This window comes from Pan paniscus, chromosome 20 (assembly GCF_029289425.2).
Source record: "Pan paniscus chromosome 20, NHGRI_mPanPan1-v2.0_pri, whole genome shotgun sequence".
Taxonomy (NCBI): Eukaryota; Metazoa; Chordata; class Mammalia; order Primates; family Hominidae; genus Pan; species Pan paniscus.
The window spans coordinates 4,716,609-4,992,499 of record NC_073269.2 but is presented as its reverse complement, the minus strand read 5'-3'; the positions used below and the strand labels follow the sequence as shown (position 1 = coordinate 4,992,499).

Genomic DNA, 275,891 nt, shown 5'->3' with positions numbered 1-275,891 from the left:
AGGAAATGGGAGAAACGGTGCCGTCTGTGGAACCAGGGTGGCCGGCGGGGCCTGGGGCAGGGTGCGAGTGTGTGCATTTGTGTGCAGCAGTGTCGGTGCCCACTGGCCGATTTGATCAATGTGCTACTGCCTTCAGGGAAGAGCAGCCTGCTTTTTGGTGTGTTTGGGATAAAGGGGTGGCCGGGCACTCTGGCTCACACCTGTGATCCCCGCACTTTGGGAGGCCAAGGTGGGAGGATCCTGTGAGCCCAGGAGTTGGAGATCACTCTGGGCAACATAGCCAGATCCTATCTCTACAAAATAAAAATTTAAAACGATTAGCCTCACACCTGTGATCCCAGCACTTTGGGAGGCCAAGTTGGGAGGATCCCGTGAGCCCAGGAGTTGGAGATCACTCTGGGCAACATAGCCAGATCCTATCTCTACAAAATAAAAATTTAAAACGATTAGCCTCACACCTGTGATCCCAGCACTTTGGGAGGCCAAGTTGGGAGGATCCCGTGAGCCCAGGAGTTGGAGATCACTCTGGGCAACATAGCCAGATCCTATCTCTACAAAATAAAAATTTAAAACGATTAGCCTCACGCCTGTGATCCCAGCACTTTGGGAGGCTGAGGTGGGCGGATCACCTGAGGTCAGGAGTTGGAGACCAGCCTACTTAACATGGAGAAACTCCGTCTCTACTAGAAGGACAAAAATCAGCCGGGCGTGGTGGCGCATGCCTGTAATCCCAGCTACTTGGGAGGCTGAGCCAAGATAATCGCTTGATCCTAGGAGGCAGAAGTTGCAGTGAGCCCAGATCATGCCACTGCACTCCAGCCTGGGCGGCAGAGGGAGACCCATCTCAAACAAAACAAAACAAAACAAAACAAAAAAGATGGGGTCTCCATCTGTGGCCCAGGCTGGAGTGCAGTGGTCCGATCTCGGCTCACTGCAACCTCTGCCTCCTGCTCAAGTGATCCTTCTGTCTCAGCCTCCTGAGTAGGTGGGATTACAGGCACCCGCCACCACACCTGGCTAATTTTTGTATTTTTAGTAGAGACACAGTTTCACCATGTAGCCCAGGCTGGTCTTCAACTCCTGAACTCAAGTGATCCTCCCGCCTCAGCCTCTCAAGGTGCTGGGATTACAGGCATGAGCCACTGTCCCCGGCCTAATTCTATTTTTGTAGAGACAGGGTCTCACTATGTTGCTCAGGCTGGTTTTGAACTCCTGGTCTCAGGCGTGAGCCACCTCGCCCTGCTTAGTTTGATACAAAATCCCTACGTTCCTTCTCATTCCCACTGTGTTTCCAGCACCTGCTTGAGCCCAGCACACAGTAGACACTCACCAACTGTTGGTGCATTTGGGAATCTACTGAACACCTACTGGTGCGCTGGGTATTGGCCTCACATATGGGGAGACGCCATTAATAACCCACAGATGTGAGGATGGCTGTGGGGGATGGAAAGGGGGCTCTGAGAAGTGGGGTGCAGTGGTGGATGGGGCAGCCTCCTAAAAACCAGGGGAAAGGGCCGGGCGCGGTGGCTCACGCCTGTCATCCCAGCACTTTGGGAGGCCGAGGTGGGCAGATCACCTGAGGTCAGGAGTTCGAGACCAGCCTGGCCAACATGGCAAAACCCCAGCTCTACTAAAAATACAAAAATTAGCCGGGCATGGTGGTGCATGCCTGTGATCCCAGCTACTCGGGAGGCTGAGGCAGGAGAATCACTTGACCCCTGGAGGCGGAGGTTGCAGTGAGCTGAGATCGCACCATCGCACTCCAGCCTGGGCGACAGAGTGAGACTCCATCTCAAAAAAAAAAAAAAAGCAGGGGAAGGAGAGGGGACTTGGGGAAGGGCACAGCCTTGCAAGGCCCAGAGGTGGGAACCTGCTTAGCCCACCCAAGGGGGCCAGTGAGGCTGGGGAGGGGTCAGCGAGGGGCAGGTGACTTGGGGCAGGCAGCAGAGCACAGAGAGGGCTGAGGAGGTGCCAGCGGTCCTCATGTCTGCTCCGAGCCAACGGAATACCCTCAGGTTCTGCCGCCTTCTCAGAGGTTAGGCCACTTGCCTAGGGACACACAGCCGGTTCGTGGTTTGGCGTCGTTTGAACCAGGCCTGCTGCTCCTCCTGCACTTGCGGAGCCCAAAGGCTGGTGCAGGGGCTGAGTCTGGCAAGCCTCGCCCCTCCCCAGCCTGGGGTTTTCCTGGATTCCCAGGGACGGGGCCCGTGCGCCCTCTGGTGGTCAGAGCAGGCATGACTGGATTCGCGCTGCTGCAAAGACGACAGGAAGGAGGCTGAAGCCCCTGTCCCCAACCTCTGGACATTCAAAACCCTAAATGCAGGCCGGGCGCAGTGGCTCATGCCTGTAATCCCAGCACTATGGCAGGCCGAGGCGGGCGGATCACCTGAGGTCAGGAGTTTGAGACCAGCCTGGCCAACATAGTGAAACCCCGTCTACTAAAAATACAAAAATTAGGCGGGCGTGGTGGTGCCCAGCCTGTAATCCCAGCAACTTGGGAGCCTGAGGCAGGAGAATCACTTGAACCCGGGAGGCGGAGGTTACAGTGAACCGAGATTGCGCCATTGCACTGCAGCCTGGGCAACAGAGCCAGACTCCATCTCTAAAAAACAAACAAAACATCTAAAGGCACAGGCTCCAACTCTTAATTCCTCAACAGTCTGGCTCCAATGCCTCATTTTGCAGGAAGTCCAACTCCAAACAAATCCTATTCATCCCTCAGCCCTGGTTCCAATGTCCTTACCCCTCGGAAGCCCTCTCTCTCTTTCCCCAGGCAGAGCCAGAGTCACCCTTGAGTCCCACGCTCCAGTCCAATCTCATGGGGCTGGGGGTATCTGCGTGCATTCAGCATAGGGTCTGGTATGCAGTAGGTGCTCAATGAGTGTTGAGTGAAGAAAGAAATACATGCATGATGCCGGGTGCGGTGGCTCATGCCTGTAATCCCAGCACTTTGGGAGGCCGAGGCGGGCGGATCACGAGGTCAGGAGTTCAAGACCAGCCTGGCCAAATATAGTGAAACCCCGTTTCTACTAAAAATACAAAAATTAGCCGGTGTGGTGGCGGGTGCCTCTAGTCCTAGCTACTTGAGAGGCTGAGGCGGGAGAATCGCTTGAACCCTCGGCAGGCGGAGGTTGCAGTGAGCCGAGATCAGGCCATTGCACCCCAGCCTGGGTGACAGAGTGAGACTCCGTCTCAAAAAAAAAAAGAAAAAAGAAATGCATGCATGATTGGGCCAGAACTAACCTCAGAAATGATCCTGGCCTGCGCTGGGTGATGATACCGTTTCTACTGATTAAATTTGGAAGCAGGGGTTAGGTTTCCTGCCCTCTCCGCACCCGAGAGGCGCCTGGGCCGTCAGCCCGCGGAGCATCTTGGAAACAAGGCCACAACCCACAGACCTCAGCCTCTGTCTGACCCCACGGGTCCCGGTGAGGCCCAGACAGCACCCTGAGCCCCGGGTCTGCCTGTATTCCGCAGCGCTGAGGGAATGCCTGCTGTGTGTCAGGCGCTGCTGCGGGTCCAAAAATCCCTTTGCTGCGCAGCTGACCTGACAGTGCATCGGGAGGGAATCAGTGCCACGGAGCAGGAGGGCAGCAGAGAAGACCTTGTAAGCTGACATTTGAGAAAAGACCTGGAAGAAAGCCACGCGGGCGTCGGGAGAGCGCTGCACCGGGCAGGGGGCGGGGGAGAGGGCGCCTGGCGAGCCCCAGGAACAGTGGGGACAGTGGGCTGAAGTACCGTGAGGGGAGACGGCGATGAGGTAGGGAAGCACTGAGGGACACGAGGGCCTCGGCCCCGCCCCGCGCACGCCCGGCTTCTCGTCTCTTCCGCCGCCTGCTTTGGCCCCGCCCCCGCCGGAAGCCCCGCCCCCGCTTGGAGCCCCGCCCAACGGCCGGGCCTAGTTTGTCTCTCAGCGGCCACCGTCGCCCGGGCCGCTGCCCGCCGAGTGCGCAGCTTTCGCCGCTCCCGCGCCCCCGCTCCGCCCCGCGTGCCGTGCGTGCCGTGCGTGAGCGTGCGCGGGCGCGTCGGCCGGCGAGGGAGCAGCAAACGGCCGGCGGCGGGTGCCGCGCGGGGGGCGGGCGGCGCGGAGTAGGTGGCGGCGGCCATGGCCGAGGCGTCGCCGCATCCCGGACGGTACTTCTGCCACTGCTGCTCCGTGGAGATCGTCCCGCGCCTGCCGGTGAGGCCCGGGCCGGGGCGGCGGGCGGCAGGGTCTGTGCCGCAGGCCTGAGGCAAGGCCGGGGCCGGGGTGGGGGTCGCTTGCGCCCGCCTCTTGCGCGAGCTGACCACGACGGGAAAACTGAGGCTCGGGGCAGCGCCGGCCCAGGCTGAATCCGCGGGGAGCCCGGGCGGTGCGCGCGCGAACCCCGTCCTGTACATGCGGGAGACTGAGGCCCGGGCGGGAGGCAGGGCCTGGCCGGAGCGGCGCAGCGGGATCGCGGCCGGGTGACCCCACATCCGCGGCGTTCCCGACCCGAGAGGCCGCGAGGATCCCAGGTGGGATCCCTAAGCCCGGTGAGCCTGGTTTTGCAAACGGAGAAACTGAGGCCCGGCGAGCAGAGAGAGGGTATTGCCCGGTGGCGCGGCGCGGGGCAGGGGCTGGGCCTGGCGGGGCTCGGACCCCGAGAATAACGCCAGGGGACCCCCGCCGAGCGCGTGGTTGGGGGCGCCGGCGCCTCGCTGCAGGCTCGCCTCGTGGAGCCCTGGCCGCCGCCTTGGAGGCAGGCCCAGGCCCGGAACGCTCCAGGCACTGTCCCGGAGTCCGACCGCGGCCCGCCGGCGGGGCTTTGTGAGCGGAGCCTGCGTTCCTCCCCTCCCGGGGCTTGGCTGCGCAGCCCACCCTTCCTCCAGGTGTTTACAGCCGCCCCTCACCGAAGAGGACCCTGGGCCTGGGCGTGCCGAGTGCTACTTCCTGCTCGTTTAGGGCAGTGTTTCCCACGCGGACCTGATGTCACCTTGGGGGAGGTGGGAGCAGCGCTCGTTGAAGGTGCTATTTCCAGGCCCCTTTTCCAGGGTTTCGGAGTCAGTAGGTGTGGAATGCGCTCAGCAGTCTGCATTTCTAATATTATTTTTAGGAATGGGGTCTCCCTGTGTTGCCCAGGCTGGTCTTGAACTCCTGGGCTCAAGCGATTCTTCTGGCTCAGCCTCCTAAAGCGCTGGGATTACAGGTGTGAGCCACCGTGCCCGGCGGTGGTCTGCATTTTTAACCCGTGTTGCCCTTCGCCAGGCTGACGTGCAAAGTGGTGATTTAGTCGAGCCACCCGTGCTTTATAGATGGGGAAACTGAGGCGCGTGGTGGCTCAGCGGGAAAGTGGCAGAGCCGGCTCTGTCGGGAGCCGCTTGGCCAGCTTAAGGGGAGCAGCCGCAGGAGGTGGAGGGGTCTGGACTCCCCACCCTGTGCCCAGGGGAAGAGGCTGCAGGCATTGAGGATTTACTGTGCTGTGTGCGTAGCCACCCGGCTGTTGCTACGCTTTGATCCGTAAGAGAAGTCCAAGCCCCCCAGAAGCAGTGCAGTTCCCCGGGAGTAGAGACCCAGGAAGGGGCTGGAGGGAGTCAGGAGAAGCCGCCTGTCTCTGGGTCACAGAGGAGGAGCGAGTGTTAGAGTTGGGGCATGGCGGGAGAGCGGGGCCAGGCCCAGGAGTGGAGAGAGAGAGGTGTGGTTTCCTCTCTACTGAAGCCACAGGGCTTCCCCTCCCCAGCAGGAGGAACAAATAAAGTGAAATCTCGGGTGTGGGGCGAAGGTTGGGGAGCTGAGACTGAGCCTTGCCTTGCTCCTCTGTCTCCCAGGGGTCTCGCTCTTGCCTCTTCCAGCTTTCTGTCCCCACTGGCCGTGGCAGGAGAGGCTGGTTGCCTGACAGCCCGCCCGCCTGGGTGAGTTGCAGGGCAGCCCCTTGCAGCCCCTTGAGCCCTGGGACAGGCCTGGGAAGCCCCTGGGAAGCCTGGAGTGGTGGCTGTGGGGGGCCGACACTGCCTTGACTCGGCTGCACATTTAGCTGCTCCTAGAGCCCGCACAGGACTGGATCCTGGTGTGGTGGAGCCACTTCCTCGCCCCGTGGCCTTGGACACGGAGGACCCTGACCTCCTCCGACTGTCACTGGGCCTGGGGAGGGCCTTCCTGTAGTGACAGGAACTCTGTGGTGACAGGCCGCTGTGGTCTTTGCCCTCACAGAATTTACAGGCTGGCCAGGGAGCCAGCATGGAACAGTGATTGACAAATATTTAATCATGGACGTTGGTAGATTCCTTAAGAGCAAATAACTGCAGAGAGGGCTGCGGGGACCTGCCCGTGTCCACCTCGCGGGTGATCCCAAGGGCATCTGCTTGTGCCTTTGGAGCAGGACGTAACAAGGCGCCCGTAGACAGCATGGCAGTGTCAGAACTTCTCTGTACGTGGCAGGACCCTGTCTCTACAGAAGACTAAAACAATTAGTGGGGTGTGTTGTTGCACTCCTGGAGTCCCAGCTACTGGCGGGGGCTGAGGTGGTGGGAGGAGCGCTTGAGCCTGGGGGGTGGAGGCTGCGGTGAGCCATGATGGTGCCAGTGCACTCCAGCCTGGGTGACAAGCAAGACGCTGTCTCAAAAACGAATTTTTGATGCTGGGAAATGGGCACACCTGGCGTTTGTTCTGGGAAGGGACGGCTGCTCCGTATCTGGTAATGGGGAAAGTCCCTAGCCACAACCAGTGCCCTCGAAACGGGGCGTCTCTGCCGCTGGGGAGCTTGCCCGGCGGCTGAGTCAGGGGCGGCACTGCTGCTGCTGAGACACCTGGGCTGGCTGTCGGGAAGCTCCTGCCTGCCTCTGACGCAGGGGGGACTGGCTGCCCTGGGCTGTGTGCCTGCCCACGAGGGCTTCTCCCAGGCAGCTGGGCCGTTCCGGGCCTCCATTGCCGTCCTGGGCTCTGGGATCAGGCTGAGGCCCCGCGCAGCTGGGCCATTCTCTGCTGGGCAGCCTTGGCCTCAGTCTCCTCACCTGCCAAGTGGGTTTGGTGATGCGATTCGCTCCCCGTGGCATCCGGTGGGCACGTGTGTGCAGAGTGGCTGGCACCTGGCCGCTCTCCTGGTGACTCGTGAGGGTGTCCTGAGCGGGGAGCCACACTTGCGGTCGGGGGCTCAGGCGACGACGGCACAGGGGCGGCAGTTGCCCCCATGAAAGGCGGTGATGAGGCCGAGCGTGGTGGCTCACGCCTGTGGTCCCAGCGCTTTGGGAGGCCGAGGTGGACGGATCACCTGAGGTCAGGAGTTCGAGACCAGCCTGGCCAACATGGTAAAACCCCATCCCTACTAAAAATACAAAAGATTGGCCCGGCGTGGTGGCAGGCACCTGTAGTCCCAGTGACTCAGGAGGCTGAGGCGGGAGAATTGCTTGAACCTGGAAGGCGGAGGTTGCAGTGAGCCGAGATTGTGCCACTGCACTCCAGCCTGGGTGACAGAGCAAGACTCCAAAAAAAAAAAAAAAAAAAAAGGCGATGACGAGGGTGTCTGGGTGTCTGAGCAGCAAAGGGAGCGTCAGCCAGAGTGGGGCGTGTGGCGGCAGGAACCAGACAGGCCAGCTGGAGCTCAGGCCACAGGCGGCTGCGCAGACCCAGACTCGAGCCTGCTGAGGAGGCACTGACTGGAGCTGTGACTGTAGGGTGTGGGCGAGAGCGCCCGGTGGGCAGGGAGCTGCTGAGGGCACTGAGCCCCCGGGAACCAGGCGGGCGCAGGGAGGTGGCCCTGGGTGCCGTCCTTGTCCCTGACCTCCCCGTCTCTGGGTGGTTCCTAGGGTGGTTCCAGCTCTGCCTGCCGACCCCCCACCCCCAAACGCCTGCAACCTCCGCAGTGTCCCCAAGTGGTGGTGAGAGGACGGTGGGGGTGCTGGGCCCTGCCGCCCACGGTGGCGGGGAAGAGCCGGCGTGGGCGGGGAGCCACCAGGAAGTGAGGGCTGCTGCGGCCAGTGTCACCGATGGGGCCTGGCGGGAAGTCTCCCCAGCTGCCCCCCGGCCCACCCTGTCTTCTCCTGGTCCCTGCAGTGGCGTGGCCCGAGTCTTCAGAAGACGGCCTGGGTCTGTCTCTGGCCGCTGCTTGCTCTGTGTGTCTGCGGTTGTGCCAGATACCGTGACAGTGACAGCGTGCCCCTGCCTCTCAAGCGTCCGGCCAGCACCCTGGAGCGGCTCTGCACAGCTGGGTTCTCCGGAACGGGCTCCCCGCAGCACCCTGTGAGCGTGGAGCCTGGCGCTGTGATCGGGCACCAGCAGTACCACGGGAACCTGTGGATGTCGGCAGCCCTCTCTGGCCGGCTGGCGCTGGGGTCTGCCTCGGGCAGATGCCGGTGCTGAATTTCCTCCCACTTAGAACTCTGCCACCATGAGGACCTTCCTCTGAGCCTCGGGCGAGCTGTAGCACCCCTGGCACTGGCATGGATGGGCACCTGTGGGGTTCCAGTCCCTAGTGGTGGTGCCTGAAGCCACCTGGGAAGGAGAAGGCAGAGTTCGGGGCCTGGGCCGAGGCACGCCCTGGGGTGTGAGGCGGGGCCCCAGCCTGGGCTGAGGCAGTGGCTTCGCTCACGCCTCGTCCATCCAGCTTGTCTTGGGAGTGCGTGGTGCATGGGGCCCAGGGACAGACGGTGTGAATGTGGGATGTGGTGGCAGCTGCTGAGGGCGGGAAGAAAGGGGTGCAGGCGCCGCACGTGCCCGTGCCTCTGGGGCTGCGGGGCCCACACACTGTGGATCAGCCGGGAAGCTTTGGGCACCCTTTAGGAAAACAGTAGCCAGCACGGGGGCTCCTACCGAGGCCGAGCACTGCACCATGACCCTCCCTGGGGTCTCCTGATGTGCACAGCTCCCCGAGGGCCCTGCCACCCACAGGGGCCGAGTCACTGTCACCAGGGGCCTGCCTGCCCCTGGTCACTGTCAGTCATCTGGGGCCTGCAGGACGCCAGCCCACTCCTCTCCACGCGCCTGGCCCTGGGCCCTCAGGACATGCGCCCCGTGTAGGCCCCGTGGATGAAGGGGCCTCTGCTGCCCTGCCAGGTCCCACCCGGGGATGAGGCCATCGCGCTGCAAGGGTGCATGGGTGGAGCCCGGCACTGGCAGGGTCCCCCCTACCCTGGCTGCCTGGCCAGCTGTTGCTATGGTGATGATGCCGGGTGATCGTACCTCCTGCACCTGTCCTCTGAGGGAGAGGTGAATGGATTCACCGTCCTCTGCTAGGGCCAGAGGCTCCAATGGGGCCTCTGTGGGGGCCCCCAGTGCGTGCCGCCCCCGGAGAAGGTCGGGCAGCTCCTCCACCAGGCCCCCTTGCCCAGGCGTTTCTACCTGCAGCTGCCCCGATTTAATACGAGACCAAGCGGTCTCTCGGCTGTGCCCTTGGAGGAGGAGGGCGGCTGGAGACCCCCAGGTCCAGCCCCTCCCACCGTCGGCCAGCAGAGGCTCAACCTGCACCCTGGATATCCGGGATCCACCTGTCACTTGCCTTCGTGACCAGAGCCTCGGTTCCGGCCTTCGGTGGCCCTGGAGGGGCTGGCCGGGGGCCTGAGAGACAGCCCAGAGCCCTGACAATACCCAGGAGTTGGGTCGCAGCCCTTGGCCTCCTCGATGGCACCCGGATTTCAGATGAGTGAGTGTCCAGGCTGTCCTCTGTGACAGGGCAGAGGCTTGGAGCAGAGAGGTGACCTTTGAACCCCCTGGGGTGGGCGTTCCAGCAGCAGGGCCGACGTGCACAGGCCCCGACGCTGGAGTGGGTGCTGCAGAGAGAGGGTTCTGGACAGTGCTGTGGCACCAGGCCCCACGGCCTCTGCGGGCAGGACAGCGGGGGCCAAGAGGAGGCCAGGGCTGGGGCAGATGAGTGTGTATGTGGCCAGGTTGGGCTGTCGTGAGCCGGCAGTGCGGGTGGCGGGAGCATGCGTTGTGCCCTGGACTGAGACGGGAACCCGGGAGCCCGACAGAAAGCCAGTGATGCACAGAGGGGCTGAGCTCGGCACATGGGGACCAGAGCGGCCGAGCGCTGTGCCAGGCCACGTGGGCGTGTGCAGGGCCTCGTGCTTGTCCAGGAGAGATTCGGGGCTGGGGCTGGCAAGCCAGGGTCCTCAGAGGGAGACAGCTTCTCCCTCAGGCCCTTCTGGGGCTGCCTGACCTTGTGGATGCACCCAGCAGGAGAGATGGTGGTTGGGGCAGCTGCACAGCTGACTTACGTCCTGCCCTCAGTGGGGGCCAGTGCAGCCGTTCCAGGTCCACTGGGTGGTGCTAGCCTGGGGAGTCACCATGCAGGGAGAGCCTGAGCCCTGAGCTACCCCTCCATTCCCAGAGACCCACCCAGGCGATGGAGCGGCCCTGGGCTCCCGGTCAGCTGGCGGGCGGACGGCGGCAACCCCTGAGCCCAGAGGAGCCCCGATAGACCCGACACTGGCAGAAACCAGGGGTTCAGATTTGACTGTGAAGTCTCAGCGTGTTTACGTGGGGCATCCCAGTCCCGACACCCCAAACGCACCCCAAGAACCGACGCCTGGGGAGAGTTGTCACGGCCACTGTGGCAGAGCCACACTGCTCCCACACTAAGCTCAGGGCCACGGTGGTGGTCGTTGGCTGCTTCCCCTTCCCCTTTCCCTTTTTCTTTTTCTTTTTCTGACACGGTCTCACTCTGTGGCCCAGGCTGGAGTGCAGTGGTACGATCTCGGCTCACTGCAACCTCTGCCTGCCGGGTTTAAGTGATTCTCGTGCCTCAGCTCCTGAGTAGCTGGGATTACAGGCACCCACCACCGTGCCCAGCTAATTTTTGTATTTTTAGTAGAGACGGTATTTCCCTATGTTGGCTGGTCTCGAACTCCTAACCTCAAGTGAACTGCCCACTTTGGCCTCCCAAAGTGCTAGGATTACAGGTGTGAGCCACTGTGCCCAGCCCTTTTTTTCCTTGTTCCTTTGTTTTTTTTGTTTTTGTTTTTGAGATGCTGCCTCACTCTGTTGCTGCAATCTTGGCTCACTGCAGCCTCCACCTCCCAGGTTCAAGCGATCCTGGCACCTCAGCCTCCCTAGCAGCTGGGACCACAGGCGCCTGGCCCATTTATTTTAATAGCTTTATCTCAGTATTTTCACGCACCATACAATTCGCCTGGTGAAACGTTTGTAGTATATTCATAAAGTTGTGCAACCACCACCACAGTCTAATTCCACAGCATTCTCACAGCTGCAAAAAGAAACCCACCTCAGCCCTGCCAGCCGTCACTCCCCGTCCCCTCCCCCAGGCCCTGGTGCTCACACATCCCCTCTCTGTCTCTGTGGCTCGGCCTGTCCTGGACATTTCATAGACGTGGGATCACACGCTGCGTGGTCTTCTGTGTCTGGCATCTCTCACTGGACGTGATGTCCTCAAGATGCGTTCCCCCCGCCTCTCCCCGCCGTGGCCTGGTCTGGGCCTCGCCCCTTTCCATGGTTGAGTCGTGCTCTGAGGTGCGGGTGGACACTGGAGCTGTTTGCATCTGCCGACGACGATGATGAACTGTGCTGCCGTGAACTCTCACCTGCCAGTTCTGGCCATGTGAACATTTGGTGGGCAGGTGTCTTCGTTTCTCTGGGGTTTGCGCCTGGAGTGAAAGTTCTAGCTCGTGGGTCATGGGGTAGTTCCATCTGGGGGACTTCTGGGCTCCCAGCAGGCCTGAAGGGGTCTTGCATCTCATCCTGGCTGGCCCCAGGAAGTGGCATCTCGCTGGGGCTGGCCGGCTGCGTTTCCCCAGCGCGTTTTTGGAGGCATGTCCTGTACAGGTCCTTCCCTCCCCGCCCCCCCCGCTTTTCTTTTTTTTTGAGATGGAGTGTCACTCTGTCGCCCGGGCTAGAGTGCAGTGGCGCGATCTCGGCTCACTGCAAGCTCTGCCTCCCAGGTTCAAGCCATTCTCCTGCCTCAGCCTCCCGACTTTGCCCGTTTTTAGTTGCGTTGTCTGTTTCTCTTTTTCTTTTTTTTTTTGGCAGGGTCTGGTTCTGTCACCCAGGCTAGCGCAGTGGTGGGACCACAGCTCACTGCGGTCTCGATCTCCTGGACTCAAGCCATTCTGCCTCCTGCCTCCGGCTCCTGCCTGTCTCCTCCTCCTCCCTAGTAGCTGGAGCTACATACCCACCCCAGCATACCCAGCTAATTTGTTTTTTGTAGAAATGGGGTTTGGCCATGTTGGCTAGGCTGGTCTCAAGCTCCTGACCTCAAATGATCTGCCCACCTTGGCTTCCCAAAGTACTGGGATCACAGGTGTGAGCTGCTGCACCTGGCCTGGGCTTTTTTTTTTTCTTTCTTTCTTTTGAGTTGTAAGCACTTTTTTTTTTTCCTGATACGGAGTCTCACTCTGTCGCCCAGGCTGGAGTTACAATGGCATGATCTCGGCTCGTTGCAGCCTCCGCCTCCTAGGTTCAAGCGATTCTCCTGTCTCAGCCTCCTGGGTAGCTGGGATTACAGGTATATGCCACCACGCCTGGCTAATATTTGTATTTTTAGTAGAGACGGGGTTTCTCCATGTTGTCCAGGCTGGTCTCGAACTCCTGGCCTCAGGTGATTCGCCTGCCTCGGCCTCCCAAAGTGCCAGGATTACAGGTATGAGACACCGCGCCCGGCCAGCATTTTTTGTTTTGTTTTGTTTTTTGAGACGGAGTCTTGCTCTGTCGCCCAGGCTGGAGTGCAATGGCACAATCTCAGCTCACTGCAACCTCTGCCTCCCAGGCTCAAGCAATTCTCCTGCCTCAGCCTCCCAAGTAGCTGGGATTACAGGCGCCCGCCACCACACCCGGCTAATTTTTGTATTTTTAGTAGAAACAGAGTTTCACCATGTTGGCCAGGCTGGTCTCCAACTCCTGATCTCAGATGATCCGCCCGCCTCGGCCTCCCGAAGTGCCAGGATTACAGTCCTGAGCCACCGCACCCCCGGTGATGGCGGAGCGTGCCGAGAATTCGTGGGGCGTGGGCTGAAACGCATGTGGTGCCTCCCGGCCTCACCAGGAGCCGGGCCGCACTTTTTCTATATTGTAGATGGTGCCTCTTCACTCTCCCCTCACGGTGGGTTCGTGTGCATCTGGCATCGTTTGCTCACCCTGGCCTTAGTCCCTCCCCACCCAGCCTGTGCTTCAGTGGCAGGAGCAGGTGAGGCAGGCACGGCGTGGTGTGGGCGGGGGCCCAGCTGTCGGCCCTCCCCTTGGGCACTGCCCGCCAGACCCCCATTTCTCCCCAGAGTCAGTGGGTGAGGCCGGGATCTTGCTTGCTGGAGAGGTCCCAGCCCCTGCCCCTGCGAAGACTGAACAGCCCCCGTGCAACCTGCATCCCCAGAGCCTGGGGTCCACCTTGGCTCCCCTCACAGCAGTCCCCCATGCACGGTGGGAGCCTCGTCTCCTGTTTTTGTCTGTGTTACCTGGGGGTGGTTTTGGGACCCCTGTGTGAGCCCCTGGCATGATGACACGTGCCGTGTGAGGCCATTTTCACGTTGCTGCGATGGAGCACTTGAGACTGGGTCGTTCATAGAGAGCAGTTGATTTAGCTTCCAGTTTCCAGTTCTGCAGGCTGTGCGGGAAGTGTGTGTCGGCATCTGCCCAGCCCCTGGTGAGGCCGGGAGGCACCATGCACGTTTCGGTCCAGGCCCCACGAATGCTCGGCATGCTCCGCCATCACCAGGGGCCCAGCCATCCATGAGGAGTCCGCCCTGTGAGCCAGTGTCTCCAGCAGGCCCTTCAGCCCTGGGGATCCCGTTGCAGTGTGAGATCCACAGGGGATGGCATCCGTCCTGCCCGGCACAGCTGTGGCTTGAGGCTGGTGCTGGGGAACTGTGAACGTGGTTTTGGGACTCACACACAGCTTTCCCTGGGCAGGGTCCTCACGTCTCCTGTGGGACATCACCATGTTGGCCTTGTGTTGTCCTTGGCTCTAGGGGGACCTGGGGATGGGGTCTTGCAGGGGTGTGGCCAGCGTGGACGTGGCCTCCCCCGAGCCAGGGGAACGGGCTGTGTGCGGGGCTGCCAGAGCATTCTGGAAATGCCACTGTGGGGTATTGGGGCACCCCTCCGAGTGGTGCCACCTGTGTGAGGAGGTGCCCAGGCACTGGTGACGCCCGTCATGGTGGGGCAGGTCGGAGGGGCTCAGCCAAGGCACTGATGACGCTGGTGACGCCCAACACGGTGGGGCCAGGTCGGAGGGGCTCAGATCGCCGGGAGCCACCAAAGGGTCAGCGGGTGGCTGGCAGAGGCCAGGTCCCCTCGGCCGCCCTCCAGTACCCACGGGTTGGGAGCCACCCTGGCCTGTGTGTGCCTGGCCAGCCAGAGACCGCTGGGTCCGGAGCCCCTCTGTCCTCACCCTTGGGGGGGTTTGCAGGTGATGCCGGCGTCGCCGTGACCCGGCCTCCTGTTCTCTCCTGCAGGATTATATCTGTCCAAGATGCGAGTCTGGTTTTATCGAGGAGCTTCCGGAAGAGACCAGGTAATGCAGCCCCCTGTTGAAGAGGCTGGAAGAGCCAGCCGGGCCTCAGCTGTTGTAGGGGTGTGGGCTGTGCTGGCGTCCGCCCCCCCGAGTGTGGGGCCGTCAGGCCCTGGTGTCTGTGGTTCTGGGAGCGCTTTCCTCTGTGCAGACAGCAGCGAGCCGTTCTCTTCTGTGATGGCCGGGCCGGGGCCAGAGGGGAGTGCCGGCAACCTGTGCAGCCGCTCACCTCCCTCAGCCTCGGCGGCCAATCTGGTGACCCAGGCCCTCCGGGGAAGGGGCCACGGGGGCCCTACCCACATTCTCACGCTTAGGAGGTTGTTGGGGTCTGCACCGGTTTATAGAGAAACCCGTGGTTTACTGGCGAGGGAAGAAGCAGCGGGTTACGGCACCAAATGCTGGGGCGGTGGCGGGTGGGAAGCAGTGCCAAGGACAATTCCTGCTCTCCCAACACAGGCTTTTGAGGGGAGGGAGCGCCTGGTGCATGGGGGCATGGGGTAGCCGGCGCTGCTGACCCGCACTCTCTCCCCAGGAGCACAGAAAATGGTTCTGCCCCCTCCACAGCTCCCACAGACCAGAGCCGGCCACCGTTGGAGGTGAGTCGCCCGCCCCTCATGCTTCCTGATCGTGTCGGCCTTGCTCGGGGCCCCGAGCACCAGCCTGTCCCCACCTCGCCTCCTTGGGCTCTCCCTGCCCGCACGGCGGAGGAAATTTTTCCCTCCAGGGGCCCAGGCCAGGGATCGGGGCGGCCCACGCTGCTTGATTGGTTTCTTGGATGAAAGCGAAACTTCCACCGAGGCATCTCACACCAGCGGGGCAGGCTCTGCCCAATTCCTGCCTCCCTGTCTGCGTCTCCCTCCCACCCGGCACCCAGCAGGGCCCGTCTTGCTTTCTCCTTTGTCTTTGTGCCCTAGCGCCCCCAGCAGACTGCACGGGCCTGAGCCCCCGAGGTCACGCCCCCCTCCTCTCCCCAGCACGTGGACCAGCACCTGTTCACGCTGCCGCAGGGCTACGGACAGTTTGCTTTCGGCATCTTCGATGACAGCTTCGAGATCCCCACGTTCCCTCCTGGGGCGCAGGCTGACGACGGCAGGGACCCTGAGAGCCGGCGGGAGAGAGACCATCCGTCCCGGCACCGGTACGGCGCCCGACAGCCCCGCGCCCGCCTCACCACGCGGCGGGCCACCGGCCGGCACGAAGGCGTCCCCACGCTGGAAGGGTGAGGGGGCCCCGGGGGTGGCCGCGAGGGCCCCACGCCGTGAGGTCGGAAGTTCTGGCGCTTAGAATCCAGCACGGGTTCCACGGAAACGTGGCATCATCCATAGGCTCTCTGGAGAGGCCGCCCGGCCAGGCGCTCCAGCCCCCTGTGACTCCCCACACGGCCCTTCGGAGACAGAAGTATGCCGGTTCAGGGTGTGTGGGTTGACCACAGAGTGGGGCACCGTGCGCCTGCCAGGCCCACGTGCTTTGGAGACTGCTGTCCACATGCGTGTCGTCAAACGCTGTCCAGGCCTTGGGCCCAGAACAGAGCCTGGGGGAGCCGTCGCAGGGCCCCACTCCTGGTGGAACAGAGCCTGGGGGAGCCGTTGCAGGGCCCCATTCCTGGTGGAACAGAGCCTGGGGGAGCCGTCGCTGGTCCCCGCTCCTGGTGGAACAGAGCCTGGGGGAGCCGTCGCTGGTCCCCGCTCCTGGTGGAACAGAGCCTGGGGGAGCCGTCGCTGGGCCCCGCTCCTGGTGGAACAGAGCCTGGGGGAGCCGTCGCAGGGCCCCACTCCTGGCGGTTGATGCTTTTATGGTTGTGTGTCTCACCTGCTGGAAATGTCATCTTTAAAAGTGGCTAATTTTGCCAGGCACGGTGGCTCAGTGCTGTATTTGCAGTTCTCTGGGAGGTCAAGGAGGGAGGATCTCTTGAGGACAGGAGTTTAAGACCAGCCTGAGCAACGTAGGGAGGCCCCATCTCTAATTTTTAAAAAGTAGCTGAGGCTGGGTGAGGTGGCTCACACCTGTAATCCTAGCACTTTGGGAGGCCGAGGCCGGCAGATCACTGAGGTCAGGAGTTTGAGACCAGCCTGACCAATATGATGAAACTCCGTCTCTACTAAGAATACAAAAATTAGCCAGGCATGGCGGTGGGCGCCTGTAATCCCAGCTACTCAGGAGGCTGAGGCAGGAGAATCACTTGAACCCGGGAGGCGGAGGTTGCAGTGAGCCGAGGTCGTGCCATTGCGCTCCAGCCTGGGCAACAAGAGTGAAACTCTGTCTCAAAAAAAAAAAAAAAGTAGCCGGGAGTGGTGACCTCTTCTGTGGTCCCAGCTACTTGGGAGGCTGAGGCGGGAGGATCGCTTAAGCCCAGCCGGTTGGGGCTGCAGTGAACCAAGATCAAGCTGCTTCTCTCCTGCCTGGGCATTAGAGTGAGACCCTGGCTGATAGTAAAATAAATAAATAGAAGCTAATCTAGAAGCTGATGCTGGCCCTGCCCTTGGTGCTCACCACGGACCTGGCAGGCCTGGTGCCTCTCCTGTGCGTAGGGCGGCCTCACCCCATGACTGGCGCGCTCTTTTCCAGGATCATCCAGCAGCTCGTCAACGGCATCATCACGCCCGCCACCATCCCCAGCCTGGGCCCCTGGTGAGTGGGTGGGGGTGCCTGTCCCATCCCCAGCCTGGGCCCCTGGTGAGTGGGTGGGGGTGCCTGTCCCATCCCCAGCCTGGGCCCCTGGTGAGTGGGTGGGGGTGCCTGTCCCATCCCCAGCCAGGGTCCCTGGTGAGTGGGTGGGGGTACCTGTCCCCATCCCCAGCCAGGGTCCCTGGTGAGTAGGAGGGGGTGCCTGTCGCCATCCCCAGCCTGGGCCCCTGGTGAATTGGGTGGGTAGACGCACCTGCCCCAGCTGCCCGTCAGCCACTTGAACCCCACCTTCCACCTCCAGGGGAGTCCTGCACTCAAACCCTATGGACTATGCCTGGGGGGCCAACGGCCTGGACGCCATCATCACACAGGTACAGCGTGGCCACGGCCCAGAGTGCCTGCTGGGGGAGGGCTGGGCTGCCCACCCCTGGGAGCTGCCCCACTGCCTGGACCCACGAAGCCCCACAGAGGTCAAAGGGGATGCGGGCACAGCCTCCGCGCTCTGGCGGGCACGGGGGCAGCTCCGGCCTTCCTCCTGCCGTTTCTGAGTCTTGGCGACTTCGGGGGTTCTCCAGTGCTCACGCGGGACGTTGTCACAAAACCGCGGGGGGGACTCGCCCACAGCCACACGGTCAGGAGGCCACGCGGTCCCTCTTCCCGAGAGGTCGTGCCCTGACCTGCTTCCGAGCGCCACCCGTCTCAGCCTTGCTGAGGAGCCCTTGGAGCATTTTGTCACTGGCAGGACCCTCACAGTAGCCCACCAGCCGGAGCGCGGCCCCCCCATTCCGCCGTCAGGGGACCCAGGAGCCGGGGGGGCTGCGTGGGCTCCACAGTGACCTCCGACCCGGGGCGGGCTCCAAGGGGCCCAGGGCCCAGGACAAACGCGGCCTCGGTGCTTTTGCAGGTCCTGCAGCCTCACGTTTCAGAGCCCCGGGCCGGGCCCCCGAGGAGCTCCCGGCACTCTCGCCTCTTGTCTTTCAGCTCCTCAATCAGTTTGAAAACACAGGCCCCCCACCGGCAGATAAAGAGAAAATCCAGGCCCTTCCCACCGTCCCCGTCACTGAGGAGCACGTAGGTATGAGAGCTCAGCCTCCCGAGTAGCGGGAATTACAGGCACCCGCCGCCACGCCTGGCTCATACTTGTATTTTCAGTAGAGACAGGGTTTCACCATGTTGGTCAGGCAGGTCTCGAACTCCTGACCTCAGGTGATCCTCCTGCCTCGGCCTCCCAAAGTGCTGGGATGACAGGCGTGAGCCACCGCACCCGGCCTCGAGCATTTCCCTGAAGGTGGGCTGGGAGGAGAGGGTTCTGTCCAGGTCCCCTCTGGCAGCCCGGGGGACACACACACGGCTTTTCTCCCCTCGCTGGGCTCAGGGGCGGCCTCCGGCTGAGGCTGTGGAGTAGCCTGCCCTTGAAGGCTCGGCAGGCCCCCCACGCCCGCTGTGACCGCAGCCGCACACTCCCGCAGGCTCCGGGCTCGAGTGCCCTGTGTGCAAGGACGACTACGCGCTGGGTGAGCGTGTGCGGCAGCTGCCCTGCAACCACCTGTTCCACGACGGCTGCATCGTGCCCTGGCTGGAGCAGGTGAGCGCCCCGCCCCCCCGCCCCCCCCCCCCACCGCGGCCCTCCCGCCTCTAACCTGCCCCTTCTCCCGTCCCTGCCTCTGTCCCCGCAAAGCACGACAGCTGCCCCGTCTGCCGAAAAAGCCTCACGGGACAGAACACGGCCACGAACCCCCCTGGCCTCACCGGGGTGAGCTTCTCCTCCTCGTCCTCATCATCCTCCTCCAGCTCACCCAGCAACGAGAACGCCACGAGCAACTCGTGAGCCCATGTCGGCCGCCGGGAAAGCACGGGGCCTTTCCCACCCACCCTCAGCCAGCGCCACGCTCGGCTGGTCAGCGCTGCAGGTCCCGCCTGTTCCAGGGCAGGACCCGGGCCCGGCCCGCCGGCCCCCTGGCTCGGGAAGGCGTGGGCCACATGGTCCCCTCTGGGGCGTCCCCAGCCTCCCCGTCCTCTGTCTAACCTCACTCTCTAAACGTTCAGCGGTGGAAAGATTTTTATAATTTTAAATTATTACTGCTTTGAAATAAACGGACGTTTGAGCTCACGTGGCGGCCATGCATGGTTTGTGGCGGAAGACGGGGCCCAGTGGCTCCCCCAGCGCTGAAACACGGGGCTCAGCGGCTCCCCCAGTGCTGCAGGTGCCGCCAGGACGGGCCACGTGGGCCCCCAGCCTCCCCCTCGGCCGCCTCCACGACCCAGAGTAGGGGGGCTCGGGACCATGAGGATGACCAGCAAAATTCAAGAACAAAACTGCTCCAACAGACTTTTTTAAAAGAAAAAATATGTGTATCTTGAAAGCTATTTAAAATACACTACTTACAAAGAGAAGCCGGTGCTGTGGCTTTCCTTCTGCGCCCATGCATCAGGAAAAGGCCAAGCTGGGAGGCTGGTCGGGCTCTGCAGAGTCCGGTCCTGTCTCCAGGGGTCTGCGCCTCCTGCGGGGCTTGGTGCCCAGGGCCCGCTAGCAAGACTGCTCTCCCGAAGTTAAGCCCAGGAGGGCTGCTGGCGAGGTAGCAGGGTGGCAGCATCACTGGGTCGTGAAATTTAAAACCAGAAACACCAGCGTTAAAGCGCCAGGGCCCAGCGCCTCTGCCCCACCCTTCGGTCGCACCTCAGCCACGCGGGTTCCTGGCCCCTTCTGAAAAGCCGGACCCCACTGCTCAAGGTTGCTGGATGCCTGGCCCGGGGTGCAGCCAGCTCGGGCACAGCTGGCAAGGCGTGGGGACCTGCGGGCTCAGGGGGCCGGGGCAGTGGGTTCATCTCAGTTGCTGATGATCCCACCATCCTGGGATCCAAGAATCAGACGATGGAGACGGCTAATGGAGAGGAGCCTCCAGCAGGACCACCCGTGTCCCTCCACGGTAGACGGCTCCTGCGCGTGGGAGGCGCGTGCCCCACGCCCCCACCTGTTCTCCAAAGACTCCCGCCCTCCGCTCTGCACCACGCTCTTCACCGTGTCCCGCGACGTGTCTGCGTCAGCCCCCTTGGCCAGGTAACTCGGATCCCACCTGTCCGGACCGTGCCCAGGGCACCTTCTGGGCTGCTGCCGCAACGCCGTGGCAGGCCCTCCTGGTGGCCGCCCTCTGTGGTCGCGCGTGGCGGGCCCTCCTGGTGGCCGCCCTCTGTGGTCGCGCGTGGCGGGCCCTCCTGGTGGCCGCCCTCTGGGGTTGCGGAGCCGAGAGAAGCGTTGGGACTTCCGTGACTGTGGCCGCCAGGGCAGAGTGCCAGCCCTGAGGGCGTCCACATCTCAACCCCAGGACCCGCGGACTCGGCTCCTCACGAGGTAACATACCCGCTGCCCTAAGACGAGGTTGCATGGAGGACACCGAGGTAGGGAGGTTACCTTGGATCGTCCTTGATCTCCGGACTGAGAGAACAAGTGTGTTTTAGGCCCCGAGTCTGCGCGACAGGCTGGGCCGCCTGCTCCAGGTCACAGTCCCCCGGCCGAGCCGTTTTCCTGTTGGAAAGACAGAGCTTCGAGCCGTTTTCATGTTGGAAGATGGAGTTTTGAGTCAGGAGGCGTTGAGGGAGACAAGGCTTGGGTTCTGTGCGTCCGTGGTGGTTCTTGGGAGTTGGAGTTGGAGCTGGAGAGGAGGGCTGGGCAAGTGAGGCTTGCGGCGGCGGGACCTGGAGACTCAGAACTGGAGGGCCTTTGTCAGAGATGCTGCCGGGGTGCGCGCCTGCCTGTGAGGCTGGGACTTCCCTCGCGTGGGGTGGCCAGAGGAGCAGGACCGATCGGTTCGCCCCACCCAGGCATGAGCCTCAGGGGCGCTGGGCCCAGAGGACACCAGCACCCTGGTGGGGGCTGTGAGGCCGCATTGCTCGAGGTCAGGCAGCAGTAAGAAGTGGCCGCCCCTGGTGTCTTCCCCGCCCCAGGAGCCTGCTGCACGACAGGAGGTGGCCCTGGTAAGGCCCACACCCCTGCATCCCCAGGCCCCTCGCGCCTGCAGCCGCCCTCTCCCCATCCGCCCTGCCGCTCAGGAGTGCTTCATAAGCGGAAGCACAGTTTGCAACAGTTTGGGCTTGTCTTATTTTCACTGCTGGCGATTTCCTGGGGAGCCGCTGGTTCTGTGCCCCCAGGCCGCTCCTCTCTGTTGGGGGGCCCCTGCCTCACTGCCTGAGTACACCGGGGGGTCCCCAGGTTTGGGCTTGCGAATAAGCTGCTGAGGGCTCTGTGTGAACCGGGACTTCACTGCCCTGGGATGTGCGGAGCTGTACGCCCATTCCATGCTCTGTTTTAGAAACAAAGAAACAACTGCTGACCTGTTGCTTTTTTTTTTTTTTGAGACGGAGTCTCGCTGTGTCGCCCAGGCTGGAGTGCAGTGGCGCGATCTCAGCTCACTGCAACCTCCGCCACCCGGATTCAAGCGATTCCCCGCCTCAGCCTCTCAAGTAGCTGGAATTACAGGCGCCCACCACCACGCCCGGCTAACTTTTTGTATTTTTAGTAGACACGGGGTTTCACCATGTTGACCAAGATGGCCTTGATCTCCTGACCTCGTGATCCACCCGCCTCGGCCTCCCAAAGTGCTGGGATGACAGGCGTGAGCCCCCGCGCCCGGCCTGCTGACCCCCGTTTCTTTGAGGCACGTGTTACGTTCCTGCGTGGGGTGCCAGCAACAGTTTTATTTCAGCCGTGGTGACCTGTGCAGCTCCCAGTGACAACTCAAGTGGCGACGCCCTCCGACTGGCCAACGTGGGCCGATCTCCCCTCACACTGCCAACCTGGGGACATCCTGGGCGCAGCCCCGTCCTCCACCCACTCCATGCCAGCCAAAGATGTCCCCAGAGGCCGCCTGGTGTCCCCTGGGGTGGGGCTCGCTTCTGTCTGCAGGGTGAGCAGAAGCTCTCGGGCCGGGCACGACCCTCCCTTCCCAGGAGGGTTTACCTCCCAGCAGGTGCCTCGGCCCAGTCTTCCTGGATTTATGTGGAAGGCGGCGGCTGGGGATGGAGCCCTGGCCGTCCCCGGGGACTTCGCCAGGGCGATGCTGCTGTCGCCCCACGCACAGAAGGGGAGACGGGCCCAGGGTGTCACTGCCTGGCTCCAGGCTGCGGGGCTCTTGGCTCTGACCTTTTCTCTGAGAGGCTGGAGTTTGACTCCCAGGGCTGTAGGCAGAAGTCCCAGCGGAGTCAGGATGTCAGGAGGGCGCTGGGCACAGGCAGGGGCGCCCCCACACCGACGGCCAGCCCCCTCTGCGTCCCGCAGGACAGCGGCATGAAGCCCCCAGGCCTGCCCTGCACCCAGCACGGCTCCTGCCCTCAGCCTCTGCCCTTCCGGGGGATCCGAGGAGCACCAAGGCGTCGGCCTCCGCCCTTCCCAGGGGATCCGAGGAGCACCGAGGTGTCGGCCTCCGCCCTTCCCGGGGGATCTGAGGAGCACCGAGGTGTCGGCCTCCCCCCTTCCCGGGGGATCCGAGGAGCACTGAGGTGTCGGCCTCCCCCCTTCCCGGGGAATCCGAGGAACACCGAGGCGGCGGCCTCTGCCCTTCCTGGGGGGATCTGAGGCTTATTTTGTCATGAGAACAGTTTCAGACACCGTGTGCATATTTCCGACGTCTGCTGTAACGAAGGACCACAAAGTTGATGGCTTACGACATTTATTTTCTGGTGGTTCTGGAGGCCAGAGTCCAAACTGGGTCCCACTGGGCTCATATCAAGGCAGGGGCAGGCCGGTCCCTCCCGGGGGCTCCAGTGCGGAACTGTTCCCGCCTTCCCCAGCATCTGGAGGCACCCACGTCCCTCAGCTTAGGGCCCTTCCTCCCCTTCACGGCCACAGCGCGGCCCATCCCCATCTCTCTCTGGCTCTCACCGTCCCGCCTCCTGTCGTGAGGACCCTGTGAGGACACTGGGGCCCTGGACCCCCCACCCTGGATGCTCCCCCATCTCCGTCCCACCTGCAGGTGCCTTTGTCCTCGCAAGGCGTTGTATTTGCAGATTCCCGGGACGGGACCGGCTTCGAGGCTGGTGTTCTGCGGCGTCTGTCACCGTCTCCCCGGCCCCCTCCCCTCCCCTCCGCTCCTGCCCCCCCTCCCAACGTGCTCCCCACCCCGAGCCCCCGCCTCTGCCGGGCCCTGCCTGGGACGTCCCCCTCGACCTTTCGACGTCTGCGTCCTTCAGCCTGAGAGGCGCCCTGTTGGGTTCTCAAGGTCCCCAACTCAGGATTGAACCTGCTTGGTGGCCACCACCCCCTCAGGCTGGGACCCCCCTGGAGGGCTCCTGGGCTGTGTCCACAGCGCCCGCACACGGTGGGCACTCAGCGCTTACAGAGCCAGCAGGGGGAAGAACAAGCGTGGCCGGGCCCCTCGCCACCAGCCCAGGCACCTTGGGGAGCCGCCGGCCTCTCAGGGCCTCAGGAGACCAGGACGGGCAGGAAGTGGGCGGACAGGTGGTACCGCCGCGTCCGGCCGCCTGGCCGGGGCCCCCCCCTCCTGTCCAGCGCCAGGAACATGGGCTGGCCGCGGCGGCGCCAGCGCTGTGAGGCGTAGGTGTTGTGGCCGTTCTCTTCGATGCGCTCCCGGAACCTGCAGTCCACGGTGTAGAGTCGCTGCGGGCGGGGGTGAGGCCGGCCCACCTTCCCCACCCTGCCCGCGCCGCCCAGCCCTGCCCGGCACTCACCGACCCGTAGAGGCGGCCCCGGCGGTTCATGGCCACGTAGAAGCCTGAGGACACTGCTTTGATGACCACGACGCCCACGTGTACAGAGCGGATCTCCAGGATGCCTGGGGGAGGCGGGGGTCGGGGAGGGCCTTGCTGGCTCACCCCCAGCACCGCTGCTGTCCGCTGTGCTTCGTGCAGGGCCCTCGGGACCATGACAGACACCAGGAGACCCCCGGGACCACGAGTCCCCTCATGACCACGACAGACACGAGGAGCCCCCCCGCCCCAGACCACGAGTCCCCTCCTGACTACGACAGACACGAGGAGCCCCCCCCCCGCCCCAGACCACGAGTCCCCTCCCGACCACGACAGACACCAGGACCCCTCCCCTGGGACCACGAGTCCCCTCCTGACCACGACAGACACCAGGAGCACCCCCCGCCCCAGACCACGAGTTCCCTCAGGACCACGAGAGACACCAGGAGCCCCCCTGGGATCACGAGTCCCCTCCTGGCCACGACAGACACTCAGGAGCCCCCCTGGGACCACGATGGACACTCAGGATCCCCCAGAGCCGTGACTGACACCAGGAGCCCCCCCAGCATGTGAGGGAGGAGCAAGGAGCAGGCGGAGGGAACGGGAAGCAGGACGGCCCCCACGAGCTGGGGGAGTGCAGAGATCGATGAGGACCCCGTGGGAGGGCTTATCGGGCCAGGTCAGCGCCGTCCCTGCAGCTCAGCCCAAGAGCAGCATGTGTGTGTGTGTACGGCGGGGGGGGGGCTCCCACACACCCAGAGGGACGTCAGTGGGGCAGCAACACCATGAGGAAGGTTGGGAGAGGGTTCCTGGGATGTGGGAGTCAGAGGGGGCAGGGCCCACCCAGACCACTGATAACTGTCAATGAGCCAGCGGCCAAAAGCACCCTAGGGAGCACCCAGCCCGGCCCTCACAGCTCACACCACCCCATATGGAGCCCCCAGCCCGGCCCTCACAGCTCACACCACCCCATATGGAGCCCCCAGCCCGGCCATCACAGCTCACACCACCCCAGAGAGCCCCCAGCCCCGGCCCTCACAGCTCACACCACCCCATATGGAGCCCCCAGCCCGGCCCTCACAGCTCACACCACCCCATATGGAGCCCCCAGCCCGGCCCTCACAGCTCACACCACCCCAGAGAGCCCCCAGCCCGGCCCTCACAGCTCACACCACCCCAGGGAGCCCCCAGACCGGCCCTCACAGCTCACACCACCCCATATGGAGCCCCCAGCCTGGCCCTCACAGCTCACACCACTCCAGGGAGCCCCCAGCCCAGCCCTTACAGCTCACACCACCCCTGGGAGCCCCCAGCCCAGCCCTCACAGCTCACACCACCCCATATGGAGCCCCCAGCCTGGCCCTCACAGCTCACACCACCCCATATGGAGCCCCCAGCCCGGCCCTCACAACTCACACCACCCCTGGGAGCCCCCAGCCCCGGCCCTCACAGCTCAGCTGCCAGGCCCACGCACAGTCACTGGGACTCCGGACTGGGACTCTGGACTGGAGGCCGGGCTGGCAGTGGCCTAGAGTGGGACACCGGTGGTTTATGGGACACCACAGACATGCTTGAGCGCCGACTGTATGCCAGCTGTCCTACCAAGCCCGCTCAGCAGCCCACGTTGCAGAGGGGCCAGTTGAGGCCCGGGAGTGGCAGAGCCAGATTTGGACGCCATCGTCTGTGGGTAGCCCTGGGTGAGCCCTGCCCCACCCTGAGCTGAAGTGTCTTGTCCAGCAAGGACCCTGGGCCCAGCCACCACTCCTCACCCACACTCGCTCACCCCGGCCTGGGTGTCTGCCGCTTTGTCAGCTGGGTGTACAGTTCCCCACGTGCCCGGCCAGCTCCCTGTCAAAGTGAAAGCTCCTCGGGGCAGCCTCCCAGCCCGACCTTCCAGGACACACAGGAACGTCTTTGAGGTGGTTGTTCTGGGGCGTCTGTGTCACCATCTCCCCTGGCCCCTTCCTCACCCTGTGCCTCCCCTCCCCTGGCAAGGTGCCTCCCAACACCGCCGTTCACTGTTCTGCACACCCACCTGCACCCTTGTTCACGTCATTCACTGTTCTTTTTTTTTTGAGACGGAGTCTCCCTCTGTCGCCCAGGCTGGAGTGCAGTGGCGCGATCTCAGCTCACTGCAAGCTCCACCTCCCAGCTTCACGTCATTCTCCTGCCTCAGCCTCCCGAGTAGCTGGGACTACAGGCGCCCGCCACCACACCCAGCTAATTTTTGTATTTTTAGTAGAGACGGGGTTTCACCGTGTTAGCCAGGATGGTCTCGATCTCCTGACCTCGTGATCCGCCCGCCTCGGTCTCCCAAAGTGCTGGGATTACGGACGTGAGCCACTGCACCCGGCCAACCGTTCACTGTTCTGTGCACCCACCTGTGCCCTTGTTCACCTGTCTAACTGCTGCGTGCCTCTGCTCTGGGAGCCCCAGGAGGGTGGGCGTCTCTGTCACCACTGGGTCCCCCATGCGGAGCACAGCACCCAAAAGGTGCCCAATTAGTGACCGGCGAATGCACGAAGGGCAGGAGAGCCCTCAGCTGGCCCTCACCCCCATCACCGTCCAGCTGGGGAAACCAAAGCTTGGAGAGAGGCAGAGACTGTTCCAGGTCAGGCAGCGGAGCCAGGCCTCTGCCTCGGCCCGAGGCCACCCTGCCTGGCCATGCCCGCCATGGATGGACCGGCCCAGCCAGTCCCCCGTCCGCCCTCGTCGCGTGCGGCCTAATGAGGGCCTTGGCGCCCAGATGAAAGCGCTGGGAAGGGCAGGGGATGATTACCTGCCCTAATGGTGGTGATTCAGGTGGCAGCCAGCGGGCCCGGGCCCCCTTCCCAGTGCCCCCTGCCCGGCGGGGACACCGACTCCCCTGGCCTCCAGGTACCCACGTCCCCTGCTGTGCCCAGCCTCTCCTCTTGCTCCTGACATTCCACAAACACTGAGGGCCTACCTCAGTGTGCTGGGCAGGCCCTGGGGACAGAGACGCCCGCTCCGTGACGTCCTGGGCCCTGTGGGGACCCAGCTCCGCCACCCCTGTCAGTGTGACCCTGGGCAGGTCCCATCCCTTCTGTGTGCCTCCTTGTCCTCACCTGCCAGTTGGGGTGTCTGGGAAGAAGCAGAGGGGGCCCCGACTCAGGCAGCCCTGACTGGATTCTGTGATGTCAGGAGTCCGGAGGTCAACCCCCCCCGCTTCCGCCATGCAGCTGGGCCTGCCCCAGCCCCTCTGGAGCCTCAGTTTCCCACCTGCAGATGGGTGGCCCCACCCACAGGGTTGTACCACACGGACACTTCTCTGCCCCTGAGCCGGGTCCGCCGCTGCAGCCTTCGCTTTAACAGTGCAACCCTCCCACCAGGCATGCTGCACCCATCTCACAGACCACGGAAACTGAGGCCGAGGCTGCACAGAGGAGCCTCCGGGACTCCACCACGGGCGCAGGTCACCGTGAAGACGGCGGCCGCGTTGCCGTCACCCGCCGCCCCCCCACCCCAGGCCCCCGTCGCCCCGCACTCACTGTCCTGGCCGTGGCGCCAGCGGGTGCCCTGCACGCGGCCGCCGGGATCCACGCGCAGGAAGAAGTGAGTGGAGGAGAAGAGGCGCCGCCAGCGCACGTCGCCCTCCAGGTGCGGGTAGCTGCGCGGTCCCCGCGACGCGCTCGGGGTTCCCGCGGCGTCGGGCGCCCGCGCCAGCAGCAGCCAGGCCAGGCCCAGCCACAGGCGGCGGCGCATGACCCGGCACCCGGTTCGCTGCGCGCTCGTCGCTCCCGGGCGTCCGCGGCTCTGCCTTCGCGCGGCGGGGCCAATGGGGCGCCTCGGGGGCGGGGCCGGGTTCGCTGGGGCGGGGACGCCGGCCAATGGGGTGCCTCGGGGCGGGGGCGGGGTCCACTTGGGCGGGACCAGGCTAGGGCGCCGGCCAATGGGACGTCTCGGGGGTGGGGGCCAGGTGCACAGGGGCGCGGCCGTGCGGGACTCCGCGCTCGGCCTCCGCGCGTTTGTTGTTTGTCTCGCGGGGCGTGTCCGTGAGTCAGCCGAGTCCCCGGGCGGGCTAGGACCTCGGGTTGCGGGGGCCGGAGTGTGAGACGCGGGCCGCAGAGACCCGGAGGGAGACAGAGACAGAAAGACGGTGGCAGTCAAGAGACACAAGGAAGATGACAGGGAGAGACGAGAGAGACACAGAGACGGGCAGAGGCGGAGATGCTTGGGGACAGAGATGGACACGGGAGGTCCTGCCGCGTGCGTCAGCCGCGGGACCAGCCAGGCTCCGGGGCATGCCCTGGTGGGACTTCTCTCCCCGCAAATTGTAGTTTCCCGAAAGCCAGGCCCACAAGGATGTGGGAATGCGCGGGTGGGTGGGCAGGTGACGATTGGGGACGTGTGTTTGGGCAGGTAGGTGGGCAGGAGGGAGGATAGCCACGTAGACCTGTCGGTGGCCGGCTGGCGGGGCACGTCGGAGGCGGCAGGAATGGGGCGGCCCCATTCGCACCCACACTTGCTCCTCCCTTAGAGCCACACCCCAGGCCCCACGGGGAACCACCCAGCAAGGCGGCTGGCCCCCACCCCTCCTCTGCCTGCCCCATGCCCTGGGCCCCAAAAGGTGAGCACAGTGACCCTCACAGACTCACAGCCAAGTGGAGGCATTGACAACTGGGGAAACCGAGGCCTGAGAGGGGCGGCGACCTCCGCTGTGGGGACACAGCTCCCAGCAGCCCAGTCCTGGTCCTGCGGCCACAGCCCCAGGTGGCACTCACCTTTAAATAGCACCAGGCTGAAGACATGGCGACCAGCCTGTCCTGCCGGGGAGCCCTCTGGAGGGATAACCGGTCTGGCTGGATGCTGGGATGCCTTCCTGGTGGCTCAGGCATCTCCTGACCCTCTCTTCCTGGCTTAGGCGGGTCACACAGAGGGTGTGGCAGGTGCCACAGTCTCAGGGACAGGGGTCCCCATGGCTGAGGTCCAGCCTGGCCTGGCTTCCCACACTAGAGCCCTGTGGCCAACACCCCAAGCTTCAGTTCCGCCTCTGTAAAATGGGCCAGTAAAGAGACGTCTGGAGGAAGACAATGAGACCCTTCCACGGAGCATGCTGGGCAGAGGGCGTGGCACCAGACACCGAAGAAATGTCTGCCGCCTTCTCGCCGGCAGGATCCCAGGTCTTCCCTTCTTAGAGTGTCCGCCCCACACCGCAGAAGGGTGATCTGAGGGCCTTGTGAGAAATAATGGGGATGGGACCCACAGCGGTGAGACTGGCCCCACCCCAGGCGTCTGAGTTTCTTTAATGACACCTCGGAAACATCACTCATATACCACACAATTCACCCACTTACACTGTACAGTTCAGTGATTTTATTTTATTATTATTTCTTTGAGACGGAGTCTGGCTCTGTCACCCAGACTGGAGTGCAGTGGTGCGATCTCGGCTCACTGCAAACTCCGCCTCCCTGGTTCAAGCGATTCTCCTGCCTCAGCCTCCTGAGTAGCTGGGATTACAGGCACCTGCCACCACACCCAGCTAATTTTTGTATTTTTAGTAGAGACAGGGTTTTACCATGTTGGCCAGGCTGGTCTCAAACTCCTGACCTCGTGATCTACCTGCTTCTGCCTCCCAAAGTGCTGGGATTACAGGCATGAGCCACTGCACCCAGCCAGTTCAGTGATTTTAGTACCTTGCAGAGTTGTGCAACCACCACGACTGTCTAGTTCCAGAAAATTCCATCACCGAAAGAAGAAGCCCCATCAGCTGTCACTCATCCCCTCTGCCAGCCCCCGGCACCCACACATCCCCTTCCTGCCTCTGTGGATGGGCCTGTTGTGGACATTTCATATAAAGGGGATCACACACTGTGTGTCCTTCTGTGTCTGGCGTCTTTCACTGAGCATGACATCCTCAAGGTGCATCCGTGCTGTGGCTGGGGCAGAGCCTTGCTCCTTTTCACGCCTGTAATCCCAGCTACTCAGGAGGCTGAGGCAGGAGAATCTATTGAACCCAGGAGGCGGAGGTTGCAATGAGCTGAGATCATGCCACTGCCCTCCAGCCTGGGCAACAGAGTGAGACTCTGTCTCAAACAAAAACAACAACAACAAACACCGATCAGGGCTGGGCTAGCGCACGCTTTGTATTCAGTGGTCTCTTCCTCTTTGTAGCCTCTGTGGTTGGCCCAAAGGTAAGTCCCCACCCTGATCCCTAGAATGTGACATTTGCCTTATTTGGAAAAAGAGTCTCAATATATTGACACCATGAAGATCTGAACGATATGGAGAAGATTGTCCTGGGGCGTCCTAAACGTGGTCACAATACAGAGACAGGAGGAGATTTCACACAGGGAGACGACGAGGCTGCAGTGCGACCACAGAGACCGAGACGGGAGTGATGTGGCCGCAGGCCAAGCACACCTGGAGCCTTCAAAAGCTGGGAGAGGCAGGAAGGAGCCCCAGGGCCTCTGGAGGGAGCGAGGCCTCCAGACACCTTGACTTCAGCCCTGCAGTCCTGATTTTGGACTTTTCATTTCCAGAAATGTAAGAAAATGAACGTTGCTTTAAGGGACCAAGTTTGTGCTAATTTGTCACAGGGGCTCCAGGGACCTGGGCCATCCCCTTCCATCTAGCGATTCTCGACTCTGTGGGGTTTGCTTGGTTGGGTTTTGTTTTGTTTTGTTTTGTTTTTTTAGACAGAGTTGCGCTCTGTCGCCCAGGCCGGAGGGCAGTGGTGTGATCTCGGCTCCCTGCAACCTCCGCCTCCCGGGTTCAAGTGATTCTTCTGCCTCAGCCTCCTGAGTAGCTGGGATTACAGGCACCCACCATGCCCGGCTAATTTTTGTATTTTTATTGGAGATGAGGGTTTCACCATGTTAGCCAGGCTGGTCTCCAGCTCCCGGCCTCGGGGGATCCGCCCGCCTCGGCCTCCCGTAGTGCTGGGATGACAGGCGTGAGCCACCACGCCCGGCCAGATATATGGTTTCCCACTTTTGATGGTGATATTAAGTCTCTTCGTAAAACTTAAGCAAGAAAAATAATTAATGTTGTATTTATTAATTTATTTTTGAGACGGAGTCTCGCTCTGTCGCCCAGGCTGGAGTGCAGTGGCTCAATCACAGCTCACTGCAGCTTCTGCCTCCTGGCTCAAGCAATTCTACATCTTCCCACCTCAGCCTCCCAAGTAGATGGGGCCACAGGCAGGCACCATCACAGCCAACAAAATTTTTTTGTATTATTTGTAGCGATGGGGTTTGGCTACATTGCCCAAGGCTGGAGTGCAGTGGTGCGATCTTGGCTCACTGTAACCTCCACCTCTCCGGTTCAAGTGATTTTCCTCCCTTGGCCTCCTGAGTAGCTGGGATTACAGGCACAGGCCACCATGCCCGGCTAATTTTCGTATTTTTAGTAGAGACGGGGTTTCACCATGTTGGCCAGGCTGGTCTCAAACTCCTGACCTCACATGATCCGCCTGCCTCGGCCTCCCAAAGTGCTGGGATCTCATCAAATAAAAGAAAAGACTAACGCATAAGGAATGGTGAAATAGTTCAGAAGTCGGTTTCCACCCAGGTTTCTGGCTCTGCCAGCCTGCAGGTGTGCAAGGGGTGTCTGTAGGTCTTGGCACACCAGGCCTGGCTGATTCAGGGCCAGGCAGGTGACCCCAGTAGTGGGTGAGGTCTGAGGTCACAGCCCGCTGGGGCACCCTGAGGTGGACTGAGGCAGGTGAGGGAGGGTGCTGCCGTCTGTCGAAAACATTCCCAGCCGGTGGCATCAGTGCGTTCAAGCAGGCGTGGGCAGCAGCGTCTGGAATGTGCTGTAAGGAGGCTGCCAGGCCCTTCCAGACTGAGGTCCAGTCCTCGTTCTGGGCTGATGGGGAAACTGAAGTGCCAGGGTTTGGGGACGGAGGATAGCTTGAGCTGAGGCCCCCTACCTGAGCCCCAGCTACATCTTTGCTCCCTCTCCCCAGCCCCACTCTGCTCAAATTGCTCCTCTGTCCACACTTGTTCCTGCCTCAGGGCCTTTGCACTTGTTTTGTTTTGAGACAGGGTCCTGTTCTGTCAACCCAGGCTGGAGTACAGTGGCGCCATCTCAGCTCACTGCAGTCTAAACCTCCTGGGCTCAAGCAGTCCTCCTGCCTCAGCCTCCCGAGTATCTGGGACCACAGGTGTGCACCACCATGCCTGGCTAATTTCTTTTTTTTCCTTTGGTGGAGACTGGGTCTCACTATCTCGGTTGCCCAAGGCTTGTCTGGAAGTCCTGGGCTCAAGCGATCCTCCTGCCGCAGCCTCCCAAAGTGCTGGGATTACAGGCCTGAGGCACTGAACTGGCCTCCCTTTGCACTTTTTTTTTTTTTTTGAGACAGATTCTCGCTCTGTCACCCAGGCTGGAGTGCAGTGGCGAGATCTTGGCTCACTGCAACCTCCGCCTCCCGAGTTCAAGCGATTCTCCTGCCTCAGCCTCCCGAGTAGCTGGGATTACAGGTGCCCGCCACCACCCCCGGATAATTTTTGTATTTTTACTAGAGACGGGGTTTTGCCATGTTGCCAGGCATGCTTGCGTATTTGCCAAGCTGGTCTCGAACTCTGACCTTAGGTGATCCGCCCGCCTCAGCCTCCCAAAGTGCTGGGATGACAGGCCTGAGCCAACAAACCAGCTCCCCTTTGCAACTGGGATATTAGCCTGGAACACAGTTACCCCCAGATATTCCTATTCTCACCTTTCCCAAGCCTGCTGCCCCACAGCAGGCGCTCCCGCCTCTGGCCTGCTGCCCCAGCTGAACGACACAGGTGGGCACACCTTCCAGGTTCCATTCTAAAGCTCCCGCCCTGCTCCTCCTAGGCAGGATCACGCGGAGACCAGGGCAGGCTCTAGGCTCCGAGGTTTATTTCATTCCCTTGACCTCACCCCACTTGGCAGGTGAATCCAAGCCTGCCGCTCCATTCGGCTCCTGCCCCTGAGGGCTTGGGGATTGGAGGGTAAACTGAAGCTGGAGGCTGGGAGTCTCGCGGACTGGGGCTTTCTCTCCTCGCAGCCTCCCTGAGGTCGCGCGTGCTGTGTCTTCCAGCAACTTGGTGGCCCTCTCTGAGCCTCAGCTTCCTCCACGATAGACGGCATCCTAATGACTCTTACCCAAAAGTTGTCGTTGGAGCAATGAAGGTTGCGGACAGGAATCTCTAAATTGCAGATGCTGTCCTCGTTATTAGATGAGTATTCCTCGGAAAAAAAAAAAAAAAAAAAAAAAGCCGGGCACGGTGGCGGCGTCTGTAATCCCAGCGCTTTGGGAAGCCGAGGGGCGAGGATCTCTTTACCCCAGCAGTTCGAAGCTGCACTGAGCTATGATCACGCCACTGCACTCCAGCCTGGGCCACAACGCGTCCAAAACAAAACCAAAAAAGAAAGAAAAACAGAAAAAAAGTCCGGATTTGAGGTCCTCGGGAAAACAGCCTGAGAGTGCCTCCCAGTTGCCACGGCAACAGCTCTGTCCCGCCCCCCCCTTTGAAAACAGCAGGAGGAACCAATCAGAGCGTCCATCGGCGCATGCCTTCGCGCCTCCGCTGCATCCTGGGAGTCTACTTCCGGCTGGGGTTTCCCTTCGCAGCCTCCGTCGACCGTGAAACCACAACTCCCGGCAGGCGGCGCGGGCGCAGGCGCAGGCGCGGGCCGGTGGGGTGGTGACGGCGGCGTCGGCGCCCGGAGCGGCGTGCGTAATGTCGGCACTTTGCTGGGGCCGCGGAGCGGCGGGGCTCAAACGTGCCCTGCGGCCTTGCGGCCGCCCGGGACTCCCCGCCAAAGAAGGTAACAGAAAGGGAGACGGTCAGGCAGCCCGGGGGCCACGCCGCGGGCTCCTCCCCGCGCGGCCGGGGCCTTTGGCGCTTTGACCTTTGCCTCTTTGCACCTGGGCGTGCGGAGCCCACCGACCCGGCCCCGCTTTCCACTCGCCCTTGCCCGCTCTTCCGACTGAGGCTCCTCAGTGCAGTCTGACCTTTCACTCGTGGTTTCTTATGCAGCCTCCTGACCCCAGGTGTGGTGTTTAGGGCTCTTAACCTTTGACCTGCTGCACCTGGAGTGCGAGGAACCCTCTCTCCGCGGTTCCGCGCCCGTGTTCGCCGCGGCGGGGCCCTTCCACCTTCGCTGTCTTAGTTTCTTTCCAACTTAAGCCCGTGCTCCGAGAGTTTCCGCTGCGTTTAGGGCTCCTTTGCCCTTCGACCCTTCGGCCTCTGCCTTTATGGAGGCCCCCGCCCACACGCCCGGCCCCCCTCAGCCGCCCTCGTCTTTCCCGCAGGGACCGCCGGTGGCGTCTGCGGCCCCAGGAGGAGCTCGTCCGCCAGCCCCCAGGAGCAAGACCAAGACCGCAGGAAGGACTGGGGCCACGTGGAGCTGCTGGAGGGTGAGCGAGACCCCCACGGCGGCCCGGGAGAGGAGAGTCCGCTCCCTGCTGCCGGGAGAAAAGGTGAAGGCTCAGATTCTGAGACAGGTTGAGGGCGGTCTCCACCTCTCGGGTCCCAGGACACGCCCAGACGGCGTTGCTGGAACATCTCTTGCACCGCTCATGGGCCCTGTCCTTGCTGAGCAGGCTCCTTCCTGGAGCTCTCGTAATTTCCCCTCCCCAGAACCCCACCAGGTGCTCCCACTTTCCAGGGACACAGGTGAGGCCCAAGATTATGTCTGGAGAGACCCCCCCCCCGCCCCCCGCCAAGGCCACATGTGCAGAGCCAGGACGTGAACCCTGAACTGACTCAGCTGTCCTGGCTTGGCTCTGGGGGGTAGGCGCCTAATGGAGACTGGATGACTGCGAAACTTGGGAGGGACAGCCCAGGCTCCAGCTGTGGCAGGCCCTCGTCCTGGCCTGGCTGGTGGTGTGGGAGGGAGGTGGGAGCTTCCCTGTGCTTGCTTCCCGCCGGTGCTTCTGTCCCACATCCTGTCTGCGTCCATTAGCCAGCCGGGAAGGGAGAGACGGGAGAACCTTTATAAAGGGAAAAAAAACCTGGCCAGGTGCGGTGGCTCACGCCTGTAATCCCAGCACTTTTGGGTGGCCGAGGTGGGCGGATCAAGAGGTCAGGGGTTCGAGGCCAGGTGCGGTGGCTCACGCCTGTACTCCCAGCACTTTTGGGTGGCCGAGGTGGGCGGATCAAGAGGTCAGGGGTTTGAGGCCTGGTGCGGTGGCTCATGCCTGTAATCCCAGCACTTTGGGAGGCCTAGGCGGGCGGATCAAGAGGTCATGAGTTCAAGACCAGCCTGGCCAACATGGTGAAACACTGTCTCTACTAAAAATACAAAAATTAGCTGGGCATGGTGGTGAACGCCTGCAGTGCCAGCTACTCAGGAGGCTGAGGCAGGAAAATCACTTGAACCCGGGGAGACTGAGGCAGGAGAATCGCTTGAACCCGGAAGGTGGAGGTTGCGGTGAGCCGAGATCATGCCATTGCACTCTAGTCTGGGCAACGAGGGAAATTCCATCTCAAAAACAAAACAAAACAAAACAAAGCTCTCAACTGTTAATCCTAAAAGTATCTCCTGAGTTTTGGAGCACTCTGAAGGCGGACATCACGCTTGTCTTTTTATTTCAGCAATTTTTTTTTCTTGAGACGGATTCTCAATCTGTTGCCAGGCTGGAGTGCAATGGTGCGATCTTGGCTCACTGCAGCCTCCGCCTCCCGAGTTCAAGCAATTGTCCTGCCTCAACCTCCCGAGTAGCTGGAACTACAGGCGCGCACCACCACGCCCGGTTAATTTTTTGTATTTTTAGTAGGGACCGGGTTTCACCGTGTTAGCCAGGATGGTCTTGATCTCCTGACCTCGTGATCCGCCTGCCTCGGCCTCCTAAAGTGCTGGGATTACAGGCGTGAGCCACCACATCTGGACACCTGGGTCCCCCCCCCCGTTTTTTTTTTTTTTTGAGACAGGGTCCTGCTCTGTCTCTCAGGCTGCAGCACGGTGGCCTGATCACGGCTCACAGCAGCCAGGAACTCCTAGGCTTAGGTGATTCACCTCAGCCACCGGAGTAGCTGGGACCACAGGTGCGCGGCCCCGTACCCGGCCTATTTCAACAGTCTTTTTTTTTTAGATGGATTATTGTTCTGTTGCCCAGGCTGGAGTTCAATGGCGCTATCTTGAGTCACTGCAACCTCTGCCTCCCAGGTTCAAGCAATTCTCCTGCCTCAGCCTCCCAAGTAGCTGGTACTATAGACACACGCCACCACGCCCAGCTAATTTTTTGGATTTCTAATAGAGACGGGGTTTCACCATGTTGGCCAGGCTGGTCTCGAACTCCTGACCTTAGGTGATCTTCCTGCCTCGGCCTCCCAAAGTGCTGGGATGACCGACGTGAGCCAACATGTCCGGCCAGCAATAGATTTCCAACAAGGCTTCTTTAAACAGATACAGAACACTTAGGCATTGATTGGTTGGCAAAAATGCAACCTGAGGCGGCACGAGTAGGAGCTGTGTTTTCCCTGCGAGCTAGTGGCTCAGCCTTTACTAACTCAGCGTCCACCGGCGTAGACACTGGGAGCCTAGGAGTGTGTGTGTGGCAGCTCCACCAGCTGGGGGGTCTTGCTGAGGCGGGGTGCGAACTTGCAGGCCACGGTTGAGCCAGGGAGTGGGCGGTTCAGGGTCCCGGGAGTCTGTGCAGAGGCCCTGAGCTAGACAGTGAGTGAGAGGGGCAGGGGAGGCGGGGGCCACCTGGATAGATTCTGGAGGCAAGCCCAGAGGAGGTACTGAGAGGTGGACGGAGGGAGTTGTCAGAGACCCCGGGTTCTGGGCCTGGGCACCTGGAGGGTCTGAGCGGCCAGTGACCGGGGAGACATGGTGCTGCAGGTTTCGGTGGCAGCTTGTTAGGGCTGCTGAGTTCTGTGAGGCTCGGGTGGGGAGGTGCGGAGGTGGTGGGGTGCGTGTGTCTGGAAAGCAGTGGGCAGACCTTACAACGTTGTTGGCAGATATGAGGAATTCACACCTTGGGTCCCAGCGAGCTCAGCCACCTGCACCTCCTGGCCTGGCTCAGGGTCCAGAGAGACGGGTGCTCGAAATGGGGTGGGGGGGGTCCCTCTCACGTCCTTGCCTTCTGCCCCTCACAGTGCTCCAGGCGCGGGTGCGGCAGCTGCAGGCTGAGAGCGTGTCGGAGGTGGTGGTGAACAGGGTGGATGTGGCGCGGCTCCCAGAATGTGGCAGTGGAGATGGTAGCCTCCAGCCACCCAGGAAGGTCCAGATGGGGGCCAAGGATGCCACCCCGGTGCCCTGTGGCCGCTGGGCAAAGATACTGGAGAAGGATAAGCGGACCCAGCAGATGCGTATGCAGCGGTTGAAGGCGAAGCTGCAGATGCCATTCCAGAGTGGGGAGTTCAAGGCGCTGACCAGGCGCCTGCAGGTGGAGCCCCGGCTCCTGAGCAAGCAGATGGCTGGGTGCCTGGAGCACTGCATGCGCCAGGCCCCTGAGAGCCCCTGGGAGGAGCAGCTGGCCCGGCTGCTGCAGGAGGCCCCTGGGAAGCTGAGCCTCGATGTGGAGCAGGCCCCGTCGGGGCAGCACTCGCAGGCCCAGCTCTCAGGTCAGCAGCAGAGGCTCCTGGCCTTCTTCAAGTGCTGCCTGCTCGCTGACCAGCTGCCCCTCGCCCACCACCTGCTGGTCGTCCACCACGGCCAGCGGCAGAAGCGGAAGCTGCTCACGCTGGACATGTACAACGCCGTGATGCTTGGCTGGGCGCGGCAGGTGAGTGCAGCCGGGAGCCGGGCCACCTGCCCTGGTCATTGGAGACAGGAACTTGCCCTCATTTAGACTAGACTTTTCTCTCTTAGCCCCCAGGTTCAAGTCCTTTGTTTTTTATTTTAATAATTCTTTTAGGCTTTTCAAATACAAATCACGTGTGACTCTCAAATTTTGAAAATGACCAAAAAAGTAGGGAGAAATTCTGCTAATGCCTTGAGCATTTCCTTCCGGTCTTTCTCGGGGCTCGTGAATCTGTCTGGGCAGGGGTGCTTTTGGCCTCGTCGGGGGGCAGCCTGCAGAGCCCTCGTCAGGATGAGGCTTTGGTGTTGGGGTTGACTTTGCTCCTTTTTCTGGTTTCCTGAGGTGGAAGGTCGGGCTGCTGTGCTGAGATCCTTCTGTGTGAAATGTGGGTGTTCACTGGCGCCGCATTCCCTCTGAGCACAGCTTTAGATGTATCTCACCCGTCTTCGTTGTGGTTCATCTGGAGTATTTTCCAATTTCCCTTGCCATTTTCTTTTTGTTTGTTTATTTGTTTTCTGGGACATACTCTCCCTCTGTTACCAGGTTGGAGTGCGGTGGTGCGATCTCGGCTCATGGCCACCTCCACCTCCCAGGTTCAAGTGATTCTCCTGCCTCAGCCTCCTAAGTAGCTGGAGTTACAGGTGCCCGCCACCACCCCCGACTAATTTTTGTATTTTGAGTAGAGACGGGGGTTTCACCGTGTTGGCCAGGCTGGTCTCAAACTCCTGACCTCGTGATCTGCCCCCCTCAGCCTCCCGAGGAGCTGGGATTACAGGCGTGAGCCACCGTATCCGGCCAAAGTTTCTCCTCGGACCTCTTGGTTGTTTTGGAGGGTGTTGTTTACACACCCTTTCAAGGGAGCAAACGTTCCCAGCTTTCTCCCACCCCATGATCCTTCAGCCCTAATTTGAGAAACAGCAGTAAAAGTTTCTCTTAATATTTGGGTAAACATGGGATACTATTATATTAAAATACAGATATCGCAACATTAAGACCAATTCGTGATAGAGAACTTGATGTGCTTCTTTATTAACGCATCAAACAGTGAAATTCAGGATCAGGCGGGGCCAGTCTTGCGGTGAGGTCTGCAGTGCTCTTACCACAAGGTGGAGGCGGCGTGCTGCCTGGTTCCTCCTTGCTGCAGGGGGCGCCAGACTCCGGGAGGACTGAGGATGAGGGTCGTGTATTTTCCCCTCCAAGGTCACAAGCCCCCTGGATTCCCTCGGCAGAGAGCCCACACTGTAACAGGGCGCTTTTGGGATCGGCCCCTACGAAAGTGTCCCAAACCTGGCGGCTTGCACAGCAGAAACGCACTCTTAGCACGAGCCCAGAAGTCTGAAATCAAGATGTCTGCAGACCCGAAGTCTCTCCAGAGGCTCTAGCAGGGGCCCCTCCTGCCTCTCCCAGCGTTCGGGGGTGGCCAGCAGTCCTGGATGTCGCTGGACTGCGAGCTCAGCCTCCCGAGCAGCTGGGATTACAGGCGTGTGCCACCACCCCCGGATAATTGTTTTAATTTTTATTTTTAGTAGAGGTGGGGTTTCAGCATGTTAGCCAGGCTAAGGCATTGCTTCTATCTTTTTTTTTTTTTTTTTTTGAGATAGATTCTCTGTCTGTTGCCCAGGCTAGGGTGCAGTGCCATGATCTCGGCTCACTACAGCCTCCGCCTCCTGGGTTCAATAATTCTCCCTGCCTCAGCCTCCTGAGTGGCTGGATTACAGGGACTCGCCACCACGCCCGGCCAATTTTTGTATTTTTAGTAGAGACAGGCTTTTGCCATGTTGGCCGGGCTGGTCTCAAACTCCTGACCTCAGGTAATCCGCCCGCCTCAGCCTCCCTAAGTGCTGGGATTACAGGCGTGAGCGACCGCGCCCGGCCACGTATTCTAACCAGCACCATCCAGTAGAACTTTCTATGATGTTGGGAATTTTCCGCATCTGCCAACAGCTGTGTGTGGCTACTGAACACTTGAAGCTGGTGAAAGGGAAGAACTGAATATTTCAATTTAAGGACTGTGTGGCCAGTGAGGTCTACCATACAGAGGTTGTTTAGAAACTGCCCCCAAACCGGCCGGGCACGGTGGCTCACACCTGTAATCCCAGCACTTTGGGAGGCTGAGGCGGGCGGATCACGAGGTGAGGAGATGCGACCATCCTGGCTAACACGGTGAAACCCCGTCTCTACTAAAAATATACAAAAAATTAGCCGGGTGTGGTGGCGGGCGCCTGCAGTCCCAGCTACTCGGGAGGCTGAGGCAGGAGGATGGAGTGAACCTGGGAGGCGGAGCTTGCAGTGAGCCGAGATCGCGCCACTGCACTCCAGCCTGGGCGACAGAGCGAGACTCCGTCTCAAAAAAAAAAAAAAAAAAAATGCCCCAAAACTCATGTCTCTGGTCTCTGGTGTGTGGCCACCTCATGTCACAGCATGTCTTCAGCTGCAGGACTATGGGATGGGAGGATGTAAGGGAATTTTTTTCCCTTTGGAATAGTCTGTTACAGTTACAGGCCACTCTTAAGCAGCCACTGGGTCAAAGGAGAAATTGCTCAGAACAGGGATGTCAGGAAAAACGAATACAAGAAAAAAATTATATATATATGTATATATATATGTATATTTTAAGACAGAGTCTCCAAGTCTGTGTCGACAGCAAAGTTTCTGTCTCCCAGGCTGGAGTGCAGTGGTGAGATCCCGGCTCACCGCAATTTCCGCCTTCTGCATTCAAGTGATTCTCCTGCCCCAGGCTCCCAGTAGCTGGGATTACAGGCATGTGCCACCACGCCCAGCTAATATTTTTTTTTTTTTTTTTTTTTTTGTATTTTTACTGGAGGGAGCACAGGCATGAGCTCCCAGGCACCACGCCCAGCTAATTTTTTTTTTTTTTTTTTTTTTTTGTATTTTTAGTGGAGATGGGGTTTCACTATGTTGGCCAGGCTGGTCTTAAACTCCTGACCTTGTGATTCTCCTGTCTTGGCCTCCCAAAGTGCTGGGGTTACAGGCATGAGCCACTGTGCCTGGCCAAAAATGAAAAAAAAAAAAAATTGCAGGGGATATTTAAGCTATACATGGCTGGGCGTGGTGGCTCACGCCTGTAATCCCAGCACTTTGGGAGGCTGAGGCGGGTGGATCCCCTGAGGTCAGGAGTTGGAGACCAGCCTGGCCAACAGGGCGAAACCCCATCTCTACTAAAAATACAAAATAATTAGCTGGGTGTGGTGGCATGTGCCTGTAGTCCCAGCTACTCAGGAGGCTGAGGCAGGAGAATCGGTTGAACCCGGGAGGCAGAGGTTGACAGTGAGCTGAGATTGCACCACTGCACTCCAGCCTGGGTGACAGAGCGAGACTCCATCTAAAAAAATAATTAAATAAAATTTCCAAAGAAGAAGTAAACTATGAAGTTTGAAAACACTTGGAGATAATGAAAATGAAAACACCACCTGTCAGAAGTCCTGGGATGCAGCTGACACAGTGCTCGCAGGGTAATTTATAGTCACAAAATGCCTATATTCGGAAAGGTGATGGCCAGGCGCGGTGGTGCACACCTGTCATCCCAACACTTTGGGAGGCTGAGGCTGGCGGATCACGATGTCAGGAGTTCGAGACCAGCCTGGCCAGCATGGTGAAACCCCGTATCTGCTAAGAATACAAAAAATTAGCTGGTGTGGTGGCGTGTGCCTGTAATCCCAGCTACTCAGGAGGCTGAGGCAGGAGAATTGCTGGAACCTGGGAGGCAGAGAACCCGGCCCAGCTGAGATTGTGCCACTGCACTCCAGCCTGGGCAACAGAGCAAGACTCCATCTTGGGGGGAAAAAAAAGTGAAACATCTCAGACCAAATACGTCACCTTTCACCTTAGGAAACTAGAAGAAGCAGCTGTCACTAAACCTAAAGCAAGTAGATGAGAGGAAGTTACAAAGATTAAAACAAATCGATGAAATGGAAGGCAGAAACAGCAGAGAACAGTCAAGCCAAGTCAGTCCTTTGAAAAGATCCACACAATTGACAAATCTGGAGGTTTAACAAGCTGCCTCCCAGAGGAACGTGAACCTCCCACAGTCCCACCTGGCGGGCCACGCGGCCGCCTCTGCAGGTGGAGCTTGTGTGTCAGAACCTCAGGGGGACGCATCGGTCTGCCTAGCTGGCCACTCCTGCCTGGTGACCCTGTCCCCTGCTGAGCTGATGGCTACAGAGAAGGGGTCTCCAGGGAGCAGGGAGGATGTGGAGGTTGGGCCATCCCCCCAGACCCTCACCCTGGCTTGGTCTCCCAGGGTGCTTTCAAGGAGCTGGTGTATGTGTTATTCATGGTGAAGGATGCCGGCTTGACCCCGGACCTGCTGTCCTATGCGGCTGCCCTCCAGTGCATGGGGAGGCAGGACCAGGACGCCGGGACCATCGAAAGGTAGGTGGTGTCGGGAGGGCGCCCACCCCCCACCCCCCACCATGTCCCTGCCAGGGTTTTAAGATCTGGGACGGTGCCTGGGCTGGGGACCCCCAGAGGGCCTGACAGCCACACTGAGACCTGCAGGCTAGCAGGAGGTGGTCACGAGGTTCCCCTGGGGTCTGTGGAAGCCCAGCGTGGGGCTGGCCCATCCCTCGAGCAGGCCTCCTGCACCACAGGTGTCTGGAACAGATGAGCCAGGAGGGGCTGAAGCTGCAGGCACTCTTCACCGCCGTTGCGCTGTCTGAGGAGGATCGGGCCACTGTTCTGAAGGCCGTGCACAAGGTGAAGCCCACCTTCAGCCTCCCGCCGCAGCTGCCGCCCCCGGTCAACACCTCCAAGCTGCTCAGGGACGTGTATGCCAAGGTGAGCCCACGTGGGCCCCGGCAGACTTCAGTCCTCATAGCTGCCCTTTGGGGGTTCCTGGAGCCTCAGCTCAGACCAATGGGCCTCCCTGGTGCCCAGGGCTCACCTGGGCTGGGCCCTGAATTCCTCCCTTCCTCCTCTAAGAAGATGGGAGGACCCAGAGCTGGGAGGGTCTTGGCCCTGAGGGTGTGGGCTCAGGGGGACGAGGTGGTCGGGCGCCGCAGAGAGAGGGTGGAGTGACAGGAGAGCAGTGCGTTTGAGTGGGGCTGCCAGGTGCGCGCAGTGGGCTCGTCTGTTACTGAGGTGTAATTCACCTGCCATAAAACCCTCTTAAAGGTGTAATTCAGCGATTTTAGTGTAGTCACGGTTGTCTAATTCTAGAATGTTCCATCACCCCAAAAGGAAGCCTCGTCCCCATCCCCGTCACTCCCCATCCCCTCCCCATCTGTGGATGAGTCTGCTCTGGACATTCCATAGAAATGGGACCACACACTGCGTGACCTTTTGTGTTTGGCATCTCCCACTGAGCGTGACGTCCTCACGGTGCATCCGGGAGGCGGCCTGGGTCAGGGCTGAGTCATGCTCCGGTGCGTGGATGGCCGCGCCGTGCCCGTCTGTTCGTCGGTTTATGGGACGTTGGGCTGTTTCTACTTATCGACTACGAGTCATGCAGCTGTGAACGTTTGTGTACAAGCTTTTATGTGGACGTGCGTCTTTGATTCTCAAAGCGCTAGGCTTTAGTTGTTATTTTTAATTCATCTATTTCTGGATGGGTCACATTCATACAGTTCCGAGTTTGAGGAGAAAACAGCAAACATCTGGGGGTGCAGTGAACGGTCTCCCCAGGCTCTGCCAGCTCCCAGCATCACCGCCCCTGCCACCCCCTGCACGGTGCCCAGTGTCCCTTCTAGAGGGGTCGAGGCCAGGAGGGGCCAAGGCCTTTGGTTTGCACCGCTGGCACTGACTTTACCCACAGCCTGCCTTTCCCCGTGTCAGCGATGGCCACCAGCAACTTGCAGGAGACGCAGAAACGCGTGCACCCATGCTGTCTCGGGGTCCTGGGAGGGCAGGTCGCCCTCTGGCAAGCCCCCAACTTCACTACCCCCATCCCTGCAGGATGGGCGTGTGTCCTACCCGAAGCTGCACCTGCCCTTGAAGACCCTGCAGTGCCTCTTTGAGAAGCAGCTCCACATGGAGCTGGCCAGCAGGGTGTGCGTGGTGTCCGTGGAGAAGCCCACGTTGCCAAGCAAGGAGGTCACGCACGCGGTAGGGGCTGAGCCGGGGTCGCGTGTCCGCGGCAGGGGCTGAGCCGGGGTCGCGTGTCCGCCGCAGGGGCTGAGCCGGGGTCGCGTGTCCGCCGCACGGGCTGAGCCGGGGTCCCGTGTCCGCCGCAGGGGCTGAGCTCCGTGTATGCGGTTAAATTGCTCATGCCCTGGTCTGGTCATGCAGGGCCTAGGAACTCAGCCTGGCTGCCGCTCAGGGAAAACTTGTGGGGTCCCGAGGTTGGGTCTTGGCCTGTGCTTCTGCGCACACTGCGGCTGGGCTTTTGCTCTTGGCTGCGTCAGGCACGCTGAAGCCGGCAGAGGGCAGGCCGGGGTGAGGAGCTACCCGGAACACACAGCAGGGACCTTGAGGGCCATGAGGTCTCTGCAGGGAGCTGCGGTGACCCCCGTCCTGTGAGCCTGGGTCCCGCCAGCTGCCACGGGGCTCACCGGGCCCGTTCATCCCCCGCAGCGGAAGACCCTGAAGACCCTGCGGGACCAGTGGGAGAAAGCACTGTGCCGGGCGCTGCGGGAGACCAAGAACCGCCTAGAGCGCGAGGTGTACGAGGGCCGGTTCTCACTGTACCCCTTCCTGTGCCTGCTGGACGAGCGCGAGGTGGTGCGGATGCTCCTGCAGGTGCGTCTTCCTCCGCGCGGCCGGGTCCCCGGGCGGGGCGGGCAGGCACTCACGGCTTCCTGCCGCAGATCCTGCAGGCGCTGCCCGCCCAAGGTGAGTCCTTCACCACCCTGGCCCGGGAGCTGAGTGCGCGCACTTTCAGCCGGCACGTGGTGCAGAGGCAGCGAGTCAGTGGCCAGGTGCAGGCGCTGCAGAACCACTACAGGAAGTACCTCTGCTTGCTGGCCTCCGACGCCGAGGTGAGGCTCGCACCCCCTCTCCTCCTGGCTGGGGCCAGTGGTGGGTGGGCGCTCTCCCTCCCTGGGGCAGCCGGGTTTGCACCCAAGCTTCAGTCTGTTCATCTGTATGCTTGGGCTGACAGATGCCCCACCGGGCGTCAGGCACGGGCGGTGGGGCATCTAGCTCAGGGGCCCTGGTGCCCAGCGCCCTGACCGCCCTGTCCCACAGGTGCCCGAGCCCTGCCTGCCGCGGCAGTACTGGGAGGCGCTGGGGGCGCCCGAGGCCCTGCGGGAGCAGCCCTGGCCCCTGCCAGTGCAGATGGAGCTGGGCAAGCTGCTGGCGGAGATGCTGGTGCAGGCTACGCAGATGCCATGCAGCCTGGACAAGCCGCATCGTTCCTCTCGGCTTGTCCCTGTGCTCTACCACGTGTATTCCTTCCGCAACGTCCAGCAGGTGCCAGGCAGCAGTGCCCTCCTGAGCTGGGGGGCATCCTGCTGGGGGGACCAGGGACCCCATGGGGTTGGCGCCTTTGGGCGGAGCCTTGATCTCAGCGCAGCCGTCAGTACCTCCCAGGACTCGGGACACACCATGGGTGGCCATGCAGCTGTCCGGCCGTTTCTGGAGGTGGCTTCTGTTCGTGGGAGGCCACACTGGTTTCTTGTTGGCCGGGGAGCCGGCCCCTCTCACCCAAGTTTAAGGGGTGGGGACAGGAAAGCCCCAGCACCGGGGCCCTGACCCGTCTGCCTGTCGCACCCCAGATCGGTATCCTGAAGCCGCACCCGGCCTACGTGCAGCTGCTGGAGAAGGCCGCGGAGCCCACGCTGACCTTCGAGGCGGTGGATGTACCCATGCTTTGCCCCCCGCTGCCCTGGACATCGCCGCACTCTGGTGCCTTCCTGCTGAGCCCCACCAAGCTGATGCGCACGGTGGAAGGCGCCACGCAGCACCAGGAGCTGCTGGAAACCTGCCCACCCACCGCGCTGCATGGCGCGCTGGACGCCCTCACCCAACTGGGCAACTGCGCCTGGCGCGTCAACGGGCGCGTGCTGGACCTGGTGCTGCAGCTCTTCCAGGCCAAGGGCTGCCCCCAGCTAGGCGTGCCGGCCCCGCCCTCCGAGGCGCCCCAGCCGCCCGAGGCCCACCTGCCGCACAGCGCCGCGCCCGCCCGCAAGGCCGAGCTGCGCCGTGAGGTGGTGCACTGCCAGAAGGTGGCCCGGGAGATGCACAGCCTGCGGGCGGAGGCGCTGTACCGCCTCTCGCTGGCGCAGCACCTGCGGGACCGCGTCTTCTGGCTGCCGCACAACATGGACTTCCGCGGCCGCACCTACCCGTGCCCGCCGCACTTCAACCACCTGGGCAGCGACGTGGCGCGGGCCCTGCTGGAGTTCGCCCAGGGCCGCCCGCTCGGCCCACACGGCCTGGATTGGCTCAAGATCCACCTGGTCAACCTCACGGGGTTGAAGAAGCGGGAGCCGCTGCGGAAGCGCCTGGCCTTTGCGGAGGAGGTGATGGATGACATCCTGGACTCCGCGGACCAACCCTTGACGGTAGGGGCGGGGCCCCCGCATTCCCCGCCCTCCCGCGTCCCCCGGCGCCTCTGCGCCCCCGCGCCCTCCCCCGCGCCCCCTGCCCGTCTTCCTCCTCCCATCCCCCTCCCCTGGCACCCCCGCTTTCCCCACGCTCCCCCCTCCCCTGGCGCCCCCACGTCCCCCGCCCGCTCTCCTCCCCCGCGCCCCCTGCCCGTCCTGCTTCTCCCTTCTCTGCCCCAGGGCCCCCGCGTTCCCCCCTCCCCCGCATCCGCCGAGCTCCTTCCTCCCCAGGCGCCCCCAGGTCCCCTGTCCGCCCTCCTCCCCCCGGCAGCTCCGGAAACACTTGTTTTAGCCCGGTCCACCCGCAGCTCCCATTCTCCATCCGTGGCTATGGAGAACTCATCCAGCCGCCGCCCCGTCTCTCGCCCACATGCGTCCCGTGTTCACTATCACGCGTGTGCGTCTCTTCCCCATTTCTCACCTCCCCGCAACACAGCCTCCCAGCGGGCTCAGGGATCGGGCCCGGGCCTCACTGCCCCCCCATCCGCTGTCCCCGCAGGGCCGAAAGTGGTGGATGGGCGCGGAGGAACCCTGGCAGACGCTGGCCTGCTGTATGGAGGTGGCGAACGCTGTGCGCGCCTCCGACCCTGCAGCCTATGTCTCCCACCTCCCCGTCCATCAGGTGAGCCAGCTGGGTCGGGCCCCCGAGGCCGTGCGGTGTGCACTGGGCCTGGGGCTCGACTTGAGGGTGTGAGATTTCCCCTTCGCTCGTGGTATTCTCTGGAGGTGGTCCTAGAGTGTGCGGGAGCCATGGCTCCTGGTCTCTCCCGGGAGCGTGCAGGGGCTCCGGTGCACTTGGCTGGGGGCTGCACGGCCCTAGGAACGGCTCGACCTGGGGGGTGGTTTGGGGTCCCACACGTCTCTGCCTCTCTAGTCTCCATCTCCCGTTTGCCGCCCCTTCCTCAGGACGGCTCTTGCAACGGCCTGCAGCATTATGCTGCTCTGGGCCGCGATAGCGTGGGCGCCGCCTCCGTCAACCTGGAGCCCTCGGATGTGCCGCAGGACGTGTACAGCGGCGTGGCCGCGCAGGTAGGGTGTGCCCTGTTGCCCGGGGGCATCTCGGCGTGGGGGCAATGTGGGCCCTGAGTCTCGGCCCCAGGTGCCCTCACCTTGGCTTGTCCTGAGGATGTGGTGGGGCTGGGGCTGGGGCGGGGGCTTCATGGGTGCTTGGTGGCCCCTGGGCTGCTAGCGGGGCTGACCCGCGCCCCCCGCCCACCCGCGGTGCAGGTGGAGGTGTTCCGTAGGCAGGACGCCCAGCGGGGCATGCGGGTGGCACAGGTGCTGGAAGGTTTCATCACCCGCAAGGTGGTGAAGCAGACGGTGATGACGGTGGTGTACGGGGTCACGCGCTATGGCGGGCGCCTGCAGATTGAGAAGCGCCTCCGGGAGCTGAGCGACTTTCCCCAGGTGCGCCAGGCCTGTCGCGCTGCGAACACGTTGGTTTCACTGCCATTTAAAACTCAGACGGGTGTGCCCCCGACCCAGCCTCCCAGCAGGAGCCCTGGCTGCTCCCCCAGACCCCTGGCTGTCTGTTAGGGCTTGGGCGTTTCTTGCTGACTGCGTGAGCGTCAGGCCCCATTCCCCCGCCCCCCTGCTAGGCCCTAGGCCTTGGGCCTCAGTGGCTCTGAAATAGGGGGGAGTAGGACGTGAATGGGCCAGCCCCTGAGGACCTGCACCTGCTGCCCGCCCTCTGCAGGAGTTCGTGTGGGAGGCCTCCCACTATCTCGTACGCCAGGTCTTCAAGAGTCTACAGGAGATGTTCTCGGGGACCCGGGCCATCCAGGTACGTCCTGTCCCATCCCCGCTCGGCCAGGACTCCCAAGCAAGTGGACGGGATCCCCGGCCTGAGCCCCCTGCCCTGAGACGGCCTGTGTCCCACAGCACTGGCTGACCGAGAGTGCCCGCCTCATCTCCCACATGGGCTCCGTGGTGGAGTGGGTCACACCCCTGGGCGTCCCTGTCATCCAGCCGTATCGCCTGGACTCCAAGGTCAAGGTCGGTGTACCACCCCATCCCTCCCCAGTGTGCCACCATCCCATCCCTCCCCAGTGTGCCACCATCCCAGTGTACCAGCGTCCCAGTGTGCCACCATCCCAGTGTGCCAGCGTCCCAGTGTGCCACCGCCCCAGTGTACCAGCGTCCCAGTGTGCCACCACCCCAGTGTACCAGTGCCCCAGTGTACCAGCGCCCCAGTGTACCAGCGCCCCAGTGTGCCACCGCCCCAGTGTACCACCCCCTCAGTGTACCACCACCGTGCTGGGCCTCGGGTGGGACTCACCGGCTCCTTCCCCTTTTTAGCAAATAGGAGGTGGAATTCAGAGCATCACCTACACCCACAACGGAGACATCAGCCGGTGAGTGGGGGGCCTGGGCTAGGGGCTGGCCGGGGGTCTGGAGAGCAGCCACAGTGGAGACAGCGGCCAGTTAGGGGTGTCCCTGGGCCGCCCCCACCGGCACCTGTTCCGTCCTCAGAAAGCCCAACACACGTAAGCAGAAGAACGGCTTCCCGCCCAACTTCATCCACTCGCTGGACTCCTCCCACATGATGCTCACCGCCCTGCACTGCTACAGGTGGGCGTCTCTGGACGGCGTGGGTGCCGCTCGCCTCCCAGGGGCGTCTTCTGGCTAGCAGGGCACAGCTGGCAAGGCTGGGTCTAGCAGGGGACAGTGCTGGGGGCAGGGACTGGGCAGAGTGGATCTGCTGTGTCTGTGGGGCCTGTGCAGAGGCCCTGAGGCTGTGTGCCCCAAATGTAGGTGGTCCTGGCAGCTCCCCTCCTGTGGCCTGACAGGGAGAGCCGAGCACGGGCGCTGCCCCTTCCTGCTGGGCATTTCTTGGCACCGCGACGTGTGGTTAGATCTGGAGCACGTGGAGGCCGTTCCAGCAGAATCTACCGGCCACGGGAGCTGGGAACGCTCAGGATGCGGGGCGGTGGCCCTGGCAGGAGGGGACAGCGTAGCCGCCCTCAGAGCTGAGGCTCCACAGCAGCGCGGGGGGCGGCAGGTGTGGGGCGAGGAGGCTTCTGGGAACATTTCCTCCCCCTGTGCTGATGCCTAACCCAGGATGTTTGGGGAGGGGTGGGGCGAGGCGAGGGGTGGGGCGAGGCGAGGGGTGGGGCGAGGCCTGCAGGAGGGTGGGCTTCCCTGGACCTCAAGTGGAGGGGGCTGAGCACAGGGCCAGGATGCTGGTCACCGGGTGGCCCTGTGAGCTCCCCTCCCTTCAGGAGCCCTCCGCTCTGCCACAGGAAGGGCCTGACCTTCGTCTCTGTGCACGACTGTTACTGGACCCACGCAGCTGATGTCTCCGTCATGAACCAGGTGCCCCCATAGTCTGAGCCTCAGTCCACCCATGGGTGGGGCCCCCACACTGGGGCGTTGGGTAGGGGTGGTGCCCAGAGCCTGCCTGATCACCCCTGGGGATCCTCTGACTCCTGCCCAGGTGTGCCGGGAGCAGTTTGTCCGCTTGCACAGCGAGCCCATCCTGCAGGACCTGTCCAGGTTCCTGGTCAAGCGGTTCTGCTCTGAGTAAGGCACTCCCTGACCCCAACTACCTGGACCCCCCCCCGCCCCCCCACCCCAAAACCTGGCCTCAGCCTCACCCCACCCTGCTTCCAACCGCCTCAGCCTCACCCCACCCTGCTTCCAACCCCAGGCCCCAGAAGATCTTGGAGGCCAGCCAGCTGAAGGAGACACTGCAGGCGGTGCCCAAGCCAGGTAGGCGGGTGGGCAGCCTCGCAAGGGTGGCTCGAACTGTGGGCCAGGGCGGGGCTTTCCCGCCACCCACGCCAGGTAGGCGGGTGGGCAGCCTCGCAAGGGTGGCTCGAACTGTGGGCCAGGGCGGGGCTTTCCCGCCACCCACGCCGTCCGCTCTGCTTCCTCTGCAGGGGCCTTCGACCTGGAGCAGGTGAAGCGTTCCACCTACTTCTTCAGCTGACACCCCGTGAGCCTTGTGTCAGTGTGTAAATAAAGCTCTTTTGCCACCCCCGGGAGCCACTGTTTTTAGGGAGGGTGCACGCCCTGCGGGTCTCGGGCAATCACACGCGGCCAGGCTTGGCGCCAATGCGGTCGTTTATTGCGCGGAATGGGGGTGTGGGGGTTAATGGGGCGTGGGGGGGCCACGGTGGGGGCACTGCTGCCTCGGCTCGTCAGTACATTCATCACGGCGGCGGGACCCCAGCCTCCCCCCCGCGCCCTGCGCAGCCAGGCCTGCCCCTCGGTGCCAGTGCTGGAGGGAGCCGGGGTGCTGCTCCCCGAGGTCACCGCGGGACGCGCGCGGACGGGGGCCGGGCCGGTTATTGCATGAGCGCGATGGGGGCAGCGGGAAGCCGGCGGGCCAAGTATTGCACTTAAAAAACGATCCTCCTCGGACGGGGGCCACCTAGAGGGTAGGGGGCGGGCGGGGCTCCACAGCCGGCTCCTCTCAGCCACTGGGCCGCCCCGTCCCTGTCTTACAGCTGGGGGAACTGAGGCACCGAGGTGAAGGGAGCCCCCTCGCACGCGAGGCCGCCGCCGGGGGCAAGGGCGATGGGGGTGGGCGCGGGGCGATGAGGGGGGACGGCCGGGGGCGCGGAGAGGGCTGCCCCGCCGGCCTTGCCCGTCCGTCCAACTACGGCTACCTACGTCTCGTCTATGGCTTCTGGGCGGACTGGCGGCCGGGGCAGCGCAATGGCATGGCTTTGGTCTGGATGACGGCCCCGCCCCCGGCCCGCCTGGGCCCGCGGGGCGGTCGGCGAGGGTCACAAGTTGGACGAGAGGCGCGAGCGCGCGGAGTCCTGGGGGTCCAGGCCGCCGGCGGCGCCGGGTGAGGCCGAGTCCCTGCGGTCCGGGCTGGGCGCGGCGGCCCGGGCAGCGGGCGTGGGCCCCAAGCGCGGTGTGGAGCTGCTGGCGGGGCGTGTGGAGGCCGCGGGGCCGGGGGCGCCGTGAGGCAGCGAGGGCTGCGAGGCGGACAGTGGGCGCGAGGCGCGGCTCAGGCGGCGCGCGGGCAGGGCGGGCCCAGCAAGGGGGGCGGCGGGCAAGCCGCCGTAGGGCGAGGTCCGCGGTGCCCGGGGGCTGGCGGGCGCGCCCGGGGGGCTGGCGGGGGGCGGGGGCCCGGGTGAGGCGGCGGCAGGTGCGGGCCCCGGGGGCGGGCGGCGCACGAGGCGCGGCGAGCCGAGCGCCAGCGGCCCCACGAGCGGCCGCGCCACCTGCGGGCAAAAGCTCATGGCCACGGCCTGCTGCAGCGTGGCGATGGCCGAGGTGACCTGCGGCGGCGGCGGCGGCGGGAAGAGGCCCACGCGCTGACCCAGCTCGGCCTGCTGCACCATCTCGCGGTCGTACTTGACGATCTCCTGGATGATGGCGTTCTCCTGGTTGTTGAATACGCCCGAGTTGAGATCATGCTGCACCTTGTGCAGGAGGATGGAATTCTTCTTGCCTGCGGGAGAGGGGGCGTTAGCGTGTGCACAAGGAGCGCCTGCTGCGTACAGCGGGCACCGAGCACCTACCCTACACAGCGGGTGCGCACACAGTGCTTGCAGTGTAGAGCAAGCATGCATTTAGCACCTACTGTATACAATAAGCACACATGTAGCATCTCTGGCTTACAGTATGGATATTGAGTACCTGCCATATACAGGCTGAACACCTGCTATGCACAGCCAGCATGCATGAAGCACCTGCATACAGAAAGCAGGGCTTTTGTTTTGCTTTGTTTCTGAGACGGAGTCTTGCTCTGTCGCCAGGGCTGGAGTGCAGTGGCAGGATCTCGGCCCACTGCAAGGCCCACCTCCCGGGTTCACACCATTCTCCTGCCTCATCCTCCCGAGTAGCTGGGACTACAGGCGCCCACCACCACACCCGGCTAATTTTTTGTATTTTTTTTTTTTAGTAGAGACGGGGTTTCACCGTGTTAGCCAGGATGGTTTCAATCTCCTGACCTCGTGATCCACCCAGCTTGGCCTCCGAAAGTGCTGGGACTACAGGCGTGAGCCACCGCGCCTGGCAGCAAACAGGTATTTAATGCCTGCTGTGTACATGGAGCAGGTATCACTGTACACCAAGTATGCATGTGTACCATCTGTATATGCTGATTATGTAATGACTGCCTCCAGTGTGCCACAGGCATACCGAGAACACCTGCCTGTACACAGCCTGTGCTGAGCACCTGCTGTATACAGAAGTTATAACCTAAGCACCTGATACTCAGGAACAGGTTGCATACTCACTGTATAGAGCAAGTTGTGGAGAGCTTCCTACTGCACACTGGGGAGCTCCCTGACACCACCCCATCGCACCTGTCCTGCATTTCAGCCATGGTCTTCATTCCCATTCCCACGAACAGCAGCATGAGCCGCCCTCTCTCTGGCGCCTACATCCCGTCATCAGGGCTCTGCCCCTCCCTGCCCCAGAGACTGCCCTCCTGAGAGGCCAGGTCACCGTCTCCCTCCTGGACACGGCCCGCCTTGGCGGATACAATCTGACCAGGTCCTCCGCCCACCTAGAACCCTCCTTGGCCCCCTGATGCTCCCGATTTAGTCTAAACTCTCCCTGCCGCCCACTGGGCCCTGTGTGTCTGGCCTCCCCTTCTTCCCCACCCTCCTCCAGGCCTCCCTGGCTCTCTGGACTCTAGGCCTCCTTTCCACCTCAGGGCCTTGGGATGTGCTGTGTCCACTCCACGAACACATCTTCCCCTTTCCACATGGCATCCCTTACCCTGGTCTCCACTCTGCATTCCCAACTCAGGGAAGCCCACCGGCCCCACCTCCCCTGCTGGCACACAGCCCAGTCGTGTGTGATTTCATCACCAGTTCATAAGCCTCCCTGGGAGTCTGAGTGGGCCCCCGGGTCTGTCCCCTGCACCCCCAGCACACAGCAGGTGCTCACGGAGCATTCGGCAAAACCGCAAACACCCTGTGCATTCCCTCCCTTGGGAAACAGGCTGCCTCTGGCTGAAGGAGGACAATAGGTCAGAAAATCAGCCTCTAGACCCAAAGGGGTCCTAGGAGCAGCCAGCCGCTGCCCCTGCCCCAGCCACGCCCCTGCTGCCATGGCCACACTCCTGATGCCTTGGCCACGTCTCTGCCCCAACCGTGCCCCTGATGCCACAGCCACGCCCCTCCCCCTGCCACTGTCCAAGCCACTCTCCTGATGACTTGGCCATGCCCCTCCCCTGCCAGGGCACCCGCCACAGCCACGCCCCTCCCGCCCCGGCCACGCCCCCGGGCCGCTCACCGATGCGGTCCAGGCGGTCGATGGCCACCGTCTCGAAGGCGCGCCGCATCATGGGGTACTCCTCCAGCACCTCGTTGAAGTTGTCCACGCTCAGCGAATAGAGGCGGCAGTAGGTGTCGGCCCGCACGCTCGCCGTGCGGCGGCCCCGGGTGAGCAGGCAGATCTCTGCACGTGGCGCGCAGGGGGGGTTGCTGGACGAGGCGGGCACCGCGGCCCTCCCCGCCCAGGCACACTGCCCGGCCTCTGCACCTTGGCCAGCGTGGGCGCTTCCCACCCAGGCTCTCCCTGGTGCCAGCCCCAGCCCCAGCCCCAGCCCCAGCCCAACCCCAACCCCAACCCCAGCCCCAGCCCCAGCCCCAGCCCCAGCCCCAGCCCCCTGGCTCTGCACACCGCGGGGGTCGTGTGCCCCCTCCCCCTCCAGGCGCGCTCCCCCTCAAGCTCACCCCCGAAGTACGAGCCATCGGACAGCTTCATCTCCTTGTTGCCCTTAGTGAGCACGCTGACCACGCCGTGCTGGATGAAGTACATCTTCTTCCCGATGGTGCCTTCGCGGATGATGTAGTCACCCGGCTGGAAGACCTCGAACTTGAGCTTGGTCAGCATGGCCGTGACGAAGTTGGGGTCGGCATTGGCGAACAGCGGCATGGAGGCCACCAGCTTCCGGCAGTTGAAGTTGACGATCTCCTGCAGGGGGGAGGCAGGGCTGGGTCCGCTGCGGACCCCACTCCCGCTTCCCCCTCGCCCTGCCTCTGGGACCGGCTCACCTCTCGGACCCCAATTTCCTTGTCTGAGAGACGGGCTCAGCCCCATAGCCGGACCGAGCTGCTGCCGCCAAGGACGGGAGACAGAACGCTCAGTGCCCCTTCGCTGTTTGACACCGTATTGGCGACATCTGCCAATACAGTCGGACCAGGAGGGGCAGCTGTAGACAAGAGCAGTGGAAAGGAGGCCGGGTGCGGGGGGCTCACGCGTGTGATCTCAGCATTTTCGGAGGCCGAGGCGGGAGGATCGCTTGAGCCCAGGAGTTCTAGACCAGCCTGGGCAACACAGTAAGACCCCCATCTCTACCGAAAAAAAAAAAAAAACCAGCCAGGCGTGGTGGTGCAGGAAGTCGAGGCTGCAGTGAGCTGTGATCCCCACACCACTGCCCTCCAGCCTGAGCGCAGAACAAGACCCTGACTCAAAAAAAAAAAAAAGAAAATGGGGGAAAAAAAAGGCCGGGCGTGGTGGCTCACACCTGTAATCCCAGCACTCTGGGAGGCCAAGGTGGGTGGATCGCCTGAGGTCAGGAGTTCGAGACCAACCTGGCCAACATGGTGAAACCCCATCTCTACTAAAATTACAAAAAATTAGCTGGGTATGGTGGCGGTTGCCTGTAATCCCAGCTACTCGGGAGGCTGAGGCACGAGTCTCTTGAACCCGGGAGGAGGAGGTTACAGTGAACCAAGATCACACAACTGCACTGGAGCCCGGGTGACAGAGCGAGACTCCATCTCACACACACACACACACACACACACAACCAGTGGAAAGCTACATTTGGTCAGACTATCAGGTGATTTTTGAAAAATCAACATGAAAACCAAGGGCCTGGAGATGAATCAATGGTGTGGGAAGTCAGGGCAATTCCCCTTAGCAAAGGCAGCTTCTAAGGACGGCAGGAACGTTCCAGCTTCGTTCTGCGTGGTGGTTACACCACGTTCACTTTAGGGACCAGCTATCGAGCTGTGCCCTTATGACCTGGGGCACTTTTTGGTACTTTTTTTTTTTTTTTTGAGACGGAGTCTCGCTGTTGTCCAGGCTGGAGTGCAGTGGCACAATCTCGGCTCACTGCAACCGCCGCCTCCTGGGTTCAAGCGATTCTCCTGTCTCAGCCTCCCGAGTAGCTGGGATTACAGGCGCCCACCACCACGCCCGGCTAATTTTGTATTTTTAGTGGAGACGGGGCTTCACCATGTTGGCCAGGCTGGTCTTGAACTCCTGACCTCAGGTGATCTGCCCGCCTCGGCCTCTGAAAGTGCTAGGATTACAGGTGTGAGCCACCATGCCTGGCCATATGTGGGTTTAAAGATTTGACTTTGCAACTCCTAAACACCTAAATAATGACTAAGTAGCGTGGGTTGCCAGGGGCTGGGGACGGGGAGTGAGCTGGTGACTAACAGCCCAGGTCTCCTTCTGGGCCCATGAGAATGTTCTGGAGTGAGGCTGTGGTATCGGGTGCAGCACTCTGTTAATACTAAAAGCCACCGCATTTTATGCATTTTGTGGTCTGAGTGTTATATCTCTACAAATGAATGAATGGAAACCGTAGTCATCAAATGCAATTAAACATTCTCGGTGAAGCGAACCGCAGTGTGTGCCTCCTGGGAGCAACGGGTGTACACGCCCCCCCCCAGAAGCATTCCCGGGGCCCGAGGTCCCTAGTGTCAGGCCCGTCCTGCCCGCCTCCTCGCCCAGCTCCTCCAGCCCCTCCTCGGGGCCTCTGCCCGAGCCAGGTGCTACACCGGGGACACCCTGCCTGGCTCACACGCGGCCTTGCTGATGTCGCCTCCCTGTCCTCGTCCCTCCCCGCTTCCCAGAGCTGCTCTCTGCCGCCTGCGTGATCACAGCCGCCATCCCTAGGCCCTGCTTCCTGAGGGTGGGACCTTCAAGCACACGGCAGGGCACGCAGTTGGCGCTCAATAACTGTTTGATGTGTGTTGTGGGTTGAACTACATCTCCCAGAAAGACAGGCTGACGTCCTGACCCCCAGTTCCTGTGAATAGGACCTTATGTGGAAACAGGGTCTCTGCAGACATGGCCCAGTTAAGGGGAGGCCACGAGGAACCGGGTGGGCCCTGATCCAACGACGGATGAATTTACAAGAAGAGACAGAGACACACAGGGGAGAAGGCTGTGAGCAGATGGAGGCAGAGATCAGGGAGATCAATCTGCAAGCCGAGGGCGCCTGGAGCCTCAGACGCCGGAAGAGGCAGGAAGGATCCTCTCCAGGGGCTCCGGGGGGGTAGCACGGCCCGGCCTACGCCTTGATGTTGGGCTTCCGGCCTCCAGGACGGTGGGAGGCCGAATCTCTGCTGTTCAAGCCACTCAGCCTGTGGGTATTTGTTCCCGCAACCCCGGGAAACTTGCCCAGGGTCACTCAGGCTACCGGAACAGAGCTGGGAGTTAAACCCACTCCAATCAGCCTCAGTGCCCCCAGGGCCTGGTGCTCAGCGGGGCTCTGCAGCTCCTCCCTCCTCACCCCCTGCCCTGCTTCTGCCCCGCCCTGTCGGGTACAGACCCAGGCAGTTCTGCTAAGGGGGCAGCGGGAAGCAAGGCGGGGGTGGCGGGGGTCCTGGGGGTGCAGAGGCTCACGGGGCGGGGAGGGGAGGGTGTGTAAGCAGGTCTAGCTCGAGTCCCTCCTGCTGCAGCCAAGGCACCTCGCCTCCCTCAGGGACCGGCTCCTGGGCTCCAGGAGAGGGAGGCCGGCCCTGTGCCCGACGCTGCCTCCCGCCCGCCCAGCGCCCTCCTCACCTCCCGCAGGGGCCCGTTGAGCTCGCCCAGGATGCTGTCCTCGTCGAACATCTTGCCCTGGTAACGGTGCTCATAGTAGTCGTGGATCTTCTGGCGGAAGTCAGCTGGCAGCTTGTGGAAGGACATGTACTGCTCCACCTGCTTGTACTGTGGGGAGGAGGCGAGGCCGGGTCAGACACTGCTCCCGGCCTGCAGCGGGCACACGGGCACCTGCTTGTACTGTGGGGAGGCGAGGCTGGGTCAGACACCGCCCCCAGCCTGCAGCGGGCACAGGGGCACCTGCTTGTACTGTGGGGAGGCGAGGCTGGGTGAGACACCGCCCCCGGCCTGCAGCGGGCACACGGGCACCTGCTTGTGGGTCAGACAGCCCCCCAGCCTGTGGCGGGGAGATAGGCCTTCACACCTGCTTGTACGTGGGGGGTCAGGGCTGGGTCAGACACAGCCCCCGCCCACAGCGGGGAGACAGGCCTCCGCCACACACAGGGGCCGCCAGATTCAACAAGAGCAAATAAACATGCTTCTATTTAAATCAGAGTTGAATTCGTTTCAATGATAAATTCCACTTTTTTTTTCTGAGACACTGTCTCGCTCTGTGGCCCAGGCTGGAGTGCAGTGGTGCAATCACAGGTCACTGCAGCCTCCGCCTCTGGGCTCAAGCAATCCTCCCACCTCAGCCTCCTGAGTAGCAGGGACTGCAGGTGTGCACCACCACGCCTGGCTGATTCTTTTATTTTTTGTGGAGATGAGGTCTCGCCATATTGCACAGGCTGGTCTTGAACTCCTGGGTTCAGGGATCCTCCCACCTCGGCCTCCTGAGTAGTGGGGATTACAGGTGTGCACCACCCTACCCTGCTAATTTTTTAATTTTTTGTAGCGATGAGGTCTCGCCGTGTTGCTCAGGCTGGTCTTAAACTCCTGACCTCAGGCGATCGGCCTGTCTCAGCCTCCCAGAGTGCCGGGATTACAGGCAGGAGCCACTGCACCAGGCCGGATGCCCTGAACTTTATCTAGCAACCCCACCCCTGAGGAATGGGTGGGCACCTGACTCTATGAGGAGAGGCCCCAGGTACCCTGACACACAGGACCCCCTTCCCAGGGCCTCCAACCCTGCGGGGGCCTGGCCCCTCCCTGATGATCTTTCCAGAAACCATCGGGTCAGCCCCTCCTGAGCAGGGAAGGGAGCATGGGTGCCGGGCAGGGGTGCCAGGCCCTGCTGTCCCCAGGACGGTGCCCCCCGGCAGCTCCAGCCTCACTTCCGCCCCAGCCCCGCCCGGCCACAGCTGCCCTGAGCTCAGCGGAACCCGTGATGGCGGGCGGGTGGTGGCACCAGCTTATGTTTGGGTGTGAGGCCCGCGGCTTCCGGACAGCAGGGCGCCTGGCACGGGGCCCAGCTGACCCAGCCAGCCACTGCTTGGGGCGCGGGAGAGGGGGGCACTTGGCTCCCAGCCAGGACCAGCCAGCCGCCTAACAGGGGGAAACTGAGGCACAGAGTGGTGCATGAGGCCCAACTCCAGGGGCTGCCAATGGGGCCAATCCTAATCTCCCTCCACCCCTCCCAGCTCCCCCGTGTCCCCTCCACTGCCAAGCCTAGGATTAACCCAATGGACGCTGCAGGCCAGAGGCTGCATCTGAGCAGTGGGGCAGCCTTGCTCTCCCTGAAGCCTGGCCCTGACTGCCAGCCACCGGCGTGTCCTGAAGCAACCCCAGGCCTCTCAGACCCCACCAGGCCCTTCCCCAACCCAGCCCCATCCTGAGCCGGCCTAGAGACCCCCAGGTGGGCCCAGCCTCCTGGCAATGCCCCTTCAGCCCGGGGGCTTCCCGATGTCCAAAGACTGACCCTGTCCTGCCCTGATCCCAACTCAGCCCCTTCCTGCCCAGCCTGCATCCCCTCCCCAGCCCCCGCCCCACGTCCATCTCCAGGCTCTGGACCTCCCTCCCTGTCACAGGGCTAGAGAACCTCTCACCGCCGGCCGTTCCTCCTCCTAATCACAGCCACAGACCCCCAGGGTCCCCTGCTCCCCATCACGCGGTCTCTGCCCTGAGCACGCCACTTGGAGCTGAGTGGAGGGCTGAGTCTGCCTCTCCCCTCAGACCCCGGGGCCGGGCCCGCCCCTCCCCTCAGACCCCGGGACAAGGACTACCTCCGCCCTCAGACCCCAGGGCAAGGCCTCCCTCCCGCCTCAGACCCCAGGACCGGGCCTGCCTCCCTCCATCAGACCCCAGGGCCTGGCCTGACTCTCTCTCAGACCCCAGATCCAGGCCCGCCTCCCCCATCAGAACCCAGGCCGGGGCCCGCCTCCCTCAGACCTTCTCCTGGTACTGGCGCCGCGAGGAGTCCAGCGACTGGATGAGGGCAGTGGCGTGGCCGATGAACATGGCGTAGCAGGTGGCGCCCACAATCATGCTGAGCATGGTCAGCCAGATGTCCGTCATGCTCTCGGGCGCCTGCCGGCCGTACCCGATGCACAGCATGTGGCTCATGGCCTTGAAGAGTGCGAAGGAGTACAGTTCGCTCCACGAGTGGTTCTGCAAGGCCAGCAGGAGGGGCGGTGGTGGGCAGGTGCTCACGCCCCGGGAGCCCTCGGTCCTCAAGGGCCCAGCGCCCACCCTCCCCCAAGCACTGGAGGTGGTGAGCTCCCCATGTTCAGAGGTAACCAAGAGAAACGGAGACCCAGGTAGATGACATGGTTTGCACACTTGTCACAGTGAGTCGGCAGGAGGGCCAGGGCTGATTCTACCTGCCCGCTTCACTCCTGGGGAAACTGAGACCCCAAGGGCGAAAGTCTGGGTCCCGCCTTTTGCGGCCTCTGAGATCAGAGCATCTGTGAGGTCAAGAGGGGGCAAAAGTTCCAGGGAGCATCTGGGCCAGAGCAGAGGGGCAGGGCAGGCAGACACCAGGCCGGCCCAGGAGGTCCTGCCGCACCAAGTCCTCAGCTGACCCAGCCGGGAAAGGGGGGCCGCGGGGCTCTGTTCAGGAAATGGGACCACATGTGCGGGTGGCAGCCAGACAATGGGCTGCCTCAGCCTGGGCAGCTGTGCCAGGCTCTGGGGAGGGGCACTGGCGGGTCTTCCCTCTGTAGCTCCTGACCCCATCAATGCCCACCTGCTCTGTGTCCAAACCAAACACATCCCAAGTCCCATATGCGGCTGGACGCTGGGGCACAGCACTCCCCAGGCAGGGACAAAGGCTCACTGGCCACTAATCTGACTGTAGCGGCCGAGGGCTCCCATAACTAACCCTTCTTAACAGTCAGCACATCTCAGCTAGGAAGCAAGGGGTATCTGGGACCTAACTTCATTTATTATTCCTTCTTTTTTGACGGAGTTTCGCTCTTGTTGCCCAGGCTGGAGTGCAGTGGCACGATCTTGGCTCACGGCAACCTCCGCTCCCGGGTTCAAGCGATTCTCCTGCCTTGGCCTCTCAAGTAGCTGGGATTACAGGCATGTGCCACCACGCCAAGCTAGTTTTGTATTTTTAGTAGAGACGGGGTTTCTCCATGTTGGTCAGGCTGGTCTCAAACTCCTGACCTCAGGTGATCAGCCCGCCTCGGCTTCCCAAAGTGCTGGGATTACAGGCGTAAGCCACCGCGCCTGGCCTATTCCTTTTGCTTTTACTTATTTTTATTTATTTTTTTGAGACAAAGTCTGGCTCTGTTGCCCAGGCTGGAGTGCAATGGTGTGATCTCAGCTCACTGCAACCTCTGCTCCCGGGTTCAAGTGATTCTCCTGCCTCAGCCTCTACAGTAGCTGGAATTACAGGTGCATGCCACCACACCTGGCTAATTTTTTATTTTTAGTAGAGACGGGGTTTCAGCATGTTGGTCAGGCTGGTCTCAAACTCCTGACCTCAGGTGATCCACCTGCCTCAGCCTCCCAAAGTGCTGGGATTACAGGCATGAGCAGCCATGCCTGGCCCATTTATTATTTCTTTGGCATGGTGATACCACTTTCCCATTTCAGGGCCATGTTGTAAATTTTTCTTTAGTTGTTAGAGATCAGGTTTTGCTCTGTGGCCCAGGCTGGAGTGCAGTGGTGCAATCATGGCTCACTGCAGCCTCAACTTCTGGGCTCAAGGGATCCAACCAGGCCGGGCGCGGTGGCTCACGCCTGTAATCCCAACACTTTGGGAGGCCGAGGCAGGCGGATCACCTGAGGTCAGGAGTTCGAGACCAGCCTGACCAACATGGCGAGACCCCCGTCTCTACTAAAAGTACGAAAATTATCCAGGTGTGGTGGCGGGCGCCTGTAGTCCCAGCTACTCGGGAGGCTGAGGCGAGAGAATCCCTTGAACCCTGGGAGGTGGGGTTTGCGGTAAGCCGAGGTCATGCCACTGCACTCCAGCCTGGGCGACAGAGTGAAACTCAGTCTCAAAAAAAAATAAGTAAATAAAATAATAATAATTAATGTGGGTTAATTAAAAGGGAAATCCATTGGAAAAAGCGCTAAGCAGATGTCTGGGTGACAGGCCTCATCATAACCACACTCAGCTTCTCTCCACGGACAATCCCAGGCCTGAAAGGTTCCAAGTGGCTGTTTCAGACCCCAGGACATTAAGGGGCCAGTGCCGGGGCTGCAGTCCTGGGTCCCCCTCTGTAAAGAGGCCTGAGTCCTCCCCTGTGTAAGGGGGGTCTTGTCCCCACCTCTGAAGGGCCTGTGTCTCTCCCTCTGTAAGGCAGCCTGGGTACCCCCTCTGTAAGGGGGATAAGGGGGCCTGGGTCCCCACCTCTGTAAGGCCTGAGTCCTCCCCTCCATAAGGGGGCGCCTGGGTCCCCACCTCTGAAAGGCTTGGGTTCAAGCCTCTGTAAGCAGGATAAGGGGGCCTGGGTCCCCCCTCTGTATGGGAGCCTGCGTCTCCCCCTCTGTCAGGGGCCTGCGACCCCCTCCGTCAGGGCCCGCGGCGCTCACCACCATGCCATTGATGGACACCCAGCAGTTGCGCGGGAAGTCCTGCAGCATGGGCACCAGGAACTGCAGGCAGCCGTCCCAGTGGCAGAGCAGCAGCATCATGCTGATGAGATTGCAGATCCTCATCACCGCGCTGGCCAGGTCATAGGTCATGTGGAAGATCTGCAGGAAGGCGCCGTGAGCCCACCCTACCCGCTGCCCCCCCGGCCCCCACCTTCAGAGCCCCTGCCCCGTGCGCCCCCACTGCGGGAGCTCCTGGCCCCCTCCCCCAAATCCAAGGCCCCGCACAGGACCCCCGCCCCACCCTGCAGCCCTGCCCCGGGACCCCTGCCCCCCAAATCCACAGCCCCCACCACAGGACCCCCACACCACTCCACAGCCCCCGCTCCAGGACTCCCACCCAAATCCATGGCCCCCCTCCAGGACCCCTGCCCCACCCTGCAGCCCTGCCCCAGGACCCCTGCCCTCCAAACCCACAGCCCCCACCCCAGGACCCCCGCCCACATCTACAGCCTTCACTGCAGGACCCCCCCCAAATCCACAGCCCCCGCCCTAGGACACCCCCCAAATCCACAGCTCCCCACCCCTGATGTCTGACACGGCCCCAGCACAACCATCATTGTCCCACCCTTGCTGCTTGATCCCGCCCAGCACAACCCTCATATTCCCACCCCTGATGTCCGGCCCTGCCCCAGCAAAACCCTCATTGCCCCGCCCCTGCTGCCTGACCCCGCCCAGCAACACCCTCGTAGCCCCGCCCCTGCTACCTTGACCCCAGCCTAGCACAACCCTCATAGTCCCGCCCTTGCTGCTTGATCCCACCCAGCAAAACCCTCATATCACCACCCCTGATGTTTGACCCCACCCCAGCAAAACCCACAGCCCCGCCCCTGCTGCTTGATCCCGCCCCAGCACAACCCTCATAGCCCCGCCCCTGCTGCCTGACCCCGCCCAGCAACACCCTCATAGCCCCGCCCCTGCTGCTTGATCCCACCCCAGCACAACCCTCATAGCCCCGCCCCTGGTGCCTTGACCCCGCCCAGCACAACCCTCATAGCCCCCCCCATACCAGACCACTCCCCCCAGCACAACCCTCATATCCCTGCCCCTGATGCCTTGACCCTGCCCAGCACCCTCACAGCCCTGCCCCTGCTCCTTGACCCCACCCAGATATCATGGCCCCACCCCTGCTGCTTGACTCTACCCCAGCAGCATCATAGCCCTGCCCCTGCTGCCTCGACCCTGCTCAGCAACCTGATAGCCCCACCCCTGCTGTCTTGGCTCTACCACTGCACCATTGTAGCTCCACCACAGCACCCTCACAGCCCTGCCCCTGCACCCTCATAGCCCCACCCCTGGGGCCTTGACCCCACCCAGATCTCTTAGAGCCCCACCCCTGGGGCCTTGACCCCACCCAGATCTCATAGCCCCACCCCTGGGGCCTTGACCCCACCCAGATCTCATAGCCCCACCCCTGGGGCCTTGACCCCACCCAGATCTCATAGCCCCACCCCTGGGGCCTTGACCCCACCCAGATCTCATAGCCCCACCCCTGGGGCCTTGACCCCACCCAGATCTCATAGCCCCACCCCTGGGGCCTTGACCCCACCCAGATCTCATAGCCCCACCCCTGGGGCCTTGACCCCACCCAGATCTCATAGCCCCACCCCTGGGGCCTTGACCCCACCCAGATCTCATAGCCCCACCCCTGGGGCCTTGACCCCACCCAGATCTCATAGCCCCACCCCTGCTGCCTTGGCCCCACCCATGCATCATTGTAGCCCCACCCCAGCACCCTCATAGCCCCGCCCCTGCTGCCTTGACCCCGCCTAAGCACCTTCATAGCCCCGCCCCTGCTGCCTTGACCCCGCCCTCCGCCCCACCTCACCTCCTCCCACTGATGGATGTAGCGGATCAGGCGCGAGAGGCGCAGCAGCCGCAGGAGGCTGAGGATCTTGGTGAAGCGCACGATGCGCAGGGCGCGTGCCGTCTTGTAGACCTCGGAGTCAATGCCCTTCTCCACGATAAGGAAGATGTAGTCCACGGGGATGGAGGACACGAAGTCCACCACGAACCACGTGCGCAGGTACTTCTTCTTGATCTTCTCGGGGTCCAGGATGATCTCCGTGTTGTCCTCGATCACAATGCCGGTGCGGAAGTTCAACACCAGGTCCATGAGGAAGAAGGTGTCCGAGACCACGTTGAACACGATCCACGGGGCGGTGGTCTCGTCCTTGAAGAAGGTGATGCCCACTGGGATGATGATGAGGTTTCCCACCATGAACAGCAGCATGGTGAAGTCCCAGTAGAACCTGGGGGCGAGGGTGCCCACACCTCAGGCCGGTGCCTCCCCCGGGCACCTGCGGGACCAGCCCCGGGCCCTCTTCCCTGTGGGGCGAGGGGCACCCACACCTCAGGCTGGTGCCTTCCCCCAGGCACCTATGGGACCAGCCCCAGGCATTCCTCCCTGGGGGGCAAGGGTGCCCACACCTCAGGCCGGTGCCTTCCCCCCAGGCACCTATGGGACCAGCCCCGGGCATTCCTCCCTGGGGGACGAGGGTGCCCACACCTCAGGCCGGTGCCTCCCCCGGGCACCTGCGGGACCAGCCCCGGGCCCTCTTCCCTGTGGGGCGAGGGGCACCCACACCTCAGGCTGGTGCCTTCCCCCAGGCACCTATGGGACCAGCCCCGGGCATTCCTCCCTGGGGGGCGAGGGTGCCCACAGCTCAGGCCGGTGCCTTCCCCCCAGGCGCCTGCAAGACAAGCCCTGGGCACTCCTCCCTCGGGACCAGGCTCCCACCCCAGGAAGGCCACCCAGCCCCGAGGGAGCCCAACGCCCACTGTGCTGCCCTAGCCCAGGTCCCTTCCTCAGGCCCAGCTTTGACCCCGTGTCCTTGAAGATGCAGGAGACCTCACAAGGCCCAAGAGGTGGCTCAAAATAGATTAAGTGCTTCACATGACCAGAGAGGGACAATGTGCCTGGCACAAGGTTGGCGTTAAAAAATAGTCAGGACAGGACAGCGGAGGAGCAGAGAGGAGCCGGGGTGCAGAGGGGCACTGGGAAGCAGCAGGGCGAGGCAGGGCGGCCCGCACAGGGAGAGCGAAGGCGGGAAGCCAGTGTGGGAAATGAACCGTGCTCAGCTCACGCCGGGAGGTGAGGGCCCCAGATGCCTTACTGAGAAGCGGGAGCCTCCACAGGGGCCACAGGAAGACTGAACCAGGGCAGCACCGGCTGCATTTCCAGAGGAAGTGGGGCGTCCACGCAGGAGGAAAGGAGGAAGTGGGGCATCCGCGCAGGAGGAGAGAGGAGGAAGTGGGGCGTCCACGCAGGAGGAGAGGAGGAAGTGGGGCGTCCACGCAGGAGGAGAGAGGAAGGAGTGGGGCGTCCACGCAGGAGGAGAGGAGGAAGTGGGGCGTCCACGCAGGAGGAGAGAGGAGGAAGTGGGGCATCCACGCAGGAGGAGAGAGGAGGAAGTGGGGCGTCCACGCAGGAGAGAGGAGGAGGAAGTGGGGCGTCCACACAGGAGGAGAGGAGGAAGTGGGGCATCCACACAGGAGGAGAGAGGAGGAAGTGGGGCGTCCACGCAGGAGGAGAGAGGAGGAAGTGGGGCGTCCACGCAGGAGGAGAGAGGAGGAAGTGGGGCGTCCACGCAGGCGGAGAGAGGAGGAAGTGGGGCGTCCACGCAGGAGGAGAGAGGAGGAAGTGGGGCGTCCACGCAGGAGAGAGGAGGAAGTGGGGCGTCCACGCAGGAGGAGAGGAGGAAGTGGGGCGTCCACGCAGGAGGAGAGAGGAGGAAGTGGGGCGTCCACACAGGAGAGAGGAGGAAGTGGGGCGTCCACACAGGCGGAGAGAGGAGGAAGTGGGGCGTCCACACAGGAGGAGAGAGGAGGAAGTGGGGCGTCCACGCAGGAGAGAGGAGGAAGTGGGGCGTCCACGCAGGAGGAGAGAGGAGGAAGTGGGGCGTCCGCGCAGGAGGAGAGAGGAGGAAGTGGGGCGTCCACACAGGAGAGAGGAGGAAGTGGGGCGTCCACACAGGCGGAGAGAGGAGGAAGTGGGGCGTCCACACAGGAGGAGAGAGGAGGAAGTGGGGCGTCCACGCAGGAGGAGAGAGGAGGAAGTGGGGCGTCCGCGCAGGAGGAGAGAGGAGGAAGTGGGGCGTCCACGCAGGCGGAGAGAGGAGGAAGTGGGGCGTCCACACAGGTGGAGAGAGGAGGAAGTGGGGCGTCCACGCAGGAGGAGAGAGGAGGAAGTGGGGCGTCCGCGCAGGAGGAGAGAGGAGGAAGTGGGGCGTCCGCGCAGGAGGAGAGAGGAGGAAGTGGGGCCCCATCCAGGAGGAGAGAGGAGGAAGTGGGGCATCCACACAGGAGGAGAGAGGAGGAAGTGGGGCGTCCACGCAGGAGGAGAGAGGAGGAAGTGGGGCGTCCACACAGGAGGAGAGAGGAGGAAGTGGGGCGTCCACGCAGGAGGAGAGAGGAGGAAGTGGGGCGTCCACGCAGGAGGAGAGAGGAGGAAGTGGGGCGTCCACACAGGAGGAGAGAGGAGGAAGTGGGGCGTCCACGCAGGAGGAGAGAGGAGGAAGTGGGGCGTCCACACAGGAGAGAGGAGGAAGTGGGGCGTCCACACAGGAGGAGAGAGGAGGAAGTGGGGCGTCCACACAGGAGAGAGGAGGAAGTGGGGCGTCCACACAGGAGGAGAGAGGAGGAAGTGGGGCGTCCACACAGGAGGGAGGGAAGCCAAGCAGAGACGGGGCTGGCGCCACAGGGGAGGCCGAGAGGGTGGGAGGAACGGCCGAGCCGGACTTGGCACCATTCGGACGTTCCGTATGATAAATACCCGTGGACAAGAGATCAGAGGGCGTTTCCACTCCCAGATACACCCGGCCAGAGTCCAAGTCCCCAAGATGGATCCCAAAACTCTCCCTGGGAAGCTCTGGCAGAAAACATCCTGTCGGTTCAGGGCCTGTCGGTTCAGGGCCTGCGTATGGCGGGCCAGACACGGTGCTGGGAGTGCCGCGTCCACACAGGAGGTCATAGAGAGTCAGCAAATGGCTACTGGACAGATGTCCGACCCTTTCGCTATCGAGAAAATGAAAATTAAAACGACTCGGAGCAAACACGGGTGGCTCCTTAAAAAGACATAAAATTACCAGCCTCTCCCTGCCCCGAGATTATACCCAAAGAAATGAAAACAAGGACGGACGAGCACCCCGCCGTGTTCACACCGGCTCGATTGCGGACGACGACCACCCCACCGTGTTCACACCGGCTCGATCCACAGTAGCAAAAAGGCAGAGGCAGCCCAGGTGCCCATCACCAGACAGAGGGACAAACATGGCGTGACCCGTCCACCATGGAACACGACTCAGCCACGAAAAGGAGTGAGGCTCTGACCCAGGCCACGGCGCAGATGCCCCTTGAGGACGTCACGTTCAGTGAGAGAAGCCATTTCTTTTTTTTTCCGAGACGGAGTCTCACCCTGTCGCCCAGGCTGGAGTGCAGTGGCACCATCTCGGCTCACTGCAACCTCCGCCTCCCAAGTTCAAGCGATTCTCCTGCCTCAGCCTCCTGAGTAGCTGGGATTACAGGCATGAGCCACCACTCCTGGCTCATTTTTGTATTTTTAGTAGAGACAGGGTTTCACCATGTTGGTCAGGCTGGTCTCGAAACCCTGACCTCGTGATCCTTCTGCCTAGGCCTCGCAAAGTGTGGGGATTACAGGCCTGAGCCACTGCGCCCGGCCGTGTGAGCCCATTTCTACGAAATGTCCAGGACAGGCCAATCCAGAGACAGGAAGGGGATGCATGGGTGCCGGGCCCGGGGGTTGGAAGGGTGAGAAGTGGCATGTGCGGGGTGCAGTTTCTGTCCGGGGGAATGAGAAAGGTATGAACTATGGATAGTGGTGACGGTTGTACAACAGGACGAATGGGCTTAATGACACTGATTGATAGGTTTTACAATGGCTAAGTGGAAAACTGATAAAAGAAAAAAGCCTGCTGGGTGCGGTGGCTCACGCCTGTGTTCCCAGCACTTTGGGAGGCCAAGGCAGGCGGATCACTTGAGGTCAGGGGTTTGAGACCAGCCTGGCCAATATGGTGAAACCCCGTCTCTACTAAAAATACAGAAATTAGGCCGGGTGTGGTGGCTCACGCCCGTAATCCCAGCACTCTGGGAGGCAAAGGTGGTCGCATCATGAGGTCAGGAGATCAGGACCAGCCTGGCCAACAGAGTGAAACCCCAGCTCTACAAAAAATACAAAAAAAAAAAAAATTAGCTGGGCATGATGGCACGTGCCTGTAGTCCCAGCTACTCGGGAGGCTGAGGCAGGAGAATCGCTTGAACCAGGGAGGCGGAGGTTGCAGTGAGCTGAGATCACGCCATGGCACTCCAGCCTGGCAACAGAGTGAGACCCCATCTCAAAAAATAATAATACAAAAATTAGCCGGGCGTGGTGGCAGGCGCCTGTAGTACCAGCTACTCGGGACGCTGAAGCAGGTAAATTGTTTGAACCCGGGAGGTGGAGGTTGCAGTGAGCCGAGATCGTGCCACTGCATTCCAGCCGGGGCAACAGAGCGAGACTCTGTCTCAAAGAACAAAACACAACAAAACAAAAACTTCTGGGCTCTGGGGCCAAGGGCTCTTGCTGAAGGGGAGGTTCCAGACTGGGGTCTGAGCCCACATGGCCTGCGTGTGCCTGACTCAGACAAGGGAGGGTCTTGAATTTCCAGCACAAAGATTCATAGGATTTTGCCATTAACACTGGGGGCTAGGCCAAACACACTGGCTCATGCCTATAATTCCAACATTTTGGGAGGCTGAGGTAGGAGGATCGCTTGAGCCCAGGAGTTCAAGACCAGCCTGGGCAACATGAGACCCTCTGTCACTCACACACACACACACACACACACACACACACACACACACACACACACGGGACCCCTTCCCATCCCTGTATCAACTCAGCCTTCTTAGTTCTTGAGGTTTTCTTTTTTGAGACGGAGTCTCACTCTGTCGCCCAGGCTGGAGTGCAGTGGCGGGATCTCAGCTCACTGCAAGCTCCGCCTCCCGGGTTCACACCATTCTCCTGCCTCAGCCTCCCAAGTAGCTGGGACTACAGGTGCCCGCCACCACGCCCGGCTTTTTTTTTTTTTTTTTTTTGTATTTTTAGTAGAGACGGGGTTTCACCGTGTTAGCCAGGATGGTCTCGAACTCCTGACCTCGTGATCTGCCCGCCTTGGCCTCCTAAAGTGCTGGGATTACAGACGTGAGCCACCGCGCCCGGCCAATTCTTGAGGCCTTATCCCCACCCCAGGCCCAGCCCCTCCCTATCATGGCCGGGGTCCCCACATCCTTTCGGAGGAGATGCTGAGGGGCTGGAGGGACTCCCCAAAGTTAACACCAATAAAGAAAAACCTGGGAGCTCATCGCTGGCGTGGCCGCCGGGAGCTTTGTTTCAGGAGCCGCCGAAAGTCGGCTCCTTGCTTCTGGACGGCTCCTCGAGGGAAAAGCTGTTAACACCACGCCTGCGGGGTGACCCAGACGCTCCACTTCGGGGAAATGATCCCGAGGAAACGGTCCAAAAGGAAGAGAAAAAAATTAAAAAGCCATTTGTACCAAAATGTTCACAGCAGCTCGGTCTGCAAGAGCCAAACGCTGGAAGGGACCCAGCGACTCACATCGTGGTGGCATCAGCCAGACCTGGGCTGGCACCCGCCTGCTGGCACAGTGACCTTGGACAAGTTCCTGCAGCCCCTGAGAACCTCAGTCTCTTCTTCCAAGCATCCACCGCCTCGGGATGGGGAGGGGCTGAGCCTTCGGGACACCCCCCAAGAACCACCCAGGCTGGGGATAAAACCTGGACAAGGGCTGACTCAGGCTGGGCACGGTGGCTCACGCCTGTAATCCCAGGGCTTAAGGAGGCTGAGGCGGGCAGATTACAAGGTCAAGAGATCGAGACCATCCTGGCCAACACGGTGAAACCCCGTCTCTACTAAAAATACAAAAATGTATTATTTTTGTGTGTGTGGTGGCGGGTGCCTGTAGTCCTAGCTACCCAGGAGGCTGAAGCAGGAGAACGGCGTGAACCCGGGAGGCGGAGCTTGCAGTGAGCCGAGATCGCGCCACTGCACTCCAGCCTGGACAACAGAGTGAGACTCCGTCTCAAAAAAGAAGGGAAGGGTGGGTGCAGGGGCTCATGCTTCTAATGGCAGCACTTTGGGAGGCCAAGACTAAAGGATCACAGAAGCTCAGCAGTTCAGGACCAGCCTGGGCAAGATAGTGAGATCCCGTCTCTACAAAAAATATAAAAATTAGCCAGCATGGTGGTGCGCACCTGTGGACCCAGCTACTTGGGAGGCTGAGGTAGGAGGATCGCTTGAGCCCATGAAGTTGAGGCTGCAGTGAGCCAAAACTGCACCATTGCACTCCAGCCTGGGTGACAGAGTGAGACTGTCTCAAAAAAAAAAAAAAAAAGGCTGACTTGATCTCGGGGTGGGGAGGGGTCCCCTCACAAGCTTGAAGGGTGAAATGAAATGACTAAAAGGACTTGAAATTTAAGGCCTTCCTTTCCCTGAGTCTAGACAGGACATGAGGGCTCAGGCCCCCAGTCCGACACATCTGCTCAGCAACGAGACCCCCAGGGCCCCAGCACCGAGTGGGCTGAGGGGATGCCACCCGCCTGCCGCTGGCCCCCTGCCCCTCAGCCCCGAGGGGGCTCACCGTGGAGCTCAGTCCCAGCCTCACCCTCTGGATTGAGACCTGCCTCCCACCTTCGAGCACCAGTCTTGGGACAAAACCAGCAGGAAAGAGCAGTTGAGAAGGCCACAGGGCCTAGAAACCTCCCCCACGAGGGGCGGGGAGAAACTCCCAGGGGGCTCCAGAGACCACCAAGGGGGACCTAGAAACTGCCAAGGAGACCTAGAAACCACCAGGAGGACCTAGAAACTGCCAAGGAGACCTAGAAACCACCAGGAGGACCTAGAAACCACCAAGGGGGACCTAGAAACCACCAGGAGGACCTAGAAACCGCCAAGGAGATCTAGAAACCACCAGGAAGACCTAGAAACCACCAAGGAGACCTAGAAACCATCAAGGGGGACCTAGAAACTGCCAAGGAGACCTAGAAACCACCAGGAGGACCTAGAAACCGCCAAGGGGTACCTGGTTTTAAACGGCCATATAACATGAGGGCCTCCTTTCCAGGTGATGATTAACAGACATTCTCCCCCTTTATTCTTGGGGTGAGCTGGGGGCAGGTACCACACTTCCCCTCTGATGGAAGTGGGACTGCAGGATGAGACCCCAGGACTGTCCTCTTATCTACGGCCCACACTGTCTGGAAACCACCTCCCTTGAGCCTTCTGCTCCTGTGTCCCCAGAAAGGACTCCTCAGCCCATCTTGCCCAGCAGGGCAGTATTCCTGGGGATTATGGAGGTCAGAGCAGAGGGGCCTAGGAGAAGGGACAGGTGGGGTGGCCACCCTGAGGGTCCCTTGTGGGGCGGGGCCTGCCCGTTCCAACCACAATGCCTCCAAGCAGGGCTTGGGGCCGCAACCCTCATCGTCACCAGCCAGAGGTCAGAAGGAAGAAGGGCGCCCACACATGTCCCCTACCAAGGGGAAACCGAGGCCTGGGGCAGAGGGGACCCCAGAGCCCTGCAGGGCGTCACTGTCTCTGCCGGTGCACCCCAACCCTCTCCACCCCAACCCTCTCCTTGCCCAACACTAGACTGAGTGACCTTGGGAGACCCTCTCCTGCCTCTCGCCCTGGGGAGGGGGAGGCAGCTCCAGAAGACAGGACCCCAGAGAGGGGACCTGGGGTCAGGGGAAGGCCCAAAGCCCAACCCCACTCCCCCTCACACTCTGTGCAGCCGCGTCCGGCAGCCCTTTCCCCATCCGGCCACCATAGGGACCCAGGTGGGCCCCAGCACTCCCCGGGCACCCTGTGCCCTCCTTGTCCAACCCCAGTGCTGAGCAGGGACAGGCCCCCCTCAGCTGTCACAGAAACATCAGTGACCATCATTAAATCCTGTATTTAAAACCCATCCCCGACAGGTAACAGTGAGGCCTCTACGAGGGCCCCTTCCTCGGAAACGCGGGGGTCCTGCCACTTTGTCCAGCTTGGCCCTCGCAGGCAGGGAGGGAGACCAGCTCCGGAGGCCAGGATGAGGCTGGGTCCCTGGGGAGACCTTCCGGCCTCAGCTCTCACGCCTGGGGGACCGGAGGAAGCCTCGGACCCCCTCCCACTCCAGAGTGGCTTCAGTGGGGCCCCCGGCACCTGACACCGATGTGAGCTCAGCCCTCCTCCAACAGCCGCCCAGCCTCTCTCTCGGCTCAGACACGGAAACTGAGGCTCCTCCAGCCATAAGTGAAACAGTGGGATGGGAACCCAGACAGACCATGTCATTCTCCTGCCCCGAGCTCAGGGTTCTTCCCCTGAAGTTCCCAAAGCCGACGCAGGTCCCCGTCTCTCCAGGGCTGGATGAAGCTCGGGGGAGGAGGCCGCCGACCCAGCTCCCAAACCCCACGAGGACACCAGGTCTCCTGGCAACAGAAGGCCCAGGACCCTCAGCCCCTTGGATCCCAGGGGAGGGCCTGCCCAGGGGGTCTTCAGCCCCTGCTGGAGCCTGAGTCCCGGGTTGGGGAATGGGCGAGGGCAGCGGGGCCCTCCCCGCAGGAGCCCAGCCTCAGGCCGGAGGCCGTCCAGGATTTACAGATGGGGACAATCCGGGAGAGGATTAGGGGCCGGAGGTCGGTGATTAAGGGAGAGCCTCGGGCCGGGGGATTAGGAGACGGCACTCTCAGCTGTGGAGTCACGGCCAGATCCGTGGCAGGTGCCCGGGATTAAGAAAGGGAGATGCTACGGGTGGGGGAGATCTCGGGTTCCCGGGTGATCCCGACGGGGCAGATGTTCACCGAACTCTCGCCGGGCGCCGGGGTACACGATGACCACACAGGCCCAGCCCCAAGACAGACACATGGGATGGGCCTGTCAGCCCCAGGCAGGCGGGAGGGCTCCTTGGAGGAGGTGGCGTGTGGGTGGATGAGATGGTGAGGGGAGGGCAGTGGCTGAAGAGGGGCAGCAGGTGCGGAGGTTGATGCTCCGGGTTCCCTTCAAGGCCGGTGGGCGGCCTCAGGACCAGGGGACATGACTGGGGAGGGCTGGAGCCAGGGAGGAGGTAGAGGTGACAGGGAAAGAAGGACTGATGTCTGGAGAGGCCCATGCTGACAGCCGGGAGGCCAGAAAGGGGGACGGGGAGGCATCTGGCAGGAGAGCGGCAGCCAGCGCACAGGGTGCGAGGCTGCACTGTGGGGCTGGGGGTGAGGCAGGGCCCGGCCAAGTGAGTGGGGGGCTGATGAAGGTGACTTGAATATGTGGGTTTTTAGGTTTTTTTTATTTTTTTGAGACAGGGTCTCACTCTGTTTCCCGGGCCGGAGTGCAGTGGCACGATCATAGCTCACTGCAGCCTCAACCTCCTGGGCTCAGGTGATCCTCCCGCCTCAGCCTCCAGAGTGGCTGGGACTACAGGTGCACGCCACCACGCCTGGCTAATTTTTTAACTTTTTGTAGAGATGGGGGTCTTGCTATGTTGCCCAGGCTGGTCTCGAACTCCTGGGCTCAAGCGATCCTCCCGCCTCCGCCTCCCAAAGTGCTGGCATTACAGGCATGAGCCACAGTGCCCGGACAAAGATGTCCGTTTTCGAGCAGGGAACATAGGGAAGGCCCTGAAGAGAGCGGGGAGGCCTGGGCCACCCCGACCCCTGACCCCTCCACGCAGACCAGAGGGCAGGCCACCGCCACCTGGGATATGGGTCCATGCACACCCCACCATCCTGCACACGCTGGGCCTTCCTGCCATGACCAGAGCCAGACAAACCCTCGCCTTGCCCTGCCCCCGGGGCCATCCCCCCCAGGATAATGGGGGGTTTATTCCCACGCCCTAATGCTGGGATTCATCACTGCGGATTTGCAGAGCTGCACCCCCAGGCTGATCTCCCGCTGACCCGCTCAGCCATCTGAGGCGGGGCCCAGGGGCCGCCTGTCCTGGTGGGGTCTTGGAGCAGCTCCTCCCCAACCAGTCCTCTCGGGGACCCCAGGGGACATAACAGATCCTGGCTTTGGGGAGCATCTCGTCTGTCTCCCCTCACACGGGGCCTCCCCAGCTGAAGACAATTCAGAAACACAGACCTGCAAGTCAGCAGCAGCAGGAGACGGCAGGGCGGCCACAGGGCACTTAGCCCTGGAACTGGACCGAGGGCAGTCAGGAAGCCGCCAGCCTCTCTCCACCCGACACCTGCCCTGTGCCCCCCAGAGCTCCCAGGGCACAAACCCCGGATCTGCCCAGGTCTCCACCCCGCCAGGTCTGCCCAGCCCCCTCGGTGACACCGGGGGCGGGGGGGGGGTGGATGACAGCAAGCTTTGGAGAACGCAACCTCCTCAGACCGCCCCTCCCTGGGCCTTCGTGTCCCCTCCAGCCCCAGCCCCTCTCCTGCGGAGACACCCTCCTTTGCACGACTCAGGCTTTCCCAAGTGGACCTGTGTGGCCTTTAGAATCAGCGGCGGCTGGGGTGAAGGGAGTAGGAATGAACTATACTTATTTTTGACCTAATTTTGCTCTGGGAGGCACAGAAGACCCTGCCGCAGCCCTGGGGGTTCCATAAGGCCAAACCCCTTCCTTCTTGGTTTTCACGCCTGTTCCAATTCAGGCACCAACCGTGATCACCTACAAGGAAGGGAACTCGAGCCTCTGGAACCCAAAACCTTGAACTTGGGTCCTTGAACTTGCTTTTCCACCAGCACCCCAGGGAAGCGCCCAGCACGCCTCTGGGGACTTTCAGACGTCAGGCCGGGGTGTAGAGCCACCCACAGCCCCAGAGGCTTCAGCAATAGACCACCTGCACTTCTTTTTCCTTTTCTTTTTTTTTGAGACCAAGTCCCACTCTGTCAGCCACGCTGGAATGCAGCGGCGCGATCTCAGCTCACTGCAACCTCTGCCTCCTGGATTCAAGTGATTCTCCTGCCTCAGCCTCCCGAGTACCTGGGATTACAGGCGCCCGTCACGATGCCCAGCTAATTTTTGTATTTTTAGTAGAGACGGGATCATCTCACCATGTTGGCCAGGCTGCTCTCGAACTCCTGACCTCAGGTGATCCGCCCGCCTCGGCCTCCCAAAGTGCTGGGATCTCAGGCGTGAGCCACCGCACCCTGGCACCAACTGCACTTCCGAAGGGGCCAGCCGCCCAGGCCTGAGAGCCGAAATCTGGACCCACGTCAGCCCAGGACCCATGCTCTGCCCCTCAGAAAATTCAGCAAATATGTGGCACCTGCTGTATACTGGGACTGGGACGTGGGGCGTGAAAGAGGCCACTTCCAAGCACGGGAGCAGGGTGGACTTGGGCGTGGCGGAGACAGCTGGGCAGTGAGGAAGAACCGGGGTGAGGGCGTGCCTCGGGGGCACAGGCTGGGCAAGGAGCACAGCACTCTCTCAGCAGGAAGGGGAGGTGAAGAGAGTGTGAGACGTGAGGCCGAGACACTGGCAAGGCTGTGAAAGACCCCATCCTTCTCCCTCATACCATCCCCACTGTGCAATTGGGGAAACTGAGGCAGAGGGGCCCAGCGAGGACCCAAGACACCCAGCCAGGCACAGGAGGCCTTGGGCCCGAAGCCAGCTGGGGCCAGGCTCCTGAGTCAGCTGCAAACATAGAGGCCCCTTCGCTTGCTGTGGGCTGCCCAGAAACACCCTCACAGCAGGGTCCGGCCGCCTGCTTAGGGAGCTTTTGAGATATTCTTGGGGGTCTTTTTCCACACTGATTCCACACTGGCACAGGTCCCAAGCCTGGGGAGGGTCGTAGGGGCCCCGTGCACCCAGCTTGGCAACATCGAAATCCTTTTTTAAAATCTGACTGCCGTGACTCCCCTAGTCCTGAAGACAGGCCCCGCTAACCCCATTCCCTGCCTGCTCAGTTCCACTTCAACACTCATCTGCCGGGGTGGGGCTGCGCTTGGTCCACACAGGGGCCTCTGAGCCCTCTATGCCTCAGAGCACAGAGCGGGGCCACAGCCTGCCCAGGCCTCCAGGCGACCACGCCCAAGGAGGGTGGAAGGATGAGAGGGCTTCATTCCTCCTACCGGCCTTTCCCCCAAGCCTCGGGATCAGCCATCTGCCCACCTGCCCCCCAGGCCACCGACCGCCCCTCTGCAGCCAGGGGGTCGCTGGAGCTGCCCAGGGGAGGGAGTGGCTGGTGTGGGCCTCCACCTGCCAGCCCCCACGCTGCGGTGCACCCATCTCTGTCGAAGGTCATGCTGGAGGGGATGCAGGGGAGTGGGCACGGTCTACAGCTCCCTCTCCACCGCGTCCCTCTCCGGTCAGGGGGTGCCACTGCCCGACTGGAAGTGGGGCCAGGCCGACCAGCAGCCCTGGAAGTCCAGTCCTTCCCGCTCACTGTCCGCATTTCGCAGGCCAGAGCCCAGATGCTGACCAAGCTCTCCCAGTGGGGCACAGAGGCAGGGTGGGAGGGGCCGGACACAGCCCCTCTGGGGGTTTCGGGGCTCCTCCCACTACTGGCCTGTCTCGAAATCCAGGCTTCTGGTCAAAGCTGTATTCACCTCTCAGGAAGGCCTGGGGTGGGAGGAGGATTCCAGGGCCTTCCTCCAGGCTCTGTCCAGGACGCAAGTGCCCCAGGCCTCAGTTTCTCCAGTCAAGCACTAGGGGTGCAGAGAATCCAGGGGAAGAGGGAACCCCACAGCCTCCCTGCCCAGTTCCGGGGGTCCAGGGTCCGTGGGGGCTGTCTTGGGGCGCCCAGGCCTGGAGGAGGAGAGACAGGCGGGAAAACCGCAGGCTTCCCAGGTCCGGCGCGCTGTCCGTGGTGCTGAAACCGCGCCCGTCCCGCGCGCCCGGCCTCGCTAGCCCGGCGGGCCCCACCTACACCCTCCACCTGCACCCTTCACACCCCACCTCACACCCCACTCGTGGATACACAAACACACACGCATCCCTCCATGGTCGCGTGTGTGAGACCTGCCTGCGGCTCACACTACTGCCCACCGGTGCACACCGGCCCCGGGCGCACACGCGCACGCCCGCCACCTGGTCCCAACACACACAAACCACACGTCCCACCAACATAAACCCACCCGAGGCGCACACGCCCGCGACCACCACGCAAACACACTCTTGGAGACACACCTCTCCGGCCACAGGCTCGCGCCCCGGGAACCCCGCCGCGGTCACGGGCCCCTGTTCACACACAGCCCACGGGGACACGCGCCGGTCTCGCTCTCCGGCCACAGCACGTACAGCCCAGGAACCACGACCGCAAACATCAGTGGCGGTGGCCCCGCGCCGGCCCTGCTCCAAGCCTTCCACGCATTAGCCGGCTGGATCCACAGCGGCGTCTACACACCCACCGCCACATGCGCGCACCGCCCGCGGCTCGGGTGGAGCGGCTCCCGGAGACACAGCCTGGGGACCCGCACGCTTTCCAGGCCCGCGGCCCCGGGCGCGCCTCCTCGCAGGCGGGGCGCGGGTGGACGCCGTGGGAGCCGCTTAACCCCCTCTCCCCCGGCCTCCCAGGGGCGCGTCCTTCCCGGGCGCCCTTCGTTCCTCCTCCCTCCCGCTCCGCCGCCTCTCTGGGGCCCACGTTCCCCTCTATTCGTCCTCTCCGCCCCTCTGCGCTCAGACCCTGGCCCTGCGGCCCACCCCACCCGCCGCGCTGCAGGGCGGAGGATGTCGGGGTGCGTGGGAGGGGGGCGCTCCGGGGTCACCCGGGGAGCCCCCCCAGAGGCGGAGCCTCGCGCGCCGGGGTCACTCCGGGGCGGGTCCCGGACACGCCCGAGGTCACCGAGGAGCCCCGAGGTCACCGGCCGGGCGCGCCGCCCCGCCCTCCCCAGGCGCTCCAAGGACGGCCCCCGCGCGCCCGGCTCCCCGGGCCCCCTCGCGCCGACCGGCCCTCCCGGAGGCGGTACCTGAAGTCGCTGTACGGGTGGATGATCCAGGCCCCCGCCGACTTGACGCGCTCCTGCTCGCGCTCCACGGCCTTCTGGCTGCCGAACATCCGCAGCGAGAACTTGTTGACGCCCGGCTGCAGGAGCGCGCCGAACTGGCGCTGCATGAAGCTGGCCTGGCTGCCGCGCGGCTCCCCCGCCGGGCCCGCCTCCTCGCTGCCCGCCTCCTCCGCCGGCCCCGGCCCCGGCGCGGGCCCCGAGGCCGCCCCGCGGCACGAGAACGACACCTTGGGCCCCCGCGCCGGGCCCTCGGGCCCCGCGGGGCTGCACTGCGGCTCGCCGCGCCCGCACTCGCCGTTCGGGCTGCCCTTGGCCGTGCTCGCCGCGCCCGGGGTGCCGGGGCGGCCGCACGAGCTGTCGCGGCTGCGGAGCCGGCCCCGCGGGCCGCCCTCATCCGCCGCCTCCGGGGGCAACGCCTCGGCCCGGGGCGGCTGCTGGGGGGGCGCGGGCCCGGGGCCCGGGGGGGGCGCGGGCGGCGGCGGCGGCGGCGGCTGCTGTTGGGGGGGCGCGGGCGGCGGCGGCGGCGGCGGCCCCGGCGCGGGGGTCGCGCCCGGGCTCTCCCCGGGCCGCCCGCCGCCCCCGCGCGCGTCCATGGCGAGGCGGCGCCGGGCAGTGCGGAGCGGAGCCGCCGCCGCCGCCGCCGGCCGGAGCCCGAGGGAGGGGGGAGGCGGGGGCGGGGCGGGGCGGAGCCGCGGGGGGCGGAGCCTCGCGGCGGGGGAGGGGCGGGGGTGGGAGACCCGCCTCGGCTGCGCCCCCCTCCCCGCGCGCCGCCTGCGCTCGGCGCCGGGAAACTCGGGCCGCGGGGTCGGGGGCGCCCCAAGGTCACGCGGCCCGAGGCCTCGGAGCCCCGCGCGGGCCTCTCCCCAGGAGGGGAAACTGAGGCCCGCGAAGTGTAAGGACGCGCCCAAGGTCACCGGGCCCCGCTGCCCGGCCGGAGCCGCCTCTCCCGCGCCGCGGCTTCCACCTCTGTCCGGAGGGCACCGGCGCGGGGAGGGTGGACGCGGGCCTGGGAGACGGGAGGCCGCCACGGCCAGCGCCTCCTTGCTTTCTGTAAGGTTTGAAGACTTCCACGACGAAAGGGTGTTTCTAAAGGTCACAGGAGCCCTTGCTGGGTCGCCTGTGGGCCCTGGACAGAGACCCTTGAATGCGTGGGGAGGGGCAGGCCGGCTTGGGGGCCATTCTGGGAGACTCAGGCACTCCTCTCCCTGGTCTGCATTTGAGGAAACTGAGGCCAAGCCCAGCCAGACAAGGAAAACTGGAAAAGCCACCCGAGGGTGTGGGGTTCCCACCCGCCCCTCAAACAGTGCCCTGGGGAGCAGTGCGGGCGGGGGTCTCCTCTAGGTCTGGTGGGCTTTAGATTGGGGTCACAGGGAGACCCAAAGCCCACTAGCGCCTTCGCAAGGGTACCAGAGCCCCCTGCCCCGGGGTTGCCTCCTTTCCCCGACCCCTCGGACTCCGGGTGCAGCTGTGCCCCCAGTGCCCCCAGTCCCCAGCTCTGAGACAGGTGCTTCCCAAGGCTCTGCTTCTGGGCCGAAGCCGGCTGGGCGTGGGTGCTGCTTGGTGCCAGGTGACATGAGGCCTCTGTCCCTAGCCACCCAGCCCACCAGACAGCCGGGAGGGGGCAGGTGAGGAAGCTGGCAAGTGAGAGAGAGGAGACAGACAGTCACACACGAAGAAGTGGAGGCTGAACATCCCCACCTGGAGGCAGGAGGCCCTCCTGGGACCCTCCTGGCACCTGGCCTGACGTCCTGTCAGCCACGATGTCCCGTGTGCCGGGTGCCCCCCACCCATCTGCACCTCGAGGCCACCGGGGCAGAGATGGCCCTCTTCCTACACCCAGGAGGCACTCGGTGGTACTTGAGGGAGGGCCAGCATGTGCCCGGCTGACAGTGGATGGGCTGAGCCCGACCGTGTCTCTCGCCTCGGCCTGGCTGCCCCACACCCTGGGGATCCCTGCGCCCCCACGCCGGCCCCGCCGGCCACCTCCGCATAGGCGGGCAGGACAGCTGTTCGTCCCAAGGTGGTGCGGGAGAGGCTGGGCGGGCGGCACAGTTGGCAGTGCCAGGCTGTGGCCCGCCCCGAGGCAGATGCGTGCTCCAGCTGAAGGGGGTTCTTTTATGTTCACCCTGGGAAGATGTCAGGCCGGGCAGGTCGCCAGAGCCCCGGGCTCGCGGCTGGGAGCAGGGAGGAGGCGGGACCCGCACGGCACGAGAACCGCCCATGCCTGGCAGTGGGAGAAGCAGAAAGACGCCTCCTGCAGGCGCCGGCAGGACCCGCAAGTCACAAGGGAGGCTGTGGCTCGGGGACCTTGTCACCAGATCCTGGCGACGGCTCTGCAGCCCACAGGCTTACCCAGGCCAGCGCCTGTCAGTGTGCACGGGGACCCTCCCTGGCCTCGGCACACTCACTCTGACCCCTTGCCCAGGCCGGAGTACTCTGCATTTATCTGTTTATTTATGTGTTTATTTATTTTTGAGTTGGAGTCTCGCTCTGTCGCCGCCCAGGCTGGAGTGCAGTGACGTGACCTCGGCTCACCGCAACCTCCGACTCCCGGGTTTAAGCGATTCTCCTGCCTCAGCCTCCGGAGTAGCTGGGATTACAGGCGCCCGCCACCATGCCCGGCTAATTATTGTATTTTTAGTAGAGACAGGGTTTCGCCATGTTGGGCCAGGCTGGTCTCCAACTGCTGACCTCAGGTGACCCACCCGCCTCGGCCTCCCAAAGTGCTGGAATTACAGCTGTAAGCCACCCCTCGGCCATGCTCATTTATTTTAATTTTAAAAATATTTAAAGATTGAGACCAGCCTGGCCAACATGGTGAAACCCCAGCTCTACTAAAAATACAAAAATTAGCCAGGCGTGGTGGCATGCACCTGTAATCCCAGCTACTTGGGAGGCTGAGGCAGGAGAGTCGCTTGAACCCAGGAGCCAGATGTTGCAGTGAGCTGAGATCACACCATTGCACTCCAGTGCTTGGTGATAGAGCAAGACTCCGTCTCAGAAAAAAAAAAAAAAAAAAAGCCGGGCGCGGTGGCTCATGTCTGTGATTACTTTGGGAGGCCGAGGCAGGTGGATCAGTTGAGGTCAGGAGTTCGAGACCATCGTGGCCAACATAGCAAAACCCTATTTCTAATAAAAAAATACAAAAATTAGCCGGACGTGGTGGCACATGCCTGTAATCTCAGCTACTCAGGAGGATGAGGCAGGAGAATCGCTTGAACCTGGGAGGTGCAGTGAGTCAGGATGGCACCACTGCTCTCCAGCCTGGGTGACACAGCGAGACTCTGTCTCAAAAAAAAAAAAAAAAAAACTTATGAAGCACCTACTCCAGGCCGAGTATTGAGAGTACAGCTGACTCAGAGAGCCAGCCAGGGGAGAAACCTGGTTATCACAGTCAACCTTATGAGTAGCAAGTAAGATACCGTCCAGCAGAAGGTGGTGAGCATTGTCCAAACACTCGGGGTGGGGAGGGGGCCAGGTGCTGGGAGAAGGCCTGAAGGAGGGGGTGCGGCCCGGGAAGCTGCAGGAAGCTCTGGGCAGGCGGCATAGCCTGTGCGAAGGTCCTGAGGTGGGACCGCACGTGGCTTGTGTAGGGAGCATGGAGACCCAGGGCCTGGCCCCTCAGTCAGTCACATCGGTCTGTGGCCTAAAACCACTCACGGCTCCCAGTGCCTTTGGAAGCAAGCCCGGGTCCCTCCAGCAGCTTGTACTCCTCCGCCCGAGTCTGGCCTTTGTGTGCCTGGGTTGCTGGACCCCGGACTCCCAGACCCCTCCTCGCTGAACCTCCCCAGGCCCTGCCATTCCCTCCCCAGGGTCTTCCCCATCTCCCCGCCCCCTGCAGCCTCTCTCGGCATTGTTTACCGGATTTACCAACCTCGGACCTACATTTCCCACTTAGTCAGGACAGGTCCAGGTCGCACGCCCTGAAAGCTTATACAATTTTGGGGCCTTTGGAGTGAAAAGCAGTTTAAGACCAGGAAGACAAAATCAGGCCAGGGCAGGCACTGAGCCCGCCTGGAAAATCTGCAGTTTGACTCAATAAATACTAAACGAGCCAGGCGGAGGGGTGCGTGTCATCTGTGGTCCCAGGTTCTTGGGAGGCTGAGGTGGGAGGATCACTTGAGCCCAGGAGGTCGAGGCTGCAGTGAGCCGAGATCAACACCACTGCACAAACAGCTGACAGAATGAGACCCTTGTCTCAAAAAAAAAAAAAAAAAAAAAGAGATGAGCTGTGCATGGCAGGCCTGGGCCCACGTTTACAGCGGAGGAAACAGAGGCTTAGGAAAGGGGGTGGCATCCCAGTCCCAGCCACACACGCAAGCTCCATCTCTGCAGGAGCACAGCCCTGAGGGCCCCTGCCCCAGGCCTCCGTGTCTGCAGCGTCTGCGATGAGAGCAGGGCCCCCAGTCCTGCTGGCCTGGGATTCACACAAGTTTCCTTCTCCCTGCTGGGCTCGCCTTGCCCCAGGAGCCTGGTGAAAAATATGGGGAAGACCAAAGTCTTTCCGCACGGGCCAGTTCCATGTCAGCAGCTCCTTCTCACTCCTTCAGCTCTGCCCTCCACGGCGGGACCTTGGATGTGTCACTGTCCCTGCCCTGAGCCCCTAGAGTGGGACGTGCTGCTTAGAGCCACAGCCCAGAGTGGAGGGGATGGGGCAGGGGCTGGGACCCTTGCTGCCCGGCAGGCCCTGTCCTTGTGGGCTCCCATTGGGGTGGGGGGGTAAAAGGGAGGACAGGCCAATTTGCCCAGGACAGGAATAGGCAGCCCAGCTTTGGGGCCGCGGTGGGGTCCAGCCCAGGAATGAACGCTTGTTCCTCTGGCCGCCCCAACCCTACCCCTGCCCACTGGGAGCTGGGACTCTTGAGACCCCAAGGTTCCCAGGGGAGCCCTGAGGCCTTTTCCTGACACTTGGCAAGGATGATCTAATCTCATCTCATGACCCGGTGGTGGTGACTTCCCCATCTCACCTCTGGGGAAACCGAGGCAGGCTTCAGCGAGTTGCCACCAAGAGCACCCAGGGATGGGGTGGACATCGGGCTGGGCACCCACCGACGGGGCGGACATCCACCTCCGCACCCCTCCGCGCCGGACACCCAGTGACGGGGTGGACACCCACCACTGCGTACCCCAGTGCTTATTAGATGCTTGTTGGATGAACGAGGACACTAAATGCTGAGGGCAGGTGTACAAAGCTGCATGCTGAGTGGTTATACTTTTGTGAATCAGGTTTACGTTTCTGTGTGCAAAGAAAAAAGATGAAGTTAGTGCCCATGGGTGAGGGGCTGCTTTCTCGGGCGGACGACCCTGCACGGCCCCAGGCCCCCCATCTGCCGGTAAGCACCCCAGGAAACCCGCCTGTCTCCCGAGGCTGCCCTGACCTGTAACTCCCACACCTCCCACCCGGTACAGAGCATGAGGCGTCCACAAGCACGGTGGGCCCACACCTGGGGCTGAGGGTGCGGCAGAAAGATGGACAGAGCCCAGGCAGGGAGGTGGGGGGAGACCTGAGCCAGGGGCCCACCTGGGCCGTGTGCCTGGCGATGCCCCCAACGCGCCCCTTCCCCATCGTCCTGTTGGCAGCCTCCATCCCACTGGACCCTTCTGCCTGTTGTCCACGCACACCCTCCAGCTCCAGGTATACCACAGGCGCCTAATCAATGTCTGACTGCAGACATGGCATCCCTATTCACAGGTCACTGAGCACACGTTCAGTGGGCTGAGACTCGGCGGTCTCAGCCGAGGAGGAGGGGCCGTCAGGCTGCCCGGGCAGAGGGGCTCCAGGGCCTGCCCCAGTCAGCATGGGCGTGCGACGCCGCCTGGTGGCAGCCGGCAGGGAGGGCCCAGCTGTGGAACCCAGCAGCCCCCACCTGGGAGGGCGGTCGCTGCCAGGGACCCTGAGCCAGCCTCAGATCCTCCGAGGCTGTGCAGCACGAGGACCAGTGGGCAGCTCCGGATGTGGGCCCTGCAAGTCCACCGCTGGCCCAGCAGGATCAGTGCCGGGAGCAGCTGCCGCCCGCGGCCTGTCACCGTGTTTATTCAACTCCCCCTTTGCGTAGCCCTGTGAGGCCGGAGGCCGTGAGCCCTTTCTTGGCTTCCGTGGCATGAAAACGCTGGATTTGCCCAACACGGAAACACACTGCCTTTCCATCTTCCCATCTGATTCGTAGCTTCTCTGGGAACCCACCCAGGCTCCCTAGGCCCCCACTAAGCCTCCTTTGCTGACCTCCACCCTGAGACCCCCGCTCAGACCAGCAGAAGGCCCAGTGCCACATTCAGCCTGCAGGGCTGACACAGCTGCTGCAAACCTCCCTCCAGACCCAGTTACTGGTCCTGCAACTTGCAAGCTCCACGCTCTAAGCTCCTGGTCCCCCAAGCTCTCCAGCCCTGCAACCACATCTGTTCCGTGTGCTGGGCGGGCAGGGGCTGGGCATCCCTCAGCCTCTGGGCACCAGCTTCACACACCCACTCTCCAGGAGCCGCCAGGACCACCCCTGAACCTACCTTGCCCAAGCAGCCCGCCCAGGAGGGTGGGTGCAGGCAGCTGCAGGGCAGGCAGCAGAAAGCCTCAGCCTTTGTCAGGCCCAAAACATGCCGAGAGGAGTAACAGGCTCAGAGAAGGCTCAGGTCAGTGCCCACCCTCTTCTGTGTGGCTCTGAGGCACGGGGTCGGTCCCAGCCACCTTCCAAGTTCCCAGTCCGGCTGACAGCCTCAGGCCCTGTCCAGCCCATGCCCTGAGCCACCCAACACCCACTGCGGTCTCAGCAGACCTGTCCTCGCATGTGAAATCCCAGTACTGGACGCACCCCTGCTGCGGCCACCAGAGCCCAGGGTGCACCTGCTCTCGGAAGACCCAACCCCGTCAGGCACAGACAGGAGCCAGGAGAGGGTGAGGGTGGAGGTGGGGGCGATCTTTATTGTGGCGGTGGGTGGGAGGGGGGTTCCCACGCGAGCCCTGGTGCTATGGAGAGCCGGCCGTCCTCCAGGGGTGAGCTGGGGAGGCTTCTGCGGTTCTGGAGTCCCGGCGATGGTGCCAGTTCCCCAGCAAACCCCCTCCAGAGCTGCCCCCGGATGCACAGACAAGGAGGGGGCTTGGGAGTTACTTGAGGCTGTGACGGGGTCGCCCTCGGTGTGGGCAGGTGAGTCCTCTGTGGCCAAGAGGTCAGAGTCGTCCCTGAGGCTGAGTCAAACACAGACCCGTGGCCTTCATAAAATTAAACATAAAAGCGCAAAAATGGTGCAACCAGACAGCGTTGGCTTCAGACAGGCGGGACATGGGGCCCCTCGTGTGACCTGTGACCTTCCACAAAGGGCAGGGACCTGGCACTGACTCCGGCCAGTGGAGAAGGCTGCGCCGCCCACCCGGCCATGACTCAGACCCAGAGGCTGAAAGCCACAGACGGGGCCGCAGTGCAGCAGCTCCCGGGCTCTCGTGAAACACTTCAGAAGGAAAAAACCTAAGGAACAGAATCCTGAATGGAGAAAACCCAACTTTTTTAAAAAAGAAGAAAGTGTATGATGGGAATCTACGGGGTGGGTTTTCTTTAAGAGGTGAGAACTTGGAATCTTGCAAGCACTGGGAGTGGACTCCGGCGGCGGCGCAGACGCGGAGCAGGGAGCGTCCTTGGGCCACCTGTGGACAGGGAGGGGCGCTCAGACTGGACCCACCTCCCAGCAACCCACAGACGGGACCCAGGAGCCCACACCTGGCTAGGAGAACCCGCCCACCGCACCTGCCTCAGGAGGAGTTCCTCTGGCGGACGTTCTTGCCTTTGTCGTTCTGGTGCTGCCCGCTGCTCTTCCTGGGGCACGAGGGGCCGGGTGAGAGGGTGTCCCCCACAAATCACCCTCTCCAAGTCACCCCTGCCCACCCCGGCCCCCAGGACCCCCAAATACTGAAGCCCAGGGGCTCTGCCTTTGTGTTTTAAAGGCCTGGGGCAGCAGGCCGCTCCTTGGGACCCCCGACCCCCGCAGCTGGAACTTACAGGGGTGCAGAGCCGGCGTCGTCATCTGAAGAAGGACCGCCGCCATGAAAAAGAGGACGAGAGGACAGCCTGTCAGCGCTGGCCCCACTCAGGCCCCGAGCAGGGGCATCTGTGCTGCTAGCTCTGCCCTCAGTGACCCCCAGGGGTGGCTAGGGGCAGCTCATCAGCCCCAGCCACGTGCATCTTCTGAGTGCTGTGGGGAAAGGCAGCCCTCCCCACCTGCGGGTGTGCTCCCCATGGTGAGCTGTCCCCACGGCCTCGTGGGCCTCACCCCTGCCCCACAGCGTTTTCCAGGAGCTACCATCACAGGCCCCACACAGGCCTCGCCCCGGCACACGCAGCCCATGGGGCAGAAGAGCCCCGCGAGGAGGCAGGCAAGGGCTGCCGGAGCACAGCATGGCTGACCTCAGGTTCCCGAGCCCGATCATGCAGAGCAGCAAGGGCCGGCTGACCACGGAGGACACCGGCTTGCAGCCAAGTGAGGGGGAGGGAAGGGCCGGGTGAGGCTGTGGGGTGGAGGTGCCGCCTCCTCCTCCCGGGGTCCCGCTGCCCACTGAGCCGCCGCTGCCCACTGAGCCGCAGCTGCCCGGGGCTGGACCCTCCATCCCACACTTTCTTTCGGGGTCCCATCAACTCCCTGCCTGGGGCTCCTCAGTTCCAAGCTCTGGGTCAGCGGTGGGGCTGGCGGGGACGGACCAGGAGTGGCCCTGGGCCACCCCGAGAGCAGGGCGTGTGGGCAGGAGGGCAGACGGCTCACCATCCAGGACGTCCTCGGGCTTCCGGCGCTTCTCGTAGATGAAGATGATGGTGACCAGCACCAGCACCTCAGCCACGATGCCCAGGAAGGGCCAGAGGGCGGCCAGGTGGCTGCGCACGCGGAGCGTGATGACGGCCTGGTCAGAGCCCTCGGAGCTGTTGCCGTTGCACCGGTACTGGCCGGGGTCGGCCTCCATGTTCAGGTTCTCAATGTGTAGCTCTGACCGGCCCTGCAAGGAACTCACGAAGAACCTGCTCTCGGAGCCGTTCATGAGGGCCTAGGGGACCAAAGACAGGGGCTGAGTCCAGGACCCCCAGTCTAGGCCCCTCACCCAGTCCTGAGGGCTGAGTCCGGGACCCCCAGTCTAGGCCCCTCACCCAGTCCTGAGGGCTGAGTCCGGGACCCCCAGTCTAGGCCCCTCACCCAGTCCGGAGGGCTGAGTCCGGGACCCCCAGTCTAGGCCCCTCACCCAGTCCGGAGGGCTGAGTCCGGGACCCCCAGTCTAGGCCCCTCATCCAGTCCGGAGGGCTGAGTCTGGGACCCCCAGTCTAGGCCCCTCATCCAGTCCTGAGGGCTGGGTCCGGGACCCCCAGCCTCCTTGGCTTCTCACCTTGTCCCCAGAGTCAGTGATCTTGTACCAGGCCCAGTCGGTGACGGGTGGCACGGACTCTGACTTGCAGACCAGCACGGCCGTCTCCCCCTCGTTGATGTGTTCTGACGACTTCACAGCCTTCACTCTGGGAGGCCCTGACAGGAGGGTGAGAGAGAGGAGCCTGGAACCGCAGGCCCGCCCCCCTCCCCAGCCTCCCGCAGGAGGGCTGTTCCCCTCCAGGGAGCAGGGGGCCAGGGCTCTGGGATGTGCCGGGTACCTCAGGCCAACAACTTCTCCCGACAGTCGGTGGTGCCTGGTACCCCTGGCTGCAGGACTCACCGTGGAGCTGGATGTTGGCCGTGCCCATGGGCTCCGGGAGGAAGACGCAGGAGTACTCTCCCCACTGGTCGTCCGAGTCCACCCTGCAACCACAGCAGGCGGGTGAGCCGCGTACCGGCTCTGCAGGACGCCTCCAAGGACCCAGGGTTCTCCAGGGGCCCAACCACGGCACAGTGAAAAAGCAAAACTGTCCCAGTCAAGTCTGAACCTCAAAAGAACTCCTGGGGTCCCCGTGCGGCCCCAAGGACAGAGCCAGGCTGGCAAGACCCCACGGGTGAGAGAACCAACCAACAGACCCCCTCTCCCCGACCGATGAACCCCACACCTCTGGTCCCTGCTCTGCACCCCACACCCTGTGACCGTCTTCCCAGTCAGCCTGAAAACAAAAGGCTCTGTGCTCCCAGGGCCGTCCCAGCCCCAGTTATGACAAAGCTCCGGCCATGACAGGGTCTGGGGTCCGAGCAGGGCATGCCTCAGTGTGGTGCCCTGTTGTGCCAGGAGCACAGAGCCTGGGAGGCCGGCACACGTGCCCGGGACCCGGCAGTGTGGCGCCCTTTCGTGCCCGGGACCTAGTGAGGAGCAAGCAATGGGGACTCCTGTCAGGGCTGCTGGAGCCCCCTGCCTCACAAGGACGCCCCTCAGACCCCTCCCTGGGGTTTCCCTCTAGGGGTCTGCACTGAGCTGGTCCCTAACTTCCGCCTGGATCGAGCCTGCCGACTGGTCTTTTGTTCTCATGGACCACAGGCCGTTGGCGGCAAGAGGGCCGTGAGAAGGGGCAGGTGGCGGCACCGCGTGGTCAGGCACTCACTTGAACTCCGTTTTCTGGCCGGGCAGCGCGTCCTCCTCCAGCACCACGCCCCCCTTCAGCCAGCGGTGCCCGGTGACCTCTGTGGCGCTGTCATTCATGTAGCAGGTGAGGAGTATCTTGGAGCCAAGGTCTTCTACGGTAGTGAAGACTGTGCCGGCTGCAAGGCCCGGCGAGACGCGGTCAGCAGAGTGGAGGAGCACGGCCCGCGCTGCCTGCCTGACCCCCAGGAACCTGCAGCTCCTCCCCGGGAAGGACTGGTCTTCATCCCAAAAATACACCATGGCCATTACACCCCGAGGACCGGAGGCCCAAGGGGAACTTCTGGCCACGCCTCCGGGAAGGGAAGAGCCCAGCGCCTGCTGAGGAGGCCCCTTCGGAAAGGGAAGCGCCCAGCGCCTGCTGAGGAGGCCCCTTCGGGAAGGCACCCTTCGGGAAGGCACCCTTCGCTGGCAGCTGGCGGGCCCTGGGCTAAGGCGCTGTTGAACCCAGAGGCCCCGCCTGGCGATGTTCCTGCCCAGAGACACACGAGGCTGGGACCGGGGTGTGGGGACAGACAAGGCACCCACCCACGTCCCTGAGCAGGGACCAGGGCATCAAGCTCTTGTAGCAGCCCCAGCACAAACTGGAAATTCTTTTCTAAAAACGTAGCCAGCTGGGCGCGGTGGCTCACGCCTGTAATCCCAGCCCAGCACTTTGGGAGGCCAAGGTGGGCAGATCACAAGGTCAAGAGTTTAAGACCAGCCTGGTGGCCGGGCGCGGAGGCTCAGGCCTGTAATCCCAGCACTTTGGGAGGCCAAGGAGGGTGGATCTCGAGGTCGGGAGATCGAGACCATCCTGGCTAACACGGTGAAACCCCGTCTCTTCTAAAAATACAAAAAATTAGCTGGGCATGTTGGCTCATGCCTGTAAATCCCAGCTACTCAGGAGGCTGAGGCAGGAGAATCGCTTGAACCCGGGAGGCGGAAGTTGCAGTGAGCCGAGATCGTGCCACCGCACTCCACCTGGGAACAGCAAGACTCCATCTCCAGAAAAAAAAAAAAATAGCCACAGCACCCCCTGGCCAAGGCTCCCGTGCCCTTCTCTAGGAGGCACTCACGTGGCCCCACATCCCCCCAGCCCCAGGCTGACGGCACTCCAGCAGTGCTGGGAGCACCCCGGTTCTTCTGCCAATCCCCAACCAAGCAAATCTCTTGGTTCTTGGTTAGTTTACAACATTCCCGCTAGGAACTGAAATTTGAAAATCCCTTAGAACGAGACGCTGCGAAGGACACAGAAGGTTCTGAGACCTGCAAGCCTGGGCTGAGCTTGGAGGGCCCCTCAGGCTTGCAGTATGGACGCTCAGGGAGGGAGCCGGGCAGGCGCCCAGGGAAGCAGGAACGACGGAACGGACGGCACGAGGGTCGAGGGGAGGACGAGGACCCACCTGCTGGAGGACAGAGCCCTGCCCGCCCCGAGCCAGGCCGCCCAGCGCCGGTGGTCAGGCGGCGAGCCCACCCCCTTCAGGTCCGGGCCCCTCCGTCCAGGCGGTGGGCCCAACGGGGCACAGCGGGACGGAGAGGGGAGGAGGCGTCTGGGTTCTACTGAGCAGGAGCCGGGAGGCGAGCGGCACAGGAGGGAAACTGAGGGAGGCGGGGAGGGAGGTGCCTGCCACTCACGTTCCAGGACTAGCACGACTGCCTGGGCGCGGACCCACTTGACCCTGGGCGCCCGGGTCAGGTGGTTGCGATCCGGGTCATTGCTGGCCCGGCACTCGTAAGTGCCCGTGTCCTCCTCCGCGAGCGTGTCGATGGAGATGGTGCTGGCCGCGTGCTGGTGGTAGGTGGCGTGGATATGGACGCGGTCCAGCCGGGCGCCGTCCCAGAGCTGGGAGCAGGTGTCGTTGGGACCCTGCCCTTCAAACCACCACTGGATCTCGGGCACCGGGCTGCCCACGGCCTCGCAGTGCAGCTCCACACTGCCCCCCACCCACCTCTGCTGGGACAGCGGCGCCTGGACGAAGCCGGCTGTGGGGAGAGCGCGCGTGGGGTCTTGTTAGTGCCTGGGGGACTTGGAAGGGCAGCTCCTGGGGGAGGCCTCGCCCACAGGACTCCCAGCCAGGGCTGGTGGAGAAGCCACTTCCTTTCAGCTTGTGGGAGAGTGATGGGGCCCGGCTGGAAAGAGCATGGCATGGGAAAGACCGTGGGCGTCCCGTCCACTGCTACCTCACGGCAGCCACGGCGGCTTCTGAGGGCACAACTGTGGGACCACACGTGATTTCAAAACACAAAACACATGAAACTGGGCAGAAGAGCCAGGAGTCCTGAGCCCCGAGGGCTGCCCAGAGCTCAGGTCCCAAGCGCAGCGTCCTCTGCCTTCTGCCCGATACCCTGACCCCAGGGACCCGGGTGAGCTGCTGAGAAAAACAAACCCCAAAGCCCAAAGGGGCAGGCGGCCTCTGTCCAGAAGCCCCTAGCCCGGCTCCGTTAGGACAGCCCATGGGTGGAAAGCTCGTGTCCTCAGCAATCTCTGAGGGCGGCGACCCAGAGAGAGGCGGATTTGGGAAGCTGGGAGCCAGGCAGGGCCTCAGGGCCTCTCACCTCCAGCCACACGCCTCCCCTTCCTTGGAAATGCAAGGGAAGGCCCCCAGAGCTGCCAAGGAGCACAGCAGAATCCACACAGAACCTCACACTGTGCCTAGCACTCGCCTGCCAGGAACAGCCCAGCCCAAGGGGAAGCATGGGGAGTGCCTCCTCCGGCCAGGACCTTGCAGCCCTCCCCACAGCACCTTCTGAGGTCAGACTCCCCAGGCACCGCTACAACACACACACACACAAGGACACACGTCTGCAAACACACACAACACGTACACACGTGCACATGCGTGCGCACGGCTCCGAGGCTGCGTGGCAGTGCACAGGTCATGGCCCCCAAGGCCACGGGGACAGGAATGTTCACGTCTGAGCACCTCAGGTGAGCTCTGGGCAGGCGCGGTTGACAAGTTTTGGCAGCAAGTTTTGGCAGCGCCATTTTCTTTCTCTTTGAACCCCTGACCTCGTGATCCACCCTCTTGGGCCTCCCAAAGTGCTGGGATTACAGGCGTGAGCCACCGCGCCTGGCTGGCAGTGCCATTTTCACAAAGGGATCTCCTCCTGGTAACCTCCATTTCTTGGGAGTTAAGATTTCCCAGACTGCAACACTGGCAGCTATGTGCAGAGCTGGGCGAGGTGAGTCAGGGCAGGAAGCACAGCCAGAGGCTGCCCAGCTGGCAAGCTCCTTCCTGCCCCGCAGCAGCCCCTCTCCTCATCCTCCAGCCCCGCAGGGCTGTGCTCCACATCCTCCTCACCCAGGGGTGCTAGGAGAGGGCTGGCCCCTGACTCACCACACCCCCCTCCAGGCAGGGCAGGGCACACAGGAAAGAGAGGAGGACCAGGTGGGGCCGGCAGCCAAGCTGCCTCCACCCACCTTTCCAGGAGTCCCGGGCTCCCAGGCGCCATCTGCACCGGTCCCGGTGCTCCCGCTGGGTCCGCCAGCTTCTCAGCGGGCAGCATCGCTCCCAAAGGGACCAAAAGGCTTTGGATGGAACAACCCTGTGTCCCTCTGGATGCTGATGATGCTGGTGTCTGTGTATTGACATGTCACTGGGGGGGGGGCGTCCGGAAGAGAAAGCCTCCACAGAGGCTCCTCGGGGACAATGCAGAGCCCCCCCACCCCACGGACACCCCATCTCGCCCGCCGCACCAGGAGCCTCCACCCAGGAGCACCAGGAGGAGGGACGGCGCCTGACCCTCGGCCACAGCCCCAGAAAGGTTAGAATTCGATTCTGGCCACGTGAGCCGTAACCCATGTTCTCAAGTAAAGTCACCTTCATCTAAAAACAGCCTCCGCCTCCTTGCCCAGGGCTCAGGGCCAGGCAGGCCGCGTGGTACTTGTACACAAGCAGCCCCGCAGAATAAGGCTGCCCGCCCCCACCTGCCCTCCTCCCCACCCACCCCAGTGCTCAGACAGCAGCCAGCGAGAACAGCTCTGGGAAGCGGCCTCGGGCACCTCCCCCACCCACGCCCACCAGCCGCAGCCAGGCACTCCCACTCCACTCATCCGAGGCTCGGGGTGAAGCCCTCCACCCTCGGGACCCAGCTAGCACTCCCCGGCCCTCCGGTCCCTGACAAGCCCACAGGAGACGTGGACGGCCAACCTTGGGCACTCACCCCACCCGGCCATGCCCCACCAACCCGCAGACGCCCCTGAAGCAAGTTTCAGGAGAGGCAAACACAGTCACGAATTCACAGAGCAAACAGCAGTGTCCACCCCACACGGGACAAGGCTGTGTTGCCCAGACCTTGTGGTCTTCACGAGTCAGTCCCCAGCAAAAGTGGGGTTTGTTAAAAGCACAGACACGCTCCACGGACGTGGACCCACTTCTCACCACACACACAAGCACACAGACCCACTTCTCACCACACGCACACACACGGCTACACGGCTGCACGGCAGCGCTGCCAGCACTGCAGACTCCACCTGCTTCCCAGGCTGCAGGCAGCTCTGGCCAGTAAGCCCCAGGCTAAGCTTTCTGCTGAGAAGAAACCCTTTTCAGTCTCCTGCACAAAAGGAACAAAACTGTGAACCACCCTACCCAGCAGGGAGAGACCAAAGGTCTTTCACCCACTTGGCTGTCCAAATTAGCTCAATGTGGGAACCTCGTGCTGTGCTTGAAACCCAGTCAAGCCTGGCTGGGTTTCCACAGGGTTTCCTGTGGAAACAGAGGCTGTTTCCACAGGGCTGGGGGGGCGGCTTATCTTCCGCGCTCACCTCACCCATGGGCTCCTATCTGTGTCTCCCCAGAGAGCTGGCCGCAGTGCTGGGGCCAGGCCCTTGCCCAGGAGACATTCGATAAAGGGCCACTTTGGTTACCAGGAAGACGAAATCTCAGACGTAGGTCAGGAGTTAGCTGGCAAAGCCTCTGGAAGAAGGAGCCCCCTCCCCAGCCTCTGCCCAAGGCCCCCTACGGCTCAATGCCCAGGACAGAGGCTCGAAGCCCTTGCTCTTGACCCTTCAGGAGCCCAGACCCTCCAGCTCTGCACCTTGTTCCCAACACGTCGGTCACGATAAATTTTTGTTTTTTTTTGAGACGGAGTCTCGCTCTGTCGCCCAGGCTGGAGTGCAACGGCGCGATCTCGGCTCACTGCAAGCTCCGCCTCCCTGCTTCACGCCATTCTCCTGCCTCAGCCTCCCGAGTAGCTGGGACTACAGGCGCCCGCCACCACGCCCGGCTAATTTTTTGTATTTTTAGTAGAGACGGGGTTTCACCGTGTTAGCCAGGATGGTCTTGATCTCTTGACCTCGTGATCCGCCCGCCTCGGCCTCCCAAAGTGCTGGGATTACAGGTGTGAGCCACCATGCCCGACCTCTTTTTTTTTTTTTTTTTAAAGACAGAGTCTCCCTGTTACCCAGGCTGGAGTGCAGTGGCACGATATCAGCTCACTGCAACCTTCACCTCCCGGGTTCAAGCGATTCTCTTGCCTCAGCTTCCTGAGTGGCTGGGATTACAGGCGTGCGCCAACACGCCCCGCTAATTTTTGTATTTTTAGTAGAGATGGGGTTTAACCATGTTGGCCAGGCTGGTCTTGAACTCCTGACCTCAGGTGATCCACCCCCCTCAGCCTCCCAAAGTGCTGGGATTACAGGTGTGAGCCACCACGCCCGGCCTCACTATAAATCTTTAACCCAGAACCAAATGGGGGTCTCAACAAAGGAAGAAATTTTCTATGAAGCAAGAAAGGATGTCATGCTTTTCTCCCGGAAAAACACACCTCAATCCATTTCCCAAATGCGCTCTCCAAACCACGTTTGCCCACCCTCAACACACGGCCCTCGTAAGACAGCACTGGAAACCGAATGCGGGTCAGAGTCGGCTAAAAACGACTTTCTCACTATTTCCTGCGCTGAATCGGGTGGCCAGGGCCCCTCACTATGACCTTGGAACCTCGACTTCCCACAGGGCTGTTTCCTCGCCTGTAAAGGAGGAGGGGCGTTCAGAGACCACCTCATTCTGGGTCCTGAAACCAGGCAGAATCAGAGGGAGATTCCGCCTTCCCTTCCACGCAGGGCCCCTCGAGGGAGCCTGCGAGGTCTTAAGAGTCTGGGAGAACACCCGGGGGCAGGTGCACGCCCTAGGCAAGACGCCAGGGCTAAATCCCGTGAAGAACGGTAATCCCTTCCCGATCCGGAGGGCTGACCCACTCAGAGCCTCCATGTGCTCTTGGAGGACAAAAGCCCCTTTTCCAGAAGAGAGCGCCAAGATGATCGCTCCAGGCGGCACGGGCCCTTGCGGGGGCCCCAGAGAGTCTCAGGGGAGGGTCTCTGACCCTAACACTCGCAGGCAGGGTGGACCCGTCTCCAGATTCCACGCCCAGGTCCTGCGGAGTCCAGCCCCAGCAGGACGGGTTGGGCAGGCACCAGCCAGCCCCTGACCCCTGGCTCCAGGCCAAAGGGGACGCTCACCCAGGCTTTGGGTCTCCCTTCTCCTGGCCGATGGGACCGGCGGGCGGGCCACCTCCAACCGCCTTCGCAGACGCCCTCACCCAGGAAGCAGGCGAGATCCTCAACCTCCGCCGGGAAACCCCCAACCCCAGGTGACCGAAAAGCAAGACGCCCACCTCCCCTGACTAAGACCGGCCTGGCCAGGACCCCGTGGCTCCCGCCTCCAAGCAGGGAGCTTCACGCCCACACACAGAGGCCGGAGCGCCCGGGGGAGCCCGGCAGGCCGCGCCGGGAGGGACCCCCAGTCCCCCCTCAAACCCTGGGACTTCACCCCCAAGCTCCATGCTGGCGCGGGAAGCCCCCGGGGCCGGCCTTTCGCACCCCAGGCCGCCCCGCGCCGAGGCCCCAGGCTCCCGTCGGCTTCGGGTCGGCACCGCGGCCTCCATTCCCGGCCCCTGCAGGACCGCACCCCCGCCCCCTACCCGCTCCTCACCAGCCCCGGAGGCTCCGTGGGTGCCCAGCAGCGCGAATCCCAGCAGCACGAACACCGCAGCCGCCATGATTCCTACTCCTCGCCGGTCCTACAACCTCCAACCGCCGCCGCCGCCGCCGCCCGCGGCCGCTATAAAAAGCGGCGGAGGCGCGGACCGGGCGCGCGCACGCACGGCGTCATCTCGGGGGCGGGGCGAGCGCCGGGGACGCCGGTCGCCCCGCCCGCGCACGCGCGCACACGCACGCATGTACGCGCCGGCTCCGGCAGGCTCACGCTACGGAAGCCGGGCGGCGGCGCACGTGACCCGGCGTTGCTAGGAAACGGGAGTGGGGCCAGCGGGGACGCGGCTGGAGCCTGCGCATTTCTTCCTTCCTGCTTGCAAAGTTGGAATGAGCGCAGAGCGGTGCGCCCGAGGGGGTTGAAGCGTTGAAAGTGTGTTACCCACATTTTATCTGAGTTAAAACATGGGCCGGCCGCTGTGGCTCACGTCTGTAATCCCAGAGCCTTGGGAGGTCGAGGCGGGAAGATCGCTTGAGCCCGGGAGCTCGAGACCAGACGCCGCAACATGGCGAGACCCACATTTCTGCCTTTAAAAATGTACATATGAACATATTAATAAATTAGGTGGGAGGAAGTGACCTCCTCCTCCCAAATAAAAATACTTAAAGGGCACTTGAATCTGGATCTCAGAAAATGAATAATTTCTTAGTATAAACGTCCTGTGCACCATTTGGTTGGGACAAGTAAGTTCCTCTTCAGAAACTCAACTTCCAGGTCTAAAGTTGTCAATCAACCTTACCCCCTTCTTCTTTCCTCGCAGGTGGCGCGTTTACCCTATTTTTAAAAAGTTTTAAGTTTTAGCCAACCGGGATCAGCTCAGATTGTGGGCGTCCAACCCCAGCCAACAGGGGAGGGACAGAGGAACAGAAGCTCCCCTCCTTTGTCCCGTGTGCTCTGGAGACTGCATCCCACGCAGGCAGCCCCCTTCTGTACAAGTAAAGTGGTCTCGCTGAGAAATTTTCTAAGTGCTGGTTTCTCTTTGCGGGACCGGTTCGCCGCCCCCAAATATCCCATTTGGATCCCATTCTGTTTCAGGAGAGGCTGGCGGTTACCTTTCTTGGGGAGACGCGTCCGACTGCTTCATTGTGGGGGCCTCAGGAGCGGAGGATCGGGTCCCGCCCGAGGTGACGCGTAAACCCGGACTCTCAGCAACGCGGGTAGGAAGGACCCTTGAAGTTCCGCGGCGACCACGGTGAGAAAAGTCGCTATTGGGGCGACACAGGTGGGGGCGTCTCTTGGAGGTTGAATGTGTGTTGGAAGTTAAACTCGGAGTCGCAATGCAAGAGGACCGCAGACTAAGCCGAACGCGAAGGGCTAACTAGAAAGGGGCAGGAATGTGGCCACACTGGCGGGAAGAGCCCGTGGCGACGGGAGGGGGATGTGCAGAGTGGGTGGCAGGTGCCATCTCTGCAGATCAGGACCAGCGGGAAACTTGTTTACTGAGGCTCAGACGGGGAGGCCCAGAGGGTGAGGAAGTCAGGTTGGCCTTGGAAGGAGGAAACGAAGAACGAGGGCGCTGAACAAGCCAAACGTTTGAAGAGGAACTTGTTTTTGTATCTGACTGTGAATGAATGAGACGCGCCATATCTTTTTTTTGGGTGTGTGTTGGAGTCTCGCTGTGTCACCCAGGCTGGAGTGCAGTGGCGCGATCTCGACTCTCTGCAACCTCCGCCTGCCAGGTTCAAGCGATTGCCCTGCCTCAGCCTCCTGAGTAGCTGGGACTACAGGTATGCACCACCACGCCCGGCTAATTTTTGTACTTTTAGTAGAGACGGGGTTTCACCATGTTGGCCAGGCTGGTCTTGAACTCCTGACCTCAAGTGATCCGCCTGCCTCCACCTCCCAAAGTGATGGGATTACAGACGTGAGCCATCAAGCCAGCAAGAAGAGAACTCTTTTTTTCTTTTTCTTTTTTTTTTTTTTTTGAGACAGAGTGTCACTCTGTCGCCAGGCTGGAGTGCAGTGGTGTGATCTTGGCTCACTGCAACCTCCACCTGCCAGGTTCAAGCGATTGTCCTGCCTCAGCCTCCTGAGTAGCTGGGACTACAGGCACGCGCCACCACGCCCAGCTAATTTTTGTATTTTTAGTAGAGACGGGGTTTCACCATGTTGGCCAGGCTGGTCTTGATGTCTTGACCTCAGGTGATCCGCCCACCTCAGCCTCCCAAAGTGCTGGGATTACAGGCGTGAGCCACCACGCCCAGCCAAGAAAGAGAACTTTTAACTGCTGGGGGCAAAGAAATAAAATACAAAGAAGAGATTTTACAGCTCCTAGGCCGGGCGTGGTGGCTCAGGCCTGTAATCCCAGCACTTTGGGAGGCTGAGGCAGGCGGATCACCTGAGGTCAGGAGTTGGAGACCAGCCTGACCAACATGGAGAAACCCCATCTCTACTAAAAATACAGAATTAGCCGGGCGTGGTGGCAGGTGCCTATAATCCCAGCTACTAGGGAGGCTGAGGCAGGAGAATCGCTTGAACCTGGGAGGCGGAGGTTGCGGTGAGCCGAGATCGTGCCATTGCGCTCCAGCCTGGGCAACAAGAGAGAAACTCCATATCAAAAAAAAAAAAAAAAAAAAGAAAGAAATTTTACAGCTCCAGGATGCAGTGTGGGCCCCAAAGACGTAGCTGTTCTGCGTTGCAGGGCGCACAAAAGGCAGGAATACTAGAGGCCAAAGGAAACAGAAAGTCAGACTAGGAGGCAAAACGGGCAGTAATAAGGACACCACATTCTAAAGAGGAAGCTCTGGCTGTGCCTCTCCCACCGGAGCCTCCCCTCTCAGAGGTCCCACGTTATTCTCCAAACAAAAGAGCTTAGTTTTCCCAAGAAACTGGAAAGTATATTGAAAGAAGATCGGCCGGGCGCAGTGGCTCACGCCTGTAATCCCAGCACTTTGGGAGGCCGAGGCAGGCGGATGACCTGAGGTTGGGAGTTTGAGCAGCCTGACCAACATGAAGAAACCCCGTCTCTACTAAAAATACAAAATAAGCGGGGTGTGGTGGTGTGCCCCTGTCATCCCAGCTATTCAGGAGGCTGAGGCAGGAGAATCGCTTGAACTCGGGAGGCGGACGTTGCAGTGACCGGAGATCGCGCCACTGCACTCCAGCCTGGGGGACAAGAGTGATACTTCGTCTAAAAAAAAAAAAAAAAGGAAAAGAAATGGAATCCAACCACTTTGGGACCCAGATGGGATGGGCCTAGACTGCAATCCTGTCCACTCCCACTGCTGTTAATGTTTCAGGAACTGTGCCTTCGATCTCCACAGTCGGCTGAAACCAGCAGCCCAGGACAAGTGGACCAGCCAGCAAGACCCAGACCATCCAAACCGGCTGATCCTACGACAGGACCCAGATGCCAGTGAAAGTGACCACAGCCCTGCTCTAGTCACCTCGGGAGCTGACCAGTCTACGCACGGCCGAAGCTTGAGGAGACGCCAGCCCTGCTCTCGTCACCCCGGGAGCTGACCAGTCTACACACGGCCGAAGCTTCATCAAGGAAGTAAATGTAGTTAGAAATCTTAAGCCCAGTAATTTTCCTTGTCATCTTAATTGTTTTACTATTAACCTGTCGCTTTGCTCAACCCCCTGCTCTGGGCAAACATCTCTTGTCCATCCTAGGTACAAACATGCTACTCTTCCCTTTGTTCTTGCTGCTCTCGCTAGATCCATGTCAGAAGGAGGGATATGCGGAGAGTTTAATTTAACTAATTGTTGCCTAAAAATCGATGACAATGAGGAGGACGTCATGAATTAATTGCGAGAATACGAGACTTAGCTCAGGTTCCAACACAAACCTGGAAACCGGAATGGTCTCCAGGTTCCCCCCGCCACCCCCCCCGTTGGTTTTCGTCCCTCGGGGGATTTAAAACCTTACTAGGAGTAGTTCTGGCCCTACTGGGAGTCCGCCTCATACTCTTGTCTCTTCCCCTCCTTGTCAAGAATATCGACAAAGCCAGAGACGCTCGTGTGGACAGGCCGAGTACCACCCAGCTCATCCCATAACTACGTGTCCACCCCTGCCAGGAAAAGAGCTACTTCCCCCTGTAGAACTAAATAAAAAATAGTGATGCTTTCTATTAAACCTTATTTATAAAAAGCATCAAGGGGGGAATAAAGCGGAAATTGAAGAAACGGAAAATACCTTTTTCGTATAAAGCTGACTCGCCCCAAAGCCAGCAACAGGCAAAGCCAGCAACAGGCAAAGCCAGCAACAGGCAAAGCCCGCAGGCAAGGCCTTGAAAACACCATTTAAAAAGCCAGAACCCCAAGGAATGCCGCCCAGACGCCTCCCAGCACTGCACTCCCCCCGTGCAAAGATAAGAACCAGACTCCTCCTTCCGTTTCCTGCTCCCCGTAAAATACTCTGCCAGTTTTGTAAGCTCCTGTTCTTTCTCAATGCGGCCGCAAGCTCACAAGCTCGGCTGAGGTTACGAAACCTGTCACTGTACGATTAACTGCCTCTGTCCTGCGTCTGTAAACTCACTTTCCCGCACTGCAAGTTTCACGCCGCTGCACGCTTCAAAGTCAAGCCCTGTCTTTGTTCCACGCTCAGTCTTTTTTTTTTTTTTTTTGGGACGGAGTCTCGCTCTGTCGCCCAGGCTGGAGTGCAGTGGCGCGATCTCGGCTCACTGCAAGCTCCGCCTCCCGGGTTCATGCCATTCTCCTGCCTCAGCCTCTCTGAGTAGCTGGGACTACAGGTGCCCGCCACGACACCGGCTAATTTTTTGTATTTTTAGTAGAGACGGGGTTTCACCGTGTTAGCCAGGATGGTCTCGATCTCCTGACCTCGTGATCTGCCCACCTCGGCCTCCCAAAGTGCTGGGATTACAGGTGTGAGCCACCGCGCCCGGCCCCACGCTCAGTCTTTGGATGCGAATCCAGTGAGCCGGTGGCCACCTTAATAAAATCCTCCTGTTGCCGGGCGTGGTGGTTCACGCCTGTAATCCTAGCACTTAGGGAGGCCGAGGTGAGTGACCACGAGGTCAGGAGATTGAGACCATCCTGGCCAACACTGGTGAAACCCCATCTCTACTAAAAGTACAAAAATCAGCTGGGCGTGGTGGCGGGCGCCTGTAGTCCCAGCTACTCGGGAGGCTGAGGCAGGAGAGTTGCTTGAACCCGGGAGGCGGAGCATGCAGTGAGCCTTGATCGCGCCACTGAACTCCAGCCTGGGTGACAGAGCAAGACTCCATCAGGAAGGAAGGGAGGGTGGGAGGGATATAGGAGCTCAGGAGAGCCCAGAGGGAAAGTAGGTACCACTTTCCCTCTGTAGGGATTTCCCTTCAAGTAGGATTGAAGGGAAATGCTCTCTAAACCCCTCATGAGGGAAATACTGTCAGAGCTTCATCAAGGAGCTCACTCGGGTCCCCAAGCTACGTGCAATGCAGCCTCGGAGTCTGTGAGTGTGTGGGATAGAGACCCTCGGAGTCTGTGGGTGTGTGGGATAGAGACCCTCGGAGTCTGTGGGTGTGTGGGGATAGAGACCCTCGGAGTCTGTGGGTGTGTGGGATAGAGACCCTCGGAGTCTGTGGGTGTGTGGGGATAGAGACCCTCGGAGTCTGTGGGTGTGTGGGGATAGAGACCCTCGGAGTCTGTGGGTGTGTGGGATAGAGACCCTCGCTAGGCAAGTGTGGATGGTTGCATCGTGTGCAGAAAAGCTAATAAGCAAACCCTAAAGAGGCAACCTCCCGGGGAAGAAACCCAGGGTTGAGGCCATTCCAGGCTGGGCGCGGTGGCTCACGCCTGTAATCCCAGCACTTTGGGAGGCCGAGGCGGGCGGATCACGAGGTCAGGAGATCGAGACCCTCCTGGCTAACACGGTGAAACCCCATCTCTACTAAAAATACAAAAAAAATTAGCCAGGTGTGGTGGGCACCTGTAGTCCCAGCTACTCGGGCGGCTGAGGTAGGAGAATGGCATCAACCCAGGAGGCAGAGCTTGCAGTGAGCCGAGATGGTCCCACTGCACTCCAGCCTGGGTGACAGAACAAGACTCCATCTCAAAAAAAAGAGGCAACCTCCCAGGGAAAAAACCCAGGGTTGAGGCCGTTCCAAAGTGTTTGGGTTGACTACACTGAAATGCCCCCAATAGCCCACCTCAAACATTTACTGGGAACAGTCAACCATCTCACCCACTGGGTAGAGGCCACCCCCTTCCCGAGCGCAACAGCCAGCAATGTAGTCAGAGGCCTGTGGGAACACGTCACACCCAGGTTTGCACTAATAGAGAACGTGAATTCGGACAAGGGGACCCCCTTCACTGCACACATCATTACGGGGCTAACCCCAGCACTAGGAATGAAATGGGAATATTTCCCTGGCATCCACCCTCATCAGGGAGGGTAGAAAGAATCAAACTCTAAAAAAACCACCTAACCGAATTAATCTTGGAAACCTGGTTACCACGCACAGAATGCCTTCCCTTTGCCTTACTAAGAATCTGAACAGGCCAGGCGTGGTGGTTCACGCCTGTAATCCCAGCACTTTAGGAGGCTGAGGCGGGTGGACTACCTGAGCTCAGGAGTTCGAGACCAGCCTGGGCAGCATGGTGAAACCCTGTCTCTACTAAAAATACAAAAAAATTAGCCGGGCGTCATGGCGCCCGCTTGTAATCCCGGCTACTTGGGAGGCTGAGGCAGGAGAATTGCTTGAACCTGGGAGGTGGAGGTTGCAGTGAGCCAAGATCACGCCCACCGCACTCCAGCCTGGGCGACAGAGCAAGACTCTGTTTCAAAAAAAAAAAAAGAATGCCAACTGCCCCTCGGAGATCTTGACCCATCCCCTTATGAGATGCTCTATGGGCTACCTTATCTGACTTCCACTACTGACCTTCCTACATTTGAAACAAAAGATCAGTTTCTCAAAAACTATATGTGTGGTCTGTCTTCCACCCTTTCCTCCCTCCAGACCCAAGGCCTCCACCCCTCGAATTCCCAGTTCACCGACACCAGCCTGGGGATCACCTCCTTGTCAGAAGTTGGAAAGAGGAAAAACTCAGCCAACCTGGGAAGGACTTTATCGGGTGCTCCTGACCACCGAGATGACAGTCGGAAAGGGCCCCATCCCTGGAGGGATCTTGGACCTTCACTCCAGGATCAACGCCTTCCAAATTAACATTCAAAAAGGTTTAATCTGTCTCTTCCTTCTCCCTGTAGCCGCCCAAGGACGTCTTATTATCAATATAAGGTGATCACCGTTTCCCCAGCTAGTTTCGTTTGATGCCTGTCTGGTTCATATACCCCGTGAAGATACCCACAGCCAAAGACAGCCTCTTCCGAAGAAAATCCTTGACCCAGCCCTTGTAGTAGCCGGTACCCTGGGTCGCCATTCCCTGTTGAAATTCGCTCAGGATGGTGGCAGAAATATTAAAGGGAAACATTAGGGAAAGTTAGAGAAAAGTCACAAACCGGCCGGGCGCGGTGGCTCACGCCTGTAATTCCAGCACTTCGGTAGGCCGAGGCAGGAGGATCACGAGGTCAGGAGATCGAGACAATCCCGGCTAACACGGTGAAACCCTGTCTCTACTAAAAATACAAAAAATTAGCCAGATGTGGTGGCGGGCGCCTGTAATCTCAGCTACTCGGGAGGCTGAGGCAGGAGAATTGCTTGAACCTGGGAGGCGGAGGTTGCAGTGAGCCAAGATCACGCCATTGCACTCCAGCCTGGGCTACAAGAGCGAAACTCCGTTTCAAATAAATAAATAAATAAATAAAGCGCATCGTTACTTCGATCCCAGATAATACAGGCCCCGATGGGACCATCTCGAAAGTCTGACAGGGCCTTACCGACCTAGCAAATGAATTAGCCATAAACTCTGGAATAGATGGCCCCTTGATGGGACTGATGGAAAGGTGGTTTGGAAAATGGAAGGGACTCATAACATCAATCTTTTTTTTGTTCTTTTCTTCATTTTCATTTTTATTTTTTGAGACAGAGTCTCATTCTGTTGCCCAGCCTGGAGTGCAATGGCGTGATCTTGGCTCACTGCAACCTCCGCCTCCCAGGTTCAAGCGATTCTCCCGCCTTGGCCTCCCAAGTAGCTGGGACTACACGCACCTGCCACCACGCCCGGCTAATTTTTTTGTATCTTTAGTAGGCGGGGTTTCACCATGTTGGCCAGGCTGGTCTCAAACTCCTGACCTTGTGATCCACCCGCCTTGGCCTCCCGAAGTGCTGGGATGACAGGCGTGAGCCACCGCGCCCGGGGCTGACCTCAATCTTTACCTCCCTCGCAATTGCTACAGGAGGACTCATCCTGTGGGCTGCTGTGTCATACCTTTGTATTCGCGGGTTAACCCAAAGACTCAGAAGCAGCTCTCACAAAAACCTCCCCTACCTCTCCTGCTCCGTATTCAGATAAGCTCTTGTTCCTAGACGATCAAGAACAACAACAAAGCCAAATCCTGTTATAGAAATTTGAAGGCCGGGTGCGGTGGCTCATGCCTGTAATCCCAGCACTTTGGGAGGCCGAGGTGGGTGGATCACGAGGTCAGGAGTTCGAGACCATCCTGGCCAACGTGGTGAAACCCCATCTCTACCAAAATACAAAAACAAGCTGGGTGTGGTGGCATGTGCCTGTAATCCCAGCTACTCAGGAGGCTGAGACATGAGAATCGCTTGAACCCAGGAGGTGGAGGTTGCAGTGAGCCGAGATTGCGCCAATGCACTCCAGCCTGGGCAACAGAGCGAGACTCCGTCTCAAAAAAAAAAAAAAAAGAAAACTAGGCCGGGCGCCGTGGCTCACGCCTGTAATCCCAGCACTTTGGGAGGCCGAGGTGGGCGGATCACGAGGTCAGGAGATCGAGACCATCCTGGCCAACACGGTGAAACCCCCCATCTCTACTAAAAATACAAAAAATTAGCCGGGCGTGGCGGTGGGCGCCTGTAGTCCCAGCTACTCGGGAGGCTGAGGCAGGAGAATGGCGTGAACCCGGGAGGCCGAGCTTGCAGTGAGCCGAGATGGCGCCACTGCACTCCAGCCTGGGCGACAGAGCGAGACTCTGTCTCAAACAAAATAAATAAATAAATTTGAAGAGGAAGAAGTATAAAACAGAAAAGGAGTAAATTGTTGAGACAACCAAATTCCTCTTACAAAACTCAACTTCCAGGTCATAAGTTGTCAATCAACCCCACCCCCTTCTTCCCCCCAGCCCTCCTTTTCTCGCAAATCTCGCCTCTACCCTATTTGGAGACAGTTTTAAGTCTTAGCCAACCAGGATGAGTTTAGATGTGGGCGTCCAGCCCCAGCCAGTGGGGGAACAGAAGCTCCTTCCTTCCTTCGTCCTGTGAGCTCCGGGGCAGCCCCGTTCTGTAGAGTAAAGTTGTCTCGCTGGGAAATAGGTTTCTAAGGGCTGGTTTCTCTTTGCGGGACCCAGCACTTATTTCTAACAATTTGGACACAGTTATACAAATAAAATGGTTGCTTTTGGGAGGCCGAGGCGGGCGGATCAGGAGATCAGGAGTTTTGAGACCAGCCTGGCCAACAGGGTGAAACCCCGTCTCTACTAAAAATACAAAAATTAGCCGGGGGTGGTGGCGGGCGCCTGTAATCCCAGGAGGCGGCGGTTGCAGTGAGCCCAGATCGCACCACTGCACTCCAGCCTGGGCGACAGAGCGAGACTCCGTCTCAAAAACAAACAAACAAAAACAGAGAATGAATGGACAGACACAGCATGGCCCATCCACGCAATGGGACACGACTCAGCCGTGAACAGGAGCGAGGCTCGGACGCAGCCCACGGCGCGGATGCACCTTGAGGAAGTCGCACTCAGTGAGAGAAGCCAGACACAGAAGGACACACACTGTGTGATCCCATGTCTATGAAATGTCCAGGACAGGCCCATCCACAGAGACAGGGAGGGGACGTGTGGGTGCTGGGAGGCTGAGGAGGGGATGGGGCGCGGTGACTCACACCTGTAATCCTAGCACTTTCGGAGGCGGAGGTGGGCGGATCACCTGAGGCTGGGAGTTCGAGACCAGCCTGACCAACATGGTGAAACCCCGTCTCTACTAAAAATACAAAATTAGCCGGGCCTGGTGGCGGGCTCCTGTAGTCCCAGCTACTTAAGAGGCTGAGGCAGGAGAATCCTTTGAACCTGGGAGACGGAGGTTGCAGTGAGCCAAGATCGCACCACTGCACTCCATCCTGAGGAACAAGAGCAAAACTCCGTCTCTAAATAAATAAATAAATAAATAGGGTGATGTGCGTAACCGAGGGGCCAGCACACGGTGGGCAGGGGCAGAAAACCCCATCCAGGGCGAAGGCTGGGCCCAGCCAGGGTGGGAAGATGCTGGGGGCCGAGGGCCTGAACGGGGCTGAGGGCTTCACTCTGGGAGACCCCCTCTTCCCACTCTGGGAGACCCCCTCTCGGGGATGGCTTCGGATCAGGGGACTTGGAGCCTCAGAACCACCGGGTGCCAAAGAGCTCCCACCTGGGGGGCCACAGGCTTGGAAAGTCCTCATGGGGGCGGGGGGGTGGAGGGGGAGGGTCTGAAGCTACGTGCAGAACGAGGACACAGACGCGGATGAGGCCCAGCAGGGCCAGCTGGCTTCAAAGCCCCTCCAGGGTTGTAAACAACCACAGGGCCTGGCCCAATTCCTGCCCCCTCTGCAGCCCTCCCCTGGCAAGGCCCCAATCTGGCCTGAGGTCAGTTCTCCTGGGAACTTGGTCTTTGTTTACAAAATAAAGCCTGTGGCCGCCTTCAACACCCTGTTTCCTGGTCCCTTCCCTGGAAAGCCTTCCCTGACCCTCAGGCAGAGCCAGGGACCCCCGTGCCCCCCACCCAAAACCCCCGAGCCTGCTCTGCTCAGTTCTGGCCCCAGAAGCAAGAAGATCCCAGTCCTGTTTTATCTCCCAAGGAGAGGGTCTTCAGGACCACCACCCTGTAGGGCCTCATTTAGCAAATAAAAATACCCAGTTAATTTAAATTTCAGAGTTTATTTTCTTTTCTTTTTTTTTTTTGAGGCAGAGTCTCGCTCTGTCACCCAGGCTGGATGATCTCGGCTCACTGCAAGTTCCGCCTCCTGGGTTCAAGCGATTCTCCTTCCTCAGCCTCCCGAGTAGCTGGGACTACAGGCGCCTGCCACCACGCCGGGCTAATTCTTTGTATTTTTAGTAGAGACAGGGTTTCACCGTGTTAGCCAGGATGGTCTCGATCTCCCGACCTCGTGATCCGCCCGCCTCGGCCTCCCAAAGTGCTGGTATTACAGGCGTGAGCCACTGCGCCCGGCCTATTTTATTTTATTTGGAGACACAGTCTCACTCTGTCGCCCAGGCTGGAGTGCAGTGGTGTGATCTCGGCTCACTGCAACCTCTGCCTCCCGGGTTCACGCCATTCTCCTGCCTCAGCCTCCCGAGTAGCTGGGACTACAGGCGCCCGCCACCACGCCCGGCTAATTTTTTTGTATTTTTAGTAGAGATGGGATTTCACCGTGTTGGCCAGGATGGTCTCGATCTCCTGACCTCGTGATCCCCCCACCTCGGCCTCCCAAAGTGCTGGGATGACAGGCGTGAGCGACCGCGCCTGACCTTGGCATCGTGATTCTTCAAACCTAAATCCTCCAGCATGTGACTTCTGAGATACGAGAGAGAAACCATCAAATTCAAGAAGGGGCCGGGCGTGGTGGCTCACACCTGTAATCCCAGCACTTTGGGAGGCCGAGGTGGGGCGGATTACTTAAGGTGAGGAGTTGAGACCAGCCTGGCCAACATGGTGAAACCCTGTCTCTACTAAAAATACAAAAATTAGCCAGGTGCGGTGGTGCGTGCCTGTAATCCTAGATACTCGGAAGGCTGAGGCAGGAGAATCGCTTGAACCTGGGAGGCGGAGGTTGCAGTCAGCTGCACCACTGCACTCCAGCCTGGGCAACAGAGTGAGACTCCATCTCAAAAAAAAGAAAAAAGGGCCAGGCACAGTGGCTCATGCCTGTAATCCCAGAACTTTGGGAGGCCAAGGCGGGTAGATCACCTGAGACCAGCCTGGCCAACATGGTGAAACTCCGTCTCTACTAAAAATATAAAATTAGTGGGCGTGGTGGCACCTATAGTCCCAGCTACTCAGGAGGCTGAGGCAGGAGAATTGCTTGAACCCAGGAGGCAGAGGTTGCAGTGAGCTGAGATCGCGCCACTGCACTCCAGCCTGGGCGACAGAGCGAGACTGTCTCAAAAAAAAAAAAATTCGAGCAGGGCCGTATGGCTGAAAATGTCTCTTGAATCAAATTCCCCTGCCCCGACCTCAGCCTTTGTGGACCTTTCTGTTTGGGGTCCCGGGGCCCCCACTTTGTCAGCGACCATCGTGCCTCTGCGCTTTGTTCTGGGACCGAGCCTGGGCACCGGCCTCTCCACAGGCTCATCCAGCTGCCTGAGAATCCCGGGGCCCCACGCTCAGCAAGGATGAGGACAGCAGCTTCCCCACCTCGGGGCGTACGTGGGCATCAGATGAGGGCTTCTGGCGTTTACCACGGGACGACAAGCGTCTGCGTCTTCCCAGGGAGGACGGTGCCCCCCAAAACTCACACCCACCCAGAACCTCAGAATGTGGCCTTATTTGGCAGAGGTAGTTAGGATAAAGTTGTAAGGGTGGCCCTAAGGCAATGGCTGGCATCCTCATCAGAAGAGGGACATTTGGACTGAGACACGGGGAGACGTCCCTGCGGGGACAGAGGCAGAGACTGCAGCAACGTGGCCACAAGCCAAGGACGCCTGGCGCCCCCGGAGTTGGAGAAGGCAGGAGGGCTCCTCCGTGGGGCCTCTCAGAGAGCGGCACCTGCCCACGCCTTGACCTCAGACTCTGGGCCCCAGGACGGGGAGGGGCTGCCTTCTGTTGTTTCAGTCACCCAGCGTGTGGTCCCACGTCACTGTCAAGCTCCCGGGTGACACCTGTCCGGTTTAAACCACCTGAGACCAGAGCTCTGCCCACCGGCCACCCAGAGATGCTCACTCGGCTGTTCCCTTTTACAGCAGGAGGAACCAGCGAGGGCTGGCAGGGCGCAGTGGCTCACACCTGTCATCCCAGCGCTTTGGGAGGTCGGGGCGGGAGGACCACCTGAGCCTAGGACTTTGAGACTCCATTAAACAACATACTGAGACCCCATCTCGGCAAAATTACAAACATTAGCCAGGCGTGGTGGTGCACACGTGTAGCCCCATCTCCTCAGGAGGCTGAGGGAAGGGGATCGCTTGAGCCCAGCAGTTTGAGGCTGCAGTGAGCTAGGATTGCACCACTGCGCTGCAGCCTGGGTGACCCTGTCTCAAAAAAAAAAAAAAAAAAAACCGAAAACACCGACGGAGGGGTGGAGGCTTCCAGGGCACTGTGTGTCCCACACAGGGTGTCAGCCCCCTACTGGTGGCTGGTTCTGTGTCTCTAAGTCCCCAGTCACTCACCGGGGCTGGGGTGGGGACACCTCAGCACAGCAGGAGGGAACCACTGATGAGTCACGTCTGGGCTCAGAGATTAGCTCTCTCCCCGGGGCGTGGCTCCAGCTCACCAAACACCAGCCTGGCCTGGCCTCCACTGATCTCTGTCCAGTTGGAGTCACCCCAGGACCCAGTGGGTGGGGCGGGTGGGGGGGGGGGCGGTGCCCTGTGGCCTCTGGAGGAGGCTGGAGAGGAAGCTCAACCCTTGCCTCTGAGCATTTTTTTTGTTTGTTTTTTTGAGATGGAGTTTTTTGCTCTTGTTGCCCAGGCTGGAGTGCAGTGGCGCAATCTCGGCTCACTGCAACCTCTGCCTCCCGGGTTCAAGTGATTCTCCTGCCTCAGCCTCCCGAGTAGCTGGGATTACAGGCGCCCGCCACCACGCCCGGCTAACATTGTATTTTTAGTAGAGACGGAGTTTCTCTGTGTTGGCCAGGCTGATCTCGAACTCCCGACCTCAGGTGATCCGCCCGCCTCCGCCTCCCAAAATGCTGGGATGACAGGTGTGAGCCACCATGCACGGCCGCCTCTGAGCATTTCTGATGGGTCCACCCCATGGGGCTGGATGCTTCCTCCTTCCTAGCCTCCCTGCCTCTACATCAGGGTCTCCCTTGAGGATGTCAAGGAATAAGGAAAATCGCAGCTTCCACTGGGTATGGTGGCTCACACCTGTCATCCCAGCACTTTGGGAGGCCGAAGCGGGTGGATCACCTGAGGTCAGGAGTTCGAGACCAGCCTGACCAACATGGTGAAACCCCATCTCTACTAAAAATACAAAAATTAGCTGGGCGTGGTGGTGGGCACCTGTAATTCCAGCTACTTGGGAGGCTGAGGCAGGAGAATCACTTGAACCCGGGAGGAGGAGGTTGCAGTGAGCCGAGATTGTGCCACTGCACTCCAGCCTGGAAACAGAGACTCCGTCTCAAAAAAAAAACAAACAACAACAAAACAACAACAACAACAAAAAACACCACAGCTTCTTTTAAGCACGTGCAGGGGCCGTGTGACTGTGGGACGTGACAAGGAGCTTCTGTCCAAGTTTCCGTGCGGGAAAGAAACACAAACGTCTGCAAAGTTCACAGCAGCCCAGGTCACGGCAGCCAAAGGTGGAAACAGCTCACCCGTCCCTCGAGGGCAGTGAGTGGACAGAGGCAACGTGGTCCAGCCGTACCACGGAAGGACACCCCACCCCAAAATAACAGCACCAGGACGTACCACCCCAAAGTGGACTTGTCCTGCGTCGTTCGAGCTGGTGACTCCCAGAAACCGCAGGCTCAGGGCTAGCTCTGAAAAAGTGCCCTTTTGTAAAATAAGTTCACGTCCACGAAGGACATCCACGCTGGCAACACACCTGCACCAGGAAGAGGGAGAGGGCTGCCCCGGGCAGCTTTCATTGCCAAGAGGCCTGGCTTTCTTTCTATCTTTTCTTTATTTGTTTTTATTTTTAATTTTAATTTTTTTGTATTTTTAGTAGAGACCGGGTTTCACCATGTTGACCAGGCTGGTCTCGAACTCCTGGGCTCAAGTGATCTACCAGCCTTGGCCTCCAAAAGTGCTGGGATTACAGGCGTGAGCCACCGTGCCCGGCCTTTTTATCCTTTTTTTTTTTTTTTTTTAAATGAACACATGCCGGGCGCGGTGGCTCAAGCCTGTAATCCCAGCACTTTGGGAGGCTGAGGCGGGTGGATCACGACATCAGGAGCTTGAGACCAGCCTGGCCAACATGGTGAAACCCCGTCTCTACTAAAAATACAAATAGTAGCCGGGCGTGGTGGCGGGTGCCTGTAATCCCAGCTACTCGGGAGGCTGAGGCAGGGGAATCGCTTGAATCCAGGAGGCAGAGGTTGCGATGAGCCAAGATTCTGCCACCGCACTCCAGCCTGGGCAACAAGAGCAAAATACTCTGTCTCAAAAAAAAAAGAACACATAATAATTGTACATATTCATGGGGTACATAGTGACATTTCAATACATACAATGTGTGCTGATCAGACACTAACATAGCCAGTATCGCAAACATTTATCATTTTTAAAAAAATTTTTTATTTATGTTTTTTTTTTTTTTTTTTCTGAGACGGAGTCTCGCTCTTGTCGCCCAGGCTGGAGTGCAGTGGTGTGATCTCAGCTCCCTGCAACCTCCCTTTCCCGGCTTGAAGTGATTCTCCTGCCTCAGCCTCCCAAGTAGCTGGGATTATAGGTGCCCACCACCATGCCCAGCTAATTTTTTTTTGTAATTTTCGTAGAGACAGGGTTTCACCATGTTGGCCAGGCCGATCTTGAACTCCTGACCTCGTGATCCGCCCGCCTCAGCCTCCCGATGTGCTGGGATTACAGGCGCGAGCCACCGTGCCTGGCCATGAATAAACAATTTAAAAACCCAAAGGGGCTGGGCGTGGTGCCTCACGCCTGTAATCCCAGCACTTTGGGAGACCGAGGCAGGCGGATCATGAGGTCAGGAGTTCAAGACCAGCCTGGCCAATCTGGTGAAACCCCGTCTCTACTAAAAATACAAACATTAGCCGGGCGTGGTGGCGGGTGCTTGTAATCCCAGCTACTCGAGAGGTTGAGGCAGGAGGATTGCTTGAACCCAGGAGGCGGAGGTTGCAGTGAGCCGAGATTGCACCACTGCACTCCAGGCTGGGCGACAGAGCAAGACTCCGTGTCAAAACAAAAACAAAAACAAAAACAAAAAGCAAAAAAAGAACCCAAACAGGCAGGGCCCATCTCTGGGGTTAGAGACTGGACTTGGGGCGGGGCGCGGTGGCTCACGCCTGTCATCCCAGCACTTTGGGAGGCCGAGGCGGGTGGATCACGAGGTCAGGAGATCGAGACCATCCTGGCTAACACGGTGAAACCCCGTCTCTACTAAAAATATTTAAAAAATTAGCCAGGCGTGGTGGCCGGCGCCTGTAGTCTCAGCTACTCGGGAGGCTGAGGCAGGAGAATGGCGTGAACCCGGGAGGTGGAGCTTGCAGTGAGCTGAGATTGCACCACTGCACTCCAGCCTGGGTGACAGAGCAAGACTCCGTCTCAAAAAAAAAAAAGACTGGACTTGGGTACTTGGCTAAGGAGCGGCTTCGGGGCAGGGGGCTGTGTCTGGACCCAGGTGCTGGGAACAGGGGCGTGCCTGGTTTGTGAGTTATGAGGCTCTTCACTTGTGACCTGAGAACCTTTCACTGCCAATGATGCCATAAAAAGTTAAAGATTAGGCCGGGCGAGGTGGCTCACACCTGTAATCCTTTAGGAGGCTGAGGCAGGAGGATTGCTGGAGCCCAGGAGTCTCTAAAAAAATAACATAAAAAAATTTAAAAAGTTAAAGATTAAAAATGCACTTGCCTCTCCCAAAAACACTGCGACTCCAGTCCAATCGAGAGAAAAACATGAGATAGCCGGCGGGGTGCGGTGGCCCACACCCGTAATCTACATAAATCCCAACCAGCCGGCCTCCAGACACGGAGTTCTGAGAAACGGTCGGAGCCTGGGGGTGCCGAGGAGAGGCTGCGGCGAAACGGCAGGTTCGGTCCCGGGTGGGACCCTGTGCAGGAAGAGACATTAGGGGAAACTGAGGAAATCCGAGCCAAGCGTAGGCCTTAGTAGTTAATCACGCATTCATGTGAGTTCGTCAGCCGTGACTCCTGCTGACTGGAGAGGGGAGCGGCCAGGAGCCTGGGGGCGGGGACGCGGGGGACCCTGTGGATACAGCCGCCACACATCTCCTGCAGACCAAAAATGGTTCTAAAAATTAAGTCTGTTACAACACTAACCGGGCCGGGCACAGTGGCTCATACCTGTAATCCCAGCACTTTGGGAAGCCGAGGCGAGTGGATTATTTGAGGTCAGGAGTTCGAGACCAGCCTGACCAACATGGTGAAACCCCGTCTCTAGTAAAAATCCAAAAAAATTAGCTGGGCTTGGTGGTGGACCCCTATGATCCCAGCTACTTGGGAGGCTGAGGCTGCACTCCAGCCTGGGCAACAGAGCGGGAACTGTCTAAAAATAAAATAAAATAATAAAAAACCATTAACGTGGGCACAGTGGCTCATGCCTGTAATCCCAGCACTTTGGGAGGGCGAGGTGGGCGGGTCACCTGAGGTCAGGAGTTCAAGACCAGCCTGGTCAAGGTGGTGAAACCTGTGTTTCTATTAGTCTCTACTAAAAATACAAAAAAAGTTAGCTGGGCGTGGTGGTGTACGTCTGTGATCCCTCAGCTACTCAGGTGGCTGAGACACAAGCATCGCTGCTTGAACCTGAGATGGCTTGCAGTGAGCCGAGATCGTGCCACTGCACTCCAGCCCGGGTGACACACTGAGACGCCATCAGAAGAAAAGAAAGGAAAAGAAAAGAAAAAAAGAAAAGAAAAGAAAGAAAGAAAGAAAGAAAGACAGGAGGGGAGGAGAGGGGAGGGGAGGAGAGGGGAGGGGAGGGGAGGGAAGGGGAAGGGAGGGAAGGAGAAGAAGGGGAAGGGAGGGAAAGAGAAGAAGGCTAAGAAAGGGAAGAAAGAAAAGAAAGAAAGAGAGAGTTGGTAGTGAAATTAAAAGATTCTGCAGGAAAACAGCGCGGCGCTGAAACAGAGTCACTGAACAGCCCCAGATGCCACTCCCACGAGTCTAATCTGGAGGGAGGAAGGAGCAGGTAGGTCCACACGAAAACGCACACAGGCGGCTCCCAGCAAAGCTTCAGACGGACGGACGCAGACGAAGCCGCCCAGATGTGCACCCAGGGACGCACCCACAGACGCAGCGAGGCCCCCCTCGAGCTGGAGCTCGACCCCCCGGAGCAGGAGCACGGCTCGGACCCAGCCACGGCGCGGGTGCAGCTTGAGGACGTCACGCTCAGCGGGAGACGCCAGACACAGAAGGCCACGCAGCGTGATCCCCTGTCTATGAAATGTCAGCACAGGCCCATCCAGAGACAGGGAGGGGATGTGAGGGCACCGGGGCTGGGGACGGGGAGTGATGGCCGATGGGGACGAGCCTCCTTTTGGGGTGCTGGGGTGACAGTGGGGACAGAGTCTATTTTCGGGGTGCTGGAATGACAATGGGGGTGGGGCTTCCTTTTGGGGTGCTGGGGTGATAGAGATGGGGCCTGTTTTCGGGCTGCTGGGATGACAGTGGGGACGGGCCTGTTTTTGGGGTGCTGGGATGACAGTGGGGACGGGCCTGTTTTCGGGGTGCTGGGGTGACAGTGGGGACGGGCCTGTTTTCGGGGTGCTGGGGTGACAGTGGGGACGGGCCTGTTTTCGGGGTGCTGGGGTGACAGTGGGGACGGGCCTGTTTTCGGGGTGCTGGGGTGACAGTGGGGACGGGCCTGTTTTCGGGGTGCTGGGGTGACAGTGGGGACAGGCCTGTTTTCGGGGTGCTGGGGTGACAGGCCTGTTTTCAGGGTGCTGGGGTGACAGTGGGGACAGGGCTGTTTTTGGGGTGCTGGGGTGACAGGGGACGGGCCTGTTTTCGGGGTGCTGGGGTGACAGGGGACGGGCCTGTTTTCGGGGTGCTGGGGTGACAGGGGACGGGCCTGTTTTCGGGGTGCTGGGGTGACTGGGGACGGGCCTGTTTTCGGGGTGCTGGGGTGACAGTGGGGATGGGCCTGTTTTCGGGGTGCTGGGGTGACTGGGGATGGGCCTGTTTTCGGGGTGCTGGGGTGATAGGGGACGGGCCTGTTTTCGGGGTGCTGGGGTGACTGGGGACGGGCCTGTTTTCGGGGTGCTGGGGTGACTGGGGATGGGCCTGTTTTCGGGGTGCTGGGGTGACTGGGGACGGGCCTGTTTTCGGGGTGCTGGGGTGATAGGACAGGCCTGTTTTCGGGGTGCTGGGGTGACAGTGGGGACGGGCCTGTTTTCGGGGTGCTGGGGTGATGGGACAGGCCTGTTTTCGGGGTGCTGGGGTGACACGGGACGGGCCTGTTTTCGGGGTGCTGGGGTGACATGTCACGGTGGTGGTTGCCCAGCTCTGTGCAGGTACCAAAGGCCCCTGAACCGCAGTTTACAGGGAGACTCATCGGCTATGTGAGTTCTAACTTGATAAAGCTGTTACTAAAAAGGAAGATCCTGGGACGCTGTTCAAGGCCCGGCCCCAGGAGCCACGCGGGGAGGACGGCCGCGCACCCCTGCCGGCCCGCAGACCCGGCCACCGCTCCGGTCCTGCCCAACGCCGCCCCCTCCTGGGAGAAGCCTTGGGATCCACAACCTCCCTTTTTAAAACAGGGAAGGGCCGGGCACGACGGCTCACGCCTGTAATCCCAGCACTTTGGGAGGCCGAGGTGGGCAGATCACAAGGTCAAGAGTTGGAGACCAGCCTGACAAACATGGAGAAACCCCGTCTCTACTAAAAATACCAAAAATTAGCCGGGCGTGGTGGCGGGCGCCTGTAGACCCAGTTACTCGGGAGGCTGAGGCAGGAGAATTGCTTGAACCCGGGAGGCGGAGATTGCGGTGAGCTGAGATCGTGCCACTGCACTCCAGCCTGGGCGACAGAGCGAGATTCCGTCTCAAAATAATAATAATAATAATAATAATAATAATAATAATAATAATAATAAAAACCCCAGGGAAACAGGTTTGTCGGAGGCCCCACAGCCAGCATGGACAGAGGTGGGCTGGGACTCAGGAGGGCTCTGAGCGTTTCTTCATTATGATTTATTGGTCCCCTCCCTGTCCCTCCCACCCGTCCTCACCCACCCCACTGCACCCCTGGAGGGGAAGGGTCCTGTGGAGACAGCGAGGGGGTCCCCATCACCCCAGGGCATCAGGCCGATTGGCCGGTGACCTTCCTGATCCAGGACACGTAAGGCGCCACAGCGGTGGCCACGGGGGGCTTGAAGATGTCGGTGCAGACCCTGGAGCTGAAGGACAGGACTCCAGCCAACACCTGGCCTTTGCCACACACCAGGGGCCCGCCCGAGTCACCCTGCAGGGACGACACACAGGGCTCAGCCTCTGCGCCTGCTGAGGGGACGAGGGGAGCAGGGCCCGCCGAGGGGAGCAGGGCCAGGCCTGTTATCCCCAGGCTCAAGGAGACACGGGGGCTGCTCCCAGCCCACGCGCGTCCCCTCCCCATCTCCCGCTGGCCCTGTGAACCCTGCTCCTTCTTCCCCCGCCGGACCGTCTTGGCTGGAGCAGAAGTCACAGCTCTGCCGCTTCCCGGCTGTGTGGTCTTGCACAGGTTGCTAAACCTGTCTGAGCCTCAGTTTCTGCACCTGAGAAATGGGACCCCTGCCAGTGCTTCCCCGTCCCCCAGCCCCTGACAGGACTCCCCAGAGGACGGGAGAGCCAGGAACCTGCCCGGCAGCTGCCCTGGCCCCGGCCCTCCCGCCAGCCTCATTCCCCCAGCCCCACCCGGGCGCCCCTCACCTTGCAGGGAGCCTGGTCCTTGGAGTCGGCCGCCAGGCAGACCATGCAGGGGGAGAGGCTGCCGTTCCAGAAGCGGCTGTTGTTACACATGCGGGTGTCCAGTACTTGGAGGTCCAGCTCCCGCAGCACCCGGGACAGGCGCCCGCCCTGGTGGGTCAGCCCCCAGCCGGCCATGCTGCACCGAGTCCCTGCTGCCACCACCTGGCGCTTACTGGGCAGGGCCAACGGCCGGATGGTCCGGCTGGGCTTCACTTTCCCGTCCAGCTACGAGTGACAGGAAGGGGCAGGTGAGCAGGGGGAGGGGGTGAGAGTGCGGGGGCAGGGGGCGGCAGCGGGGGGAGGGGTGGCAGTGGGGGGAGGGTGGGCAATGGGGGAGGGGGCAGTAGTGCGGGGGGAGGGGCAGCAGTGCAGGGGGAGGGTCGGCAGTGGGGGGAGGGTGCAGTGGGGGGAGGGCGGCAGTGGGGGGAGGGTGGGCAATGGGGGAGGGGCAGCAGTGCGGGGGGAGGGGCAGCAGTGCGGGGGGAGGGTCGGCAGCGGGGGGAGGGTCGGCAGCGGGGGGAGGGCGCAGTGGGGGTGAGGGGCACCCGTGGGGGACAGGAGGGTGCCCAGTTCTCCCTGTCCCATCCCTGCACACCTGAAGCAGCACGAGGTCGTTCTCCAGGGCAGGGACCGGCTTGTAGCGAGGGTGCTGGATGGCTGCCTTGATGCGGAAGGTGAGACCGGGGCTGTCCAGGGTGTGGAGCCCCAGCACCAGCCTCAGCTGGGCCATCCTGGGGACAGAGGGAATCAGGGTGCTGCGGCCTGGCCCGGCGTGGACGACCCGCCACATGCAGTCCCGGCCCCCACTGTGCCCGGTGTCCACGGCCATCACTCACAGCCGCTGCCCCTCACAGGCCTTGGCTTGGCCAGTCCTTCCCTGTGTCTTTGCAACCCACCTCCTCCAGGAAGCCCTCCCTGCTCTCACCCCTGCCCCAGACTTCTGCCTGGCCCTGGCCCCAGGCAAGGGCTGTGTGTCCAAAAATCCAACCCCAAGCCTACAGCTTCACGAAAACCAGCCCTGGGAATTCCCTTCACTTGGGGCCCCAGGCTCAACCACAGTGATTTGTACAGGGGTTGACACATGCCAATCCTCCTAAGTGTGCCCCAACTTTAGAGAGCCAAGCCCTCTTTCCACGGGACTGAGGAGGGTCAATCTTTCCACCTTGTGAGACAGGCTTCCTGGTAGTGCAGCAGAGCTGGGAGACACATGGGCTCCACAGCACTTCCTGTGAGCACCTGGATCAAGCTGCACCTGAAGCCAGACCTCCTCCTAGACTTTGCAGTTACACAAGCCGGCAGATCCCTTTTTGTTACTTTGACCATCTTGATCTGGGCTCTGTATGATGGGCCAGTCCTGAGGTAGGGCAACTCCATGATGGGTCATTTAGCGGCTTCCTGATCCCTGGGAACCAGGTCGATTCCCGAGCCACTCTTTAAGGCCGGCTTCGACCTCCTGGCCACAGGTGGCAAACACCCCCACCTGACCCTCCTTCCTTACAGCAGAAGCCCCCGACTAAGTTGGGTCCATCAGCGGGTGAATGGACAGACACAATGCACTCTGTCCACACCAGGACTGTGGCTCAGCCGTGAAAGGAGCCAGGCTCTGACCCAGGCTGCAGTGTGGAAGGAGCCGGCCCTGCCGGTGCCTCTTGCAAGGAGTAAACCTTCTCCAGGAGTCCCACAGCCGCAGGTCACTTAAACCTGCCTAAGTCGTCACCGGGAGGGGACGGGGATCCCACAATAGGCCTAAATCTCCCAGAGCCCACCCCCTGCAGAGAATGGGGGCCGTCGGATGGATTCCCCGGACCCCTGGGGTGGGCAGGGCAGGGTACTCACCGCTGGGCCAGGCAGTGGGCAGCCGTCAGCACCCACTTTGGGTGCACCAGGACACCCCCGCACAGGTGGGAGCCATTTCTCTGCAGTGAGGCCATGTACGGGCGCGAGTGGGGGATCACCTCCCGGCCCCCGATGATCTGGGTCTCAAAGGAGCTGCCTGCCGGGATGGGGGACAAAGAGCCAGGTTGGGGCTACATGCCCCCGCTGCCTGCCGCGACTGTCCTTGCCCAGCTCAGAGGCCCAGGACCCCAAGCAGATGTGCCATCCTAATGAAGTCCCCAGTATTCCCTGAAACTTTTAGGCTGATACGTGTGGGCTGCCCTTCACCCCTCCCATCCCCCTCCCATCCCCCCATCATGTTCCCCCCAGGCCACCTCCCAACCCCCTCTCCAGGACCTCCCCAGGCCCCACTGGGCCCCACAGCCACAGGAGTCCTTCAAAACGCACATCAGGCTGGATGCGGGTGGCTCACGCCTGTGATCCCAGCACTTCGGGAGGCTGAGGACAGAGGATCACTTGAGGCCAGGAGTTCGAGACCAGCCTGGGCGACACAGCAAGACCCAGTCTCTAAAAAAAACTTTTTTTTTTTTTTTTTTTTTTGAGACAGAGTCTCGCTCTGTCACCCAGGCTGGAGTGCAATGGCACGATCTCGGCTCACTGCAAGCTCCGCCTCCTGGGTTCATGCCATTCTCCTGACTCAGTCTCCCGAGTAGCTGGGACTACAGGCACCTGCCACCACGCCTGGATAATTTTTGTATTTTTAGTACAGATGGGGTTTCACCATGTTAGCCAGGCTGGTCTCGAACTCCTGACCTTGTGATCCACCCATCTCAGCCTCCCAAAGTGCTGGGATTACAGGTATGAGCCACTGCACCTGGCCATTTTTTTTTTTTTTGAGATGGAGTCTCGCTCTGTTGCCCAGCCTGGAATGCAGTGGCGTGATCTCAGCTCACTGCAACCTCTGCCTCCTGGGTTCAAGTGATTCTCCTGCCTCAGCCTCCCGAGTAGCTGGGATTACAGAAGCGCACCACCACGTCCGGCTAATTTTTTTGTATTTTTAGTAGCGACAGGGTTTCACCATGTTGGCCAGGCTGGCCTCAAACTCCTAACCTCAGGTGATCCACCCTCCTTGGCCTCCCAAAGTGCTGGGATGACAGGCGTGAGCCACTGTGCCCAGCAAGAAATGTAGTCTTTAAATAAGTAAATTGTATAGTGCATAATTTCCTAATAAAGCTGTACAAAAATTATTTTAAATCAATCATAAATTTAAAAGGATCGATTTCATAATGTAACGTAAATCAGCTCAAAATCTTCTCTGAATCCCCATCATGCTTTGAAAATCGAGTCCCCGCTTAGGGGCCGAGTGCAGTGGCTCACGCCTATAATCCCAGCACTTTGGGAGGTCAAGGTGGGCAGATAGCCTGAGGTCAGGAGTTGGAGATCAGCCTGGCCAATGTGGTGAAACCCCGTCTGTACTAAAAATACAGAAATTAAGGCCGGGTGCGGTGGCTCACGCCTGTAATTCCAGCACTTTGGGAGGCCGAGGCAGGTGGATCACGAGGTCAGGAGATCGAGACCATCCTGGCTAACACGGTGAAACCCCATCTCTATTAAAAATACAAAAAATTAGCCGGGCGTGGTGGCAGGCATCTGTAATCTCAGCTACTTGGGAGGCTGAGACAGGAGAATCGCTTGAACCCGGGAGGCAGAGGTTGTGGTGAGCCGAGATCGTGCCATTGCACTCCAGCCTGGGCAAGAATAGCAGAACTCCATCTTAAAAAAAAAAAAAAGGCCGGGCGCAGTGGCTCACGCCTGTAATCCCAGCGCTTTAGGAGGCCGAGGCAGGCGGATCACCTGAGGTTGGGAGTTTGAGACCAGCCTGACCAACACGGGGAAACCCTGTCTCTACTAAAAATACAAAATTAGCCCGGCATGGTGGCAGGCGCCTGTAATCCCAGCTACTCGGGAGGCTGAGGCAGGAGAATCGCTTGAAACCAGGAGGCGGAGGCTGCAGTGAGCCGAGATGGCACCATGGCACTCCAGCCTGGGTGACAAGAGTGCAACTCTAGCTGTGCCTGCAAGCTGCCTGCACCCTGGGCCTTTGTCTGTCTCACCCAGCTGCCTGCGTACCTTTCCCCCACCGGCTTCCTCCCTTGGTTTATGCTCGTCTCCTGCAACGGCCCCCCACCCGCCCTCTTGCCCTCCGTGTTTCCTCCGCTCTGCTGGCCTCCTAGCACCAGCCCCTCCCAAAGACTGTGGCACACAGTCTCATGCCTGGCCTGTCTCTTCCAGTCAGACAGGAGGGCAGGCCTAGAACAGCACGAGCCCTGCAAATACGGATGGATACACAGAAGCAAGGGAGAAAGGAAGGAGGGACAAAGGGAGGGAGGAAGGAGGGATGGAAGGAGGAATGGATGATGGATGGATGGGAGGGAGGAGGGAAGGAGGGAGGAAAGGAAGAGAGAGGCATGATGGATGGATGGGTGGATACATGGAAGGAAGGAAGGAGGGAGGGATGATGGGTGGAGGGAAGGAGGGAGGTTGAAAGAAGGGATGGATGATGGATGGACGGGTGGGTGGAAGAATGGGAGGAAGGAGGAATGATGGGTGGATGCACTGGCGGAGGGAAGGAAGGGGGAATGAAAGGAGGGAGGGAGGGATGGATGATGGACCCATGGGTAGAGGGATGGATGGATGGATGGGTGGAAGAATGGAAGGAGGAATGATGGGTGCACGGACGGGTAGAGGGAAGGAAGGGGAGATGAAAGGAGGGAGGGAGGGAGGGAGGGAGGGATGATGGACCCATGGGTGGAAGGAAAGAAAAATGGGAGGAAGGATGATGATGACTGACGGCTGGATTCCTACCTCTGTCCATCTTCTTGGGTCCCCAACTCATCAAGAGCCCCTGTCACTCAGTCCAGCTGGAATGCAGGGGAGCCGCCACCCACCTCCCTCCTCCCTCACTGCTGGGCACCTAGTCCCAGCCAAGCCCTTGGTGGTGGCAGGCAGCCAGCGGGGATCGAGTCCCAGCTCTGCCCTCCCAGCTGGGCAGTCCTAGGTCAGCAACTCCTTCGCCAAGTCTCAGTCTCCTACTCTGCACCTCGGGTGTGAGCGTGACCCCTGCCTTCTGGCTGCTGCCGGGAGGATGGGCGAGGTGAGCCGGTGGACACCACACTCTCCCACGGTCCCGGGATGTCCACTCGGGGTGAAGCGTGAGGAGCTCGGGACGCCCCAGGCCTCAGTCCCCCTCCAAACAAGGATGAATCTCCGCTCTTACACCCAGGATGTCGGCGCCCATGCCCACCCCTCCCATCCAGGGACCCACTGAGAGCGCTGGGCCTCAGTGTCCCCCCTGCATCCTGGCTCCCACTCACCTACCGACAGGGCCCCCAGGGCCAGCACCAGCAGTGAAGACACACAGGCCTCCATGCCGCTGTGGAGACCCAGTGTGGGTGCTGGCCCCAGCCCCGAGCCTCCCCACACGCGCTTCCTGTGGGGGAGGTGACGGTCACAGCCCCACCCACTGCTGCATACCCTCCACCCTCCATCCTTGAGCATTTTAGAAAGTGTTTCTCAAAGAGGACTCGAGATGAAGCCACACTACCATCATCACACCTGAAAAAGTAACACTTTTTTTTTTTTTTTTTTTTTTCAGAGATGGAGTCTCGCTCTGTCGCCCAGGCTGGAGTGCAGTGGCGTGATCTCGGCTCACTGCAAGCTCTGCCTCCCGGGTTCACGCCATTCTCCGGCCTCAGCCTCCCGAGTAGCTGGGACTACAGGTGCCCACCACCACGCCCGGCTAATTTTCGTATTCTTAGTAGAGACGAGGTTTCACCATGTTGACCAGGCTGGTCTCAAACTCCCGACCTCAGGTGATCCACCCACCTCGGCCTCCCAGTGCTGGGATTACAGGCATGAGCCACCGTGCCCGGCCACTACTTCCTGCCTCTGAATCGGACTCTAGGGACCTCCCAGGAGTGGAATCACACAGGACCTGTTGCGTTGGCATCTCTCCCACCGTGACGTCCTCAAGGTGCATCCAGGCTGTGGCCTGTGTCAGAGCCTCGCTCCTTTTTGTGGCTGTGTCACATCCCATTGTGTGGCTGGACCACACTGTGTTTATGCATTCACCAGCGGACGGATATTTGCGCTATTCTAGTTATTGGTCTTTATGAATAAAGACACTGGCCGAAGGCGGTGGCTCACACCTGTAATCCCAGCACTTTGAGAGACTGGGGCAGGAGGATCGCTTGAGCCCAGGAGGTTGGGGCTGCAGTGAGCCGTAATTGCACCACTGCTCTTCAGCCTGGGTGACAGGGCAAGACCCTGTCTCAAAAATAATAAAATTTAGGCCGGGCGCGGCGGCTCATGCCTGTAATCCCAGCACTTTGGGAGGCCGAGGCAGGCGATCACCTGAGGTTGGGAGTTCGAGACCATCCTGGCCAACATGGTGAAACCCCATCTCTACTAAAAATACAAAAATCAGCTGGGCATGGTGGTGGGAGCCTGTAGTCCCAGCTACTCAGGAGGCTGAGGCAGGAGAATCACTTGAACCCAGGAGGCGAGATCGTACCACTGCACTCCAGCCTGGGCAACACAAGACTGTGTCTCAAAAACAAAACCAAACCAAACCAAGCAGCTACGGATGATCCGGAGACTTGGGTGTGGCTGTGCCAATAACACTTCACTCACAATGGGGCGGACGCCAGGTTTGGTCCTGAGGGCCATGGTTTGCTGAGACCCCAGGGCCCCATTTTCTGTCCCAACTTGGTGGGAAACCTCATCCTCACAGCTCCTCGACCCTGAATCAGCCACTGCGCGACTTTTCGGGTGCCCAGAAGCGGAACGCAGGCAGGTTCCTGGAAGGCGGTGCCCCGGAAGGGCATGGGAGCTCTGAGCTTTCCTCCATGACATGTAGTAAAACCATGCTGGGGACTTCCTGACACCAGGACGTGAGGTGCCTGCCCTGTGTGCCCAGGGCCACGGCTCCCCACCGCGAGGGTGTGCCTGGACGGAGCTGGAGCCGCCGGAGTGCTGATCCAGGGCATCTGTGGTCCTGGGAGCCCTGAGTCGCTGAGATCAACGCCCAGGCGGCTGTGGACCCGCGATAAAGCTTTGCTGGATGCCTGCAGAGGCAGCTCCCGTCCCACTAGATGCACCTGGTCACAGGGAGGAGGAACTCTGGGGGCTTTCTGGCCGCCCCTGTCCCGCAGGCTGGGGGATGCTGCCCAGGCCTGTCTGACCCAAGTCATGGGAACGTACAGGCCGCGGGACCCGGCTGCTCCCCGTGCCTCCCAGGACAGGCCTCCCAGATCCACACCTGGCATAGCCAGGGTCCCAGTGGGACTGGCCGTGTGCAGTCACTCACGGACATGGAGGCTGCCTCTCCCTCCCAAGCACAGCTTCTCTGGCCTCTCATAAAGTAGTTTTATTTAGATTTCAAACAAACCAAAGCAGGGAAAAGAGTCGGCCACGGTGAATCCGTCCACTCTGTGCTGGACGTGGCTCCAGGACCTGGAGCTGACAGGCAGGACTGGGCCCCTCGGACCGCTACACCTGGGCCTCCCAGGCTGGTAGTGTCAGGAAACGGCCCCCCGCCCACGTTCCCAGCAGCGCCCCCGTGGCTCCTCCGGGGTGCGGCCAGTCCGGAAGCTGGGGGACCCCGGTAGAAGTCGGGCTCAGCTCCCCTCCCGAGAGGACAGGTGGGCCGGCCGCTCCCACCCTGGGCCCGTCCACCGAGCCCCGAGTGACGTGAGTGGCGGTGGGGCAGCCCCTCTTCTCTGAAGCACGTGAAAACCCAGAACAGACATGGGGAAGGAGAAAAAGCCAAAACGAAACAACCAGAGGAGACGGGGACCAGCACAAAACCTCCGTGAGGTAGTCTGTCGTCTAAGGAGCCACGGGTCCGGCCCTAGTGAGGTAAACTCCGCAAGTTTATTCTGGTGGTGTCAGGACTCCTCCGTGCCAGAGTCATCCTCGTCCTCCCCGAAGCAGCTGCCGGCCTCCTCCACCTCGCCGTCCTCGTAGTAGTCGTCGTAGAAGAGGTCTGAGCCCTCGTCGGGCGCCGGCGCCTTGGTCTTCACGCAGTACTCAGCCAGCGTGGTGGGCACCTTCACGCCGTCACGCTCCGCGTCCACCTTGGTCCCCAGGACCTGCTTCCTGGGGGGACAGGGTGGGTGAGGGCGCCACCCACGTGCCTGGACCCGGCCCCCCTCCCCCGGGTCCGACGCTCACCCCAACGCTCAGGTTTCTCTTAAAACGGCGTGTGGCGACCACTTAGGACAAAGCCCTGTGCGTGAGGAACTCCAGGGGGAGAAATGACAGAGGAGGGGGCTCGGGAAGGGCAGGAGGTGTGGGTGGGAGGCTGGACGGGCGCAGTGCAGTCACACCCACCTGCCCCGCCCCGAAGCACACCCCACAGGGACCCATCAGGAGCTGGGAGAAAATAACGATGCCGGCAACAGGGAGGGCCCATGCTGCCCTACTCGGGGGCAAAAGCCTTCCTCAGCGCAGGAGCAAAGGAAGCAGCTGGGAGGGCCCAAGGACAGGAGGCAGGACCATCCCTGGAGACGGGAACCAGCACAGGTGAGATGGGAAACGCAAAAACGGCCTGAGCCTCTCCGTGGCCTCAGCAGGATTCTAAACCCGGGGGCCTGGCCACCCGGGCCTCAGCAGGATTCTAAACCCGGGGGCCTGGCCACCCGGGCCTCAGCAGGATTCTAAACCCGGGGGCCTGGCCATCCCGGCCTCAGCAGGATTCTAAACCCGGGGGCCTGGCCACCGCGGCCTCCGGATTCTAAACCTGGGGGGCCTGGCCATCCCGGCCTCACCAGGATTCTAAATCCGGGGGCCTGGCCACCCCGGCCTCACCAGGATTCTAAACGCGGGGGCCTGGCCATCCCGGCCTCAGCAGGATTCTAAACCCGGGGGGCCTGGCCACCCCGGCCTCTGCATTCTAAACCTGGGGGCCTGGCCACCCCGGCCTCACCAGGATTCTAAACGCGGGGGCCTGGCCACCCCGGCCTCCGGATTCTAAACCCGGGGGGCCTGGCCACCCCGGCCTCCGGATTCTAAACCCGGGGGGCCTGGCCACCCCGGCCTCCGGATTCTAAACCCGGGGGGCCTGGCCACCCCGGCCTCCGGATTCTAAACCCGGGGGGCCTGGCCACCCCGGCCTCCGGATTCTAAACCCGGGGGGCCTGGCCACCCCGGCCTCCGGATTCTAAACCCGGGGGGCCTGGCCACCCCGGCCTCCGGATTCTAAACCCGGGGGGCCTGGCCACCCCGGCCTCCGGATTCTAAACCCGGGGGGCCTGGCCACCCCGGCCTCCGGATTCTAAACCCGGGGGGCCTGGCCACCCCGGCCTCCGGATTCTAAACCCGGGGGGCCTGGCCATCCCGGCCTCTGGATTCTAAACCCGGGGGGCCTGGCCATCCCAGCCTCTGGCAGGAAGGGAGGACAAGTTAGCTCAAACTCCCTGGAGGGCACCGTGTACACCCGGCCCTATGAGGGGCTGCACTGCGCACACCAGGACCTATGAGGAACCTGCCACCGGCTCCACCTCCAGGACACGCGTCAAGAATGTCCCCCCAGGACTGGAAGCAAAGGGGCTTCCGGGGGTGGCACAGCAGGGCCGGGCGGCACGCTGACCCCATTTGACGGAAAACAGGAACGAGGCTGCAGCCGCAGGCAATGGGCTCGAGCCCCTATCACTGACCAGGCACGGCTCTGGGCTCTGGGGCTGGCTGCTACCAGGGTGTGCGGGTCCCACAGTGCCCGCATGGGAGGGCACCAGGGAGCGGACAGACAGCCCCAAGCCCAGCCCACAAGCCCAGTGCTTTTTATGGGGATGCATGACGCGTGGAGGGCAGGCGTCTGGCCTCAGGGACGTCCCTGGGTGGCGGGACCCAGCGGATGCCACGCTTTGCTTCCCAAGCTCTCCGACGGGCTGGGGGGGTGACTGACAGTGCCCCGGGGACGGCACTGAACGGGTGGCAGCAGTGGGGAGACGCAGGGGAGGGCCAGGGTGGACGGGCTGGGGGGGTGACGGTGCCCCGGGGACGGCACTGCAGAGGTGGCGACCGTGGGGAGACGCAGGGGAGGGCCAGGGTGGGAACTGACCTGCGCCGTGGAGGTGCCGCCGGCACACCGCCAGCATGAGCTGGAGGACCGTCTGGCGGTGCTCTTCAGCAAGACCAACATCCCTGACCAAGCCGGGCTCCACGGCAGCCCGCCCGACACAGCTCAGCGGGACTTGGGCTGCCACGAGGCCAACACGCACACAGATGAAAAAACAGGCAGAAACGGCGACCACAGCAGAGTCCACATGGCACATGTGAGTTGGCCCGCAGGGAGTTTTGAGGGATAAAAATAGTGTGGCTTTTATTTCTGTGCTGGGATCTCAAGGGGGTGGTGCCTCAGGGAGGTGGCCGGGAAGAACTGGGCCAAGGAGCCAGCCACCTGGGCCAGGTGACACGACCGGACGGGGGCTACCGAGGACGTCTGCACCAGAGGGACGGCCAGGGCAGCTACCCTGTGACCTCCAGAGGCCAGCAGGTGCTTGCAGGCCACTTCCCAGGAGGCCGCACGGGGCCCGCCCACCATGGCTGCTCAGAGCCGAGACCGCCCAGCACCGGGATGCTGCCCCGAGATGACCCCATGACAGCAGGTACCAGCGAGTGCAGGACGGAAGGTGCCCTGGATGCTCCTGGGTCCTGGGGTGAGGAAGACACACGCATTATGTGTGCAATATTTTAAAAGTTGTTTTTAAGATTCTGTTTATACAAAATACCAACAAAAACAGGTGAGGCCTCTGTGAGGAAATCTATGCAATTTCACTCTGAGAAAAAAAAAATTGATGGGAAGGGCCTCCATGTAACAGGAAGAGCGGGAACCATGAAGGCCGTCAACCCGTAAAGAAAGCCTCGTTTTTGTACACAGACACGCACGTGTTTACACATTCATGTGACCACAGGCACCCAAGAGAGGGGGCTGTGGGGCTCAGCTCTGGGGCACGAGGGCGATGGGAGGAGAGGGAGAGCCGTGGGTCACCACACACAGCCACGCAGGCGAAGTGGAGCGCAGGCACGGAAGGCGCCGGGAGGCGACTGCACAGCTGCACCCAGAGCTCGCCAGGCCGAGAGCCTGCAGGGACGCACTCCAGACACGAGTAAGGCCAACAGCCCTGACTGACAGCCAGTCACTGGGCACACACAGCACGACCCCATTTCTTCATTAAAGCACAGACACATGTTCCCTAACAGTCAGTCACTGGGCACACACAGCACGACCCCATTTCTTCATTAAAGCACAGACATGCGTTAAACTGAAAAGCCTGGAAGAATCTATGAAAACACTAACCACCAGGCCGGCCGCGGTGGCTCACACCTGTAATCCCAGCACTTTGGGAGGCCGAGGTGGGCGGATCACGAGGTCAGGAGATCGAGACCATCCTGGCTAACACGGTGAAACCCCGTCTCTACCAAAAATACAAAAAATTAGCCGGGCATGGTGGCGGGCGCCTGTAGTCCCAACTACTCGGGAGGCTGAGGCAGGAGAATGGCGTGAACCCAGGAGGCGGAGCCTGCAGTGAGCTGAGATCGCGCCACTGCACTCCAGCCTGGGCGACAGAGCCAGACTCTGTCTCAAACAAAAAAAAAGAGGAAAAGGGGCAAGAAACTGGGCTTGAACCTGGCTGGACCCTCCGCCACTTGGCCCGGCCTCCATCTTTGACTGGCACCCTGTAAATGGGCACCAGGAAGCTCCGCCAACCTCACCAGGACGGTGGGGCTGGACGGCCGTGGGACCAGGGGCCGGGGTGCAGGCCGGATCTGAGTCTCTCCTCCCGTGACGCCCCCGCCCGCCCTCACCGGATGATGTCTGTGTACTCCCGATCCTTTCCCTTGCTCTCTTTCCACTTCCTGTACATCACGGAGGCGTCCACGTTGGCGGGCGAGAAGGTGTTGGGCTCGTTCAGGAGGGAGATCACACTCAGGAGAATGGTCCTGTGGGGAGAGTGGGTCAGAGTGGGGCGGCCCGGGGCACCCCAGCCTTCCGGCTCTTCTCTGGCCCTGAGGGTCACGGGGATGCCTGGACCCGCCCAGCAGGTGACCTTCATCTGGCCTCATGGCCTCTGCTTCTGTCTCAGGCCCCCAGAACAGCAGGGGCTGGACCTGCATCAGTCTCCTCCCTCCCACGCCAAGACCAGGGAGGGCAGCAAGGTGCAGACCCCTCCGTCAGACCCGGGGCTGCCCTCACACCCGCACGTCCTGCCTGGACTACACTCCAGGACACACGGGCAACACGGCCCAGTGCCTGTACCTGGGGACCAGGCCCGGGCGGCACACGTGGCACGAGGTGACCAACCCAGAACGGCTGGGGAAGGAGAAGGCCCCAGGACTGAGGAGGGCGGGACACCTCTAGGTGGTTCCAGACGGTGGGGCCAGCCTGGAGTCCTGGTGGGAGTCTGCACTGACACACAGTGCCGCAGGCCCCGTGAAAGCACCCACCGTGCAGGTACAGCGAGGCCCAGGACCGCCAGCTGGCAGGTCCCGAATCAGGCCTTGGCGCCACAGCCTGTGGGGGAGCCTGGCCTACCTGATGGTCTGGGTGGATACGGGACGGAGCCCGGCCTACCTGATGTTCTGGGTGGACATAGGGGGTTGGGCCGGCTTACCTGACGTTCTGCGTGGGGTTCCACCTCTCTGAGGGCAGCTCCCCGCTCTGGGGGTCGTCCACCGGCGGGTGGAGGATGGAAATACACACGTCCCCCGTCTGCACAAGGAAAAGACAGGTCAGAACAGGTCAGAGGTCAGCATGGGCTCCCAGTGCCCCAGGTCCTGGAGTATGAGGACGTGGAGGATGAGGACATGAGGCTCCCAGTGCCCCGGGTCCCGGAAGGACGAGGACTTGAGGCTCCCAGTGCCCCAGGTCCCGGAGTATGAGGACGTGGAAGACGAGGATGTGAGGCTCCCAGCGCCCCGGGTCCCGGAAGGACGAGGACGTGAGGCTCCCAGCGCCCCGGGTCCCGGAAGGACGAGGACGTGAGGCTCCCAGCGCCCCGGGTCCCGGAGGATGAGGACTTGAGGCTCCCAGCGCCCGGGTCCCGGAAGGACGAGGACGTGAGGCTCCCAGCGCCCCGGGTCCCGGAGGATGAGGACTTGAGGCTCCCAGCGCCCGGGTCCCGGAAGGACGAGGACGTGAGGCTCCCAGCGCCCCGGGTCCCGGAAGGACGAGGACGTGAGGCTCCCAGCGCCCCGGGTCCCGGAAGGACGAGGACGTGAGGCTCCCAGCGCCCCGGGTCCTGGAGGACGAGGACGTGAGGCTCCCAGCGCCCCGGGTCCCGGAGGATGAGGACGTGAGGCCCGTGGGGGCCGCGCTCACCTCATAGATGTTAGGGTGCCACATCTTGGTCAGGAACCGAAAGGCCGGTGGAGAGTATGGGTAGTCGATGGGGAACTTGAGGCGCGCCTGCAGGGGCAGAAGGCGGGTGGCTCAGCCCAGCCCAGCCCCAAGACCTGCCCCAGCTCACAAGGTGCCCAAGGCCATCCCACTCCCAGTGCTGGTGCCTGAGGGTGTGTGTGAGGGACACCGTATCCTGCCCAAGGCAGGGACTCTCACGGGCCTGGGATCAAGTCCCCAGAAGGCTGCCTGAAGCCTTTTCTGAGTCACCTGAGCTGATCCCAGCTCCTACACAGTCCAGGTGGCCGGGACCTGGCCCAGCACAGCTGCTGGGGAACGTGGGCACTGGCTGCCCGCGTGGTCCAGGCCCGTGGCAGCCCAGGTCAGGCACATGGGACCCAGGCCAGGGGCACCCACCAGCAGACAGAATGGACTGGCAGGGGCTCCAGGCTCCCCTCGGATGGAGCTGAAGCCCAAGACCAGGGCTGCACCTCCAGGGCCTTGGCAGCCAGGGTGTGGGGAGGGTTAGCACAGATGACTGCTCAGTTAGCAAACCCTTGTGACACCTGCCCTGGCCCGGGCCGTGGGAGGGGATGAGTCAGTATGGCCGTCTGCCCTCAGGTGTCCGGTCTTGGGGGTTCAGGCAGGCAGACCCATAGGTCACAGAAACCTGGCACAGGACTCCTTCCCTGTCAGCATCGCCCCCTGTGGTCACCCAGGCCCTGGAGGTCCAGGCCTGCTGCTTCTTTGTCAGCATCGCCCCCTGTGGTCACCCAGGCCCTGGAGGTCCAGATCTGCTGGCAAGGACGGCCACAGAGGGAGGACTGAAGCCACGTGCCAGGTGACAGAGCTGTCTGGCCTGCAGCCTGGGGCGTGATGCCACCCACGGCCCTCCTGGGCCACAGCAGGTAAACAAGGAAGCCTCACTGTTTTCCTGCTGGGCCCCAGTGCCAGACACAGGGGTTGTCTGGGTCAGGGGTCCTGGTGGCACTCAGCACTCCAAGGCACGAGAGCAGCACCCCCAGAGCGATCGTGGGCGAGGTCTGGACACGGAGGGCACTCAGGGGGTCTTGGATCGTGGGCGAGGCCTTGACAGGGAGGGCACTCGGGGGTCTTGGATCGTGGGTGAGGCCTTGACAGGGAGGGCACTCAGGGGTCTTGGATCGTGGGCGAGGTCTGGACACGGAGGGCACTCGGGGGTCTTGGATCGTGGGTGAGGCCTCGACAGGGAGGGTACTCAGGGGGTCTTGGATCGTGGGTGAGGTCTGGACAGGGAGGGCACTCGGGGGTCTTGGATCGTGGGCGAGGTCTGGACAGGGAGGGTACTCAGGGGGTCTTGGATCGTGGGCGAGGTCTGGACAGGGAGGGCACTCAGGGGGTCTTGGATCGTGGGCGAGGTCTGGACAGGGAGGGCACTCGGGGGTCTTGGATTGTGGGCGAGGCCCCTCCCGGACAGGCAGGGCACTTTGGGGGTCTTGGATCGTGGACGGGCCCCTCCTGGACAGGGAGGGCACTCAGGGGTCTTGGGGGGTGTCCTCTGTTTGACAGGGAACTCACTGGGGCCCCGTGAGGCAAGTGACTTGGCCGCGGCCACAGAGCAAGGCTGGAACTTCAGTCTCAGAACTGCCCTGCGGTTCCCCAAGACTTCAGGCCCCCCAAGCCTGGTGCTGGGTTTCAGGCGGCAATCCTTGACAACAGCCAAGGCCTCACCTATACCAAACCCCACCAAGTCCCAATGAGCCTCTTATTTTGGGCACCTCTAAGAATGTCTTTTCCCCGGAGCAAACCCAGGCTCAGAGAAGGAAAGCGCCCTGCCAAGGGCATACAGCAAGTTGGCTGTGGAGGGCTCTCTCTGGCGGCCCCTGCCCCAGGGCTCACTCTGGCTCCTGAAGGAACAGCGGCTGCAGGCAGTGGCTGGGCAGCAGCGGCCCTGGGCACTCAGCAGGTTCTGTATTTCCACGCTCCCCCAACTCCCTCCCAGGCACAGCGGGAAGGCAGAGTCCTCGTGGGTGGCAGCACCCCCGTCTCAACGCTGGCTTCTGAGGACTGACCCTGCGGCAGATGTCTGGAGGCCCCCTCCCTGGGAAATCCGGAAAACCGGATTATCCCCTAATGCTGGCCCAGGAGGCTCTGCCCACAATCCCTGGCAACCGGTCTGGTGGGCACAGCAGCCAGAAACCCCCATCCCCTCCTTCCAGAACAGCAGCCACCTCACAGGCCTGGCTTCGAGGTGGGGCTGCCGCTCCTTAGCCAGCTGCTCCCCCAAGCAGACAGAAGGGGCTGGCGGAGGGGGCTGCTAAAACCATTTGGCAACCTCGAGACCCAAACTCTGTTCCCTGTGTGGGGACGCAGGATTCCAGATGCAGAACCCACGGGCATCCCACCCTCTGCTCAGGAATCGCCCCCAGCAGATCAGGCTGCTGCCCTCACAGCCGCTGAGCGGGTGCGGTTCAGACACTAATAAGCTCGGAGAGCAGACACGTATCGTGCGGGAGGCATCGGTCCCTCGGCCCCACGCCCGCAGCTGGCCGGGGCAGAGCGGGCCGGGCCCTGCAGTGTCGTGTCGTGTCCAGGCTCTTGGCAGGAAGTGACGGCGGGAGGGGGAGATTCCTGGACAGGGTGCTCGTTCCCCACCTCTCACACAGGGCCCCTCGCTTTGTCCCTCTGGCCCCAAGAACGAGGTCCCTGAACGCTAAAAGGAGTCAAAGGTCACGTCTGGATCGTGAGATCAAGAAAACTGCCCTGGTTTTGGCCTGAGTCCTTTTCACATGAGACAAACAGCCTCCCCGCTCCCAACAACAACAAAAACATCCAGAAACTGCTTGGAATTAAACCGCCAGAGGGCAGAAGAAATGGCCCAGAACTCGGGGTTTGGGTCACAAGAAGCCACCTGTTCAGTGGAATCTGAGAAAGGCCAAGACCAGCTGGGATGAGCGAGCCCGGAGCTTCTGAGGTCGGGGTCCGGGACGCGGGCCCGAGCCGGGAGGCCTGGGGAGAGCTGCAGGGAGCAGGTGGGAGGCACGCCCCTACCTCGGCCTTCCCGAGGGCGCAGGTTACATAAAGCCGGGGATGGAGCCCAGGGCGCCTGGCCGGCTGCTATTGGCAAGGGTGGCCGCTTTCCAGGCGGGTCCTGGCTGCCAAGGCTCATCCGGGCCTTTGTTGGAGACTGAGCGAGTGGCCGCGCCAGCCACCCCCAGGCTGGCCTCGCTCCCCCGCTCACGGGCCCAGCTCCCCAACAATAGCAGCTACAGGGCCTGGGGGGGCCTCTTTGTCTCCTCCGGGGAGGGCGGGGAGGGCAGCTGAAAGGCCTGCGCGGCCTGGGCTCCGCTCCCTCTTTCTCGCAGGGGCGGAGGAGGAGGCAGCCGGGGTCGAGCCCCCGCCAAGGAGGAGGTGGGCAAGAGCCCCATGCCCAGATGCTACAGGGAGGGCCCCCGGCCACCCCTCCGGGGGCCAAGAGCCTAACAGGGGACCGGACGATGCCTTAAAGGGAACTGGGGATTTTCGAGGACTGCAGCAGAGGCTGAAGGTCCCCGAGACGGTCCGAGGAGGGGGCCGGGCAGAACTGGGTGGGGGAACGTGGCCATAGAAGGGAAACGAGCCCAAGCCAGGAGGCTTCGGGGCCCGCCCAGCAACAGCGCTAGGACCGCGGGGCAGGGAGCTGGTTCCCGGCGCCCGAGGTCGCTCGTGGGCTCCGGGACCCGGGCGGGGGTCGCCGCGCTCACCTTGAAGTAGCCCCCCTCGTAGTAGGTGTTGGGGGGCCCGAAGATGGCCACCTCCCAGTTGTATAGATCGCCCTCGTCCACCAGTGTCACGCGGAATCCCTCGACCGGCTCTTCCTGCAGCCCCTTGAGCTCCAGCAGCAGCGCCTTCTGCGAGCTGGGCACTAGCGGCCGAGCCATGGCGGCGGCGGAGGGGCCCGGGGTCGGAGCAGCGCGGGGCCGCGCGACCACCGCGAGTTCGCGAGACGGGCCGGGCCGCGCACCGTCCGGGGGAGAGCCACCGGGGCCGCCGCCTGCCTCCTCCTCTGCGCCGCCGCCGCCGCCCGGGAACCCCGAGCGCTCCAGCAGCTCTGGCGCCGCCGCCCCACCGGCGCTTGCCTTGGCCGGGCCCGCGCGCCCCGCCCCCCGCTGCGCCTGCGCGCACCGCCTGGCCCCGACTGCGCCTGCGCGCCGCGGCCAGGTCCGACTTGCGCCTGCGCGCCCGCCCGCAGGGGACGCCGGGAGGTGGAGTCCCGGCCCCGGTCCCGCCTACGGCGCCGAGCGCCGCCGCCGGGAGGGAGGGTTCGAGCGCGCAGCCCCGGGCTCTTCCGATCCCCGAGGCCGCCGCCGTCGCCCCCAGGTCGACCAGCACCGCGGACGCTGTGCGCAGGGAGGCGGGCAGGGCTGCTCTGCGCCGTCACCGGCCCGGTCCCCCGGCTTTGGGGTTGTTTTGTGACGTTCTGGCGCGGGGCGGGGCCGCGGGCGGTGAACGGGGCGCGGCGCGGGGTCCTGACCGGGACCGGAGGGGCAGGGCCGGTCCATCCGGCGCGACCCCGCGTCCCCGCCTCCGTTTCCCAGTCTGTACAGGGGACGGGCGCGAAGTCTGTCCTAGGGTCGCGCTGGCCACGGGGAAGGGAGGAAGGGGCGGGAGCGAGGCGGGATCCGCAGACCTGGCTTTCAGGCGCGGCGCTGCCTCGGTTTCCCCGACAGCGGGAGCTCTGAGAAGTGGGCGAGGTCAGGGAGGGCTCTGAGGGGCGGGAGGGGCGAGGGCTTCCCTGGTCCCCGTTGAAGTCACCATGTGGTGTGAGGCGAGTGCAGGCGCTGGAGCCATGAGAGGTTGGCAAGGTGCTCCTGCCCCCCTAGAGAAATTGGGAAAGAGGCCCACGCCAGCCAGCATCGGCTCAGCACCTGACCCGGGAGAGGCGCCAGCCCCACGGAGCCCCCACCCCAAGCTGAGCCCGAGCCTGGCTGTGCCCTCCTCCCAGCCTGACCTTTGTCCTACCCGAGTCTTTTTTTTTTTTTTTTTTTTTTTTTTTTTTAATGAGACAGAGTCTCGTTCTGTGGCGCAGGCTGGAGTGCAGTGGCACAATCTCACTGCAACCTCCGCCTCCCGGGTTCAAGCTAGTGTCCGCCTCAGCCTCCCAAGTAGCTGAGATTACAGGTGCCCACCACCACGTCCGGCTAATTTTGTATTTTAAGTAGAGATGGGGTTTCACCATGTTGGCCAGGCTGGTCTCGAACCCCTGACCTCAAGTGTGTTGTTAGGTTTTGAAAGGAAGGGGAGGATGCAGTTTGGACTAACAAAGTGATCCGTCTGCGTCGGCCTCCCAAATGCTGGGATTATAGGCATGAGCCACCGCGCCCAGCCCACCTGAGTCTTGACTCCAGCTGATTCCGGGCATCACTGTGACCCCATCTGACTTCTGACCTGGCTCAGTGGCTGCCCAGACACCCACATGCTCCTTGCCGTGAAGCTTGGTCGGGAGAACTGGCCGTGGTGAGGACGGGGCAGCCCAGCCTCCCCTGAGTCGTGCCCGTGACTGGGGTGGCCCTGCCCTCGGACTGTGCCAGTGGCATTGTTGCTATGCCCTGGGTACACACAGCTGCATCAACACACAGGCCGGGCACGGTGGCTCACGCCTGTGATCCCAACACTTTGGGCGGCCGAGGCGGGCGGATCACAATGTCAGGAGATCGAGACCATTGTGGCTAATATGGTGAAACCCCATCTCTACTAAAAATGCAAAAAATTAGCCAGGCGTGGTGGCGGGCGCCCGTAGTCCCAGCTACTCGGGAGGCTGAGGCAGGAGAATGGCGTGAACCCGGGAGGCGGAGCTTGCAGTGAGTCGAGATAGCGCCACTGCACTCCAGCCTGGGCGACAGAGACTCCGTCTTTAAAAAAAAAAAAAAAAAAAAAACCAAAAACCACAGTCTGGGACCAGGGCCACTCCGTCCCGCAGGTGCCCCAACACCTGGCCCCGGCTTCATGAGTCTGGTCCCCGGAAGAGGACCAGCAGGCAAACCTGTCTGGGGAAAGGAAAACAACATCAGGAGTGGAGAGGGAGGGAGGGATCCAAGAAAGAGCTCTGGGCCGAGCGGTCACTTTCAGAGCTGTCCAGGGCCGAGGCCGTGGCGTCCTCACCCGTAAGGGCCTCTGGGCCTCCTCCCTCAGGCCCCTCTGCCCGGCACCCTGGGGGCCTGGAGTAAAAGGAGGGTCTCGGGACTAGTGGGGCCTTCTGGCTGTGGCCCCTTCACCAAGGTTCCCAGGGTTTTCTGAGCCTCAGTCTCTTCCGTGGCACAGGTCGTGGATATATTGCCGGCATCATGGAGCCGGCAGGCAGCAGCTCATGGGTAAATTAATGCTAATTAGAATTAACCACGATTCCTTTTCTAAGGGCTCCCAAGATCTCTCTTCTTCCGTACACCCACATCCCAGGAAGCACTGTGTGGGTGAGGGAGGTTTTCTTTCTTTCTCTCGCTTTTTTTTTTTTTTTTTTTTTGAGAAGGAGTCTCGCTCTGTCGCCCAGCCTGGAGTGCAGTGGCACGATCTTGGCTCACCGCAACCTCCGCCTCCTGGGTTCAAGCGATTCTCCTGCCTCAGCCTCCCGACTAGCTGGGATTACAGGCATGCGCCACCACGCCTGGCTAATTTTTGTGTTTTTAGTAGAGACGGGGTTTCTCCATGTTGGTCAGCCTGGCCTCGAATTCCTGGCCTCAGGTGATCCATCCGCCTCAGCCTCCCAAACTGCTGGGATTACGGGCGCGAGCCACTGAGCCCGGGTGCCGCTTTTTTTTTTTTTTGAGAAGGAGTCTTGCTCTGTCGCCCAGGATGGAGTGCAGTGGCACGATCTTGGCTCCCTGCAACCTCCACCTCCCGGGTTCAAGTGATTCTCCTGCCTCAGCCTCCTGAGTAGCTGGGACTACAGACGCATGCCACCACGCCCAGCTAATTTTTTGTATTTTTAGTAGAGAAGAGGTTTCACCGTGTTAGCCAGGATGGTCTTGATCTCCTGACTTCGTGATCCGCCCGCCTCGGCCTCCCAAAGTGTTGGGATTACAGGCGTGAGCCACCGCGCCCGGCCTGGGTTGGGGAGATTTTCAAGCCCCTCCAGCTGGTCCCACAGGGCCCCGACCCCCAGGGAGGCTCAGGCTCACACCACCCTGGAGCAGTGGACACCAGGGGCTTCCACCTGCCTGCCTGGGGGCTCCCTACTCTGTGGGAACGGGTTCCAATTGGACTGACCCAAGCCCTGGCTGCAGGGAGGGGCCATCCCATCAGTTCCCAGGGCCCCCACCCTGGGCTGCAATGATTGGTTCAGGAACAAGCATGTGACTCCTGACGTCCAATGAGATTCAGCCCCAGGACATTTCTCTGGGATCTCACAGTGCTGGGGTGGCTGAGCTGGAAGGACCTGGGGCTGGAGTTACGGGGTCATGGTGTCACCACGGGGCCTGCGAACAAAGGCGGCATCACAGGAAAGCCAAGCCGGCTGATGAGAGGGGAAACGTTGATAATCCTATTAGTGATCTTGGATCCCGCTGTTACCTGACCTCCCCTGGATGTTCCAACGATGCAAGCTCATGAATTCTTGCCTCTTAGTTCGTTTGTGTTGAGATGGAGTCTCTCTGTGTCACCCAAGCTGGAGTCCAGTGGCGCAATCTCAGCTCATTGCAACCTTTGCCTCCCAGGCTTAAGCAATCCTCCCACCTCAGTCTCCGAAGTAGCTAGGATCACAAGTGTGCACTGTCACACCCAGCTAATTTTTGAATTTTTAGTAGAGATGGGGTTTTACCATGTTGGCCAGGCTGGTCTCGATCTCTCAGCCTCAAGTGATCCTCCTGCCTTGGCCTCTTAAAGTACTGGAATTACAGGCATGAGCCACCACGCCCAGCCTTTTTAGTTTATTTTCCTTTCCTCCCTCCCTGCCCCCCTTCCTGTTGCTCAGGCTGGCCTTGAACTCCTGGGCTCAAACAGTCCTCCCACCTCAGCCTCCCAGGTAGCTGGGACCACACGTGCACACCACCACAACCAGGTTAAATTCCTTCTTCGTGCCGGGCGCCGTGGCTCACACCTGTGATCCCAGCACTTTGGGAGGCCGAGGAGGGTGGATCACCTGAGGTCAGGAGTTCCAGACCAGCCTGACCAACATGGAGAAACCCTGTCTCTACTAAAAATACAAAATTAGCCGGGCGTGGTGGCACATGCCTATAATTCCAGCTGCTCGGGAGGGTGAGGCCCAAGAATCGCTTGAACCTGGGAGGCGGAGGTTGCGGTGAGTCAAGATCACGCCATTGCACTCCAGCCTGGGCAACAAGAGTGAAACTCCATCTCAAAAATAAATAAATAAGTAAAAATAAATTCCTTCTTCGTTAATTAAGCCAGTTTGAGTTAGGTTTTCCATCACATGGCAGAGAAGAACCTTAAATTCAAATCTAGTTTCTGCCACGACCTTGGAAATATTGCTCAAACATTAAACCCAGTCTCAGGTTTATTTTATTTATTTATTTATGTAATTATTTTTTTTTTGAGATGGCGTCTTGCTCTGTCACCCAGGCTGGAGTGCAGTGGCTCCATCTCTGCTCACTGCATCCTTTGCTTCCCGGGTTCAAGTGATCCTCCTGCCTCAGCCTCCCAAGTGGGTGACTTGTGCCACCATGCCGGCTAATTTTTATATTTTTAGTAGAGATGGGGTTTCACCATGTTGGCCAGGCTGGTCTGGAATTCCTGACCTCAAGTGATCCACCCTCCTTGGCCTCCCAAAGTGCTGGGATTACAGACGTGAGCCACCGCGCCTGGCCTATGAGTTTCAGTTTTTTATTTTATTTTATTAGAGACAGAGTCTCACTCTGTTGCCCAGGCTGGAGTGCAGTGACATGATCTTGGCTCATTGCAATCTCCGCCTCCTGGGTTCAAGCAATTCTCCTGCCTCAGCCTCCCGAGTAGCTGGGATTACAGGTGCGCCACCATACTCGGCTAATTTTTGTAGTTTTAGTAGTGACGGGGTTTCGCCATGTTGGCCAGGCTGGTCTCGAACTCCTGACCTCAGGTGATCCGCCTGCCTCGGCCTCTGAAACGGCTGGGATGACAGGCGTGAGCCACCGTGCCCAGCCCGACTTTCAGTTTTTTAATTTGAAAGTGGGTTAGATAAGATAGTTGTACAAAGGTCTTCCTGTGGAGCCCAAGATGTCACTGAGACTCTTACACGATGGCATCTTGCTGCTCTCATGCCCTGTAGGGAAGAAAGACAGTTCTCAGAAGGCAGAGGGGTGCGTGTGGGAGGATACGGTCCGCAGGGGAGAGGGACACGGAGCCAGGACACAGCAGCTGTGGGGCGTTGGGCAACATGGCCAGACCTCGTCTCCACAAAAAAAAAAAAAAAAAAATGTTTCTTAAGGAGCCAGGTGTGATGGTACATACCTGTGGTCCCAGCTACTTGGGAGGCTGAGGCAGGAGGATCGCCTGAGCCCAGGAGTTTGAGGCTGCAGTGAGCTGTGATTTTACCACTGCACTCCAGCCTGAGCCACAGAGCGAGACCCTGTCAAAAAAAAAAAAGGGAAAAACGCAAAAGGCTGTGGGGCCCGTGTGCTTCCAGATGCATCAGAACAGGCTTCCAGGTCAGCTTTCCTCCGTGCAGTCCCGGGCCAGTTCCTCACCGTGGAAGAGGGAATAAGGCCCCCAAGACATCCACATCCTGATCCCCAGAATCTGTGGCTGTACCACCTCAGGTGGCAAAAGGGACTCTGCAGGTGTGATAAGAACCCTGAGACGGCAGAGCATCCGGGGTGATGGGGGCCCATGTCCTCACAGGGTCCTTTGAAGAGGGCGGTGGGGGGCGGGGGCCGAGAGTCAGAGACTGGAAGAGGTTGTGCTCTTGGAGGTGAAGGGGGAGGAAGGGCCTGGAGCTGAGGGATGCGGGCGCCTCTGGACTCTGGGAAAGGAGGAAACAGGTTCTCCCTGGAGCCCCCAGGAGGGACCAGCCCTGTTCAAGGGACCAGCCCTGTTCATGATTTTAGAAGTTCTGCCTTCCAGAGCTGTGAGATGGCACGTCCATGCTAAGTCACTAAATCTGTTACTGCAGCTACACACCTCAATGACTTCCAGCTTCTTCCTAGGGGAAAATTGCTTCCTTCTTTCCCTCCCTTCCCCTCCCCCTCTCTTCCCTTCCCCTCCCTTCCCCCTCCCCTCCACTCCTCCTCCCCTCCCCTCTGCTCCCTTCCCCTCCCCCTCCCCTCTCTTCCCATCCCCCTCCCCTCCTTTCCCCTCCCCTCCCCTCCACTCCCCTTCCCTTCCATTCCCTTCCCCTTCCCTTCCCTTGCCCTCCTTCCCTCTCTCCTTCTCTTCCTTCTCTTCTATGTGTAAATCTAGGTTCTGGGGATTGAGCAGTGAACAAAAGCAGCAAACTTCTTGCCCTTGGGTTCACAGGGAGAGAGGCCACAAACCAGCATATAAATACATAAATAAGCAGTTTCTAAAGAATGCCAGGGGTTAGAGAGCCACTGGGATGGTGTAGGAAGGCATCTTGGACTCAGGAGGTGACATATAAGCAGAGACCCAGGTGGCGTGGGGAAGCAGCAGGCAGGTCTGCGGGAACAGTGCTGCAGGGAGAGGGAACAGCACGTCCAGGGGCCCTGAGGTGGGGACAGCCCGACTGGCTAGAGGCCCAGGGTCTGGGTGGTGAGTGCGGGACAGAGGTGAGAAGACGCTGGGGAGCCTCCCGCTCAGCTGTCCTGAGTGCCGGCTTTATTCGCAGAAATGGCGGAGGTGAGGGCTGCAAAGTCTAGCCCATGCACCCAACCCAGCCGCCCAGCACTGCGCTCCCGGAAACAGCTCCCGGCTGCATCTCACTGGCCAGCTGGGTTTCTCTGAACCCATCGCTGAGGCTGGGGGAGGGATGCTTTGACTGGCTGGTGGGGACTGGGAGTCCAGTTGGGCGAGGGTGTTGGCTGGACCAGCCGGGGGCGGTGAAGGGCTGGGGGTCCAGGTGGGAGAGGGTGTTGGCTGGACCAGCCGGGGGCGCGGTGAAGGGCTGGGGGTCCAGGTGGGAGAGGGTGTTGGCTGGACCAGCCGGGGGCAGTGAAGGGAGGGCAGGCAGGGTTCCTCAGGATGAGGTGTGGTGAGGGCCGCTGTGGAGCCCGGGAAGGCGTCTGGCCGTGGTCTCAGTGCTCAGTGGATCGGGTGAGAGGCTTCCACAGAGACCAGAAACTCTGGAGGAGCCCGGGGTCCAGGGAGCCGGCCGGAAGCTCCGTCTTGGATGTGTCAGGCTTGGGATGTCCCCAGGGAGCCCGCAGAGGACTGTTGGGAGGAGGGGAGGCCCTGGATGAAGCCACCAGAGGAGCTGGGGAGAGAGAGGAAGCTTCCAAGGGGGACTGTGGGGTGGGGCAGGAGCCTGTGGGTGCTGCCAGAGGGGATTGCCGCGCTCTATGCTGCTGTGAGGCCAGGGAGGACGCGTCAGCTTCCTGGCTGTGCTGGCAAGGGTCATGCCGGGATTAGGACAGACGGGGTCCTCGGGACCTGAGGGCAGGCACAGTGTGCGGCACAGGGTCAGGGATCAGGGGAGGCCCCGGGGAGCTGGGCGGGGCAGGGGAGGTGGGCTTCGGTTGGCCTTGGCCTCAAGGGACCGGGGCGGAGTGTCAGGTGCACCCTGGGACCAGCTTTGGTGTCCTCTGATTGGTCACTCCTGGAAGCCTCCGTGCCCTGCGTCCCTGTCCGGGTGTCCAGGATTTAAGCCCACCTCAGCCTGCCTGGCTGTGGGCTTCGGGAGGACAGGGGCCTCTCCTATTTTTTTTTTTTTTTTTTTTGAGGCGGAGTCTCGCTCTGTCACCCAGGCTAGAGTGCGGTGGCACAATCTCGGCTCACTGCAAGCTCCGCCTTCCGGGTTCACGCCATTCTCCTGCCTCAGCCTCCCAAGTAGCTGGAACTACAGGCGCCCTCCACCACGCCCGGCTAATTTTTTGTATTTTTAGTAGAGATGGGGTTTCACCATGTTAGCCAGGATGGTCTCGATCTCCTGACCTCGTGATCCGCCCGCCTCCGCCTCCCAAAGTGCTGGGATTACAGGCGTGAGCCACCGCGCCCGGCTCTCCTGTGTTTTGTGTGCTGTTGCTCAGCCCCCAGCCCGTGCTCACCGGAAATGCCGCTGAGCCCCCAGCCCGTGCTCACCGGAAATGCCGCTGAGCCCCCAGCCCGTGCTCACCGGAAATGCCGCTGAGCCCCCAGCCCGTGCTCACCGGAAATGCCGCTGAGCCCCCAGCCCTTGCTCACCGGAAATGCCGCTGAGCCCCGAGCCCGTGCTCACCGGAAATGCCGCTGAGCCCCCGGCCCGTGCTCACCGGAAATGCCGCTGAGCCCCCGGCCCGTGCTCACCGGAATTGCTGCTGAGCCCCCGGCCCGTGCTCACCGGAAATGCTGCTGAGCCCCCGGCCCATGCTCACTGAAATGCTCTGGCGTATGACCTGTAAGGGGCGCTTGTGGTAGCCTAACAGCACCTGTGGATGGAGTGGGCACCTTTCATTAATCTTTGTTACTCATTGCTGCGTAATGAATCACCCCAAATTTAGTAGCCTAGAACCACAACTGTCATTTATTCAGCTCCTGAGTCTGCACAGCAGGAGCTGCCGTCAGCGCAGGCATCGCAGCTGGTGCCCAGTCCAGAGGGTGAGCGTCCTGCAGGGGCCCTGCCTTGGAAGGAGCTCCAGTCCCGGAGGGGGATGCGGATTCTACCTCTCCATCTGCCTCTGCAGCGGGGAGTGGAAACATTATTGTGGCTTTTTTTGGGAAACAGGCGATTTGCCAGGATTCATTCCTGTATCGATTCATTGGTTCATTCATCACCTACCCTAAGCCCAGCTCAGTGCTGGGAAACTGGGAGACAGGAGTGGTCTCTGCCATCGTGGAACTTGTAAAAATTTAAAAATTCTGTTCCCGGCCAGACACGGTGGCTCATGCCTGTAATCTCAGCACTTTGGGAGGCCAAGGTGTGTGGATTACAAGGTCAGGAGTTCAAGACCAGCCTGACCAACATGGTGAAACCCTATCTCTACTAAAAATACAAAAATTAGCCAGGCACGGTGGCACGTGCCTGTGATCCCAGCTACTCAGGAGGCTGAGACAGGAGAATTATTTGAACCTGGGAGGCAGAGGTTGCAGTGAGAGGAGATTGAGCCACTGCACTTGAGCTTGGGTGACAGAGGGAGACTCCGTCTAAAAAAAAAAAAAAAGGCCAGGCACGGTGGCTCATGCCTGTCATCCCACCACTTTGGGAGGCCGAGGCAGGCGGATCATGAGGTCAGGAGATCATGACCATACTGGCTAACACGGTGAAACCCCGTCTCTACTAAAAATGCAAAAAATTAGCCGGGTGTGGTGGTGGGCGCCTGTAGTCCAAGCTACTCGGGATGCTGAGGCAGGGGAATGGCGTGAACCCGGGAGGTGGAGCTTGCAGTGAGCCGAGATCATGCCACTGGACTCCAGCCTGGGCGATAGAGCGAGACTCTGTCTCAAAAAATTAAAATAAAATAAAATAAAATTCTGTTCCTGTGTGTGGTGTTAGGATAGAGAGTAGTTTTCTTCTTCAGTTCCTGGATCATAGCTCCCGAAGCCCTAGTTGCAGTCTTTTGCTGCACTGCTGAGCTCGTTAGGCCTCAGGAAATAATCTCCCACCCTCCTCTGAGCTGCAGAGCTCTAATCTTACCTTTTCGATTACGGGTCTTGGGACCCTCCCCAAAGAGGGTCCTGCCCTATACCCCTGGGGAAGTAATGCTGACATCATGAAGCTTCCATAAAATCCCTAGGCCGCATGTGGTGGCTCACGCCTGTAATCCCAGCACTTTGGGAGGCCGAGGTGGGTGGATCACCTGAGGTCAGGAGCTTGAGACCAGCCTGGCCAACGTGGTGAAACCCCGTCTCTACTAAAAATACAAAAGTTAGCCGGGTGTGGTGGTGGGTGCCTGTAATCCCAGGTACTCAGGAGGCTGAGCCAGAAGAATTGCTTGAACTCAGGAGGGGGAGGTTGCAGTGAGCTGAGATCGCGCCACTGCACTCCAGCCTGGGTGGCAGAGCAAGACTCCGTCTCAAAAATGAACAAACAAACAAAAAACCATGAAACCCTAGAGAACTGGGTTCTGGGGAGCTTCCAAGAGCTGAACACGTGGAGATGCCTGGAAGCTCCGAGATGGTGCCCTGTGCATCCTCACGGCACTCCAATCCCCACCCTACATGTACCTCACCTGTGGTCCCTTCTTCTGTTATCTTTGCCACATCCTTTATAGTAAACCAGGAAACACAAGTGTTTCCGAGTTCAGTGAACTGCTCCAGCAAATTAATTGAACCCAAAGGGGTGTTGGGAACCCCAACTTGAACCCGGCCAGACCGAAGTCCTGGAAGCCCAGATTCGCAACTGGTGTCTGAAGAGGGAGAGGCTCGGGGACTGAGCCCTCGGCCTGTGGGATCTGACGCTATCTCTGGGTAGAAGGCGTCAGAGCTGAATTAAGAGGACACCCGGCTGGTGTCTGCTGGTTGGTGTGTGGGAAAAAACGCTCCCACATGTGGTCACAGAAGTCTTTTCTGTGTGGATGACTGTGACGTGATCGTGAGAGCAGGGTAGAAACAAGGCTTGAGTGTTCCCTATGTCCGATTGGACCCCCTCCACCAGAACAGGCTGTGGGGACTCCCATTTAACAGGAGACACTGAGGCCAAGGGAGTGAAGTCACCTGCCAGCAACCGTTCGGAGCTGGAGTTCTGGATTCACTTTTTATTTATTTTTTTTTTTGAGACGGAGTCTCACTCTGTCACCCAGGCTGGAGTGCAGTGGCGTGATCTCAGCTCACTGCAAGCTCCGCCTCCTGGGTTCACGCCATTCTCCTGCCTCAGCCTCCAGAGTAGCTGGGACTACAGGTGCCCGCCACCACGCCCGGCTAATTTTTTGTATTTTTAGTAGAGATGGGGTTTCACCATGTTAGCCAGGATGGTCTCCATCTCCTGACCTCATTATCCACCTGCCTCTGCCTCCCAAAGTGCTGGGGTTACAGGCGTGAGCCACCGCGTCCGGCTGGATTCGCTCTTGCAGTCTGAGAAGTGATTCTGGGTGGTGGTGGTGGGCACTGGGGGATACCGGACGACCCGCCCCACTGGTGGCGAGTGGGAGACCCTGTGCGTTCTGGAGCAGGCCGGGCGCAGATCCCAGCTGAGCCCTTGCTGAGGGTGTAACCTCCGCTGCCTGGGCCTGGGAATCAATCACATGAGGCACTTCAGTTCCTGGGAAGTGTTGGGGTTGTTGTCTCACCAATGTCACTACCATCTGCCCAGCTGGCCTCTTCGTTTGACATCTGGGGAGACTGAGGCTCAGGGAGGATACCTGGGCCGGGCTGGGCTGGAGGGCCCGGCCCCTGCGTTCCAGAAGAGCCGCCTGCTCTCCGGCCTGAGGCTCCGCAGGGCCCCGTGGGGCGTCCCCCTCCTCTGCTCCCACCAGGCCGGGTCCAGGGGTCCCGGTGTTTCCGGCCTCGAATCCAGCCTCCAGCCGCCGCGGTTCCGGGGCCGTGGGGGGCCTGCTGGGGAAAAGCGTCTTCTGCGGGCACCGGGGCTGGTAGGCGGGCGCGCGCACACACACCAGCGTCAGCCTCGCAACAGATTTTATTAGCGTGGGGCAGGGGCTCCCGCGGGGGTGGAGGGGCGGCCGCGGCGCTGTGTGGGGACGGGGCGTCCACTTCCTGGGAGCCCCGGCCTGCTCCGCAGGGCAGGGCGCCTGGTTACCGCAGGGCCTCACCAGGGCGAGGGGAAGGCTCCGCGCGCCCCGCACGCGGGGACCCCCCAGCGCAGATCCCGAATCCGCGCGGCCCACGGGGCTCAGCCCACCGGCTTGACCTTCGCGATGAAGAGCGCGGCGGCCCTCTCCAGGAACTCCTCGCGGGTCATGGGCGCGCTGGGCCGCCGCCCCCCGACGGCGCGGTCCAGCGCCAGCGCCAGGCTGTCGGGCCCCAAGCGCGAGCCGGCCTCCAGGAAGCGCGCGGGCGCGGCGGCGTCGCTGGCCTGCAGCGCGCCCTCCAGGGTGTCCAGCACGGCCTGGCCCACGCGGCGGTCGGCCACAGCGGCGGCCGGGTCCTCCAGCAGCTGGAAGAGCGCGCCGGCGCGCGCCACGAACTCCAGCAGCACGAAGCAGGTGAGTGTGCCCGCGCGGAAGACGCTCAGCGGCACCGCCTCGTGGTCACGGCACTGCACCTTGCGCAGCAGCGGCGCCACCACCTCCTCGGGGGCTTGGCCGTCCCGGCAGATGCGCCTGAGCAGCTCGCTGTAGGTGCGCCCGTCCAGCCCTGGCCTCTTCCTGCGCCCGCCGGCGCTCAGGCACTCGTAGGCCACACTCACGTTGTTGTTGAAGGCGGCCCTGCGGAGACGGGGACGTTGGGGGCCGGCAGAGCCCGCGCGCCCACACAGCCCCAGCCTCCCCTCCTCGCCAGGCCTATGCCCTAGCCTCCCCGACCCCCCAACCAGCCCTGGCCTCCCCTCTCCTCCTACCCCCCATCCCCGGCCTCCCCTCCTCCTCACCCTCTATCCCTGCAGCTCCTCTCTTGAGCCCCCGCCTCCCTCCTCCCACCTAGGGCCTCTCCTCCCTGCAGCATCCCCAGCCCGGGCCTCTCCTCCCCCCAGCATCCCCAGCCGGGGCCTCTCCTCCCTGCAGCATCCCCAGCCGGGGCCTCTCCTCCCCGCAGCATCCCCAGCCCAGGCCTCCCTCCTCCCAGCCCCTACTCAACCTGGGCCTCCCCTCCCCACCCCACCAGCACCCCCAGCCTGGACCTCCCCTCCTCCCAGCTCCCACCCAGCCTGGCCTCCCCCCTCCCAGCTCCCACCCAGCCTGGCCTCCCCCCTCCCAGCTCCCACCCAGCCTGGCCTCCCCTCTCCCAGCACCCCCCAGCCCGGGCCTCCCCTCCCCACCAGCACCCCCAGCCTCGGCCTCCTCCTCCCAACCTGGGTCTCCCTCCTCCCCGCCTCCACCCAGCCTGGCCTCCCCCCTCCCAGCCCCTACCCAGCCTTGGCCTCCTCCTCCCAGCACCCCCCAGCCTGGCCTCCCCGCTCCCAGCACCCCCCAGCCTGGGCCTCCCTCCTCCCAGCCTCCACCTAGCCTGGCCTCCCCCCTCCCAGCCCCCACCCAGCCTGGCCTCCCTCCTCCCAGCCCCCACCCAGCCTGGCCTCCCTCCTCCCAGCCCCCACCCAGCCTGGCCTCCCTCCTCCCAGCCCCCACCCAGCCTGGCCTCCCCACTCCCAGCCCCCACCCAGCCTGGCCTCCCCACTCCCAGCCCCCACTCAGCCTGGCCTCCCCCCTCCCAGCCCCCACCCAGCCTGGCCTCCCCCCTCCCAGCCCCCACCCAGCCTGGTCTCCCTCCTCCCAGCCTCCACCCAGCTCAGGTCTCTCCTCCCCACAGCTGCCATCCAGCCCTGGCTTCCCAGCTCCAACTGGACCGGCCTCAGGACCTCTGCAAGGGCCGTGACACTGCCTTCCCCCAGATCTCCCTCACCTCCTCCCTGGTCTCCTCCAGGTCTCTCCTCAAATGTCGCCTCCCCTGACCCCTAACTCCTTTCCTCCTGTTTTCTTCCTAGTGGTCATCCTGTCTCACTCGCTGTCCCACATCCCTGTGAGCTTCGTGTCTCCCACCAGTGTGAGCACCTGCCCTCCAGGGCCGGAAGTTCATCTTGGTTATAGCCCTGGTGCCCAGAACGCTGCCCTGCACACAGTAGGTGCTCAGTAAATGTCTTGAATCAACCAACAGGCATCTGTCTGGGGCATCTGGCCCCAGTGAAGAAGGAATTAGTGAAATCAACTCTAACCTAACAGTAGTAGTAATAGAAATTTTAAAATCCTCTTAAAGTTGCTGCAAAGTGTGACCCCCACCCTTACACTCAAGTTAAAAGAGAATGTTAACAGCCTGTCTTCTCTCTGTAGTCAGGGGACCTTATCTATACTCTCCAACTCCACATTCCTCAGTTTATTACAGGCCCAGCGAGTTACTGCTTACCTCCCTAGCACGGCTGCAGGGTCACAAGACTGATAAGTTTAGGTTGTAAGACATGTTTTTCTCAAGATGTAAGAAATGTTGGCCGGGCACGGTGGCTCACGCCTGTAATCCCAGCACTTTGGGAGGCCGAGGTGGGAGGATCACAAGGTCAAGAGATTGAGGCCATCCTGGCCAACATGGTGAAACCCCATCTCTACTAAAAATACAAAAATTAGCGGGACGTGGTGGTACACGTCTGTAGTCCCAGCTACTCGGGAGTCTGAGGCAGGAGAATCGCTTGAACCTGGGAGGTGGAGGTTGCAGTGAGCCAAGATGGCACCACTGCACTCCAGCCTGGGCGACAGAGCGAGACTCCGTCTCAAAAAAAAAAAAAGAAAAAGAAAAAGAAAAAAAAAAAAGAAATGCTGTAATGCTTAACTGCCTTTGTTTCTCGCCTCTGTAACTTGCTTCCCGCCTCATGTAGTTCCCGCCTTACGATGTTTAAAAATAGGAAAAGCCCTTTGTTCGAGGCTCAGACTTTCTGGATGAATGTCCAGCTGAGCCGGTGATCACCTTGATAAACTGTCCTGAACCTTTTTCCGTCTCTCCAGTCTTTGTCCCGCGACACCAGGACCCTCTGGTCTCCCTCCCTGCAGCAGCAGCGCCTGTTTACATGTGGCCAAATACTGTGCTCAACATTTAACACAACTGACATTTGCTTTTTTCTTTTCTTTTCTTTCTTTTTTTTTTTTTTGAGACAGAGTCTCACTCTGTCATCAGGCTGGAGTGCAGTGGCACAATCTCAGCTCACAGCAACCTCCACCTCCCGGGTTCAAGCGATTCTCCTGCCTCAGCCTCCTGAGCAGCTGGGATTACAGGCGTGTGTTACCACACCCGGCTAATTTTTGTATTTTTAGTAGACACGGGGTTTCACCATGTTGGCCAGGATGGTCTGGATCTCGAGTGACCTCGTGGTCCGCCCACCTCGGCCTCCCAAAGTGCTGGGATTACAGGTGTGAGCCACTGCGCCCAGCCTGTGCTGAACATTTAACACAGCTGACATTGCATTTTTTCTTTTTTTTTTTTGAGACAGGGTCTCACTGTGTTGTGCAGGCTGGAGAGCAGTGGTACAATCAGGGCTCACAGCAGCCTCCACCTCCTGGGCTCAAGGGATCCTCCTGCCTCAGCCTCCCAAACTGCTGGGATTACAGGTGACAGCTGCTGCTCGGGGCCAGTGGTGGTATTTCTCTCCCCACAATCCCACAGGCAAGGCCCCACAGTCAGCCTGAGGGTCAAATCCAACCTGCTGCCTGCTTTTGTAAATAAAGCTTTATCGGAACATAACCACATCAGTCCACTGACATGTGGCCTGTGGCAGCTTCAGACCAGAATCGTAGAGCTGAATGTCAGGATAGAGGCTGCCACGCAAAGCTGAAATGTTCACTATCTGGTCCCTTACAGAAGAAGGCTGTCAGCCCTGCTGCCGGCTCTGGGGTGGGTTCGATTCCTTGCCCCAGTGAGGAGCCTGAGGCCTTACTACGTGCCACTCGTGTGCTGGTAGTGTGACACACGCTCCCGTGGAGGGCACCAGGGAGTGGCCAGGGAGCACCGTGGCCAGCGTGGGGGCCGCTGCAGGACCCTGGGTGGGCTGCTTAACCCCCTGGCCTCACTCCCCCCATCAGTTCCCGGCCAGGCCTCATGCTAGTGGCCTGTTACTTCCTCTGGGACATATAGGGAAACTGAGGCTCAGGGCAGCCCCATGGTATGGCCAAGGGTCCCAGAGAGGAAGTGGCCAACCTCAGGGCTTACGCTTTTCCCTTCTGGGAGCTCAGCTTCATAGTGAGGAGGGCAGCCTTCCCTCTGGCATGACCTGGGCACACGACTTCACCTTTCTGTGGGCCACCTGTGGTAGGTGCCGGGGAAGTGCTAAGCCAGCATGCAGTAGGTGCTCAGTAAATGCAGGGTTGGAGTGCAGCAGGTGCTCAGTAATGCAGGGCTGGTACACAGTAGGTGCTCAGTGATGCTGGGCCAGAATGCAATAGGTGCTCAGTAAATGTGGGGCTGGTGTGCAATAGGTACTCAGTAATGCTGGGGTGGTGTGCAGTGGGTGCTCAGTAAATGCTGGGCCAGCAAGCAATAGGTGCTTAGTAAACATGGGGTCGGCGTGCAGTGGGTGCTCGGTAATACAGGGCCGGTGTAGAGTAGGTGCTCAGTGAATGCAGGGCCAGTACACAGTAGGTACTCAGTAATGCTGGGGCGGTGTGCAGTGGGTGTGAAGTAAATGCTGGGCCAGCATGCAATAGGTGCTCAGTAAATGTAGGGTCAGTGTGCAGTGGGTGCTCAGTAATACAGAGCTGGTGTACAGTAGGTGCTCAGTGAATGCAGGGCCGGTACATAGTAGGTGCTCAGCAAATGTGGGGCCAGTGTGCAGTGGGTGCTCAGTAATGCTGGGTCTGTGTACAGTGGGTGCTCAGTAAATGCTGGGCCAGCGTGCAATAGGTGCTCAGTAAATGTGGGGCCGGGGCAGGTTGGTGTGCAGCAGGTGCTCAGTAATGCAGGACTAGTGCACAGTAGGTGCTCAGTAATGCTGGGGTTGTGTGCAGTGGGTGCTCAGTAAATGCGGGGCCAGGATGCAATAGGTGCTCAGTAAATGTGGGGCTGGTGTGCAGTAGGTACTCAGTAATGCTGGGCTGGTGTGCAGTAGGCACTCAGTAATGCTGGGCTGGTGTGCAGTAGGTACTCAGTAATGCAGGGTCGGTATGCAGTAGGTGCTCAGTAAATGCTGGGCGGGTGCACAGTAGGTGCTCAGTAATGCTGGGCCGGTGCATGGTGGGTGCCTGGTGAACAGTGCCTCCCTGTCACTGCTGCTCAGTTCAGGGCTTAGGGATGGACGTGCCATCTCAGCGAGCTCGAGGGTCAAAGCTCTGCTATGGAGGAGGAAACTGAGGCCAGAGGCGGGAGGGCAGCGACCTGCAATTCAACTCTAGGCCCATCTGGCTGTACGCTCCTTTTCCCTCCCAAGTAGTAAAGGCCCCATTTGTTGGCCCTTATAATCTGCTGAGCGCTTTTACCATCCATGAGGTCATCCCCAAAATGCGCTGGGGGCAGTCGCAGTGTCAGCGCGGCGGCCCGAGCTCCCATCACGCCTGAGTTCACGACCGCGAGCCGAGCCCGGCTGACCTCTCCGCATGACCCAGCAGGAGCCGCACCGGGGCCCCTCTCATCAGGATCTGCTGTGAGGTCGGGCAGGCTGCTGCTGCCTCACAGATCACACCCCAAACCTAGAGGCCTAAAACCAACAAGCATTTACTATTGCCACAGCGTCTCGGCGGCGGCTTTGCTGCGAGGCTCTGGCTTGGGGTCTCTTAGGAGGTTGCCGTGGCCACACTGCCCCGGGGCTTGACTCGAGGCGGCCCAGTCCCCCGCAGGGGAACCCGCGCGGCTCTTGGCAGCGGCTGCAGGTGCTCCCTGGGAGCTGCGCGAGCGACCCCACCGCATGGCGGCTGCCCAGCCGAGCCACCAACCCACCCAGGAGGGAGGGGGACACCACGATGTCCTTCGTGACCCGCCTCGGAGGCCACACTCTGTCCGTTGCTTCTGCAGTCCCGTTCCGGCTGTACAGGGGGAAGGGACGGCACCAGGACTGAACCCCGGGAGCCGAGGCTTGCAGGGGCATCTCGAAGGCTGGCGACGGCAGCGCTACTCCGCGGATCCCTCCGCCACTTCTCCACCCGCCACTTCTCCACCCCGCCGAGGGTGAGCCTCTGGGCCTTGCTTTGCCCCCTGAAACGTGCAAGGGGGCGTGGCCCACTTTCAGCGGGAATGTTAAGAGCCATCGTGCTACTTCTCAGTCCACTTCTCTGTGGTCATGATTGCAGGCGCGTGTCAAGATCAGACAAGCCCTTGGTTAGGGGGGTGGGGGTGCAGTGGCTCCTGCCTGTGAGCCCAGCACTTTGGGAGGCCGAGGCAGGAGGATTGCTTGAGTCCAGGAGTTCGAAACCAGCCTGGGCAACATAGTGAGATCCAGTCTCTACAAAAATTTAAAAATCAGCCAGGTGTGGTGACGTGCGTCTGTGGTCCCGGGTACTTGGGAGGCTGAGGTGGGAGGATCCCTTGAGCCCAGGAGGTCGAGGCTGCAGTGAGCTGGGATTGCACCACTGCACTGCAGGCTGGGTGACAGCAAGACCCTGGCTCAAAAACAAAACTGGGCCAGGCACAGTGGCTTATGCCTGTAATCCCAGCACTTTGGGAGGCTGAGGCGGGTGGATCACTTGAGGTCAGGAGTTCAAGACCATCCTGGCTAACACGGTGAAACCCCGTCTCTACTAAAAATACAAAAATTAGCCAGGTGTGGTGGGGGCGCCTGTAGTCCCAGCTATTTGGGAGGCTGAGGCAGGAGAATGGCGTGAACCCAGGAGGCGGAACTTGCAGTGAGCCGAGATCGCGCCACTGCACTCCAGCCTGGGCGACAGAACCAGACTCTAGCTCAAAAAAAAAAAAAAAAAAAAAAACAACTGGACGTCCCCTGCAGAGTAAGCGAGAAGAGTTTTGCTTGTGTTGAAGCCACTGAGGTTTGGGGTTGTTGGTTCCTGTCGTGCTCGCAGCTTCTGACTGACAGGTCTGTGGGCCGGGATTACCCAGCGCCATCCACCACCACTTCTGCACAAATGCTCTCCTCTCTGGGGGCGGCAGCCCTGGTCCGGCTCCGCAAGCATCCACGCGGCCCCTCGGTGTGCAGGGCTCTGTGCCTGGCCCAGGCCTGCCTCGGGCGTTCGTCTGCCCCTCCCAGCTGTGTGCTCTCTCCTTTTCTGCACCTGGCCTTGTGCATCTACGGAGTGGGGGTTCTTGTGAGGACGGGAGAACGGGGCTGGAGCCAGGTGCCCAGGAAAGCAGCTGGCATATGTGTGGGAGGCCCCACCTGCTTATTTCGGGCTGTAATTAGGGCTGCAGCTCAGCCACAGCTGCCTTGAGGGGCAGGAAGACACACAAAGAGGTAATTACAGCCTGGTGAGATCACAGCCATGATGACGGCAGGAGACAGGAAGGTGACAGCCGACTTCAAGGAGGCCGCATACCCGCCCCTCCTGGGCTCCCGGGCGGCTCCCAGCAGAATCATCAGGTGAGGGAGGAGGAGGAAGAGGAAGGCAGCAGGCTCTGGGCTTGGAGGAGGAGGCCGGGGCTGGAACGTCAGCTCTGCCTGTGACGGTGGCCTCTGGGCCTTGGTTTCCCTGATTGCAAAATGGAAAGCGGGAGCCCAGCCAGGGCTCCGTCTGTGTCGGCTCCTACACAGAGCGGTTTGTAAGGCGTGTGAGCATTTGCTAATACAGGAAAGATTCTATTTATGGACCGTCTCCAGAAAGAGACAGGAGCCACCCTACACCTTAGACTTCTGCTTCCCACTCCTGCCCCCAGCAGATGCCGGGCGGTGTCTGTGACATCTGTGGTTGTCACGACTCGGGGAGCTCCTGGCAAGGAGTGGGTGGAGGCCAGGGACGCTGCTCAGGGCCCTGCAGTACCCAGGACGGCCCCCAGAGGACGAGTCGGGGGAGCCCTGGGCCAGATCAGCCGGGGCTTCGTTTTCGTGCACGTTTTCCTGGCAGTGACCTGCAGGGGGCAGTGCAGCCCTTGCTGCTAGGATGAGCAACGTGGTGGCTGAGGAGGCCTCCGGGGCTGCACTCTGGGGCTCTCTGACCCCAGCTCTGCCCTTGGTGGCCGTGTGGCCTTCAGCAAGTCATGTAACATCTGTGTGTGTGCTCCAGGGGGCCTTGGAGACGACCAGGAAGGTGGCAGGAGGGGGACACTGTGGCTGCCATCACCAGCCCTGGCGGCCAGAGCTTGCCATTTCTCAAAAGAAGGTGGCAGGGAGGATTTGGGGTGACTTCTCCCCCAGTCTACCACGGTGATGCTCTCAGGAGCAGCCCCAGTCAGCCCCTCAGCCTTTGGGGGTCCACACACTGGACTGAGTGGGGACAAATCTGCCAGGCTCTGAGCTTCTCTTTTTTTTTTTTGAGACAGAGTCTCGCTCTGTCGCCCAGGCTGGAGTGCAGTGGGGCGATCTCGGCTCAATGCAAGCTCCGCCTCCTGGGTTCACGCCATTCTCCTGCCTCAGCCTCCTGAGTAGCTGGGACTACAGGCGCCTGCCACCACACCCGGCTAATTTTTTGTATTTTTAGTAGAGACGGGGTTTCACTGTGTTAGCCAGGATGGTCTCGATCTCCTGACCTTGTGATCCGCCCGCCTCGGCCTCCCAAAGTGCTGGGATGACAGGCGTGAGCCACCGCGCCCGGCTGCTGTGGGTTTCTCTTCCTGACTGGCCAGGTGACCTCAGGGGTTCCTGACGGTCCAAGGATGGAGGGGCCGGAGCTGCCTGCTGGGAGGACGGGAGCAGGCCTGGCTCCATGAGCACAGAATCAGATGCCACGCAGGTCTATGCACCTGTCTTCTGCATTCCCCACTGGCTGTGTCTCTGGGGAGCCCAGGCGAGCCCAGGGCCGGGATGCATCTGCCACCAGCGCCACCCTTGCCCTGAGTCCCTGCTATGAGAACTCTTCCAGCCAATGGCTCCACTCCTGTCCTGGGGTGACTGGTGCCCACCAAACTCACGCCCATCCAGAACCTCAGACTGAGAGCTTATTTGAGACAGCAGCTTTGCAGATGTAGATGGTTGAGGTCACACTGAAGTAGGGTGGGGCCTAGTGGTGTCCTTATGAGGGAACACAGGACAGAGACACACAGGAGGCCACGTGAGGACGGAGGCAGAGACTGCAGCGATGTGGCCACAAGCCAAAGACTGCTGGCCGCCACCGGAAGCTGGGGAGGCAAGGAAGGCTCCTTCCCTGGAGCCTCCAGAGGGAGTGTGGTCCTCCTGACACCCCGATTTCAGACTTCTGCCCTCCAGAACTGTGAGAGAATAAATTTCTGTTGTTTTAAGCCACTAAGTTGGAGGTAATTTGTTCCAGCAGCCCTCGGAAATTAATATAAATATAAATATCCTCATCTGCAGTGTCTATGGGGTGAGTGGCTTGTGCAGTGCTCAACCTGAACAACCATACGTGGTGGGCCTGCTGTCGACCCCTTTTCCTCCTTGGGAGATTCTCTTCCAGGTGTCCTGGGAGGCCATCTTCCTCCTGCTCCCCCTTCACCTCTGGTCTCATGTTCTCACCCTTTCTGGTGGGCTCTGTGGGCTAGGTGCCCTCAGAGTGTGGTCCTGAGCTCTTCTCATCTCTCCTGAAGCCTTCAGGACCCCTCCAGTTCAGTCTTCTGTCCTGGCCCCGTGTCTCAGTTGCAGACGCTTCTTTCTACCTTCCTGTCTCCAGGCTCCTCCCAGCCTCCAACTTAATCCGCAAGTGGCTCTGGCAGCTTCTTCAAACCAGGGGCCTTCCATCGCAGTAAACGGCTCCACTGACCCTCTGGGCCTGCTCTTGCCCGCTCCCCTCCCACCTGGCTCCAGCAAATCATCGGGCGGGGCCTTCAGAGCCACTGGGCCACTGGAGCAAGTCTGCTCCTTGTCCAGGTACCCAACACCCTGCCACCCTTATCTGAGTATGATCTTGGACACCTGTGCACCCTGACCGTGGTGGGGGGGACACTCCCCATCTCTCTTCTCCCCCCGAACTTCTCTGGGACTCTGGCGAGGACTGCCATGGTGGGCGCTTATGCCCTGGTTATGAGGCTGAAAGGGCACCTTTGCTTGGCATCCTTCCCTGCCTGCTCTTCCCACCCCCTTCCTGGGTTCTCTTGGGCGCACCCCCTTATAAAATCACCTGCACACACAATGCCTACCTCAGGCTCCGCTTCTGGGGACCGCCCCCCACAAAAGACAGCAGCCCATCCATCCCCAACGTCAACGCATAGTCCCCAACCACCTTCCCTGGGCTCAGAACTGGCCCCAGCCAGGGGACACCGCGCGTAGGCACCTGCAGCCTCGCATGCTTCAGCCAAATTCCGTGGCTTTCCCGCCTCCCGTGTGCCCCACACTCAGGGTCTAAATTTGCACCTGCTGGGCCTCTTCCCTGCAACCCGCCCGCACATCGCCAGGCTCTTCCAGGAATCCCCACCTGCCCGCTGGGAGCCTGTCCCCTAAGGTGGGGGCCCTGGGTGACTGCGCTGCTCTCTGTAAATATTCACGTTCTGGCTGAATGGACGGGGATGCCATGAGGCTGCTAACGAGGCGACTAGGAGGACCTGGCTTGGGGGCTGGCTCTGCGACCTCGGGCCAAGTCCTCTTGAGCTGCACGATTTTGAAAATCATGAACTGCAAGGGGAAACTCAGCACCTGCAAAAAGGCGTCACAGAAAGCGAAGCCGGCCAGAAGGACTCGCGCCGCATGCAGCGCGCTGCCTAGCGCCGGACCGAAGCCCGGACCCTCCAGCCCACCTTGTCCGATCCATCCCACCCAAGAAGGCATCGCGGACTACAACTCCCAGCAAGCCCCGGGCCCCCGCGCCGGCGCTGCGGGTAGGGAGCCGCGCGCGGCATGCTGGGAGTTGAAGTCCATCGCTGCCCCACCCGCCCAAGCCGGCCCGCTGCGCACCTCTGGGAGTGGTGGGCCAGGCGAAGGTGCCACAGCGCGCGGCCCAGGCGCTGCTGCTGCAGCAGGAGCTGGCCCGGGGGCTCCCCGGCGCCGCCGTTTACAGGCGAGCGCAGGCCCATGTTCTCGAAGTAGTGAGCCAGGAAGGCGATCGGCTCCTCGGGCCGCGCCTCCAGCACCTTCAGCAGGGCCGCACGTAGCATTTCCGTCACGCCGACCTGCCGCAGGAAGTCCTCCTCGCTCTCGGCCGCCCCCGCCGCCCGGGATACCGACTGGCGGCCGCTGTCCGTGAAACCGGCCGGCGGTGGTACCGCTTGCCGCCGCTTCTCCACTGCCGCCATCTTCGCTGAGGGCACCGGGACCGGAAGCACCGCCATATTCCACTGCGCGCTAGAGCCCCCCCCCCCAAGGCGGCCGTCTTGATTAAGGGCAGAGGGCACCGGTATCCCGCTGGGAGACTTTGGGAAGTGACAAGGGTACGCTACCACTTTCCTTGTGTCCTTATTGGCACTCTCTCTTCTCTTCCCTCTTTGTGTATATTGATTGGCTCTCCTGGCTTTGGCCTCGGTCCTGAATTTTGCCAGACTCCAAAATGGCTGCCTTGGAAGTGCTCCGTTTCTGGCACAAAGCCGGATTGCTTGCCATTTGGGTAGTGAGCGAGTCCGTCATTAGCATGGTCTCCTAGCAACCAGTCTCCCTGGTTACCAGAGAAGCCTGACGGAGCATGCGCGGGGCTGGACCTGCCCAGGACTGCTGGACCCAGCCTCGCGCCCGGCCCCCAGACCCTTTTCTCATGTTCATCTCTGAGCCTTGGTGCTGGGGGTCGAGCTCAGCCTGGCCTTCCGCCTAACTCAGTCAACGTCTGAGTGCGTAGCTCACCTCGTGGGAGAAGCCCCCTCCCCAGCTCCGCTGCAACTGCGCTGAGCCCCTACTGGCGGCCACACGGGCGAGCATCCCGGGCTGTTACCCCCCTGACCGGCAGAGGGAGCTTTCTGACACCGCAGCCTCCAGAGCTCTAAACTCTGCCATGGCTCTCCAGGGCCCCCGGGCTGGCACCTCCAGGCCTTCATCGGCTGACCTCGCTTCCGGCCGCCCTCCCGCCCCTCCCAACCCTCCGCAGCCCGCAGCCACCTCAAAACACAAGCAGTCTCCTCCATAAGCCGCCTCTGCGTGTGTTTCCCCAGGCGACCTCTGTGGATCTTCCCTCCCTGCTTTCGGGGACTCCTGGTTAAGCTTCTCACCGAAGAAACCACTAAGCCCTGGCGTTTTCCCGCCCCGGGCAGAGCTTGCTGGGTGCCGTCCCCGTCCCTCAGGGGCGTTGCCCCGGGCAGGGGGCAATGAGAGCTGTTTGCCGGGGGACCATTCCACCATCCTCCCAGCACAGGAATCTCTGGCGGGCAGACCAAATGCCCTTTGTAAAACGTAAAGTAGAGGTTCCTCTTCAAATGAGACTTTCCTCCCCATCTAATTAGGAATAAATAGTAACTTCTCTTAGAAGCAAAACGTATTCAAAGACCTGTGGTAGGCCGGGCGCGGTGGCTCACGCCTGTCATCCCAGCACTTTGGGAGGCCGAGGCGGGCGGATCACGAGGTCAGGAGATCGAGACCATCCTGGCTAACGCGGTGAAACCCCGTCTCTACTAAAAATACAAAAAATTAGCCCGGCGTGGTGGCGGGCGCCTGTAGTCCCAGCTACTCGGGAGGCTGAGGCAGGAGAATGGCGTGAACCCGGGGAGGCGGAGCTTGCAGGGAGCCGAGATCGCGCCATTGCACTCCAGCCTGGGCGACAGAGCGAGACTCCGTCTCAAAAAACAAACAAACAAACAAAAGACTTGTGCTAACATTCTTTGTTAATTACTTGTTAATGTTATATTGAATATATATAATGTAATAAAGAAATCAACATACTTTATGTTCTTAGTGCCCACAATGTAGGCTAAATATCTGCCCTGGCGTGCTTATACTGGTCCAAGCAAGCATTAGGTCATAACCTGTTCCTCTTCCTTATTTGAAGGTGTTTTTACCTTTCTCAGCATTCCACAAGCTACTTCTTCATTCCTTTGTTCTCCTCTACCTTTGCCTCTTTTTAAAAGTTCCAAGCTGCTAGCCGATCGGGACAAATACAGACTGTGAGGTCCCGTTCCAGCCAATGGAAACCAGACACAGCAGTAGGGTGGACGCGTCAGGTTATAAATGACCCTGTCCCCTTTGTTCTGGATATTCTCATGGCAAAACTGCTGGCGAGTGTACCCTTTCTGCAGAAAGTAAAACAGTGGCCTTGCTGAGGAAATGACATTTATATTCAAGTGCTATTTCTTTACGGCACCGGGGAACAAGCATTTCTAACACTTTATTCTCCAGCCCCGGACTGTGGGATGAGGGAGATGGAGCCATCAGGGCAGGACCCACAGTCAGCCCTCTGCTGTCCGGAGCCCTCGGACCTCTCCTCTCCACGGAGTGGGTGTCAACTGAGAAAACTGACACGTTTGTATCATTTTAGGAGGTTTATTTGCCAAAGCCTCAGGAGGTCCTGACGACAGGGGCCCAGGGTGGTCAGGGCACAGCTTGGTCTTACACATTTTTAGGGAGACATGAGACATGAATCAATATATGTAAAAAGTACGTGGTTCCGTCCAGAAAGGTGGGGACCACTCAGGGAGGGGCTTCAGGTCATGGGTAGGTGAGACAAACAGTGGCCTTCTTTTGAGTTTCTGATGAGCTTCTCCAAAGAGGCAATCAGAACATGCATCCATCTCTGTGAGCAGAGGGATGACTTTGAGTAGAATGGGAGGCAGGTTTGCCCTGACCAGTTCTCAACTTGAAGGGGTCCAAGCTATTTTGCTTTCACAGGGGGAAAGGCTGGCCACTCAGGAGGGGCTGATCCCGACCTGGCCGGTCCCCCTTAACCCAGCCCAGGCCGACACCTGGGGCAGAAGCCTCAGAGAAGCTGGTGGGTGGGTGTTGTCCTCAGCCAGGTGCCGGCAGCGTTTCCAGAGGTGATAGGTGGGCAAGGCCAGGAGCAGCAGTCCCAGCACTGCACTGCTGGTCCACAGAGCCGTGGGCAGCTGGTCACCCGCAGGTTTGGACGCTGGGGAGAGAGTGCAGGAGACCCCGGTCAGAGCCCTCCAGGCCTCTGCAGGCTTGGGAAGGGAGGAGCCCCTCAGAGGCTACACGTGCTTCCAAAGTTACCACGTTCCCTGAAATTTCACAAAGGACTTTACCATGACCCTTTTGAAATGCGCATAGCACCTTAGAGTTTAGAAATGGGCAGTCCAGGCCAGGCGCGGTGGCTCACGCCTGAAATCCCAGCACTTCGGGAGGCCAAAGCGGGCGGATCACGAGGTCAGGAGTTCGAGACCAGCCTGACTATGGTGAAACCCTGTGCCTACTAAAAATACAAAATTAGCTGGACATGGTGGCAGGCACCTGTAATCCCAGCTACTCGGGAGGCTGAGGCAGGAGAATCACTTGAACCCTGGAGGTGGAGGTTGCAGTAAGCTGAGATTGCACCACTGCACTCCAGCCTGGGTGACAGAATGAGACTCTATCTCTCAAAAAAAAAAAAAAAAAAGGGCAGACCAGAGAGAGGACGGCTCACCACCATGAAGGGTGCTGAGCCTACAATCTGCACTTTGAAGAGTTAGTCTGGGGAAAAGGGAGGAATGTAATATATCTCCTTCATACTATTTTATATTGATTACCTGTTGAAATGATAATGCTTGGGATATATTGGGCTCTGTGAAATGTATGACCACACTTTTTTTTTTTTTTTTTCAAGATGGAGTCTTGCTCTGTCCCCCAGGCTGGAGTGCAATGGCATGATCTTAGCTCACTGCCACTTCCGCCTCCCGGGTTCAAGTGATTCTCCTGCCTCAGCCTCCCGAGTAATCCTCAGCTGGGATTACAGGCACACGCCACCACACCTGGCTAATTTTTGTATTTTTAGTAGAGATGGGGTTTCACCATGTTGGCCAGGCTGGTCTCGAACTCCTGACCTCAGGTGATCCTCCTCCTTGGCCTCCCAAAGTGCTGGGATTACAGGCGTGAGCCACCGTGTCTGGCCAACACTTTTTTTTGAGACTGAGTCTCGCTCTGTCACCCAGGTGTGAGCTCAGCTCACTGCAGCCTCAACCTCCTGGGCTCAAGTGATCCTCCTGCCTCAGCCTCCCAAAGTGCTGGCATTACAGGCATGAGCTACCATGCTTGGCCCGACCACATTATTTTTACTTTTACTTTTTTTTTTTTTTTTGAGACGGAGTCTTGCTGTCTCCCAGGCTGGAGTGCAGTGGCGCGATCTCGGCTCACTGCAAGCTCCGCCTCCCGGGTTCACGCCATTCTCCTGCCTCAGCCTCCCGAGTAGCTGGGACTACAGGCGCCCGCCGCCACGCCCGGCTAATTTTTTGTATTTTAAGTGGAGACGGGGTTTCACCGTGTTAGCCAGGATGGTCTCAATCTCCTGACCTTGTGATCCGCCCGCCTCGGCCTCCCAAAGTGCTGGGATTACAGGCGTGAGCCACCGTGCCCGGCCCATTTTTTGTTTTTGAGATGGAGTCTCGCTCTGTGCCCCAGGCTGGAGTGCAGTGGCGCGATCTCGGCTCACTGCAAGCTCTACCTCCCGGGTTCATGCCTTGCCTTTACTTTTAAATTTGAAATTACCTGTGGGAAGTAGAAAAGTTCCTCTTCAAAGCTCGTCTTGATTTACAAATAAAATAATAGACATAGACACTAGAAATAATAGCTTCTTACTCTAAAGCCTCCTGTCAGCTATTAGTTCTTACACTTTAGCCCAGTTAGTTGCTTGGGCTTACCCAGGCATATCTGGAGAGTCCCAGGGAAGTCTTAGCTCATAGCTTATGCCCCTTCCTTATTTGGAAATGTTACTGCTTCCTCAAATCTTTCATAAGCAACTTCCTCTCCTTGTTTCTCCTCCTTTGCGCTTACCTACTTAGGAAAGTTTTAGGTTGTTAGCAAACTGGGTATCAGTTTAAGAGTGTGATATCCTGCTCCAGCCAGTGGATGCAGGACACAGCAGTAAGGGCGACCCAAATGTGTGAGGGATAAATATGTCTGCTTTTCCTTTGTTCAGCTGTGCTCTCGCCATTGTTCCACCTACAATGAGCACCCTTTCTGCAGAAAGTAAAAATGGCCTTGCTGAGAGAATTAAACTAGTTTGAGTGCTATTTCTTTGTGGCACCGGGGGACAAGCATTTCTAACATTACCTATGTGGGCCGGGTGCAGTGGCTCACACCTGTAATCCCAGCACTTTGGGAGGCCAAGGCGGGCAGATCACCTCAGGTCAGGAGTTGGAGACCAGCGTGGTCAACACGGTGAAACCCCATCTCTACTAAAAATACAAAAATTAGCCGGGAGTGGTGATGGGTGCCTATAATCCCAGCAACTCAGGAGGCTGAGGCAGGAGAATCGCTTGAACCCAGGAGGCAGAGGTTGCAATGAGTCAAGGTTGCACCACTGCACTCCAGCCTGGGGGACAGAGCGAGACTCTGTCTCAAAAAAAAAAAGGAAAGAAATTACCTATGTGGCTGCATTCTGTTTCTGCTTCTATTCCAAATATTCTTCTAGTCTACAAGGCTTAGAATTTACCAAGTGCCTTGACATCTACACAGTCCCTGACGTTTACAAAAAGGACCCACAGTTAAGAGAAGCCCACTGGACAGACAGGGAAACTGAGGCTGGACAGACGGGGAAACCGAGGCTGGGCAGACGGGGAAACCGAGGCTGGGCAGACGGGGAAACCGAGGCTGGAAAGACGGGGAAACTGAGGCTGGGCAGATGGGAAAACCGAGGCTGGGCAGGGCAATTTCTTGTCTAAAGTCTTCATCCAAGGAACCTCTCGCTCCCAGCCCTTCCCACCCTCCCTGCCCCCAGGAACCAGAACTCACAGACTGTTGGGATCACTTCTCCCTGCGTGGGCCCAGCCTGGGAGATCTCAGGGCGGCGAGTCCTGGTGGAGCCTGGGCTCCTGGGGGTGTGTGTGGAGCCCTGCTGGGGGGCGGGCTCCGGGGAGGTGGTGTCGGGAGACTCCGGGGCGGTCGTGTTGGGAGGCTCCGGGGAGGTGGTGTCGGGAGGCTCCGGGGAGGTCGTGTCGGGAGGCTCCGGGGAGGTGGTGTCGGGAGGCTCCGGGGAGGTCGGGCTGTGCAGGACTGGAAACAGAGTGAGGGTTTTTTTTTTCTCTCTGCTGCCCCAGGCTTGCCTCTCCTGCCTCAGTCTCCGCATCTGGATGAAGGGCTTGGACCAGAAACTCTCCAAGCCCCTTCCCTGGACCACTCTGGTGAGTCACATTTCCATTTATTCTTTTGTTTTTGTTTTTGTTTTTGAGACGGAGTTTTGCTCTTGTTACCCAGGCTGGAGTGCAGTGGCGCAATCTCGGCTCACCACAACCTCCGCTCCCCAGGTTCAAGCGATTCCCCTGCCTCAGCCTCTGGAGTAGCTGGGATCACGGGCGCTTGCCACCACGCCTGGCTAATTTTGTATTTTTAGTAGAGACGGGGTTTCTCCATGTTGGTCAGGCTGGCCTTGAACTCCCGACCTCAGGTGATCTACCCGCCTCGGCCTCCCAAAGTGCTGGGATTACAGGCGTGAGCCACCGCGCCCGGCCTGGTTTTTTTTTTTTTAGAGATGGGGTCTCACTCTGTCGTGCAGCCTGCAGTGCAGTGTTGCGATCATGGATCACTGCAGCCTCAACCTCCCAGGCTGAAGCCATCCTCCCCACTCAGCCTCCTGAGTAGCTGGGACCACAGGTGTGCAATACCATGCCCAGCTAATTTTTAAATTTTTTTGTAGAGATGGGAGGTCTCGTATGTTGCCCAGGACAGTCTGGAACTCCTGCACTCAAGTGATCCTCCTGCCTCGGCCTCCCATGGCTGGCCCACATTTTTGTTTCTATTCGGCATGCTGTTTTAGTTGATAAAGCCTAGAATTTGTTGTTGTTGTTGAGATGGAGTCTCGCTCTGTCGCCCAGGCTGGAGTGCAATGGTGCGATCTGGGCTCACTGCAACCTCCGCCTCCCAGGTTCAAGCGATTCTCCCGCCTCAGCCTCCTGAGTAGCTGGAATTACAGGCGCCCACCACCACGCCAGGCTAATATTTGTATTTTTAGTAGGGGACGGGGTTTCACCATGTTGGTCAGGCTAGTCTCGATCTCCTAACCTCGTGATCCACCCACCTCAGCTTCCCAAAGTGCTGGGATTACAAGCGTGAGCCACCGCACCTGGCCACATCTAATTTTTGTATTTTTAATAGAGATGGGGTTTCACTATGTTGGCCAGGCTGGTCTTGAACTCCTGACCTCAGGTAATCCACCCACCTCAGCCTCCCAAAGTGCTGGGATTACAGGCGTGAGCCCGGCCTAAAGCCTATAATTTATAAAGTGCTTTGAAATCCACATGGTCCCTGAAATTTACAAAGGACCCACGGTCAGGGAAGTCCACTGGACAGATGGGGAAACTGAGGCACCACAGTGCGCAGGATGGGAGTCCGGGCATTCCAGAGCCCCCCACTCACTGGCAACATCACCCCAGCAGCCTCCTTAATCTCCACGTGCCTCAGTTTCCTCAACTGTCAAAGGGGTGAGAGTCACCTCTTTGGGCTGCCCTGAGAGCGAGTGGGTCCCGCGTTTATTATGATGGGCTGTGGACGAGGAGAGTTGGCAGGAGGCTGGCGTGGAGAGAGGAGGTGCTTGGGGGCTTTCTGCCCTGGCCTTCTGCTCCATCCCCTGTGGGACTGATGGGGAGACTGAGGCCCGTGAGGGCCCGTGTTCTGTAAAATATCCCTCAAATCCAGCCTCCTCTCTGCCCACCCCAGCCCCGCCCCCACCACCAAGACCTCCCGGGTCTCCCAGCTTCTGCTCTATCCCCGGGAGCCCTTTGCTTGAAACTCAAGACCTCACGTCCATTAACATGGGTATCAGGGTGCCCCGTGGGAGGACAAATCCCTTTTTCTTTAGTGGGAGAAGCTGTCAGGGGCTTCGGGATTGGACAGAGCGTGAAGGGAGCACCGCCAGGGCACCGGCCCACATTAAATGTCTTCATCCGAGCATTCAGCAAGGGTTTATTGAGCACCTGCTATGCCCCAGGCCCTGTTCTAGCTTCTGTGGACACAGCCGTGTGCGACACAAGATTCCCACCTTGGGAGCCACAGTGGGAGAAGGTCATGGAAAAGAGAATGTACGGGACTGGGGGATGTCAGATGTTATCCAAGGTGTCAAGAAACGAAACAGAAGGGAAAGGGGGCTCACACGTGCGTGCGTGTTTGTACACGCGTGTGCCCGTGTGCTTGTGTTTGTACACGCGTGTGGGTGTGTGCGTTTGTACACGTGTGTGCATGTGTGCCTGTGTTTGTACACGCGTGTGCTTGTGTGCCTGTGCACACGTGTGCTTGTGTGCCTGTGTTTGTACACGCGTGTGCGTGTGTGCCTGTGTGCACGTGTGTGTCTGTTTGTACATGTGTGTGCTTGTGTGCCTGTGTTTGTACACGCGTGTGCGTGTGTGCCTGTGTGCACGCGTGTGTGTCTGTGTTTGTACATGTGTGTGCTTGTGTGCCTGTTTGTACACGCGTGTGCGTGTGTGCCTGTGTGCACGCGTGTGTGTGTGTCTGTGTACGTGTGTGTGCTTGTGTGCCTATGTTTGTACACCTTGGGGATCAGGGGTTGACCCTTTAAACGGGAATCCAGGGAAGCCTCACGGAGGAGGCAACATTCTACAGAGACCTGAGGGGGAGGAGGAGAGAGCCGTGGAAAGATCCGGAAGAAGGGTATTCCCGGCAGAGGGCACAGCCGTGCAAAGGCCCCGGGGCAGGATCACGCCTGGCGTGTTGGAGGAACAGCGAGGAGGCCCGTGTGGCTGGAGCAGAATGAGGAGGGGGAGAAAGGGTGGAGGGAGGGCAGGAAGGGGACAGGGCAGGTCGTGCAGGTTCCTGTGGGTCCCGGGGAGGACTTGGGATTTGACCCCAAGGCAAGAGCCATGGAGCGCTGTGGGCAGGGGAGGGGTGGGACCTGTGCTGAGGGGCAGGTGCTCGGCAAATACATGTTGCGTTGATGAATGTCGCTGTTGCTGCGTGGGGGAATCCAGTCCTCCCAGCGCCCCACAGCACAGGTGCTGCCCCCCACCCCCGCCCCCGTCCCGAGGTGCTTGTCAAGGCTGGCGAGCGTGTGGGTCTCCAGGGCACCCAGCGGACTCACCGGGGATGGCCTGGCGGTGGCTGAGCTCCAAGCCAGGCAGCCTCATCGTGGCCTGGCAGTAGAGGGCGGGCGGGACAGGGGTCCCCAGGGGCGGCAGCCGCCAGCGCTCTGTCACCCTGAACAGCACGTCCTCGTCCCCCTGGGGCTCCTCCTCCTCCTCCTGCACCTCCGGGCCCAGGGCTTGCGCCCCCTCCAGTTCCTGGCCCCCCACGAGCAGGGAGAAGGAGAGCGCGTTGGGGTCCACGGGCGTGACCTTGTGGGCCGTACAGGCCACCGCCGGGTCACCAGGCACCAGGGCTGCCGGGGAGACGGTCAGCTGGTCCGGGAAGGCTGTGATGGAGGGTCGGGGGTGAGGGCTGAGCCCAGAGTCAGGGCTGGACGGGATGGAGGGGCCGGAGCCCGGAGGGGCTTGGAGCTGGGGCCAAGGATGCGTGGGGGCTGCTGATGAACAGGCAGTGGGGACGGCCTGTGAGCAGGCCCCGTGGCCCCAACCTGGGAGGCTGGAATAGACTGGATGATGGGCCAGGGCCGGCCCTGGGAGGGTTGGGGTGAGTTGGGGGGAAGCGAAGGCTGGGGACCTGGGTTCGGGGAGCTGTGCATGGAGCTGGGACCGGGCCTGCAATCTGGGAGGCTTCCAGGAAGAGGTGGCATAGGGAAGGAGCCGTGAGTCAAAGGGTCAGAGAGGCAGGGCGCGGGGGGACGCCTCACCGTACACAAGGAGCTGCACGGTGTGCTGGAAGGTGCGGCCCCCGCAGGAGCCCACGCACACGCGGGTCCCGGCCGCCGACAGCGAGGCGTTGCGCACGGTGAGGACGCTGCGGCCCGTGTCCGACTGCACCGCGCCCAGGCTGGTGTCCAGGCCCCGCCACTGCACCGAGGCCCCGCGGTCCGCGCAGGCCAGGCGGCAGGTGAGCTGGCGCGAGGCGCCCAAGGCCACGGCCACCACCGGCTCCGGGGGCTCCACCTGCAGGGGCTTCACCTGGAGGGACTGGCCTGCGGCGACCGCGGCTCTCGCTCAGCCCCGCGGAGTCCCGGACCCCGCCCCGCCACCGGCCCTGCGTCCCGCTCCACCCCCGGACCCCGCCCCGCCTCTGCCCGGTTCCCGGACCCTCCGCTGCACCCCCGGACCCCTGCCCCGCCGCTACCCGGACTCCCAGGCTCGGTCCCTGAACCCCGCCCCGACCGCCGCCTCTGCCCCAGTCCCCCGAACCCCAGCTGCCTGGAGCCAGTTTCGCTGCGGGTCAGAGGGCCGCGTGGAGCCCCGCAACTTCCCCTCTCAGCCTCTGCCGCCTCCGAGCCCCCTCCTCTGGCAGGATCACCAATCACCCCCTCTCTCGGAGCCCCTTAACTCTGAGCACCCCTCGTCTCTCCCGCGCCCCCTCCCAGCCCCTCTTCTCTCCTGCGCCCCCTCTTAACTCCCTCCTCTCTCCTGGGCCCCCTCCCCTCTCCCGGGCCCCCCTTCTCTTCCGAACCCCCTCCCCTCTCCCGGGCCCCCTCCCCTCTCCCGAGCCCCCTCCCCTCTCCCGAGCCCCCCTTCTCTTCCAAACCCCCTCCCCTCTCCCGCGCCCTCTCCTCTCTTCTGCGCCCCTCCTCTCTCCTGAGTCCCCTTCACTTTCCTGTGCCCCCTCCTCTCTCCTGCGCCCCCTGCTCTCTCCTGCGCCCCCTCCCCTCCGCGCCCCCTCCTCTCTCCTGCGTCCCTCCTCTCTCCTGCGCCCCCTGCTCTCTCCTGCGCCCCCTCCCCTCCGCGCCCCCTCCTCTCTCCTGAGCCCCTCCTCTCTCCTGCGTCCCTCCTCTCTCCTGCGCCCCTTCTCTCTCCTGAGCCCCCTCCACTCTCCTGAGCCCCCTCCTCTCTCCTGCGTCCCTCCTCTCTCCTGAGCCCCCCCACTCTACTGAGCCCCCTCCCCTCTCCTGGGCCCCCTCCTCTCTCCCGGGCCCCCTCCTCTCTCCTGAGCCCCCTCCCCTCTCCTGACCCCCCTCCTAACTCACTCCTCTCTTCCGCGCCCCCTCCCCTTCTCACCGAGGAGGAGCCCCAGAAGCCCCGCCAGCAGGAGGGCCAGTCCGAAATCCATGCTCAGTCCCCTCTGTCCCGAGGCCGCGGGGAAGCCGCTTAAATAGAGGCGCCCACTCCTTCCCGCCGCCCGGCGACCCCGCTCCAGCTGCTCCCCGGGGGCTTCCCAAGGGGCTTTCCTGGCCTGACCCCCGACCCTGGAGGCGGCAGAGAGGCAGGGGCTGGGGGCCAAAGATGGGGCGGGGGCCCGGGGCCACTCAGGACGGGCAGGCAGGAAGGTCTGGGTCTGTTCCAAGCCTCATATTCAGGCACGGGAAGATCGCAGACGGAGGCCGGAGGGTCGAGGTCAAGTGCATGGAAGTGGGACAGAGGCTGGGCAGCGCCGCCCCCACCCCGACGGCGGGTCCCTTGCACTTTCTTTTCTTTTTTTTCTGAGTTTCGCTCTTGTTGCCCAGGCTGGAGTGCAATGGTGCGATCTCAGCTCACCGCAACCTCTGCCTCCCGGGCTCAAGAGATTCTCCTGCCTCAGCCACTCCAGTAGCTGGGATTACAGGCATGCGTCACCACGCCTGGCTAATTTTGTATCTTTAGTAGAGACAGGGTTTCTCCATGTTGGTCAGGCTGGCCTCGAACTCCCAACCTCAGGTGATCCGCCGACCTCGGCCTCCCAAAGTGCTGAGATTACAGGCGTGAGCCACCGTGCCCGGCCTGCCTGCACTTTCCCGGGCGGCTGCACAGGGGCGGTGGAGAGCAGCCCCCCCTGCTCCGGAGCTGCGGGCCGGGTCTTGTCGGCTGGGGTCCCCTGGGGGTCAGGTGAAGGTCGCTGGGGATGGAGGCCCCCTGGACTGAAGTCTCCTGGCCGTGGTGGAGCTGTGAGACCCTCCAGGACGTGGGACAAGTCACCCCATCTCTGAGCCTGGCTTCCTTCCATCACACGGGCAGAGGCCGCCCACCTAGCAGGCCTGGCTGGAGCCTGGAAGCCCGAGTAGGGGCTGCCTCTGTTCCTTGGTCTACACTGAGACCTGGATCTCGGTCCACAAGAGGGATCTGGAAGGGATGCTGGCTGGACTCCCACTCACAGCTGCCATCAGCGAGTCCTGGGAACCTCAGCTTCCAAACGCACTGGAATCCACCCACCTGTTCCTCCAAGCGCCGCACACTGGTTCTGTCTCCGCTGGTGGCTTGTTTACCCCCCTGCATCACCGGGACCCTCCCAGGGCCTCTGGGACTCTGCCCGGGCTGCTCCTCACCTTACCCAGGTTCTGCCCACCCCCTCACCCCCTCGCCCCCCACCCTCCTCCGCTGTGGTTCCTAGGGTGCTCTGCTCCTAGCTCAATGAGGGCCTGTGGTGGCAGTCGTGATGGCCGGCTCCCCTCCACCCAGGGGCCTGTCCTGTGACCCTGGACCCCATGCACCGCAGGCACGCGGGAATAAAATGATGGAGCATTCCTGCTGACTTCAGGGTCTGTCTGTGCCTCAGTTTCCCTGGCCATGGAATAAAAAGCAGCAGCCAGTCCATGGGGTTCCAAGCATTGCCAATCGGCTTACCTGTCAGAGGAGGGAAACTGAGGCCCACAGGAGGGGCTGGGACCAGAGGAGGGAAACTGAGGCCCAGGGGCGGGGCTGGGACCAGAGGAGGAAAACTGAGGCCCAGAGGAGGGGCTGGGATCAGAGGAGGGAAACTGAGGCCCAGGGGCGGGGCTGGGACCAGAGGAGGGAAACTGAGATCCAGGGCAGGGCCTGGGTGCAAAGGAGGGAAACTGAGGCCTAGGGGAGGGGCTGGGTGCAGAGGCGGCAAAATGAGGCTCGGGGGAAGGGCTGGGTGCTGAGGAGGGAAACTGAGGCCTAGAGGAGGGGCTGGGTGCAAAGGAGAGAAACTGAGGCCTAGAGGAGGGAAACTGAGGCCCGGGGTTGGGAAACAGTCCCCTCGGAGGTGAGGGCCCAGGTGTGTGAGCTCACAGCCCTGTCTCCCTGGGTCCCATCCCCCTCCTGCCCAGGCTGGTGCCGGGAAAGGCCTCACCGGAAAGCAGACTCCAAGGAGGGGCCCTCCCCAGGCCGGAGGTGCAGGCCCTTCCCGGGAAGCTGGGCCCTTAACCCGGGCGGGGGGCAGCAGGCCTGGTGAATGGGCTGTTTCCCAGCCCCCGACCCTACTTCCTGCAGGTGGGGAGGGGCCACTGGGCGCCAGGAGGGCTGAGGCCCCTTGCAGGGTGTGTCCCAGCTCTCCAGGGCCCTGTCCTCCGCCCGCCCGCTGGGTCATGCGTGGTGATCACGCTGCTCACAGTCCCCGTGTGCCGAGCCCTCACATCCACAGGCTTGTGGGGGCGGGGAGACAACAAAGCTGGGGTCCCCCTGAGGACAGGGCAGGTGGGATGGACACAGGAAGGAGGAGGGAGGGTTCCCAGAGGCAGAGGGACCCGCAGGTTTAAAGGGCCAGAGGTGGGGAAGGCGGGGGTGAGGGAGACACAGAGACAGAGAGAGAGAGAGACAGAGACACAGAGAGACAGAGACAGAGTGAGGAAGAGAGACATAGGGAGACAGAGACACAGAGAGGGAGAGACAGATCAAGGAAGAGAGACAAGGCAGAGAGACACAGGGAGATAGAGACACAGAGAGACAGAGACAGAGCGAGGAAGAGAGAAGGCAGAGAGACACAGGGAGACAGAGACAGAGACACAGAGAGGCAGAAGCAGAGGGATGGAGAGACCGAGGTGGGCCAGAGGCCTGAGGGCCGGGGAGGACCCTGAGACCCCTGGGTCTGAGTCCTGGTCCCACAGGAAGCCCTACACCGTATCTTCCGCTGGCAACGGGGACCTCCTTTTTGTCCTTGGGAGACTCTACCCCGCCCCCAACATCAATCCCCTTCCCGGCATTGTCCCCGGCGGCCTCCGTCAGGAAGCCCCCTTCCCATGGAGGGTCCCAGCCAGGAAGCCCCCCTTCCCATGGAGGGTCCCAGCCAGGAAGCCCCCCTTCCCATGGAGGGTCCCAGCCGTCCCACCAGCCCCAGACCCCACATCCTGGCCTCCCTGTCCACAGCTGCCGAGGGAGCGTTCCAGATGACTGTGTTGCCCTGAGGGGAAGGGGCTGTGGGGGCGCCGTTGTCCAGGAGCGGAGCACGCCCCAGGCCCTGACAGACCCTTCTTGACCCAGCTGGGCCAGCTCTCCTGTCTCCCACCCACTGGTCAGTTCTGGGGTCCTCATGGCTTTTTCTTTGGAGTGAGGACCCCCATCACGGCAGGGCCTCCTTGTTGGACAAGGCTTGAACCCAGTCCAAGGACCCCAGACCTGAGGGTCGCAAGGAGAGTGGAGGAGGAATGAGATTGATGGAGGCTGCAGGAGGGGGTTCAATAAGTAGCCATGTGCATGCATGTGTGTGTGTGCATGTGTCTGTGTGCGTGCATGCGTGTGTGCGTGTGTGCGTGTGGAGTTGTAGCCATGAAGCCCACGATGGGGGTGGGTCTGGTTCCCGCATCAGGTTTAAGGAGGAAGGATCCACCGGGCGCGGTGGCTCAAGCCTGTAATCCCAGCACTTTGGGAGGCCCAGGCGGGTGGATCACGAGGTCAGAAGATGGAGACGATCCTGGCTAACACGGTGAAACCCCGTCTCTACTAAAAATACAAAAAAGATTAGCCGGGCGTGGTGGCGGGCGCCTGTAATCCGAGCACTTTGGGAGGCTGAAGCGGGCTGATCACGAGGTCAGGAGATCGAGACCATCCTGGCTAACACGGTGAAACCCCGTCTCTACTAAAAATACGAAAAAAATTAGCCGGGCGTGGTGGCGGGCGCCTGTAGTCCCAGCTACTCAGGAGGCTGAGGCAGGAGAATGGCGTGAACCCGGGGAGGCGGAGCTTGCAGTGAGCCGAGACCGCACCATTGCACTCCAGCCTGGGCGACAGAGCAAGACCGTCTCAAAAAAAAAAAAAAAAAAAAAAAAAAAAAAGGAAGGAAGGATCTTCGTGGCCCACCTGGCACAGGTCCCTGAAGGAACCCTTGTCCGAGTCGAGTCTGTCCCCGCAGGCTGGCCGAGCTGACCACGTCGCTGAGCCTGGGCAGAGCTGACAGGCCTCCCTGGGGTCAGTGACCGCCTGGTGAGGGGCTGGGGCAGTGCTCAGTCTCCAGCAGCCCCGGGGAAATTGGACATGGAGCCTCAGGCGATGATGCTGGTGTGGTCTCCACGGCAGCCCCACCTGAGCTAATCAGGAGGGGTGTGAGGGGATGGGGGTCCATGGGGCAGGAGGCACACTATGGTGAGAGCTGGCTTGCGGCTGACTCCGCCCAGGGGAGGGGGGGCTTGGGGCTGACTCCGCCCAGGGGAGGGGGGGCTTGGGGCTGGCTCCGCCCAGGGGAGGGGGGCTTGGGGCTGGCTCCGCCCAGGGGAGAGGCGGGGCCTGGGGCCCTCGTCAGCTGTTCTGACGCCTCGGTGCTCCCGGGGGCATCTCCAGGCTCACCCCAGCTTCCACGGCCCTGTCTCACGGGTCAAAGGGCCACTCAAAAGCTGCTTTGAAGACGGGGGCCCAGCCAGGAGCCGCACAGGCCTCTCCCGAGGGTCTAGGAGACTAGAAGGGCACAAGCCACACGGCGTCCCGTCGAGAGACTGAAATTGTCTATGAACCGCCCTCGCCGAGTTTGAGACTAGAGAGCTGGTGTTTGCACGACGTCGCAAACACCATAAAAGGCACTAAACTGTTTCTTTAAAAGCCCTCTTTTTTTTTGAGACGGAGTCACTCTGTTGCCCAGGCTGGAGTGCAGTGGTGAGATCTTGGCTCACTGCAACCTCCGACTCCTGGGTTCAAGCGATTCTCCCGCCTGAGCCTCCTGAGTAGCTGGGATTATAGGCACGTGCCACCATGCTCAGGTAAGTTTTGTATTTGTAGACTTTTTTTTTTTTTTTGAGACAAAGCCTCACTCTGTCACCCAGGCTGGAGTGCAGTGGCACGATCTCAGCTCACTGCAACCTCTGCCTCCCAGGTTTAAGCAATTCTGTCTCAGACTCCGGAGTAGCTGGGACTACAGGCGCCTGCCACCACGCCCAGTTAACTTTTCTATTTTTAGTAGAGACAGGGTTTCACCATATTGGTCAGGCTAGTCTCAAACGCCTGACCTCAGGTGATCCGCCCGCCTTGGCCTCCCAAGGTGCTGGGATTACAGGCTTGAGCCACCGCGCCTGGCCAATTTTTGTATTTTTAATAGAGACGGGGTTTCCCCATGTTGGTCAGGCTGGTCTTGAACTCCCCACCTAAAGTGATCTGCCCACCTTGGGCTCCCAAAGTGCTGGGATTACAGGTGTCAGCCACCGCGCCTGGCCCTGAAGCCTCCTTTCTAACGCGAATATCAACTTAGAAACGGACGCAGCTATTGGAAAACGTGTGCAACAGCTAGGGTTTGTGAAGCCACTTTTCCAACTAGAACTTCAGTGGCCTGAAGTGCAGATTAAATATTTCCTGTGAGAATTAGGAAGTGGACACAAATGTGCAAAATACACACTGGGCTCTGAATGCTCAGCGTGAACAAAGAGTGTACAGCATCTCAACATGTATTCAGTATTGCTTATGAATCGAAAGGATAGTATTTTGGACACAGTGGATTAAATAAGATAAAGATACATCTTTGTTTTACGTTTCTTTCTTTGTTTTTTTTTAGCTGGAGTTTCACTCGTCGCCCAGGCTGGAGTACAGTGGTGCTATCTCGGCTCACTGCAACCTCCACCTCACGGGTTCAAGTGATTCTACTGTGACGGCCTTCCAAGTAGGTGGGACCACAGGCATGCGCCACCACGCCCGGCTAATTTTTGTATTTTTAGTAGAGACGAGGTTTTGCCATGTTGGCCAGGCTGGTCTCAAACGCCTGACCTCAGGTGATCCACCTGCCTCGGCCTCCCACAGTGCTGGGATCACAGGCGTGAGCCAACGCTCCCGGCCTTGTTTTATGTTTCATACGATTTATTTTACTTATTACCACCCATTTCTTTTCTTCTTTCTATCGTGGCCGCCGGACGTGGGGCTCCCGCTCTGCTTCTGGGGACGCCGCTCTGGCCTCTCTCAGCACCGGGCAGGGGCCAAATGCGGGTGTTCGCCCTGGGTCGGGGTTCAGGCAGAGCCGCAGCCTCCTGGCTGGGAGGGTTCTCGCCTGCAGGCCGGCGGCCTCTGAGGACGACTCGCTCTCCATTCGCCACCCAACCCGCGCTGAGTGCCGGACATCCCCAGCGCGCTCTCCGTCCCTGCAGTTCCTAAGGGGTTAGGAGGGTGGTTCTCCCCCGGCCGCAATCCCGCCCCCAGGAGGCACTAACCCTAACCTGGCATCTGGGGCCATCTGTGGTTGTCACGACTGGGAAGGGGGAGATCCTGGCCTGCACGGTCACCCCCAGGCCCGACGGCCCCCGGGAGCCTGTTTCGGGTGCAGCACACCCGGGCTGGATCGAGCACGGTCGGGGAGGATGCGGGGCTGGGCCAAGGCCCTCGGCTCTGCAGGGAGGACGGAGAGCGGGTCCGGGGGGTCCGGCGAGGGAACGGGCCGAGGCTCTGCGTCCACTGCCGGGCCGATGGGCCATGGGCTGCGAGGGCGGGTCGGGCGTCGAGGGTCTGGCTGGGAGGGCGGGTCAGAGGTCGGGGCCGCGGGCTGGGAGGGCGGGTCAGAGGTCGGGGCCGCGGGCTGCGAGGGCGGGTCGGGGGTCGAGGGTCGGGTTGGGAGGGTGGGTCAAGGGTAGGGGGTCCCGGTCGGGGCCGCGGGCTGCGAGGGCGGGTCGGGGGTCGAAGGTCGGGCTGGGAGTGTGGGTCAGAGGTCGGGGCCGCGGGCTGCGAGGGTGGGTCAGAGGTCAGGGCCGCGGGCTGAGAGGGCGGGTCGGGAGTTGGGGCTCGGCCTGCGAGGGTGGGTCAAGGGTAGGGGGTCCCGGTCGGGGCCGCGCTCAGCACTCAAAGCGCCGCCATCCCTGCTGATGACATTCTCGACCCGCAGGGCGCAGCTGACCAGCCGCTCCCCCTCCTTTTCCACGGGTGCAGCTCCCCGGCCCTGCCACTGCGCGCGCACCCACCCCGCCCACAGCTCCCGGCAGCTCCCGCGCGGCCCGCGCAGCTGAACCACAACTCCCGCCATGCCGCGGAGCGGGGGGCGCCGGGGCGTGTGGCCCACAAGGCTTTGCGCGCTGGCGGGGCCGCTCTAGCCCGCGGTCCTCCGAGATCGTGGCGGGCTGATGCGGGCTTGGGGCGGGCGGCGCGGACGCCCTGGCGGCTGTCTCGCCCCGTGGTCGGTCTCCTCGCGTTCCCACTGCGGGGCGCCCCGGCTGCCCTTGCGTGGGGCCCGGCACGGGGCGGCCGAGGGGGCGTCCCCGCCGCGAGTCCTCCAGCGCGCTGGTCCCGGGAGGCCTGGCCGTTCGCCCAAGGAGCCTGGTGTCCCCGGGCGGAGACTGGGAAGCCGGGTCCTGTTCCCCGGCGCTGGGCTCGCTGCGGGGGTCGGGGCCGCAGGGCCGGGTCGGGGATCCAGGTTCCGGGACGCGGATTCTGGATGAGGGGCTGCGGGGCTTCCGGCCCGCTCCGCGGGGTCAGGGTCACCGGGAGGCCGTGGTTGTGTTGGGGGTACCCGGACGTCAGTCCCAGCAGCGCGAGGGACGAGGGTGCTCGTTAGTTCCACACTGATTTACTTGTTATTTTTTTGAGACGGAGTCTCGCTCTGTCGCCCAGGCTGGAGTGCAGTGGCGCGATCTCCACTCACCGCAACCTCCGCCTCCCGGGTTCACGCCATTCTCCTGCCTCAGCCTCCCGAGTAGCTGGGACTACAGGCGCCCGCCACCACGCCCGGCTAATTCTTTGTATTTTTAGTAGAGACGGGGTTTCACCGTGTTAGCCAGGATGGTCTCGATCTCCTGACCTCGTGATCTGCCCACCTCAGCCTCCCGAGGAGCTGGGATTACAGGCTTGAGCCACCAAGCCCGGCCTTTTTTTTTTTTGTATTTTTAGTAGAGATAGTGTAGCAGGAAGAGCCGCAGACAAAACTCCTCAGACACCCAGTTAAAGAAGGAAGCGGTTTATTCGGCCGGGGCCATCGGCAAGACTCCTGTCCCAAGAGCCGAGCTCCCCGAGTGAGCAATTCCTGTCCCTCTTCAGGGCTCACAACTCTAAGGGGGTCCGCGTGAGAGGGTCGTGATCGATTGAAAAGCAGGGGGTACGTGACTGGGGGCTGCATGCACCGGCAATCAGATCGGAACAGAACAGGACAGGGGTTTTCACAGTGCTTTTCCATACAATGTCTGGAATCTATAGATAACGTAACCCAGTAGGTCAGGGGTCGCTCTTTAACTACCAGGCCCAGGGCACGGCGCCGGGCTGTCTGCCTGTGGATTTCATTTCTGCCTTTTAGTTTTTACTCCTTCTTTCTTTGGAGGCAGAAATTGGGCATAAGACAATATGAGGGGTGGTCTCCTCCCTTAATAGAGTTTCACCATGTTGGCCAGGCTGGTCTCGAACTCCTGACCTCAGCTGATCCCCCTGCCTCATGCTTGTTATTATTTTGACACAGGGTCTCACTCTGTGGCCCAGGCTGGAGAGCAGTGGCGCGATCTCCACTCACTGCAACCTCCGCCTCCTGAGCTCAAGCAATCCTCCCGCCTCGGCCTTCCAAAGTGTTGGGACCACAGGCACACGTCATGCGCCCGGCCAGCACATCTTTATTGAGTGCCTGCTGTATGCCAAGCGTTGTTTTAAGTGCCAAGGAGACAGCAGAGTGCAAGGTGGGCTGACCTCGGCCCGAAGGAGCTTACATTCTAGTGAGCAGCAGGGAAGAGAGACCATGAGCCAGGCTAGTTATGCCATAAACCTCGGGCATAATACGGAAGCAGTGCTGTGCGGAGAAATGTTGAACAGCTGGCTCTCCAAGGCAAAAGGCCCTCACTTGCAGCGCACGCCGCCCCCTGTGTTGTAAATACTCCCATCGTGGCTGCCAACATGAGCCAACCAGCTCACAGATCGCCGCGAACTTCACAGTGGGCTCAGGAGCTGGCATGAGCAGCTCCGGCTGCCGCTGCAATAGGTGAGGCGTGGAGAGTGCTGCTGGGAAGAAGGAAAAGGCAGGGAAGGGGGCAGGCAGCATGATGATAGGCAGGTTGCAGGATCAAATCTGTGGTCCCGATAGGCCGGGCATGGCGGTTCACACCTGTAATCCCAGCACTTTGGGAGGCTGAGGTGGGCGGATCACTTGAGGTCTGGAGTTTGAGACCAGCCTGGCCAACATGGTGAAACCCCATCTCTATTTCTTTCCTTTTTTTTTTGAGATGGAGTCTTGCTCTGTCGCCCAGGCTGGAGTGCACTGGCACGATCTCGGCTCACTACAAGCTCCGCCTCCCGGGTTCACGTCATTCTTTTGCCTCAGCCTCCCGTGTAGCTGGGACTACAGGCGCCTGCCACCATGCCCGGCTAATTTTTTGTATTTTTAGTAGATACGGGGTTTCACTGTATTAGCCAGGATGGTCTCGATCTCCTGATCTCGTGATCTGCTCGCCTCGGCCTCCCAAAGTGCTGGGATTACAGGCATGAGCCACCGCGCCCGGCCCAATCTCTATTAAAAAAGACAAAAATTAGCTGGGTGTGGTGACGGGCGCCTGTAATCCCAGCTACTTGGGAGGCTGAGGCAGGAGAATCGCCTGAACCCACCAGGCGGAGGTTGCAGTGAGCCGAGATTGCGCCACTACCCTCCAGCCTGGGCGACAGAGCAAGACTCCATCTCAGAAAAACAACAAAAAACAAAAAATCAATCAATCAATCAATCAGTGGTCCAAGGAAGATCCTGGAGGTGGAGAGATTTGAGCAAGGCCTTCCTGGAGGGGGAGGGAGTTGGACCGGGTGTACCAGGCAGAATGTACGGTGAGTGCAGAGGCTGAGTCCGGAGGGACCAACGCAGCCAGAGAGGGCAGGAGGGACCTGGGCGTGTAGGACCTTGCAGGCTACAGCAGAGCCCACTAGGACCCCTCTCCAGCCCCGCAAAGCCTCGGAATACAAGCCCTTCCTTCCTCTGAGCTTCGGTGTCCTCGTCTGTAACATGAGGACTTGCCAGGCATGGGCTGGGTGCCCAGCAGAGCCTGAGAGCTGGTCCTGTCCTCACTGTCCCACGGGGACAGCAGGCTCTCTCTGGATGAGGATGGAGGGGAGCTGGCAGGTTCTCTGTGTCCTTGCGGGAAGAACAGGCCTTCCTTGTTAGAGTCTCCCGGGAACAAAGGGGCGGGCAGCGGCAGGGCGCGTGAGTCTGAGTCAGGGGGCTGGCCGCCGGACAAAGGACAGCAGTGAGCAGCCTCAGGGAAGTGGGGAGTGGCAGATCACGGAGGCTGGGAGCATGAGCTGACCCTGGACGGGCCGGTGGCAGCACCCACAAACACCTGGCCTCCCCTTCTCCTGCTGTGCTGTGTGCCAGGGACACAGAAACAGCAGGTCATCGGAGGAACCCGGCCTCCTGGGAGCTGCCTCCCAGCTGTCGCACCCTCATCTGCAGCCGGAGGATGTGTTTTAGGAAAGAATGGCGGGAACTTGGGGCTGGCACCGTGGCTCACACCTGCCCTCCCGGTGCTTTAGGGGACTGAGGTGGGAGGATTGCTAACCCCAGGAGGTCAGGGCCGCCTCATTCCCATCATTCTCTGATCATCCTTCTCCACCGTCAGTGAGCTGTGATCGCGCCAGCCTGGATGGTGGAGTGAGACCTTGTCTCTAGAGAAAAGAACCGTGGGACTTGGATCGGCAGCAGCCACAGCAGTCATGTCTGTCATCTGGACTATTGTAGAGCTTCATTCCACTCACTGGCTCAGCAGGCACTCACTGTGCACCTGTTCTGGGCAGGTGGTGTTTGGGATGCCCAGGGCGCCACGGGGCTCGGGCACGCCCGGCTCCTGCCTCTTCGTGTTCCTATGTGCGCACGTGTGTGTGCTCACCTGCCTGTGTGCTGTGCGGGCGTGTGTGTGTGCGCGCCTGCCGGTGTGTGCCTCATCTGTGTGCGCACCCACGTGGTGTAAACGTGCACCTGTGTGTGTGTACGTGTGTTACGTGGTAGAGCACGGCAATGACCCTCCGTAAACAGCTAAGCAGGTCAGCAGGGTCCTCCTCTAGGTTGAGGTTGCATCCGCCCCTCCAGGACCCTCCCCTCCTTCACCCCACAGTGTCTCAGAAAATCTTGTGAGTTCTGCCTTCAAGACAGGCCCAGAACCCACCCGCTCCTGACCATCCCACAGCAGCCCCCAGCCCAGGCCCCGTGGTGCCCACCTGGGCTGGTGTGGTCGCCTCCCCTGGGCTTCCCTACCCCCACCTTCCTACCCTCAGTCGATTCCTTCAAACCCACTTCAGGCCATGCCCTCCTCTGCTCCAGCAGAGGCCTCCGTGGCTCCCACCCTGCTCAGGGTAAAACCCTGTGTCCTGTCCGTGTCCTCAGGGCCCTGCACGACCTGCTGGGTCAGCCCCGCCCTCCCTCCTCCTGCTCTCCCCTCCTCACCCTGCGGCAGCCACCCTGGCCTCCTCCTCGCTCCTCCGCCTCGCCAGGTGCGGTCCTGCCCCAGGGCCTTTGCACAGCGGTGCCCTCCCCAGACACCCCGTAGATGTCTGCACAGCTGGGCATCCCTTAGAGGTCCTGACTTCCTCCAGGCCTTTGCTAACGTTTCACCTCTTCAGGGGGCCTTCCTGGCCACCGTATGTGAAGACCCAACTCTGCCCTGAGGTTTCCTTTCTGTGATCACGTCACTGCACACTCCAGCCTGAGCACAGAATGAGACCCTGTGTCAAAAATAAAACAACAGGCCGGGCGCGGTGGCTCATGCCTGTAATCCCAGCACTTTGGGAGGCCAAGGCGGGCAGATCACCTGAGGTCAGGAGTTCGAGACCAGCCTGACCAACATGGAGAAACCCCGTCTCTACTAAAAATATAAAAATTAGCCGGGCGTGGTGGCAGACACATGTAATCCCAGCTACTCAGGAGGCTGAGGCAGCAGAATCGCTTGAGCCCAGGAGGCAGAGATTGTGGTGAGCCAAGATCGCGCCATTGCACTGCAGCCTGGCGACAAGAGTGAAACTCTGTCTCAAAAAAAAAGAAAAGAAAATAAAAAAATAAATAAAACGAGAGACATGTGTTCACAGCATTATTTGCGGTTGTCCTGAGCTAGAAGCAGCCTAGAAGCTCTGAGTAAATCGTGTCATCTTCATGGGATGGAACGTTGCCCAGCAACAGAAGTGAGTGATGGACAGCTGTCACCCACACCAGGACTGATCTCACAGGCAGGGTGGGAGGTCTCATGAGTGCACCGTCCCCTTCCCGTGCCGCACAGAAGAGGCAAAGCGGGGCCTGGCTTTACAGGCAGGATGGCGGCTGACGGGTAGAGGGAAGGAAGACGCCTGCAGGGGATTCCGGGGGGCTGGGGACACAGTGTTGATCCCATAGCCAGCCCCATGGGGATTGATGGATCCCAGAGCTTCCGGGGAGCCGTGAGAGGAAGAGCTGATGGCTCCCTGCTGCAGGGTCTTCCGCAGGCCCTGTGGACATCCCAGGTGGGGCGGTCCCGGCCGCTGCAGGGTGCCTAGCGGCATCCCTGCTGCCACTCACCCCATGCCAGGAGCTCCCCCAGTCGTGACGACCACAGGTGTCCTTGGACACTGCCCAGCGTCCCCTGGGGGCAGTCACCTGGGTTGGGAACACCTGGTCTGTTGATTTCGGCCCACCATGATCTCATAGCTCCGTGTCACTGGAACGAGGGTGAGCCTGTGTGCCTGGGGGAGTGGTGAGGGGACTCAGGCAGGTGGAGGTCCGTCGGGGAGGAGCCTGTGCTAGACACAGTGGCAGCCAGGATGGGCGTCTGTAGGGCTCCCCATGGTCATGTCTGAAGAGCTGGCTCTGGCTGACATAGAGTGGCCTTTTGGGGCTGGGAGAGGCGTCCCGGGGATCCCTGAGGAGGTGGGGGTGGGTGTTGGGCAGGGGATGGGGCCCTGGACTGGGCTGTGGCTGTGAGGTGGAGAGCAGCAGTCAGCTGCTGAGTGGGCTTTGGATCCAGGAAGCGGCCCCAGGGGTTTGGATCCAAGTCAGCATGGGTCTGGAGGTGCCATTTGCTGGAGTGAGGAAAGGCTGGAAGAGGATGTTTGAATGATAAGGGGCCAGATGCCCTTGTCTTCAGAGTGACCCTGTGGAGTCAGGCTGACATATGCCCGTTTTTCAGAGGAGGAAACAGATGCACAGTGGTGCAGTGACTCATCAGGGACCACACAGTGTCTAATCCAGAAACCCTGGTTCACGGGCGCAGGAGGTCTGCCTGGGAAGTTCACTGCAGGAAATTGTAAAGGAGGTGAAGTGGGAATAGCCTCGGTGCCCGTCGAGGGGCGGGGCTGGGGCGGTCGTATGATGGCGGCCAGGGTGGGTGACATTGAGACGGGCAGGTGTAGGTGGGCAGGACAGTGCAGGGCCAAGAACATTCTGGACTTGAGTCCTGGGTCCACACTCCTGCTGGCTTTGAGACCTCCGCCTCCGTCCATGGTGATAGGCATGGGGTGGCGCCTGTGAGCACAGAGCTGGCAGCAGAGCCGTTCTGCATGAGTAATCTGCTGTATGCCAAGGACGCCCTGCCGATCTCACCCTGTATGCAGTAGGCGATTAATAAGTGCCCATCCACTAAGGCAGCATTTCCCCATCTTGACACCATTGACATTTGAGGGTCTTCTCTTGGGAGGAACAGCGTTATAGTTCTCCAGTCACTAGATGTCATCAGCACTCCTGGTCCTGGCAGCCAAGAATGTCTCCAGACATAGCCAGGTGTCGCCTGGGGGCAGCAACACCCATGGCTGAGCACCACTGGCCCAAGGGATCAGTCCTAGGCTCCACTCTCTAGACCTGTGCTGCCCGACACAGCGTCCACAGGTCACAGGTGACGCTGGAGCACTGGAACTGTGGACGCTCCACACTGAGGCAGAGAGTGCAAAACATGCCAGGCTGGGAGGACAGCATGAAAAGAAGAATGTGAAATATCTCACCTGTAATGTTCGTATGCAGAAATGATATTGTTTTGGATATGGGGGTTAATAAAATGTGTTATTAAAATTAATTTCACGTTTCTCTTTTTTTGATACAACTACTAGAAAATTTAAAAATGGCCGAGCATGGTGGTTCATGCCTGTAAACCCAGTGCTTTGGGAGACTAAGGCAGGGGGATTGCTTGAGGCCAGGAGTTAAAGACCAGCCTGGGCAACATAGCAAGATCCCATCTCCACACACAAAAAAGAAATTAGCCAGGGATGGTGACACATGCCTATAGTCCTAGCTACTCCAGAAGCTGAAGTGGGAAGATCACTTAAGCCCAGAAGTTGGAGGCTGCAGTGAGCTATGATTGCACCACTGCACTCTCCAGCCTGGGTGATAGAGCAACATATTGTCTCAAAAAAAAAAAAAAAAGTAGGAGGTTCTCAGTCTGTTTCTGGTGGGCAGTGCTGCTGTGGGTGATCAACTTTCTGGCTACACCATGAGCTTGGTGAAGATGAGTTGGTCTTGGTTGCCATCATCCTTCCCATTATCCTTTCCCATCATCCTCCAATCATCCTTCTCGATCATCCTCCCATTGTCCTTCCCATCATCCTTCTCCATCATCCTTCCCACCATCCTTCCCATCATCCTTCTCCATCATCCTCCATCATCCTTCCCCATCATCCTTCCTCATCATCCTTCCCATCATCCTTCCTCATGATCCTTCCCATCATCCTTCCCATCAACCTTCCCATCATCCTTCCCCATCATCCTTCTCCATCATCCTTCTCCATCATCCTTCTCCATCATCCTTCCCACCATCCTTCCCATCATCCTTCTCCATCATCCTCCATCATCCTTCCCCATCATCCTTCCTCATCATCCTTCCCATCATCCTTCCTCATCATCCTTCCCATCATCCTTCCCATCATCCTTCCCCATCATCCTTCTCCATCATCCTTCTCCATCATCCTTCCCATCATCCTTCCCCATCATCCTTCCCCATCATCCTTCCCCATCATCCTTCCCATCATCCTCCTCCATCATCCTCCTCCATCATCCTTCCCCATCATCCTTCCCATCATCCTTCCCCATCATCCTTCCCATCATCCTTCCCATCATCCTTCCCATCATCCTTCCCCATCATCCTTCCCCATCATCCTTCCCCATCATCCTTCCCCATCATCCTTCCCCATCATCCTTCCCCATCATCCTTCCCATCACCCTTCCCCATCACCCTTCCCCATCACCCTTCCCCATCACCCATCCCATCATCCTTCTCCATCATCCTTCTCCATCATCCTTCCCCATCATCCTTCCCCATCATCCTTCCCCATCATCCTTCCCCATCATCCTTCCCCATCATCCTTCCCCATCATCCTTCCCATCACCCTTCCCCATCACCCTTCCCCATCACCCTTCCCCATCACCCTTCCCCATCACCCTTCCCATCATCCTTCCCATCATCCTTCCCATCATCCTTCCCCATCATCCTTCCCATCATCCTTCCCCATCATCCTCCTCCATCATCCTCCTCCATCATCCTCCTCCATCATCCTTCCCATCATCCTTCCCATCATCCTTCCCCATCATCCTTCCCATCATCCTTCCCATCATCCTTCCCCATCATCCTTCCCCATCATCCTTCCCCATCATCCTTCCCATCATCCTTCCCATCATCCTTCCCATCATCCTTCCCCATCATCCTTCCCCATCATCCTTCCCCATCATCCTTCCCATCATCCTTCCCCATCATCCTTCCCCATCATCCTTCCCCATCATCCTTCCCCATCATCCTTCCCATCATCCTTCCCATCATCCTTCCCCATCATCCTTCCCCATCATCCTTCCCCATCATCCTTCCCATCACCCTTCCCCATCACCCTTCCCCATCACCCTTCCCCATCACCCTTCCCATCACCCTTCCCATCACCCTTCCCCATCACCCTTCCCATCATCCTTCCCCATCATCCTCCCCCATCATCCTCCTCCATCATCCTCCTCCATCATCCTCCTCCATCATCCTTCCCATCATCCTTCCCCATCATCCTTCCCATCATCCTTCCCATCATCCTTCCCCATCATCCTTCCCCATCATCCTTCCCCATCATCCTTCCCCATCATCCTTCCCATCATCCTTCCCATCATCCTTCCCCATCATCCTTCCCCATCATCCTTCCCATCATCCTTCCCATCATCCTTCCCCATCATCCTTCCCCATCATCCTTCCCCATCATCCTTCCCATCATCCTTCCCATCATCCTTCCCCATCATCCTTCCCCATCATCCTTCCCCATCATCCTTCCCATCATCCTTCCCATCATCCTTCCCATCATCCTTCCACATCATCCTTCCCATCATCCTTCTCCATCATCCTTCCCATCATCCTTCCCCATCATCCTTCCCCATCATCCTTCCCGTCATCCTTCCCGTCATCCTTCCCGTCATCCTTCTCCATCATCCTTCCCATCATCCTTCCCATCATCCTTCTCCATCATCCTTCCCATCATCCTTCTCCGTCATCCTTCTCCGTCATCCTTCCCCGTCATCCTTCCCCGTCATCCTTCCCCGTCATCCTTCCCCGTCATCCTTCTCCGTCATCCTTCCCATCATCCTTCTCCATCATCCTTCTCCATCATCCTTCTGCATCATCCTTCTGCATCATCCTTCTCCATCATCCTTCCCATCATCCTTCTCCATCATCCTTCTCCATCATCCTTCTCCATCATCCTTCTCCATCATCCTTCCCATCATCCTTCCCATCATCCTTCTCCATCATCCTTCCCATCATCCTTCTCCATCATCCTTCTCCATCATCCTTCCCCATCATCCTTCCCCATCATCCTTCCCCATCATCCTTCCCCATCATCCTTCCCCATCATCCTTCCCCATCATCCTTCCCATCATCCTTCTCCATCATCCTTCCCATCATCCTTCTCCATCATCCTTCCCATCATCCTTCCCCATCATCCTTCCCATCATCCTTCCCCAACATCCTTCCCCATCATCCTTCCCATCATCCTCCTCCATCATCCTCCTCCATCATCCTCCTCCATCATCCTTCCCATCATCCTTCCCCATCATCCTTCCCATCATCCTTCCCATCATCCTTCCCATCATCCTTCCCATCATCCTTCCACATCATCCTTCCCATCATCCTTCTCCATCATCCTTCCCATCATCCTTCCCCATCATCCTTCCCCATCATCCTTCCCGTCATCCTTCCCGTCATCCTTCCCGTCATCCTTCTCCATCATCCTTCCCATCATCCTTCCCATCATCCTTCTCCATCATCCTTCCCATCATCCTTCTCCATCATCCTTCTCCATCATCCTTCCCATCATCCTTCCCCATCATCCTTCCCCATCATCCTTCCCATCATCCTTCTCCATCATCCTTCCCATCATCCTTCTCCATCATCCTTCTGCATCATCCTTCTGCATCATCCTTCTGCATCATCCTTCTCCATCATCCTTCCCATCATCCTTCTCCATCATCCTTCTCCATCATCCTTCTCCATCATCCTTCCCATCATCCTTCCCATCATCCTTCTCCATCATCCTTCTCCATCATCCTTCTCCATCATCCTTCTCCATCATCCTTCCCATCATCCTTCCCCATCATCCTTCCCCATCATCCTTCCCCATCATCCTTCCCATCATCCTTCTCCATCATCCTTCCCATCATCCTTCTCCATCATCCTTCCCATCATCCTTCCCCATCATCCTTCCCATCATCCTTCCCCAACATCCTTCCCCATCATCCTTCCCATCATCCTTCCCATCATCCTTCCCCATCATCCTTCCCATCATCCTTCCCATCATCCTTCTCCATCATCCTTCTCCATCATCCTTCTGCATCATCCTTCTGCATCATCCTTCTGCATCATCCTTCTCCATCATCCTTCCCATCATCCTTCTCCATCATCCTTCCCATCATCCTTCCCCATCATCCTTCCCATCATCCTTCCCCAACATCCTTCCCCATCATCCTTCCCATCATCCTTCCCATCATCCTTCCCCATCATCCTTCCCATCATCCTTCCCCATCATCCTTCCCATCATCCTTCCCATCATCCTTCTCCATCATCCTTCCCATCATCCTTCCCCATCATCCTTCCCCATCATCCTTCCCCAGCATCCTTCCCAGCATCCTTCCCAGCATCCTTCCCCAGCATCCTTCCCCAGCATCCTTCCCAGCATCCTTCCCAGCATCCTTCCCCAGCATCCTTCCCATCATCCTTCCCCATCATCCTTCCCCATCATCCTTCCCATCATCCTTCTCCATCATCCTTCCCATCATCCTTCCCATCATCCTTCTCCATCATCCTTCCCCATCATCCTTCCCCATCATCCTTCCCATCATCCTTCCCCATCATCCTTCCCCATCATCCTTCCCATCATCCTTCCCCATCATCCTTCCCCATCATCCTTCCCCATCATCCTTCCCATCATCCTTCCCATCATCCATCATCCTTCCCATCATCCTTCTCCATCATCCTTCCCATCATCCTTCTCCATCATCCTTCCCATCATCCTTCCCATCATCCTTCCCATCATCCTTCCCATCATCCTTCCCATCATCCTTCCCATCATCCTTCCCTATTATCCTTCCTGTCATCCATCCTCATCATCCTTCCCAGCATGTGACGCCCTCTCCCGGCACCGCCCACGTTTTGCTCTCCCAGATGTCACCAGAGGGCGCTCGTGAGCTCTGATTGGGACGCGTCCCTGCTCACACGTCACCCACGTCCCCACAGTCCACAGGCCGTGCAGGACCCACCGCATCGGCTTCCTCCCGGCTCCTCTTCTCCTTGCTCACGCTGCTCCAGCTGCACGGGCCTCGTCGCTGTTTGTCCTACACACCAGGCAGGTCCTGCCCCAGGGCCTCTGTGCGTGCAGTTTCTGTCAGCCTGGAATGCGTCGCCTGCCTCCTGAGTTCGGCTTCTCCTCTGGTCTCTGCTGAAGCGTGACCTTCTCCGCGAGGCTCCCGACCTCCCAGTTCACATCGCAGACGCTCACACCACCAACCACCCTGTGGCTGACCGTCACAGTTACTGCCTGAGACCGTCATTACTGCAGTTACCACTGTACCGCCTGAGACCGTCATTATAAGACTGAACGAAGGGACAAACGTAGAAAATGATAACAAGAAACAAAGGAAACTTTTAAATAGAAATGAAAACTTAAAAGTAACTATTTTAAAGCAAGGGCAACATGGGGAAGAAGAAGTGAGAAGAAAAGAGAGAAGAAGGGACCGGGCGTGGCGGCTCACGCCTGTCATCCCAGCACTTTGGGAGGCGGAGGCAGGCGGATCACAAGGTCAGGAGATTGAGACCAGCCTGGCCAACATGGAGAAACCCCGTCTCTACTAAAAATACAAAATTAGCCGGGCGTGGTTGCGCACGCCTGTAATCCCAGCTACGCGAGAGGCTGAGGCAGGAGGATCACTTGAACCTGGGAGACAGAGGTTGCAGTGAGCTGAGATTGCGCCACTGCACAACAAGGTGAAACAACAAGGGTGAAACTCCATGCCCCACCCCCCAAAAAAAAAAGAAAAAAAGAAGAAGAAAAGGGCTCCCTGCTCCTAGTGAGCAAAGGCAGCTTCCTGAGCTTCTACAGCCCTTAGTATTTATTGGGTAACAAGAGCAGAGAGGAGGAGGTAACGATTGAGCAGCTGCTTAATTGATCACAGGTTCATATTGTTACTGACGGGCTTCAATTATGCCTAATCATAGGAAATATTTGTGCCTGGGTGGTGACGGCCCTCAGCAGCCCTTCTGCACGGCGGACGCAGTTTGTCAGTTTGCCAACATTCTGCATTTATGAGAACAGTTTGCTGTTTACTCATGTAGCCCCCCAGTGGTATACCGAGTTGATCACGGCCGTCAGTCTTTCGGCCTCCAACACCCCCTTCGCCCACGTTTCCTCCATAGCGCGACGTGCCCTCTGCACTCACGTAAGTTTCACTTATCTGCCTGCCTGTCTCCAAGGGAAAGGGAGGACGAGGAACTTGTGTGTTTTGTCCCCTCCCGTTTTCCCAGCACCTGAGCAGGGCCTGGCCCCAAATAAACACTGGCTGAATTCCTAATTACGGTGAGAACAAGGGTCTTGGGAGCACCGACGGAGTCACCTCCCACCCAGGACACCCAGGCCGGGCAGTGACGTCCCTCGCCTGCAGCCGGCAGCTGGGCGGGTGGACGTGGGACCGGCGTCCGGCCTCTCATCCAGTCCAGCCTCCCTTTTTTTCACTGTTGGGATTTAGTCTCTTCTGTCGAGCAGGCAGGATTAAAATCAGGGCTCATCTGCATGGGTGTTGAATTCATTTGCATCTCATTTGCAAGCTCTTTGCTTGGCAGTTGCGACAAGCTCTGAGCTGAAGACAGAGTTGATAGAATCTAGTGCGATCAGATCAGAAGGGGACTGGAGGCTGGAGGGGCCCCAGCTCGTTCTGGCGAGGCTGCCGGCCCTCAGCGTCCTCCCAGCAACGCGCTGTCGGCTTGGCCGGCTTCCCATCCTGTCTTCCCTGTGTTAGCTTTTGGTTCCACCCCACGTAAAATGGGGAAACGGAGGCAGGTGGGGCCGAGTCCTGGCTGGGACCTGGTTGTAGGGTTCTGGCAGCCCAAGTCATAGAGGGGAAACTGTGTCAACTGGGGCCGAGTCCCGGCTGGAACCAAGTCTCTGGCTCTCTGCCTTTAGTGGCTGTCTGGTGTGGCCTGGACCTGGTGACCCGGATGTGAGGAGGGATGGGGTTGGGGGAACACCTTCCAGGCCCCTGTCCCCTCTGTCTCTTTAGCCCTGGGAGCCCCTGGGGTCCTGCACTTCGGCTGGTTTTGGTGAAGGAGCAGCTTTGGCCAAGGGAGGTTGGGGTCTTTCCTCCTGTCTCCCTCCTCGGCACCCATCCCTGCTGTGGCTCTGGAGTTGTGCTGCCTCTGGAAACGAGCAAATGGTGTGTCCAGGGTTGGGCAGTGACAGGGCCTGTGGGCTGGGGGCCCTCGTGACCGAGGAAGGGGCCAGCGAGGGTTGGTTTGCTGGCAGAGGCATCTCAGGTAGAGAGAGCTCAGGCAGAGGCCAAGGTGGAGACCGTCTTAGGGGCTCGAGGGAGGGAAAGCAGGTCCGGATGGTCAGAGTACAGCAGCAAAGGGGAAGGAGCAGGACGAGAGGACAGGGGGAGGTGGAGACGAGGCCGTGCAGGGCCTGCGTGCCGTGGCGTGGTGCATGTCTGCAGTCCCAGCTACTCGGGAGGCTGAGGCAGGAGAATGGCGTGAACCTGGGAGGCGGAGCTTGCAGTGAGCCGAGATCATGCCACTGCACTCCAGCCTGGGCGACAGAGCGAGACTCCGTGTCAAAAATAAATAAATACACAAATAAAAATAAAAATAAAGACCAGCTTTTTTGGGATGGGGAGGAGGCGTTCTTTTTTTCTCTTTTTTTTGATTTTGACGTGGAGTCTCGCTCTGTCACTCAGGCTGGAGTGCAGCGGTGTGATCTTGGCTCAGTGCAACCTCCACCTCCAGGGTTCAAGCGGGTTCAAGCGAGTCTCCTGCCTCAGCCTCCTGTGTGGCTGGGATTACAGACGTGCACCACTGTGCCCAGCTAATTTTTTTATTTTTAATAGAGATGGGGTTTCACCATTGTGGCCAGGCTGGTCTCGAACTCCTGATCTCAAGTGATCCGCCTGCCTCGGCCTCCCAGAGTGCTGGGATTACAGGCATGAGCCACAGTGCCCGGCCAAGGGATTATTTCTACAGTTTTCAATATCATGGATTCTACTGTTATCTTTACAATCTTCCTTATACTTACTCTTGTTTTCCTAGCTTCTTAGGTGGAAACTTAGGCCCAGGCTGGAGTGCGGTGGCACAATCTTGGCTCACTGCAGCCTTGGCCTCCTTAGGCTCAAGTAATCCTCTCACCTCAGCCTCCTGAGTAGCTGGGATTACAGGCACACACCACCACTCCTGGCTGATTTTTGTATTTTTTGTAGAGATGGGGTTTCACCATGTTGCCTAGGCTGGTCTTGAACTCCTGAGCTGAAGCAATCTGCTTGCCTTGGCTTCCCAAAGTGCGGGGATTACAGGTGTGAGCCGCTGTGCCCAGCCTTCTTTTCTCGTATAAAAATTTAAAGCAACCATTTTCCCTCCAAGTACTTCTTTAACTGCATCCTACACAGTTTAATATGTTGATTTTTTATAGTCATTTAGTTTGAAAATTTTCTAACTTCCTTTGTGATGACTTCTTTGATGTGTGGGTTATTCAGAAGTATGTTGTTTAACTTCTAAATATATTTGGGGGATCCTGGATATCGTATTGTTGGTGATTTCTAGTTTAATTCCTTTTTCACCAGATAATATGCTCTGTAAGTTTCAAAAGTTTGATATGTACTAAGACTTGTTTTATGATCCTTTATGTAGACTATACCATTTTGATTAAAAAATTTTAAAACATGCAATACATTAAAATTACATTGCAGGGTGAAGTGTATAATTGTATGGTATGTGAATTATATCAATAAAGCTGTTAAAGATGACACTGCAGGCCACGCACGGTGGCTTACGCTTGTACTCCCAGCACTTTGGGAGGCCGAGGTGTGTGGATCACCTGAGGTCAGGAGTTTGAAACCAGCCTGGCCAACATGGTGAAACCCCATCTCTACTAAAAATACAAAAAATTGGCTGGGTGCGGTGGCTCATACCTGTAATCCTGGCACTTTGGGAGGCTGAGGCGGTTGGATCACAAGGTCAAGAGATCGAGACCATCCTGGCCAACGTGGTGAAACCCCGCCTCTACTAAAAATACAAAAAAATTAGCTGGACATGGTGGTGTGTGCCTGTAATTAGCTACTAAAAATACAAAAAAATTAGCTAGACGTGGTGGTGCATGCCTGTAATCCCAGCTACTCGGGAGGCTGAGGCAGGAGAATTTCTTGAACCCTGGAGGCGGAGGTTGCAGTGAGCCGAGATCGCGCCACTGCACTCCAGCCTGGGCGGGGGAGCAAGACTCTGTCTCAAAAAAAAAAAAAAAAAAAAAAAAAAAAATTAGCCAGGCGTGGCGAAACCCCATCTCTACTAAAAAATATAAAAATTAGTCAGGCGTGGTGGCGGGTGCCTGTAATCTCAGCTACTCAGGAGGCTGAGGCAGGATAATCGCATAAACCCGGGAGGCAGAGGTTGCAGTGAGCCGAGATCGCACCAGCGCACTCCAGGCTGGGTGACAGAGTGAGACTCTGTCTCAAAAAAAAAAAAAAAATTACACTGCAAAAGGCTCCAAAAAATACAGAAACAAACAAGGAAGAGACAGGAAGGTGCATCTCATCTGGCAGTTTTCTGAGCCTCTTCTTGGAGCCTCACGCAGTGGTCGCCTTCAATGTATCAAAATCCATTGTGGTTTAAATCTCGGCGGCATCTGGGAGGCAGTGAGGACGGCTCTCACCTCCCCTCTGTCCTCGCCGCTGCCCCAGGGCCTCTGCACGGCTGCCTCCTCACCTGCTTTGGGACTGTTCAGTTTTACCTTCTCTGCGGGGCTCACCCGCACCCACACTGCTACCCTGGGCCCCAAACCTGTCTGCGTTTTCCCTCACGTTCAGTGCCTCCTCATACACCAGACTGTGTTCACTTATCACATTTACTGACGACTTTCCCTCTCCCATCCTGAGAACATCTCCTTTTTCATCTGTTCGTGTCCAGTTCTCACCACCCCCAACAGAGGCTGGTACACAGTAGGTGCCCAGTACATGCTTTGGCAGGAATGAGTGACAGGATGAGGCAGTGAATGCTTCCTGGCTCAGAGCTGAAACTCCCAGAGTTGTGCACTTGCTGGATGACCTTGGGCTGTGCCTCAGTTTCCCCAGGTGTAGAAACGGGGCCACGCCACCCACGACCCCGCCAGGCCCTCCTGCTGCAAGGCTGTGGGTGTCATGTTTGCAGGTCTAGTTCCTTGGGGCCGGCCCTGGCCCCAGCTGCCCAGCTCTGCCGGCTCCCGGGAGACGCACTCTGCTGACACCGGACTCTTTCCTGGACCGTCCAGCCGCCTGGCCGACACTCGATCCCGGCCCCACTTCCAGGCCAGTGTCCGGCCGACCAGCCTGCCTCGGGCCAGGGCCCCACGACTCCCTGCTGCGGGACAAGGGGCCGTCTGTGCGGCTGTGGTCGTGGGAGGGTGTGGTGAGGCCGTGAAGGTGGGGACGGTGCCTGGGCCTGTGGCCGCCAGAGCTGCTGCGGCTCAGAAGTTAGCACCAGGCCCCGTGGGTGCTGTGGGGGCCATCGCCTGCCCACCATGGGGACCCTCAGCTGCGACCCCACCCCACGGCTGGCCACAGCCCCCCTTGGCCGGCGAGTGACGGAGGGCCAGATTCCGGAGAGCGGCCTGAGGAAGTCCTGTAGGACGGCCACCCTGGAGAACGGTGCGTGTCAGCCGCGGGGGATGGGTGGGACCCTTTCCTGCTCCACTCCCCCTACTTCTGGGGCTTCTGGAATGTTCTGGGAGCCCAGCAGGAGGCAGGAGTTTCAGGCAAGTCCTTGCCCTTCCCCAGACCTCAGTTTTCCTTCCGGCAGGATGGGTGTGGACACGGGGTTGCCATGAGCCCTGAGTATGTGTCTGTCCAACGGAAGCTGCGTGCTTTGCCAGCCGGGTCCCCTTCCAGGGGCTGTGGGTACAGCAGTGGGCAAAGCCACAGCGATCGTGCGGGAGACGCGGGGAGGTGGGAATATTTCCAGCGTGGCCCTCAGGGACGGGCGCCCTAGACAATGCGGGGCAGGGCGAGGGGCGCGTGTGCGGAGGCGGCTCTGCTGGGAGCCACATCAGCTGCTGGCCTCGGTGAAGGCCCAGGACGGGCCGCAGTTTCCTCACCCACAATTAGCGGCTGGAGTCAGGCCCCAAGCCAGGTCCTCGGGCTGGTTCTGTGGTCTCTCCTGATCCCTGTGGCATCGAGATTCTGCAGAAGCCACAACACATGGCGTCTGTGACTGTGTATCTCTGGGAGGCTCAGGCCTCAGTCTCCCCATCTGTGATCATGTATCTCTGCCTGGGCCTCAGTTTCCCCACCTGTGACCGTGTATCTCTGCCTGGGCCTCAGTTTCCCCACCTGTGACCATGTATCTCTGCCTGGGCCTCAGTTTCCCCATCTGTGACCATGTATCTCTGCCTGGGCCTCAGTTTCCCCATCTGTGACCATGTATCTCTGCCTGGGCCTCAGTCTCCCCATCTGTGACCGTGTATCTCTGGGAGGCTCAGGCCCCAGTCTCCCTGTCTGTGCCCCAGGGTGAGGGGGGCTGCTGTCCCCAGCTTTTCCTCTGTGATTCATGTCTGACTCACAATGCAGGCATCACATTTTGTCCCCGATGGGCAGCAGCCTCTTGCTCCCCGGGGCCCCCAATCCTCACCATGGAGGAAGAGGGGAACCCAGGCTAAGGCTCAGGAGCTGGGTCCAGGGCTCCTTCCTCAGAGAATCTGGGCCCAGGCGGTGACCTGAGGGCTTTGGGCTGCAGGCTCGGGGCCAGGCTTGTACGTCCTGCCGTCCACCGTGGGCTTCATCAACCACGACTGCACCAGGGTGGCCAGTCCTGCCTACTCACTCGTCCGGAGGCCCAGTGAGGGTAAGGTGGGCAGGCGGGCGGCTGGAGGCTTCCCTGATCCTCCAGTCTCCCCCCAGGAGCACTGATGGGTCTCCTTACCCCTTAGATCCAGGCCCCCAGTTAGTGCGGCAGGAAGCAGGCAGGGCTGGGCTGTACAACCTGCTCCACCTCCTACTTGCTGTGAGACCTCAGGCAAGCTGCTGTCCCTCTCTGTTTTTTCATTGATAAAGAGAATGGAAGGAGAAAGAGCGCAGTAGGGAGGTGAATACCTGTACCTGCCTTCCCGTGTTTGCAATTCCTTGCTGCTCGGACTCAGGCAAATTGCTTAAGTGCTTTGCAACTCAGTTTCTGTTAAAAGTTAACAACAGTAGGCCGGCGCGGTGGCTCACGCCTGTCATCCCAGCACTTAAGGAGGCTGAGACGGGCAGATCACGAGGTCAGGAGATCGAGACCATCCTGGCTAACGCAGTGAAACCCTGTCTCTACTAAAAAAGCGAAAAAATTAGCTGGGTGCGGTGGCTCACGCCTGTCATCCCAGCACTTTGGGAGGCCGAGATGGGCGGATCACAAGGTCAGGAGATCGAGACCATCCTGGCTAACGCAGTGAAACCCCGTCTCTACTAAAAATACCAAAGAAAAATTAGCCAGGCGTGGTGGCGGGCGCCTGTACTCCCAGCTACTTGGGAGGCTGAGGCAGGAGAATGGCGTGAAGCCGGGAGGCGGAGCTTGCGGTGAGCGCCTCTGCACTCCAGCCTGGGCGAAAGAGTGAGACTCTGTCTCTAAAAAGAAAAAAAAGAAAGTTAACAATAGTAACAAAAACATTAACATAATATTAAAAATAATAACAGACTCCATACTGGCCTGTTGTAAGGATTAGATGCCTTTTTGAGATTCATTAAGTGAGGATTAAATGCTTTTAAAAGTAGCTGCAAAGCTGGGTGTGGTAGTGTGCACCTGTGGTCCCAGCTGCTGGGGAGGCCCAGGCAGGAGGATCACTTGAACCCAGGAGGTCGAGGCTGCAGTGAGCTATGATCGCACCACTGCACTCCAGCCTGGGCGACAGAGTGAGACCTCGTCTTAAAACAAATTTAGGGCCGGGCGCAGTGGCTCACGCCTGTCATCCCAGCACTTTGGGAGGCCAAGGCGGGCGAATCACGAGGTCAGGAGATCGAGACCATCCTGGCTAACATGGTGAAACCCCATCTCTACTAAAAATACAAAAAATTAGCCGGGCGTGGTTGCAGGCGCCTGTAGTCCCAGCTATTCGGGAGGCTGAGGCAGGAGAATGGCGTGAACCCGGGAGGCAGATGCTGCAGTGAGCCGAGATCACGCCATTGCACTCCAGCCTGGGCGACAGAGCGAGACTCCGTCTCAAAAAAAGAAAAGAAAAGAAAACAAAAACAAAAACAAATTTAAGAAAAAGAAAAAATAGTAAGTGCTCAGTAAACGTGTGCTGTCGGGTGTGAGGCTGAGCCCTGAGCCCCAGTTTCTCCACCATGAAGGTGGGGGCTCCCCGGGCCTGGCCCGTCTCACAGGGCTGTGGTGTATCTCTGTGGACATTCCCGGCTGCCTGCGGGAGGGCAGGCATGGGGTGGGCCGGCTCGCTGTGCCACGGGCTGGTGGCCTTGCCCCATGGTGCCTGCTCCTGTCTAGAACGGGCGCAGTGAAGCAGCTCCGGCGTGGACCCCGCCCGGCACCCAGGGAGCTGTTGGTGTTCATCAGTGGCGCTGCTGCCACGGGCCAGCAGGTCTCAGGGCTCCCAAATTCCATCCCTCCATTTTCTACCGCTGCTTCAAGGTCCCAGCTGGGCTGGGAGCGCGGTTGGAAGGGTCTTGTGTGGGGATTTGGACAGAGGCCTGCTGGGAGGGGCGGCTGGAGGAGGGGCAGGACAGCAGCCTGTTCTCAGCCTTCAGAATGAGCAAAAATCCCAGCCCACACTGGGACTCAGGAAGCTGCAAGGGGTCCCAGAATGCCAGTGAAGGCGTCAGCACCCCCTGTCCCCAGGACTGGCTTAAGAACTTAGCCTATGGGCCGGGCGTGGTGGCTCACGCCTGTAATCCCAGCACTTCGGGAGGCCGAGGCGGGTGGACCATGAGGTCAGGAGATCGAGACCATCCTGGCTAACATGGTGAAACCCCGTCCCTACTAAAAATACAAAAAATTAGCCGGGCGTGGTGGCGGGCGCCTGTAGTCCCAGCTACTCGGGAGGCTGAGGCAGGAGAATGGCGTGAACCCGGGAGGCGGAGCTTGCAGTGAGCCAAGACTGTGCCACTGCACTCCAGCCTGGGTGACAGAGCGAGACTCCGTCGCAAAAAAAAAAAAAAAAAGAACTTAGCCTATGACCCAGACCGATCTGAGTTCCCAGGTTCAAATCCAGTCTCAGGACACCTCCTGGGCCCGAGAGAGCGTGGGGAGGCTGGTGGACTGGGGATCGTGCACACTTTGCTGAAGGCCCAGGGTAGGCTTCTTGGAAGTGGAGCATGGGATCTGGGTTTTGTAGGATGAATAGGAGTTTGGTGGAGCCCCCAGAAGAACTGAACTCCAGGCAGAGCCTGCTTTGTAGGCTGAGGCCTTGAGATGAGTGATGTCATGATGAGCTGGGGTGTGTTCATTTCTCACGGGGCACTGAGCCAGGGGTTGGGGAGGGCAGAAGAAAAGGCTGGAAGGTTCCAGGTGCAGGGTAGAGGCCAAGGTCAGTGCTTCAGCATGGGGAGTCCTGATGGCCAAGCCCTGCACAGTGAGCACTTTGAGGCGAGTCTGTGGTCACGTGAGTGAGGCCCAGGCATCTGCGGATGGGCGATGGGATTATGACCAGGGATTTGTTTTTCTTTTTCTTTTTTTTTTGAGACTGAGTCTCACACTATCGCCCAGGCTGGAGTGCAGTGGCGCGATCTCGGCTCACGGCAACCTCTGCCTCCCGGGGTTCAAGTGATTCTCCAGCCTCAGCCTCCTGAGTAGCTGGGACTACAGGCGCCCACCACCACACCTGGCTAATTTTTTGTATTTTTAGTAGAGACGGGGTTTCACCCTGTTAGCCAGGATGGTCTCGATCTCCTGACCTTGTGATCCACCCACCTCGGCCTCCCAAAGTGCTGGGATTACAGGCGTGAGCCACTGTGCCTGGCCTCTTTTCTTTTTTTTGAGACTGAGTCTCACTCTGTTGCCCAGGCTGGAGTGCAGTGGTGCGATCTCGGCTCACTGCAAGCTCCACCTCCCGGGTTCAAGCAATTCTCCTGCCTCAGCCTCTTTGAATAGCTGGGATTACAGGCACCCGGCACCACGCTTGGCTAATTTTTGTATTTTTAGTAGAGACAGGGTTTCACCATATTGGCCAGGCTGGTCTCGAACTCGTGACCTCAGGTGATCCACCCGCCTCAGCCTCCCAAAGTGCTGGGATGACAGGCGTGAGCCACCGCACCCAGCCATGATCAAGGGTTTCTAATAAAAAATTAGTAGGGCGTGGTGGTGCATGCCTGTGGTCCCAGCGTTAGGAGGCTGAGGTGGGAGGATTGCTTGAGCCCAGGAGGTCGAGGCTGCAGTGAGCCATGAACCACTGCACTCTCCAGCCTGGGCGATTGAGTGAGACACTCCCTCAAAAAAAAAAAAAAAAAAAATCTCCCCAGCCTCTTCCAGTCCTGGGGGACTGTATTTGCCCAGGGCCTGGGGAAGGGGCTAAAAATAGACCCCCTCCCTCCTGCCAGTCTAACAAAGGATGAGGCTGTGGCTAAGGGTCAGTGATCACCCTTGGAGTCTGGCCAGTGAGCCTGCGTTGGGGATCACAGTGTATGTGCAAGTACCTGTGCCTGTGGAGGGGAGGTCTGAAGCCGTGTCTGGGCCACACTGCGTGCCACGGACTCCTCAGGAGAGGGCAAAGGTTTGGATGACGTTTCGGGGAGGTCTGGAGCCGTGTCTGGGCCACACTGCGTGCCACGGACTCCTCAGGGGAGGGCAAAGGTTTGGATGACGTTTCGGGGAGGTCTGGAGCCGTGTCTGGGCCACACTGCGTGCCACGGACTCCTCAGGGGAGGGCGAAGGTGTAGATGACGTTTCCTCCCTCACCCGTGGCTCACTGCCACGTGTACTGCGTGTGTGCACAGACGGTCTGTGGGGTCGTGAACACCGGTCACGCTGCTACACACAGGTGCCTGCGCATCTGTCACTGGTTGTGCTTTGGCGTGGCAATAATGGTGAAAGCAGCAAACGGTCCCAATCGCGAAGCGCAAGGACACAGGATCACTCCCTTCTGTGGATCCTCTCACTTTTTGATTTTCTCAACATACTGATGAGGAAAATAGGCTTAGGATAAATAACTTGGCCAAGGTCACCAGCTCACAAGAGGCCCTGCTGGATTTGAACGTGGTCCAACGCCGAGCCCCTCTCTTAAGCATGCGACCTGCCAGGAAGCCGAAGCCCTGGTTCAGAGCCTACTCGCTCTTGTCACTCTTTATGTACAGTTTTTTTTTTCTTTTGAGACTCTGTCTTGCTCCGTCGCCCAGGCTGGAGTGCAGTGGCGCGATCACAGCTCACTGCAGCCTCAACCTCCCAGGCTCAAGTGATCCTCCCCCTTCAGCATTCCGAGGAGCTGGGACCCCAGGTGCATGTCAACATGTCTGGCTAAGTTTTAAATTTTTAGTAGAGACGGCATCTTGCTGTGTTGCCCATGCTGGTCTCAAAGTCCTGAGCTCAAGTGACCCTCCTGCCTCGGCCTCTGAAAGTGCTGGGATTACAGGTGTGCACCACCACACCCAGCCTAATTATGTCCAGTTCCAACAAACCCACGAGCTGGTTCTCCAGCCCACACCTGCGCAGAGGTTAGAGGGGCAGAGGTGGCTACAAACAGCAGCAGAGCAGAATCACTTTGATTGTGAGGAGACAGAGTCAGAGCAGAGACCTGAGGCACCCAGTTCAGGCAGCCACAACTCAGGGCCCCTGGGGTGACCCCTCCGAGATGGGACTGGGGTGGCCTCTGACCTGGTGGGAGTGTCTCGGGGCCAAGAGGGGCACTGAGGCCGGGCGGTGGGGCAGGCACTGTCTTCAGAATCACTCTCAGCACTCTGGGCTCCTCTCCCCAGCACCACCTCAGGACACCAGCCCGGGCCCCATCTACTTCTTGGACCCCAAAGTCACACGCTTTGGCCGCAGCTGCACCCCTGCCTACTCCATGCAGGGCCGGGCCAAGTCTCGGGGTGAGTACTGGAGCCAAGCAGCCGCACAAGGACCTGCTTTCCAGGGTCTCAGCGACTCTCCTGCCCTGTCCTCCCTCCCCGTCTTATCCTTGGAGTTCTTAGAATGCAGAGTCTTTGGAGTGATCAAATCCAAGGGACACAGAGGAGTGGCCGCCACTGCAGTGCCCACTGGGGCTGGGAGAACTGAATGAGTGAAGTGGGTCAGGATGACAGAGGCCCTGGGCACACATGGCCACAGAGGCAGCTGGCCTAGGTGTCAGGAGGTGAGAGGTGAATGGGGACTGTGGCAAATCGGCAGTGTCCTTCACAGGCACCCAACAGTTTGCCCGCACACCTGACGCACCTGCCTGACTCTATTCTCCCATCCACCTGCCCACTCACCCACCATCTATCCATCCACCCTCCACCCAACCATCTACCCACCCGTCCATCCACCCTCCACCAACCATCTATCCACCCATCCATCCACTCATCCATCCACCCACCCACCCAATCACCCACCCATCCATGTATCCACCTGCCCATCCACCCACCCACCCAACCACCCACCCATCCATGTATCCACCTGCCCATCCACCCTCCACCCAACCATCTATCCACCCGTCCATCCACTCATCCATCCACCCACCCACCCACCCATCCATCTATCCACTCATCCTTCCACCCTCCACCCAACCATCTATCCACCCGTCCATACACTCATCCATCTACCCATCCACCCAACCACCCACCCATCCATCTATCCACCCGCCCATCCACCCTCCACCCAACCATCTATCCACCCGTCCATCCACCCTCCACCCAACCATCTATCCACCCGTCCATACACTCATCCATCCACCCACCCATCCATCTATCCACCCGCCCATCCACCCTCCACCCAACCATCTATCCACCCGTCCATCCACTCATCCATCCACCCACCCACCCACCCATCCATCCATCCACCCGTCCATCCACCCTCCACCCATCTATCCACCTGTCCATCCACCCTCCACCAACCATCTATCCACCCATCCATCCACTCATCCATCCACCCACCCACCCAACCACCCACCCATCCATCTATCCACCCGCCCATCCACCCTCCACCCAACCATCTATCCACCCGTCCATCCACTCATCCATCCACCCACCCACCCACCCATCCATCCATCCACCCATCCTTCCACCCTCCACCCAACCATCTATCCACCCGTTCATACACTCATCCATCTACCCACCCACCCAACCACCCACCCATCCATCTATTCACCCGTCCATCCATCCTCCACCCAACCATCTATCCACCCGTCCATCCACTCATCCATCCACCCACCCACCCACCCACCCATCCATCTATCCACCCATCCTTCCACCATCCACCCAACCATCTATCCATCCATCAATCCACTCATCCATCCACCCACCCAACCATCCACCCACCCACTCATCCATCTATCCACCCATCCATCCACCCTCCACCCAACCATCTATCCACCCGTCCATCCACTCATCCATCCACCCACCCACCCACCCACCCCTCCATCTATCCACCCATGCTTCTACCATCCACCCAAACATCTATCCATCCTTCAATCCACTCATCTATCCACCCACCTAGCATCCACCCTCCCAACCATCCACCCACCAACTCATCCATCTATCCACCCATCCATCCACCATCTACCTAACCATGTATCCACCCATCCATTCACTCATCCATCCACCCACCCACCCATCCAGCCATCTATCCACCCATCCATCCACCATCTGCCTAACCTTGTATCCACCCATCCATTCACTCATCCATCCACCCACCCACCCATCTATCCACCCATCCATCCACCCTCCACCCAACCATCTATCCACCCATCCATCCACCCACCCGCCCACCCACCCATCCATCTATCCACCCATCCATCCACCATCCACCCAACCATCTATCCACCCATCCATCTACCATCTACCTAACCATGTATCCACCCATCCATCCATTCACTCATCCATCCACCCACCCACCCACCCATCTATTCACCCATCCATTCACCCTGCACCCAACCATCCATCCACCCACCCATCCACCCACCCATCCATCTATCCACCCATCCTTCCAGCATCCACCCAACCATCTATCCATCCATCAATCCACTCATCCATCCACCCACCCAACCATCCACCCATCCACGCATCCATCTATCCACCCATCCATCTATCCACCCATCCATCCACCCACCCATCCACCCACCCATCCATCCATCTATTCACACATCCATCCACCATCCACCCACCCACTCATCCATCCACCCACCTACCCATCTGTCCAGCTATCCACCCACCCACCCATCTATCCACCTACCCATCCATCTGTCCATCCTTTCACCTACCCACTCATTCATCTATCCACCCACCCACCCACACAACCATCTATCTACCCATCCATCTACCCACCCACTCATCCCTCCACCCACCCATCCATCCACACACCCATCCACACACCGACCTGCACCCATCCACCCACCCACCTGCCTGCCCATCTACCTATCCACTCATCCATCTATCCAACCACCCACCTACCCATCTATCCACTCACCCATCCAGCCAACCATTCACCCATCCACTCACCCATCCACCCACCCACCCATCTATCCACCCACCCACTCATCCATCCAACCATCTACTCATTCACCTACCCATCAATCCACACACCCTTCCACCCGCCCATCCAACCACATACCCATCCATCCACCCATCCACCTACCCATTCATCCATCCACTCACTCATCCATCCATCCATCTACACATCCATCCATCCCCCATCCACCCACTCATCTATTCATCCATCCATCCATCCATCCACCCATCCACCCGCCCCTCCTTCCACCATCCACCCAACATTCCATCCACCCATCCATCCACTCATCCATTGACCCACCTAGCATCCACCCACCCAGCCATCCACCCACCCACCCATCCATCCATCCACTCATCAACCCATCCATCCATCCATCCATCCACCCACTCACCCATCCACCTATCTATCCATCCTTCCACCCATCCATCCATCCATCCATCTATCCACCCATCCACTCACTCATCCATCCATCCATCCACCCACCCTCCCACCCATTCAGCCACCCACCTACCCACTCATCTATGAATCCTTCCTTTTTTCCTTCTACCTATCAACCATTCCATCCATCCATCCATCCATCATCCACTCATCCATCCATCATCCACTCATCCATCCATTTACAAATCCCTTCATGAACCATTCACTCCCCGCTCAACCACTCACCTCCTACCTATCCTGTTCACCCATCAACTCAGACAGTCAACTGCTGGAGAGTTGGAGTAGATTTGACATGCCTTCCTTTTTATGGGGTCCCAGTCTGGTGGGGCAGTTAGATGCAGGTGCAGACCATCCCACCTCAGTGTGCTCACGTCTGGAGAGAGGGGAAAACCCAGGCTGCGGGGCTCAGGAAGGGCTGTGAGGGCTCTACCCTGGATGGTCTGGGGAAGGCAGCAGGGAGGAGGGGTGGAAAATGAAGGCATGCTTGGCCCTGGGTCCAGCTTGGGCAAAGTCCTGGAGGCTTGAAACACAGACCATGTGTATGGAGGATGGGGAAGGGAGAGAAAGGCACCCGGGCTGCTTGAGAATCGTTGTGAGCTCGAGGGTGCATGTGGGCCAGGGGGAGCCAGGCCGGGTCTCTGGGCAGGTGAGGACATCAGTGCCACCTTTCCTTCCCCACTCTCTCAGGTCCGGAGGTGACGCCAGGCCCTGGGGCCTACAGCCCAGAGAAGGTGCCCCCTGTGTGCCATCGGACACCGCCGGCTTTCACCCTGGGCTGCCGCCTCCCCCTGAAGCCCCTGGACACCTCAGCCCCTGCCCCTAATGCCTACACCATGCCCCCTCTGTGGGGCTCACAGATCTTCACCAAGCCCAGCAGCCCCAGCTACACGGTGGTGGGCCGCACACCCCCCGCCCGCCCCCCGCAGGATCCTGCTGAGATACCAGGCCCGGGCCAGTACGACAGCCCGGACGCAAACACCTACCGCCAGCGCCTGCCTGCCTTCACCATGCTGGGGCGGCCCCGGGCCCCGCGACCCCTGGAGGAGACCCCCGGCCCTGGCGCCCACTGCCCAGAGCAGGTCACCGTGAACAAAGCCAGGGCTCCAGCGTTCTCTATGGGCATCCGCCACTCGAAACGGGCCAGCACCATGGCCGCCACCACGCCCTCCCGGCCTGCGGGGCACAGGCTGCCCGGCCGCTGCTGCTAGGCCAGGCCTGTTTCCCACACAGTGAACGGGGGCTGGCGGGCCTCTCCTGGGGCCTGGCTTTGGCTGGAGGGGCTAGAAGGCGAGAGGGGCTGGGAAAGGAGTCTTCCCTCCCCTTTCCTGAACTGTCCAGGTCCTTCTAGGACACCTGATCCTTCCAGTCCCTGGGGGCTGTGACCCATGGCCCTGTGCAGGGTGCAGGGTGAGTCTCCTTCCAGTGCCCCAGTTTCTTCTAGGTCACGCCAGGCCAGGCCAGGCCAGGCTGGGAAAGGGACACCTTCCGGCCCTCCCCAGTAGCTGGCTGGAGATGGAGCTTCCTGTGTCCCAGAACTCGGCGTCCAGCCCCACTAGGGCCTAGGTCCCCATCACAGCTTGGGTTAGCCCCGGTCCCAGCCCAAACTCAGGCTGGAGGCAGCCCCGAGGCCTGTGCCTTTCCCACTCCACCTTCTACAGTTGCTTAGCCAATAAACCTTTCCTGGGCTGGAGAGCTGTCAGCATCACATGTGCTTACTCATTTAACGTGTCTTTTTTTTTTTTTTTTTTGAGACGGAGTCTCGCACCCCCGCCCAGACTGAAGTGCAGTGGCGCGATCTTGGCTCACTGCAAGCTCCGCCTCCCGGGTTCACGCCATTCTCCTGCCTCAGCCTCCCGAGTAGCTGGGACTACAGGCGCCCGCCACCACGCCCCACTAACTTTTTGTATTTTTAGTAGAGATGGGGTTTCACCATGCTAGCCAGGATGGTCTCGATCTTCTGACCTTGTGATCCTCCTGCCTTGGCCTCCCAAAGTGCTGGGATTACAGGCATGAGCCACCGAGCCCGGCCTTAACGTGTCTATTGATGTCACAGAAAAGAGACCCGAACGCCGCCCTCCAGAGCCAGACCCGTAGCCCTCCAGTGCCCAGGGGGTCTGAGAGACCAGAAGAGAGATCCAGGGCAAGGGGAGGCTGGAGGTGGAGCCAAGCTTTTGAGTAGGCAGCCAGGTAGGCTTCCTGGAAGAGGCAATATTGAAGCTGGGTTTTGAAGGATGTATAGGAGCTTGAGGTATTCTAATATCTGCCATCAGTAGCTGCTTGCTATGTTTTGGATATTAATAAAGATCATCTAGACTTCATAGCAACTCAGGACCAGGGGCATCTACTGAGAGGAAATGGTGCTTTGGAGAGACTGGACATTTGTCCTGGGGCATGCTGTGAGCCCCCACCTCAGTCTGATGTCAGGATTTGAACTCTGGATGTTGGACTCAGTTCCTGCCACTGTCTCCAAGGGACAGGAAGGAAACACACCGGGGGTGCCGTGTGACTGAGCCCTCTGTGTGCCAGGGAGGGATGGTACCTGGACCACCTTACAAACCTCCCATCCAGAAAGACCCTAATCCCGGAGCTTGGGAGGGTGCGACACTGCCCCGGGACCTCCCTGAGGGATGCAGCCTGGGAGGCATGCAGGGCGCAGAGAGGGGGTGGTGGGGCTGCTCTCTCCTCAGCCCACAGCCCTCAGCCTAGGGCCGCCAAACCTGTCCCACCCTTTACCCATTAGGTGAACACACCCCAGGACCCAGCAGCCTGGATCCCCTGCATATGCCTGGACACGCACCCAGACACAGCGTCCACCCTGCGCACAACACACACACCGCGCGCAGGTCCAGCCGCGGCTCCAGCCCGACCAATCGCGCCCACGATCTGCTCCTCCCGCGGACGCGCAGGGGCTGAGTCCGACACGCGCCGCGGCAGAGACGGCCAATCGCGGCCGCGCGCCTCGCTCCCCTCCCCCACCTCCCCGGCCCCGCGGGCGGCGCCGGCTGTGATCTCATCCCCTGAATTATCGATCGGGCTCCGGGCAGCCTCGCCCCTCCCTCCCTCCCCACCTGCCAGCGCGTCCCGGCCCCTCCCTTTGTTCCCGGCAATCAGCCCTGCTTGGGGCGGGGCAGGTGCAGGGGAGCTCCAGCCAAGTCGGGCCAGGAGGCTGGGTCCCGGGGTGACAGTGACACCCCGTTTTCTGGTGCAGAAGGAACCGACCCTTGAGGCCAGGGAAGGTGCGGCCGGTCTCGGAGAGGTTGAGGCTGGGGACGGAGCGACCGGCCTGGGAGGCTGAGGCCCAGAGCTCAGATGAGCTGGTGCGGGACTGGGCTCCCCAGAAGTGAGGGAGGAAGGGCCGCGACCCTCCAGCCCGCTCCCCTGGGTTACAGCCGGAGAAACTGAGGCCGGGACAGGCCGCAGAGCAGGGGCCCGGCTCCGCTCCTAGCCCCGCCCCCTCCCCACCCCCCCAGAGCCGGCACTCCTGGGTCTGAGCCTCGTCTGTGAGCCCTCGGCCGCGCCCCTTCCCCTCCCCGCGCCTCAGTTTCCCCACTAAGAAATAGGGGTGACCCTAAGGTACCTTCTAGCTGGAACAACGGAGAGGGAGGGGCTGACCTTAGGGTCTGGGGTTCTCTTTTCCCTGGCCGCGCCTCCCCGGGCCTCAGTTTCCCCACTAGGAAATAGGGGAAAGAAGGGATGTGGAATTTCTAAGCTTCTCCAGCTCGGTCCTTCTGGGAACTTGGGCAGCGGGCGGGGGTGGGGGGCGCAGCGGGGAGGGTCGCTGACGGGGTTCTGGGTTCAGAGCCCCGTCCCGCCTTGGCTGCGGGTTCCAGGCCAGCGCCCGGTGTCCTCGGAGGGCCTCAGTTTCCCCAGCCTCGCGGCCAGGCGCCGGGACGAGGAGGGCCGGGGTCCCAGGGGCGCAGCCCCCCGCGGCTGCGCGTTGGGCCGGGCGGATGACATCACCGGGCCGGGGGGGCGGGAGGGAGCGGGCGGAGCGGGAGGGCTTCCTCCGCGCCAGGCGCAGCGCCCGGTCGGGCTCCGTCGGGCGGCCGCGGCCATGACGCAGGGTCCGGGCGGGCGCGCGCCCCCGGCGCCCCCCGCGCCCCCCGAGCCCGAGGCGCCCACCACCTTCTGCGCGTTGCTGCCCCGAATGCCGCAGTGGAAGTTCGCGGCCCCGGGCGGCTTCCTGGGCCGCGGCCCGGCGGCGGCGCGGGCGGCTGGGGCCTCGGGGGGCGCGGACCCCCAACCCGAGCCGGCGGGCCCGGGGGGCGTCCCGGCGCTGGCGGCCGCCGTCCTGGGCGCCTGCGAGCCCCGCTGCGCCGCGCCCTGTCCCCTGCCCGCGCTCAGCCGCTGTCGGGGCGCGGGGTCGCGGGGGTCGCGGGGCGCGCGGGGGGCGGCGGGGTCCGGGGACGCCGCCGCCGCCGCCGAGTGGATCCGGAAGGGCAGCTTCATCCACAAACCCGCGCACGGCTGGCTACACCCCGACGCCAGGGTTCTGGGGCCCGGGGTCTCCTACGTCGTGCGGGTGAGTCCCCCCCACCCCGCCGGGAGCCCGTTCGCGGCGGCCTCCCCTCCCCCACCCTCTCCTCCGGGACCCCCGGACCCCGCGAGCCAGGTGTCCCCTCCCCATCCTTCCTGCTCTCCCGCCACCCCGGACCCCCATCTCCGGCCGGCGCCCGGCGGCTGCCCCCACCCGGAGGCGCTGGGGTCCGGGTTCCCACGGCGTCACGTGGGGAGGGGCGGGGAGAGGGCGGCGGGGGAGGGGCGCGCATGCGCAAGTGCACCGCCCCCCACTCGGACTGGGCGGGCGATGCCGAGAGCGGCGAGCGGCCGGGGCGTCTCTGCCACCGGAGCCCCCTGGACAGCTGTTCACGAATGACAGACGGGGCCCGAGACGCTGGCCCGCGGTGGGGGTGCGGGAAGGGCTGTTTGGAAAGGGGCTGGCGCCCGGACAGACCCCAGGATTCCAGATGGGAGGCTGCAGGGACTTCCAGGGCGGCCAAAGAAGCGGCCTTTGTTTATTTATCCTGGGTCTTACGATAAATGAACCTTTTCAAACACACGGGGAAGTCGGGCGCCTGGACACAGCACGCCTCCACCTAGGAGGGTAACCTTCCCTTCTGCTGACGGGTCTGCCCCTCTCTGTGGTTTATAGTAAACCGTGTGAAGTCACCTGCAGGGGTGACAGCACCGTGCATAGTCCCCCGTCTTCTGAGAGAGCAGCTGTCCTACAGCTGCAGTCATTACGGCGTCTGGGAAGATGATCAGCCACTCCCGCACGCCACTGCCGGTGGGTGCTCCCAGCTCCTCCCGGCCTCTGCGGCCAGGAACATTAGCCTGTGTTCGCATTGGGTTGTGTCTTTGCTTTTCTGGACACTGAGTTCAGTAGGGTCCTTCCCTCTACACTGAGTTGAGAAGGGTCCTTCCCCTTACACTGAGTTCAGTGGGGTCCTTCCCCCTACGCTGAGTTCAGTGGGGTCCTTCCCCCTACGCTGGCTTCAGTGGGGTCCTTCCCCCTACGCTGGCTTCAGTGGGGTCCTTCCCCCTACACTGAGTTGAGAGGGGTCCTTCCCCTACACTGAGTTCAGTGGGGTCCTTCCCCCTACACCGAGTTGAGAAGGGTCCCCCTACAATTCCTGTGCCGTAGGAGTCTGACCTTATTCGGGAACGGGGTCCTTGCAGATGTAATCTAGTTAAGATGAGGCCTGGCTGGATCAGGGGTCTCTGTAAGGAGAAGGAACTTTAGACTCAGATGCACAGAGGAGCGGGCCGTTAGGAGACAGGCAGAGGTGGGGGCCTCAAGCCCGGGCCCACCAAAGCCTGTGGGAGCCCCCAGAAGCTGGCTGCGAAACCTCACTCCCCCACGTGTGGTCCCCAGGCGCGCTCGGCCTGCGCAGTACAACCGGCTTCTGCCTCCCCAGGACCCGCTTCCGCCTCCCCGGAACCCTCTTCCGCCTCCCCAAGACCCGCTTCCGCCTCCCCAGGACCCGCTTCCTCCTCCCCGGAACGCGCTTTCGCCTCCCCGGGACCCGCTTCCGCCTCCCCAAGACCCCCTTCTGCCTCCCCGGGACCGGCTTCCGTCTCCCCAGGACCCGCTTCCGCCTCCCCGGAACCTACTTCCGCCTCCCCAAGACCCCCTTCTGCCTCCCCAGGACCCGCTTCCGCCTCCCCGGAACCCACTTCCCCGTCCCCCGGAACCCACTTCCGCCTCCCCAAGACCCGCTTCTGCCTCCCCGGGACCCACTTCCGCCTCCCCAAGACCCGCTTCTGCCTCCCCAGGACCTGCTTCCGCCTCCCTGGAACCCGATTCCGCCTCCCCGGGACCCGCTTCCGCCTCCCCGGAACCCGCTTCTGTCTCCCCGGAACCCGCTTCCGCCTCCCCAAGACCCGCTTCCGCCTCCCCGGGACCCACTTCCGCCTCCCCAAGACCCGCTTCCGCCTCCCCGGAACCTACTTCCGCCTCCCCAAGACCCCCTTCTGCCTCCCCGGGACCGGCTTCCGTCTCCCCAGGACCCGCTTCCGCCTCCCCGGGACCCGCTTCCGCCTCCCCCGGACCCGCTTCCGCCTCCCCCGGGTCTGTGCAGATGCCAGGCCTGGTTGGGTCTGTTTTCCCTGGTGGCATCGGGCCGCCCTCGCCGTCTCCCGGCAGTTTGTCCTACAGGTTTAACGCCGACGGCAGGCGTGTTCCACGGAGGACGCGTGGGCTTCCTTCACACCACATCCATCGGGACCAGTCAGGTGTGGCCATTGGCCGTGGATGTAGGATTTAGAATGTTCAGAATTCAGGCGCCAGGGTTGTTGGGGCTCCGGATGTTGGGGGATAACTGCTGCTTTCCGTCACTGCAGGAAATATTTAGCATACGCTTCCCCTGCCCAGCACAGATGATGAGTAGACAATGAGAGACCTCGTTCCTGCTCTCAAGGAGCTTGGATTCCAGTGGGAGAGACAGTCAATCAGAAGAGGACAAACAGATAAGGAAATAGGTTCTGGTAGCGGCTCTGCAGAGCTAAAATCGTGTAATATTAGAGCAGGAGGCTGGGCGGCTGCCCCTCCCAGGAGGCGACCTTGAAGCTGAGACCTGAGCCATGGAAACCCCGGCCGTGGGGTTTGCAGACACAGTTCTAGACGGGGCACAGCAGGTGCAGGTGCAAAGGCCCGATGCGGTGGGGTTTGCAGACAGAGTTCTAGATGGGGCACAGCAGGTGCAGGTGCAAAGGCCTGACGTGGTGAGGTTTGCAGACAGAGTTCTAGACGGGGCACAGCAGGTGCAGGTGCAAAGGCCTGACGTGGTGGGTTTGCAGACAGAGTTCTAGGGGGGGTACAGCAGGTGCAGGTGCAAAGGCCTGATGTGGTGGGGTTTGCAGACAGAGTTCTAGTCGGGGCACAGCAGGTGCAGGTGCAAAGGCCTGATGTGGTGGAGTTTGCAGACAGAGTTCTAGGGGCGGGGCACAGCAGGTGCAAAGGCCCCACGCGGTGGGTTTACAGACAGAGTTCTAGGCAGGGGCACAGCAGGTGCAAAGGCCCCACGTGGTGGGGATTGCAGACAGAGTTCTAGGCGGGTCACAGCAGGTGCAGGTGCAAAGGCCTGACGCGGTGGAGTTTGCAGACAGAGTTCTAGGGGGGGCACAGCAGGTGCAAAGGCCCCACGCGGGGAGCGGACCTGGTGCGTGTGCATCACGGCAAGGAGAGCCATGAGACTGGAGCTGATGGAGAGGGAGCGGGACTCTCTCTGTGGGCTGTGGTGAGGAGTGGGGGTGGTTTTAAGTAGGGGGTGGCGCAGAGTGTGCAGTTTTGAAAGCCCTTCCAGGGGCCGTGTGGAAGTGTTGCTGAGGGAGGAGGAGGGTCTGGAAGGGCAGCAGAGACCCGGGAGGAGGCTGCAAGGGACGGCGGTGGCCCAGGCAAGGGGACCTAGGCGAGGGGAAAAGTGGACAATGAGCCTGTGTTGGAGCCCGGAGGAGTTGCTGATGGACGAGGGGCCCTGGCCCCAGGAAGCCTGACCGGCCTCAGCCCCCAGCACTGTCCCCCGGGAGCCCCGTCCCCCGGCACCTACATCACAGCAGGCACAGGGACAGCCGGTCCCTCCTGGTCACAGGGAAGCTTGAGTTAAGGAGGGGAATAGCCAAGCCCCATCACCCGGGGGCTGCGGCCGGCAGCTCAGGCCCGCAGGGCTCTTCCACACTGGAGGGACCCTGTGCACTGAGGGAAACTGAGGCACAGAGAGGCCGAGCTGTGTCTGAGGTTACGCAGTGAAAAGCAGGACCAGAACCCGGGGCTGAGGATCCTCCTGTGGGAGCCGGAGAGAACATTCTGAGGGCACTCGTCACGCACGCACCTGTGGGGGGCACAGCAACGGCCCCGTGTCCACATCCAGCCCTCGGATTCTGCGAAGGTGCCCCTCACACGGCGACAGGGGACCTGCAGGTGGGACCGAGTGAGCAACCCTGAGATGGGATGATTTGGGGGCCCGGTGTCCTCGCAGCAGGGGGTGAGAGTCAGAGAGAGACCGGAAGAGGCTGCGCTGTGGCTGCTAACCAGGAGGAAGGGGCCCCCAGCCAAGGGATGTGGGCCCCTCAGGACGCTGGGAAAGGCGGAGCAGATTGGGAACCAACTCTGCCCACACCTTGATTTTAGACTTCTGACCTACACGTAAGCGGATTAGCTCGCGTTGTTTGGAGCCACTCAATTTGTGGTGGTTGGTGATAGCAGCAAGAGGGAGTGGATGGGCCGGGCGACTCAGCCGGCATCGCAGAACCCCCCAGAACCCTGCAGCGATCCCGGTGTGTGGGAGAGAAGTTGGACGCCGGATAATCAGCGGCGTGGGCCCCGCGTCCGAGCGCCGTGGGCAGCATCGGTGCAAATGCAGTACCTCCGGCGCTGAGGCTCACGCCGAGTCCTGCGCGGTGCTGAGTTCCGAGGAGCCCTGGGTTCCATTCTCCCCACAACCCTATGACTTCCACCCATTTTATAGATGAGGCAGCTGAGGCACAGCAGGTCAAAGAGCTGCCCGAGAGCCCTTCCCTGGGTCACGGCACTCGCGATGCCTTTAGGGCTGTCACCACAGACCTGACTCGGAGCTGCTGGGCGCCAAAGGGACCTTGATTGTCTCCTGCGAGAAGAACCCGGGGTCGGCGGCTCTGGGGTTGGTTAATTCAGCAGCTTAGTGACTTTGTCACGGATCCAGGTCATTGTTATTTCACCGAAATTCATGCCAACCTGGAACCCCAAAATGAGGCCTTTTGTGGAACAGGCTCTCTGCAGGTGTCATCAAACAAGGTCACGTTGGATTCAGGTCACCCTGACCCGGTGACTGCCATCTTTACGAGAAGCCGAGTGAGGGCACAGAGAGAAGGACGCGGGACAGGATGAGAGGGGCAGAGATGAGCGATGCGGCCATGGGCCAAGGATGCTGGGGAGCCCCGGCCACCACCAGCACTGGGAGAGGCAGGACGGGCCTTCCCCTGCTGCCTCCAGAGGGGACGGGCTTCCGGCCCTCAGGCCTGTGTGAGGAAGCATTTCTATGGTCTTTTTTTTTTTTGAGACGGAGTTTCCCTCTTGTTGCTGAGGCTGGGGTGCAGAGGCGCAATCTCGGCTCACCGCAAGCTCCGCCTCCCGGGTTCAAGCGATTCTCCTGCCTCAGCCTCCCGAGTAGCTGGGACTACAGGTGCCCACCACCAAGCCCAGCTAATTTTGTTTGTAGTTTTAGTAGAGACGGGGTTTCATCCTGTTGGCCAGGCTGGTCTTGAACTCCTGACCTCAGGTGATCCGCCCGCCTGCGCCTCCCAAAGTGCTGGGATGACAGGTGTGCGCCGTCGCGTCCGGCCCATTTCTGTTGTCTTAAGCCCCGTTTGTGGGGATCTGTTAGGGCGGCCACGGGAGACCGACTGCCTTCCCGGGGTCTCTGCTGGGTCAGTTCCTCCCCTGGCTGAAAGGCAGTGGCTCTGGTTCGGCAGAACAGGGTCCCCTGTCTCTGTGGGGCTCCTTTTGTGAATGGGGACATTTTTCCTGAGAATCCCCCGCCGACTTTGCCGTGGGTCTCATGAGCCCAGCCTGGCACTGCCCAGCAGAACCGTCCGTGTCTGCACCGTCCAGTGTGGCTGCCGTGAGTCACATGGGCGGCTGGGCCTCGAGGTGTGGCCTGTGCTATTGCAGTGCCAGCTTAGTTTTACCTGACTTTAAACTCAAGTGGCCGCAGGCAGCAAGCAGCTGCCGTGCTGGACAGCTCGGTCTGGGTGAATCTTTACGCCTGATCTTTGGGCTTCACCCGAAGGCGTAGATCTGAGCAAGATGTCTCTGTTGAGAAAGACACAGAGCTTGTCTCCTGGAGAGGCCAGAGTTCATGCCAAGGTCTGTGGACACCGACCCCGTGTTCTCCCACACGTACCATTTTGGTGCTGGGCTCGTCCATACACAGAAGTCCCGTGAGTCAGGCCGTCCTGCTCTCTGCGGTGCCCTCACGCACCTCACCTCGTGAGCACTTCAGGGAGAGTTTCCTGTGTGTGTCTGGCTCTGCTCCAGGTGCATGGAGCCCAGGCCCGGCGGGGGATGGACGCAAACTGGGACACGGTCGGCAAAATGACACTTCATCCTTCCTGCATCGCGGGTCCCTTATGCTGGGAGGTGCAGGGAGTTGTGAGAGGGTGACGGAGATGGTTCAGCTCCAAATGCAGCTTTTCCTTGAAGGCGAGGGGTCAGGTGTGGCCAGTTGACACGGTGGATGAATCCCATGGCTCCGCAGCATCCCTAAAGATCTGGGTTCTGGCCGGGCGTGGTGGCTCACGCCTGTAATCCAGCATTTTGGAAGACCAAGGCGGCAGGATCACTTGAGCCCAGGAGTTTGAGACCAGCCTGGGCAGCTTGGTGAAACCCTGTCTCTACCAAAAAAGAAAAAACATTAGCCAGGCAGGGCGGTGCACACCTGTGGTCCCGGCTACGTGGGAGGCTGAGGCAGGAGGACCACATGAGCCTGAGAATTCGAGGCCGCAGTGAGCCAAGATCATGCCACTGCCCTCCAGCCTGGGTGACAGAGCAAGACCCTGCCTCAGAAACAAAACTCAGGTTTTGTTTCTGAGAACAAAGAACCCATATCTGGGTTCTTTCTGTCCTTCTCCCATCCAAGTACCAACTAGGCCAGACCCTGCTCAGCTTCCAAGGCCAGATGACATCGGGCCGTTTTCAGGACGGTGTGACCACAGTCTCTCCCGTCTTTCTGTGCCGCCGTCCTCGGCACGCTGGCTTGGCGACCTTCAGGGTCACAAAATGGTGGCCACAGCACCTGACGTCGCTGGGACCTGGCCACGTCCACTGGGAGCAGAGGTCATCCCTTCCTGGAGCTCTTTGTGAGAGACTCCGGCTGTTCTCCCTCCTCCATTGGCTGGAAATGGCAAACCCTTCGCTTGTGGAAGGGAACGGGGCCACCAAACTGGCTTAAAGACCAGCGGCATCTGGGAACCTGTTGCAAATGCTGATTCTCGAGCCCCACCCCAGACCTGCTGGGTCGGAGACTCTGGGGTGCTTGGAGAGCTGCGTTTTGTGAGTCCTCCAGGTGATTCTGAGTAACACTCAGGTCTGAGATCCAGCAGCTGAAGCTGCGTGTGGCCGTCCTGCTGATCAACTACCACTATTTATAGCAAGCATTCTGTGACTCTTCACTCCTGAAATGAAACCCAAGTGCACCTGTAACACCCAGCTACGCAGGAGCTCCCCCAAGTCAGTACGATGCCCCAAACTCAATGAAACGGAGAAACGCACACCTACGTAGGAACTCCCCCAAGTCAGTACGATGCCCCAACCGCAGTGAAACGGAGAAACACCCACCTACGCAGGAACTCCCCCAAGTCAGTACGATGCCCCAACCTCAATGAAACGGAGAAACGCACACCTATGCAGGAACTCTCCCAAGTCAGTACAATGCCCCAACCCCAGTGAAACGGAGAAACACACACCTACGCAGGAACTCCCCCAAGTCAGTACGATGCCCCAACCTCAATGAAACGGAGAAACGCACACCTACGCAGGAACTCCCCCAAGTCAGTACGATGCCCCAACCTCAATGAAACGGAGAAACACACACCTACGCAGGAACTCCCCCAAGTCAGTACGATGCCCCAACCTCAATGAAACGGAGAAACGCACACGTACGCAGGAACTCCCCCAAGTCAGTACAATGCCCCAACCTCAATGAAACGGAGAAACGCACACCTACGCAGGAATTCCCCCAAGTCAGTATGATGCCCCAATCTCAATGAAACGGAGAAACGCACACCTACGCAGGAACTCCCCCAAGTCAGTACGATGCCCCAACCTCAATGAAACGGAGAAACGCACACGTACGCAGGAACTCCCCCAAGTCAGTACGATGCCCCAACCTCAATGAAACGGAGAAACGCACACCTACGCAGGAACTCCCCCAAGTCAGTACGATGCCCCAATCTCAATGAAACGGAGAAACAGCTACGCAGGAACTCCCCCAAGTCAGTACGATGCCACAACCGCAATGAAATGGAGAAACACCCAGCTACGCAGGAACTCCCCCAAGTCAGTATGATGCCCCAACCTCAATGAAACGGAGAAACGCACACCTACGCAGGAACTCCCCCAAGTCAGTACGATGCCCCAACCGCAGTGAAACGGAGAAACACCCACCTACGCAGGAACTCCCCCAAGTCAGTACGATGCCCCAACCTCAATGAAACGGAGAAACACACACCTACGCAGGAACTCCCCCAAGTCAGTACGATGCCCCAACCTCAATGAAACGGAGAAACACACACCTACGCAGGAACTCCCCCAAGTCAGTACGATGCCCCAACCTCAATGAAACGGAGAAACACACACCTACGCAGGAACTCCCCCAAGTCAGTACGATGCCCCAACCCCAGTGAAACGGAGAAACACACACCTACGCAGGAACTCCCCCAAGTCAGTACGATGCCCCAACCTCAATGAAACGGAGAAACACACACCTACGCAGGAACTCCCCCAAGTCAGTACGATGCCCCAACCCCAGTGAAACGGAGAAACACACACCTACGCAGGAACTCCCCCAAGTCAGTACGATGCCCCAACCTCAATGAAACGGAGAAACGCACACCTACGCAGGAACTCCCCCAAGTCAGTACGATGCCCCAACCTCAATGAAACGGAGAAACACACACCTACGCAGGAACTCCCCCAAGTCAGTACGATGCCCCAACCTCAATGAAACGGAGAAACACACACCTACGCAGGAACTCCCCCAAGTCAGTACGATGCCCCAACCCCAGTGAAACGGAGAAACACACACCTACGCAGGAACTCCCCCAAGTCAGTACGATGCCCCAACCTCAATGAAACGGAGAAACACACACCTACGCAGGAACTCCCCCAAGTCAGTACGATGCCCCAACCCCAGTGAAACGGAGAAACACACACCTACGCAGGAACTCCCCCAAGTCAGTACGATGCCCCAACCTCAATGAAACGGAGAAACGCACACCTACGCAGGAACTCCCCCAAGTCAGTATGATGCCCCAATCTCAATGAAACGGAGAAACGCACACCTACGCAGGAACTCCCCCAAGTCAGTACGATGCCCCAACCTCAATGAAACGGAGAAACGCACACCTACGCAGGAACTCCCCCAAGTCAGTACGATGCCCCAACCTCAATGAAACGGAGAAACACACACCTACGCAGGAACTCCCCCAAGTCACTACGATGCCCCAACCTCAATGAAACGGAGAAACACACACCTACGCAGGAACTCCCCCAAGTCAGTACGATGCCCCAACCTCAATGAAACGGAGAAACACACACCTACGCAGGAACTCCCCCAAGTCAGTACGATGCCCCAACCTCAATGAAACGGAGAAACACACACCTACGCAGGAACTCCCCCAAGTCAGTACGATGCCCCAACCTCAATGAAACGGAGAAACGCACACCTACGCAGGAACTCCCCCAAGTCAGTACGATGCCCCAACCTCAATGAAACGGAGAAACACACACCTACGCAGGAACTCCCCCAAGTCAGTACGATGCCCCAACCCCAGTGAAACGGAGAAACACACACCTACGCAGGAACTCCCCCAAGTCAGTACGATGCCCCAACCGCAGTGAAACGGAGAAACACACACCTACGCAGGAACTCCCCCAAGTCAGTACGATGCCCCAACCGCAGTGAAACGGAGAAACGCACACCTACGCAGGAACTCCCCCAAGTCAGTACGATGCCCCAACCTCAATGAAACGGAGAAACGCACACCTACGCAGGAACTCCCCCAAGTCAGTATGATGCCACAACCTCAATGAAACGGAGAAACGCACACCTATGCAGGAATTCCCCCAAGTCAGTACGATGCCCCAAATTCAATGGGGAAACGCACACCTATGCAGGAATTCCCCCAAGTCAGTACGATGTCTCAATGTGAATGAAACGGAGAAACGCACACCTACGCAGGAACTCCCCCAAGTCAGCACGATGCCCCAACCTCAATGAAACGGAGGAACGCACACCTATGCAGGAATTCCCCCCAAGTCAGTACGATGCCCCAACCTCAATGAAACGGAGAAACAAACACCTACACAGGAACTCCCCCAAGTCACTACGATGCCCCAACTTCAAGGAAACGGAGAAACACACACCTACACAGGCATTCCCCCCAAGTCAGTACGATGCCCCAACCACAGTGAAACGGAGAAATGCAATGATGGGGATTCCTAGTAACTCGAAATATGTTTCAGCCTGTAAATGTGCAGGGTCCACTCTCCGGGAAGCACAGAGGCCGCCACAAAGGCCACCATTCCTGTGACAGCCACAGATGGGGCAGATGCAGGCTGCCATTCTGCAGCTCCGACACCACGGCTGGAGTCACACGGACGATGTGGCTTCTAAAATAGTGAACAACTATTTTAGTCCAACTTGTATTAAAACGATGCTGCCAGGCACGGAGGCTCATGCCTGTAATCCCAGCACTTTGGGAGGCTGAGGCGGGCTGATTACCTGTGGTCAGGAGTTCGAGACCAGCCTGTCAACATGGTGAAATCCTGTCTCTACTAAAAATACAAAAATTGGCTGGGTGTGATGGCAGGCAACTGTAATCCCAGCTACTCGGGAGGCTGAGGCAGGAGAATCACTTGAACCCAAGAGGTGGAGGTTGCAGTGAGCCGAGATCACGCCACTGCACTCCAGCCTGGGCGACAGAGTGAGACTATGTCTCAAAACAAACAAAAAATGCCAAAAAGTTAAAGAGAATTACCTTATGATCCATCAATTTCACTTCTTGGATATATACCTCCCAGAAATGGAGAGCAGGGACTTGAGGGGATGTTTGTACACTCATGGCCACAGCAGCATAACTCCCAGCAGCCCAAAGGTGGAAACAGTCCAGGTGTCTGTTGATGGATGAGTGGATCAACACAGCATGGCCATCCACATGCTGAAATACGACGTGGCCACGGCGTGGCCATCCACATGCTGAAATACGGCACAGCCACGGCGTGGCCATCCACATGCTGAAATACAGCACAGCCACGGCGTGGCCATCCATGCACTGAAATATGATGTGGCTATGGTATGGCCATCCACACGCTGAAATACGACGTGGCCACGGTGTGGCCATCCACATGCTGAAATATGACGTGGCCACGGTGTGGCCATCCACACACTGAAATATGATGTGGCCACGGCGTGGCCATCCACACGCTGAAATATGGCACAGCCATGGCGTGGCCATCCACACGCTGAAATATGATGTGGCTATGGTATGGCCATCCACATGCTGAAATATGACGTGGCCACGGCGTGGCCATCCACACACTGAAATATGATGTGGCCACGGCGTGGCCATCCACATGCTGAAGTATGACAATATGATGCGGCCAAGGAAAGAAACGAGGCTGTGACCCAGGCATGAGTCGATCAACACAGTGTGGCCATCCACACGCTGAAATACGACGTGGCCAAGAAAAAGAATGAGGCTCTGACCCAGGCCACGGCACGGACGGACCTTGAGGATGTCTCACTCGGTGAGAGACTCCAGACACAGAAGGACAAGCTTTGTGCAATTCCACCCATCAGACGTCCCCAGAGCCATCAGATTCACAGAGACAGAAAGTAGGATGGGGCTGGGGAGGGGACGGGGAGTAAGTGTTTCGTGGGGTCAGTTTGAGTTTGGGAAGATGAGGACGTTCTGGAGAGACGGTGGTGGTGGCTGCACAGCCACGGGAATGCGCTGAGTGCCGCTGAACCGTGCGCTTAAAGACAGTCAAAACTCTAAATTTTATGTTATGTGTGTTTTACCACAATAAAAAAGCAAGCACACGAAAACGCGCCACTCTCTCGCGTCATGGGCCACGTGGAGTTAGGTTGGAGGCGTGTGGCAGTCATGGAAGGCTTTCCCCACACGATGCCCGGAGGAAGCTCCGAGGCCCTGGGGACAGTTTGGCGTCATTGTGAGTGCCCCCCTCCTGTAGCGCCGGCTGCCCAGCCTCGCGATGATGGCCAACAGGGCCCCACGTTTCCGTGGCGCCCCCAGGGCAGCACGCACCCCTCGCCCCTGTGGAAAGCCATGGCCGGGGGCACTGACGGGGGCTGTGGCCAGTGGGAGGGGCGTCCTCCTGGCCAGGGGCGGAGGGCGGCACTGGTCAGCGTGGCGCAGGGTGTCAAAGAAATTTGCCTTTAAATAGTTTCAACCTTAGATCAAAGAAACAAGAACAGTAGACTACGTAGAGCTTTTGTAAGTTTGGAATTCTATCGAGACGAAAAGTTCCAAAGAAGACTAGTACAAAGAGTTCCCGTGTGTCATTCACCTAGACTGGCCGATTATTAACATCTTGCCTCATTTATTCTGTCTGTATAAATTATTATTATTATCATTATTGAGACACGGTTTTGCTCTCGTTGCCCAGGCTGGAGTGCAATGGCGCACTCTTGGCTCATCGCAACCTCCGCCTCCCGGGTTCAAGCAATTCTCCTACCTTAGCCTCCCACTGTATAAATTCTTATTATTACTGTAGTTATTATTGATGAACAATTGGGAAAGTCTGCAGCCGTGATACCCCTCTTCCCTCAAACACGCTAGGGTATATACTCTAAGGACAAGGATTTTCTCCAGCGTAGCGGTGGTATGATTAACAAAGTCAGGAAATGTACCGTTACAATCCTGCGATCACATTTTCAGTGTGTTTTCAAATGTGACCAGTTTTCCCAACGGTGTCAGAGCAACCTTTATTTTCCCATCCTACATTGCATTTAGCCATCCTGCCTTTTTTTTCTTTTTTTGAGACAGGATCTCGCTCTGGATCATCCAGGCTGGAGAGCAATGGCGCCATCTCAGCTCACTGCAACCTCCGCCTCCTGGGTTCAAGCGATCCTTGCACCTCAGCCTCCTGCTGAGACCTCCCAGGCTGCTGGGACCACAGCTGTGTGCCACCACGCCCAGCTAATTTTTATTTATTTTATTTTATTTTTTTAGAGACAGAGTCTGGCTCTGTCGCCCAGGCTGGAGTGCAGTGGCACCATCTTGGCTCACGGCAACTTCCACCTCCTGCATTCAAGCGATTCTCCTGCCTCAGCCTCCCGAGTAGCTGGGATTACAGGTGTGCACCACCATGGCTGGCTACTTTTTGTATTTTTTTTTTTTTTTTTGTAGAGACGGGGTTTCACCATGTTGCCCAGGCTGGTCTTGAACTCCTGAGCTCAAGCCGTCTGTCTGCCTCGGCCTCCCACAGTGCTGGGATTAGAGGCGTGAGCCACTTGCCCCGTCCGTCCTGTCTCTTTTACCACCTTTAGCCTCACAGTTGTTCCGTCCTGGGATCCACGGAGCCAGTAGTGTTGAAGAGTGCACACTGGCTGCTGGGCTGCCGTCCCTCAGTTTGTGTCTGCCTGGTGTTTGCCTGCAGTTGAGTCGAGGTTGTGTTTTTGGCAGGACGCACGGAGGGGTGCTGTGTTTTCCCAGCTCTTCGTGTCAGGACGCCCCCCGGGTGCTGGTTTATCCTGATACTGGTGCTGGAGACTTTGATCACCTAGTGTCCTGGGGCGAATGGTGTTCCCCAAAAGTCACGTCTTATTTGGAAAAGGGCCTTTGCAGACGTGGTTAGTTACGATGAGGCCATGCTGGAGTTACTGGAATAGGGTGGGGCCTAAATGCAATGGCTCGTGTGTCCTCTAAGAAGAGGGAAGTCTGCACAGAAGGAGACAGCTGTGTGGAGGAGGCAGAGATGGAGTAACATGGCCACAAGCCAGGGACGCTGGGAGCCCCCAGAGGCTGGAAGAGGCAGGAAGGACCCTCCCCCGGGGCTTCGGAGGGAGCGAGACCCTGCCCGCAGCCTGACCTCAGACTCCCGGCTCCGGGACGTGCAGAGGATCCGCTCCCGTGGCCCCCAGGTGTGGCCTTTGCTCACGGCAGCCCTGGGAAATGAATGTACTTGGTGAAGGTGACGTTTCTCCCTGGTAAAGCTCTGTTTGTTTCCCTTATAATGAGGAAGATCTGCGGGGACTCGTGGAACTGGGACTCAGGTGCATGGGGACGTCGCAGTGCACGCCCCGGGAGCCACTCGCAGGCCAGGCCGTGCACGTTTCCAGCCCAGCGCTGCCTGCGGCCTCCCCAGCCCTGGCCCGGCATCCGGTCTTCCTTCCCTGGAACGTGATCTGGGGAGACAGATGTTGACACTGTGCAGACATCCTGGATGCCAGCTCCCAGCAAACCTTCATGCACTGGTTTTAGCAAAACCTTAGGGTTCTTGTGTGAATGGACACCTTTCATTTTATTAATATATTTATTTTAATGGAAAACCAGGGAGTTATGGTTGCAGTGTGAAGTTTCCTCTTTTTCTCATATAATTTTTAAATTTTTTTTAGATGGAGTTTTGTTCTTGTCACCCAGGCTGGAGTGCAGTGGTGCGATCTCGGCTCACCGCAACCTCCGCTTCCCAGGTTCAAGTGATTCTCCTGCCTCAGCCTCCCGAGTAGCTGGGATTACAGGCATAAGCCAACATGCCCAGCTAATCTTGTATTTTTAGTAGAGACGGGGTTTCACCATGTTGGTCAGGCTGGTCTTGAACTCCTGACCTCAGGTGATCCACCTGCCTCAGCCTCCCAAAGTGCTGGGATTGCAGGCGTGAGCCATTGTGCCCGGCTCTCATGCAAATTTTTGAAAAAGCAGATATAATTCGCATACCCTAATCCCAACTGTTTAAACTGTGCAGGGCGGTGTATTTAGTGCAGCCACACGGCTGTGCGACCCTCACCCGTGTCTAGTTCCAGGGCGCTCCCGTCAGGCTAAATGGAAACCTATCGCCTGCCCTCAGCCGTCCCTCCCCTCCGCCCCCTCCCCATCCGCGGCGCCCACGCGTCCCCTCGCTGCCTCTGTGGATCGGCCTGTCTTGGCCATTTCATAGAAATGGGATCACACGCTGTGTGGCCTTTCCTGTCCGGCGTCCCTCACGGTGCGTCCGTGCCATGGCCCGTATCGGAGACTTGCTCCTTCTCACGTCTGGGTCACGTTCCAGCGTGCGGATCGACCCCACTGCATTTATCAGTTCATCCGTTGATAGATATTTTAGTTGTTTCCTGCAATTTCCTTTAAAAAGTAAACGCAATTATGTTTGTAAGTGGAGTTTATTTAGAAGGAAAATACCAAGTAAATGACATCGATACAGACCATGGCAAAGCCTATGAGGTGGGTCCCGCTGGCTGGCGTGGGCGGTGGCGGAGACTCGGACGGTCTCCCAGGCTGGGAGTGCAGACACGGGGACCTCGGCTTGTATCTGCCCTGGCCTGCTGCGTGCGTGAGGCCGGCCAGGTGCCATCCCCTCTCTGGGCTTCAGTTTACTGACTTGTACAGTGGCTCCTTCCCTTAACGTCCTGGGGTGGGTTCTGGGTCATGCCTTCTCTCTGGGCCTCAGTTTCTGAATTTGCAAAGGGGAAGGTTGAATGTGAAGCCGCCAGGGCTCCTCCCCATCTTCTGTGGGAGGGCCCCGGGGCTGCCACCACAAACCACCACAAACTGTGGGGCTTAAAACAACACAGACAGCCGGGCGCGGTGACTCACGCCTGTAGTCCCAGCACTTTGGGAGACCGAGGCGGATCACAAGGTCAAGAGATCGAGACCAGCGAGGCCAATATGATGACACCCTGTCTCTACTAAAAATACAAAAATTAGCTGGGCGTGGTAGTGGGTGCCTGCAATCCCAGCTACTCAGGAGGCTGAGACAGGAGAATGGTGTGAACCCGGGAGGCGGAAGTTGCAGTGAGTCGAGATCGCACCACCGCACTCCAGCCTGGCGACAGAGCAAGACTCCGTCTCAAACAAACAAAAACCCCAAAAACAAAACAACACACACACACACACAAACATAGACTTGTTCTGCACAGTTCTGGGGCCCAACGTCCGAGCCAAGGTGTGGGCAGGGCTGGTTTCTGCTGGAGGCTCTGAGGGAGGCTCTGTCCCAGGCCTCTTTCCCGTGTCTGGTGCCTGGGGGCCGGCCTTGGCGTCCTCGGCTGCACACGGCCCCTCCCTTCTGTGTCTCTGTCTCTCAAATCTCCCTCTGTGCTTGTCTTTTTTTTTTTTTATTTTGAGACAGACTCTCCCTCTGTCACCCAGGCTGGAGTGCAGTGGCATGATCTTGGCTCTCTGCAGCCTCCGCCTCCTGGGTTCAAATGATTCTCCTGCCTCGGCCTCCCAAGTAGCTGGGATTACAGGCATGCAACCACCACGCCCAGCTAATTTTTTTATTTTTATTTTTATTTTTGTATTTTCAGTAGAGTTGGGGTTTCTCCATGTTGGCCAGGCTAGTCTCAAACTCCTGACCTCAAGTGATCCACTCACCTCGGCCTCCCAAAGTGCTGGGATTACAGGCGTGAGCCACCGCGCCCGGCAAAAATGTGTTTTTTAAGCCATGGTTGTGCTCTGTCGCCCAGGCTGGAGTGCCATGGCACCATCACAGATCACTGCAGCCTCAACCTCCTGGGCTCAAGCCATCCTCCCACCTCAGCCTCCTGAGTAGCTGGGACCACAGGCCCACACTCACCATGCCCAGCTAATTAAAAATTTTTCTTTTGTAGAGATGAGGCCTCATTATATTGCCCAGGCTGGTCTTGAACTCCTGGCTTCGAGAGAGCCTCCCACCTAGGTCTCCTGAAGTGCTGCGATTACAGGCATGAGCTTCTGTGCCAGGCCTAGAAATTTATTTCTCACGGTTCTGGAGGCTGGGAGGGCCACGATCGAGGCGCCGGAAGATTCGGTGTCTGGCGAGGGCCTCTTGACAGAGGGCCGTGTTCTCCTGTGTCCTCACGTGGTGGAGGGCCGGGCTCTGTCTGGGGTCTCTTTTATAAGGGCGCTGATCCCAGTCCTGAGGGTGGAGCCCTCATAGCGTCCTCACCTCCCAAAGGCCCACCTTTAAATACCCTCACAGTGGGGCATAGGTTTCCAGAGAGGGATTTTGAGGGGGGCACAGATATTCAGCCCTAGATCGATATTTACAAACTGGGAGAATTTCACAGAAAAGCCCTGAATTTCTGGTCTCTTTTTTAAAAAAGCACATGGCCAGCAGCACTGGGTGCCCTGGAGCGTGGGACACACAGTGAGCTGAGGTCCCCACCTCTTCCCGTCGTGCAGGGGGAGCAGTGCAGATCCTGGAGCCCAGGGGTGTGGGTTCAGGACCCAGCTCTGTGGGCTGTGTGGCCCAGGAGGTCAGTCACCCTCCCACCCGGGCCTGTTTCCTGAGGGGCCATTGCTGCCCATGGCATGTGGATTTGCGTGGAGTGGATTAACAGACCACGTGCACAGCGTGTCCACAGCAGAGCCTCACACGTGACAGGCGCCCTGAGTTAGCGAGGTGTCAGTGTCATTACCGGATCTGTGCACAGTGTGTCCGCAGCAGAGACTTACACGTGACAAGCGCCCTGAGTTAGCGAGGTGTCGGTGTCGTTACCGGATCTGCGTGCAGTGGATTAAAGGACGCTGTGCACAGCGTGTCCACAGCAGAGCCTCACATGTGACAGGCGCCCTGAGTTAGCGAGGTGTCGGTGTCGTTACCGGATCTGCGTGCAGTGGATTAAAGGACCCTGTGCACAGTGTGTCCACAGCAGAGACTTACACGTGACAAGCGCCCTGAGTTAGCGAGGTGTCGTTGTCATTACCGGATCTGTGCACAGTGTGTCCGCAGCAGAGACTTACACGTGACAAGCGCCCTGAGTTAGCGAGGTGTCGGTGTCGTTACCGGATCTGCATGCAGTGGATTAAAGGACGCTGTGCACAGCGTGTCCACAGCAGAGCCTCACATGTGACAGGCACCCTGAGTTAGCGAGGTGTCGGTGTCATTACCGGATCTGCATGCAGTGGATTAAAGGACCCTGTGCACAGTGTGTCCGCAGCAGAGACTTACACGTGACAAGCGCCCTGAGTTAGCGAGGTGTCGGTGTCGTTACCGGATCTGCGTGCAGTGGATTAAAGGACCCTGTGCACAGTGTGTCCGCAGCAGAGACTTACACGTGACAGGCGCCCTGAGTTAGCGAGGTGTCGGTGTCATTACCAGATCTGCGTGCAGTGGATTAAAGGACCCTGTGCACAGTGTGTCCGCAGCAGAGACTTACACGTGACAAGCGCCCTGAGTTAGCGAGGTGTCGGTGTCGCTACCGGATCTGCGTGCAGTGGATTGAAAGACCCTGTGCACAGTGTGTCCGCAGCAGAGACTTACACGTGACAAGCACCCTGAGTTAGCGAGGTGTCGGTATCGTTACCGGATCTGCATGCAGTGGATTAAAGGACCCTGTGCACAGTGTGTCCACAGCAGAGCCTCACACGTGACAAGCGCCCTGAGTTAGCGAGGTGTCGGTGTCATTACCAGATCTGCGTGCAGTGGATTAAAGGACGCTGTGCACAGCGTGTCCACAGCAGAGACTGACATGTGACAAGCGCCCTGAGTTAGCGAGGTGTCGGTATCGTTACCGGATCTGCGTGCAGTGGATTAAAGGACCACGTGCACAGTGTGTCCGCAGCAGAGACTTACACGTGACAGGCGCCCTGAGTTAGCGAGGTGTCGGTGTCATTACCGGATCTGCGTGCAGTGGATTAAAGGACCACGTGCACAGTGTGTCCGCAGCAGAGACTTACACGTGACAGGCGCCCTGAGTTAGCGAGGTGTCGGTGTCATTACCGGATCTGCGTGCAGTGGATTAAAGGACCACGTGCACAGTGTGTCCGCAGCAGAGACTTACACGTGACAGGCGCCCTGAGTTAGCGAGGTGTCGGTGTCGTTACCGGATCTGCGTGCAGTGGATTAAAGGACGCTGTGCACAGCGTGTCCGCAGCAGAGACTTACACGTGACAGGCGCCCTGAGTTAGCGAGGTGTCGGTGTCGTTACCGGATCTGCATGCAGTGGATTAAAGGACCCTGTGCACAGTGTGTCCGCAGCAGAGACTTACACGTGACAAGCGCCCTGAGTTAGCGAGGTGTCGGTGTCATTACCGGATCTGCGTGCAGTGGATTAAAGGACCCTGTGCACAGTGTGTCCACAGCAGAGCCTCACACGTGACAGGCGCCCTGAGTTAGCCAGGTGTCGGTGTCATTACCGGATCTGTGTGCAGTGGATTAAAGGACCCTGTGCACAGTGTCCGCAGCAGAGACTTACACGTGACAAGCGCCCTGAGTTAGCGAGGTGTCGGTGTCGTTACCGGATCTGCATGCAGTGGATTAAAGGACCCTGTGCACAGTGTGTCTGCAGCAGAGACTTACACGTGACAAGCACCCTGAGTTAGCGAGATGTCGGTATCGCTACTGCATTGCACCCTACCTCGTGTGTTTACCTGGCTGATCCTGCAGGCTGTAGGCATCTGAGTTTGCAGTCCCTGTTCTCAACCGAATAGGATATTGCATTTCCTCTCGTGAGCTGCCGTGGGCCACAGAGGGTTTGCCCCCCACCTCCCCCGTGCACCAGGCTGGTGTCCCCACAACGGGACCCATGGACCACACAGTTCAGGGTTTCAGCCGCACAACCGGAGTGGGCTATGTGTTAACAAGGGGGCAGGTAAGGGAATGAGAATCCCTCACCCTATGGCCCTGCAGCGCCAGACACTGGCACAGACATCATCCCAGAGGCACATGCTCTGCCTGAGAGAAGACAGCCATTGAGCAGCCAGCATCCCACCAAAGCTGCCTCCTCAGTGGGAGAATCCAGTGCTAGGGACAGGGACCATGGCTAATTCCTTTAGGGTCTGACCTGTCTACTACATGCCTAGAGTCCATTCATCTGTTCATCCATTCATCCATCTACTCATCCACCCACCCATCCATCCATCCATTCATCCACCCACCAATCCACCCATCTGTCCACCCATCCAACCATCCATCTGTCCATCCATCCACCCATCCACTCACCCGTCCATCCATCCATTCATCCACCCACCCATCCATCCATCCGTCCATCCACCCATCCACCTACACATCCATCCACCCATCCATCCATCCGTCCATCCATCCACCCATCCACTCATCCACCCACCCATCCATGCACCTATTCATCCACCCACCCATCCATCCATCTGTCCACCCATCCAACTATCCATCTGTCCATCCATTCACCCATCCACTCATCTACCCACCCATCCACCCATGCACTCATCTACCCACCCATCCATCCATCCATTCATCCACCCACCCATCTACCCATCTGTCCACCCATCCAACCACCCATCTGTCCATCCATCCACCCTCCATCCATCCACCCACCCATTCACTCATCCACCCACCCATCCATCCATTCATCCACCCACCCATCCATCCATCCACCCACCCACGCATCCATCCATCCACCCATCCACCCACCCGTCCATCCATCCATTCATCCACCCACCCATCCATCCACCCATCCACTCATCTATCCACCCACCCATCCATCTGTCCACCCATCCACCCATCCACCCACCCATCCATCCACCCATCCACCCACCCATCCATCCATCCATCCACCCATCCACTCATCCACCCACCCGTCCATCCACCCACCCATCCATCCAGCCATCCGTCCATCCATCCACCCATCCATCCACCCAACCACTCATCCACCCACCCATCCATCCATCCACCCACCCACCCATCCATCCACCCACCCGTCCATCCATCCATCTGTCCATCCATCCACCCACCCATCCATCCACCCACCCGTCCATCCATCCATCTGTCCATCCATCCACCCACCCACCCATCCATCCACCCACCCGTCCATCCATCCATCCATCCACCCACCCATCCATCCGTCCATCCATCCACCCACCCATCCACTCATCTACCCACCCACCTATCCATCCATCCACCCTCCATCCATCCACCCACCCATCCATTCATTGTCCATCTGCCTGTCCATCCATCTACCCATCTATCCATCATCCACTCACCCATCATCCATCCATTCACCCACTCACCCACCCATCTATTCATCTTCCATCCATTCTTTCATTCATCCATCCACCTGCCATCTTTCTGTCAGTCCATCCACCCATCATGCATCCATTCAACATGAGGTGAGGCTGCTTAGTCCATGCCCTGCTTAAGTGCTCCCTGGCTCCCCAGCTGGCCCAGGATGAGCCCCTGCCCGTCATCACAGCCCAGGTCCTGTGGCCTCTGCTTCCTGCCTGCATTCTCACATCTGTCTCTGCTCCTTGCTCTCCCTGCTCCAGGTACATGGAGCCGTGGAGAGGGGCAGAGCCTGGGCCGGCCCACACAGTGACCTGTACACACCTCAGAAGCCCTCAGGCTGATGTATCTGTGGGGTAAAGTCCTAAAAATGGAGCTGCAGGGTCAAAGTGTTTGCGTGTTGATCATTTAAAGAAACTGAGGTGGACTTCACATAACGTTATTCATCATTTTGCATGTTGCATTTTTCACAGTTCAGTAGCATTTCGTACATTCATAATATCGTGCCACCGCCCCTTCTGTCTAATTCCAGAACTTCTCATGACCCCAGTAGGAAACCTGTTCGTGTCAGCCTTCATTCCCTGGCCCCTGGCACCCACACATCCTCTTGCTGCCTCTGTAGGACATTTCATAGAGATGACGTGGGCTGTGCCCCTTACCCTCCCTCCAGCAAGGGCCAACGTTGGAAGGACGCCGTGGCCTTCGCCTCCTGGCCCTGTTCCCCCACCCTTTACGGCACTGAAGCAGGTCAGGGACTCGGTGGGACACCTCTGCCCCTCTCGTCCCTCAGTATCATCAGTCATTGAGATGGTGAATTCCCTTTTCATGGAAACAGCTGTCTGGGCCAGAAGCCCGCAAACTTCCTGTGGAGGGCGAGGCCAGCAGTGTGTGCATCTGTGGCTGCCCTGGACGTCTGCCCCACTGTTTGCCAGACCCTGAACTGGGCGCTGGAGATAGGGAAGTGCTCAGGATCGCACCATCCCCACGCTCCTCGGCTTCGGTGCTGGCGGAACAGAAAGAGACCCACGAGGGCAAGACGGTTAAATGAACAAGCACCATAGAGCGTCTGGGGGAACCACCAGGCTCCCGAGAAACAGCAACAGAGAAAAACATGCCTGGAGTCAGAGGGGGCGGCTCGCGGGACAGCGTCGAGGCTGGGCCTTGAGGTCGGGGAGGCACGAAGGCCCCAGAGCCACCAGGGACAGAGGAAAGGGCTCGACCCCAGGGGTGGTGGAGGCGGCGAAGGGCTGCTGGGAAAAGGGACGTGGCTCCACTGCGGGGGTTCCGATGGCATCTGACCCCTGTTCTCTCCCCTCAGTACATGGGCTGCATCGAGGTTCTCCGCTCCATGCGCTCCCTGGACTTTAACACGCGCACGCAGGTGACCAGGTGAGCCTCCAACCCTGCCCTGGCTGCGTAGGGCCGAGTGACGCGCTGGAGGGCGGCAGCACCAGAGGGCGGCAGCGATAGGCTCTCCGACAGCCGCGCTGGGGTCCCAGGACGCAGCCTCGGTGCCCCCCGCTCCCTCCCACTTCACGCCACGTCTCCGCCCTGTCCCCACGCCAGGTGTCGGTCACCGTGCCCTGCAGACCTCGATCCTCTAAGATGGAAAGAACACGCCGGTTGCTCACAGGGTGCTGGGCAAGTCCCCGCACGGCGTGGGGTGCAGGGCCTGGCGGGTTCCCTCTGGGACCGGGGCCCAGTGGCGTCTCCGTGTCCCTCCTCTGTTTTCCACACGGTGACCTTGGGATGCTATGGGGTGTCTGGAAAGGAATCACAGGGGCTGGTGGATATGGCCAGGGCTTAAGCAGGGAAGAGAGCGACACCCTTTTTTTCTGTGAAAACTGGTTGATTCCATTCGTATAGACTTAAAAAAACCATGTGAGACAGTTTACACGTGCGTATGTGAGATATAATGTACAATTTGAGACTTTAGGCTCTTCACAGAGTCACATGACCACCACTGTCTAGTTCCGAACATTCTCATTACCCCACCAAAACACCCCGTCCCCATCACAGCCACTCCCCGTCCCCTCCCCAGCCCCGGCACCCACGCATCCCCTCCCCGTCTCTGTGGATCGGCCTGTCCTGGACATTTCATACAAATGGGATCACATGCTGCGTGGCCTCGTGTGATGGGCGTCTCTCACTGAGCATGGTGTTCCCGAGGTGTGTCCGTGCTGTGGCCTGGGTCAGAGCCTTGCTCCTTTTCTTTTCTTTTCTTTTTTTTTTGAGATGGAGTCTCACTCTGTCGCCCAGGCTGGAGTGCAGTGACACCGTGTTGGCTCACTGCAACCTCTGTCTCCTGGGTTCAAGCATTTCTCTTGCCTCAGCCTCCCCAGTAGCTGGGACTACAGGCGCCCACCACCACACCCAGCTAGTTTTTATGTTTTTAGTAGAGACAGGGTTTCTCCATGTTGGTCAGACCGGTCTCGAACCCCTGACCTCAGGTGATCTACCCGCCTCAGCCTCCCCAAGTGTTGGGATGACAGGTGGGGGCCGCCGCGCCTGCATGGCATTTGTTTGTGTCAGGCCCACAGTGCTGGGATGACAGGCAGGAGCCGCTGCATCTGGCCAATTTTTAACCTTTTGAGGAGCCCCCAGGCTGTTTTCCACAGCGGCCGTGCTGTGAAAATTCCCACACGCCCTGGGTGGGGGATCTGGTTTCTCCACGTGATGCCGACATTTCCGAGGCCCCTTCAGGACCCTGTAGACTTCTAACCTCTCCTGGGGACCAGTGGTCTGAGGCGCTCTTGTTTGGGGTCAGCTCCTGCCACCACTCAGGGGCCCTCCAGAGCCGAGGTCTCTCCTCCAGCGCTGCAGACAGGATCTCGACAGGGGACCCGGCGTCAGGCTCGGGGCCTCCTGCTCGCTGGTCCAACCCCCACATCTGACGCCGAGCCTTCCTTGTGGGCCGAGGCCAGGGACACACTGGTCCCTGGGAAAGAGGGTGGTAGAGGGGCCAGAGCTGGGGGCCGGGCCTCTGCCGGATGCAAGGACGCACGTGGAGTGGGCTGGTGCCCAAGCTGCACCTTTCCTGCGGGGCACTCCTCCCCCAGGTTCCCCGGCCCCCTCCCTGCCCACTTTAGGCCCCCTGATCCTCTCCCACCCCTCCCTCTCTGCCTTCCTCTCCCCTCTCTCTCGCCCTTCTCTGAGCTCCTGCCCCCTCCCCAGACCCCCACCCTCTCTGACCCCTTCCTCCCCAGCTCCCTCCATGGCCGCCCCCACCACACTCTCTAAGCCCCCTCCTCCCAACCCCAGGGAAGCCATCAACCGGCTCCATGAGGCCGTGCCTGGCGTCCGGGGATCCTGGAAGAAAAAGGTGAGTGAGGCTTGTGGTCTCTCGTGGGGCTGGTGGGGCAGTCGGGGGCTGTGGGGACGCTGTGGCCATCCTGGGACCCTTCGACGGCCCCCACCGACAGCTGCCCTCGCTGTGCTCCGCCCCCAACTCAGGCCCCCAACAAGGCCCTGGCGTCCGTCCTGGGCAAGAGCAACCTTCGCTTTGCCGGCATGAGCATCTCCATCCACATCTCCACTGATGGCCTCAGCCTCTCTGTGCCTGCCACGCGCCAGGTGGGTCTGCCCTCTTCGCCTGGCGTCCCCAGACCCCCAGAGGGGCCAGGAGTCCTAGGAGGCAAAGCCAGGCGGGGTGCTGGGGGCGGGCAGCAGGTGGCGTTTATCCGGAAAGACGAGCCGAGGCCCCGCTGAGCAGGAGCTGGGGGTGCAGCCACTGCCCTCACGGGGCTCAACTCAGGGGCTCCCACCTGGGCGAGCCGTCCCGATACAGGGGTGCTCCTGGCATGGAGTGGGTGGGGGCAGGGACGCTGCTCAGCACCCTGCAGGGGCCAGGATGCCCCACCCCAGAAAGTGGTCCGTCTCAACATCCACAGTGCCTGGGGAGGGGCGGGGATAAACCCTGGCTATCAGTCCTCAGGTGGAAACAAACAACAAAAGTATAATTGCAGACCAGGCTCGGGCTTGGTGGCTCACGCCTGTAACCCCAGCACTGTGAGGCCAGGTTCGGTGGCTCATGCCTGTAACCCCAGCACTTTGGGAGGCTGAGGGGTGGGCAGATCACTTGAGGTCAGGAGTTCGAGACCAGCCTGGCCAACATGGCTGACTCTACAAAAAATACAAAGATTAGCCGGGCGTGGTGGTGGGCGCCTGTAATCCCAGCTACTTGGGAGGCTGAGGCAGGAGAATTGCTTGAACCTGGGAGTGGAGGTTGCAGTGAGCCAAGATTGCACCACTGTACTCCAGCCTGGGCAACAGAGTGAGACTCTGTCTCAAAAAACCAAAAAACCAAAAAACTATAATTGCAGAAATGAAGGAAATAATAGATTTTAGGAAGCATTGTGAGGCCAGGTGAGGGGTGTCCTGAGCATGTGCTGGGCTCTGGGTGCTAGAAGAGACTTCCTGGAGGGCTCTGGGAGGTGGTGAGGAGGGGAATCTCAGGGGAGGTGTGGCTGAAAGAGGAGGCATCGCCTTGTTGGAGAAGTTAGCATGGATCATCGTGAGGAGTTTGGGGTGAGACAGTGTCTCTGAGCTGGTGTGGTGGTGGCAGGTGGCGGTGAGGGGCAGCTGGGGCTCCAGGGAGGAGGCTAGAGAAGGATGGAGCTGGCGGGGGGTGACTGAGGGCCATTTCCACGCAATTTCCATCTCTGCCCCCACCCTGCGAGGCATGGACCCCTGACCACTATATGGACAGGATACTGAGGCTCCAAGCAGACCCTCCTGGCTGGGCCGGGGTTGGCAAGGGGAGAGCCTCGAGGGTCCCTATGGGGGCTGAGAAGTGGATGTTCTGTAGGGAGGACTCAGGACGTGGCTGGTATCGGGGACTTACTGGGGCCTAGAGGGATTTGAGTGATGGGAAGCAAATGAAGCAGGACCATGCAAATGAGCATGGAAATGAGCATGCAAACAAGCATGCAGACGAGCACACAAACAAGCACACAGATGAACATGCAAACAAGCAGATGAGCTCGCAAACAAGCACGCAGACGAGCATGCAAACAAGCAAGCAGATGAGCATGCAAACGAGCACGCAAACGAGCACGCAGATGACCACGCAAACGAGCACGTAGATGAGCATGCAGATGAGCACGCAGATGAGCACGCAAACGAGCACGTAGATGAGCACGCAGACGAGCACGTAGATGAGCACGCAGATGAGCACGCAGACGAGCACGCAGATGAGCACGCAAACGAGCACGTAGATGAGCACGCAAACGAGCACGTAGATGAGCATGCAGATGAGCACGCAGATGAGCACGCAAACGAGCATGTAGACGAGCACGCAAACGAGCACGTAGATTAGCATGCAGATGAGCACGCAGACGAGCACGCAAACGAGCACGTAGACGAGCACGCAAACGAACACACAAACGAGCCCGCAGACGAGCACGCAAACAAGCACGCAGATGAGCATGCAGATGAGCACGCAAACAAGCACGCAGATGACCACGCAAACGAGCACGTAGATGAGCATGCAAACGAGCATGCAGATGAGCTCGCAAACAAGCATGCAGATCAGTAGGCAAACAAGCATACAAATGAGCATGCAGATAAGCATGCAAATGAGCATGCAGATGAGCATGCAAATGCAGTCACAGGTGCCCTTGCACGTGGACAAGGGAGTCAGGAGTGTGGGGCCGTCCCTCCCGTGGCTGCTTCGGGTGTGTGTGTGTGTGTGCATGTGTGTGGGGCTTGGGGTGTGTGTGTGTGTGAGCGTCTGGGCAGGTACATGTGTGAAGTGTTACAGTGGGGGAGGTTTGTCCTCTCACACACATTCCCGTGTGACCTCCTGCGGACCCCACACATCCCTTAGGGCCCTAGTCCCATCCTTGCTGGGGACTCCACATCCCAGCCTCGGTCGTCCAGGCTGACCCAGGACCCGGCTGCAGTGGGTGCCTGTCCAGGAGACGTCTCCATCCCCACATCCCTGCCCCTGCCCCACTCTTCGCTGTGGTCCTGGTCCATCTGCCGGGCCCCCTGCCCTCGAAGCGGGGCCCCCATGACCGCGTGTGCCTCCTGCCGCCACAGGTCATCGCCAACCACCACATGCCGTCCATCTCCTTCGCGTCAGGCGGAGACACGGTGAGGCCAGGGATGGGGGTGGACCTGCAGCCCTGCCGCCCCCCCTCCGGCCGCGAGACCCTCTCATCCTTCCCCAGAGCCCGCCTAACGTACCCTGTGCCCACATCCACTGCCCCATCTCTCTGTATTGCTGGGGTGGGCGGCTGGGAATCCCGGTGGGGGGCCCAGGCAGGTCCAGCTGGCCCCTCCCCGCCCCCAGGACATGACGGATTACGTGGCCTACGTCGCCAAGGACCCCATCAACCAGAGAGGTGAGGCCCCCGGGGAGGCCGGTGGGGGTCCCGTGGCTGGGGGGCACGGCCGTGTGGCTCGGAGGCTGCATGACCAACGTGCCCGCAGCCTGCCACATCCTGGAGTGCTGTGAGGGCCTGGCACAGAGCATCATCAGCACCGTGGGCCAAGCTTTCGAGCTGCGCTTCAAGCAGTACCTGCACAGCCCACCCAAGGTGGCGCTGCCCCCAGAAAGGTAACCAGAGCTGCCTCCCCCGTGCCCTGGGGACACCCCCAGTGACCTGCCCAGGTGCAGAGCCTGCTCCACCTCCTGCAGGCCTCAGCCTCCGTCCTGCCCCTTGTCCCTCCCTCCCTGTCCCGTGAGAATATGGCTCAGCCAGAGGATCCTGTTTCCTCGGCTGTTAACACCCGAGTAAACGCCTCCCCGCCTGCCCCCCAGGATTGGGGAGGACTAAGCAAGCTGACTCCCCGGTGTGCCTGAGGCTGTCAGCCCTGCTGCTACAACCAATATCCCTCCTCCAGACGCGCGGCCGGCTCCCGCAAAGGGCAGAAAACGGCCTCCGTCTCGCCGCAGAAGATGTGTAAAGGGGGGAGCGTGTCTGTGTGCTGGTAACACGTTTTTTATAGACATTGAAGTGTGAATGTCACGTGTTGCAAAATATGATTCTCTAGATGTTTTCTCAAACACTTAACTTTGGTAATTTAAAGGTTGAAAGCCCATTCTTAGCTCGTGGGCCACACAGATCTAGGCGGTGAGCTGGATTTGGCCCTGGGCTGGGGTTTGCCAGCTGGCCTTGGAGAAGGAGCTATTTAAGTCTCTATTCGTCATTAGAAAGTCAGCTTCCTCCAATGGTGGGAGGGCAGGTGCAGGTGCATGAGCTCCCAGCCTGCTGGTCACGAGGGAGGCGGCATCGCACGCCTGCTCACACTCACCCCTTTGTGCACGGGGACAGCGTGCTTGATGCACGTTGCTCAGCACGCTCCGAAGCTGAGACGGGCTCCTCGCCTGCCTCCAGAGCTGCCTCTGCCTTCCGTAGGCTGCTTCATAATTTATCCCAGCAGCGACTGTGGGCCAGGTGGGGTGCACCCCTCTGGCTCTCGGGGCCGTGCTTGCTGAGGAGCACCTGCAGGATCAATTCCTGCCAGTGCCATCGGGGCCAGAGGGCGGGGGCGCTTTGATCCCAGAGAGTTGCCACCCTGACCGGTGATGTCCTGGTTCTGGGTATAAACTTGGCTCATGCCCTCTGCTGCCGGGCGGGGCCGGAGGTGGGCAGAAAGGAGTGGAGACTGGGTTTGCCAACGACCTGCCTTTTGTGCCACAGCTCGGAAATGTGTGCAACATTCCATTTTATAGATGAGGAAGTAGTGGGCCTGGTCACTGGCTCTAGAAGCGTTTCCTGGTAGGAACCCTCAGTGACAGGTGGGGGGCTGGGATTCGAACTCAGATATTTCCTGCTCCCCCAGAAGCTCAAGCCATAAGGCTTTAGCCCCCTTGGGCCCTGCCTGTGCCATGGCCGTTGTTGTCTGTCCCCCAGGCTGGCGGGGCCGGAGGAGTCGGCCTGGGGGGACGAGGAGGACTCTTTGGAGCACAATTACTACAACAGCATCCCGGGGAAGGAGCCGCCGCTGGGCGGGCTAGTGGACTCCAGGCTGGCCCTGACACAGCCCTGCGCCCTCACGGCCCTCGACCAGGTCAGCCTCTGCCCTCGGGGGGATGGGGACAGGGATGCCCCAGCTGCTGGTTCCCTGGACCTACCTCCAGCTCTTCTTTCTGCTCCTGTTCTCCTCGATCCTAGAGGAAGGTCTCTCACTCAGACTCACTCACTCACTCACAGACTCACTTATGATCCCACTCCCAATCTCACTCACTCAGACTCACTCACGATCTCACTCACTCAGACTCACTCACTCACTCACAGACTCACTTATGATCCCACTCACAATCTCACTCACTCAGACTCACGATCTCATTCACTCACAGACTCACTCACTCATGATCTCACTCACGATCTCACTCACGATCTCACTGACTCACGATCTCATTCACTCACTCACAGACTCAGGATCTCACGATCTCAGTCACGATTTCACTCATGATCTCACTCACAATCTCACGATCTCACTGACTCATGATCTGACAATCTCACTCACGATCTCAGACTCATGATCTCACGATCTCACAATCTCACTCACTATCTCACAGACTTATGATCTCACTCACTATCTCACTCATGGTCTCACAGACTCATGATCTCACTCACGATCTCACAGACACACAATCTCACAATCTCATTCACTCAGACTCACCATCTCAATCACGATCTCATTCACTCACAGACTCACCATCTCAATCACGATCTCACTCATGATCTCACTCACGATCTCACTCATGATCTCACAGACTCACGATCTCACTCACAGACTCAAAATCTCACGATCTCACTCACCTCATGATCTCACTCACTCACCTCACTCATGATCTCATCTCACTTACGATCTCACTCACCTCATGATCTCACTCACTCACCTCACTCATGATCTCATCTCACTTACGATCTCACTCACCTCATGATCTCACTCACTCACCTCACTCATGATCTCATCTCACTTACGATCTCAGACTCATGATCTCACGATCTCACAATCTCACTCACGATCTCACTATCTCACAGACTTATGATCTCACTCACTATCTCACTCATGATCTCACAGACTCACGATCTCACTCACGATCTCACGGTCTCACTCCCTCACATACTCACAATCCCACAATCTCACGCACTCATGATCTCACTCACGATCTCACAGACGCACAATCTCACAATCTCATTCACTCAGACTCACCATCTCAATCACGATCTCATTCACTCACAGACTCACCATCTCAATCACGATCTCACTCATGATCTCACTCACGATCTCACTCATGATCTCACAGACTCACGATCTCACTCACAGACTCAAAATCTCACGATCTCACTCACCTCATGATCTCACTCACTCACCTCACTCATGATCTCATCTCACTTACGATCTCACTCACCTCATGATCTCACTCACTCACCTCACTCATGATCTCATCTCACTTACGATCTCACTCACCTCATGATCTCACTCACTCACCTCACTCATGATCTCATCTCACTTACGATCTCAGACTCATGATCTCACGATCTCACAATCTCACTCACGATCTCACTATCTCACAGACTTATGATCTCACTCACTATCTCACTCATGATCTCACAGACTCACGATCTCACTCACGATCTCACGGTCTCACTCCCTCACATACTCACAATCCCACAATCTCACGCACTCATGATCTCACTCACGATCTCACAGACGCACAATCTCACAATCTCATTCACTCAGACTCACCATCTCAATCACGATCTCATTCACTCACAGACTCACCATCTCAATCACGATCTCACTCATGATCTCACGATCTCACTCATGATCTCACAGACTCACGATCTCACTCACGATCTCACTCACAGACTCAAAATCTCACGATCTCACTCACCTCATGATCTCACTCACTCACCTCATTCATGATCTCATCTCACGATCTCACGATCTCACTCACATCACTCACGATCTCACTATCTCACGATCTGACTCACGATGTCACTCACTCATGATCTCACTCACGATCTCACTCACCATCTCACTCAGACTCACGATCTCACGCTCACACTCACAGACTCATGATCTCACAATCTCACTCACGGACTCACTCACAATCTCATTCACTCACAGACTCACGACCTCCATCACTCACGATCTCACTCACGATCTCACTCACGATCTCACTCATGATCTCACTCACGATCTCACTCATGATCTCACAGACTCACAATCTCACTCACGATCTCACAGACTCACTCACTATCTCACTCCCTCATAATCTCACAATATCATTCACTAACGATCTCACTCACAATCTCACAGACTCAAACGATCTCACTCACGATCTCATTCACTCACGATCTCACTCACAGTCTCTCACGATTTCACTCATGATCTAACTCACGATCTCACTCATTCACATACGATCTCACTCACGATCTCAGTCACAGACTCACTAACTCACGATCTCACTCATGATCTCACAATCTCATGATCTCACTCACAGACTCACTAACTCACGATTTCACTCACAGACTCACTAACTCACGATCTCATGATCTCACTCACTGACTCACTCACGATCTCACTCACTCAGACTCACGATCTCACTCACCATCTCACAGACTCACGATCTCACTCACAGACTCACGATCTCACTCACTCACCTCACTCATGATCTCACTCACTCACCTGACTCACGATCTCACTATCTCACGATCTGACTCACGATCTCACTCACTGATGATCTCATTCACGATCTCACTCACAGACTCACAATCTCACTCACTCACAGACTCACGATCTCACTCACGATCTCACGATCTCATGATCTCACGATCTCATTCACTCATGATCTCACTCACGATCTGTCTCACAGACTCACGATCTCATTCACTCACGATCTCACTCATAATCTCACTCACGATTTCACTCACGATCTCTCTCACTCACGATCTCATTTATGATCTCATGATCTCACTCACAGACTCACTAACTCCCGATCTCACTCACGATCTCACTCATGATCTCACTTACAGACTCACTCCCGATCTCACTCATGATCTCATGATCTCACTTACAGACTCACTCCCGATCTCACTCATGATCTCATGATCTCACTTACAGACTCACTCCCGATCTCACTCACGATCTCACGATCTCATTCACAGACTCACTCACGATCTCACAGACTCACGATCTCACTCACGATCTCACAGACTCACAATCTCATGATCTCACTCACTCACAGACTCACAATCTCACAGACTCACGATCTCACTCACCTCACTCACGATCTCACTCACTCATGATCTCACTCACAGACTCATGATCTCACGGTCTCATTCACTCATGATCTCACAATCTCACAGACTCACGATCTCACTCACAATCTCACGATCTCATTCACGATCTCACTCACAATCTCACGATCTCACTCACGATCTCACTCACTCATGATCTCACTCAGACTCACGATCTCACTCACTCATGATCTCACAGTCTCATTCACTCACGATCTCACTCACAATCTCACAGTCTCACGATCTCACTCACAGACTCACGATCTCAATCACTCACGATCTCACTCACTCGTGATCTCACTCACGATCTCACAGACTCACAATCTCACTCACTCACTATCTCACAGACTATCTCACTCACTCATGATCTCACAATATCATTCACTCACGATCTCACAATCTCACAGACTCACGATCTCACGATATCACTCACGATCTCACGATCTCACAGACTCACGATCTCACTTATGATTTCACTTACTCACAATCTCAGACTCCCTCACTATCTCACTCAGAATCTCACTTACTCACGATTTCACTCACTCAGACTCACGATCTCAGTCTCACAGACTCACGATCTGACTCACGATCTCTCACAATCTCACTCACAGACTCACTCACTCACAATCTCACTCACGATCTCACTCACAGTCTCACAGACTCACAATCTGACTCACGATCTCTCACAATCTCACTCACAGACTCACTCACTCACGATCTCACTCACGATCTCACTCACAGACTCACTCCCGATCTCACTCACGATTTCACTCACTCACAAACTCAGGATCCCACTCATGATCTCACTCACGATTTCACTCACTCACTGACTCATGATCTCACTCACAAGACTCACGATCTCATGATTTCACTCACAGACTCATGATCTCGCTCACGATCGATCTCACGATTTCACTCACTCACAGACTCACAGTCTCACAGACTCACGATCTCACTCACGATCTCACAGATTCACTCATGATCTCACAGACTCAGTCACTCACGATCTCACTCACAGACTCACGATCTCACAGATTCACTCATGATCTCACAGACTCAGTCACTCACGATCTCACTCACAGACTCACGATCTCACAGACTCCCTCACTCACTGCCTCATGATCTCACTCACTCACAGACTCACTCATGATCTCACGATCTCACTCATTCATGATCTCATGATCTCACTGACTCATGATCTCACGATCTCACTGACTCATGATCTCACTCACGATCTCACTCATATCACTCACGATTTCACTCACGATATAACTCACGATTTCACTCACGATCTCACAGACTCACGATCTCACGATTCCACTTACGATCTCACTCACAGACTCACTCACGATCTCACTCATGATCTCACTCACGATCTCATAGACTCACGATTTTACTCACGCTGTTACTCACGATCTCTCACAATCTCACTCACAGACTCACTCACTCACAGACTCACGATCTCACTCACTCACGATTTCGCTCACTCATGATCTCACTCACAGACTCACTCACGATCTCACTCACAATCTCACTTATTCATGATCTCATGATCTCACTGACTCATGATCTCACTCACGATCTCACTCATGATATCACTCATGATATCACTCACTCACGATAGAACTCACGATTTCACTCACGATCTCACAGACTCACGCTCACTATTCCACTTACGATCTCACTCACGATCTCACTCATGATCTCATAGACTCACGATTTTACTCACGCTCTTACTCACGATCTCTCACAATCTCACTCACAGACTCACTCACTCACAGACTCACGATCTCACTCACTCACGATTTCGCTCACTCATGATCTCACTCACAGACTCACTCACGATCTCACTCACAATCTCACTTATTCATGATCTCATGATCTCACTGACTCATGATCTCACTCACGATCTCACTCATGATATCACTCACGATTTCACTCACTCACGATAGAACTCACGATTTCACTCACGATCTCACAGACTCACGATCTCACGATTCCACTTACGATCTCACTCACAGACTCACGATCTCACTCACAGACTCACGATCTCACTCATGATCTCACTCACGATCTCATAGACTCACGATTTTACTCACGATCTTACTCACGATCTCTCACAATCTCACTCACTCACTCAGACTCACGATCTCACTCACGATTTCGCTCACTCATGATCTCACTCACAGACTCACGATCTCACTCACGATTTCATTCACTCACAGGCTGACGATCTCACGATCTCACAGACTCACTCATGATCTCACTCACTCATGATTTCACTCACTCACTCACAGACTCACGATCTCACAATCTCACAGGCTCACGATCTCACTCATGATTTCACTCACTCACAGACTCACGATCTCACTCACTTGCTCACTATCTCACAGACTCATGATCTCACTCAGTCTCACTATCTCACTCACAGACTCACGATCTCACTCAAACTCATGATCTCACTCACGATCTCGCTCACTCACTCATGATCTCACTCACTCATGATCTCACTCACAGACTCATGACCTCAGTCACGATCTCACTCATGATCTCACTCACTCACAATCTCTCACTCACTCATGATCTCACTCACTCACTCATGATCTCAGTCACGATCTCACTCACTCACTCATGATCTCACTCACTCATGATCTCACTCAGGATCTCACTCACTCACTCAATCACAGGCTCACAATGGGGCGCCGTGTATCTGCCCGGCCTCCTCTCTCACTCACAATCTCACTCACGATGAAGCACCATCTATCTGCCCGGCCTCGTCTCTCACTCACAGTCTCACTCACGATGAAGTGCCATCTATCTACCCGGCCTCCTCTGTCTCTCACTCACAGTCTCACTCACGATGAAGCACCAACTATCTGCCCGGCCTCCTCTATCTCTCACTCACGATCTCACTCACGATGAAGCGCCATCTATCTGCCCGGCCTCCTCTATCTCTCACTCACGATCTCACTCACGATGAAGCGTCATCTATCTGCCCGGCCTCCTCTATCTCTCACTCACGATCTCACTCACGATCTCACCCACGATGAAGCGCCATCTATCTGCCCGGCCTCCTCTGTCTCTCACTCACGATCTCACTCACGATGAAGCGCCATCTATCTGCCCGGCCTCCTCTATCTCTCACTCACGGTCTCACTCACTATGAAGTGCCATCTGCCCGGCCTCCTCTATCTCTCACTCACGATCTCACTCACGATGAAGCGCCATCTATCTGCCCGGCCTCCTCTATCTCTCACTCACGGTCTCACTCACGATGAAGCGCCATCTATCTGCCCGGCCTCCTCTATCTCTCACTCACAGTCTCACTCACGATGAAGCGCCATCTATCTGCCCGGCCTCCTCTATCTCTCACTCACGATCTCACTCATGATGAAGCGCCATCTGCCCGGCCTCCTCTATCTCTCACTCACGATCTCACTCACGATGAAGCGCCATCTATCTGCCCGGCCTCCTCTATCTCTCCCACTCACGATCTCACTCACGATGAAGCGCCATCTGCCCGGCCACCTCTATCTCTCACTCACGATCTCACTCACGATGAAGCACCATCTATCTGCCCGGCCTCCTCTATCTCTCACTCACAGTCTCACTCACGATGAAGCGCCATCTATCTGCCCGGCCTCCTCTATCTCTCACTCACGATCTCACTCACGATGAAGCGCCATCTATCTGCCTGGCATCCTCTATCTCTCACTCACAGTCTCACTCACGATGAAGCGCCATCTATCTGCCCGGCCTCCTCTGTCTCTCACTCACAGTCTCACTCACGATGAAGCGCCATCTATCTGCCCGGCCTCCTCTGTCTCTCACTCACAGTCTCACTCACGATGAAGCGCCATCTATCTGCCCGGCCTCCTCTCTCTCTCACTCACAGTCTCACTGAAAATGAAGCGCCATCTGCCCGGCCTCCTCTATCTCTCACTCACGATCTCACTCACGATGAAGCGCCATCTATCTGCCCGGCCTCCTCTATCTCTCACTCACGATCTCACTCACGATGAAGCGCCATCTATCTGCCCGGCCTCCTCTATCTCTCACAGTCTCACGATGAAGCGCCATCTATCTGCCCGGCCTCCTCTGTCTCTCACTCACGGTCTCACTCACGATGAAGCGCCATCTATCTGCCCGGCCTCCTCTATCTCTCACTCACAGTCTCACTCACGATGAAGCGCCATCTGCCCGGCCTCCTCTATCTCTCACTCACGATCTCACTCACGATGAAGCGCCATCTATCTGCCCGGCCTCCTCTATCTCTCACTCACGATCTCACTCACGATGAAGCGCCATCTATCTGCCCGGCCTCCTCTATCTCTCACTCACAGTCTCACTCACGATGAAGCGCCATCTATCTGCCCGGCCTCCTCTATCTCTCACTCACGATCTCACTCACGATGAAGCGCCATCTATCTGCCCGGCCTCCTCTATCTCTCACTCACGATCTCACTCACGATGAAGCGCCATCTATCTGCCCGGCCTCCTCTATCTCTCACTCACAGTCTCCCTCACGATGAAGCGCCATCTATCTGCCCGGCCTCCTCTATCTCTCTCACTCACGATCTCACTCACGATGAAGCGCCATCTATCTGCCCGGCCTCCTCTATCTCTCACTCACGATCTCACTCACGATGAAGCGCCATCTATCTGCCCGGCCTCCTCTATCTCTCTCACTCACGATCTCACTCACGATGAAGCGCCATCTATCTGCCCGGCCTCCTCTGTCTCTCACTCACGATCTCACTCACGATGAAGCGCCATCTGCCCGGCCTCCTCTATCTCTCACTCACGGTCTCACTCACGATGAAGCGCCATCTATCTGCCCGGCCTCCTCTATCTCTCACTCACAGTCTCACTCACGATGAAGCGCCATCTATCTGCCCGGCCTCCTCTATCTCTCACTCACAGTCTCACTCACGATGAAGCGCCATCTATCTGGCCGGCGTCCTCTGTCTCTCACTCACGGTCTCACTCATGATGAAGCGCCATCTATCTGCCCGGCCTCCTCTATCTCTCACTCACGATCTCACTCACGATGAAGCGCCATCTATCTGCCCGGCCTCCTCAATCTCTCACTCACGGTCTCACTCACGATGAAGCGCCATCTATCTGCCCGGCCTCCTCTATCTCTCACTCACAGTCTCACTCACGATGAAGCGCCATCTATCTGCCCGGCCTCCTCTATCTCTCACTCACAGTCTCACTCACGATGAAGCGCCATCTATCTGGCCGGCGTCCTCTGTCTCTCACTCACGGTCTCACTCATGATGAAGCGCCATCTATCTGCCCGGCCTCCTCTATCTCTCACTCACGATCTCACTCACGATGAAGCGCCATCTATCTGCCCGGCCTCCTCTATCTCTCACTCACAGTCTCCCTCACGATGAAGCGCCATCTATCTGCCCGGCCTCCTCTATCTCTCACTCACGATCTCACTCACGATGAAGCGCCATCTATCTGCCCGGCCTCCTCTATCTCTCACTCACAGTCTCACTCACGATGAAGCGCCATCTATCTGCCCGGCGTCCTCTATCTCTCACTCACAGTCTCACTCACGATGAAGCGCCATCTATCTGCCCGGCGTCCTCTGTCTCTCACTCACGGTCTCACTCACAATGAAGCGCCATCTGCCCGGCCTCCTCTATCTCTCACTCACGGTCTCACTCACGATGAAGCGCCATCTATCTGCCCGGCCTCCTCTGTCTCTCACTCACGATTTCACTCACGATGAAGCGCCATCTGCCCGGCCACCTCTATCTCTCACTCACGATCTCACTCACGATGAAGCACCATCTATCTGCCCGGCCTCCTCTATCTCTCACTCACAGTCTCACTCACGATGAAGCGCCATCTATCTGCCCGGCCTCCTCTATCTCTCACTCACGATCTCACTCACGATGAAGCGCCATCTATCTGCCCGGCATCCTCTATCTCTCACTCACAGTCTCACTCACGATGAAGCGCCATCTATCTGCCCGGCCTCCTCTGTCTCTCACTCACAGTCTCACTCACGATGAAGCGCCATCTATCTGCCCGGCCTCCTCTATCTCTCACTCACAGTCTCACTCACGATGAAGCGCCATCTCTCTGCCCGGCGTCCTCTATCTCTCACTCACAGTCTCACTCACGATGAAGCGCCATCTGCCCGGCCTCCTCTATCTCTCACTCACGGTCTCACTCACGATGAAGCGCCATCTATCTGCCCGGCCTCCTCTGTCTCTCACTCACGATTTCACTCACGATGAAGCGCCATCTGCCCGGCCTCCTCTATCTCTCACTCACGGTCTCACTCACGATGAAGCGCCATCTATCTGCCCGGCCTCCTCTATCTCTCACTCACAGTCTCACTCACGATGAAGCGCCATCTGCCCGGCCTCCTCTGTCTCTCACTCACAGTCTCACTCACGATGAAGCGCCATCTATCTGCCCGGCCTCCTCTATCTCTCACTCACAGTCTCACTCACGATGAAGCGCCATCTGCCCGGCCTCCTCTATCTCTCACTCACGATCTCACTCATGATGAAGCGCCATCTATCTGCCCGGCCTCCTCTATCTCTCACTCACGATCTCACTCACGATGAAGCGCCATCTATCTGCCCGGCCTCCTTTATCTCTCACTCACGATCTCACTCACGATGAAGCGCCATCTATCTGCCCGGCCTCCTCTATCTCTCACTCACGATCTCACTCACGATGAAGCGCCATCTGCCCGGCCACCTCTATCTCTCACTCACGATCTCACTCACGATGAAGCACCATCTATCTGCCCGGCCTCCTCTATCTCTCACTCACAGTCTCACTCACGATGAAGCGCCATCTGCCCGGCCTCCTCTATCTCTCACTCACGATCTCACTCACGATGAAGCGCCATCTATCTGCCCGGCCTCCTCTATCTCTCACTCACAGTCTCACTCACGATGAAGCGCCATCTATCTGCCCGGCGTCCTCTATCTCTCACTCACAGTCTCACTCACGATGAAGCACCAACTATCTGCCCGGCCTCCTCTATCTCTCACTCACGATCTCACTCACGATGAAGCGCCATCTATCTGCCCGGCCTCCTCTATCTCTCACTCACAGGCTCACTCACGATGAAGTGCCATCTATCTGCCCGGCCTCCTCTATCTCTCACTCACGATCTCACTCACGATGAAGCGCCATCTATCTGCCCGGCCTCCTCTATCTCTCACTCACGATCTCACTCATGATGAAGCGCCATCTATCTGCCCGGCCTCCTTTATCTCTCACTCACGATCTCACTCACGATGAAGCGCCATCTATCTGCCCGGCCTCCTCTATCTCTCACTCACGATCTCACTCACGATGAAGCGCCATCTATCTGCCCGGCCTCCTCTGTCTCTCACTCACGATCTCACTCACGATGAAGCGCCATCTATCTGCCCGGCCTCCTCTATCTCTCACTCACAGTCTCACTCACGATGAAGCGCCATCTATCTGCCCGGCCTCCTCTGTCTCTCACTCACGATCTCACTCACGATGAAGCACCATCTATCTGCCCGGCCTCCTCTGTCTCTCACTCACAGTCTCACTCACGATGAAGCGCCATCTATCTGCCCGGCCTCCTCTATCTCTCACTCACAGTCTCACTCACGATGAAGCGCCATCTATCTGCCCGGCCTCCTCTATCTCTCACTCACGGTCTCACTCACGATGAAGCGCCATCTATCTGCCCGGCCTCCTCAATCTCTCACTCACGATCTCACTCACGAAGCGCCATCTATCTGGCCAGCCACCTCTATCTCTCACTCACAGTCTCACTCACGATGAAGCGCCATCTATCTGCCCGGCCTCCTCTATCTCTCACTCACAGTCTCACTCACGATGAAGCGCCATCTGCCCGGCCTCCTCTATCTCTCACTCACGATTTCACTCACGATGAAGCGCCATCTATCTGCCCGGCCTCCTCTATCTCTCACTCACAGTCTCACTCACGATGAAGCGCCATCTATCTGCCCGGCCTCCTCTGTCTCTCACTCACGGTCTCACTCACGATGAAGCGCCACCTATCTGCCCGGCCTCCTCTATCTCTCACTCACAGTCTCACTCACGATGAAGCGCCATCTATCTGCCCGGCCTCCTCTATCTCTCACTCACGATCTCACTCACGATGAAGCGCCATCTATCTGCCCGGCCTCCTCTATCTCTCAGTCACAGTCTCACTCACGATGAAGCGCCATCTATCTGCCCGGCCTCCTCTATCTCTCACTCACAGTCTCACTCACGATGAAGCGCCATCTATCTGCCCGGCCTCCTCTATCTCTCACTCACGATCTCACTCACGATGAAGCGCCATCTATCTGCCCGGCCTCCTCTATCTCTCACTCACGATCTCACTCACGATGAAGCGCCATCTGCCCGGCCTCCTCTGTCTCTCACTCACAGTCTCACTCACGATGAAGCGCCATCTATCTGCCCGGCCTCCTCTATCTCTCACTCACGATCTCACTCACGATGAAGCGCCATCTGCCTGGCCTCCTCTGTCTCTCACTCACAGTCTCACTCACGATGAAGCGCCATCTATCTGCCCGGCCTCCTCTATCTCTCACTCACAGTCTCACTCACGATGAAGCGCCATCTATCTGCCCGGCCTCCTCTATCTCTCTCACTCACAGTCTCACTCACGATGAAGCGCCATCTGTCTGCCTGGCGTCCTCTGTCTCTCACTCACAGTCTCACTCACGATGAAGCGCCATCTATCTGCCCGGCCTCCTCTATCTCTCACTCACAGTCTCACTCACGATGAAGCGCCATCTATCTGCCCGGCCTCCTCTATCTCTCTCACTCACGATCTCACTCACGATGAAGCGCCATCTATCTGCCCGGCCTCCTCTATCTCTCACTCACGATCTCACCCACGATGAAGCGCCATCTGCCCGGCCTCCTCTATCTCTCACTCACAGTCTCACTCACGATGAAGTGCCATCTATCTGCCCGGCCTCCTCTATCTCTCACTCACGATCACACTCACGATGAAGCGCCATCTATCTGCCCGGCCTCCTCTATCTCTCACTCACGATCTCACTCACGATGAAGCGCCATCTATCTGCCCGGCCTCCTCTATCTCTCACTCACAGTCTCACTCACGATGAAGCGCCATCTGCCCGGCCTCCTCTATCTCTCACTCACGATCTCACTCACGATGAAGTACCATCTATCTGCCCGGCCTCCTCTATCTCTCACTCACAGTCTCACTCACGATGAAGCGCCATCTATCTGCCCGGCCTCCTCTATCTCTCACTCACAGTCTCACTCACGATGAAGCGCCATCTATCTGCCCGGCCTCCTCTATCTCTCACTCACAGTCTCACTCACGATGAAGTGCCATCTATCTGCCCGGCCTCCTCTATCTCTCACTCACAGTCTCACTCACGATGAAGCGCCATCTATCTGCCCGGCCTCCTCTATCTCTCACTCACGGTCTCACTCACGATGAAGCGCCATCTATCTGCCCGGCCTCCTCTATCTCTCACTCACGGTCTCACTCACGATGAAGCGCCATCTATCTGCCCGGCCTCCTCTGTCTCTCACTCACAGTCTCACTCACGATGAAGCGCCATCTATCTGCCCGGCCTCCTCTATCTCTCACTCACACTCTCACTCACGATGAAGCGCCATCTATCTGCCCGGCCTCCTCTATCTCTCACTCACGTTCTCACTCACGATGAAGCGCCATCTATCTGCCCGGTGTCTCTCACTCACGATCTCACTCACGATGAAGCGCCATCTATCTGCCCGGCCTCCTCTATCTCTCACTCACAGTCTCACTCACGATGAAGCGCCATCTATCTGCCCGGCCTCCTCTATCTCTCACTCACGATCTCACTCACGATGAAGCGCCATCTATCTGCCCGGCCTCCTCTATCTCTCACTCACGGTCTCACTCACGATGAAGCGCCATCTATCTGCCCGGCCTCCTCTATCTCTCACTCACAGTCTCACTCACGATGAAGCGCCATCTGCCCGGCCTCCTCTATCTCTCACAGTCTCACGATGAAGCGCCATCTATCTGCCCGGCGTCCTCTATCTCTCACTCACGATCTCACTCACGATGAAGCGCCATCTATCTGCCCGGCGTCCTCTATCTCTCACTCATGATCTCACTCACGATGAAGCGCCACCTATCTGCCCGGCCTCCTCTATCTCTCACTCACGATCTCACTCACGATGAAGCGTCATCTATCTGCCCGGCCTCCTCTATCTCTCACTCACGATCTCACTCACGATGAAGCGCCATCTATCTGCCCGGCCTCCTCTATCTCTCACTCACGATCTCACTCACGATGAAGCGCCATCTGCCCGGCCTCCTCTATCTCTCACTCACGATCTCACTCACGATGAAGCGCCATCTATCTGCCCGGCCTCCTCTGTCTCTCACTCACGATCTCACTCACGATGAAGCGCCATCTATCTGCCCGGCCTCCTCTATCTCTCACTCACGATCTCACTCACGATGAAGCGCCATCTATCTGCCCGGCCTCCTCTATCTCTCACTCACGGTCTCACTCACGATGAAGCGCCATCTGCCCGGCCTCCTCTGTCTCTCACTCACGATCTCACTCACGATGAAGCGCCATCTATCTGCCCGGCCTCCTCTGTCTCTCACTCACGATCTCACTCACGATGAAGCGCCATCTATCTGCCCGGGCTCCTCTATCTCTCACTCACAGTCTCACTCACGATGAAGCGCCATCTATCTGCCCGGCGTCCTCTATCTCTCACTCACAGTCTCACTCACGATGAAGCGGCATCTATCTGCCCGGCCTCCTCTATCTCTCACTCACGATCTCACTCACGATGAAGCGCCATCTATCTGCCCGGCCTCCTCTATCTCTCACTCACGATCTCACTCACGATGAAGCGCCATCTATCTGCCCGGCCTCCTCTATCTCTCACTCACGATCTCACTCACGATGAAGCGCCATCTATCTGCCCGGCCTCCTCTATCTCTCACTCACAGTCTCACTCACGATGAAGCGCCATCTATCTGCCCGGCCTCCTCTCTCACTCACAGTCTCACTCACGATGAAGCGACATCTATCTGCCCGGCCTCCTCTATCTCTCACTCACGGTCTCACTCACGATGAAGCGCCATCTATCTGCCCGGCCTCCTCTATCTCTCAGTCACAGTCTCACTCACGATGAAGCGCCATCTGCCCGGCCACCTGTATCTCTCTCACTCACGATCTCACTCACGATGAAGCGCCATCTATCTGCCCGGCCTCCTCTATCTCTCACTCACAGTCTCACTCACGATGAAGCGCCATCTATCTACCCGGCCTCCTCTATCTCTCACTCACAGTCTCACTCACGATGAAGCGCCATCTATCTGCCCGGCCTCCTCTATCTCTCACTCACAGTCTCACTCACGATGAAGCGCCATCTATCTGCCCGGCCTCCTCTATCTCTGACTCACGGTCTCACTCACGATGAAGCGCCATCTATCTGCCCGGCCTCCTCTATCTCTCACTCACAGTCTCACTCACGATGAAGCGCCATCTGCCCGGCCTTCTCTATCTCTCACTCACGATCTCACGATGAAGCGCCGTCTATCTGCCCGGCCTCCTCTATCTCTCACTCACGATCTCACTCACGATGAAGCGCCATCTGCCCGGCCTCCTCTATCTCTCACTCACGAACTCACTCACGATGAAGCGCCATCTATCTACCCGGCCTCCTCTATCTCTCACTCACAGTCTCACTCACGATGAAGCGCCATCTATCTACCCGGCCTCCTCTATCTCTCACTCACAGTCTCACTCACGATGAAGCGCCATCTATCTGCCCGGCCTCCTCTATCTCTCACTCACGGTCTCACTCACGATGAAGCGCCATCTATCTGCCCGGCCTCCTCTATCTCTCTCACTCACGATCTCACTCACGATGAAGCGCCATCTATCTGCCCGGCCTCCTCTATCTCTCACTCACGATCTCACCCACGATGAAGCGCCATCTGCCCGGCCTCCTCTATCTCTCACTCACAGTCTCACTCACGATGAAGTGCCATCTATCTGCCCGGCCTCCTCTATCTCTCACTCACGATCTCACTCACGATGAAGCGCCATCTATCTGCCCGGCCTCCTCTATCTCTCACTCACGATCTCACTCACGATGAAGCGCCATCTATCTGCCCGGCCTCCTCTATCTCTCACTCACAGTCTCACTCACGATGAAGCGCCATCTGCCCGGCCTCCTCTATCTCTCACTCACGATCTCACTCACGATGAAGTACCATCTATCTGCCCGGCCTCCTCTATCTCTCACTCACGATCTCACTCACGATGAAGCGCCATCTGCCCGGCCTCCTCTATCTCTCACTCACAGTCTCACTCACGATGAAGTGCCATCTATCTGCCCGGCCTCCTTTATCTCTCACTCACGATCTCACTCACGATGAAGCGCCATCTATCTGCCCGGCCTCCTCTATCTCTCACTCACGATCTCACTCACGATGAAGCGCCATCTATCTGCCCGGTCTCCTCTATCTCTCACTCACAGTCTCACTCACGATGAAGCGCCATCTATCTGCCCGGCCTCCTCTATCTCTCACTCACAGGCTCACTCACGATGAAGCGCCATCTATCTGCCCGGCCTCCTCTATCTCTCACTCACGATCTCACACACGATGAAGCACCATCTATCTGCCCGGCGTCCTCTGTCTCTCACTCACGGTCTCACTCACGATGAAGCGCCATCTGCCCGGCCTCCTCTATCTCTCACTCACGATCTCACTCACGATGAAGCGCCATCTATCTGCCCGGCCTCCTCTGTCTCTCACTCACGATCTCACTCACGATGAAGCGACATCTATCTGCCCGGCCTCCTCTATCTCTCACTCACAGTCTCACTCACGATGAAGCGCCATCTATCTGCCCGGCCTCCTCTATCTCTCACTCACGGTCTCACTCACGATGAAGCGCCATCTATCTGCCCGGCCTCCTCTATCTCTCACTCACAGTCTCACTCACGATGAAGCGCCATCTGCCCGGCCTCCTCTATCTCTCACTCACAGTCTCACTCACGATGAAGCGCCATCTATCTGCCCGGCCTCCTCTATCTCTCACTCACGGTCTCACTCACGATGAAGCGCCATCTATCTGCCCGGCCTCCTCTATCTCTCACTCACGGTCTCACTCACGATGAAGCGCCATCTGCCCGGCCTCCTCTGTCTCTCACTCACAGTCTCACTCATGATGAAGCGCCATCTATCTGCCCGGCCTCCTCTATCTCTCACTCACAGTCTCACTCACGATGAAGCGCCATCTGCCCGGCCTCCTCTATCTCTCACTCACGGTCTCACTCACGATGAAGCGCCATCTATCTGCCCGGCCTCCTCTGTCTCTCACTCACAGTCTCACTCACGATGAAGCGCCATCTATCTGCCCGGCCTCCTCTATCTCTCACTCACACTCTCACTCACGATGAAGCGCCATCTATCTGCCCGGCCTCCTCTATCTCTCACTCACGTTCTCACTCACGATGAAGCGCCATCTATCTGCCCGGTGTCTCTCACTCACGATCTCACTCACGATGAAGCGCCATCTATCTGCCCGGCGTCCTCTATCTCTCACTCACAGTCTCACTCACGATGAAGCGCCATCTATCTGCCCGGCCTCCTCTATCTCTCACTCACGATCTCACTCACGATGAAGCGCCATCTATCTGCCCGGCCTCCTCTATCTCTCACTCACGGTCTCACTCACGATGAAGCGCCATCTATCTGCCCGGCCTCCTCTATCTCTCACTCACAGTCTCACTCACGATGAAGCGCCATCTGCCCGGCCTCCTCTATCTCTCACAGTCTCACGATGAAACGCCATCTATCTGCCCGGCCTCCTCTGTCTCTCACTCACGGTCTCACTCACGATGAAGCGCCATCTATCTGCCCGGCGTCCTCTATCTCTCACTCATGATCTCACTCACGATGAAGCGCCACCTATCTGCCCGGCCTCCTCTATCTCTCACTCACGATCTCACTCACGATGAAGCGTCATCTATCTGCCCGGCCTCCTCTATCTCTCACTCACGATCTCACTCACGATGAAGCGCCATCTATCTGCCCGGCCTCCTCTATCTCTCACTCACAGTCTCACTCACGATGAAGCGCCATCTGCCCGGCCTCCTCTATCTCTCACAGTCTCACGATGAAGCGCCATCTATCTGCCCGGCCTCCTCTATCTCTCACTCACGATCTCACTCACAATGAAGCGCCATCTATCTGCCCGGCCTCCTCTATCTCTCACAGTCTCACGATGAAGCGCCATCTATCTGCCCGGCCTCCTCTGTCTCTCACTCACAGTCTCACTCACGATGAAGCGCCATCTATCTGCCCGGCCTCCTCTATCTCTCACTCACGATCTCACTCACGATGAAGCGCCATCTATCTGCCCGGCCTCCTCTATCTCTCACTCACGATCTCACTCACGATGAAGCGCCATCTGCCCGGCCTCCTCTATCTCTCACTCACGATCTCACTCACGATGAAGCGCCATCTATCTGCCCGGCCTCCTCTGTCTCTCACTCACGATCTCACTCACGATGAAGCGCCATCTATCTGCCCGGCCTCCTCTATCTCTCACTCACGATCTCACTCACGATGAAGCGCCATCTATCTGCCCGGCCTCCTCTGTCTCTCACTCACGATCTCACTCACGATGAAGCGCCATCTATCTGCCCGGGCTCCTCTATCTCTCACTCACAGTCTCACTCACGATGAAGCGCCATCTATCTGCCCGGCGTCCTCTATCTCTCACTCACAGTCACACTCACGATGAAGCGGCATCTATCTGCCCGGCCTCCTCTATCTCTCACTCACGATCTCACTCACGATGAAGCGCCATCTATCTGCCCGGCCTCCTCTGTCTCTCACTCACGATCTCACTCACGATGAAGCGCCATCTATCTGCCCGGCCTCCTCTATCTCTCACTCACAGTCTCACTCACGATGAAGCGCCATCTATCTGCCCGGCCTCCTCTCTCACTCACAGTCTCACTCACGATGAAGCGACATCTATCTGCCCGGCCTCCTCTATCTCTCACTCACGGTCTCACTCACGATGAAGCGCCATCTATCTGCCCGGCCTCCTCTATCTCTCAGTCACAGTCTCACTCACGATGAAGCGCCATCTGCCCGGCCACCTGTATCTCTCTCACTCACGATCTCACTCACGATGAAGCGCCATCTATCTGCCCGGCCTCCTCTATCTCTCACTCACAGTCTCACTCACGATGAAGCGCCATCTATCTACCCGGCCTCCTCTATCTCTCACTCACAGTCTCACTCACGATGAAGCGCCATCTATCTGCCCGGCCTCCTCTATCTCTCACTCACAGTCTCACTCACGATGAAGCGCCATCTGCCCGGCCTTCTCTATCTCTCACTCACGATCTCACGATGAAGCGCCGTCTATCTGCCCGGCCTCCTCTATCTCTCACTCACGATCTCACTCACGATGAAGCGCCATCTGCCCGGCCTCCTCTATCTCTCACTCACGAACTCACTCACGATGAAGCGCCATCTATCTACCCGGCCTCCTCTATCTCTCACTCACAGTCTCACTCACGATGAAGCGCCATCTATCTACCCGGCCTCCTCTATCTCTCACTCACAGTCTCACTCACGATGAAGCGCCATCTATCTGCCCGGCCTCCTCTATCTCTCACTCACAGTCTCACTCACGATGAAGCGCCATCTGCCCGGCCTTCTCTATCTCTCACTCACGATCTCACGATGAAGCGCCGTCTATCTGCCCGGCCTCCTCTATCTCTCACTCACGATCTCACTCACGATGAAGCGCCATCTGCCCGGCCTCCTCTATCTCTCACTCACGAACTCACTCACGATGAAGCGCCATCTATCTACCCGGCCTCCTCTGTCTCTCACTCACAGTCTCACCCACGATGAAGCGCCATCTGCCCGGCCTTCTCTATCTCTCACTCACGATCTCACGATGAAGCGCCGTCTATCTGCCCGGCCTCCTCTATCTCTCACTCACGATCTCACTCACGATGAAGCGCCATCTGCCCGGCCTCCTCTATCTCTCACTCACGAACTCACTCACGATGAAGCGCCATCTATCTACCCGGCCTCCTCTATCTCTCACTCACAGTCTCACTCACGATGAAGCGCCATCTATCTACCCGGCCTCCTCTATCTCTCACTCACAGTCTCACTCACGATGAAGCGCCATCTATCTGCCCGGCCTCCTCTATCTCTCACTCACGGTCTCACTCACGATGAAGCGCCATCTATCTGCCCGGCCTCCTCTATCTCTCACTCACGGTCTCACTCACGATGAAGCGCCATCTATCTGCCCGGCCTCCTCTATCTCTCACTCACAGTCTCACTCACGATGAAGCGCCATCTATCTGCCCGGCCTCCTCTATCTCTCACTCACAGTCTCACTCACGATGAAGCGCCATCTATCTGCCCGGCCTCCTCTATCTCTCACTCACAGTCTCACTCACGATGAAGCGCCATCTGCCCGGCCTCCTCTATCTCTCACTCACAGTCTCACTCACGATGAAGCGCCATCTATCTGCCCGGCCTCCTCTATCTCTCACTCACGATCTCACTCACGATGAAGCGCCATCTATCTACCCGGCCTCCTCTATCTCTCACTCACAGTCTCACTCACGATGGAGCACCATCTATCTGCCCGGCCTCCTCTATCTCTCACTCACGATCTCACTCACGATGAAGCGCCATCTATCTGCCCGGCCTCCTCTATCCCTCACTCACGATCTCACTCACGATGAAGCGCCATCTATCTGCCCGGCCTCCTCTGTCTCTCACTCACAGTCTCACTCACGATGAAGCGCCATCTATCTGCCCGGCCTCCTCTATCTCTCACTCACGATCTCACTCACGATGAAGCGCCATCTATCTGCCCGGCCTCCTCTATCTCTCACTCACGATCTCACTCACGATGAAGCGCCATCTATCTGCCCGGCCTCCTCTATCTCTCACTCACAGTCTCACTCACGATGAAGCGCCTTCTATGTGCCCGGGCTCCTCTATCTCTCACTCACAGTCTCACTCACGATGAAGCGCCATCTATCTGCCGGGCGTCCTCTATCTCTCACTCACAGTCTCACTCACGATGAAGCGCCATCTATCTGCCCGGCCTCCTCTATCTCTCACTCACGAGCTCACTCACGATGAAGCGCCATCTGCCCGGCCTCCTCTATCTCTCACTCACGATCTCACTCACGATGAAGCGCCATCTATCTGCCCGGTCTCCTCTATCTCTCACTCACAGTCTCACTCACGATGAAGCGCCATCTATCTGCCCGGCCTCCTCTATCTCTCACTCACGATCTCACTCACGATGAAGCACCATCTATCTGCCCGGCCTCCTCTATCTCTCACTCACGATCTCACTCACGATGAAGCGCCATCTGCCCGGCCTCCTCTATCTCTCACTCACAGTCTCACTCACGATGAAGCACCAACTATCTGCCCGGCCTCCTCTATCTCTCACTCACGATCTCACTCACGATGAAGCGCCATCTATCTGCCCGGCCTCCTCTATCTCTCACTCACAGTCTCACTCACGATGAAGTGCCATCTATCTACCCGGCCTCCTCTGTCTCTCACTCACGATCTCACTCACGATGAAGCGCCATCTATCTGCCCGGCCTCCTCTATCTCTCACTCACGATCTCACTCACGATGAAGCGTCATCTATCTGCCCGGCCTCCTCTATCTCTCACTCACGATCTCACTCACGATGAAGCGCCATCTATCTGCCCGGCCTCCTCTGTCTCTCACTCACGATCTCACTCACGATGAAGCGCCATCTATCTGCCCGGCCTCCTCTATCTCTCACTCACAGTCTCACTCACGATGAAGTGCCATCTGCCCGGCCTCCTCTATCTCTCACTCACGATCTCACTCACGATGAAGCGCCATCTGCCCGGCCTCCTCTATCTCTCACTCACGATCTCACTCACGATGAAGCGCCATCTATCTGCCCGGCCTCCTCTATCTCTCACTCACGGTCTCACTCACGATGATGCGCCATCTATCTACCCGGCCTCCTCTGTCTCTCACTCATGGTCTCACTCACGATGAAGCGCCATCTATCTGCCCGGCCTCCTCTGGACACATTAGACGAGGTGGCATTTCAGACATGACTTCTACCCTCAGACACTAAATAAATACAGCAATGATTTAATCAGGGCCTTGGTAAGTCCACCAGAGAGGCAGTGAGGATGTCCATGGGGACATACACTCTGTAGGGAGGTCCGGAGGCCTTCCCTGAGGAAGTGGCATTTGGGTAGAGCCCTGACTGGTGAATAGGAGCTGCCTGGGAGAGCAGTGCGGGGAAGGTTATCCAGGCCTGGGGAACAGCCATTGCAAGGTGGCAGGATGTGCTGACCACCTTCCGAGGTGGAGAAAAGGCAGGGAAGGCCACGGCAGAGGTGGGCGGCAGACCCAGGGGGCCTAGTTACAGAGCGAGGGAGCAATGGGAGGGCCAGGGCTGTGCTCCCCACCCCTAAGTCTCCAGCCATCTAGGAGGGCCGGGCGGGGAGACTGGGGGTCCTGAGCCAGGAAGAGGGGCTTGCACACACCGGGGAACCTCTCGCTGCTCTGTTTCCAGGGCCCATCTCCTTCTCTAAGAGATGCCTGCAGCCTGCCATGGGACGTGGGGTCCACCGGTACAGGTAGGATGGGCTGGGGCTGCAAGGGGTACCCACGAGGATTCTGGGGCTCCTCAGCCTTGTCCTGTGCTGGCTCCCCCTCAGTCTTTCTTCTCTCTGCTTATTTCACATTCATCTACGAGATCGTCTTGCTCCTAACACTCTGCTGAGATTTTCATCATCAGTGTCTGTTTTTCCTGCACACACTAGATTCCTTGCATGTTGGGTATAAGTACTACATTATCCACACGGTATTAGGTTTCCGTGCATGTTGGGTATAGGTACTGTGTCATCCACATGGTATTAGGTGTCCATGCATGTTGGATATAGGTACTGCGTCTTCCACACGGTAGTAGGTCTCTGTGCATGTTGAGATATAGGTGCCGCGTCATCCACATGGTATTAGGTTTCCGTGCACGTTGAATATACATACTGCGTCATCCACACGGTATTAGGTTTCCGTGCACGTTGGGGTATAGGTACTGCGTCGTCCACACGGTATCAGGTTTCCGTGCATGTTGGGATATAGGTACTGCGTCATCCACACGGTGTTAGGTTTCCGAGCATGTTGGGTATAGGTACTGCATCATCCACACGGTATTAGGTTTCTGTGCATGTTGGGTATAGGTACTGCGTCATCCACACGGTATGAGGTTTCCGTGCATGTTGGGATATAGGTACTGCGTCATCCACACGGTATTAGGTTTCTGTGCACGTTGGGTGTAGATACTGTGTCATCCACACGGTATTAGGTTTCTCTGCATGTTGGATATAGGTACTGCGTCATCCACACGGTGTTAGGTTTCTGTGCATGTTGGGTATAGGTACTGCGTCATCCACACGGTATTAGGTTTCTGTGCACGTTGGGTATAGGTACTGTGTCATCCACATGGTATTAGGTTTCTGTGATTGTTGGGTATAGGTACTGCGTCATCCACACGGTGTTAGGTTTCTGTGCACGTTGGGTATAGGTACTGTGTCATCCACACGGTATTAGGTTTCCGTGCATGTTGGGTATAGGTACTGCATCATCCACACGGTATGAGGTTTCCGTGCACGTTGGGTATAGGTACTGTGTCATCCACACGGTATTAGGTTTCTGTGATTGTTGGGTATAGGTACTGCGTCATCCACACGGTGTTAGGTTTCTGTGCACGTTGGGTATAGGTACTGTGTCATCCACACGGTATTAGGTTTCCGTGCATGTTGGGTATAGGTACTGCGTCATCCACACGGTATGAGGTTTCCGTGCACGTTGGGTATAGGTACTGTGTCATCCACACGGTATTAGGTTTCTGTGATTGTTGGGTATAGGTACTGCGTCATCCACACGGTGTTAGGTTTCTGTGCATGTTGGGTATAGGTACTGCGTCATCCACACGGTATTAGGTTTCTGTGCACGTTGGGTATAGGTACTGCGTCATCCACACGGTATGAGGTTTCCGTGCACGTTGGGTATAGGTACTGTGTCATCCACATGGTATTAGGTTTCTGTGATTGTTGGGTATAGGTACTGCGTCATCCACACGGTATTAGGTTTCTGTGCACGTTGGGTATAGGTACTGCGTCATCCACACGGTATTAGGTTTCTGTGCACGTTGGGTATAGGTACTGCGTCATCCACACGGTATTAGGTTTCTGTGCATGTTGGGTATAGGTACTGCGTCATCCACACGGTATGAGGTTTCCGTGCACGTTGGGATATAGGTACTGCGTCATCCACACAGTATTAGGTTTCTGTGCACGTTGGGTGTAGATACTGTGTCATCCACACAGTATTAGGTTTCTCTGCATGTTGGATATACGTACTGCATTCGTCCACATGGTTCAAAACATCATAGAGTTTAAAAAGCCGTTCAGTGAGCAATCTCTTTCATACCTGTCTGCATCTGTTTTCTTTGCCTCCCTGATCAGGCAGCCACTGTTAGCTGTCAGTGGCTCCTGAGTTATTTTCCTAGCTTTTCAATGGATATTCAAGCCAGTTCAAACGTGCGTCATAGCCCTTGTTTTTGCAGATAGGGTGTGCTACCCATCCATCTTCCACCTTGCTGCGTCCATGGGGCAAACATCAGGGGTTCTTCCCACACTGTGCATGCCAGACTTCCTCATTGTTACATCATTTATTCCACCCACACCCTGGTCCTGGACATCTGCGTTGATTCCAGGCCTTTGCCATGACAGACAGCGGTGTGGTGACCTTAAACGGTCCGCCTGTGTGCCAGGACTCAACAAACACGTCCCAGGGAGGGGCACTCGGGCCATTTCAGTAGGAATCAGTAATTGCCCGCTCAACCGACATTCCCACCAGGCACTTCGAGCTTTGGCTTTTTGTTTTTGAGACAACGTCTTGCTTTGTCGCCCAGGTTGGAGGGCAGTGGTGTGATCATGGCTCACGGAAGCCTCCACCCCCCAGGCTCAAGCAGTCCTCACTCCTAACGCTCCAGAGTAGGTGGAACCACAGGCGTGCGTCACTGCACCCAGCAAATTTTTAAATTGTGTGGAGGTGAGGTCTCACTGTTTCCCAGGCTGATCTCAAAGCCCCGGGCTCAAGAGATCCTCCCTTCCCTGTGCGGTGTGCAATTTCTCTTCCCTGGGCCGTCCCCTCCCCTGTGCCATGTGGCCTCCCTTTTCCTGTGCCGTGTGCAGTTCCCCCTTCCCTGTGCCGTGTGCAAGTCCCCCATCCCTGTGCCGCCCGCTTACCTATGCCGTGTGCAATTCCCCCTTCCCTGTGCCGCCCCCTTCCGTGTGGTGTGCGCCGTCCCCTGTCCCCTTCCCTGTGCCATGTGCAGTTCCCCTTCCCTGTGCCGTTCCCTTCCCTGCGCCATGTGCCATCCCCTTCCCTGTGCCGTGTGCAGTTCCCCCTTACCCAAGCCATTCCTGATGGGCATTGAGGGTCCTTCCCGCTCCCTCAGGTAGCTCCGCGGCAGGTGCCCCTCGTTCCCACGAGCCCTTTTCTCCAGTGCATGCTGAGCCGGGAACTGCCGGGTCACGGAGCGCCGGCCTTAATCACGTTACCGGCGGTGCCAGTCCACCCTGGAGGCGGCTGTGCAGTCGGCTTGCCCACCAGCCCCGCCTGCGGCTGCCTGTTTCCTAACAGCCTTGCTAACATCTGTGTTGAGCTTTTTTTAGATCTTCCCAAACAATCTGGCATTTCGCTGCCAAGCGTCAGAGCCCTCGAGCTGGTCAGAGAAACTCGAGCCATCGAGTGCCCACCCGGTGCCCAGCTGTGCTCTGGTCCTGGCGCACGTTCCTCTGGGATGCTGGCTGCCCACCCCGGACCGGGGGCTCGCCGGCGTTCCCTGCCCCTGTGCCCACACGCAGGCTGTTCTCACTTGCACTCATGCCCTTCCCGATTCTCTGGCCAAGAACTCCTATAAAGGTGCCCATAGCGCGGGTCCAGGGTCCAGGGATTCCTCCACCCGCCTGCGTCTCTCAGTGTCGTCCTACCTCCCCGGACTCTTGGAACTGCGTTTCTTCCCTCTCACCCATCCTGACCCTAAGAAGCTGAGAGAATCTGTGCCCCTCTTGGTAGACCGGGAAGGCGGGGGAGAAGCCCCTCTGCCCTCGTCACCCAGCAAGGGCTAGTGCAGCCTCACATTCATGTGGATTCACAGCCAGACCCTGTTCCAAGGCAGAGGCAGTCTGGTCAGGACCCGGCAGAATACACATGGGGTCCCGGCAGCTCCCGAGGGAGATGCCCGAAGGTTACCTGCGATGCTGTTCCGGTTTGAACCACGTGGATAGTTTTTTTTTTTTTTTTGGAGACTGAGTCTCATTCTATTTCCCAGGCTGGACTGCAATGGCACAATCTCAGCTCACTGCAATCTGTGCATCCTGAATTCAAGCGATTCTCATGCCTCAGCCTCCCAAGTAGCTGGGACTACAGGCGCCCCCACCACACCCGGCTAATTTTTGTATTTTTGGTAGAGACGGGCTTTCACCATGTTGGCCAGGCTGGTCTCGAACTCCTGACCTCAAATGATTCACCTGCCTCCACCTCCCAAAGTGCTGGGATTACAGGCGTGAGCCACCACGCCGGGCCCCATGTAAACACTTTACATGTTCAAAATACAATTAAAAAAAGAAAGGAAGGAAAATCCTGAAATAGAACTGAGTCAGAGTAAGTGACCCTCCATGCGTCATGTTGATAGCATAATTACAGGGAAGCAGAGTTACTGTGATTATTTTTAAATGTGGAGACTGAACATACACACTGGGAAGCTCTGGACCCTGGGCCAGGGAGGGCCGGGGCAGGGCGGGGTGGAGCAGCGGCTGCCTTCTCCCTGGGCGTGGACGTCTGGTGCCCACAGCCCCAGCCGCACGCTGTCCCGCTCTTGTCCCTGGTTGGAGCCCCGACGGGGCTTTGCTGCTGTAAGATGCTCCCTGTGGCACCTGCAGACGGGCGGGTTACCACAGGGAGACCAGAGCAGCATCCGCCCTGCAGCCAGCAGCACAGGTGGTGGCCGGGGGAGCTCCTCGTGGGACCCCGCCTTGCTCCCTGCGAGCCCCTCGCCTGGCTCCCAGCTGACCCCCTGCCCCTCCTTACACTCCCCAGCTCCACCGGGGGACGGCTACGTGCAGGCGGACGCCCGGGGCCCCCCGGGCCACGAGGAGCACCTGTATGTCAACACCCAGGGTCTGGACGCCCCCGAGCCGGAGGACAGCCCCAAAAAGGATCTGTTTGACATGCGTATGTGGCAGCCTGGGGGGCGGCCGTCACCACGTGTGGCCGTGTTGTCTGATGGGGGAGGCACAATCCCACCCCCACTCCCTACGGGATCCCTGGTCTGATGGGGGAGGCACAAACCCACCCCCACTCCCTACGGGATCCCTGGTCTGATGGGGGAGGCTCCCTTCTCCCCGTGAGATCCTTCAAGTCGACGGGTGGGACGGGGAAGCCCAGTCTGTTTCCTGTCGGAGGCCTTGTCTGATGGGGGTGTCCTGGACTCTGCCTTAAAAGGGGCCAGTCTGACAGGGGAGGCCCATTCTCTCTAGCGAATGCGGCCGAGCAGTGTAATGGGTGAGGCCCAGCCCCTGCTACAGGACCCCATCTCCCGGGGCCTCCCTGCTGAACCCCCCAGTCTGGTTGGGAATGCCGCTGGCCCCCGCCCTGCGAGAAGCTCCGCTCTCTCGGGGGTAACCCACCTGCCTCTGTCGGAACCCCCGGTCTGAAGGGAGGAGGTTCGTCATTCCTTGAAAGGATGGTCAGTGTGGTGGGAGGCTGCGGCCCCGTCTGTGAGGCCCTCCAGTCAACAGGGGAAGCCAGACCCTCGCCCCATGGGACTCCTTAGTCTGAGAGGGGAGGCCTCGTCTTTTCTCTGTGGGAATCCCGGCCTGCTGGTCTTGCACGCTGACTCTGGGTCTCCCTGGTCTGATGAGTTTTCTCTTCATGTGACTCCGGGGTCTGAGGATTCTTCCTACGGAAATCCTGGCCTGATGGGGGAGGCACAGCTTCCTGCTTGAAGGAACGCCCAGTCCAATGAGGGAGGCTTAGTCCACCTCTGGACAAAGTGGCTAGTCTGACGGTGAGCCCGTTCCTTCCTTCCCCGTGGATGACCCAGCCCGAGGGAGCCCCCAGCCGGGCGGAGGAGGCTTGTCCTTCCTTGGCTGAGGTGTCCAGAGTTCTCTCCTGATTTCCTGCAGCCTCGACTCTGCCCTCCTCCAGCACGGAGGGGTGTTGGCTCTGAGCTGCCGGGTAGGGTCCTTGGTGAGCTCAGGACGCCTCCCAAGCTAACTGCAAATTTCTCCCTTCCCTCCACCACCTGACAATGCAGCTTCTCCTCAGCTTCACAATAATGACACCATCTAGCACCTAGTGGGCGCCTGCTGTGTACCAAGCACTACGTGAAGAGCTTGGTCCTCTTGGCTCCTCACAGCAACCCTCAGATGGGAAAGGAGGGGCTTGGGGCTCTGAGCTTCCCTCTGAGGCAGGCTGTCCCTCAGGGTGACCAGACTGCCAGGCAGCCCCGGTTGAGGAAGGGTGTCTCCTCGTCCGTCCTCCACGAAGAGTCCTGGGGCTGCCTCTGATTCGCCACGTGCTCGTCCCCAAACCAGTCGCTGGCTGGGAGGGGGAGGTGAACGTGCTGACTGGCCAGGCTAGGAGTTGGAGCTGGCTCAGCCCCCAGGGTCAGGGCTGGAGGACCCCCCAGGACCAGGAGCTGGAGGGGTGGGAGACCAGGGAGTGAGGGTCAGGGCGGGAGGACCCCCAGGACCAGGAGCTGGAGGGGCGGGAGACCAGGGAGTGAGGGTCAGGGCGGGAGGACCCCCCAGGACCAGGAGCTGGAGGGGCGGGAGACCAGGGAGTGAGGGTCAGGGCGGGAGGACCCCCCAGGACCAGGAGCTGGAGGAATTCGAGGCCGCCCCAGCCACGGGTAGATGCATCTCCGTCAGGGCTGGGGCTCCAGCACTGCAGGGTCTGAACCATGCTGCTTTCTGCCTGTGGACACGCCCACCCCTGTTTGACAATGAGGGGACTGACACTCAGAGGAGAGCCTTAGAGTGGCCTGTCGGATGTTGGCATTGTTGGAAGCCGTTAGAAAACCGAGGGCAGAACATTTTAATGCTAGGGGCAAGAGAGGGGTGCCGGCTGTCCTCGTGAGTATTTAGGGCACATTGGAGGCCCCGCGGCCAATGCAGTAAGACCAGACAAGGAAACGAGAGGCGTACACTTTGGGAAGGAAGCCCACCTGACAAGGCAGGAAAAAGAAATGGGAGTTAACCTCTGAAAGAAAGAGCTGCTGTTACCCTTTGTACATGCTTAGTACGTGCCTAGAAAACCCAACCTGGGGGGTCCAGTTGCTGCACGTGTGAGCCCACCGCACGCACGGGGCTGGGCGGAGTGCAAGTCTGATACACTGTGAGCACTTGGTCAGCTCAGGCCGACCGGTGCACGAGGGACTCCCCGGGGAACCCGTTTCTCCCAGCTCTGGTCCCGGCAGGAGTAGCTGCCTGCCCCCTGCCTGCCCAGCACTCCTGTCCCCGGCCTGCAGGACCCTTTGAGGATGCCCTGAAGTTGCATGAGTGCTCGGTGGCGGCAGGTGTGACAGCAGCCCCCCTTCCCTTGGAGGACCAGTGGCCCAGCCCCCCTACCCGCCGGGCCCCTGTGGCCCCCACGGAGGAACAGCTGCGTCAGGAGCCCTGGTACCACGGCCGGATGAGCCGCCGGGCGGCAGAGAGGATGCTCCGAGCTGACGGGGACTTCCTTGTGCGAGACAGCGTCACCAACCCCGGGCAGTATGTCCTCACCGGCATGCACGCCGGGCAGCCCAAGCACCTGCTGCTCGTGGACCCCGAGGGCGTGGTAAGCTGTGCACAGGTGGGAGGGTCTCGGGGCATCCAGGGGCTTCGCTGGGCACAGGTGGGAGGGTCTCGGGGCATCCAGGGGCTTCGCTGGGCACAGGTGGGAGGGTCTCGGGGCATCCAGGGGCTTCGCTGGGCACAGGTGGGAGGGTCTCGGGGCATCCAGGGGCTTCGCTGGGCACAGGTGGGAGGGTCTCAAGGGTCTCGAGGGTCTCGGGGCATGCAGGAGCTTTCCATGTTTATGAAGCTTTTCCAGATTGTTCCAGATGTTGCCTTTGACCAGCTACTGTAGAATTACAAAGTATTTTCCAGTTTATTTTTGAGACAGAGTCTGGCTCTGTCACCCGGGCTGGACCGCAGTGGCACAGTCATAGCTCTCTGCAGCCTCGAACTCCTGGGCTCAAGCGGTCCTCCTGTCTCACCCTCCTGAGTAGCTGGGACTACGGGTGTGAGCCACTGTCCCCAGCTAAGTTTTGTAGAGATGGGGCCTTGCCACGCTGCCCAGGCTGGTCCCCAACTCCTGGCCTCAAGTGATCCTCCTGCTTTGGCCTCACAGTTGTAATCTCAATCTTACGATTTCATCCATCATAAGATGCTCTCCCCGCCCATTTATCATGACTTATGCACCTTACAAATGGTGATGTATCTGAGGGATAAATATGGTATTTTCAGGTTCTAATTTATTTGAGGGTGTACAAAGTATGTCTCAATTTACAAGGAATTTTGGGATCAAGTTACTGAATTGCTTCAATTCCTTCTTCCTTCCTCCCTCTCTCCCTCCCTCCTTTTCTTTTTTTCTCTCTCTTTCTTTTCTTTTCTTTTTTGATGGAGTCTCGCACTGTTGCCCCGGCTGGAATGCAATGGCGCAATCTCGGCTCACTGCAAGCTCCGCCTCCCGCGTTCAAGCGATTCTCCCGCCTCAGCCTCCCCAGTACCTAGGATTACAGGCTCCCACCACCACGCCTGGCTAATTTTTCATATTTTTTTAGTGGAGATGGGGTTTCACTGTATTGGCCAGGCTGTTCTCAAACTTCTGACCTCGTGATCCACCCGCCTCGGCCTCCCAAAGTGCTGGGATTACAGGCGTGAGCCACTGCGCCCGGCCCTTCTTTCTTACTCTTTTCTCTCTCTCTCTTTTCTTTTCTTCTTTTCTTCCTTTCTCCCTTCCCTTCCCTTCCTTTCTGCCTTCCCCTCCCCCTCCCCTCTCCTCCCCTCCCCTTCGTTTCTCTCTCTCTCTTTTCTTTTCTTTCTTTCTTTCTTCTTTCTTTTCTTTCCTTTCTTTCTTTCTTGATGGAGTCTCGCTCTGTCACCCAGGCTGGAGTGCAGTGGCACAATCTCAGCTCACTGTAACCTCCACTTCCCGGGTTCAAGCGATTCTCCTGCCTCAGCCTCCCGAGTAGCTGAGACTACAGCGCCCACCACCACGCCTGACTGATTTTTGTATTTTTAGTAGAGACGGGGTATCACCATGTTGGCCAGGTTGGTCTCGAACTCCTGACCTTGTGATCCACCCACCTCAGCCTCCCAAAGTGCTGGGATTACAGGCGTGAGCCACCGCGCCCGGCCTAATTGCTTCAGTTCTAAGATATACACTCTCCCCGCCCGAATTTTGATATCTCTAAAGTCTGGATTTTGTTTAAAAACCATCAATTGCATATTTGAAGTGCATCATTATTTTACAGGGAGGTTTTTCTCTTCTCTCTCCTCCTGGTACCTAAAATCATGGCGCATCTTACAGTTGCTCTGGGCCAATGAGATCTAGTAATCTCTAGCTTCTAAAGCGTTTAAGGGTTTACAAAGCATTTTCCAATTTACAAGGAGTTCTAGGGTTTATGAAGCGTTTTGAGCGTCCGCGGGCTGCACAGGTTATTTCCCAGGTGAGGAGGTGCTAGAGGGTTCGGAGGCCTCTCAGAGCGTAGGAGGCGTTTTCAGCCATCCAGCCGAATCCTCGGGTGGCTCTTGGGCTGGTGTGAGCCTGGTCTCTGCATGAAGCACACGGCGGCCGGCGGGCAGGTGGGGGCGCTTGTGCACCCCGGCCTGGGACAGAGCTGGAGGGGGCAGGGCTTGGGCGAGAGCTGCCTGTTCTCCCAGTTCCTGAGCCCCCCCAGACTGTTTCCGGTCTCCCCGCCACTGCCTAGCCTCTAGCCTGGTGTGCGATACCTCAGTTCTTTCCCAGGCCAGATTTTCTCTGTTAAATGGATCGCTGGGGTCAGACCGGCAGCCCCTACACCTGGAGAAGCTTCAGAACGTCTACCAGTACCTTGTTAAAAGGCAGATTCCCAGCTCCCATTCCCAGTGCCACACAGAAGGATGTGATTTTGCCACACGCCTAGGAATGTGTATTTGTCCCTGCGTCCCACGTGAAGTGTGCACAGGGCCCCCAGCCTCACCCGGGAACTGCTCGGCAGCCGTGGATTTGCCCCTGCTTCCCACGTGAAGTGTGCACAGGGCCCCCAGCCTCACCCGGGAACTGCTCGGCAGCCGTGGATTTGCCCCTGCTTCCCACGTGAAGTGTGCACAGGGCCCCCAGCCTCACCCGGGAACTGCTCGGCAGCCGTGGGACACAGGGTCTCTTGGTTTTGCATCCAGTTCCAGCACTCGGTAGCGCTAAGACGGTCTCATTCAAAAATGCAGCTGGATTTTGATTTGGTGATTCAGATTTTCAGGCCTGTGTCTCCAGGATTTCAGGGGTGTGTTTCCTGGAGCTGCAAACCAAATGACCACACACGAAGTGGCTTAAAACAGCAGAGGTTCATTCTCACAGCTCTGGAGGCCAGAAGTCCGAACTCAAGGTGTGGCCGGGGCTGGTTCCTTCTGGAGGCTCTGAGGGAGCCTCGGTCCCAGGCCCCTCCCAGCGCCCGCTGATGGCCGGGCTCCCGGGTGCTGCCAGCCTTGTGGACACACGGCTCCAATCTCTGCTCTCTCCTGCCCATCTGCGTGTTTTCCTTTTCCTGTCAGGAAAGCAGCTAGTGGACTTAGGGCCCCCCCGGCTCATCCTGGACGCATTCGTCCCAGGACCCTTGACCTGTTTATCTACAAAGACCTTTTTCCAAATGAGGTCACGTTCACAGGCTCTGAGGGCTGGGACCTGGCCGCATCTTCCCGCGGTCGCCTTTCAGCTCCCGACAGGAAGCGTGGCCCCAGAACCCTGGGGGTTTCAGAGCCCGTGCCCATGGGTGGTTCTGGAATTCTGAGGCCGATCCTGTGGCTGGTGTCCCGGAATTCCCTGGTCCGGCCCCTTGTCCATCCAGGCATCCTAGGGGCTCCCCGGCAGGACCCCAGAACGCTAATATCCTACTCCACGGGTCCAGGCGGGCTCCTGGGAGCTGATGCCGAGGTGTCTGTCCCGCAGGTACGGACGAAGGACGTGCTGTTTGAGAGCATCAGCCACCTGATCGACCACCACCTGCAGAACGGGCAGCCCATCGTGGCCGCCGAGAGTGAGCTGCACCTGCGTGGCGTGGTCTCACGGGAGCCCTGAGCCAGGTGTGTGGCTGCCGCCGTGGGTCGCTGGCCTTGCCTCCTTTGCCAGATTCTTTTCTGATTTGAAAATTGAGACCCAGTTCACGCGCCGTGCTTTTCCCTCTAGAGGGCACGACTCAGGGATGTTCAGCATCCCAGCCGTGCAACCATCTCTGTCGAATTCCAGAACATTCTGTCAGCCCCGAAAGAAGCCCTGTCCCCACCAGCCGTCACTCCCTGTCCCCTCCCCAGCTCCAACCCCACACATCCGCCTCCTGTCTCTGTGGATGGGCCTGTCCTGGACATTTCATAGCAATGGGATTCCACGCTGTGTGTCCTTCTGTGTCTGGTGTCTCTCACTGAGCATGATGTCCTCCAGGGGCATTGCGCTGTGACCCGGGCCAGAGCCTGGCTCCTGTTCTCGGCTGGATAATGTCCCACTGTGTGAGGGGACCATGTTTTGTGTGTTCATCCGCTGATGGACGCTGGGGTTGCTTCCGCCTTTTGGCCACCGTGAGCCTTTGTGTGCAGGTTGTGTGCGGACACGCGTCACTGCCCGTGGGTGGATATGTGCCCGAGGGTGGCAGCGTGCAGCCATGACCGTGACACTGCGGTCAGCTGTGATGGGCGTCACCTGGTCTTTGTGGGCCCCTGCGGTGTGCTGGGTGTCCAGGCCTCCTTCCCAGAGGAGGGGTGGGCACTGCTGGAGAGGACGGTGGGCTGGGACGGGCAGGGGCTGGCGTGTGAGCCCAGGCAGTGAGAAGACCACACCTCAGGCCGGGCCGAGGAGCCCCAGGCCTCCACTCTTGGTGCGGGGCTCGGGGGGACCCATGGTAGGGTGTGGACGGAGGAGGGACAGGCAGGTCTGGGTGATCTCATGGTCTCTCCTCTGGGGTGAGGTTGGGGCAGGAGAGGGTGCAGCTGTGGGGCTGGAGGGAGTGAAGGCTGAGAGAGCAGCCGGGGAGGAGGGAGGGCCGGCAGGGGGAGGGGGCTGTGGAATTTCCCAAGGGCTGCGCTTCTGGGCCAGGTCGGGCTGCTCTCCTGTCCCCATGACAACGGTCTCCTTCCAGCCTCCTCTCTCCTGGGCGGCCCCTCCCCCACGCGGCCGCGGCCTCCACCCAGCCCCCAGCCAGGCCTCGGGCTGCAGGCAGAGGGGGCTCCGGGTCTGGCAGGGGCTCCCGTAAAGCACCTGAAACTGCCTGCGGCCTGCGGCACACGGGCTCCTGTGTTCCGTTCGCACCGGTCCCTGCCTGCGTCCCCTCGGAAAGGCATTGGTGACCCCAGAAATAACCTGGAAGGCAGTAATGATTCCTGCTCAGGAGGCCGTTGCCCTGTCCCAGGAATGTGCTCGACCCTTCGGTTCTGAGACAGGCACTGGGATCGGCATTCTCGCTTGCACGCGAGGAGACAGCAGAGAGGTTAGGGCACTGCCCTAGGTCCACAGCAAGGACTCAGGACACCCGCACCGGAGCCCCAGCCGTGCGACCTGAGGAGCTCTGGGCTGGACCTGAGGTGTGGCACTTGCAGAGATGATGCCAAGGCAGAAGAGCGTGCGGCTCACACCGGAGCCCAGGTCTGCGGCCACCGTCTCAGCCCTGACCTCGCCTTCTCTTTCTGCCCGCAGGTGACGGTTCTCAGCCCCGGCTCCTGCCTGTCGTGGCCTTGGGGCTCTCAGCCCTCCTCCTGGATCCTGGTCGGGCCGAACCACCGCTGCCTCTCCTTCCTCCGCATGAGCCTCTGGCATGGTCCTTCCTCCAGCTGGCCCCGGGCTGGGCAGAGCCTCCTCCTGCCGGGGCCCCTGCCCACCCCCTCCTTTGCCTGGAGTGAGGGTGTTCATACCAAAGATGGAACCATTTCGCCTTTAAAGAAAATATATCCAGAAGCAGCCGCTGCCTCAGAGCCCTGGCCCGTGGGTCCCCCTCTCGCCTGGCTGGTTCAGTCTAACGCCGCGGAGAGTCAGGGCTCCCAGGACCCTGGGGAGGAGGCGGATTCTGGGCCTGGCTGGGCTTCCTCTTCCCACCTGAGGACTGGGTGCACAGTTGTCTTTGAGGGGGGACGCTTAAGGTGCTTTGGGGTTCTCAGGCCAGGACACATGCTGGCGCTGAAGTGGAGGCAGCCTTGAGGTCACCTGGGATCTCGGGGTAGCCAGGCCGCTCCAAGACAGTGGATATCGAGGCAGTCGTGAGGCCCCTACTCCACCTGGGAGCAGGGGAAGGACGTGGTTGCCTGGCCTGGGCTGCGCCCAGCAGCTTTCCCCCAATCCTGCCTTCCCAGCTGTGGACCCAGACGGGATGTTCGGATCGGTTTGTAATTAAACCTGGGAATGGCCACAAGAGCACAAGCCCACCTGCATATCTGGGGGCCCTCGCGGGGCTGGGGCTGGGACGAGTCTCCCAGGTGGAGAGCTGATGAGGGGGCTCAGAGGGACCACATTTGGCCTCCCTAAGGGCCTGGACTTGGAGAGAAGGAAGGCGGGGCTGTGCGTGTGCCCGTACCTGGCAGATTGTGGGGTGACCCCTCTGCCCAGCAGCCCCCGCGTCTCTCTGGTTACCTCTGTTTTATCCAGGATAAAACACAGTTCAACTTCTCCACTAAACACTTCTCTCACCTCCTTGGAGACACCCTAGTTTATCACCCGAATGCCAAACCTCTGCCTTTCAAGACAGCCCAGGACATCAGACAAGAGCTGGTTGTTTTCTTCTCCAAGATGCCCCCAGCATGGCCCTAGATGGGCCGGGCTTTCCTGTTGTCCTAGCTTCTCTCCAGGACACCCCCTTCGATGCCCCTGCTCTTCCCTGACGCCCAGCATCATGCTCAAGCACCCCAGCTCCATTCCTTAACCTCCCGTCATGTTATATCTGAGCCTTTGGCTCCAAGAGACCCCCCAACTCCTCCCGCAAACACAGCATCTTCCCAGGAGAGAGGTTCCCAGCCTCTCCACATCCCTGCAGGGCCACGTCTGTCAAGGGCCGAGGATCTCTGGCAGCTTTCTCTGCAGACAGCAGGCCCTACCCCCTGCCCTGGGGGACAGGTCTAGTAAGGGTGTGTGTGGGGAGAAAAAGCCACTCTGGTTTGTCCTTAACTAGGACTGGAGCCTTCCAAAGGCAAACCCAAAAGGGGCTTTGATGACACGTCTCTTATTTCCGAGATGTGGAGGCAGAGCCACCCATCCATCCTCCCATCTACATGTGTCTATCAGTGACCCATTCACCCACCCATCATCCATTCACCCATCCACCCATCATCCATTCACCCATCCATCCATCATCCATTCACCCATCCATCCATTCACCCACCCATCCATCATCCATCATCCATCTATAAACCTATCAGTAACCCTCCATCCATCATCCATCCATCCATCCATCATACATCATCCATCTATAAATCCATCAGTAACCCACTCATCCATCCCCCATCTACACATCCATCAGTAACCCACTCATCCATCCATCATACATCATCCATCTATAAATCTATCAGTAACCGTCCATCCATCATCCATCCATCCATCCATCCATCCATCCACCATCCATCCATCCATCATGCATCATCCATCTATAAATCCATCAGTAACCCATTCATCCATCCCCCATCTACACATCCATCAGTAACCCACTCATCCATCCATCCATCCATCATGCATCATCCATCTATAAATCCATCAGTAACTCACTCATCCATCCCCCATCTACACATCCATCAGTAACCCACTCATCCATCCATCATACATCATCCATCTATAAATCTATCAGTAACCGTCCATCCATCATCCATCCATCCATCATCCATCCATCCATCCATCCATCCATCCATCCACCATCCATCCATCCATCATGCATCATCCATCTATAAATCCATCAGTAACCCATTCATCCATCCCCCATCTACACATCCATCAGTAACCCACTCATCCATCCATCATACATCATCCATCTATAAATCTATCAGTAACCCACTCATCCATCCCCCATCTACACATCCATCAGTAACCCACTCATCCATCCATCCACCCATCATACATCATCCATCTATAAATCTATCAGTAACTCACTCATCCATCCCCCATCTACACATCCATCAGTAACCCACTCATCCATCCATCCATCCATCATGCATCATCCATCTATAAATCCATCAGTAACCCATTCATCCATCCCCCATCTACACATCCATCAGTAACCCACTCATCCATCCATCCACCCATCATACATCATCCATCTATAAATCTATCAGTAACCCACTCATCCATCCCCCATCTACACATCCATCAGTAACCCACTCATCCATCCATCATACATCATCCATCTATAAATCTATCAGTAACTGTCCATCCATCATCCATCCATCCATCATGCATCATCCATCTATAAATGCATCAGTAACCCACTCATCCATCCCCCATCTACACATCCATCAGTAATCCACCCATCCATCCATCTACACATCCAACCATACATCCATCCCATTTACACATCAAGTAATCCACCTACCCATCCCCCATCTACACATCCATCAGTAACCCACTCATCCATCCAACCATCCATCTGCGTATCCAGCCATCCATCCATCTCCACATGTACACATCCATCAGTCATCCATCCATCCAGTCACCCATTCATCGCCCCATCTACACCCATCAGTAACCCAGCCATCCATCTATCCATTCGCCCACCTGGTCCCCCATCCATCGGCCTAAGCCTCCATCATTATTCCATCTATCCATTTTCCATCTGTCCATCCATTCATCATCCATGCATCCACCTGTCTCTCTATCGCTCATCCATCGCCTGTTCATTTTCATTCCCTTCACTACTCCATCCATCCACCCACCCACCGTCTTTCAGCATGCTTGCATTGGGTATCTTTTACCTGCTTGAGTATCTTTTATCTGTCAGGAGCTCTGGTGGGCAAACAAGATGCAGTAATGACCAAAACAGATCTGCCCTCGTGGAGTTAATGGCCAAGTGACATTAATCTGCAAATCACCACTCAACATACAATCACAGCTGTGGAGTGGGCGCGGTGGCTCACGCCTGTAATCCCAGCACTTTGGGAGGCTGAGGCGGGCGGATCACCTGAGGTCAGGAGTTCAAGACCAGCCTGGCCAACATGTCAAAACCCCATGTCTGCTGGAAATACAAAAATTAGCTGGGCGTGGTGGTGCACGCCTATAGTCCCAGCTACTCGGGAGGCTGAGGCAGGAAAATCACTTGAACCCGGGAGGCGGAGGTTAAGTGAGCTGAGATCGCACCACTGCACTCCAGCTTGGAGGACAGAGCGAGACTCCATCTCAAAACAAACAACTGTGGAAAAGAGTGCGTCATGGAGCTTAGAAATCCCAGGAAATCCAGGTGAAGAAAGTAGAGCTCTGGGCAGAGGAGATGGCGTGTGCAAAGGCCCTGTGGTGTGTTCAGCCAGCACGTTCAGGGAGCAGAAGGGTGGCCAATATGGCCGAGGTGAGGTCAGAAGCGGGGTGAGGACACAGAGCTTGGGGGAGGCCTGGTGCCAGGAAGAGCTGCCAGGGGTCTTTTGAGCACAGGGGCGATAACATTCCCCGTGGGAAGTAAACTGTTGGGAATTGCGGGGAGGGCAAGGAGGAGGCGCTGGACCAGAGGAGTGCTGGGGAGTAGGGAGTGTCAGATTCCCAAGATGCATAGGACAGAGGGGGTCTAAATGCACTTCATTCATTCATTCATAGCCCTGCGCCCTGGGCCCAAGTTGCCCATCCACACTCCACCTCCGTCTGTCCTCTTCCAGGTCCCTGTGTAAATAGAAACTGGCGCCTGCTGGGACATGAGCCAAGAGTATCATGAACTCGGGGGGCTGAAACTCTCCCTGCTTTACAGATGAGGAAACGGAGGCTCGGAGAGGCGAGGTGACCCCCGAGACCATCCCACTGGGAGGTGGTGAAGCTGGTTTTGGAGGGCCCCCATCTCCCAATCCCGTTCTCTGGGTTGGAAGAGTCTGGGTGCCCAGACGCCTGGCTCCAGCTGGGTCCCTACACCTGTCTCCTCCCCTTTCCTACCTTTGTACTTCCAGTAATTGGAATAATTAAGTCAATAATCCACTCCTCGGGAGCCTGAGCCTGGAGTGGGAGGCAGGAGAACCTTGGGTCACATTCAACCTCTAAATGCTGCGCAGCCTGGATGAGTCGTTTTCTTCCCTGAATCGCACTCGATCCTCTGCACGAGGAGACAGGGGGACTTGCCGTGGAGGGGTCAGGATGCCCCGGAACTCAGCTGGTGCCATAGAGGGCCAGGATGCCCCGGGAATCAGCTGGGGCCGTGGAGGGCTCAGGATGCCCCAGGAATCAGCTAGTGCCATGGAGGGGCCAGGATGCCCCGGGAATCAGCTGGTGCCATAGAGGGCCAGGATGCCCCAGGTATTAGCTGGTGGCATAGATGGCCAGGATGTCCTGGATATCAGCTGGTGCCATGGAGGGGCCAGGACGCCCCGGGTATCAGCTGGTGGCATAGATGGCCAGGACGCCCCGGATATCAGCTGGTGCCGTGGAGGGGCCAGGATCCCCGGGAATCAGCTGGTGCCATAGAGGGCCAGGATGCCCCAGGTATCAGCTGGTGGCATAGATGACCAGGATGCCCTGGAACTCAGCTGGTGCCATAGAGGGCCAGGATGCCCCGGGAATCAGCTAGTGCCGTGGAGGGGCCAGGATGCCCCAGGTATCAGCTGGTGGCATAGATGGCCAGGATGCCCTGGATATTAGCTGGTGCCATGGAGGGGCCAGGACGCCCCGGGTATCAACTGGTGCCATAGATGGCCAGGATGACCTGGGTGTCAGCTGGTGCCATAGATGGCCAGGATGACCTGGGTGTCAGCTGGTGCCATAGATGGCCAGGATGACCTGGGTGTCAGCTGGTGCCTTGGAGGGGCAGGATGCCCCGGGAATCAGCTAGTATCAACTGAGCACCCCGCCTGCGGCACGCCTGGAGGTCAGCCAGTTCCGTGTGCTCTCTGAGGAATCGGGCTACTCCCAGGTGCCTCAGTGTCCCTCTCTGGAAACTGGCGATGGTGGCCCTCCAGGGCCCTCCCACTGGGCTAACCCGTGATGCACGAATCAGTCAGGTCCCTCCTGGGAGCTCGCAGGCAGTCGTGCTCCTGGGATTGTTTTATTGTTACGCCGTCCCCTCCCTTTCCTGAGGCTCCCAGGGTAAGTCTTCAAGCTGCACAGCTACCCAGTGGCCTCCTCAGCATTGGAGCTCGGATTGCAGCCCCCCTCCTTTTTTTTTAAACCACCTCCCTGTAGGTCCTCCAAGCCTGTTATCCTGGAGGCCACTGTGGGGCAGCCTTGGATTCAGGCCTGGCTCTGGGAAGCCCCGGGTCCCTGGTGGGGCCCCCACCTGGGGGGATGGAGGGCCAAAGCCTCCCAGCATGAGGCGCCACGACTCAGGGCGGAGAGGGGCTGGTCGATACCACCTGGGCCCCTCCTCCAGCTTGAGCCCGAATCTACAGCATCCTGGTCTCCCATCCTGGAGGGCTGCAGCGAGGCTGCTGCAGAGGGAAGCAGAAGGTTCTGTTGACCAGGAGAGGCTCCTGTTTACTTACCGATGGTGCAGAGCTAAGCAGCCGGAAGGCCCCGGCCTCTCTGCCCCTGCCCCACCCAGGGTGGGGTCTGCGTCCGTCCACAGGGCAGGTGTTAGGACCCATCCCAGGTACTTTTCAGGCCTATGTTTCCCCAGCCCCCAAACGTGATAGGGTGTGGGGATGGGGTGGGGCTTCTGGCCAAGCCAGGCTGTGGTGGGGTCAGGGCTCTGGGGTGCACTTTGAGGTCTGGGCCAGCTCCCCCCTGGCTGAGACCCCTTCCTGACCTGCAGAAGCGTCTGAGGGAGAGGGCGACTGACGCCTGCCTCGCACACATGGTGGGGTGCTGTAGGCACTTTGCACATAGTGATCTGTTGAGCCCTCCCTCGAGAGCTGTGGTGCCCTGGGCTGCTGAAGAGACACAGGTCTGGATGCTTGTCCAGCGTCACACAGTGGGAAGGGTTGGCACCAGGATTCAAGCCCTGATTGACCAGCTCTGGATTCGTGTCCTAGCATGGAAACAGGCATAGTGTAAACTCAGTGCCTCATCCCCCAACCCAGCTGGCAGGAGAGGCTCTGCCCCCACCTGGGCTGGGCAGGGGTGCCGGAGAGCGAACCCCCAATACCTGGGGCTGGCCTGATGTCAGGAGACCCGTCACTGCCCCTTCCTCGGACCCAAGCTGTCCGCTTCCCTCCCCAGGCCCTGCTGTCCTTGTCTGCAATGGAGGAGGGTGGCTCTGTGGCCCCTGAGGCCCCCTCCCCTCGGGCCTGCTGAAAGAGCACTGTTTCGGGGCCATCGTGGCGATGCTATTCACCCATTTGTTTGGCAAATGTTTACTGGAGACATGGCTGGCCTGTGCCTTGGGGACACTACAGGGACAGGACCTCCAGGACTCTCCTCCCGGCTCGGGCCCAGCAGGGGTGGTGGACAGCAGCCCAAGGGTGTTCTGCATGGCGGCCGGAGCTGGGGTTTGGGGGCCCTGCTAGGCTGTGGTGGGGCCTGCCCAGGCTTCCTGGAGGCGGCGGCGGTGAAGGGGAGAATTCCTCGGTGTCTGCCTCCTTGTCAGACTTCGGGGCTGCGTCGCGGTTGCCCCAGCACAAAGTGAGGGCTCATCAACGTTTGCTGGGTGAGCAAAGCTTAGATGGGGTCACAGCTCCTCCGGATTTCACTTTCCCCTCTGGACGGCAGGACTCTAACCCCTCACTGCAAGGGTACGTGGAGAGTGGGGAGGCCTCAGCCCAGCTCTCTCGCCCTCCTGGACCCCTCTTCTACCACTGTGGCAGCAGCCGCTCCTCCCAGCTTGGGCCACATCCAGACTTGGGGACATTCCCAGAATGCAGGAGGCTCCTGGACAATCAATAATTCAATAAAGCGCCAGGCGTCCGCCGGCTCCGGGTTGGTCCTGGGGATGTGTTATCTTGCTGGCTCCAAGCACGAGGAGGCTGGGAACTGCTCAGCTCGGTTCCAGAAGAGGAAACTGAGGCGGGGAGGGCAGGGAGGGAGGGAGAGAAGGAAGCAGTGAAGGCCGGGGCTGGCAGATCACAGAAGCAGCTGGCAGGAGGGGGGTCGGGGCCTCAGGAGGGGGGCACCCTGTGGTCTCAGGAACTGCCAGGAAGTCTGGGTTTGGACCTGGTCTTGCCCCCTCTGGGTTTCTCCATCCGTGAATCACACGCATGTGCCTTCTCCCTTCGCCCCGACCCTCACGCTTTCCTGCTGTATTCCTGTTCCGGGCGTCACC

General features: G+C 59.4%; 12 protein-coding genes and 1 long non-coding RNA gene across 35 annotated transcripts in view; 6 read left to right on the top strand and 7 right to left on the bottom strand.

Annotated features, from left to right (window-relative positions):
- The first annotated feature begins 3,924 nt into the window (after positions 1–3,924).
- On the top strand, positions 3,925–22,678 carry RNF126 (ring finger protein 126). 9 transcript variants are annotated; one of them, XM_063600707.1, is made up of 11 exons: positions 4,003–4,180; positions 5,788–5,871; positions 14,353–14,411; positions 14,941–15,004; positions 15,383–15,627; positions 16,974–17,036; positions 17,335–17,404; positions 18,015–18,108; positions 18,503–18,618; positions 18,712–20,091; positions 21,734–22,678. In XM_063600707.1, the coding sequence occupies exons 1-10, from the start codon at positions 4,106–4,108 to the stop codon at positions 18,859–18,861; spliced, it is 1,020 nt and encodes a 339-aa protein (XP_063456777.1). In that variant the 5' UTR covers positions 4,003–4,105; the 3' UTR covers positions 18,862–20,091; positions 21,734–22,678. The 9 variants fall into 9 exon arrangements, with proteins under 9 accessions (XP_054958877.1, XP_063456778.1, XP_054958876.1 ...); XM_055102898.2 differs by having other exon boundaries at positions 21,548–22,678; XM_063600706.1 differs by having other exon boundaries at positions 18,712–20,382.
- Positions 22,679–22,990: 312 nt separating this feature from the next.
- FGF22 (fibroblast growth factor 22) lies at positions 22,991–27,511 on the bottom strand. Of its 2 annotated transcripts, none has more exons than XM_008975234.6 (3): positions 27,242–27,511; positions 23,715–23,818; positions 22,991–23,643 (listed from the first exon to the last, which is right to left on the bottom strand). In XM_008975234.6, the coding sequence occupies exons 1-3, from the start codon at positions 27,453–27,455 to the stop codon at positions 23,449–23,451; spliced, it is 513 nt and encodes a 170-aa protein (XP_008973482.2). In that variant the 5' UTR covers positions 27,456–27,511; the 3' UTR covers positions 22,991–23,448. The 2 variants fall into 2 exon arrangements, with proteins under 2 accessions (XP_008973482.2, XP_034800972.1); XM_034945081.3 differs by having other exon boundaries at positions 22,991–23,620.
- Positions 27,512–29,703: 2,192 nt separating this feature from the next.
- On the top strand, positions 29,704–49,903 carry POLRMT (RNA polymerase mitochondrial). Of its 5 annotated transcripts, none has more exons than XR_004667720.3 (21): positions 29,704–33,488; positions 33,976–34,143; positions 36,767–37,395; positions 41,675–41,805; positions 42,024–42,210; positions 43,327–43,476; positions 43,945–44,109; positions 44,178–44,348; positions 44,557–44,781; positions 45,087–45,875; positions 46,417–46,539; positions 46,824–46,946; positions 47,145–47,324; positions 47,614–47,700; positions 47,799–47,912; positions 48,216–48,271; positions 48,390–48,488; positions 48,672–48,918; positions 49,160–49,232; positions 49,354–49,439; positions 49,567–49,617. XR_004667720.3 is itself a non-coding variant. In XM_034944198.3 (21 exons), the coding sequence occupies exons 1-21, from the start codon at positions 33,401–33,403 to the stop codon at positions 49,846–49,848; spliced, it is 3,756 nt and encodes a 1,251-aa protein (XP_034800089.1). In that variant the 5' UTR covers positions 29,714–33,400; the 3' UTR covers positions 49,849–49,903. The 5 variants fall into 5 exon arrangements, 2 of the variants coding, with proteins under 2 accessions (XP_034800089.1, XP_034800090.1); XR_004667721.3 differs by having other exon boundaries at positions 29,706–33,488; positions 33,976–34,080; XM_034944198.3 differs by lacking the exon at positions 48,672–48,918 and adding an exon at positions 49,799–49,903 and having other exon boundaries at positions 29,714–33,488; positions 49,567–49,628.
- A 61-nt stretch (positions 49,904–49,964) lies between these two features.
- Positions 49,965–78,197, bottom strand: HCN2 (hyperpolarization activated cyclic nucleotide gated potassium and sodium channel 2). Its single transcript, XM_055104317.3, has 8 exons — positions 77,501–78,197; positions 63,430–63,853; positions 61,542–61,703; positions 58,944–59,162; positions 56,637–56,783; positions 53,567–53,807; positions 53,124–53,288; positions 49,965–51,327 (listed from the first exon to the last, which is right to left on the bottom strand). Exons 1-8 carry the CDS (start codon positions 78,130–78,132, stop codon positions 50,651–50,653), a joined length of 2,667 nt encoding a protein of 888 aa, XP_054960292.2. The 5' UTR covers positions 78,133–78,197; the 3' UTR covers positions 49,965–50,650.
- A 6,229-nt stretch (positions 78,198–84,426) lies between these two features.
- Positions 84,427–95,242, bottom strand: BSG (basigin (Ok blood group)). Of its 2 annotated transcripts, none has more exons than XM_055104185.2 (8): positions 94,967–95,242; positions 88,018–88,174; positions 87,210–87,292; positions 86,889–87,025; positions 86,279–86,555; positions 85,522–85,546; positions 85,270–85,338; positions 84,427–85,169 (listed from the first exon to the last, which is right to left on the bottom strand). In XM_055104185.2, exons 1-7 carry the CDS (start codon positions 95,031–95,033, stop codon positions 85,275–85,277), a joined length of 810 nt encoding a protein of 269 aa, XP_054960160.2. In that variant the 5' UTR covers positions 95,034–95,242; the 3' UTR covers positions 84,427–85,169; positions 85,270–85,274. The 2 variants fall into 2 exon arrangements, with proteins under 2 accessions (XP_054960160.2, XP_054960161.2); XM_055104186.2 differs by having other exon boundaries at positions 85,274–85,338; positions 94,967–95,155.
- Positions 95,243–95,298: 56 nt separating this feature from the next.
- LOC129394794 (uncharacterized) lies at positions 95,299–102,152 on the top strand. Of its 3 annotated transcripts, XR_008622163.2 has the most exons (5): positions 95,299–95,709; positions 95,787–95,961; positions 96,062–96,218; positions 98,290–98,522; positions 101,929–102,152. It is a non-coding gene; the product is annotated as an uncharacterized LOC129394794 (long non-coding RNA). The 3 variants fall into 3 exon arrangements; XR_008622164.2 differs by lacking the exon at positions 95,787–95,961 and having other exon boundaries at positions 95,299–95,563; XR_008622165.2 differs by lacking the exon at positions 95,787–95,961.
- Positions 102,153–115,045: 12,893 nt separating this feature from the next.
- On the bottom strand, positions 115,046–122,397 carry GZMM (granzyme M). Its single transcript, XM_034944204.4, has 5 exons — positions 121,032–122,397; positions 117,658–117,814; positions 116,417–116,552; positions 115,783–116,046; positions 115,046–115,339 (listed from the first exon to the last, which is right to left on the bottom strand). Exons 1-5 carry the CDS (start codon positions 121,213–121,215, stop codon positions 115,178–115,180), a joined length of 903 nt encoding a protein of 300 aa, XP_034800095.1. The 5' UTR covers positions 121,216–122,397; the 3' UTR covers positions 115,046–115,177.
- Positions 122,398–123,070: 673 nt separating this feature from the next.
- Positions 123,071–133,184, bottom strand: CDC34 (cell division cycle 34, ubiqiutin conjugating enzyme). 2 transcript variants are annotated; one of them, XM_034944208.3, is made up of 5 exons: positions 132,781–133,177; positions 129,041–129,127; positions 128,334–128,431; positions 127,528–127,662; positions 123,071–123,816 (listed from the first exon to the last, which is right to left on the bottom strand). In XM_034944208.3, exons 1-5 carry the CDS (start codon positions 132,955–132,957, stop codon positions 123,606–123,608), a joined length of 708 nt encoding a protein of 235 aa, XP_034800099.1. In that variant the 5' UTR covers positions 132,958–133,177; the 3' UTR covers positions 123,071–123,605. The 2 variants fall into 2 exon arrangements, with proteins under 2 accessions (XP_034800099.1, XP_034800098.1); XM_034944207.3 differs by lacking the exon at positions 123,071–123,816 and adding an exon at positions 126,011–126,372 and having other exon boundaries at positions 132,781–133,184.
- An 11,463-nt stretch (positions 133,185–144,647) lies between these two features.
- Positions 144,648–155,926, bottom strand: TPGS1 (tubulin polyglutamylase complex subunit 1). Its single transcript, XM_034944205.4, has 2 exons — positions 155,553–155,926; positions 144,648–145,413 (listed from the first exon to the last, which is right to left on the bottom strand). Exons 1-2 carry the CDS (start codon positions 155,924–155,926, stop codon positions 144,879–144,881), a joined length of 909 nt encoding a protein of 302 aa, XP_034800096.2. The 3' UTR covers positions 144,648–144,878.
- Positions 155,886–203,529, top strand: CIMAP1D (CIMAP1 family member D). Of its 4 annotated transcripts, XM_055103790.2 has the most exons (7): positions 155,886–156,025; positions 161,756–161,839; positions 172,392–172,496; positions 185,470–191,108; positions 192,193–192,300; positions 197,352–197,465; positions 201,205–203,529. In XM_055103790.2, exons 4-7 carry the CDS (start codon positions 190,982–190,984, stop codon positions 201,723–201,725), a joined length of 870 nt encoding a protein of 289 aa, XP_054959765.1. In that variant the 5' UTR covers positions 155,886–156,025; positions 161,756–161,839; positions 172,392–172,496; positions 185,470–190,981; the 3' UTR covers positions 201,726–203,529. The 4 variants fall into 4 exon arrangements, with proteins under 4 accessions (XP_054959765.1, XP_054959766.1, XP_054959767.1 ...); XM_055103792.2 differs by lacking the exons at positions 155,886–156,025; positions 161,756–161,839; positions 192,193–192,300 and adding an exon at positions 171,056–171,606 and having other exon boundaries at positions 185,470–186,668; XM_055103791.2 differs by lacking the exons at positions 155,886–156,025; positions 161,756–161,839; positions 185,470–191,108; positions 192,193–192,300 and adding an exon at positions 171,053–171,606.
- MADCAM1 (mucosal vascular addressin cell adhesion molecule 1) lies at positions 157,984–168,206 on the bottom strand. 2 transcript variants are annotated; one of them, XM_024926431.5, is made up of 5 exons: positions 166,763–168,206; positions 165,454–165,738; positions 164,746–165,075; positions 161,451–161,711; positions 157,984–158,637 (listed from the first exon to the last, which is right to left on the bottom strand). In XM_024926431.5, the coding sequence occupies exons 1-5, from the start codon at positions 166,812–166,814 to the stop codon at positions 158,417–158,419; spliced, it is 1,149 nt and encodes a 382-aa protein (XP_024782199.3). In that variant the 5' UTR covers positions 166,815–168,206; the 3' UTR covers positions 157,984–158,416. The 2 variants fall into 2 exon arrangements, with proteins under 2 accessions (XP_024782199.3, XP_024782200.3); XM_024926432.5 differs by lacking the exon at positions 161,451–161,711 and having other exon boundaries at positions 166,763–168,201.
- A 1,023-nt stretch (positions 203,530–204,552) lies between the features above and the next one.
- SHC2 (SHC adaptor protein 2) lies at positions 204,553–268,945 on the top strand. Of its 2 annotated transcripts, XM_034950973.3 has the most exons (13): positions 204,556–205,039; positions 227,226–227,296; positions 229,169–229,229; positions 229,361–229,480; positions 231,950–232,003; positions 232,203–232,254; positions 232,343–232,469; positions 233,770–233,926; positions 255,810–255,873; positions 260,405–260,539; positions 262,839–263,149; positions 266,501–266,634; positions 268,235–268,945. In XM_034950973.3, the coding sequence occupies exons 1-12, from the start codon at positions 204,572–204,574 to the stop codon at positions 266,627–266,629; spliced, it is 1,749 nt and encodes a 582-aa protein (XP_034806864.1). In that variant the 5' UTR covers positions 204,556–204,571; the 3' UTR covers positions 266,630–266,634; positions 268,235–268,945. The 2 variants fall into 2 exon arrangements, with proteins under 2 accessions (XP_034806865.1, XP_034806864.1); XM_034950974.3 differs by lacking the exon at positions 260,405–260,539 and having other exon boundaries at positions 204,553–205,039.
- Positions 268,946–275,722: 6,777 nt separating this feature from the next.
- C2CD4C (C2 calcium dependent domain containing 4C) overlaps positions 275,723–275,891 on the top strand; it is a 4,645-nt gene continuing 4,476 nt past the window's right edge. The window contains exon 1 of the mRNA XM_034950970.3: positions 275,723–275,891. This exon is cut by the window's right edge and continues 919 nt beyond it. The gene's annotated coding sequence lies outside the window, so the exon portion shown is untranslated.

Bases quoted from the DNA above. Each gene is read 5' to 3' on its own strand.
- RNF126 (XM_063600707.1), top strand. From the start codon at position 4,106: ATGGCCGAGGCGTCGCCGCATCCCGGACGGTACTTCTGCCACTGCTGC. The intron at 14,412-14,940 runs GTAATGCAGCCC...CTCTCTCCCCAG, and splicing joins GAGCTTCCGGAAGAGACCAG to GAGCACAGAAAATGGTTCTG. The intron at 18,619-18,711 runs GTGAGCGCCCCG...GTCCCCGCAAAG, and splicing joins TCGTGCCCTGGCTGGAGCAG to CACGACAGCTGCCCCGTCTG.
- FGF22 (XM_008975234.6), bottom strand. From the start codon at position 27,455: ATGCGCCGCCGCCTGTGGCTGGGCCTGGCCTGGCTGCTGCTGGCGCGG. The intron at 23,819-27,241 runs GTGAGTGCGGGG...CGCCTCCCCCAG, and splicing joins CTGGCGCCACGGCCAGGACA to GCATCCTGGAGATCCGCTCT. The intron at 23,644-23,714 runs GTGAGTGCCGGG...CCCCGCCCGCAG, and splicing joins GGGGCCGCCTCTACGGGTCG to CGACTCTACACCGTGGACTG.
- POLRMT (XM_034944198.3), top strand. From the start codon at position 33,401: ATGTCGGCACTTTGCTGGGGCCGCGGAGCGGCGGGGCTCAAACGTGCC. The intron at 42,211-43,326 runs GTGAGCCCACGT...CCATCCCTGCAG, and splicing joins TCAGGGACGTGTATGCCAAG to GATGGGCGTGTGTCCTACCC. The intron at 46,540-46,823 runs GTGAGCCAGCTG...CCCCTTCCTCAG, and splicing joins CCCACCTCCCCGTCCATCAG to GACGGCTCTTGCAACGGCCT.
- HCN2 (XM_055104317.3), bottom strand. From the start codon at position 78,132: ATGGACGCGCGCGGGGGCGGCGGGCGGCCCGGGGAGAGCCCGGGCGCG. The intron at 63,854-77,500 runs GTACCGCCTCCG...CCTCGCCCCCAG, and splicing joins CACCCGTACAGCGACTTCAG to GTTCTACTGGGACTTCACCA. The intron at 53,808-56,636 runs GTGAGGAGGGCG...TCCCCCCTGCAG, and splicing joins TCAACGGGCCCCTGCGGGAG to GAGATCGTCAACTTCAACTG.
- BSG (XM_055104185.2), bottom strand. From the start codon at position 95,033: ATGGCGGCTGCGGTGTTCGTGCTGCTGGGATTCGCGCTGCTGGGCACC. The intron at 88,175-94,966 runs GTGAGGAGCGGG...CGGGCCTTGCAG, and splicing joins CCACGGAGCCTCCGGGGCTG to CCGGCACAGTCTTCACTACC. The intron at 85,339-85,521 runs GTAAGTTCCAGC...CTCGTGCCCCAG, and splicing joins GACGCCGGCTCTGCACCCCT to GAAGAGCAGCGGGCAGCACC.
- GZMM (XM_034944204.4), bottom strand. From the start codon at position 121,215: ATGCTCAAGGATGGAGGGTGGAGGGTATGCAGCAGTGGGTGGGGCTGT. The intron at 116,553-117,657 runs GTGAGTACCCTG...CTCTGTCCCCAG, and splicing joins GCCCACTGCCTGGCCCAGCG to GATGGCCCAGCTGAGGCTGG. The intron at 116,047-116,416 runs GTGTGCAGGGAT...TGTCACTCGTAG, and splicing joins ACGACCTCGTGCTGCTTCAG to CTGGACGGGAAAGTGAAGCC.
- CDC34 (XM_034944207.3), bottom strand. From the start codon at position 132,957: ATGGCTCGGCCGCTAGTGCCCAGCTCGCAGAAGGCGCTGCTGCTGGAG. The intron at 129,128-132,780 runs GTGAGCGCGGCG...CTGCCCCTGCAG, and splicing joins ACGAGGGGGGCTACTTCAAG to GCGCGCCTCAAGTTCCCCAT. The intron at 127,663-128,333 runs GTAAGCCGGCCC...CTCTCCCCACAG, and splicing joins AACCCCACGCAGAACGTCAG to GACCATTCTCCTGAGTGTGA.
- TPGS1 (XM_034944205.4), bottom strand. From the start codon at position 155,926: ATGGCGGTGCTTCCGGTCCCGGTGCCCTCAGCGAAGATGGCGGCAGTG. The intron at 145,414-155,552 runs GTGCGCAGCGGG...CCGTCTCCGCAG, and splicing joins CTGGCCCACCACTCCCAGAG to GGCCGCCTTCAACAACAACG.
- MADCAM1 (XM_024926431.5), bottom strand. From the start codon at position 166,814: ATGGATTTCGGACTGGCCCTCCTGCTGGCGGGGCTTCTGGGGCTCCTC. The intron at 165,739-166,762 runs GTGAGAAGGGGA...CGGTCGCCGCAG, and splicing joins GCTTCTGGGGCTCCTCCTCG to GCCAGTCCCTCCAGGTGAAG. The intron at 165,076-165,453 runs GTGAGGCGTCCC...CCTCCATCACAG, and splicing joins CGTGCAGCTCCTTGTGTACG to CCTTCCCGGACCAGCTGACC.
- CIMAP1D (XM_055103790.2), top strand. From the start codon at position 190,982: ATGGGGACCCTCAGCTGCGACCCCACCCCACGGCTGGCCACAGCCCCC. The intron at 191,109-192,192 runs GTGCGTGTCAGC...TTTGGGCTGCAG, and splicing joins GACGGCCACCCTGGAGAACG to GCTCGGGGCCAGGCTTGTAC. The intron at 197,466-201,204 runs GTGAGTACTGGA...CCACTCTCTCAG, and splicing joins GGGCCGGGCCAAGTCTCGGG to GTCCGGAGGTGACGCCAGGC.
- SHC2 (XM_034950973.3), top strand. From the start codon at position 204,572: ATGACGCAGGGTCCGGGCGGGCGCGCGCCCCCGGCGCCCCCCGCGCCC. The intron at 205,040-227,225 runs GTGAGTCCCCCC...CTCTCCCCTCAG, and splicing joins GGGTCTCCTACGTCGTGCGG to TACATGGGCTGCATCGAGGT. The intron at 229,230-229,360 runs GTGAGTGAGGCT...CCCCCAACTCAG, and splicing joins GGGGATCCTGGAAGAAAAAG to GCCCCCAACAAGGCCCTGGC.